General features: G+C 44.6%; 6 protein-coding genes and 6 long non-coding RNA genes across 19 annotated transcripts; 7 read left to right on the top strand and 5 right to left on the bottom strand.

The window, feature by feature from the left end:
* The first annotated feature begins 15417 nt into the window (after positions 1-15417).
* On the top strand, positions 15418-33986 carry LOC148112066 (uncharacterized). Of its 4 annotated transcripts, none has more exons than XR_015730044.1 (5): positions 15418-17821; positions 18112-18265; positions 19672-21506; positions 22305-22788; positions 33198-33986. It is a non-coding gene; the product is annotated as an uncharacterized LOC148112066 (long non-coding RNA). The 4 variants fall into 4 exon arrangements; XR_015730045.1 differs by lacking the exon at positions 33198-33986 and adding an exon at positions 23043-23812; XR_015730042.1 differs by lacking the exon at positions 33198-33986 and having other exon boundaries at positions 15419-17821; positions 22305-22986.
* LOC148112065 (vomeronasal type-2 receptor 26-like) lies at positions 23738-36025 on the bottom strand. The gene is made up of 3 exons (XM_087879224.1): positions 35174-36025; positions 25150-25362; positions 23738-24318 (listed from the first exon to the last, which is right to left on the bottom strand). Exons 1-3 carry the CDS (start codon positions 35903-35905, stop codon positions 24178-24180), a joined length of 1086 nt encoding a protein of 361 aa, XP_087735350.1. The 5' UTR covers positions 35906-36025; the 3' UTR covers positions 23738-24177.
* An 8587-nt stretch (positions 36026-44612) lies between these two features.
* LOC148112064 (uncharacterized) lies at positions 44613-50672 on the bottom strand. The gene is made up of 7 exons (XM_087878860.1): positions 50662-50672; positions 47890-48079; positions 47641-47724; positions 47237-47292; positions 46026-46136; positions 45411-45524; positions 44613-45283 (listed from the first exon to the last, which is right to left on the bottom strand). Exons 1-7 carry the CDS (start codon positions 50670-50672, stop codon positions 45226-45228), a joined length of 624 nt encoding a protein of 207 aa, XP_087734986.1. The 3' UTR covers positions 44613-45225.
* Positions 50673-56049: 5377 nt separating this feature from the next.
* Positions 56050-65131, bottom strand: LOC148112063 (uncharacterized). Of its 3 annotated transcripts, none has more exons than XR_015730038.1 (4): positions 58337-65131; positions 57490-58146; positions 56844-57173; positions 56050-56768 (listed from the first exon to the last, which is right to left on the bottom strand). XR_015730038.1 is itself a non-coding variant. In XM_087879226.1 (4 exons), the coding sequence occupies exons 2-4, from the start codon at positions 57951-57953 to the stop codon at positions 57139-57141; spliced, it is 330 nt and encodes a 109-aa protein (XP_087735352.1). In that variant the 5' UTR covers positions 57954-58146; positions 58337-65131; the 3' UTR covers positions 56985-57138. The 3 variants fall into 3 exon arrangements, 1 of the variants encoding a protein (XP_087735352.1); XR_015730037.1 differs by lacking the exon at positions 56050-56768 and having other exon boundaries at positions 56985-57173; positions 57490-57776; positions 57868-58146; XM_087879226.1 differs by lacking the exon at positions 56050-56768 and having other exon boundaries at positions 56985-57175; positions 57490-57696; positions 57868-58146.
* LOC148112062 (vomeronasal type-2 receptor 26-like) lies at positions 65131-83001 on the top strand. Its single transcript, XM_087879222.1, has 6 exons — positions 65131-65677; positions 66100-66388; positions 76465-77268; positions 79769-79981; positions 80559-80685; positions 81513-83001. Exons 1-6 carry the CDS (start codon positions 65448-65450, stop codon positions 82421-82423), a joined length of 2574 nt encoding a protein of 857 aa, XP_087735348.1. The 5' UTR covers positions 65131-65447; the 3' UTR covers positions 82424-83001.
* Positions 83002-86343: 3342 nt separating this feature from the next.
* On the top strand, positions 86344-238916 carry LOC148112057 (uncharacterized). Of its 2 annotated transcripts, none has more exons than XR_015730041.1 (4): positions 86344-86429; positions 216932-216999; positions 221383-221643; positions 222498-222659. It is a non-coding gene; the product is annotated as an uncharacterized LOC148112057 (long non-coding RNA). The 2 variants fall into 2 exon arrangements; XR_015730040.1 differs by lacking the exon at positions 86344-86429 and adding an exon at positions 234578-238916 and having other exon boundaries at positions 216499-216999; positions 222498-222565.
* Positions 99480-112361, top strand: LOC132711965 (uncharacterized). Of its 2 annotated transcripts, XR_015730049.1 has the most exons (4): positions 99480-99551; positions 100781-100956; positions 108809-109606; positions 112011-112361. It is a non-coding gene; the product is annotated as an uncharacterized LOC132711965 (long non-coding RNA). The 2 variants fall into 2 exon arrangements; XR_015730048.1 differs by lacking the exons at positions 108809-109606; positions 112011-112361 and adding an exon at positions 101483-101771.
* Positions 117079-119723, top strand: LOC148112061 (vomeronasal type-2 receptor 26-like). Its single transcript, XM_087879225.1, has 2 exons — positions 117079-117521; positions 118535-119723. The coding sequence occupies exon 2, from the start codon at positions 118705-118707 to the stop codon at positions 119443-119445; it is 741 nt and encodes a 246-aa protein (XP_087735351.1). The 5' UTR covers positions 117079-117521; positions 118535-118704; the 3' UTR covers positions 119446-119723.
* LOC132710465 (uncharacterized) lies at positions 129378-130902 on the top strand. Its single transcript, XR_009621160.2, has 3 exons — positions 129378-129488; positions 129992-130105; positions 130233-130902. It is a non-coding gene; the product is annotated as an uncharacterized LOC132710465 (long non-coding RNA).
* On the bottom strand, positions 142958-152007 carry LOC148112060 (uncharacterized). Its single transcript, XR_015730046.1, has 2 exons — positions 149394-152007; positions 142958-148140 (listed from the first exon to the last, which is right to left on the bottom strand). It is a non-coding gene; the product is annotated as an uncharacterized LOC148112060 (long non-coding RNA).
* Positions 165329-173483, top strand: LOC148112059 (uncharacterized). Its single transcript, XM_087879378.1, has 3 exons — positions 165329-165475; positions 165808-169637; positions 173467-173483. The coding sequence occupies exons 2-3, from the start codon at positions 167789-167791 to the stop codon at positions 173481-173483; spliced, it is 1866 nt and encodes a 621-aa protein (XP_087735504.1). The 5' UTR covers positions 165329-165475; positions 165808-167788.
* On the bottom strand, positions 176112-177667 carry LOC148112058 (uncharacterized). Its single transcript, XR_015730039.1, has 3 exons — positions 177421-177667; positions 176862-176921; positions 176112-176595 (listed from the first exon to the last, which is right to left on the bottom strand). It is a non-coding gene; the product is annotated as an uncharacterized LOC148112058 (long non-coding RNA).
* Positions 238917-287534: the final 48618 nt, after the last annotated feature.

Here is a 287534-nt window from a genome sequence, read left to right as displayed (position 1 = left end):
ATAATCCATGAAGAGGAGACTGAACTTCTCTGCTTCACTGGCTCAGCTCTAAAACAGCTCATCCTTTTATCATATTTTTTTCTCTTCTTCAGCTAAATTCTCCTCTCTTGTAACTGAATGCATATTTGCATGACTGACACTCTGGAATAATAGTGAGCAGATCTTACACTCGTGTGTAACGTGTGTCAGTGATTGGAAGAGGGCTGCATCCTCCCTTCTCCAACCGAGAGATTGTGTCAGTTGGAAAAGGGGCTCCCAGACTCCTCCTGATCTTCAGCTCTTCTCCTTGTTCTCTTTCCTCAAGGCTAAGAGCAGCTCCTCTGATCTCTTCCTTGGCTTATTTCTCCTTCCCTGAAGTTCACACGTAGATTTTGTGCAAATTCTCCCCCTTGTGGTCTCCCCGCAAGGGGACCTGGTCCTTGAGTTGGGGTCACCCCAAACCAGAACGTTCACTTCCTGAGATTCTTATGGCTGCATTTGCCTTCTTTCCATGAACATCTCCCTGCTGACTCAGATTTTGTTTCCAGTTAACTACGATTTTGAGATCATTTCCACAAACATAAATATTAAGTTTGGTATCCCTCATCTTTCTTCCAGTCCCTCTTTCATGTTCTTATAGGAGACTCTATTGTTACTCAAGTCTTAGTTGCTAAAAATGAGATATTTTTCTACTGTTTTTTACTCATGTACCCTTCTCTGTGTGGAAATCATAAATATTGTTACTGGAAACTTTATATCCCTCTTATTAAATTTTATTTTATTCAAAAAGGTAAAATACAAGTTTTGGAAAATAAAACAATTACAAAGACAAAAAAAAAACCCTACACAAAATATTTTTAAAAAATTGTGCATTAAAAACAGACAAAAACATGCATATTCTCCCCCCAGTTGAATACAATTCAGCAATAATAGTTTTTCCCCCTTGCAAAATAGACCCACAGTTATAAACTACACATCTATTTGCAACTACTTTTTTTTTTATTGAAAAGTTTTATAAGAAATACAAACATTTTCACCCCCCACCCCTCCCTCCCCACCACCCCTCTCCCTAGACTTCCCAGAACAAGCACAGGGTATAGCATTCACAAACCAAAAACTAGAATATGCTAACAAATTATTACATTTCATATTCTCCCTAGGTCCTTAACTCCTTATAACTCAACAAAAAAAAAAAAAAAAAACCTGATATAAACTACTTAAAATTATTTCATTCATAAGCTATATGAATCTTCTTATTCGGATATTTCTTCTGTATATAATCAATCCATCTTCTCCATTCCGATATATACCTCTCATTTGAATAGTCTTTAAGATATGATGAAATTTTTGCCATTTCTGCCAAATGCACAACTTTTAATGTCCATTCCTCAATGGTGGGTGGATCTTCCTTCTTCCAATACTGTGCCACCAGTAACCTGGCAGCCATTATTAAGTTCAAAACCAGCTTAGTCTCTATTACAGTACAATCCGTAACTATTCCCAACAGAAAGAACTGTGGTGTGAATTTAATTTTTTTCTTCAAAATATTGAATAATCCACCATATTTTTATCCAAAAAGCCTTAATTTTTTTACATGTCCACCATATATGAAAATATGTAGCATCTTTACACTCACATCGCCAACACTTGGATTGTAAGTTTGGATACATACAAGCTAGTTTTTTTGGATCTAAATGCCATCTATAAAACATCTTGTAAAAATTCTCCCTTAGATTTTGTGCTTGCGTAAATCTTACATTTCTAACCCATATCTTTTCCTATGTTTCCATCGTTATTGGTTCACCTACATTTTGTGCCCATTTTATCATACAGTCCTTAACTAAATCTGTTTCTGAATCTATTTCCACTAATGCATTATACAACCTTTTTATATGCATTTGACCTTTATCTCTTATTTACTTTATCAAGTTCTCATCCTGCTGCAAAATACCAGTTTTTTGGTCTTCTCTCCATCTGGCCAGCAACTGTCCATACTGAAACCAAGTCTTAATAATCCCTTCTTCTCTTAATTGCTCCATAGATTTTAATTGTAATCTGACTCCTTCATTATAGAGGAGTTCCTTATATGTAATCTTATCTTGCTTTTGCTCTAAATTTATGTTCTCTATCGCGTGTCTGGGTGCTGTCCATATTGGTAACCTAACATTTAATTTATATTTATACTTTTTCCAGACACGCAATAGAGCATTTCTTAATATTTCTTTATGACTTTTAAAAGTCTTATCTACTTTCTTGTCATACACTAAGTAAGCATGCCAGCCATATACCAAACCATATCCTTCAATATTCAATATCTCTTCCTCCGTTAGGTTTATCCAGTCTGTGATTGCTGAGAGGGCAGCGGCTTCATAGTACAGTCTTAAATTGGGCATCTTAAGGCCACCTCTTTCACGAGTATCTTGCAATATCTTTTGTTTAACTCGTGGTTTCTTCCCTGCCCGCACAAATTTATTTATGCCCTTCTGCCATTCCTTCAAGTTTTCATCTTTTTTAAGTATAGGTATCATTTGAAAAAGAAATAAAAATTTTGGTAAAATATTCATTTTTACAGCGGCTATCCTTCCCAGCAAAGACAGTTGTAATTTTTTCCAGTTGTCCAACTCTTTCTGTATTTTGTGCCATAATGGTTCATAGTTGTACTGATATAATTTCATATTTGCAGTCATAATATAAACCCCCAGATATTTAACCTTCTTAACTACTTCAAATCCTGTTAACCTTTCTATCTCTTCTTTTTGGCTCCTAACCATATTTTTAGCTATTATTTTTGTTTTTGCTGCATTTATTTTAAAACCAGATACTTGTCCATATAAGCAGGTTATATCCATCAAGGCTGTAATCGATTGTACCGGTTGGGTTAAGGTAACGACCAGGTCATCCTCAAATGCTCGTAACTTGTACTCATGCTGTCTAATTTTAATTCCCTTTATTGTATTCATCTCGCGTATCTTGTTTAATAAAATTTCCAGCGTCAAAACAAACAATAACGGAGACAAGGGACAACCTTGCCTTGTTCCTTTTTCTATGTTAAAAGCATCTGTTAAACCACCATTAACTATTATTTGCGCTGTTTGTTTTTGATATATTGCCTTAATAGACTGTACAAATTGTTTTCCAAATTGCATCCTTTCTATTAATTTTAGTAAAAATTTTAGTAAAAAATCAATCTATCAAAGGCTTTCTCAGCATCCAAAAACACTAGCACTGTGGGGACCTGGTTGTTCCTTCCCAGATACTCAACAATTTGCCTTACATTACTCTTCATTTGTCTGCCATTTATAAAACCAGTTTGATCATGGTGAATCATTTGCTGCATGACTATCATTAATCTATTTGCCAAAATTTTAGCAAATATCTTATAGTCTGTATTTAATAATGAAATCAGCCTATAATTTTTAGGATCTGTATCATCATGCCCTTCTTTTGGGATCAACGAGATAAATGCTGTCTTCCAAGTTGGAGGTACCTCTCCTCCCTGTTGTATATTGTTAAATAATTCTTTCAATGGTTCTACCATTTCCTCCTGTAGAGTTTTATAATAAATAGCTGTCAGACCATCCGTCCCAGGAGCTTTACCCACTTTCAACTGCTTAATTGCTAACACAATTTCCTCGGAAGCTATCAATTGATTTAAACTATCCCTCTGCTCATTTGAAATTGTATAAATATTCTCTTTCTGCAAATATCTGTCTATATCTATATCTTTAATTTTATCACCAGTATACAGCCTCGAATAAAACTCTAAAAAAGATTTTTTAATCAGTTGTTGCTCATAAACCTCTTTACCCTTATATTTTATTTTCTCTATTGTCCTTGATTTTTGCTTTTTCCTTAACAAATATGCTAACCACCTGCCTAGTTTATTGGCATTATAAAAAGTATTATGTTTTGCATATCGCAAATTAGTTGCCACTTGATCTGCTATTAACATATTAAATTGACCTTTCAATAAATTGATTGCCTCTTTGATTTTCTTATCTGTTGGATTGGCTATTAAAGCCCGTTCCTGTTTACTAATCTCGTCTTCTAATTCTTTTCTTTTTGCCCCCCATTTCTTTCTGTATTTATTATTCAAATATATCAAAATTCCTCGCATATATGCTTTACTTGCATCCCATACCATTTCCATAGATGTGCCCTTTTGCATATTGATAACAAAAAATTCTTTCATAAGTTTTTTACACTCTTTTACATTTTCTTCATACCTAAACAAATTATCATTTAACCTCCAGGACCTCCTGGGCCCTTTCCCATACTCCAATTCCAGCCAAACTGGACTATGGTCTGTCAATGTTCTTGAGCAAATCTTCGTATTCTTCACCCTAGATAAAAGATCATTAGTAATTAATATAAAATCAATCCTTGAAAAGGAATGATGTCTGTCTGAGAAAAAAGTAAAATCTTTTTCACACCAAATATCTCTCAACTCCCAATCATCCATCATTTCCCAAAATGCTTTGGGCAGTTTTGCTCTTGTTAACACATTTTGTTTAGGTCCCTTCTTGTCTTTTTTAACGTCCAAAACACCATTCCAGTCCCCTAACAGGATACAAGTTTTATATGCCCACTGTGTCAATTTCGAGTGTAGTAAATTATAAAAATTTTCTTGTTGTTGATTTGGGGCATAAACTCCGATTACAAGTATTTTTTCTCCTTTTATTAAAAGTTCTATCGCTAAAAATCTTCCTTGGTCATCTGCTTCAATTAATTTAGCGACTAAGTCTCTTTTCAGATATATAACTATTCCATTTTTCTTTTCTGGTGCTGCTGCTATATAAGGTGTACCAAGTCTTGCATTTATCAAATATTTTTGATCTTGTATTCTTATATGAGTCTCTTGTAAGCAAATTACTTCGTTCTTAAATTGCTTAAGATAGTAAAATATTTTTCTTCTTTTCTGTGGAGAATTCAAGCCGTTAACGTTCCAAGTCAAAAATCTAGTTCCCATCTCTGGGCCTTCGGAGCCTCTGAAGCAAGTCCTGATGCTCTGATCTCATTTGAGTTTTAGGTCTTGCTCCCCCCACTGCTCCTGTTCTGGTAGTATCTTGAATCATTTCTTGAGTTGCCATCTGGGATTGTTGCTGTCTTAATTCTTCTTTGAGTCTAGCTGTCACCGATCTGGTTTGTCTTTGATCCTTTGGTTCCTGCGATAAATCAATTAGCGCCAACTCTTGAGTAGCCATTTGAATTTGTAATATTTCTTCTTGATCAGCCAAAGCTCCCCCCTGAACTACTGTCAGTAGCTCTTCTGTCTCACCTTCCATTACTTCCTTCTTTCTTTTGCCTTCTGGTGATTTAGTTGATTTGGGTGTGCCAGCCTTTAATACATTTATATAAAAATCTCTTGCTTTCCAAATTGTATTAAGCCGATGCCTCTCTCCTGAGTAAGTCACCACTAGTCCAGTTGGCACCTCCTATCTGTACTGTATCTGGCGTTTTCTCAGTTCATCCACCAGAAAAGCATACTCCCTTCTAGCTCTCAAGATCTTAGGGGGGATTTCTTTCATTGTCATCACTTCCTGGCCTTCCACCCAAAGCTTGTTTTTAAAAGTAGCCTGTAAGATTTCATTACGTACTCTCCTTGTAGTAAACTATATCACAATGTCTCTTGGTAAATGTTTCTGTCTAGCAACCCAGGAATTAATGTGGTACAGCTTGTCCATCTGCCAGCCCAGATCATTTTTTGACTCCCACACCAGCGGTGCTAATGCCTCTGACATCATTTCTTTCAAGTTCTCTTGTTTATTCTCCTTCACCCCTCTGAATCTTAAAGCAAATTCCATATCTCTGTATTGTATCATTGTTACATCATCTTCAGCCTTTTGAATTCTGTTTTGGGCTTCTCCTAATTTACCATCCAAAATTTCCGAGGATTGTTTAATTTCCTCAACTCTATCATCCACCATTTCAATATTGCTTGCCAAACACTTAAATGCCATTAATATATCATCCCTAATCTTCTGATTGCGAGTTGCAATCTCATCTGACACAGCCTGTATTTTTTCATTAGTTTCCTTAATTTTTTCATTAGTTTCCTTAATTTTTTCATCAATCACATCAACAATTTTATTTTGGGTGACTTGGAGGGCTTGTTGTAACATTTCCAACGTTAAAATCTGTGGATCCGCTGGAGGAGCAAGAACTTGTAATCTAGAAATATGAGCTGAGGAGCTGCCAGCACTCCCCGTTCCTTTAGTGGGAACAGTTTTTACAGACTTTGAGGCCATTTCTACTTTAAAATTAATCTTTATATTTAATCAGAGCCAAAAAGAAAAGTTTCTCAAAAGATTTCCCAATATTAATTAACATTTAAAGTCCTCCTTCTGTCAACACAAAAGCTTTTTTTTTTAGGCAAAGGGCTGCCACCAAAACGAAACTTTTCCTGTAGCTTTCCGTTTCCCCCGCCCTTTCAAGCTTCAATCGCCATTTTGTTGCAAAGTGCTAAGTAGTTACTTCCGAAGGAGGCTCAAGACTTTGGAGTTAGGTAAAAAATACTTGCAGTCTGATTTCTCATTGCTCGTTCCGCCTGCTGTTAGTTCAAGATGTTGATTCCCTCATTTCCATTCAGCAAAATTGGTCACGGCTTCTAAATCTGCTAATTAGCGGGGACGTCCCTGGTCTGGAGTGGCTTGACAGGCTTTTAGGGAGCGTGCACCCTTCGTGCCCCAGGATCTTTCCTAGGGCGTTTGGGGGGGCTCTACCTCCACCCGCCTGCTCTTCTCTCTCCCCTTTGCCCGGGGAGAGAATTCCAAGCCTCCAGACAGCGTTTGTCGGCTGTTCTGGGGCTTTAACGGAGCCAGGGAATGGACGCTCTCAAAAGAACGTCTTCGAGGCTCGTGGAGCCAACAGGAAGTCTATTTGCAACTACTTGACGTCATCTATCTTCTGTATATCAAAAATGTATTTAACAGGAAATCCAACAATAAAATTAAATTTAAAAATTTCAAAATGGTCTGTTATCTGCTATTGTATTTAACACAGAGAAAATTTACAGGAGCTTCTTATTTACCACAGACCACCAGAATCCTTATCTCTGATGCATTCAGAATCTGACCAGGGTTAAACATCATTCTTTGATTCTTAATAATAAGGCATGTCCTTCAAATTGTAATTAGGATCTTTCCCAGCAACTGCTTTTCATCCCCCAAAGTCACAGCACCTCCGGTAAATTGAAACACAATGACTCTTAAGACTTGTTTTCCAGTTAAATATGACAAGTCCATTCCCCAATTTCCCTCAATCTTCTTGAAAGAATCCATTTCTTCAGTCATCCGTTCTGTCCACTTTGAGTCTTCGGGGTCCATGGCCTCTCCAGCCATCTCCAAGCAGCCTGCCTTCAAACCAGACTCCTCCTTCAGGGATGCCAGCAGCAAATTCAGTTCCAGTCCATCCATCCATCCAATCCATCCGATTCAACAATTGTTGCTTGCTTCTGATTATCATCTTTAAGTTGATTTAAAACCATTGTTAAATGAAGTTTCAAATAAGGCTTGTAAGTTGAAAGACTTTATATTCTTTAAATCACATCAAATTAGCTTATTCTAAGATCGTATTAATTACTGTATTAAGGACAACATAGAAAAAATGATGGGAAATGGCAAATTGTTATGCATCACCTTCAGGTTTCATAGGAAAGATAAAAAAGGGTTAAAAATTATTGTGTATCATTTTGAAGACAGTTTTTATCTACTTAGTTATCATACCATCTGCCCCTCAAGTTTCTAATCACATCACACAATTGTTTGTGAGTCTGTCAGATCTGTGAATCTGCCATTCTTTGGGGGAAGGAGGAGACCCCAGATTACATTTGTACTTTACCTTCTACCCCTTTCCTCCCCCCATGTATCTTGTATCCTGCAGCCCATTGATTTATAACCTTTAGCCTGGTGCCTAAGCGGCCTGGCATTTTCTCACCTTTTGGGGAGCGTAAGGGGAGGGAGGGCCATGTGTCGGAAGATGACCCTGGGAAACTTCCCTTATCACTTTCTCAGAGCCGCGGGAACAATAACATCTTCACACCTGCGGATTGGCTGAATCCCCACTGGACTGTTGGGAGGGTTTCTACTTTCCTTTATTCTAACTGTGTTGCCTGAGGGCTCTCAGAGCCTGCTTTGATTCCGTCCTTCCACCACTCCTTCCCAATAAAAGCTTCCTTTTGAAAGGCCAAGTTTCAAGAGTCTGTACTTTCCTGAATGAGGAGGAGAGGCCGGACCTTACAGAGTCCTTTCCTGAAATCCAGATGTCACCAGAGTTCCCATAATCTATTTAGGAAGTGTAATGATGTGTGAGAATGACTTTTGGGATGAGGGGAAGAGAGGCTGCCTAGGGAAGGATCAGAGAAGAGGGGAGGATCCTGCAGCTGCATAATGGGAGAGAAAGAAACTCAGAAAGGATCCTGGCTAACTTTTCAGGCTGAGAAAAGAGTTGGTGGGAGATTTGTTCTTTCAGATCTGCAAAATGTTGTTAATTTCACATTAAAATTAAATAAAATTAGCACATCTGGAGGTGTTTTCCGTCAGGATGACCAGGGAGAAGATTAGCCTGACAACTTTCTTCTGGATCAATCCATGCTTTCTGGGAATCAACCTCTTGCTTTCAAAGCGTTTATGACTCATCTTTTTTCTTTCTCTGTTCATTTTATTTGTCATCTGCTCTAGAATGTTCCCTATATTTGACCAATTGTGTCAATTATATTTTCTCTATATTTTGTCAGTATATGATTGACAATTTTTTCTCAAACTTTTTCATTCACTTATAAAGATGATGACAGTATTTATATCCCAATTAAGCATATTTGGAGATTAGACAATTGTAGAAGAAAGATTCAATGTGGGATAAGAAACAAAGTTCTCTGTTTTTCAAATTCCTGGATGTTCCCATTTTAGTTTCATCCCTTTCTGGAGAAGATTGATTTTTGGAATATTTCTGAGAGGAAACTGTATTTGGACCAAAATGGAGAGATAAAAGCAGATCTGGCCATTGACGGCTTCTTGGTTCTCCTCAAGGAGGATCCCAGGAGAGAGACTCTGGCATATTTTAAAAGACAGAGACTTACTATCAACCAAGATGCTCTTTCACAGCTAAAGTTGCTCAATAAGGTGAGAGAAATTTTGCTGCCTTTTCTCTGTTTTCCAAAGCCTGAGGTCCCATTTCAAGTGGGCAAAGCCTAGAGTCTCCAGGGTGGTTGGCCTCCCATGCCAGGTGGTGTCATCTCATGGAAGCTCTTCAACAGTGGAGTGGCTTTGCCATGTTTTAGGGAAACCTTTCAAGATCTTACTGGTCAGAGGTTTCTTTCTTCATCACAGTTTAATTTCATATTAAAAAAACCTAATAGAATAAAATTTCCTAAATCTTTTACAGTAAACTTTGTTCTCAGTTTTAAGATGAATATATCATCGTATTTAAATCTTTTTTCAATTCCAACCCTCTTGACTTTATTAAGTAGAAAATTACTTCATTGTAATGTTTAATTCAAAAAAAAAAAAAAGGGAGGAACTAAATGAAGAATCTGCCAGTTATTATACCTCCTACATCTGTTTAGAAGTAGTCAGAGGTTTCATATTTACCTCAGTGAAGACCAGAGGCTACTTGTCTCCATCTAATTCTCCCTCCGTTTTCCATGGACGGAGAGTCCTAATCTCTTTTCTTTGGCATTCCTTGTTTTTCTGCTCAGTCTCTGCCTCAGTCCAAATGTGTGGAAAGTTGCCATCCTGGATTTGTTAAGAGGGCTCGAGAAGGAGAGCCAGTTTGCTGCTATGACTGCGTTCCTTGTCCGGAGGGGACCTTCTCCACTCAGGAAGGTGGGTCACACTGAGGAAAATGGGAGGCTTTGTGGAACTGGATCCATCCAGAACCTTTTCATGAAAATGCAAGTTAAAAGACACATTTAAGCTCACCTGGGTTTTTTTATTTTTAACCTGCACAATTTCTTAGGTAAATGGAATTAAATCAAAAAGACTTGGAAGGAGGGGCTGGGAAGAGATGGGAGGAGGGGATGGCTGACTGGGCAAACTTTACTAACAGCAGAGGAAATATCTCTTCTGCTTTTTAGTTTGGATTTCAGGGGTGGGTTCTGCTTATCTTTACCATCGGTTCACACAATGGGAGCGTGTATGCTTCTACACATGTGCAGATCGCCTATGATGACATCCGGGTCGGTGGGCGGAGCCTCCTGCCGGTTTTACTACCGGTCCTTGCAAACCGGTCCAAACCACGGGAAACCCACCACTGTTGGATATGTGCTGCTATGTTTAGCTTTTTAGGAACACCTGAGTTCTTTGAAACTTGATGAATTGTTTCAGGTCCACCTTCTGAAAAATCTTGCAAATCACTGTATATCGGCCTCCCTTGAGGATCACTGGGAAGGTGTCACTGGGCCATAATCTGGTGCTGTGGATAGTTATGGGGGGAACTCATTACACAAATATTCTGCCAGTCATGTAGATCAATCAATCAATCAGAAGAGATCTGGAAGGGACCTTGGAGGTCTTCTAGTCCACCCCCTGCTCAAGTATGAGACTCTATACCATTTCAGACAAGGGACTTCCAGTCTCTTCTTAAAAACCTCCAATGTTGAAGCACACACAACTTCTGGAGGCCAGCTGTTCCACTGGCTAATTGCTCTCACTGATAGGAAGTTTCTCCTTAATTCCAGGTTGCTTCCAGATGTTACAAGATGCTGTAGGTATCCTCCAAGTCCAGGATATTAACTGCCATGGGGCAGGACTCAGGATGTTTGCCTAAAATGATTTTATGATTCATTATTAACCTCTAATAATGTAGGTTCCTATGAAGATTCTACACATTACACAGGAAATAATTAACATCCTAGAACCTCCCTCAACTTCATATACCTAGCTACATTTTTAAAAAAATATCCTTCTTTTGCTCTTTTTAATGAAATAGCTAGGAAATACTTCTTGGAAAATGCCCATGGTAACAGCTGTCATCCAAAAAAGGTATTTCTTGACATGTAAATAAAACCAGTATATTAAAGAAATATTGCTTTTTGGCTTTCTCAGACACACAAAAATGCACCAAGTGTCCAGATGATAAATATCCAAATGTGGACAGAGTCCAATGTATCCCCAAAGTCATAACCTTCCTTTCTTATGAGGAACATCTGGGCATCATCCTGGTCTCTTTTGCCCTATTCTTCTTCCTAACAACAGGCCTTGTTTTGATCCTCTTCATGAAATATCAAGAAACTCCCCTTGTCAAAGCCAACAACCGGGACCTCTCCTACATCCTCCTCATCTCCCTCCTGCTTTGCTTCTTGTCTCCTTCTCTCTTCATTGGTCAACCAAGGAAAGCCACCTGCCTTCTCCGACAGACAGTTTTCAGCATCATCTTCTCAGTTGCCGTTTCTTCTCTCTTGGCCAAAACCATCACGGTGGTGCTGGCCTTCCTGGCCACAAAACCAGGAAACTGAGTCAAGAGATGGTTGGGGAAGAGCTTGGCCAACTCCATCATCCTTTCTTCTTCTGCTGTCCAAATTATCATCTGCTCCACCTGTCTGGGAGTTTCTGCCCCCTTCCCTGACTCTGACCTCCACTCCCAGCCTGGAGAGATCATCCTGCAATGCAACGAAGGGGCCGTTGTCATGTTCTACGTCACCCTCAGCTACATGGGCTTCCTGGCTGCCATCTGCTTCACGGTGGCTTTCCTGGCCAGGAACCTGCCTGGGGCCTTCAACGAAGCCAAGCTGATCACCTTCAGCATGCTGGTCTTCTGCAGTGTCTGGGTGACTTTTGTGCCCACCTACCTGAGCACCAAAGGGAAATCCATGGTGGCTGTGCAGGTCTTCTCCATCCTGGCCTCCAGTGCTGGTCTGCTGGGCTGCATCTTCATCCCCAAGTGCTACATTATCCTTCTGAGGCCAGACCTCAACACAAAAGAGCAGCTCACAGCCAGAACAAATGTAAAAACATGAGATATAACACCATTATGATATTGGTAGAATTGTTAACGGTTCTTTTATTTGAAAGGAGATATTCTTTCCATTTAGATAGTATGCAGGAGTCAAAGAAAATCATTTCTATATGTTTCAAAATGGGAAACTGTTGAACAACTGGAATTCTTTTAGCTCCCTTTCTTTCCAGCTCACTAAATCAGCAACAGCTACTGAATGTGACACTTTATAAAAAATAATTTGGGCCCTTGTTCCTCCTTACAGCATCTAAAAGTGTGCCTGAGAGAGAGAGAGAGAGAGAGCAGGAAAAGAGGCCAGGAGGAAGCTGTGGGAACCAACCTGGTTGCCTGATCCTCTCCCTGAGAATGTCAGAATGATGTGAAATGCCATGTTTGACTGTCTCTCAGCTGGGGAGGGAAATCTTCATCTCTCTTATATAATTCTTTCTTGATTTCCTCATAAAAAAGTCCTTTGCAGAAAATGTTCAGCAGAATCGCTGTCTGGGATTTCAGTTTGGGGTTTTTATCTTGGTGTATACTTCACACCAAAATAAAAATAAATAAAGTAAATAAAAGAATAAAGTGTATAAAGAAATTTCCACTGTGTTTTTAACTTTCCTCCACCAGAGAAACAAAATAGCAGTTTTCAGGCCCTTTAATTTTCCATTCTACAATTTCTACCTAAAGCTTTTTCTCTGCTCATCTTCCAAGCTTGTCTTGTCTGGGAAGGGCTGGAGAAGCTGCCCAGAGAAAGGGGACCTGGAGACTCTCCCCAGGAGGTTGAGGGGATCCTGTCTAAAGGCAGTTGCATCATTGACCGGGTCACAAACCTTCAGTGCTGCATAATATTCATCCAGGTCCAAGAAGGGGGTGAATAGAGGAGGGGGGGGACTTCCTGGTTTCTAGGGAGAGGCACCCATGGAAGCTGTTCTGCTCTCCAACCACACAGATTGCTGATCAATTGGGAATCAATTTTTATGTTTCAGAATGGCTCCTAATTGCAAATAGGATCCCTTTGAAGCTCAGTCTAAGATCCACAATGAACACTCTGGTTCTCCCACAAGCAGAAGGCAGAGAGATTTACGGCTTCGCCCAACATGGAAAAGGCATCTTCCCACAATTTCACTTTCCTCCATCAAACCACACAATATTGGACACTCGGCCATCTCACACTCTAGGAATCCCCAATTCTGGTCTCCCACATTAATCTGATAAAATATTTCCAAGTTTCACACCCGCAATCAAAAAGCACTAAGGCGGGACTGGAACTCAAGAGTCTCCTGGGGATTGGCCCAAAGTCACTCAGGAAGATTTCATGCCTGTGGGAAGATTAGAACTCAGAGCCTCCTGGACCTTGGCCCAAACTCCCCCAACTGGCTTTCCTGCCTAAGGCAGAGCTAGAACTCACAATCTCCCAGTGATTGTCTCAAAGGCGCCCATTTGGCTTTTATTTTAAAGCTGCTTTGAAAACTGTAGTGAGGGGAGAAAAGTCCCTCGGCTGCCTTTGCTTCTCTGCACCCTCCCTGGGCGCTCCTGGCCCCCCTTCTCCCCCCCCAGCACCAAAGGCTCCTCCTGCCCCTGCGCCTCCTGGATCCCCCCTTCCTCCTCCCATGAACAGACAGCTGTCACTCAAGCCCCTGTCCTGCAGCGCCACCCCCAGCAGGCGATCTGCCCGAGTCCCTCCCCTCCCGCCGCCTCGTCCCCGCAGAAGCCGCCTCGGAGCTGGTGGGAGCTTCGCCAGGGAGCCGGTCGGAGGGCAGCGGGCGGGCGGGCGAGTGCCTGGACGGGCTTCCTCCCAGCCACGCTGCGTGGGTGATCGGTGGGTCTCCCTGCGCTGCTTCCCTCCCGGGCCACGTCGGGGCTCCGTCTCCAGAAGCTGCGGCGGCCCAGCCGAGGAGAGCGGCCAGAGGACCCGCAGGGGGCGAGCGCAGAATTCCGGAATTCTGCGGAATTGAGAGCAGGAGAAGCTCCGGGCGGCCTCTGGGGCTCGGAGCCCACGCGGGAAGCCTCCCTCCCCGCAGACTCACCCTGTTATTAAGCTTATTAAGACCAGCTGCCTGCAATTACTGCAGGGTTCGAATCTCGCCAAAGCTCAAGGTTGACTCAGCCTTCCATCCTTTCTAAGGTAGGTGAAATGAGGACCCAGTTTGTGGGGGCAATAAGCTGACTTTGTATAAATATACAAAAGGATGAAGGCTATTGCTGAGCACATTGTAAGCCGCCCTGAGTCTTCAGAGAAGGGCGGCATATAAATCAAATTAAAAAAAAAAAACAACAACTCTTCTTACCACAACTGTATTTTTTTATTGAAAAAGTTTTCAAATACAAATTTCCCCCCCTTTTCCCCCCCCTCCCCCTTCCCCTCCCTAACCCCCCCTCCCCACCCATCCCCCCCTGTGACTTCTTCATAACAAAAAAAACCCTAATTCATAACAGATTACTTACTCCCTCCTCAAAATACTGACCTTTACTTGCTAAAAATATTATAAATATTATAACATCCCCCTTTATCCATACATTTCAGAAAAGAAGAGAAAAAAAAATTATACTATAACTATTATAAAATAACTTCTAATTTAACATAATAGTGTTTTATATCTATATATTATTACAACAATTCAAAACCACCTTCCACTTTAAAACTATACGATAAATCCTACTTTAATATTTAATCTTCTATATATATTACTATAACATTTCAAAGCGGCCTCCCCATAAAATCTAATTTAACATTTATTCCACTCTATCCATTTCCTCCACTCCCCTAAATATATCGCTTAAAAATCCCTTTTCTTAAACTAATCAGTCTGTAGCTAGCTTATTCACCCACTGTCCTGCAAATTTATCATACACAACAATTCTTAATATCTTTAATTCACTGCCCACACTACTTAAAAATATATATATATATATATTCCATTATATCTAAATAAAAAAAAAAGAAAAGACAATAACTTTAAATTTATAGTCCATATAATATCTTCTTTGAGGTCTTTCCACTGGATTGTTAAAACCAACATCCATAATAGGGTAACATAGCTTGCTGATGCAACAGTTTATTCAAGATCTTCAATCATATCTGCCCCCATCAGTAGTAAATATCTTCTTATATGTATAAAAGTAAAAACAACCACCCGAGTGACATTATAATTATATTCCATATAATAATAATTGTGGGTTTCATCAGGATTATTGATTTCCATCATCGTAGTGGGTAACAACCGGATCTTCTGCATGCCCCAGCATGATTCTCTTGCCTTATGATTCAAGATAATTATAATATATTTATTAACACAAAAAGAAATTTCAAAGTGGATAATTCAAATCCATCAGTTTGAGGCTCTTTCCACGTCCCAAAATTACGGCAATGCAGAGATCTGCCACTATCCTCAGGATGATATTGACCAATATGTCGCCTCCTCTATATTTTCACATAATCATTCATATTTTAAAGTCACTGGCTTCACTGTTGCTTGAGTTAGAAATTTCTATTTTTATACAACCTATTTCTTTTTTTGTTTTCTTTTTGTGGGTTTGACTTCCATCCTGGTTTCCTTTCTACAGATTGTATGTCAACTGGTCGGTTTTCATTCTGCTTTGTAGATTGGTCGTGTTGATTTTGTTTTTGTGTCTCATGTTTCTTTTTTATCCCTTGTATATCCCCTAATTGGTTTCCATGCTTGTCCTTGCCTTGATAAGTCATCACATTAAAATCAGATGGCACTTCTCTCAAATTTGTAGATAATCCAGCTGGGGTGTCCGGTAAATCCAAAGGCAATTTATCTGGTACAGTCTCTGTAATTCGATATTTTCCCTTTATTTCCAGCTCCTTCTGCTTATCCTGTATTATACCTGAAGATGTTAAATTCATGTTCAACCTATTTTGATAAAATTCTTCCGCTCTTTCAATAGTATTTAACTGATATCTTTCTCCTTGATGTCTCAGTATAATACCAACTGGGGCGTTCCACCTATATAGGATATTTCTCTTTTTTAACTCAGACACCAGAAAACCAAATTTCTTCCTTTCTGTTAATATCTTAGGTGGGAGTTCCTTGTAGATCCATATCTTTCTTCCATACAATTGCAAATTAGAATTGAAGGAATTTTGCACAATATTATTCCTAATTTCCTTGTCCGTAAAATAAATCACCACATCTCTAGGCAGTTGCCTTTGCTTAGCAATCCAGGAATTTATTCTGAAAACTCTGTCAATCCTACAAAACACTTCCTCAGGTTGAACCTTTAAAATCCCAGCTAGAATTTCAGAAGATATTTTCCTTAAATCATCTCTATTATTTTCCTGCAAACCTCTCAGTCTTATCGCATATTCTGTAAAATTATATTGTACCATTAGAACCTCTTTTTCAATCCTCTGTTGCAGATTTTCTACATTACCAGACTTTTGGTCAGCATCCATTTTAGGTTTTTCTTCTGAGCTATTATCCTGAGTGTTTATCAAATCATTTTCAATTTTTTGAATTCTATTGTCCAATTTATCTTGAATTTCATCCATTTTAGACTCTAGTAAATTAGTATTTGTATCCAACTGTATCATAAATTCTGAAAAACCATTAACCACTTTTAAAATTTTTCGCTCCAAAAAATCAAACTTAGATTTTACCAATTCTTTAATTTCCTGCTTAAATTTTCAAGATGCTGATTCACAATCTCATCCCTTCTTTCAATCTCCTCTAAGAGAAATTCTATTATATTAAAATCAGGTTTCTGAGACTGAAGAGTTAAAACTTGTTCCTTTAAATTGTTGGAGGGGGAGGGGGAATCCCCCCCCTGCTTGTTTATCTGACTTTGTAAGTCTCAGTGCCATGTTTCCGCCCAGGCAGGCTTTGTTAAAAAGAAAAAAAAAAAACAAGAAAAAAGACTTCTTTCCAGTCAACAACAATATCAAGTCTCCAGGAAAAAAAAAGAAAGAAAAACACAGGAGCGAAGTTTTGTCTACAAATGTAGCCAGTGGTATTTATTCCGCTACATTGTAATAATAGAAAACGGAAGGACTTTTCCTTTCTGCCTCTTCTCCAGCTGCTGCAAGCGCCATTTTAAAAGGCTTTTTCCCCCCCTTTCCTTTCCTCTTTTCTCTTAAGTAATTTTTTTTAAAAGATAAGTAAAATACTTGCGGTTCAGTATTACAGATCCAGCTCACATTTTCTTTGAGTAATCTGTTAAATTCACAGGCTTGCTCTTGACGCCTGGCTCTGCATTAGCAGAGGTCTCCCAAAGCCCAGAGCAACGGCTGGGGATATGGGGCATCTCATCCGCTCCGTCCCAAAAGAAAAAGAAAAACTTTTGGGACTCTGCAGAGAGTTCTACCCACCCCTGCCGGCTCTATCTCCGTTTCCTCATGGAAACGGAGTTTTTTCGAGCCGCCGTTCCGTTGTGAAGGCGGCTCTGACAGGCAGTGGAAGCTGACGATCCCAAAGGAACGTCTGGCGGCGGCCAGCAGCAAACAGGAAGTTCTTCTTACCACAACTGTAGACAGCAACATCTGGAGAAGGAGGGGCTTCCTCTGCCTTGGGGGAGGAGAGAAAAGAGGGCAGCTGCCCAGATTTGTGGGGGGGGGGCGAAATCTGCCTTTTGTTCCAGGTGAGGGGCACCAGGCTCCTCCCGGCCAGACCTCCTCCCTGCAGATCTGGGGATTTGCAGAGGACCCTTCACGAGGCCCCTTCAGTCCCAGGAGACCCTCCCTTCCTCCGCCAAACGTCTCAGACTGGCCGTCCCGCTGGGTCCCTTCCTCTCCAACTGCGGCAGGGACCTCGGTCTGGCCGGGGATGATTGGCAGCTCCTGGGTAGTTTGGGTTGGTTGTTGAGGCAGCCTGGCTGGGTGGGGTTTGCTCTGCTGCGTAAGAGCTGCGAAAGGGAACGTCACAAATACGCTGCGGACACCTGGTGGCAGGTGAGGAGGGAGGAAAAGACGGGAGGGAGGGGGAGAAGAGGGGGGAAGAGGGGGAAGGAGGGAGGGAAATCAACCAATGCCCAGAAGCCCAGACAGCTGCATGCGGCCCCTTCTGAAGAGCCTCCGGATGACTTTGATCGCTGAAGTTTTGAGCAGGTCAGGCTGATTCTTCTTCAGCTGTTTGTGGTTACAAAATCATCCAAAGACAAGAAAAGGCGTTGGGGTTTCTTCCTCTTCCCTTCTCCTTCCCCTCCCCCTCCTCTTACAATCCCTCTTTCCCTTCCCATCAGGTCACACAGACTTCATGCGAATCCCTCGTTCTCCAGGAAGGCCCGGATGAGCCCATTGGACAGGAGATGAAAGAGAAATCCCACCTTCCCTCTATTGATTTAGGGGAGAGTTGGAGACTCAACCTAGTCTCAGACACGGATGGATGGATGGACAGTAAGGCGCCTCCCTGCCCCCCCTCTCGCCTTGCCCAAACATAGAGCCGTGGCGGCCGCCCCTTGCCTGCCCCTCCCTTGGCACCCGCGGAAAGTCGGAACAAGGCCCAGTAGCCCCCCAGCCCCTCCGCTGCCTTTGAAGCCTTTGCGCCGCGCTCCCCGATCCCCTCCCCGCTCTTTGGAGAGGAGCCTTCGCCTGCGGTCCCCCCTCCAGCCTCCCACCCGCGGAGGACGCATCACGCTAAGCCGCCAATCAACCGACTCCCCCCCCCAATTTTCTCTCCCCCCCGGCTTCCCTTGAATGGCCTCATCCCCCCACCACCTCCTCCACTCAGCGCCTCCGTCTCTGAGTAACGGGGGAGGTTCCGCATCTGGAGGGCCGCCGTCTGTCGTATCGCCCGCAAGGCGGAGGAAGCCTCACCTGGCCCAGATGTTGCCGCCTGGAGTTTGGGGGGCGAAGACGGGCTGAGCTTCCCCATTGCCCCCGCAACTTCCCCAGAACAGAGGATGCGGGCATTGGGAGGGTCTGGGAGGGGCCTCAGCACAGCCCTTGGCGGAGGCAGAAGGGGGGCTTTTCAGTCCTGGATGGGGGAAGGGCCCCTCGGCTGCCCCTCCAGGGCTTCCCGGCAGGCAGCTGCCAGGCAGGAGGAGCGCCGCAGGAGGAGGGCCGGGTCGGAGGAAGAGCGGAGAAGCTAAAGGGGGGGAGGGAGAAGGAAAGCCCCCTTAACTGGATGAGATCAAAAGGGGGGATTTACACCCAAACACACCCACACACAGAGTCGCTTCCCCCCCCTTCCTTCCAAGAGCCTCCAACTTTGCAGCTGCTGCTGCTCCTCGCCTCTCCTGCTTGGGGACTGGAGCCGGGCGCTGTTTCTCCCCCGCCCGACGGCTGCAACCTTAGCCGGAGAGCAACTTGGCCCGGATCCATTCCCCCCATGACCGTCTTCCCCGTCGCCCCCTCCGCAGTGCTCGCCCTCCCGCCCGGCTCCCTGGCGAGGCTCCCGCGCAAGCCCCGAGGCGGCTTCTGCAGGGACGAGGCGGCGGGAGAGGAGGCGGCTCAGGCGGATTGCCTGCCGAGGGTGCCGCTGCAGGACAGGGGCTTGAGTGACAGCTGTCTGTTCGGGGGGGGAGGGGAGAAGGGAGGCGCAGGGGCAGGAGGAGCCTTGGGTGCTGGGGGGGGGAAGGGGGGCCAGGAGTGCCCGGGGAGGGTGCAGAGAAGCAAAGCCAGACAAGGGACTTTGCTCCACTCACTAAACTTTTCAAACCAGCTTTAGAATAAAAGCCAAATGGGCGCCTTTGAGACAATCATTGGGAAATTGTGAGTTCTAGTTCTGCCTTAGGCATGAAAGCCAGTTGGGGGAGTTTGGGCAAAGGCCCAGGAGGCTCTGAGTTCTAATCTTCCAACAGGTATGAAATCTTCCCAAGTGACTTTGGATGAATCCCCAGGAGACTCTTGAGTTCCAGTCCTGCCTTAGTACTTTTTGATTGGGGGTATGAAACTTGGAAACATTTTCTCAGATTAATGTGTCCAATATTGTGTGGTGTGATGGAGGAAAGTGAAATTGTGGGAAAAGACCAGTTCCGTGTTGAGCAAAGCCATAAGTCTCTCTGCCTTCTGCTTGTGGGAGAACCAGAGATATTTGTGTGGTTACTGTGAATCTATCAGAGTTTCTTACGAAAACCAAATCCAGAAGCACACAGAAACTGATTCAGCTGGATTCATTAACTTCTTTATATACACAATAATAATACATGAAGTAAGTTTACAATACAGTTTCACAGTTTCATTTCAGCTCAGAACAGCAGACAAGTTCACACACTGGTTTCAATTTCTTTTCTCTGCACAGAGTCAGAAGCTGCAGACTAAGACATGTCCTGGATCCAGTCTGTCTCAGCTCTCAATTGGCTGAATTAGTTGCTATGCCTATTCATTGGCTGACTTTGTTATCGTGTCTTCTCAGTCATGAACATTCTGATAGAATCTTAGACTGACCTTGTTCTGATGCCATCAGAGGTTTTCTTATCTCCTTAAAATAAAATTTGCAAAGGGATTCTACTCACAATTGGGAGCCATTCTGAAACATAAAAATTGATTCCCAATTGATCAGCAATTTCTATGGTTCGAGAGCAGAACAGGTTCCATGGATGCCTCTTCCTAGAAAGCTAGAAGCCCCCCCCCCTTCTTGGACCTGGATGAATATTATGCAGCATTGAAGGTTTGTGACCTGGTCAGTGATGCGGCTGCCTTTAGACAGGATCCCCTCAACCTCCTCCTGGGGAGAGTCTCAAGGTCCCCTTTCTCTGGGCATCTTCTCCAGCCCTTCACAAACAAGACAAGCTTGGAAGAGGAGCAGAGAAAATGCTTTAGGTAGAAATTGTAGAGTGGAAAATTAAAGGCCTGAAAACTGCTATTTTATTTCTCTGGTGGAGGAAAGTTAAAAACACAGTGGAAATTTCTTTATACACTTTATTTTTTTTATTTACTTTTTTATTATTATTTTGGTGTGAAGTACATACCAAAATAAAAACAATCCCAAACTGAAATCCCAGACAGCTGTTCTGCTGAATTCTTTCTGCAAAGGAGGTTTTTATGAGGAAATCAAGAAAGAATTATATAAGAGTGATGAAGATTTCCCTCTTCAGCTGAGAGCCAGTCAAACATGGCATTTCACATCATTCCGGCATTTTCACGGAGAGGATCAGGCAACCAGGCTGGTGCTTGGTTCCCATAGCTTCCTCCTGGCCTCTCTTCCTCCTCACTCTCTTTCACACACACTTTTAGCTGCTGTCAGTAGGAACAAGTGCCTCAATTATTTCTATAAGATGTCACATTCAGTAGCTGTTCCTGAACATCAAATTCCGCTAAATGACTTCTACAGAGTTCTCTTTAGCAAGATTTATTGAGCTGAAAGGAAAGGGAGCTAGAAGAATTCCAGTCATTCAACAATTTCCAATTATGAAACATATAGATATGATTTTCTTTGACTCCTGCATACTATCTAAATGGAAAGAATATCTCCTTTCTAATAAAAGAACTCTTAACAATTCTTCCAATATCATAATGGTGTTATATCTCATGTTTTTACATTTGTTCTGCCTGTGAGCTGATCCTTTGTGTTGAGGTCTGGCCTCAGAAGGATAATGTAGCACTTGGGGATGAAGATGCAGCCCAGCAGACCAGCACTGGAGGCCAGGATGGAGAAGACCTGCACAGCCACCATGGATTTCCCTTTGGTGCTCAGGTAGGTGGGCACAAAAGTCACCCAGACACTGCAGAAGACCAGCATGCTGAAGGTGATCAGCTTGGCTTCGTTGAAGGCCCCAGGCAGGTTCCTGGCCAGGAAAGCCACCGTGAAGCAGATGGCAGCCAGGAAGCCCATGTAGCTGAGGGTGACGTAGAACATGACAACGGCCCCTTCGTTGCATTGCAGGATGATCTCTCCAGGCTGGGAGTGGAGGTCAGAGTCAGGGAAGGGGGCAGAAACTCCCATCCAGGTGGAGCAGATGATAATTTGGACAGCAGAAGAAGAAAGGATGATGGAGTTGGCCAAGCTCTTCCCCAACCATCTCTTCACTCGGTTTCCTGGTTTTGTGGCCAGGAAGGCCAGCACCACCGTGATGGTTTTGGCCAAGAGAGAAGAAACGGCCACTGAGAAGATGATGCTGAAGACCATCTGTCGGAGAAGGCAGGTGGCTTTTCTTGGTTGACCAATGAAGAGAGAAGGAGACAAGAAACAAAGCAGGAGGGAGACCAGGAGGATGTAGGAGAGGTCCCGGTTGTTGGCTTTGACAAGGGGAGTTTCTCGGTATTTAATAAAGATGATTAGAACAAGGCCTGTGATTAAGAACAAGAGTAGGGCAAAAGAGACCAGGATGATGCCCAGAAGTTCTTCATAAGACAGGAAGGTTATAATTTTGGGGATACATTGTACTCTGTCCATATTAGGATATTTATCATCTGGACACTTGGTGCATTTTTTGGTATCTGAGAAAGCAAAAAAAGCAATATTTCTTTAATATTCTGCCCTTTTATCTTACAGAAAATACCTTCTTTGGATAACAGCTGATACCACAGGCATTTACCAAGAAGTATTTCTTAACGATTTCATTAAACAGTCACTCCTTTGAAATGGCATAAGGTCTCCTGCTTGATCAGGGGGTAGGACTAAAAGACCTCTAAGGTTCCTTCCAGCTGTATTCTGATTGACTGATTGATTGATTGATCTACATGACTGGCAGGATATTTGTGTAATGAACTCCCCCCATAACGATCCACAGCACGACATTATGGACCAGTGACACCTTCTCAGTGATTTATTTATTAGTTCAATTTATATGTCTTTCTCCGGAGACTCAGGGTGGCTTACAATGCATTTTAATTTTTTTTAAATTTTTTTTTATATAAATTTTTTTTTATTAATAATAAAAAGAAAAAACAAACCAAGATAAATACATTGAAACAACATACAAAATGAACAGACATCAATTCAGTCCAATGACTGACTCTTAGAAGTTACTACAACGGTGGGTTATTTTCATATTTCTATTTGTATCAATATCTACAGTCACATGTTTACATGGTTATATATGTATATATATAATTGACTCCTTATTTACTTCTATGCATTTCTGTTGAATAGTCGAAAGTTATCTTTATATTCCTATTTTTGCCTCCAGCCAGCTGTACCATCTTTGCCATACTAAATAGTAATCAGTATCGTCTTTCTCTTGTATTTCTTTTGTGAGCTTATCCAATTCTGCACATTCTGTAATTTTAGGATATTTCCAGCAACATATTATCAGAGAATCATTGTACAAATCATGGCAAGAGATTAGAAAACATTATACCAAGATTCCACGATGGCTATCGACAATGGAAGCACTAATATATCCCAATGCCATGGATATGGAGAAAATGAGGACTTATAAAGAACTACTGAACAGTGAAGGAGAATTACAAACAAGACAAGAATTACAAAATCAGGGTATAGACATTGATTGGTGGCCATACATGCAAATAGAATCAAGATACAAAACTGATCGGGTACAATTCGGATTCCAAATGAATTGGATAAAATATTACAAAGTACAGATGAGAAAATGATTACCAAAATTTATAAGTGCCTACTAAAATACAAATTAGAAGAGGAGGTTGTCAAAGAGAATATGATAATATGGGCCAAAAATATAGGATATACTATTGAATTGGATAAGTGGGAAAATTTGTGGAAGATAAATTATTAGATGACATTGTCTATACCCTATAAGGAAAACCTTTACAAAATGTTCTACCGATGGCACCTCCCACCGGCGCGCCTAGCCAAGATGTTCCCAAATACATCTCCGATGTGCTGGAAATGTAAATCACAGAAAGGGACATATTATCATCTCTGGTGGTTATGCCGAAGGGCAAAACAATACTGGCAACAAATTAAAACAATGATTGAAGAAATCACGAAACAAAAACTGGAAATGAGGCCGGAAACCTTTTTATTGGGAATAATCACAGCACAATATACCAAAGAAATAAAATATCTGATCATCCATATCCTCACAGCAGCACGTATATTCTTTGCCCAACATTGGAAATCTGAACAGTTACCCACAGAAGACAAAAAAATAACAATGCATTTTAAAAAACCATTATAAAACATTTAAAAATTAAAACATTAAAACCCATTCACACCATTCGTCAAGGGGAGGATTCAATATACAGTGGATTGTAAGGTCTTTCAGAAGGTGGACCAAAAACAATTCATCAAGTTTCAAAGAACTCAGATGTTCCTAGAAAGGTAAATGTAGCAGCATGTACCCAAACTAAAAAGCAAGAGAGAAATTTCCTCTGCTGTTAATAAAATTTGCCCAGTCCCCCATCTCCTCCTCCCATCTCTTACACAAAGCCTCCCATTTTCCTCAGTGTGACCCACCTTCCTGAGTGGAGAAGGTCCCCTCCGGACAAGGAACGCAGTCGTAGCAGCAAACTGGCTCTCCTTCTCGAGCCCTCTTGACAAATCCAGGATGGCAACTTTCCACACATTTGGACTGAGGCAGGGACTGAGCAGGAAAAAAGGAATGCCAAAGGAAAGATGTTAGGACTCTCTGTCCATGGAAAACGGAGGGAGAATTAGATGGAGAGAAGTAGCCTCTGGTCTTCATTGGGGTAAATATGAAACCTCTGACTACTTCTAAAGAGATGCAGGAGGTAAAACAACTGGCAGATTCTTCATTTAGTTCCTTTTGCTTTTGGAATTTAACATTACAATAAAATAATTTTCTATTTAATAAAGTCTAGAGAAATGGAATTGATTATTTTTTTAAGTAGGATGATATATTCTTATTAAAACTGAGAACAAAGTTTACTGTAAAAATTTTAGGAAGCTTTTATTCCATTAGATTTTTTAATGTAGAGTAAAAACTGTGATGAAGAAAGAAATCTCTGGCCAATAAGACCTTGAAAGGTTTCCATAAAACATGGCAAAGCCACTCCACTTAGGTCCCGTCTCTGGAAGAGCTTCCATGAGATGACACCACCTGGCATGGGAGGCCAACCACCCTGGAGACTCCAGGCTTTGCCCCAGTGGTGAAATGTAAAATTTGTTGTGACTGGTTCTGTGGGCGTGGCTTGGTGGGCGTGGCTTGGGGGGGTCATGTGACTGGGTGGGCTTGGCCAACTTTTTTTAAAACTTTTTTAAAGCATTTTTTTAATATCGGTTCAGGCGAATAGGTAGTAAAAAATGCTTTAAAAAGTTAAAAAAAGGTTCCGATGATCACAGCTGTGCTGCGTGATTTTTGGAACCTTTTTTTTTTACCTTTTACTTTTTTGCCCACTTGAAATGGGACCTCAGGCTTTGGAAAACAGAGAAAAGACACAAAAATTTCTCTCACCTTATTGAGCGACTTTAGCCGTGAAAAATCATCTTGGTCGATAAAAAGTCTCTGTCTTTTAAAATATGCCATCATCTCTCTCCTGGCATCCTCCTTGGGGAGAACCAAGAAGATTCTGATGCCCAGATCTGCTGTTATCTCTCCATTTTGGTCCAAGTACAGTTTTTTTTGAGAAATATTGAAAAATTCATTCTTCTCCAGAAAGGGATGAAACTAGAATGGGAACATCCAGGAATTTGAAAAACAGAAAACTTTGTTTCTTATCCCACATTGAATCTTTCTTCTACAATTGTCTAATCTTCAAATATGGTTAAATAGGATAGAAATACGGCCATTATCTTCATAACTGAATGAAAAGCTTTGAGAAAGATTTGTCCCTCATATACTGACAAAGTATAGAGAAAATATAATTTATACAATTGGTCAATTATAGGAAACATTCTAGAGCAGATGAAAATAAAATGAACAGAGGGGGGAAAAGGTGATTCATAAACTCTTTGAAAACAAGAGGTTGATTCCCAGAAAGCATGGGTTGATCAAGAAGAAAGTAGTCAGGCTAATCTTCTCCCTGGTCATCCTGATGGAAAACACCTCCAGATGGAGAGTGGCTGGCTCTGGAGAATTTGATCGCTGAAGAGGGAGCCGGGTTTAGAGAGGGGAGAGGCACTACCGATCAGTGCTTACTTCTTCATCAACTGATGGAAAAATACATATCAAATAGGCCTGCATCATTCTACGCCTGCTTCATAGATCTCAAGGCAGCCTTTGATACGGTTCCCAGGACTAAGCTATGGGAGAAGCTGGAAGCTGCCTCAATTGACCACAGGCTTCTTCATCTCTTACCTGCCCTGCATACTAAAACATCCCTCAAGGTGAGGTGTGATATGCAGGGGTCCCTCTCAAAGTCAGTTAAAACTCAAAAGGGGGTTAAATGGGGGCATTTTGGCCCCCTTGCTTTTCAACTTTTACATAACTGGCATGGTAAAATGGCTAAACAAACCAAATCACCCCCCCCCAAAAAAAATAGGTGACCGAAGCATCGCCCTCCTGCTCTATGCAGATGCCCCTGTGATCCTCTCCAGGACACCAGAAGGCCTTAAAAGAGCCTTGCGAGCCCTTCTCCAGCACTGCAATTACAATCAACTGGGCATCAATGATGAGAAAACAAAGATCAAAAAGGCCAAAACTTGATTCATGGCATCTAAATGGCCACAAAATAGAGCAGGGAAGCACCTTCAAATCCCTGGGGGTGGCCATTCAGGCCAAGGGCTCAAGAAAGATGCAGCTGCCCTGGGCCAAAGATCAGCCAGCACCATTCTTCATTGTTTCCGCACAAAGGGAGGCTACTATGTCCCTGCTGCTATTCAGCTTTTTGTGCCCAAGTCGCTAGCACATATACAATAATATATGGATAATTAATATATGATAAAATTATATTTCAATATCACCCCTTCAGTCTACCCCAATCAGTCCCACAAATGCCGATCTCAACCGAGCCATTTTGCTCAAGTACTGAGCTGCATTAAATGTTTTCAAATTCTGGCTGCAGATAAGGTGAGTCATTTTGATATGGGATTCCCAATGGGTCCTTCCTTTGGTATATGGACCAAGGTACCTGCCTCTCACCCTCTTATGCAGGCAGCAATCAAATAGGATGTGAGCCAGGTCTTCTGCCTCTGCCACTCTGCAAATGCAGAGACATCCATTATAAGGTCTAGAGTGGAATCTCCCATATCTGACCATTGTGTCCAGCTGTTTGAATCTCCCTCACGTAAATCTCTCCCTAAGATGTTTTGGCAGTTGTAACTTTAAATAGTTGTCTAGTTGAAAAGTAGGTTTGTATTTGCTCAGCCATTTCAAGTTACTCACCTTACTAAGTGTTAGATCAGGCACAGGGAAAGGAAGACGTGACCAGCTCGATACATTTAGTAACTTTATTGCAGCAGTAACAAGACTGGCTTTGCGCTGCCGGAGCTCTCCTTATATTCTCTCTGGCTATTCAAACTTCCCGCCCGAGGCTGGCAGCCAATCTGGGCGGGTGTCCTTATAAGGACATAACACTCCTCCCCTCCTAGTTAGCAAACAGTTACTCAAAGTCAATGAAAGTCACGTAATCGCGCAGGTACGTGGGACGCCTAGGCGCCCTAGTTGACCTGCGCAGTTTCACTTGTTTGTCGCTGCAGACTTGGACGGACGGGGCTCCTGTGTCTCCTGGTTCCCTCCCTGGAACCAGACTCGGTTCGGCTGGCGAGTGTGCGGGGTCCCTCCCAGCGCCTCCGGCCGAACCTTGAACCTCGGACTGCTGGTTCTGCTGGTCTTCCTCCTGGCCTGTGCGTCAGTCGTCTCGCTGCGGTCGCTCGGCGCCGACCCGGGAAGAGCATCTGAGTCTCGGTAAGTCTCTGGTTGTCACTTGCTCCTCCCCGGTCTCCCGGGCTCCGCGGTTCAGCTGTGGTTCGGTTTCCTGTTGTCGGGGGGATGTCTCGGATCGGTGCCCTCGGGCCCGGTCCCCGGCGGTGGGTGGTGTTGACCTTGGTCATGTAGTCCGACCTCACTGGGCTGGTGCAGGCCCCCTTGGTCGGGGTGGCGGAGGCCTTCCTTGCCGGGCTGGCATTGGCCTATCCTGTCGGGGTGGCGGTGGTCGTCCTGGTCAGGCTGTTGTTGTGGGGCTACCTCCGCGGGGTGGTGGAGGTCTCCCCTGCCGGGGTGGCGCTGGCCTCCCTGGCCGGGTTGTTGTAGGCTTCCCTCTCGCACTAGTCCCCGGTCTACCGCAGGTCGGTGGCTGGGGTCTTCCGTGCTGGGGTGTTGTTGCTGGGCTGCCCTCTTGGATGGATGGAGGTCCCCCTCGCCAGGGTGTTGTGTGCCATCTTCACCCGCGTGCTGTGGTGTGCCCTCCTCGGACGGTTCCCGGTCTACTGTTGCCCTTGGTTGGCAGTCCTCCGTGCTCTGGGCCCGCCTGCTGCCCCTGCCGGGTGGCCGGGGCTCGCCCTGGGTGAAAAGTCTCCAGTCTACTTCCTGGGAACGCCGCTGCCCTGGTTGGTCGGGTCGTTGCCTCCCCACCTCGCTGGGGTGTTGTAGGCCTGCCTTGTCGGGGTCTGGTAGGCTGACCTCGTCTGGGTGTTGTTGGCCTCCCTCGGTGGGGTGTTGCAGGTCTGCCGCGACAGGGTGTTGCAGGTCGACCTCAACGGGGTGTTGCAGGCCTACCTCGTTGGGTAGTTGTAGGCCTACCTCGTCGGGGTGTTGCAAGGCTACCTCGCCGGGCTGGTTTTGTCCTACTTCCCTCCACCTTTTCCGGAGCTGGTCGATGTGACGTCTACAGACCTGTCCATCTTCCAGCTCCACTCAGTAGGACTTTGGGACGGTTGTGCTTTCTATCTTCCCCTTCAGCCATTTCGGAGAGCCATGGAAATTCAATGCGAAAACCGGATCTCCTATGCTGAAGGTGCGAAGTGGGCAGCTGGCAGTTGTGGTCACTTCTGGGCTGTATTGTGGGTGCAGCTGGCCCAATGGTGACCTTAGCCTTCTGCCCATCAACAATTCAGCTGGGCTCTTGTGGGTGGTGGCATGCGGTGTGATGTGTTGGATGAGGAGGAAGGCGTCAATTCTTTCCTGCCAGTCGCCCGTGCCCATTTTGGTGAGTGCCTCCTTGGTGAGTCTCACCATCCATTCAACCTGTCCATTCCCAGCTGGCCTGTAGGGAGCTGACAGGGCATGGCATATGCCCAGTCCGGCCAGGAATGCCTCCATGGCCAAGGACGTGAGTTGGGGCCCGTTATCGGAAACCAACACGTCCGGCAGTCCATGGGTGGCGAATAGACGGCGTAGAGCCCAGATCGTCACTTCCGTTGTGGTAGATGCCATGGGTACCACCTCAAGTCACTTGGAGAAGGCGTCGACGACGATGAGTAGGTGGCGCCCCTGCATCGGACCCACTAAGTCGATGTAGATCCTTGACCAGGGGCTGCTGGGGGTCTCCCACTTCGTTGGTTCGGCTTGGGGTGGCACTGAGTGTACTTCTTGGCACGGGTCACATCTGGAGACCCATTCCTTGATGTCTCTGTCCAGTGATGGCCACCAGATGTAACTCCGTGCCAGGACTTTCATGCGGATGATGCCGGGGTGCCCATTATGCAAGGTTTCTAGCGTTCTTCTTTGCAGAGTGCTGGGAATCAGCACTCTGTCTCCCCATAGTAAACAGCCTCTCATGGTGGACAGCTCCTTTTGCTTTCTGACAAAGGGGCTGAATTTCTCCTCTGCCTTCTCCGTCGGCCACCCTCTGAGGATCCAGGATTTAACTTGGCGGAGTGTGGGGTCCTTTTGAGTGTGGACGGCCACATCTGCAGATGAGACTGGGCAGCTGTTGTTGTTGTCGATGTGGAAGAGGTCGAGCGTGAGGGCTGGGTCTTCCACTGGGTCCTTTGACGGGCATCTGCTCAGCGCGTCGGCGTTCCCAATGGACCTGCCTGGCTGGTGCATGAGTCTGTAGGAATAGCCGGCTAGGAAGATGGCCCATCTTGTCATCCGCGGGGACATGAAGGTCGGTGTTGGTTGGTTGCCTGCGAGGAGCCCCAGAAGTGGCTAGTGGTCGGTCACTATGGTGAAGCTCCTCCCGTAGACGTACTCGTGGAATCGTCTGACTCCCGCGACGATAGCCAGAGCCTCTTTGTCCAGCTGGCTGTAATTGCGTTCCGCGCTGGACATCGTCTTGGAAAAATATGCTATAGGGGCTTCTGAGCCATTCGGAAGTTCATGGCTGAGGACTGCTCCCACCCCGTATGGTGATGCGTTGCAGGTGAGCTTGATTGGGAGCGTCTCATTGTATTGTATGAAGATGCTTTTGGATGTTAAAAGTCCTTTGATGGCCCGAATGCTGCTTCCTCCTCTTGGTCCCACTTCCTGGAAGCCGCTTTCCCCAGCAGGCGGTGGAGTGGCTCAGCAATCGTGGCTTTCTGTTTGAGGAACATGGCATAGAAGTTAAGCAATCCAAGGAATGCCTGAAGCTCCGTTTTGTTTTTTGGGCTGGGAGCTTCATGGATAGCTTTAACTTTTGATTTGGTGGGGTGGATGCCAGTGCCATCTATGAGATAGCGCAGGAACTCGACCTCCTGGACTCCTAAGATGCATTTATCTCTCCTGACTCTCAAGCCCTTGGCCTTGAAGCGCTGCAGGACAAGCCTGAGTCTTTCAAGGAGTTGTGCTTTGGAATCTCCGGAGATCAAAACATCATCGAAGTACGGCACCACCCCTGGAATGTCTTGGAGAAGGTGTTCCATCATTGATTGAAAGATTCCGGGGGCAGCGCTGACTCCAAATTGGAGACGGTTGCATTTGAATGCTCCCCTGTGAGTAACTATCGTTTGGACCTCCGCCATCTTTTCGTCCACTGGCAGCTGCTGGTAAGCCTGGGCCAGGTCCAGTTTGGGAAAAATTGAGCCAGTCCCTAGGGAATGCAGCAGATGTTGCACCATTGGGACTGGGTATGCGCTCTGCGGCAACGCCTTATTGATTGTACACTTATAGTCGGCGCAGATGCGCACAGATCCATCATGCTGCATTGGGGTCAAAATGGGGGTTTCCCATGAAGCATGATCGATAGGTTCCAGAACGCCTTGGGCGATCAGCTTATCTAGCTGAGCGTCTACTTTTGGCCGCAAGGCAAACGGAACCCGGCGGGGCTTCAGCCTGATTGGGGTGATTCCCTTGTCCAGATTAAAGGAGATTGGCTTTCCCACAAATTTCCCAAGCTTACCATCGAAGACTTCCTTGAACTCTTCGATGAGATTGTCGAGTTCGTCCCTCTGTATCTGATGGATGCCTTCGATTGATAACCCTAGCGGCTTAAACCACTCCACTCCTAGCAGGTTCGGTCGGCTGTGTTCCACGACTGTGATGGGAAGTTTGTCTTGGAGTTCCTTGAAGGTGATGTGGAGTGTGGTTCTGCCCAGGACACCGATGGGGTTTCCACTGAAATCCACGAGCCTCGACCTCAGGGGCTTAAGATGGTTCTTTTCACAGGTTGGCTTCAGGCGCTTCAGATGTTGCCAGTCCATAATGGAGTAGATGGAGCCTGAATCTACTTCCATTGTGCACAGTGACCCCTCTGCCAGCAGTGTCACGTTGAATTTGGTGGCACCGTCGTCGCTTGTGTGGGCGATTGTGTCGGGTGTACTGCTCTGTTGTGGGGATATTCATCGTCCCCGCACCTGGACTGGTTCGAGGACCGTTTGGATGTCCTCTGGGTGTCTCTGCGATTTTCGCGGAATCTTGGCCTGGGTGGTTCCGGGGCTGGATCTGCTGCTTTGCATGCTTCGGCTATGTTTCCCCTCTTCTGGCAACGACGGCAGGTCGTGTCCATCCATCTGCAGTTTGCCCTGGAGTGGTCACCTTTGCAACTGCCACAGCGTTCCCCCCGGTCGTCATGTTGGGGATTTTCCCGCCTGGGGGGGCGGGAAACCTTGTGTACGGCCATTTCCTCATCGGATTCTGATGGCGTGGCGGAGTCATCTGAGGAATTTGGGCCCGACTTGTGGATCTTGTGGATCCCTCTTGCCTTCACCATCACGGCGGCCGCTTTCTTGGAAGTCTCAGCGGCTGTGGCTTCTTCGAGGACTTCCTTGACCTGGATTGTTTTGCGGCTCAGGAACTTCTTCTGGAGACCCACATCCCGCATCCCGAAGACAATGCGGTCCCGGATGGCATTATCAACGTTGTCAAATTCGCAATTGGCAGCGATTTGATGAAGTGCTGCCACGAACTCTTTAATGGATTCACCTTCCCATTGATTCCTCTGCTGGAAGGTGAATCTGTTGGCAATCGGGGTGCCTGTGGGAGCGTAGTGTTCCTGCAGGACTTCCTGCAGGTCACTCAAGGACATCTCCTCAATATCTCTGGGCGCCACGAGGTCGATGGCCATCTCTAAGACGTCAGAGCTGCAGTGAGCCAGGAACAGGGCTCTCTTGCGTTCATCGTCGAGGTTCTGGTAGCCGTTTCCTCGGAGGAATTGCCGGAATCTGACCATGTACGACCTCCATTTCTCTCTTGCCGGGTCGAATGGATTCAGCGAAGCGATCGGTGCTTGTGGGGTTGCCATTCTGCAGGATGCCGCGGTTGGGTGACTTCAGCTTGGTTAGGCGATCGTGCCCGCGTCTTGTTCAGGTTCTCTCCTCTAGTCCTTCATCGCCAGTGTTAGATCAGGCGCAGGGAAAGGAAGACGTGACCAGCTCGATACATTTAGCAACTTTATTGCAGCAGTAACAAGACTGGCTGTGCGCTGCCGGAGCTCTCCTTATATTCTCTCCGGCAGATGCACCGCCCCTAAGACAGCTATTCAAACTTCCCGCCCAAGGCTGGCAGCCAATCCGGGCGGGTGTCCTTATAAGGACATAACACTAAGAATGTCATTTTGTGCTTCTATATCCTTAATTCTTTGGGCAGCTGTTTTTTTGAATTGTTCTCCTGTTATGCAAGAGACAGGAAGGCCACAGCTACTTCCAAAATTAATCAGTTTAGTAATCCAAGAGGTTTGTGATTGTGAGTTTATCTGCTCTAGTAAGCATAACTTGGGGAGTCTATCAGTCTCCATTTCATTGACTTTGTGCCAGTGGTTACATGCTTTGATCTTGGATAGTGGATGAATTGTATACATTCCCAATTCAGCTCTAACTGCTGCAGCAGATGTCCTTAGATCTACCCCCACAATACAGCTCAGGTGCTGGGACTGTGTTTGTTCTAGTACTGTGGTTGAGTAGAAATCCCAAACTTCTGTTCCATACAAGAGCATAGGGGGAACCTTTATAAACTTTAATTAATGGGCCAGGGATTGAAGGATTGAACTTTTTGCTATTGGACATCAATTTTTCTATGTTATCATTAATACAGTCAAGTTGATAAATCCCCTTCATGCAAGATTTGATCTAACATGTAGATCCAAGAGTAAGCTAATTTGACGAGATTTAATTGAAATATTATAAAGTTATTCTACTTAGAAACCTTATTTGAAACTGCATTTAAAAAGTTTGATAAAATAACAATGGTTTTAAATCAATTTAAAGATGATAATCAGAAGCAAGCAACAATTGTTGAATCGGATGAATTGGATGGACGGACTGGAAGTTAATTTGTTGCTGGCATCCCTGAAGGAGGAGTCTGGTTTGAAGGCAGGCTGCTTGGAGATGGCTGGAGAGGCCGTGGACCCTGAAGACTCAAAGTGGACAGAACGGATGACTGAAAAAATGCAATTTTTCAAGAAGGGAGATTGGGGAATGGACTTGTCATATTTAAGTGGAGAACAAATCTTAAGAGTTATCGTGTTTCAATTTACAGGAGATCCTGTGACTTTGGGGAATGGAAAGCAGTTGCTGGGAAAGATCCTAATTAAAGTTTAAAGGAAATGTATTATTATTAAACATCAAACAAAGATATTGAATCATGAACAGATTCAGGATGGATCAGAGATAATGATTGTGGTGGTCTGAGATATATAATAAGCCCCTGCAAATTGTCTGAGAATTAAATATAATAGCAGATAACAGACAGTTTGAAATTTAATTTTTTTTATTGTTAACTTCATTTTTTTTATATACAGCAGACAGATGACAAGTCAAGTGGTTGCAATATATCGGTAGAAGATTATAATTGTGGGCGTATTTTGCAAGGGGGAGAAATGTACATCTGTCAGTATTCAACTGGGGAACAATATATGCGTATGTGGTTTTATCTGTTTTTAATGCACAATTTTTTTTAAAAATGTTTCATCTAATTTTGTTTTGTCTTTGTAATAGTTTTATTTTTTGAAGTTTGTATTTTACTTTTTTGAATAAAATAAAATTTAATGAGAGGAATATCAAGTTTCCAGAAACAATATTTATCATCAGCACACAGAGAAAGGTGCATGAATAAAAAGCAGTAGAAAAATACCTGATTTTTAGCAACTAGGACTTGACTAACTAAATAGAGTCTCATATAAGAACATAAATGATGGACTGGAAGAAAGATGAGGGACCCCAAACTTGATATGCATGTTTGTGAAAATGATCTCAAAATCGTAGTTAACTGGAAACAAAATCTGAGTCAGCAGGGAGATGTTCATGGAAAGAAGGCAAATGCAGCCATAAGAATCTCAGGAAGTGAAAGTTCTGGTTTAGGGAGACCCCAACTCAAGGACCAGGTCCCCTTGCAGGCACCAAGCATGGACAAGAATTTGCTGTTTTAGAGCTGAGCCAGCGAAGCAGAGAAGTTCAGTCTCCTCTTCATGGATTGTCAGAATGCAAAGACTGAGCAGCCATCAGTCAGAGAAGCTTTAACTGGGATTCCTGCAGAGAGGAGGGGTTGGGCTAGATGGTCTCAGGGTCTCCTCCAAATTTATGAAGGTTGTCATGCCACAACATGTATCTATTGTGCTGTTGTTGCTGTAGCCCCACCTAGTGGCCGGGGACAGATAAGCCTAACTGTATGGTCTAAAGCCAGACTCCCTTTTCTCTCAGCCTTTGGAGGAGACGGAAGCAGCCGGTTTGACCGAGACACATGGTCATCCGGAGACGACCTCCGTCCCTCACACGGAGCATCGCTGGAGAGGTTCCAGCTGCTTCTTTGTTGGCTGTTAGTTAATGCTGCCTATCTCCTATTTATATTTGATTTTCACTCTCTGCATTTCCTCAGTTTCTCCGTGCCCTTTTCTCCCAATGAAACACCCAGATCCACCCCAGGCTCCCTTTCACTGGAGGAGAAGAGGGGGGTTTGGCTGCCTGTTGAGCTGCACACAGACCCACCTGCAGTGGGGACGGAACAAAGGGGAAATTCCACCATGCTCATCACAAACCCACAAATACAGGAATTCATTTTAAAAAGAATATAGCATTTTTAAATTAGCAGTGTGTAATATCAAAATGCCATGTTATCTACTCTTTGGAACCATTATTCCCTGAGCAATTGAATTGGCCAGATCTGTTGAGTTGGTTCCCCTCCTTCTCCTCTGGATTCCTCCTCCAAAGGATCTCAGATTAATGGATCCATATCGGGACCCCCATACCTGCCACGGCTGCAGCCTTGGAGACCCCAAACTCTTTTCTCCCTCCTTCCTTCTCCTCCTCGATCTGGAGGAATAAGCGGCATTCAAGGCCTGGGCCAGAGTCTGAATGATACTGTAATATTTATCGTGATTTGGGATCTGGATCCTGTTCCTTTTCTCCCGGGTCTCCAGTGGAGCATTCTGGGTGCATCTTCTGCGGCCTTTGACAGAAAAGACGTTCTTTGAAAGAGAACAGAGAAAATAAAGATCTTGAAACTTTTCTTCCACAAAGAAATGGGGTTCAAAGGCAGAATCAATTGGCCTTTCTTTTGCCAGATAACCAAATTTCCAAATACTATGGATGTATTTGAGAAGTCTGCGCTTGTCCGTTGGATACTCTGTTAAATTTGTGAGGATCCAGACTTTCCCATCAATGGGTCCTGGCAGACGCATAAATGTTAAATGGAAAGGAAGGATTCTCTCCCAAATGATCTCATATTTCATGAAGTGAACAAAGACATTGACTTGTCTCCACTTAGAGAGGGAATCCCTGAGGTATGCTGTGTATCCAGTTGTTGAGAACAGTTGTGATATAACCACACAAATTCCACTCCTGACAAGCACAGGAGGAAAAATCCTCATGAAATTCTCTCCATTTTCTGTGTCTGAAGCAAAGAGGCCAATCAGGGTCCATCTGAAATGGAGGAGCACTTGGACAATTGCTGGGTACTGGAATCCTTCTTTGGGGAGCATCCGGTGGAAAAAGGGGAATTTCCTTTTATCACTCAGAGCCTCTGAAACAATGTCATCACTGATCTGAAAAAGCAATGAAGAAAGCTGTTATATTTGGGGTAAGATCAAGTCCAAAATATTAGATTTTAATAAATCCAACCTGGTTCTCATGAATGTATTAGAATAGTTTGTTAATCAGACATTGTTTAAAATATTAAAGACAGAATATTAGCAAGATTGTATCATAATAATGGAAAATAATAAGTGAATTAAAAAAACAATAAAAATGTAAATCATGTTACTGTATCACCCCTACAATTTACCACAATTACATTAACACGTGCAAATGCCAACTGGAGTATTCTATTCCAATAAAGGGCCTATTATAATTTCCAAGGATTGATGCATCTTTTTTTGCTTCTCTATGCCAGATTCTTTCTGGAGGAAGTTTTTTAACTTCTTTCTCCAGTTATACAAAACAGGCAGACCTCAGAGCCTAATAAGATTTCTCAGATGGATAATCCAAGTTTGGTCTTTAATTGAAGTTTTGTCTGTTCCAACAGCCACAATTTTCAAAGTCTGTCAGTTTCCATACATTACATTTTATGCCAATATTTTCTGATTTTCTGAGAAAAAGCAGAAATGTGTAAATTCCCAAATCAGCTCTGAGAGCAGCAGCTGGAGTCCTTTTACCCACTCCAAGATACTCCTCAGAGGCTGAGATTGGGTTTAATAAAAAAACTGGGCCTGAGATACTTTAATCATTGGGGCTGAGGAAGCTGGAGAGCTATGAGGTTTTCATTTAAGCACCACTTTCACTCCTGCCCTTTCTTACAATCCAAGTCTATACAATCCAATTTGTAAGTATGATAATATCATATTATCTGTATAAATCAGTGTATTCCAATAGGAATTTAGTAGGCTAAACATGTGTACCTATAACAGAGCTTATAACATATTAAAAGGGTTAGAAGGGACCTTGGAGGTCTTCTAGTCCAACCCCCTGTTCAAGCAGGAAACCAGGCATAATAGCAGTAACTGTGAGAGGGATCCTGGAGTCTTAGTGGACAACCAATTAAATATGAGTCAAGAGTGTCCAGCAGCAGCCAAAAAAGGCAATGCAATCCTAAATTGCATTAACAGAGGGATACAATCAAGATCAAAAGAGATATTAATACCACCCTATAAAGCCTTAGTAAGACCACACCTAGAATCCTGCATCCAGTTTTGGTCCCCACACTATAAAAAAGATGTTGAGACTCTAGAAAAACTGCAGAGAAGAGCAACCAAGAGGATTAGGGGACTGGAGGCTAAAACATACAATGAACGGTTGCAGGAACTGGGCATGGCTGGTCTAGTGAAGAGAAGGACCAGGGGAGACATGATAGCAGTCTTCCAATATTTGAGGGGCTGCCACAGAGAGGAGGGGGTCAAGCTGTTTTCCAAAGCACCCAAAGGCCAGACAAGGAATAATGGATGGAAACTGAACAAGGAGAGATTCAACCTGGAAATAAGGAGAAATTTTCTGACAGTGAGAGCAATCAACCGATGGAACAAAAGCTGTCTTCAGAAGTTGTGGGAGCTTCATCACTGGAAGCTTTCAAGAAGAGGCTGGACCGTCATCTGTCAGAAATGGTGTAGGGTCTGCTTGGACTAGATGACCTACAAGGTCCCTTCCAACTCTGTTAATCTGTATCTATCTATACTATTCCAGACAAGAGGCTGTCCAGTCTCTTCTTCAAAGCCTCCAGTGATGGACCACCTACAACTTCTGAAGGGTAGACCTTCCATTCCTCATCATGAGGAAATTTCTCCTTAGTTCTAGGTTGTTTCTCTCCTTCATTAGTTTCCACCCATTGTTTCTTGTCTTGTCTTCTAGTTCTTTGAAAAATTGGTTGACCTCTTCTTCTTTGTGGTAGCCCCTCAAATTTTGGTACATTGCTATTATTTCACCCCAATCCTTTTCACTAGACTAGATATACCCAATTCCTGCAACTGTTCCTCATATGTTTTAGTGTCCAGGCCCATAATCATCTTAGTTCCTCTTTTCTGCACTCTTTCCAGAGTCTCTACATCTTTTTTTTATAATATGGAGACTAAAACTGGATGCACAATTCCAAGTCTGGTCTTGCCAAGGCATTAAAAAGCAGTATCAATAATTCATATGATCTTGATTTTATCCCTCTGTTAATGCAACCTAGGACTGAATTGACTTTTTTGGCTGCTGCCACAGACTGACTCCATCTGGGGGGTGATGCTGTCTATCCCACATATTTTCAGCTTCCCAAGAAATAGGTTGTGGTTTCTCTGTCAAAGCCTTTCTGAAATCCAAGCACTGTATACTACATGCACTGCATTTCATTGGTCCACTAATTTAGTCATTTTTGTCAAAGAATGAAATAACCTTTATTTATGATCTGTTTTTTGACCCTGCATTAGTCCTAGTAAGTCATTCATATCTCGACTGAAGAACAAGGGTTCAAATATGCATCTTTCCCTTCCCCCTTGGTAAGCATAGATCCTTCTTCTCATGGCTCCATTGAGCCCAAACCTCCCTCTCAAACAAGGGCTGGGATCAGGGCCAACAGGCTGAGCTCCATTTTGAAGGCAATCAATTTTCTCCATCATATTCCTCTGTTTATTGAGTCAAATGCTGCATCTAGAAAGCAGCAAACCTTGTTTTACCTCACTGATATAGATGAGATATTTCAAGACAAATTTGTTGCCAATATTAGATTATTAACTTATGCCTTATTTCTTATAAAATCTATATAGCTTTTAATTCTACCTAAAACATTCTGGTTCTTCTGCAAGGAATACATTTTTCTCAGGTTTATCTAAGAGGGTCATGGCATGAATTTTAGCCCCAATATCTACTAGTCTATTTAGTCTATAGTTGCTAGAGTCCTTTTTATTCCACATTCTAGACAGATAAAATGCTACTATTGCCAACTTCAATCTGACTGGATACAGTAGGCATTATTTATCTGTGAAAATGAAGATGCCAATAGAGGCCCCAACAACCAGGGATATTTTTTTGATCAGTTAAATAGTTGTTAGAATGTCTTCTCCAGGGAATGTTTTGCTTGCATTTCAGGCCTTTTATGATGAATCTCAACATACACATAATGGGGTAAAATATTGAATTTTTTGCTAATATGGAGAAAAGCAGCTCTTGAATTCTAGGGTGAAGACATGATTGCATCTATTGCTCACCCACCACCACCTACCCCTCACTTTACCAGAGGGAGAAAAATACACACAAACCTGTGGGACTTTGTAGGTGCCTCCTAATGTTGACATCTGGATGGAGATCTCCCTGTCAGCTGCATCAAGAAGAGCCAGGAGGTTCTCCTTCCTTCCACAGCCGTAGTTGGGGACATTGGCTTCTCCAGTGGAGAGCATGTCCAGCAAGACATCTGAAGTGCGGAAAGTGCTAATATAGTTGTTATGGATGTTGTAGCCAAGTGTGAGATTGTGCAAGAGATGGGAATTCTTGTTGGCCAGTTGAATGTTGAAAATTAATATTAAGCAATAGAAAAATAGGTAAAAAGTCCTATTGAAAAAAAAGTTATTATAATCAACAGCCACAACAAATACTTTTGTTATATATTATATATATAATCCTCCACAAGCCTACTGAGCCTTAAGCCAACATTGATCCAAAAGCAATGATCAGTTACACAAATATGGGAATTGGCTGAGGTACGGCAACTACAACTGATTCCACCACTACTTTAAATAAAATTCATTATTCAAGTCATAAATTAAGGATTGAACTGATGGAGGAAAATAATCTGCAGGCCTTTCAGCTTTTTTTCAGACCCCTTTTTGAGTCGCTTTCACAAAATCAGACCAAAGAGAGAAGCCATGGAAATCAAAATCATTCAGGAAATTAGACATATTCCCCAATATAGGAAGAAATGAAAAATAAAAAACAGAAAAGAAGTTGAGTGTTAGAATGGAGGGACTGCAACTCCATCACCCTGAATGACTTACGGATCATCGAAAACAAACTGAAGAGAAGGAGCCACATTGAAAAGTAACTTTGTATGCAATCTTTCCTCTCCACTGATGACTATACCAATGAGATGGTCTCCTGGGCTGTAAAAGCTCTGTGGTTGTTTTCCATCCTGGTTCTCCAAACTCAGCGGGCATTTCATTCTCAGCTTCCCAGAGACTGGATGGGACAAAAGCAGCATCAGAGGCAGAAGCAGGAGGTCCATAATTCATGGCGTGAATCAATGGATCCCTTTCCTGTTTCTAAAGAAGAATTGGAAGAATTCAAAGGACTCTCACAAAGTGGAACATGATCCAGTTGCTTTTTCTCAACACAGAGAAACACTCAGCTTCACCTGGAAAGGAGAGAGATGTACATTCAAGAGCACAGACTCTGCCTGTCCCAAACCTCCATATTTCTCTGCCCAAAGTCTCCCCTGAAGGATTCGGCCAAACAGCAGAGCTGAAACTATTATCATAATTGTACTTGTCAAGAGGGATCCCTGGATAATTCAACTAGTTCTTGCAGTCAAAGATTGTTGGGAAATTCTCTGGAGGGAAATGAAAGGGAAATAATCCCCATGTGATTCAAAATAACAGGAGCAGAGATGGAATTAAATCCATTATCTAGAATTTAGAGTTTTGGGAGCTCCATGCAGGGAATACATGACACCTGTGGCTGAAATAACAAATAAATATGATACTTTTTTGCATAGTGATGAAAGACAAAACTCCAGGGGCCAGTTAATGCCGGAGCCTGCCACAGATCTGAAATAGCTGCCAGCTGAGTTGGAGCCAAAATTTACTTTATTTTGAAAGCTAATGCTCAAGGGCACCCACAAAAGGACTGATGCAATAGTGTGGCCAGACTCCAAGAACAAAATAAACTTTAATGAAAAACTAGTTTTTTGAACTTTGCGGAGTTAAAAAAATCACATCCACAGAGGGGGGGGGGAGAGGGAGAGAGAAAGAGAAGTTAGAAAATAAGAGTGAAAAGAGATAGAGAAATCAAGACTGCCTCTCAGCCCATGTGGGGAGGGGAGGGAGGGAAGGAGGGGAAGGGAGCTCAGGACCCTCGTGTTGCAGATGGAAAGCTGTTATGCAAAATCCCCTTCAAACTTCCATTCTCTGAGACCAGGGAATGCGGAAGCCCATGTCCCATGTTCCCCTGCCACCCTTTCCCATGCAGAGGCCAGGCAAGGGGGCTCTTGCAGGGATGCCAGACAGGACTCTGCCCGGCTGAGTGGGGAGCCCCTCTTGGGAGGAGGAAGCTGAGGTTCCTGTGGGGGAGAAGCCATGCAGGGCTGGGTCTTCCAACGGGGATCTGGGGTTGCCCAGGAGGAAAAGGGGGTCGGCCTCACCATAGAGGGTGAGGGACCCTCCATGATTCTGAGGAAGATGGGGGTCCCCCATGGCCCCTCCAGACCTTCCAGAGCCCCCAGCTAAGGAGACCCTCTTCATTGCAGCCTTTTCTGGGGAAGGGGCTTAAGCCCCCCTCCCTCTGCAATTCTGGGAGGTTTTGCCTCCTTCTCATCCCCCTCAAAGGTCTGAATTTTGCTCTTTATCTGACACCCCCCCCCTTTGGCTAGACTTCTTCAGCCTCTTCTCCATCAGGCTGAGGGCAGGGAAGCTCCCAGGCAACCAGCTCTTCCCCCTCTTTGATTGGCTACATCATTGTCATGACAAAGGGGGTGGGCCAGGAATAGAAGCAGCCAATAGAGAGAAAGAGAGGCAGGACTTTTTTCGTCCCTGAGAACTGGAGGATTTGATTGCGAAATCTGCTTTCTTTTACAAAACCATTTAGATTATTATGGAAAAGTAAAAAGTTGAGATTCGATTTTAATGCTTTATTTTACTGCAACGTAGGAAGTCTGAAGTCAGCGCTTTTTTTTCTTTTCTCCCTCCTCCCACTTCTCTTTCCCCCTTTCCCCCCATTTCTTCCTCTTTGGGTTTTTTTTTTTTTTGTATTTTATTCTATAATCTAATAAAATGTTGTTTGTTTGTTTTTTTTAAAGAACTGGAGGATTTGAATGTGAAATCTGATTTCTTCTGTTCAGATGCAGCCCAGAATCAGAAAGAGGGAAGGGTCAGAGAAAATGAAGGAATATTTAAAAATATATTTTAAAAAACAAAGGAAAACTTAGACTTTTAAAGAAGAAAATCAAAAGTGAACACCAAAAAAAGATAAATTATCAAACTCTGTAGAAAAAGTTCTTTAGCTCTGTAGAGTGAGATCCATGAGATGTACAGAAATTAAAAGCAAAGAATTGTAAAAGTCAGCCTTAAGCAAATCTATTGGAGAGGCAGAGCAGAAAGATCGGAAGATGAAGTGAAATTGGACGTTTAAAAAAATAGTGTCATCAAACAGGTTATAGAGAATAGCTAAAATAGTTATAGTGTTAACATTACTTTCTGCACAGGTTGAAAGGATGCAGAATTTAGAATTTTTCTTTATTTCGATAAAAAAATGTGTAAGCTTTCCTATTTGTGAAATAAAAATCTCACCCCAGCCATGGGGGTATTTGTATGTAGGTCTTTGGTTATTCGGGTTTTATCCTGCGTAAAATTGGAAGTGTCTTGGCGACGTCTCGACAAAGTCTCATTCGTCATCTTCAGGCTGGTGTTTTCGGCTTCGTGCCTCCAGGAGCAATGGAGGCTCCTGGAGGCACGAAGCCGAAAACAGCAGCCTGAAGATGACGAATGAGACTTCGTCGAAACGTCGCCAATATATATACCAACACGCTCCCACAGGGTGGGCCTCCTCAGGGTGCTGTCACTAAAGCAATGTCGACTGGTGGTTCCCAGAGAAAGAGCCTTTTCTGTGGGGGCACCTACCCTTTGGAACAGGTTACCCCCAGGGATACGAATGATCCCAGACCTTCGTACTTTCCGTCGTTGCACTTAAGACCTTTCTATTTCCCCAAGCCGGGCTGGCATAAATCTCTTTTAATTGTTCTAAATCTTTATGCTGAAGATTCTTAACCGATGAACCAAATTGGCTTAATCATCTTATATTCACATTTTATATGTATGTTGTTTTGATTGTTCACCACCCTGAGTCCTTCGGGAGAAGGGCGGTATAAAAATTAAATAAATAAATAAGTAAATAAATATATATATATGGAAAAGAGCTTCGGCTGTCAGAGGGAGATAATTTGGTCCAGGGAGATCTCATCGTCTACAGGCAATGGCCTCCCAAATACCCGGAGCTTCTCCTGGGCCTTCCGAGATGGGAGAGGCTGAAGGGGAAGCTCTTCCAGGCCAGGAGACCATCTCATGGGGAGAATCCTCAGTTGGACAAGAAGATCGCATACAACAAGGACTTCCAATCAGGCTCCTCCTTGCCAGTTTCATTCCTGAGTCATTCCCTGTGCTGGAGTTTCCTTTCCTCTCTTTGCATTCCTAACACTTTCCTTCTTTCCTTTTTATTTCACTTCCTCCTGTATTAAAGGACCTGTCTAATTTCCTGAATGGCCTGGATTTCCAAAGCTTCTCTCTTTTTCTCTTATTTTGTGGAAGTTGCTGGAATTCAAAGATGGGATGGAATAAAAATCGTAAGAACTCCAGATTATTTCCCTCTCTCCATCCAAACTTGAGTTCATCACTTGAATGCTAACTTTTGTTTAAAGTAGAGATTGAAACGGTTGTAGTGGCCCCTGCACAGCCCAGCCCCATATTTTTGTAGCTGCTGATTGATACACAATTCCTGATCCCTATAGAAACAAATGAGGTTTTTTTTAGAATTGGTAAATGTTTCTCACATTAAAAAAATCTTCTTCCTTTTATGATAGTTCTATTTTAAGGATTGAATTATTTTGAATCCCCTTTAGCGGCCAGATAGAAATTAGTCTTTCTACAAATAATGGTTTGTTTGTGACTCTTAACTCTGGTGGAGAACTATCTCCATCCCACCTTCTCCGCTCTCATTCAATGTCAAGGTGATGAGTAACCACCATTTGCCTCTGGTTTTGGATCTGGGTTGGCTTGAGACTCAGTCGGCTGGTGGAGACAAAGAGGATTAAATTGAAAAAAAAAAGGATTTTCTTGCTTCTATTCATGATGATATAAGAATAACATGAGCATTTTGTGTAAAAGAGTTTCTCTATCAGTGACTTTAATATACTATGGTGTATATTTGCTGTACAAATGGTCAGTAAGGATCCCCAGCTCCTGCACAATCTCACACTTGGCCACAACCTCCCTGACAACTATCAGAATCCACTTGGCCCTTCAGAGGCCTTGCTGGACGTGCTCTCTACTGGAGGAGCCCCTGTTCCCAGGGACGGTTGTGGGAGGAAGGACCACTCCCTTTGGCTCCTCTGGATGCAGCTGACAGGATGGACATCTCCATCCAGATGTCCACATTAGTGGGACCCTACAAAGCCCCACAGGTCCCTGTGTGTGTTTCTTTCTTTGGCAGACGGAGTGGGGAGTGATAGACCCAACCGTATCTTCTCCATGGAATCCAAGAGCTGCTTTTCACTGGTGTAGATGTCCTGGCTGGGGAGGGGGGTCCAGAGTGGGGAGGGGGAAGGGTCAAAACAGGCCTGTCCTTCCATGACAACAATCCCATTGCTTTGGGGTCTTTCTTCTGCTGCAGACTTGTCAAGTGGTCAGACGAGAGTGCAGACAGGAACCACTGTTGGACAGTCTGGTCATTCAAGACTTTCCAGGACTAATGAAGGATCCTGAAGGAATCAGGTCTAAAGAGCCATTCAATTCAATTCAATTCAACTCAACTCAACATTTATTACGGTCACAGGCCAAAAGCATTAAAGAGAACAAGAAAAATTAAAATACTGACAGTTTATGCCCCCAAGAATTAACAACTAAAAAACCCTCAAATCTCTTAGAATTAAAATCAACACTGAGGCATATTAAAAAGCAGGAACCAATAGCAGAATTGAAGGAATTAAAAAAATATCTTGAAGGGTATTCCAAATCCAGATCTCTATTTACATTACAAAATAAATTTCAAAGGATCAAATCGACTTTACAAAAGCATTTCCTCTTCAGTCCTTCAGTTCTTTCTTCTTTGCACCTTCTTACAAGTTATCCAGCAGCAGAAGAATGAGGGAGGGTCTCTTAGGGCCTACAAACCCTCTGGAAGTTGGGTCCATGATCCTGTACAGAACCTCCAAAAGTCATGGAAAAAATAGGGTGCACTTTTTGCCTGGTTCTCAGAGGCTTTTTGGTGTTGCCAGGATGTGGTGGAGACAGAGAATGGGTCCCGGAGGGGGAGGGGAGGAGGAGGAATAGGAGGAGGAGCTACTTGAAGGTCTTAGAGGTCCTTGGAGGCTGCCTCAGATCTCTTTTGATCCTGCGAGATCTCCTCCCGGGTCTTACTGGGATTCCCGCCGTTCTCTCTCTCCCAGGAAACGCTCCCTCCGTTGTTTCTCTCTGGAAGAAGGAGACGTGGAGAGGTCAATGCGGAGAAGCAGCCAAAGATTCTTACTTACTAGCTTAGCCACAACAACAACTGCTTGCGGGGAAGGTCGTATTTTCGGGGAAACACGGTATTTCTTACCTCTCCAGTTGTTCCCGCAGCTCTTCGTTCTCCCTGAGGAGCTCCTGCTTCGCTCCAGCTTCCGTCAGAACCCTGCAGTGGAGATGGAGGTTTCGGAGTTCCAACATCTGGATTCTGTAAAATAGGAAGACAAGAGGGAAATGAGCCCCCTCAGGTCTTCCCTTGAATCATCAAACCCTTTTAAAATGAAAACTAACTAAAACGCCTGGCACTTCCTTTGTTTTACCCAGCCTTACTTTTTAATTACTTGAGTTTTGCCATAAAGGAATCTTCAAATCTTAAAACCTTTCCCCCCCTTTTTTGGCTTTCATACCAGAAAATTCAAAACAATTTCCAAACTTTCTAATGGGGACAGAAGGGGGAGAAGACTGAACTGGGGAGAGCCGAGGGGGAGCCGAGAACAGAGGTCAGTGAGCAGCAGAGAGAAGATCAAAGCAGGGACCTCCTAAATTCAGAGGATTTGGCCAGGAAAAGTCCCCGTCAAGAGATTCATGATGTCTCCTACCCATCCAGGCAACGTAATTCAACGCAGAACGTTGTGTAATGTGTGTCCAGGGTAGGGAGCTAAGGAGAATTGAAGAGGAAATCCTGGAAGAGAGAGTCAGGGTTTCTCACCTCCGCAGTTTCTCCTCCACCTCCCTGCAGAGTTCTTCGTTCTTCTCCGAAAGCTGGGCGTTTTTACTCAGGAGCTCCTCAGTCAGGGAGAACGACTTCTGCTTTCTGTTGCTGTAAATAGGAAAACCAGAGAGAAATTAGACCCTTAAGTTTTTTACTTGACTCATCAAACATTTTCTTCCATTGAAAAATATTAAAAATACCTTTATGTTTGTGTCGGTGTATAAATTCAGTCTTGCTATTTCTACCAACAATCCTCTCACCATTTATTGGGTCTTTTAGAAAGGCTCCGTAAAAATGGCCAATGGGTACAGTTTGAGGGACTTTAGATGCACCTCCAGGGTAGTCTTAAGGGATTTGGTTAGTGACTTAAATATTAAGGTTTAATGTGTTGATAAGAGTTGTTTTTAAGAATTGTATTACTTAAGTTTTTACTTAAGTAATCTTAAGTAAAAAGTCTACACACCCCTATTAAAAGGCCAGGTTTTGGAAATGTAAAAGAAAAAATCAGACCAAGATAAATCCCTTCAGAGTACTTCCTCCTTTAACATAACATATAAGATGTACAATTCAAGTCAAAAAACAAACTGAAATCTTTGAAGGGAAAAAACTGATGTTAAATAGTAGTCGTTAAATACGTGAAAAATCCATTATGTTTTAGCCTCCAGTCCCCTCATCGTCTTCGTTGCTCTTCTCTGCACTCTTTCTAGAGTCTCCACATCCTTTTTACATCGTGGCGACCAAAACTGGATGCCATATTCCAAGTGTGGCCTTACCAAGGCCTTAAAAAGTGGCATCAACACTTCACGTGGTCTTGATTGATGCAGCCTGGAACTGGGTTGGCTTTTTTGGCAGCTGCTGCACACGCCTGGCTCCTGTTTAAACGGTTGTCCACTAGGACTCCAAGATCCCTCTGAGAGTTACTCCTGTTGAGCGAGGTGCCCCATATACTGTCCCTGTGCAGTTTGTTTTTCTTGGCTAAATGTAGAACCTCACTTTTTTCACCCTTGAATTTCATTTTGTTAGATAGCGCCCAATGTTCCAATTTTGGAGCCCTTTTGAAGGAAGAGTGGGCAAAGATTTCCATGGCAAGATCGGCTCTAAGGCCAAAAGACTAGATGCTCTCATAAAATCCAAAGGTGTTTCAACAAAGGATTCCTTTAAAAAATAAATGTTATATTTTATATTCTTTAGGTAAAATGTAGACTTACGTGCCACTCTTCTCCCTCGGATTCCTCAGCGGTCGCCCCCCAGATGTTGCAGGAGTCTGGAAAAGTTAAAATAACAGCCGTGAAATATATATATCGTCAGAGGCTTTGAAAAGCATTTTTCCTACAAGCTCTTCAGCCGAAGAGGTTGTAGGGGAAAAAATGCCTTTAAAAGCCTCTGGCGATCCCAGCTGAGTTGCCTGATCGTCAGAGGCTTTTCAAAGCATTTTTTTTCTGCAACCTCTTAAGGTTGTAGAAAAAATGCTTAAAAAAAAAAAAGGTGGCCACGCCCACCCAGTCACATTAACCCCCCACCAAGCCACACCCACAAAATGAGCCACACCCACAGAACCGGGAGTAAAAAAAATTAGAACCCACCCCTGCCCCAGAAGATTTAGACTGCTTACCTTGGGGGGGCGGGTGGTAAAGGACCGCTGAGGGGGAGGACCTTCCTTGATAGGGGGCAGGTTGCCGGCCCGTGAATTCGTCTGCTGAAAAGCAACGGAGGCCATGAGGACGGTGGGCCTGAGCCCAGGAAAAACACTCAAGCCCGGTTAATCCAGGCCCCCTCACCCAAAAGAGCCATTTTGACTTCCAGAGTTTGGGTCCCATTGGGTACGTGTTGAGAAACAATTAAAGAAATAAATATGATATACCTCCGTCGGTCCCCGTTTCCATAGGACGGGCTGCTCCTCTGGAACCACTGGAAAACAAATAGCCTGCTTTAAAAACAGAAACTTATTGACATTGCCTCGACCTGGCCCCGCCTCCTGGCCTCCCTCGCCTGGCCCCGCCTGGCCCTTCCCCTCCTGAGGGTCCCCCCCAACCCCTGAGAAAACGATCTGTCTCAAGATCCCGTAGACCAGGGGTGAAATCTAAAATTTGTTACTACCGGTTCTGTGGGCGTGGCTTGGTGGTGGTGGGGTAATGTGATTGGGTGGGTGTGGCGATTTTTAAAAAACTTTTAAAACCATTTTTTCTACAACCTCTTCGGCGAAGTGGTTGTAAAAAATCCTTTCAAAAGGCTCTGATGATCCCAGCTGAGTTACCTGATCGTCAGAGGCTTTTTTTCTTTTAAATGCCTCTGACAGTCAGGCAACTCAGCTTGGATCGTCAGAGGCATTTAAAAGAAAAGAAGCCTCTGAGGATCGCATGGTTCAGTTGGGCATGTGGGGTGGGCAGGGATTTTTGCTACCGGTTCTCCGAACCACTCGCCTCCATCGCTACCGGATCGGGTGATCCGGTCCAAACCGGGAGCATTTCACCCCTGCCGTAGACCCTTTTGGCTCAGGCAGTGGAATTTCCCACCAGTTCCCTCTCTCCGCAAAGCGAAGGGATCGCAGAAAGGCTGCCTAGCCCAGAATGGGGCTGCCTCAAACTTCGAAATTGGGAGTGTCCAGAAAGAACAGGGGGACCAATGGGAATTCTCCCTCCTTTAGCATCATCAGTCTCCGGGCAGAGTTTCCCTTGACTTCACCCAATGCAGGAGAGAGTTCCGCTCGGTTCTTCAGGCCAAGATCCCCCCTCCCACTTTCTCCGCTTCTCTCTCTCTAAAGAACTGGCTCTCCTCCTTCAGGTGAAGCCCCCAAGGACTCTGCCCGGAGACCGATGACGCTCAAGCAGGGAGAATTCCCATTGGTGCTGCTGCTGGTTCTGGCCCTTCCCACCTCCAAGTTGAGATCAACGTTTCCACCCCCAATTCAGACCCCTCCTTCCTCTTCTGGGCCTGGAAGCATCTGGCCGGGATGGATGCTCCTCCTTTCCCAGAGGAAGATTTCTGCTGGAGGAAGAATTTGGGGATTGGGTGGCACTGGATGAGAAGAGGGGAGGTGCACCCCACAGCCAGGGATGACTTGGGGGTCACAGAAACCCCCCAATCCGATGGGAAGTGACAGGAAGCCCTCCGCTAATCCAGGAAGAGGTGGAGAGGATCTGCAGCGGTGGTGGGTTCCTCCTGGTTGGGCCCAGTTCCGCCAAGCCGGTAGCGGTAACGATATGACTCACGGAACCATAACTATATCCAGCAGAAACAGCTGTGGCGTAAATTTCAACCTCTTTTTAAGAATATTTTGTAAAATCCACCAAATTTTTATCCAAAACGCTTTAACCTTTTTACATGTCCACCAAATATGGAAATAAGTGGCATCCTCACAATAACATCTCCAACATTTTGGTTGTACATTCGGATACATACGAGATAACTTTTTTGGATCTAGATGCCATCTATAAAACATTTTATAAAAGTTCTCCCTTAAATTTTGCGCTTTAGTAAATTTCACATTTGTCACCCATATTTTTTCCCAAGTTTCCATCACCATTATTGGCTGTTCAAAATTCTGCGCCCATTTTATCATACAGTCCTTAACTAACTCTGTTTCTGAGTCCATCTCTATCAATATATTATACAATCTTTTTATATGCATTGGACTTTAGTCTCTAATTTGTTTAATTAAATTTTCATCACTTTGTATAAAACAAATTTTCTGGTCTTTTCTCCATCTGGCTTGTACATATTGAAACCAAGTTTGAATTATTTTCTCCTCTTTCAACACATTCACAGGTTTTAATTTTAATATACCTCCCTGCATATTGAGAATATCTATATATATAATTACATCATGTCTACTTTCTATGCTCGTGTTCTCTATTGCGTGCCTGGGTGCTGTCCATATAGGTATCTTTTCATTTAACTTATATTGATATTTCTTCCAGACCCGCAATAAGGCATTTCTCAGTATATGACTCTTAAATGCTCTATCCACCCTTTTTTCATACACTAAATAAGCATGCCAACCATAAACCAAATCATGTCCTTCAATATTCAATATCCTTCCATTTGTTAAATTAATCCAATCACTAATTGCTGATAAAACAGCTGCTTCATAATACAGTTTTAAATTTGGCATTTTCAATCCTCCTCTTTCTCGTGTATCCTGCATTATTTTCAATTTTATCCTTGGTTTCTTACCTTGCCATACAAATTTATTAATACCTTTCTGCCATTCTTCCAGGTTGGCATCCTTTTTTAGTATTGGTATCATTTGAAAGAGGAATAAAAACCTAGGTAAAACATTCATTTTTATAGCTGCTATTCTACCTAACAAGGACAGTTGTAATTTTTTCCATTTATCCATTTCAGCTTGTATTTTATGCCATATCAATTCATAATTATACTTATACAATTTACCATTAGAAGATGCAATATAAACTCCTAGGTATTTAACTTTTTTGACTATTTCACATCCCGTTACCCTTTGTAACTCCTCTTTTTGATTTGTTGTCATATTTTTAACTATCATCTTTGTCTTTCCAATGTTTATCTTAAACCCAGAGACTTGACCATACTGTTTCATTATATCCATCAAAACCTTTGCTGATTCCACTGGATGAGTGAAGGTCATAACCAAATCATCTGCAAATGCCCGTACCTTATATTCATAGTCTCTAACTTTAATTCCCTCTATCTCATCTATGTTACGTATTTTGTTTAACAACAACTCTGAAGTTAATATAAATAATAATGGCGATAAAGGGCATCCCTGCCTCGTACCTTTTTCAATTTTGAAAGTTTCTGTCAAACTGCCATTAACAATTATCTGAGCTGTCTCTTCCTGATATATTGCTTTTATGGACTGCATAAAGCAATTCCCAAATTGCATCCTCTTAACCACTCTCAATAAAAATTGCCAATCCAATCGATCAAAAGCTTTTTCCGCATCCAAAAATATAAGCACCGCAGGGATTTGGTTATTCCTTTCCAAATATTCCAATATGTCAACAATTTGTCTTACATTATTTTTCATTTGTCTACCTTGTATAAAACCAGTTTGGTCAGCATGAATCATTTTTTGCATTACTAACATTAAACTATTTGCCAATATCTTAGCAAATATTTTATAATCTGTATTCAATAATGATATGGGTCTATAGTTCTTGGGATATGTCAAATCTTGATCTTCTTTTGGAATTAACGAAATAACAGCTGTTTTCCATGAAGGTGGTGCCCCTTCACCCAACTGAATTCTATTAAATAATTCTTTAAGAGGTACAACCATCTCCAATTGTAAATATTTATAATACACAGCTGTTAATCCATCCGTTCCAGGAGCCTTGCCAGTTTTTAACTGTTTAATTGCTGAGAGGATCTCCTCCTCTGTTATTAATTGGTTCAACCGTTCTCTTTGTTCCTCTGTGACTATAGGAATATTCTGTCTATCCAATGTAATATTACATAATTAACCAATGTGAGGATGGAGATAAAAATAGATGACAATGGGAAGGGGTATAATATAGAATAGAAGGGAAAAATTGAATTTGGTTAAGATTAGAGATGAGGATGAAGGGTAATATTGGTTTTTTAAAAAATAGATGAGGAATAAATATGGCAAAAAGGAAATATAGAAATTGTAAATTTAATTGAAATGACTAAACACTGTTTAAATTTGTGAACCGGCCAAATACTCTGTTCAAAGAAAATACATTGTATGTTTGTATGTGTGTTTCTAATTATTGCTATTTATTCATATTTGTTCTCTTTTATTCTTTAAAGTTTAACAATTCATTCTTTATCTTAATATCTTTATATTTGTTTGGGGTTGCCTTTCTTCCATTTCATCTTTTTTATTGTACAGCAATCCTTCCTTCATCCCTCTCTCTTCTCCTTCCTTCATCCCTCTCTATTGCTGTATTCTTTTGTGCATATGGACTAATCAGAGGGCTGAAAAAGTTATTTTTGACTGGTCCTTGCACTTTTGACCAGTCCTCGAACTTACAACTGTCCTTACATGTTATGTTTTTGCCCTATCTTGTCACCATAGTGAAGAGAAGCAGTTGTGAAATGAGTGACACGGTTGTTAAGAATGCTACAATGGGCATAAATGATGACTGGTCATAAGTGCGAAGATTGGTCAAAAGTGCGAGGACCTGTCAGAAATCACTTTTTTCAGCCCTCTGGGTAGTCCTTTTGTGCATATGGACTACTCAGAGGGCTGAAAAAGTTATTTTTCACTGGTCCTCACACTTTTGACCAGTCCTCGAACTTACGACTGTCCTCACATTTTACGTTTTTGCCCTATCTTGTCACCATGGTGAAGAGAAGCAGTTGTGAAATGAGTGACATGGTTATTAAGAATGCTACAATGGGCATAAATGATGACCAGTCATAAGTGAGAAGACTGGTGAAAAGTGTGAGGACCTGTCAGAAATGACTTTTTTCAGCCCTCTGAGTAGTCCCTATACACAGAGCCATGGCCACCTGGTCACATGACCAGCTAGCCATGCCCACCCAGTCACATGACCTCCAAGCCACGCCCACAAAGTAAGCCACACCCACAGAACCGGTAGTAAAAAAAAATTAGAACCCACCCCTGCTTTGGAGGATCCCACTGTCAATTGTTCACACTGCTCAAGCAAAACTAACAGGTGTGAATTAAGTTTTAGCTAAAAAATGGAGCTTTAATTCCAGAAGTCCATTCTTTAAACTTGGACTTCTGGAATTAAAAGGCTCTGGATTAAATGGTCCTCCAGAGAAAAGATGGAGAAGAGTCTCTTGCTTTTAGACATGAGAAGAGCTGTCTAGAAAGGTGAGTTATGAGCCATTGTTACGTCATCAGAAATTTAATTTATTACCTGTTAAAAATGCAAAGCCAAGGAGTACAAGGAGCAAATAAGAGACCTTCATGTTGGGGTCGGTTCTGGACCAAATCTTAGCTCTCAGCCCTCCTTGTGACTTCTTGAAAAGCTTCCCCCCCACCTGCTCCACCGCCTGAGGAGGCAGGGGGGGCTGCAGGTTGATCCCAAGGGGGTCTGGGCTGGGCTACTGGTCTACCAGTTAAAAGCCTCTGCTAAATCCTAAAGAATTGTCACATGACCATCAAGCCACACCCACAAAATAAGCCACGCCCACAGAACCGGTAGTAAAAAAATTAGAACCCACCCCTGGTCAGCCTCTTCTGATTTCAACCCCGATTCTGTCGGAATCTCCCTCCCTCTTTCTTTCTTTCTTTCTTTCTTTCTTTCTTTCTTTCTTTCTTTCTTTCTTTCTTTCTTCCTTCCTTCCTTCCTTCCTTCCTTCCTTCCTTCCTTCCTTCCTTCCTTCCTTCCTTCCTTCTCATTATCCACAGGCCCCACCCCCCACCTGCTCTAAAGTAAGACATTCCCCCAAAATAAGACTTAAGAAACGTTTTTTATACTTAAAATGGTCATTAGGGCACAGAACCATTTGTTAAATTTTCTGAATCCCACCACTGGTTGTATCCTACCTTTATTTCTCCACTGGACTCTTTTGTTCAATTTATAAAAAAAATTTCCAGCCATCCCTGCAGTGGTAGCAGTTGAGAATGAGGCAGGACAGCCGGCCAAGGTCTTATGACACGTGCTGTGATGTCATCATCTCTGATCCAGCTGTGGGCAGATGCCAGGCTGCCCCCTCCAGCAACGGTGGACCTTTCCATAGGGAGCCTCACACGCGCTGACAGAGAGACCCCGAGAGGTCTGGAAGGAAAAGAGGAAATGGGGGGGGTGAAAGATGGAGGGGAGGCCCCCCAAGGCTCCCAGGAGAACGGAGCCCACAGAATGTTCCGCTAAGTGCTAATATTGTAATATTATGACCCAAGAGAGGACCTTTCAATCTCTCTCTCCAAGGTTAAAGGGATCAAGTGGATCACTCATCTCCCTCTCAGTCCACCCGCTCCCCTCCTTCCCCCCTTTCCCTCCTGGGTCCTCTAGCCCACTCCTCTCATAAAACGGACTCGCTTCACTTAATTTCCTTGGAGATTTATTTGGTGAGGTGGGACATTGGAGGCAGGCGGGGCAGCTGGGAAGGAGAGATCCGGTCCGGTCCATCATTTAGGGAAAGATCGGATTCCAAAGTCTTTTTGGTCCAGAGGTTTCCCAGCCAGCTTTCCCAGCCAGCCTCTGACAATCCAAGTCAACGGGAGAAGCCGGACTCACTTAATGACCAAAGTTGTCAAAGAGGTTGTATATTTATTTGTTCGATTGATGTGCTGCCCTTCTCCGGAGACTCAGGGAGGCTTACAATATAAATTAGATATCGATATCGAAGCATTCTTGGAGACCCCACCCACCCACTCCGGCTCCCCTCTGGGAGGGGGTTTCCAAGGATTTCCAGCAGGACTCCCCGATTCTGTAGGGGCTTTACTCCCGATGCCCTCCGCCTGGGAAACTCAGGATGCCTTTTTCTCACCAGGTACATGTACACATCCGAACGAGACTGTGATGTTTCTCTGTGTCAGATAATATAGGTGTGTATGTGGATATATGCATAATATTTATTTATTTATTTATTTATTTATTTCATCATGATTATGTAGTGTATATTGGCGGTGGCAGCCCTTTGAGAGCTCTATGCAACAAAATTCCATTTTAATGTATGCTGATTAGTGTACATTTAAAGTGACAATAAAGTTATCCTGTCCTATCCTAGTCTGTATTTTCTTTTCTATTATTCCTATTCTATTCTATTCCATTCTATTCCTTCCAACTCTGTTATTCTATTCTATTCTATTCTATTCTATTCTATTCTATTCTATTCTATTCTATTCTATTCTATTCTATTCTGCATTTTCTTTTCTATTATTCCTATTCTATTCTATTCCATTCTATTCCTTCCAACTCTGTTATTCTATTCTATTCCATTCCATTCCATTCCATTCCATTCCGTATTTTCCATTCTATTCTATTCTATTCTATTCTATTCTATTCTATTCTATTCTATTCTATTCTAGTCCGTATTTTCTTTTCTTTTCTTTTCTTTTCTATTCTATTCTATTCTATTCCATTCCATTCCATTCTATTCCGCATTTTCTATTCTATTCTAATTCTAATTCTATTCTCTTTGATAATCTCAAGGTGGATGCCTGAAGATGTAGTCATGGCAACGGTGTTTACTTTTTTATTAGCTGAGGGTTTTTGCTGCTGCTTCAGTCTGAACCACTTGGACAGGGGGATTCTGGGTAGTCAGAGAGCCGTTGGAATGTACCAACTCATAAAATTCTCAGGGGTCGTCCTGCCCTAACGGTCTTGATCTTCCTGGGGGCTGATGAGAGAGCAGCCCAGAAAATGGGGGACCGGCTGTGTCTGAGGCCTCCGCCTCCAGAATAAAATAGAATAGAATAGAATAGAATAGAATAGAATAGAATAGAATAGAATAGAATAGAATAGAATAGAATAGAAGCTGGAAGGGACCTTGGAGGTCTTCTAGTCCAGCCCTCTGCTCAAGCAGGAGAACCTAAATGATCTCAGAAAAAGTGGCTGTGTAGTTTCTTCTGAAAAACCTCCAGGGATGAAGCAGCCACAACTTCTGGAGGCAGGCAGTTCCACGGGTCACTTGTCCTCCCTGTTAGGAAGTTTCTCCTTAATTCCAGGCTGCTTCTCTCTTTGTTCAGTTTCCATCCGTTGTTTCTTGTCCTGCCCTCTGGAGCTCTGGAGAATAATTTGACCCCGTCTTCTTTGTGGCAGCCTCCCAGATATTGAAATACTGCTATCACATCACCCCTAATTCTTCTTTTCTTCAGACTAGCCAGACCCAAAACCTGCAGCTGTTCTTCCTGTGGTTCAGTCTCCAGGCCTAAACAGGGACACTGTGAGGATCTGCCTTCTAAGTTGCGTTTCTCAGCTTTCTCATAACTTTCAACCTTGCTAAATGAATGGTCATAAGTCAAGGACTGCCTGTATTGCAGGCATTCAGAGAATCATAGAATGTAAGCTTTGAAAGGCATCTTCATGGTCATCTAGTCCAACCCCATCCCCCATGCAGGAACCCAATGCTACAAACCCACCATTTACATAGACGGATCTCTCATTCTTGCATTTTAATGGGCTTTTCTTTATTTTTATCAGGGAGTTGATGAGAATGATTCAGAGCCAAATCTGATGTCTGACGTGACCTGGAAGGAGAGTCCTATCCAGCTCCATTGGGACCTCAAAGGCCTGAGGAACAGCAGCCAAAAAGGCAAGAGGAGAAGCCATTTCCGTGTTCGATGGGAGGAAAAAGGAAGAGGAGATCCCTCACTTTCCATCAAAGGATCCCCTCGGAAGGAAGATCACCTCAATTCATGGAGTGTGGATCTCCACCATAGACGTCTGTCGATCTTGAATGGCTTGAACAGATGCTTCCCTCCATTTCTGCACATTTCAATGAGGTGTTTCTGCTCCTTTTTCTTGGAGAAGAATTATGGATACATCCAGCCAACCCCTCTGGAGGCTCCAGGACCTTCCTTTGGAAGGTTGACCAGGGATGCCAGAAGAGTCTTCCTGCCAGGGAGTCTCTGGATGGCTGAGAAGAAGCCTCTGTGGGGCTTTCTTGGCTTTGAGATTCTCCCCAGAAGCTTTCAGCCATTCCTTCTCCGGTTTATACGGCAGCATCAAAGGTTTCACGTCTTCAAGAGTTTCTCTCTTGTCTTCCATTGTTCTAATGTCTGCCCTTGTGTTTCTTTTGGACTCTGTACTATTAAGTGGTACCAGCTGGTCTCTGTACATCACTCACCTGCAGAGGTTCTTCCTCAGTTCTTTCTCTCTAGAAAAATCACAAGGTTAGAGATAAATTTGGACCAACAATGAAAATCAGGGATGCTGTCAGAAAATTTCTCACCTCCTCTGTTTCTCCTCCAGCTCCTTGCAGAGTCCTGCATTGTCTTCCACAGGCTGGAAATTCTCCTTCAGGAGCTCCTCATAGTAGACCTAGCTTTATACATGTAGGACTAAAAGGTGTCAGGAGCCAGACATTCATGAGTTTTCCCCTTCTTTTGGAACTTTATTTTACAAAATTAGGGATGTTTGTAGTACAATAGATGTTTCAATCCATTTTGGGATTCCTCGGGAGCTTTTCCAAGTTCTTCAAGTCCTCCTCCTGGTCCTCTCCTTCCCCATGGGATGTTCCAGCCCCTTCAGCATGGCGGTTGGTGAGCGATGGAGTCTCTGGCTCTGGAAGAATGAGAAGGGGAGATTTAGTAGTAAGGGTTCCAATGTGGCCTCCCCATTCTAATTTTCATCTATTCCTCCATCTCTTATAGGGTAGATTCTTCATCCTGGAATCCTAATGTTATTTTATGTAGGCTGATGAAAAAAATTAACTTTTGAATTTAAATAGAGGAAATGGGTGGATTTGTCATCAATCCCTGCGTCCATTTCATGATTCCAGGAGTGGCTGGATGAGATCTCATTTCTTTCTAAGCTGCTTCAAGGAATCCTGGTCCTCTCCCTCCCTCAGTCAGGGCTGCTATCTCCATATTTCTCACCTTCTCAGCCTCTCCCTGAAATTCTGCAGGATTGTTGCCTTCTCCTCGCTCAAATTCTGGTTCTTCAATCTGAGTTCTTTTATTTCATCTTTTAGCTCCACTCGTTCCTCAACCATCTCCTCAAACATTTTTGAATTCCTGATTTCAGAAGAAGATTCCAGAAGATTTGTTCTGGAGCTCCCAGTGTTTGGGGCCTCCTGCTGCACACTTGTGAAGTGATAAGACAAGAATGCAGACATGAGCCACTGTTGGACACTCCGGTCATTCAAGTCTGGTCAGTTCCAGGACTAATGAAATAACAACAATGACAATAATGATGATAATAACAATGACAACTGTATTGATAACTGAAAAATAACAAGAAAAAGCAATAACAACCTATGGAAGTTGAGCGAGGAGACCACGTTCTTCTGTTGTCCTGCACTTTTCAGGGATGGCTGGATGTGGCTGAGACAGAGAATCATTTCTCCTTGGTGAGGAGGAAGGGGCGAGGAGGGAAAGGAGGGGGAGGGGGAGGAAGAGGGGGAGGGGAGGAGGAGGCTCCCTGTACTTGAAGCTCCTGGCAGATGTTTCTGGCCATCTTGGGATCCTCAGCAGATTTTCCAAGTCCTCCTCCTGATGTTTCAGCCCCTTCAGCATGGTGGTCGGTCTCTGCCTCTGGAAGAAAGAGAAAGGGAGATTTTGTCGTAAGTGGTCAAATGTGGCCTCCCCATTCTAATTTTCCTCTATCCCTCCATCCCTTATAGAGTAGGTTCTTCACCCTGGAATCATGGTTCAACCAAGCGGCTTCAAGGAATCCTGGTCCTCTCCCTCCCTCAGCCAGGGCTGCTGCCTACCTGCTTCTCACCTCCTCAGCCTCTCCCTGAAATTCCGCAGGATTGTTGCCTTCTGCTCGCTCAACTTCCAGTTCTTGATTTTAAGGTCTTTTATTTCTTCTTTAAGTTGGACTCTTTCTTTTACCATTTCTTCAAACATTTTTGAATTCCTGTAAATGATGAAAAGCAGAAATTAGCCCTCTCATGATAGATGATAGGTGATACTAAATATTTCTCACCTGTCCAGTTGTTCCTTCAGTCTTTTGTTTTCCGTGAGGAGCTCCTGTTTCTCCCCAGCTTGCTGCAGAACTCTACAGAGGAAGCTTTTATATTCCTTTCTTTCTCGTTCTACCTCTTCCTCCAACGCATCGATTCATGGAAGCAAGGAAGGAAGGATTCCCTTCTAAATATTTCTCACCTCTCCAGCTGTTCTTGGAGAGTTTTAATCTCCGTGAGGAGCTCCCTTTTCTCCCCAGCTTGCTGCAGAACTCTGCAGAGGAAGCTTTTATATTCCTTTCTTTCTTGTTCTACCTCTTCCTCCAACGCATCGATTCATGGAAGCAAGGAAGGAAGGATTCCCTTCTAAATATTTCTCACCTCTCCAGCTGTTCTTGGAGAGTTTTAATCTCCGTGAGGAGCTCCCTTTTCTCCCCAGCGTGCTGCAGAACTCTGCAGAGGAGGCTCTTGTACTCCTCTTTCTCAAATGCCAGCTGTTGTTCCAAAGTTTCGATTCTGTAAGAGACGAAGACAAGAGCAAAATTAGCCCCCTCAGGTTTTCACCCCAACCATCCAACCTCCTTGAAATTAAGACTCCCTAAAAATACCTGGCCCTTTCTCACCTCCTCTGCCTCTCCTCCAGCTCCCTGCAGCTAGCCTCTCCGGGTTAAAAGAAAAGGTTATTTGTTATGGGAGAGAATTGATCTCTCAGCCTGATTCCTTCACTTAATAAAATGATCATTTGTCGTACTTAGTAATGGGCACTCAAAACATTCCCCAGAAGATTTAGACTGCTTACCTGAGGGGGACAGGGGGGCGGAGTGATGGACCGCTGAGAGGGATGCCCTTGCTGGATTGGGAGCAACTGGCCAGCCCGTGAAGTCTTCTGCTGAAAAGCCATGGAGATCATAAGGAAGTTGGGCCTGAGCACAGGGAAAACCCTCAAGCCCAGTTAATCCCCCTCACCCAAAAGAGCCATGTTTACTTTCATGGTTTATGTCCTATATATTGGTTGTAACTATATAGTACATATGTCCATGTGTCTCCAGAGGCCAAAGTCCAGCTGCTCTTCTGGTACCACTGGGAAAAAATAGACTTTAAAAACACAAACTTATTGTCATTCATTTTTACACCAGCAGCTTTATCTGGGCTCTTTATTCCCAAATCTTAGGTGCCAGCTGATATTTCTGGCATCTAATCTCTTCACACTTGCTGCTAAACTTAAGTAGATAATAACTCTGTCTTTTTAATTGTCTCCTACCTCTGTTTCTCCGGTGGAGTTTCTTATTGATTCTGTAAAAGAAATTTCCAGCCATTTCTGCAGTGTAGCAATTTAAAATAAGCCAGGACAGCCCAGCCAACATCTTATAACATGTGCTGAGAAAGCTGCCATATTATAATAATGATTGGCACCTAGAAGGGAAAGTCCTAGCATGAACATTTTCATTCAGAAAATCCAAAGATAGTGAAAGGGAAACAATAATAAGGATATAATAAATAATACTAGAATATGATATACTGGTATACTAGATTCTGTACCATTAGGTTCCTGTAATACATATAGGCCTTTGTATTTGTATCATACATATTATTCCTTTCTATTTGTATCTCCTGTTACAAACATATTGTTATTAGGCCTCTGTAATGTATCTGGTATTTGTCAAACGTATGTCCCTGCCATTTGACCTGAACTCATATCAATCTATCTAAAAGCATTGTACATATCTCAGTTGAAACTACAGCCATCAACAGGGATAATTTATACCTCAGCCCTAGTTTATGTTTGATCTGAATAAACTCCTGCTTTCCAGAGCCAGGGGGCCAATTGAGTAAACAAAGGAATGCTCAAGGATGACTAATTGGGAAGTTTCTATTCCCCCTTGCAGGGCAACAAGGAATACACAAACCTAAGTTAGGAGGCCAGAATTGGGTACTAAGCTGACGTCTCTGAGGGTGTAAAAGGAGCCATACCTTCCCCAAGGTGTGGCTAACTCCTCGCATGCATTGTATCTATATGTTCTGGATATAGTTCCACCCAGTATTTTGGTTTTGGCCATAAATAAAATCTGTTTTTTTGCAAGCCTCATCTCTCTCTCTCTTTGGCATTCTGGTGACTCAAGTGTATTTTGGGACCTTACATTTCTGGCGCCCGAACAGGGACTTGAAGGCAAAGTTTCTTCAAGGTGGCTGCATTCAGCTTCCCACAAACTGAGCCGCTTTGAGGCTTGGTGGCCTTCATTAAAGGCAGACGGAAGAAACCAGCTTGGACCAGTACCGAAGTCAAGAGCGCTCCAGTGACTTTGATCTGGTCATTTGCTGGCAGGTTCCAATTCTGCCTGTCCTGAACGCCTAACAAAGAGGCTTGCACTGTGGGGGATTATGGAACTGAGCTCTTCTGGGTGAGTAGAATTTTTTTTTTCTCTTGGGAAGGGGAGTGTTGCTTTGTGAGTGTGTGAATGAGACGAGGGAAATTCCTCAGAGGTTTGCCCTCGAAGCGATGTGCGGAGATCCAATCTGCGTTTCTGATTATCCGAGAGGAGATCAGCCAGAGACGATCGCTTTGAAAGGAGTGTGACTGTTGGAATAAGAATCTGTAGTGCAGGAGAGGGCTCTGACCAAACTTCGGACCCGCAGGGGAGGTCTGGGAAATCTCTTAGGGAAAAAGAGAGGGTTTGGTTAGGCTTCGCACCGATAGAACGGTGTGGGAAATCTCCTCAGGAAGAAAGAGAGTCTAGTCAGGCTTCGAGCTGACAGAAAGGAATCCCCTGGGAAAAATGGGCAACCATGCTGGTAGCCTGTTTGGAACAAATAACTAGTAACAAGAATTGGGCCGTGTTCTCCATTTGGCTATGTTATCCCACTGGAACACATTACAAACAAGTTGTGAAAAAACAAAACAAAAAATAGTATTAAAAAAAATGAATGAAAAAATGTTGTGGCAGTAAAAGTTGTCTGTAAAAAGAAAAGTGGAGTTCAAACTTGCTCATGAGAGCCGTGGCTAAATGCAAATGATGTGTATACCTCTTATACATCTTGATCTTTAAAATGGGCCAGCGATTACTGGGAGATCCAAGTTAGAATGAGAACACACAGAACACCCCCAGGGCAGAGGCACGTAGTAACAATCTAGTGCCTAAAGAGAGATCTATGGGTGGCAAAGAAATATTGCAGTGTTATAAAGATCTTGATAATTTACCATTCTCAAAAGAGCCAGAGAAGTCTGAAAGAACTAAGAAGAAAGAAGAAATTGTTTATTGTTCTTCCCACCTGGGTTTTAGCAGGTAATAAAAAATGTAAAACCTGCCTAAATGGGAAGATTGATATAATTTGACTTGATCAATTTGGTGTGATTTCTGTTACAAAATTCCTGGATATGCATCTATAATAATAGCATGTAGAATTGATTGTGATATATCTGGCCAGCCTGCAAATTAAGTAAACATCTCGGCTTGGAGCTGTGGGAAACAGAAAGTAGTTAGGGCCCACAATCATATTTATGATTTAAACTGCTCTCTGAGTTTCCCCACTGCTTTAAGAATAAGTTATAGGTTGCCCAAGGAAATAAAATTTAAAAAAAAACAACAACCTCCACAGGTCTGGAAATGTTTGGTGGTATATGTGTGTATGTGTATGTGTGTAATCATTTCCAAACTTGCAGGAAGGATGAGACCCTCTAACAACAGCAGACAAAAAGTTATTTAGAAAATGGAGCTAATTGGCTTGTGAAAAAGCTCCCTGAAATAATTATGATTGGTTTGCATGGAGGAAGCATTAAATGAAATTTTTGTATGTGAAATTGGTTTATACAAAAAGTCTGATTGCAGTACAAATGTGAATGGGTGTGTGTGAGATGTCCCGAAGCTCATAAGGAGTGATAAGGCGAAGTGATCCTGAGACCTGTGAATGCCTGGGTGTTGAGGATGTGGGAGATAAATTTGTGGAAAATGTCTGTGAGGCTAGAGAGAAATGCAGAGGGTTGTTTTGTTGAAAGGATGCTGAGAGGCGAAAGGAGGTGAGAATTCTATGTAGTTTAAACATTTTTCTCCCTGTATTTTCCCTTTCCCCCATCATTCTTTTACACAAGGACAGCCCCCCCACTCCCTTGGAGGAGCGAGAGAAGCAGGGAGATGGAGGGGCGGCTCTACATAGAATGGGAGGGGCTCCTAAGGGTCCCAGATATTGCAAGGGTTGGAGAATGGGGGGGGAGTCCCAGTCCTCTGAGGATTGGGGTGTGTGTGCAGGGGTGAAAGGGGGGCTGCGGGTTTTTGTTCTTTTCACCATTTTTTTCCCTCTCTGCTGAACAAGCCTGAGAAAGGCAGGGTAAAGGGTGATATCTGATACCTGCCTTTACAGTTGCATTGTGTTTGGCTCTGAATACAATTTTGATTTTCTTTTTCCTTCTGGACATTTTTGAGGTTTCAAATACTTACATACCCAATTATATTTCAGAGTATTGACTCAAAATACCTCATTTAGATTGTTTGTTTTATTTTTGAAGCTGCTTTTCTTACTCTTTTATGTCTCTATGTCTGCGTGCATTTTGCATACTTAGCAGACAAGGTGCTCTATCCTATGGCATGTTTGTTTGTTTATTTGTTTGTTTGTTTGCTTGCTTGTTTGTTTGTTAGCAGCACAAGTTGCTGCCCTTTTAGGAATTGTTACAGAGATGAGTTAGAAATTACAATATGTAGTAAGGGAGAGTCAGTGGCATTTTTGTCTAAAATGTTAGATCCTGCCTGTTAAGGTTTTCCAGTTTGTGTTCAAGCAGTGGCAGCTATGGCAGTGTTAGTGAAGGAAAGCAGAAAGTTGACTTTTGGAGGAGCCCTAGTGCCCCTCCTCAAGTGAGGGTGATCTTGATGAGAGTATGCTTGTTTTTGTTTGAATCCAGCTCAGTTTACGAGGAGATTTAGAAGGACGATCAGATATTGGTGCTGAGAAGGGGTTAATTTGTTTATAGATGGGAAGAGAAAGTGGTAGCAGGTAAGAGAAGACATTTAGGTAAGTTGGTTTGCACAGGCTTGTGAAATCAAGCTTTGAATTTCTTTGAAGCTTGAGGCGCTACTTGGAAGCCAGGATGGCAGCGGCAGAAAGAACTGAATGTTTAGTGTTAGGTGAGAACTAGTTAAAGAAAATGTGAGCAGTAGAAAGAGAAGGGAGGGCTACTTTAGCGTGAGACCATTTCAATGCATTTGAGTTGATTTCATTAGACTAACTTAAGTGGGGAGACTTAGATATTTATTGGTGATAGTGGATCACTTGACTGGATGGGTAGAGGCTTATCCAGCCATGAGAGCCACTCAGCAGTAGTCACCAAAATTAACAGATAATACCTAAATATGGGACAGTAGAAGCTATAGACAGCAACCAAGAGACTCATTTTACTGCAAAAGTGCTTCAATTAATAATGGAGGCAGTGGGAATGTCATGTTCCATGGAATGCAAAATCATCTCTGCTGTGAACCAAATCTTTACCCTTGCCTTGCCAAATGATGTTTGGATTACCACGCTTGGACAGAATGGGGGAAATTCCACACTAGGGAACTAAAGACATGTTCGTAAAGAACTGTATACGTGGCCTCTCTTCTTCTTCATCTTACCTCAGAATCAAAGGACTCCTGGCTCAAACCCTACCTCTCGATTTTGCCGTTCATAAGTTCCAGCCTGGTGATTGGGTCCTGATAAAACCTGACGTGAGGACAAACTTAGCCAAGCCTGGGACAGGTCCTACCAAGTCCTGCTGACTACTGAAACCTAAAGACAAAGGGTGGACCACTACACCTGTGTAAAAGGACCAGTGAAAGAACTTAAAGAGTGGCAAGTGATTCCTGAAGAAGACCTGCTGAGAATAAACTTTTCCAAAAACTGGTGTGGTCATTGTGGTATGAATGGGTTTTGTTTGTGATTTTTCTTGTTGCAGGAGTAGCCACTTTTTGGACTTTCCAGCCTGAGTGGTGGCCTCTTTTATTCCATCTGGAGCATGCCAATTAAGAGTTATCATGTAGTCACATGATTCCCGCGATGGAAAGCATTCCATCATTTAAATAAAAAGTGTGGAATGAAGGGAAACAATAATAAGGATATAATAAATAATACTAGAATATGATATACTGGTATACTAGATTCTGTAACCATTAGGTTCTCTCTCTCTCTCTCTCTCTCTCTCTCTCTCTCTCTCTCTCTCTCTCTCTCTCTCTCTCTCTCTCTCTCTCTGGATGTGATTTATTTAACTCTGCAAAGTTTGAAAAACTAGTTGTTCACTAAGGTTGATTTTGTTCTTGGAGTCTGGCCACACTATTGCATCAGCCCTTTTGTGTGGTGCTCTTGAGTATTAGCTTTCAAAATAAAGTTCCAACTCAGCTGGCAGCTATTTCAGGTCTGTGACATGCTCCGGCATTAACTGGCCCCCAGAGTTTTGTCTTTCATCACTATGCAAATAAATATCAGGTTTATTTGTTTTTTCAGCCACAGGTGCCGTGTATTCCCTCCGGGGCCACTTTCAAGCATGGACCTCCCAAACCTCTCAATTCTACATGACTGATTTAATTTCATCTCTGCCCCTGTTATTATGAATGACATGGGGATTATTTCCCTTTCATTTCCCTCTAGAGAATTTCCCAACAATCTTTGACTGCAAGAACTAGCTGAATTATCCAGGGATCCCTCCTGAGAGGGAGAATTATGGTAAAAGTTTCAGCTCTGCTCTTTGGCCGAATCCTCCAGGGGAGACTTTGGGCAGAGAAATATGGAGTTTAGGGACAGGCAGAGTCTGTGCTCTTGAATGTACGTCTCTCTCCTTTCCAGATGAAGCTGAGTGTTTCTCTGTATTTGAATCAGGAAAGACACCTCAGATTCCACCTTGTGAGAGTCCTTTGATTCTTCTAATTCTTCTTTAGAAACAGGAAAGGGATTCATTGATTCACACCATGAATGATGGACCTCCTGCTTCTGCTTCTGCTGCTGCTTTTGTCCCATCCAGTCTCTGGGAAGCTGAGAATGAAATGCCCGCTGAGTTCAGAGAACCAGGATGGAAAACAACCACAGAGCTTTTACAGCCCAGGAGACCATTTCATTGGTATAGTCCTCACTGGAAGTGAAAGATTGCATAGAAAGTTGCTTTTCAACATGGCTCCTTCTCTTCAGTTTGTTTTCCATGATTTGTAAGTCATTCAGTCATCCATCCATTCTAACCCTCTCCTTCTTTTCAGTTTTTTATTTTTCATTTCTTCCTATATTGGGGAATATGTCTAATTTCCTGAATGATTTTGATTTCCATGGCTTCTCTCTTTTGTCTGATTTTGTGAAAGAGACTCAAATCCAAAAATGGATCTGAAAAAAGCTGAAAGGGCTGCAGATTATTTTCCTTTCTCACTTCAATCCTTAATTTATCACTTGAATAATGAATTTAAAGTAGTGGTGAAATCAGTTGTAGTTGCCATACCACAGCCATTCCCATATTTGTGTAACTGATCATTGCTTTTGGATCAATGTTGGCTTAAGGCTCAATAGACTTCTGGAGGATTATATATTAAAATCAGTATTTATTGTTGCTTTTGATTATAATAACATGTTTTAACAATAGGAGTCTTCATTGGTTTTCATATGGCTTACGGTTCATTTTCAACATTCAACTGGCCAACAAGAATTCCCATCTCTTGCACAATCTCACACTTGGCTACAACATCCATGACAACCATTTGAGCCCTTTCCACACTTCAGATGCCTTGCTGGACATTCTCTCCACTGGAGAAGCCAATGTCCCCAACTACGGCTGTGGAAGGAAGGAGAACCTTCTGGCTCTTCTTGATGCAGCTGACAGGGACATCTCCATCCAGATGTCAACATTAGGAGGCACCTACAAAGTCCCACAGGTTTGTGTGTGTGTTTCTCCTTCTGGTAAAGTGAGGGGTGGGTGGTGGTGGGTGAACAATAGATGTAATCATGTCTTCTTCATGGAATTCAAGAGCTGCATATTATTTTCTCCATATTATCAAAAATGTCAATATTTTACCCCATTATGTTCATCTTGAGATTCATCATAAAAGGCCTGAAATACAAGCAATACATTCCCTGGAGAAGACATTCTACCAATTATTTAACCGATCAAAAAGTATCCTTGGTTGTTGGGGCCCCTATTAGCATCTTCATTTTCACAGATAAATGATGCCTGCCCTATCCACTGAGATTGAAGTTGGCAATAGTAGCATTTTACCTATCTAAAAAAATGGAATAAAAATTATAGGCCAAATAGACTAGCAGATATTGTGGTTAAAATTTATGCCATGATCCTCTTAGTTAAACTTGAGAAAAAATGCATTCCTTGCAGAAGAACCAGAAGATTTTAGGTAGAATTAAAAGCTATATAGATTTTATAAGGAATAATGCACAAGTTAACAATCTAATATTGGCAACAAATTTGTCTTGAAATGTCTAATCTATATCAGTGAGGTAAAACAAGTTTTGCTGCTTTCTAGATGTTAGTGCAACATTTGACTCAATAAACAGAGAAATATGATGGAGAAAATGTTTTGCCCTCAAAATGGAGCTTAGACTGTTGGCCCTGATCCAAGCCCTTGTTTGAGAGGGAGGTTTGGACTCAATGGAGCCAAGAGAAGAAGGATCCATGCTTACTGTTAGATCGGCACAGGGAAAAGAGACGCGACTCAGCTATAGTCCGATCAGCACTTTATTTCAATAGGAAAACGAACTGCCGGCTGAGCTGCCGAGCCTCCTTTTATGCGGCTCCGGCAAGCCAGCCGGCCAATGACAGCTATTTAAAATTCCCACCAGTGGAATCAGCCAATCCCCCGGCAGATGTCCTTATAAGGACATAACACCCCTCCCCTCCTAGTTCTTAGTCAGTCAATCCGTGGCCGACATAGGTCACGTAATCGCGCAGGTAGGCGGGGCGGCTAATAGTCCTACCTGACCTGTGCGGCTCAGTTCTTTCATCGACGCTGCTCCGAACGAGTTGGCCTTCTGCTCTCTCCTGTCCCTGCGGTGGAACATCCCGGGACTCGGCCGTTGAGTGTGCGGGGCCTCGCCTAGCGCCTCCGGCTGGAGTGGAGGAATCGTTCTGCGGTCAGTGAGGTCCCTCTTCCTGGCCGGGATGACGGATGCTCGGTTCCTGGCGTTCGCCTCTCGCTCAGACTGGACAGCTGAATCGCGGTAGGACCCTTGGCTCTTTTCCCTTTTCTTTGCCTCTTGTTCTGGGTCTCTCGCTGTCGGCGGTGGCGGAACATCCCCATGGATGTGCTCCCGCTTGTAGTTGTGGTTGTTGTTGGCCGGTCCCACTGGGGTGGGGTTGGCCTACCTTGTCGGGGTTGGGTAGGCCTCCCCCGATGGGGTAGTGTCGGTCTCCCTTGCCGGGGTGGTGGATGCCTACCCCGCTGGGTCGGTGTAGGCTTGCCATGTTGGGTTGTCGTCAGTCTACCCCGTCATGATGGTGGGAGTCCCTTTTGCTGGGGAATCGCCAGTCAGTGTTGTTGGTGAGATGATGGCCCATCGTGTTGGGTTGGTGCCGGTCTACCTCGTCTGCCTCGCTGGGGTGGAGGCGGCCTGCCGTGCCAGGTTGGTGCCAGCCTGCCCCGTCGGGGTGGGGCAGGTCTACCTCCTCAGGGTGTTGTAGGCCTACCTCATCGGGGTGTTGCAGGCCTACCTCATTGGGGTGGCACAGGTCTACCTCATCGGGGTGGTTTCCCTTGACTTCCCTCCACCTTTTCCGGAGCTGGTCAATGTGCCGTCTGCAGGTTCGTCCATCGTCCAGCTCCACTTCGGCAGGCCCTGGAAGTTTAGCGCAAACACCACGTCTCTGCTTCTGAAACTCCGTGGTGGCTGTGAGTTGTTTGCTTTGCTTTGCGGGTTGTATTGGGGGTGAAGCCGATCTAGCGGAGATCGCAGCCATCATGGCGATGAGGCCGGAGGATTTTCTGGATGACCGGGCTCGGGTGACATTTGTTATCAGCTCCCTCTCTGGCACTGCCGCCCGATGGGCCACGTCCCTGTTGCTGCAAAATAGCCCCTTGCTCCTGGACTATCAGGGCTTTTTGCAACACCTGCGCACCATGTTTGAAGACCCCCTCTGGGTGCAGACAGCAGCGAGGCACATCAAGAACCTCCGCCAAGGCAAGCGCCCCCTGCAGGACTATATTGCGGAGTTCCGACTGCTAGGCCAGGATTCAGCTTGGAATGAGGCGGCGCTGATGGATGCCTTCCAGGACGGCCTCTCCGACGAGATGCAGGATGAGCTGGTTCGTGTGGAGGCGCCTGCAACGGCGACAGCCCTGTCGGGCTCTTCCAGAACCACCGACAGCGTCGGCACCCCCGCGTTTCGCACCGACAGCACCCAGGACCGCACCGCGTTTTGTGGCGATGGCTGAGGAGCCCATGGAGCTCGGAGCAGCCAGACCACAACTGACGGCCCAGGAGCGGATGCGGAGACGCCAAGGGGGGTTGTGCCTCTACTTCTTCCAGACTTCCATAGAGTTCCTCGGGCACATCATCACCCCCGAGGGCATCGCGATGGACCCGCGCAAGGTGGAGGCCTTGCGCAGTTGGGAACCCCCGTGTCGGGTGAAGGACGTTCAGAGTCTGTTGGGATTCGCCAACTACTATCGGACCTTCATCTCGGGCTTTGCCACCCTGACCTTGCCGTTGACCCAGCTCCTTCGGAAGAAGGTCCCGTTCCAGTGGGGGCCCCCGCAGCAGCAGGCCTTCGAGGTCCTCAAGCAGGCCTTCGTCACGGAGCCGGTCCTGAGGCACCCCAATCCACACCGTCCGTTCGTGGTTGAGACGGACGCGTCCAACGTGGCGATTGGGGCGGTGCTGCTACAGGCTCTGGTGGATGGCGGCATTCTTTTTCCCTGCGCTTACTACTCCCGGAAACTCAATCCTTCCGAGCGCAACTACACCATCTGGGAAAAGGAGTTGCTGGCTATCAAGGCCGCGTTCGAGGCTTGGCGACATCACCTCAAGGGGGCCCGACACCAGGTGGAGGTTCGGACGGATCATCGGAACCTGGAGCACCTCATCACGGCCAGGAAGTTGAACAGGCGGCAGATCCGGTGGTCGTTGTTTTTCACCCGGTTCAACTTCCACGTCACGTACGTTCTGAGCAACCTCAACCAGAGGGCGGACATGCTATCCCGTAAGCCGGAATACTTTTGCCCCAAGGACTCCCTTCCCCCCCGGACAGTGCTGCCAGCGGACTCCTTGGCCACGGTCCAGGAACCGGTGGACCTGCGGGCTCAGGTGCTGGAAGCGCAGCGACGGGACGACTGGTCGCAGCAGCGGAGAGCGGACGTCGGCCCCGCGTCCCCATGGACCGTGGAGGAGGGCTTGCTCAGGCACCGGGGTCGGCTGTACGTGCCCATGAGTCCGCTCCGAGCCCTCGTCATGAACCAGTGCCATGACAACCCCACGGCGGTGTCAGGTTTCGGTGCTATCTTGAATAAACTTCATTCTCAAACGCAAACTCTAATGAATCACTTTTATTTTAAGAATAGCTGAGTCCGACATTCCTGATTTCATTTTGCAGCCAAACTGGCCCCTCCTTCCAACCCCCTCCTCTTCTGCTCTCCAACCCCAATGTCCCATTGGCCATCATGCAGATCCATTTCTACCTCCCAGCACGTTCTTTTCACAGGAATGTAGCCCCCATCCTCGTCTCCCAGGAAACACTATCTGTACATACAAAACTAGGTAAAAGTTCATCTTGTTATGTCAGCGCTGGAAGAGAGCCTAATTTGGAAAGCTGACAGGCGGGGCACTTCGGCTTCTTTAAGACTTTGAACTTAGTGACGCGGACTTTTTGGTGGCCTCGGGTATGGCACGACGTGCACGCCTACGTGATGTCCTGTGTGACGTGCCGACAGGCCAAAGCCGCGTCCGGCCCCCCTCCTGGACTCCTCCAGCCGCTGCCGACACCAGAGAGATCGTGGGGAGCCATCTCCATGGACTTCCTGACTGACCTGCCCGTCCGCTACATTCACGACCGTCCTTGTGGTGGTGGATGCGCTCACGAAGATGGCACATTTCATCCCGTGCCGCAGCCTGCCCTCGGCCCGCACCACGGCTTGCCTGTTCCTGCAGCACATCTTCCGCCTCCACGGCCTGCCGGATCGGGTGGTTTCGGACCGTGGGGCCCGGTTCACGGCCCGCTTCTGGAAAAGCCTGATGGCCGCGCTGGAGGTGCAGGTGTGCCTGTTGTCGTCGCACCATCCGGAGACTGACGGGGGCACGGAGAAGGTCATCGGCATACTGGAGCAGTACCTCCGCTGTTTTGTCAACCAGATCAGGACAACTGGGCCAAGTACCTTCCCCTGGCGGAGTTTGCCTTTAACAACTCCCAACACACCTCCACCCAGATGACCCCGTTCCATGCCAATGTCGGATACCATCCACGGCTTTTCCCATTGATCATCATGGACTCCCCTGTTCCCGAGACCCGGGACTTCCTCTCGGAGCTGCAGGCGGTGCAGCAACTGGTGCGGCGGCAGCTGATCCGGGCAAAAGAGGATTATAAACGGTTCGCCGATCGCGCCCGCCGGGCGACGCCACCACTGGAAGTAGGAGATCGGGTGTGGCTGTCCACGAAACACCTCCCCACGGACCGGCCAGTGAGGAAACTGGCCCACCGCTTTATCGGTCTCTTCTCTATCAAGGCGGTCATCAACCTGGTGGCCTACCGGTTGACTCTACCCCGCTCCATGCAGCTCCACCCCGTTTTTCATTGGTCCCTCCTGGTCCCTGAGGCCCCGCGAGCCATCTCCGCCGCCCGACGACGCCTGCCCCCCCCAGCTGCAGCCGACGAGGACGACGCCTCGACGTACGAGGTGGACAGTATCCGGGACTCCCGTTGGCTGAAGGGGCGCTTCCAATACCTCATCGCCTGGAAGGGGTACAGGGCTGAGGATTTCACCTGGGTGGACGCGTCTGCCATTCAGGCCCCTGACCTGGTGCGGGCTTTCCACGAACAGTTCCTGTCCCGACCCCATCCCGACCGTCAGACCCAGGGGAAGGGCCCTGCGGTGGGGGATAGTGTTGTGGCCCCGCCCTCTGAGCCTATCCCATCGGAGGAAGAAAGCTCTGAGCATGAGGAAAAGGACTCAGCCAGGCCTCCCTCTCCAGGCCCCTCCCCTCTGGCACTGTCTCAGGTGCTGGCCGAGGGAGAGGAGATTAGCAAGGAGACAGGTGTCTCGGATGAGAGTGAAGGAGAGACATCATTCCTGGACGCACGCCTCCGAAGGCGTGATAAACGATTGCAGTAGCTCAGGAGGCGTGCTAGAGATTAGAACTGAGTCACTGGACCACACCCCAGAGACTATATAATAGAGGGTGGTGGCCAGTGATCCTTGTGACGAACAAAAATAAACCTTGGATAGTCACTAAAGCATCGTCCGAAACTGCGGAGAGGAATATTATTTTCTGTTGGACTCTTGTACGCTGAGTATATTATCTTTCTGTTTCTGTGGAAATAAAAGCATTTGGCAGACGGTGTGTATATTGCTGCCAAGTTAAATAAAGACCTGGGTGTGTGCCAAGTGCTTCCTTAACCCTCGGCTGGCTGTGTTTGTGTGTGTGTGTGGACGGGGACAGAACATCTTGCTTGCAGCAGTTCGAGGTGTCTTTTGGATAGCTGCAGCTTGAGCTTCTTCAGCTGCCCCCCAGTCTATGATCGAGTAAGGCGATCCCGAGTCGATTTCCATGGGGCATGGTGTCCTTTCCACGTGAACGGGTCACGTGGAACTTGTTGGATCCCTTGGCAGCGGCATGCGCTATAGTGATCTGATGGACCCCTCTGCTCTTTACGTGGCTCTCTCCGTCTCGCCGGGGGTATTGGGACCGTTTGGATGACCTCTGGTATTCGCGGTCCATGGTCCTGGGAGCCTCTGAGACTGGTTCTGCCGCTCTGCATGCCTCAGCGATGTGGCCCTTTCTCCTGCAGCGCCTGCAGGTCGCATCCCGCCAGTGACATCTGGCACGTGGATGGTCCCCGTTGCAGCTGGCGCAGCATTCCTCCCGGCCACCATCTTGAGGCTTTTTCTGCCTTTGGGGTCTTGTGACCTTATGGACAGCCATTTCAAATTCAGAGTCAGACCCAGTGGTGGTCTCGTCTGAAGATTGTTGGGGATCCCTGTGGATCTTGTCGATCCCCTTGGATCTCCGCATCACGGCTACTGCTCTGTCAGAAGATTCGGCGGCTGTAGCTTCTTCGATCACATCTTTTAAGGACACTTTCTTCCGGCTGAGGAGTTTCTTTTGGACTGTGCTGTCCCTCATTCCGAAGACAATTAGGTCCCTTAGCTGGACATCCACATTCTCGAACTCGCAGCTGGCCGCGATTTTCCGGAGCGCCAATATGAAGTCCTTGACTGATTCCCCATCGTGCTGGTTCCGCTGATGGAAGTCGAACCAGTTGGCTAACGGGGTGCTTGATGGAGCGTAATGTTCCTGAAGGACTTCTTGTAGCTCAGACCATGGCATCAGCTCGATGTCTCTCGGTGTCACGAGGTCCATGGCCATTTCCAGGACCCCTGAGCCACAGTGAGCCAGGAAGAGAGCTCTCTTCCTGTTGTCGTCCAGATCGGTGAATCCGCTGCCCGCCAGGAATTGTCTGAATCGGACCATGAAGGACTTCCATTTCTCCTGGTTTGGCTCGAACGGAGCCAGCGAGATCTGTGGTCTGGACATGGTTCTGTGACTCAGCTTTGGCGATTCCGCTTCAGTGATTCAGCTCTTTTTCTGGGTGGTGGTGGCGATCGTGCCCGCTGATCTGCTGTCGGTTCTTTCCTCGTCCTTCGTCGCCAGTGTTAGATCAGCGCAGGGAAAAGAGACGTGACTCAGCTATAGTCCGATCAGCACTTTCTTTCAATAGGAAAACGAACTGCCGGGTGAGCCTCCTTTTATGTGGCTCCAGCAAGTCAGCCGGCCAATGACAGCTATTTAAAGTTCCTGCCAGTGAAATCAGCCAATCCCCCGGCGGATGTCCTTATAAGATCATAACACTTACCAAGGAGGAAGGGAAGGAGTGCATATTTAAACCCTTCTTATTCAGTGTAAATATGAATGACTTACCAGGAATAATGAAGGATAAAAAAACCCAGATCATTAATAAATCTTATTTTATTTTTTGACAAAAATGATTAAATTAGTGGACCAATGAAATGCAGGGCACGTAGTATACAGTACTTGGATTTCAGAAAGGCTTTGACAGAGAAACCACAACCTATTTCTCAGGAAATTAAAAATATGTGGGATAGACGGCATCACCCCCCAGATGGAGTCAGCCTGTGGTCCTCAATGGAACTACGTCTGCATGGAGGGAAACAAGCAGTGGGGGACCCCAAGGTTCCATTTTAGGCCCAGTTCTCTTCAACATCTTCATCAATGATTTGGATGAGAGGAGAAATGGAGAAATCATCAAATTTGAAGACAACACTAAAGTGGCAGGAATAGCCAACGTACCAGAAGATAGACTGATGATCCAGATGGATCTAGATAGACTTGAACCCTGGGCCTATCTAACAAACTGTAATTCATTGTAGAGAAAAGTAAGGTTTCATACTTAGGCTAGAAGAACCAAATGTCCACTTACAGATGAGGTGAAACCTGGCTCCATAGCAGTAACTGTGAGAGGGATCTTGGAGTCCCAGTAGACAATCACCTAAATATGAGCCAGCAATCTGTGGCAGCAGCCCAAAAAGCTAATTCAGTCCTAGGTTGCATTAACAGAGGGATAAAATCAAGAATACATATGAAGTATTGGTACCGCTTTATAATGCTTGGCAAGACCACACTTGGAATAGTGCATCCAGCTTTGGCCACCATATTATAAAAAAGATGTAGAGACTCTGGAAAGAGTGCAGAAAAGATTATTAAAGGCCTGGAGATTAAAACTTATGAGAAACAGTTGCAGGAATTGGGTATATCTAGTCTAGTGAAAAGGACGAGGGGTGACATATAGCAATGTACCAATATTTGGGAGGCTGCCACAGAGAAGAGGAGGTCCACCTATTTTCCAAAGTACTAGAAGGCAAGACAAGAAACCAAAGAGAGAAACTAATCAAGGAGAGAAACAACCTAGAACTAAGGAGAAATTTCCTAATGGTGAGGAATGGAACGTCTCCCCTTCAGAAATTGTGGGTGGTCCATCACTGGAGGCTTTTAAGAAGAGACTGGAGAGCCACTTGTCTGGAATAGTATAGATAGATACAGATTAAGAGAGTTGGAAGGGACCTTGTAGGTCATCTAGTCCAAGCAGACCCTACACCATTTCTGGCAGGTGACGGTCCAGTCTCTTCTTGAAAGCTTCCAATGATGAAGCTCCCACAACTTCTGAAGGCAACTTTATCTCTTTATTTCCAGGTTGAATCTCTCAGTTTCCATCCATTATTCCTTGTCCGGCCTTTGGGTGCTTTGGAAAATAGCTTGACCCCCTCCTCTCTGTGGCAGCCCCTCAAATACTGGAAGACTGCTATCATGTCTCCCCTGGTCCTTCTCTTCACTAGACCAGCCATGCCCAGTTCCTGCAACCGTTCATTGTATGTTTTAGCCTCCAGTCCTCTAATCCTCTTGGTTGCTCTTCTCTGCACTTTTTCTAGAGTCTCAACTTCTTCTTTATAGTGTGGTGACCAAAACTGGATGCAGGATTCTAGGTGTGGTCTTACTAAGGCTTTATAGGGTAGTATTAGTACCTCTCTTGATCTTGATTGTATCCCTCTGTTAATGAAATTTAGGATTGCATTGTCTTTTTTGGCTGCCACTGCACACTCTTGACTCATATTTTATTGGTTGTCCACCAAGAGTCCAGGAACCTCTCACAGTTACTGCTATTATGCCTGGTTTTCTGCTTGAACAGGGGGTTGGACTGGAAGACCTCCAAGGTCCCTTCCAACCTTTTTATTTTGTTATACGTTCTGTTCTAGGTACACATGTTTAGCCTGCTAAATTCCTTTTGGAATACACTGATTTATACAGATAATGTGATTTTATCATACTTACACATTGGATTGTATAGACTTGGATTTTTTTTGTCTTAATAATTATCTGATAATTTATAAAGCAAGTTCAAAAGTTATGGTCTTTGTGAAATGACATCATAGCCATGGATGGTCAGCCATTAGAGCAAGTAACACCTTTCCTTACCTGGGGTTGTTTTCTCTGAGCCTGAATCTTGGCTCCCTCATCCTCAAAGGAGCTCAGTTAGAGAAAGGGCAGGAGTGAAAGTGGTGCTTAAATGAAAACCTCTTAGCTCTCCAGCTTCCTCAGCCCCAATGATTAAAGTATCTGAGGCCCAGTTTTCCCCCATGTTCTTCCATCAATCTGATGTTTGGGGCTCCAGAGAGAAACCACCAGCAGAACCAACCCAATCTCAGCCTCTGAGGAGGATCTTGGGGTGGGTAAAAGGACTCCAGCTGCTGCCCTCAGAGCTGATTTGGGAATTTACCCAATTTCTGTTTTGTCTAAATTCAGAAAATATGTGTATTATTGGCATGAAATTTAATCTATGGAAACTGACAGGCTCTGAAAATTGTGGCTGTTGGAACAGACAAAACTTCAATTAGAGACCAAACTTGGATTAAGCAACTGACAAATCTTTGAGGTCTGCCTGTTTCTTGTATAACTGGAGAAAGAAGTTAAAAAATTTCCTCCAGAAAGAATCTGGGATATAGAAGCAAAAAAAGATGCAGCAATTAAAAGATGCACCTCGAAAATTATAATAGGCCCTTTATTGGAATAGAATACTCCAGTTGGCATTTGCATGTGTTAATATAATTGTGATAAATTATACAATCTTGCTAATAGTCTGTCTTTAATATTTTAAACAATGTCTGATTAACAAACTATTCTAATACATTCATGAGAACCAGGTTGGATTTATTAAAATCTAATATTTTGGACTTGATCTGACCTCAGATATAACACAACTTTCTTCATTGTTTTTTAGATCAGTCATACAATTGTTTCAAAGGCTCTGAGTGATAAAAGGAAATTCCCCTTTTTCCACCGGATGAATCCCAAAGAAGGAATCCAGTACCCAGCAATTGTCCCCCTGCTCCTCCATTTCAGATGGACCCTGATTGGCCTCTTTGCTTCAGACACAGAAAATGGAGAGAATTTCATGAGGATTTTTCCTCCTATGCTTGTCAGGAGTGGAATTTGTGTGGTTATATCACAACTGTTCTCAACAACTGGATATACAGCATCCCTCAGGGATTCCCTCTCTAAGTGGAGACAAGTCAACGTCTTTGTTCACTTCATACAATTTGACTCCATTTGGGAGAGAATTCTTCCTTTCCATTTAACGTTTATGCGTCTCCCAGGACCCATTGAAGGGAAAGTCTGGATCCTCACAAATTTTATAGGGTATAAAATAAACAAGCATAGAAAGCGCAGACTTCTCAAATACATCCATAGTATTTTGAACTTTAGTCATCTGGCAAAAGAAAGGCCAATTGATTCTGCCTTTGAACCCCTTTTCTTTGTGGAAGAAAAGTTTCAAGATCCTTATTTCCGCTGTTCTCTTTCAAACATCGTCTTTTCTGTCAAAGGCCGCAGAAGATGCACCCAGGAAGCCCCACTGGAGACCCAGGAGAAAAGGAACAGGATCCGGGCCCCAAATCACTATCTATGTTACAGTATCATTCAGACTCTGGCCCAGGCCTTGAATGCCGCTTATTCCTCCAGATCGAGGAGGAGAAGGAAGGAGGGAGAAAAGACTTTGGGGTCTCCAAGGCTGCAGCCGTGGCAGGTATGGGGGTCCCGATATGGATGCATTAATCTTAGATCCTTTGGAGGAGGAATCCAGAGGAGAAGGAGGGGAACCAACTCAACAGATCTGTCCAATTCAATTACTCAGGGAATAATGGTTCCAAAGAGTAGATACCATGGCATTTTGATATTACAAACTGCTCATTTGAAAATGCCGTATTCTTTTTTAAATAAAATTCCTGTATTTGTGGGTTTGTGATGAGCATGGTGGAATTTCCCCTTTGTTCTGTCCCCATTGCAGGTGGGTCTGTGTGCAGCTCAACAGGCAGCTAAACCCCCTCTTCTCCTCCAGTGAAAGGGAGCCTGGGGTGGATCTGGGTGTTTCATTGGGAGAAAAGGGCAGGGAGAAACTGAGGAAATGCAAAGAGTGAGAGTCAAATATAAATAGGAGATAGGCAGCATTAACTATCAGCCAACAAAGAAGCAGCTGGAACCTCTCCAGCGATGCTCCGTGTGAGGGACGGAGGCCTCTGGATGACCATGTGTCTCGGTCAAACCGGCTGCTTCCGTCTCCTCCAAAGGCTGAGAGAAAAGGGAGTCTGGCTTCAGACCATACAGTTAGGCTTATCTGCCCCCGGCCACTAGGTGGGGCTAGAGCAACAACTGCACAATAGATACATGTTGTGGCATGGCAACCTTTATCAATTTGGAGGAGACCCTGAGACCATCTAGCCCAACCCCTCCTCTCTGCAGGAATCCCAGTTAAAGCTTCTCTGACTGATGGCTGCTCAGTCTCTGCATATAATCCATGAAGAGGAGACTGAACTTCTCTGCTTCACTGGCTCAGCTCTAAAACAGCAAATTCTCCTCCAAGTGTGGTGCCTGCGAGGGGACCTGGTCCTTGAGTTGGGGTCTCCCCAAACCAGAATGGTCACTTCCTGATACTTCCTGAAATGATGGCTGCATTTGCCTTCTTTACATGAACATCTTCCTGCTGACTCAGATTCTGTTTCCAGTTACCGTATTTTTCAGAGTATAAAATGCACCTTTTCCCCACTAAAAGGGGGTGAAAATTTAGATGGGTCTTATACACCAAATATAGCCCTGCCCACCCACTGGCCCCCACCCTTTGCCCTCTGCCTCCTTGCAAGCAAACAGCAAGAAAAAACAGCTCTTTTCAGCTTCAGCACAGCCTAATTAGCACAAGTTGATTGGATCGGCCTCCCAATTCTCAGCTGATTTGCTCTCAGTTGTTTTGCGCAGGGCTCTGCTACGTTACTGCAAAGAGGTAAATTGCTGGGCAGATTTTTTTCTCCTTGTGCTAATCAAGCTATGCTGAAAACGAAAATGAAAATAAAGCAGGCTGTTTGCTGTTTGCTGCAATGAGGCAAAATTGCTCAGAGGCAGAGGGAGATTTCTTTGTCTTCTTTTCCTCACCAAAAAAGGTAGGTGCATCTTATACTCTGCTGCATCTCTCTTGAACCCTTGGCCTGAATGGCCACCCCCAGGGATCTGAAGGGGCTTCCCTGCTCTATTTTGTGGGCCTTTAGATACCATGAATCAAGTTTTGGCCTTTTTGATCTTTGTTTTCTCATCATTTATGCCCAGTTGATTGTAATTACAGTGCTGGAGAAGGGCTCGCAAGGCTCTTTTCAGGCCCTCTGGTGTCCTGGAGAGGATCACAGGGGCATCTGCATAGAGCAGGAGGGCGATGCTTCGGTCACCTATTTTTTTGGGTGGGGGGGTTATTTGGTTTGTTCAGCCATTTTACCATGCTGGTTATGTAAAAGTTGAAAAGCAGGGGGGCCAAAATGCCCCCGTTTAACCCCCTTTTGAGTTTTAACTGACTTCGAGAGGGACCCCTGCATATCACACCTCACCTTGAGGGATGTCTTAGTATGTGGGGCATGTAATAGATGAAGAAGCCTGTGGTCAATTGAGGCAGCTTCCAGCTTCTCCCATAGCTTAGTCCTGGGAACCATATCAAAGGCTGCCTTGAGATCTATGAAGCAGGCGTAGAATGATGCAGGTCTATTTGATATGTATTTTTCCATCAGTTGATGAAGAACTAAGCCCTGATCGGTAGTGCCTCTCCCCTCTCTAAGCCCGGCTCCCTCTTCAGCGATCAAATTCTCCAGAGCCAGCCACTCTCCATCTGGAGGTGTTTTCCATCAGAATGACCAGGGAGAAGATTAGCCTGACAACTTTCTTCTTGATCAACCCATGCTTTCTGGGAATCAACCTCTTGTTTTCAAAGAGTTTGTGAATCATCTTTTTCTTTCTCTGTTCATTTTATTTGTCATCTGCTCTAGAATGTTCCCTATAATTGACCAATTGTGTCAATTATATTTTCTCTCTATTTTGTCAGTATATGATGGACAAATTTTTCTCAAACATTTTCATTCACTTCTGAAGATAATGGCAGCATTTGTAACCTATTTAACCATATTTGGAGATTAGACAATAGTGGAAGAAAGATTCAATGTGGGATAAGAAATAAAGTTTTCTGTTTTTCAAATTCTTGGATGTTCCCATTCTAGTTTCATCCCTTTCTGGAGAAGAATGAATTTTGGAATATTTCTGATAGCAAACTGTACTTGGACCAAAATGGAGAGATAACAGCAGATCTGGGCATCAGAATCTTCTTGGTTCTCCCCAAGGAGGATGTCAAGGAAGAGTTTCTGGTGTATTCTCAAAGACAGAGACTTTTTATCAAAAAAGGTGCTCTTTCACGGCTAAAGTTGCTCAATAAGGTGAGAGAAATTTTGGTGTCTTTTCTCTGTTTTCCAAAGCCTGAGGTCCCATTTCAAGTGGGCAAAGCCTAGAGTCTCCAGAGTGGTTGGCCTCCCATGCCAGGTGGTGTCATCTCATGGAAGCTCTTCAACAGACGGGACCTAAGTGGAGTGGCTTTGCCATGTTTTATGGAAACCTTTCAAGATCTTACTGGTCAGAGGTTTCTTTCTCCATCACAGTTTAATTTCATATTAAAAAACCTAATAGAATAAAATTTCCTAAATCTTTTACAGTAAACTTTGTTATCAGTTTTATTAAAAATATATCATCATACTTAGAAAGAATCAATTCCATGTGTCTAGACTTTAGTAAATAGAAAATTATTTTATTGTAATGTTAAATTCCGAAAGCAAAAGGAACTAAATGAAGAATCTGCCAGTTGTTTTACCTCCTGCATCTGTTTAGGAGTAGTCAGAGGTTTCCTATTTACCCCAGTGAAGACCAGAGGCTACTTGTCTCCATCCATTTCTCCCTCCATTTTCCATGGACGGAGAGTCCTAACACCTTTTCCTTGGCATTCTTTGTTTTTCTGATTAGTCCCTGCCTCAGTCCAAATGTGTGGAAAGTTGCCATCCTGGATTTGTCAAGAGGGCTCGAGAAGGAGAGCCAGTTTGCTGCTACGACTGCGTTCCTTGTCCAGAGGGGACTTTCTCCATTCAGGAAGGTGGTTCATGCAGAGGAAAATGGGAGGCTTTATGGAATTCGACCCAAATTAAAAGACAGATTGAAGCTCACCTGGTTTTTTATTTTTAACCTGCACAATTTCTTATCTAAATGGAAGTAAATCAAAAAGACTTTGAAGGAGGAGCTGGGAAAGAGATGGGAGGAGGGGGTGGCAGAGTGGGCAAGCTTTACTAACAGCAGAGGAAATATCTCTTCTGCTTTTCATTTTGGATATGTGCTGCTAAATTCATCTTTCTAGGAACATTTGAGTTCTTTGAAAATTGATGAATTGTTATACGTCCACCTTCTGAAAGGCCTTCAGAAGTTCTGGGAGCTTCATTACTGGAAGCTTTCGAGAGGAGACTGGACTGCCATTTGTCAGAAATGGTGTAGGGTCTCTGCTTAGGCAGGGAGGAGTGGACTAGATGACCTATAAGGTCCCCTCCAACTCTGTTAATCTGTAATCTGTATATTGGATCCTCCCCTTGAGGATCACTGAGAAGGTGTCACTGGTCCATAATGTGGTGCTGTGGATAGTTATGGGGGGAACTCATTACACAAATATTCTGCCAGTCATGTAGATCAATCAATCAATCAATCAATCAATCAATCAGAACAGAGCTGGAAAGGAGCTTGGAGGTCATTTAGTCCTACTCCCTTCTCAAGCAGGAGACCTTATGCCATTTCAAAGGAGTGACTGGTCAATGAAATTGTTAAGAAATACTACTTGGAAAATGCCTGGGGTATCAGCTGTTATCCAAAGAAGGTATTTTCTGTAAGATAAAAGGACAGAATATTAAAGAAATATTGCTTTTTTTGCTTTCTCAGATACCAAAAAATGCACCAAGTGCCCAGATTATAAATACCCAAATAAGGACCGAGTTCAATGCACCCCCAAAGTTATAACCTTCCTGTCTTATGAAGAACATCTGGGCATCATCCTGGTCTCTTTTGCCCTACTCTTGTTCTTAATCACAGGCCTTGTTTTAATCATCTTCATTAAATACCGAGAAACTCCCATTGTCAAAGCCAACAACTGGGACCTCTCCTACATCCTCCTGGTCTCCCTCCTGCTTTGCTTCTTGTCTCCTTCTCTCTTCATTGGTCAACCAAGGAAAGCCACCTGCCTTCTCCGACAGACAGTCTTCAGCCTCATCTTCTCAGTTGCCATTTCTTCTCTCTTGGCCAAAACCATCACGGTGGTGCTGGCCTTCCTGGCCACAAAACCAGGAAACCGGGTGAAGAGATGGTTGGGGAAGAGCTTGGCCAATTCCATCATCCTTTCTTGTTCTGCTGCCCAAATTATCATCTGCTCCATCTGGCTGGGAGTTTCTGCTCCCTTCCCTGACTCTGACCTCCCCTCCCAGCCTGGAGAGATCATCCTGCAATGCAACAAAGGGGCCGTTGTCATGTTCTACGTCACCCTCAGCTACATGGGCTTCCTGGCTGCCATCTGCTTCACGGTGGCTTTCCAGGCCAGGAACCTGCCTGGCGCCTTCAACGAAGCCAAGCTGATCACCTTCAGCATGCTGGTCTTCTGCAGTGTCTGGGTGACTTTTGTGCCCACCTACCTGAGCACCAAAGGGAAATCCATGGTGGCTGTGCAGGTCTTCTCCATCCTGGCCTCCAGTGCTGGTCTGCTGGGCTGCATCTTCATCCCCAAGTGCTACATTATCCTTCTGAGGCCAGACCTCAACACAAAGGAGCATCTTACGGGCAGAACAAATGTAAAAACATGAGATATAACACCATTATGATATTGGAAGAATTGTTAACGGTTCTTTTATTTGAAAGGAGATATGAATTCTTTCCATTTTGATAGTATGCAGGAAAAGAAAATCATTTCTATATGTTTCAAATGAATGACTGGAATTCTTCTAGCTCTCTTCCCTTTCAGCTCAATAAAGAGAACTCTGTAAGAGTCATTCAGAGAAATTTTCTGTTCTGCAACAACTATTGAATGTGACACCTTATAAAAAATAATTTGGGCACTTATTCCTACAGCTAAAAGTGTGAGACAGAGAGAGTGAGCAGGAAAAGAGGCCAGGAGGAAGCTGTGGGAACAGCCTGGTTGCCTGATCCTCTCCGTGAAAATGCCGGAATGATGTGAAATGCTATGTTTGACTGGCTCTCAGCTGGGGAGGGAAATCTTCATCTCTCTTATATAATTCTTTCTTGATTTCCTCATAAAAACCTCCTTTGCAGAAAGTGTTCAGCAGAAGAGCTTCTGGGATTTCAGTTTGGGATTGGTTTGGGGGTTTTTTTTGTATGTGCTTCACACCAAAATAATAAATAAATATTAAACTATATTAAGAAATTGCCACTGTAGTTTTTTTTCTTTCATCAACCGTAGAATTAAAATAGTAGATTTCAGGTCCTTTAATTTTCCACTCTATAATTTCTACCTAAAGCAATTTCTCTGCTCCTTTTCCAAGCTTGTCTTGTCTGTGAAGGGATGGAGAAGATGCCCAGAGAAAGGGGACCTGGAGACTCTCCCCAGGAGGAGATTGAGGGGATCCTGTCTAAAGGCAGCCGCATCACTGACCAGGTCACAAACCTTCAATGCTGCATAATTTCATCCAGGTCCAAGAAGGGGGTGAATAGAGGGGAGGGGGGACTTCCTGGTTTCTAGGGAGAGGCACCCATGGAAGCTGTTCTGCTCTCCAACCACACATCAGTCTGAGAAAATATTTCCAACTTTCACACCCGCAATCAAAAAGCACTAAGGCGGGACTGGAACTCAAGAGTCTCCTGGGGATTGGCCCAAAGTCCCCCAGGAAATTTTCATGCCTGTGGGAAGATTAGAACTCAGAGCCTCCTGGACTTGGCCCAAACTCCCCCAACTGGTTTTCATGCCTGAGGCAGAGCTAGAACTCACAATCTCCCGATGATTGTCTCAAAGGCGCCCATTTGGCTTTTATTCTAAAGCTGGTTTGAAAACTGTAGTGAGTGGGCTTCCGGTCTGGCTTCAGTCGCCGCCAGACGGTCCTTTGAGACAGCCAGCCCCGTCGCCCGTAAAGAGCCACCTTTACACCTGAAAGGCGGCTCGAAAAACTCCGTTTCCGTAAGGAAACGTGAGACAGAGCCGGCGAGGGCAGGTAGAGCCCTCTGTGAAGTCCCCAGAGTTCTTTTTTACCTCTGGGGAGGAAGCAGGATGTGGCTCCCTATTTTCCTTGCCGCTGCTCCGGGCTTCGGGCGAACTCTGCGCTTTGCAGAGCCAGGTGATGGGACCAGTTGAAGAGGAAGGGATCCAGCGGGATGGCCAGTCTGAGAGGTTTGGCCAAGGAAGGGAGGGTGGAGGGGCCTCTGCAGATCTCCAGAGCCGGAAGGTCTGACGGGGAGGATCTGGGTCCATTTGAACTCCAACAAAAGGAGGATTTCATGCCCCCCCCGAATCTGAGCACCTGCCATCTTTTCTATCCTCTCCCAAGACAGAGGAAGCCCCTCCTTCTCCAGATGTTGCTGCCTACAGTTGTGGGAGTGAAAAAGGGCTGAGTTGTCTCAATCACCCCTCCTCCCACCTGCAACTTCCCAATAAACCTGACCCCGAGATATGGCGGGGGAGGGGGGAGGGAGGCAAGGTTCTGGAATCCCTAGGACTTAGCCCAGCCGCTCTCCACAAAGGCAAAGGGGGAAATGGGGGAGGGTCTGGACTTAGTCACAGCTATTCTATTCTATTCTATTCTATTCTATTCTATTCTATTCTATTCTATTCTATTCTATTCTATTCTATTCTATTCTATTCTATTCTATTCCATTCCATTCCATTCCATTCCACTCTACTCTACTCTACTCTACTCTACCCTACTCTACTCTACTCTACTCTACTCTCCCCAGAGAAAAAAGAGATTTTAAGCTTTATTATTAATTCAAGAGAATTAAACAAAACCATAAAGGCACAGCCTAAAAAGCATCCATCTCAAGCAAGATGACCCCCAATCTCCCCTAAACTGCCAGGATCTGCTTAAGGACAACAACCGAGAGACCTGAAGGGCGGCCAATTTCCAGAGGACCCAGCGCCAAGCTCCATCCAGAGGCTCCCAGGTCAAAGGCAACTTTGGGGCTTCCAACCCAGGCTGGACTCAGGACCTCCTACCTGTTTCCAGGGCACCTCGACTGGGGGAGCCCAGCCTGGCTGCATGGGGACCCTGGTTATTGCCTGGGAAACTATGGAGAGGAGCTGATGCTTATTTCAACGATCTTGGGGTTCTCTCTTCTCCCTCACCCCAATTTCAAGTAGAAGGGAAAGACAAGCAGGTTAGCTCAGAAGGAACTCTAAACTTCTGGAATCTCCTGAGTGTGCAGAAGAAATCAAAATCTCTCATTCAACCCCCTGAACTAAGGATGGTCTTGCACAGTTGTTACTTCAGGGGCCAATCTGGGTTCTGGGGGGAGGAAATTCCAAAGAGCCACAGAGGGTGTTGGGGTCTATTGGAGGGAATGGGGAGCTCTGCAGGGGCCACAGATGCCCCCCTTAAAGAATGCCCCCTCCCCCACCCCTGGACCTCTTTCCATCTGTTGGGCACTTTCAGGGAAAGAGATTTTCCAGCTCTGGACCAAAAAGATTTTGAAATCTGATCTTCCCTCCAATTCTTCTACCGGACAGCATCTCTCCTTCCCAGCTGCCCCAAACCTCCCACCTCAAAATCTCAAAATCTCAAAGGGAAACTGAGGGAAGCCAGTTGGTTCTATAAAAGAAAAGAAATGGGCTAGAACTAGAGGATCCAGGATAGAGAGGAGAGGGAGGGGAGATGGTGGGTTGTGAGGGAGCTGAGTGATCCACTTGATCCCTTTGACCTTGGACAGAGAGATCCAAAGATGATCTCCAGTGCCTGCAAGAAACTCCTGCAGTCTTCCCAGTTCAAGGACATAAAAGCAGTTAAGCCTCCCTTCCCTGTATTTTCTCTTCCCTCCTTCCTCCTCTCTCTCTCTTTCTCCCTCCCTCCCTCCCTCCCTCCCTCTCTTCCCCCCTCCCCAAGTCATTCAGCTCCTCTTTCCAAGGCCTTTCACTCCCCGTTTTTCCTTTTCCTTCCACAGACTTTGTCTGGGACTCTCTGGATGTCTCTTCCAGCTTCTGACTCTCCATCTTGAAAGACCCACAGTTTCTGGGAGGGGGGGTCTCTGAGGGGACACCCCCCCACATCTCTCCACAGCTGGATACAAGATTGTGATGTCACACAAAAGGTCCTGAAACCTCTCCTGGGCTGATTGTGGACTGGGCTACGTGGGGTCATCCATCAGGGCTCCCTCTGAGGGTCTGCCCAGCGTTTGAGGGGAAGCAACACAGAAAGAGCCCACCCCCCCAATGGAAGGAGCTGAGGAAGATCCTGGGAAGGAAGCAGATCTGAAAAGGGGATCCAGCAGGTCTCTGGTCACCTACTAGACATTTAAAATTAAATTCAACAGCCACAGAGGTCCCAGTTCATCTTTCCTTGCCCACAATGACTTCTCCTCCACCTTTGGCCCTTTGCCTTTTTCAGCAGGAAGCCTCACTTCTGGAGAAAGCCCTGAGATGCCCTCACCCAGCCTGTGTTTCCTAAAAATGCTCCGGTAGCCCCAGAAGCCTTCGTGGAAAGAAGCTTCGACAGAGACTGGCCCTCTGCTTTTAAGCACCCCAAGTCTGGGTTACCTTTTGACTTTCCCTCTTTGCAACCACATCAGGTGGCAGAGACCTTGGGGGACGCCTGTCGAACTCTGGTTGCCCATCCCCATCTGAAAGGCAGAGGAATTGGAGGATGGAAGCAGGTAACACTAAGGAGACCTCAGCTGTTCCTTGACCTCTCTTCTGACCAAACTTTGGGGGGAAAACTGGGAATAGCTACACATTTTATTCTTTGGACTTTAATTGACCGATTGCATTTTCCATTATTGTCACTATTCCTCCATTCCTTTAAATTATAATTTGCCCTCCCTGTTCAACAATTGTCCTAAAGGATCATTGAGATTATAAGAACTGGAAGACAAACACATGTACAATATTATGTCCTGTTCTGGGATATACGGTAGGTTCTCTCGAAACCAATATTCCTGCGTGCTGCATTGGAGGATGGAGGCAGAAAGCAGGTCAGGCTGGGAGAAGTCCTCTCAATTCTGGAAACCTGCAGAGACCCGGCTGACTCCTTGCACACGGACTGCCCCCCCCCAAACCCCACGTCCTCAGGACGGTCTGGTAGACAGGAGAGAGGTGGGGTCCTCCCCCTCCCCCTCTGTTGAGAGGGGGCTGTTCCGTTTTAACGTAGATGGCCTCTTTGACCCTCTTTCCAACCAGGGATCTCCTCTGTCCAGAGGGTGGACTTTGCTCTCTCCGAAGACAGCAACAGGGTCCTTTCCCCAGTTCCAAGGAGGTCCCCCCCCCATTTGCCCTCTGATTCAGGGGACCCTGAGGGTGCAGTTGAACCCCCAGGTGGCCTCAAGGCCTCTCAGAGAGCCCACGGCTGACCTTCACAATGCTAACCACCAAACGGCTGCAAGGAGGAGAGATCCTTCCATTCCCCACCATTCAGTCAGAATCGAAGAAGCTTCTTCGATTAGAAGCGAAATGTATTCAAGGGGGAAAAAAAACAAAAAATTCCAGCTCTCTTTTGAAAAGCACCTTTGGGATGTGCGCTGAAGATGCCCCAAAGAGGGATGGTGCTTTGCGGATTCTCCGCCCCTCAACCCCAAATGTGAAGGAACCCTCCCTCTTTCTGTGGGTCAGGAAGACATTTTGCCAGTTTTCCTCCAAGGGAAATTTGCATATTCCAGCCGTGGAACAAGAAGCGCTCTTAAAAGAAAAGGCTCCTTTTGATTATTTTTTATTCAGATTATCATGGCATAAAACAGAAAAGAAAGGTAGTAAAGAAAGGGGAAAGGGAAAGGCAGCTAGAAGAAGGACAGAATGAGAAAGGAAAGGAAAGGAAAGGAAAGGAAGAGAGAAGAAGGACAGAATGGGAAAGGAAAGGAAAGGAAAGGAAAGGAAAGGAAGAGAGAAGAAGGACAGAATGGGAAAGGAAAGGAAAGGAGGGGAGGGGAAGGGCTCAGAAACCAACGGCTGAAGGTCCGGGGACCCCTTTGGCTCAGGCAGGGGGATTCCGGGCCAAGCGAAGGAGGCGCAGAAAGGCTGCAGAGCCCAGAATGGGGCTTCAGGCGAGGCGAGGCCGGAGAAACGCCGGAGGGGCGGAGAAAGGCCGGCCTTTGCCCAGGAACCGAGGCTCTGGAGCCCGTGGCCGAAGGGAAGGAGCCAGAAGCTCGACGGGCCCCGCAGCCCCACAGGCGGAATCGGAGGGGCTGCATTGGGGGGACGGAGGATTTTCCTGGAACTTCGGAATAGGGAGCGCCCAGAAAAGCGTAAGGACCAATGAGAATTCTCCCTTCTTCAGCGTCATCGGTCTCCGGGCAGAGTCTCCCCTGACTTCACCTGATGGAAGAGACTTCGGCGCAGAGAGAGAAGCGGAGAAAGGGGGAGGGAGGGGGTGAAGAAAGGGGGAGGGGTTCAGGTGAAGCCAGAAAGGACTCTGCCCGGAGACCGATGGCGCTCAAGCAGGGAGAATTCTCATTGGTGCAGCCGCTGGTTCTGGCCCTTCCCACCTCCAAAGTCCGAGATCGACGCTTCCTCCCCCCAGTTCAGACCCCCGATCCCTCCTCTGGGGCTGGAAGCATCTGGCCAGGACACGCACACACACACACATACACACGTACACCTTTCATTTCACCGATGAAGATTTCTGCCTAGGACGTGCCCAGAAAAGCGTAAGGACCAATGGGAATTCTCCCTTCTGCAGCGTCATCGGTCTCCGGGCAGAGTCTCCCTTGACTTCACCTGATGGAGGGGAGACTTCGGCGCAGAGAGAGAAGCGGAGGAAGGGGGAGGGGGATATTTTCAGTTTTGGGGGGCAGCAGCTGAAGGGGGCTTCATGCCAGCCCTGGAGGGGACGGTGGACTTCCTTTTGCCCCCCTCTCCCGCCCATCAGGCATGGAGTGGGGCCGCAGTGGATGACTGAAGGGGAGGCGAAGCCCCACAGTCAGCGAGGCCTTGGGGGTCTCTGAGAGGGCTGCCTGGGGAATCTTTGGGCGCCTTCTCTCTCTCTCTCTCTTTCACACACACACACACACACACACACACACACACACACACACACACACGTACACGTTTCATTTCACAGATGAAGATTTCTGCCTACGACGTGCCCACCTGTGATGTCAGAGCCCCTCTCCCTCCCAGCCAATCCCAAGGAGGGCCCCTCCCTCAGAGGAGAGCTTTCTGACAGCACCTGAGCTGCCCAGAACCCCCAAGTTCCTTTATTAGAGAAGTCATATTGGCACATCTGGGAAAACCGGAATCTGAATTCCTGCATTTTCCCAACCCCTATACTAAACTCAATCCCTGCCCCTGTCCACTGTCAAGCCCTCACCTGTACCAATCAGGGTCCTGATCCCCAAGTCACCCAGAGTTCAGGAACGCTTGCCCAGGTGTCAGCAAGTGTCCTCGGTCCCACGGGAAAGGAACGTTGTGGTGACTATTCTCTGGCTTCACCCCCTTTCTCCCTCCCCTGATTCCCATCGCAGGCCTCTCCGCTGAGCCAGCCCTGAAGATTCAAAATGGATCCAGGCTGATAGCCTGGATGATGCCACAGGACGCCTCTCGTCTTTCTGGTGCAGAGCTAGTTCATCCTTCTGGTGCACCCTGGAGAAGCTCATGAGCACAAACTAAATGGACTAGCACTCCTCGGTGGTGAAACAAATAGTATGTACTAACACTGTAGTCTCCAGGCTAATTATACCTTTCCCATCTGCTAAATAAACAAATAATTTAGCACTTTAGACATGTGCCTTAGAATCCTTTCCTAGTCCTGGTAAGGCATTAATATCCAGACTGAATAACAAGGGTTGCAATATTTTGATTGATTGATTGATTGATTAGCCCTTGGGCCATATCAAAGTGCAGAGTTCCAGAAACAAGTCATTACAAAAGTTTGGTAAAACAATTTAAATGAAATTGGAATAACACACGATTTAAAATGAAATTAGAATAAAATACGATCTAAAATGAAATCGGAATAAAATACAATCATTTGAGATACAAATTAAATATGATTAAAATTATATTATAATGTCACTCCTGCATCTACCCAGTCTTAAAACTACTATTAAAATTACATTATTAGATCAAATGATCTACAATCTACCACATTCTGCTGCACCAACTTTGTCCTTTTTTCCATCAACTTTACCGCAAATTTGGCAATCCATTTCACCAGCTGCAAGTTAGAACCTAACAGACAATGTTGCAAGAAGCGCTCTTTAGACTTAGGGGTGCTGGCATAAAAGATCCTGCCCAGCTGATGTTCCCTCAAATCTGAGTATAGGGGGCAATCAAAAATTACTCTTACAGGGATACCCTTATACCTACCCCAAAGCATGTTTGTTTGAAGTTGGTCTAATCTCAATTTGGTAAAAAATCTTCTTATGACGGGAAATAAAGGCACAGTTAAATATTTTTCTATTTTAAAAATTTGTTTATTGGCTGATAACCAGGGGCAAACTTTTACTGCTGTCACCTGTGCAATATCCGATTGGGCACTAATGTCCTTAAATCTCTGTGCAATCCAATTTCGGATCTGCCTGTGATCATACCGCTGCCAATTTAAAGGAATACCAGAGCTAGATACCTGCTTCAGAACTCTTGATAAACAGTTATTTTTATTACTTGAGATAATCTGCTCCATTAACGCTAATTTTGGTAACCTCCCTTCCTCCATCTCGATTATTCTCAACCAATAATAAACGGTCTTCAACAAGGCCCTAGTGCCAATCGCATGGACTCCCGTTTCTGCCCTTACTACACAGGCTGGGGTTCCGGGGGACACTGCCAGAATTCTCCTCAGGAACTTATTTTGAGGGGTTTCCAGCCCAGGCAGCTTAACTGACCCCCATATTTCTGCCCCATAGGTAAGTACTTGTTCAATTTTTGCCTGGAAGACCTTCAGCACTGGGATTAATGAAGATGGAGTTTTCTCTAAAATAAGTTTGTTTAATTGAGCCATCCGAGCCATGGCCTTCCGAGCTCCGGCTTTTACCTGCTTATTCCATTTGCCATTTGTCTGAAATTCTAGCCCTAAATAGGTAAATGACTGAACTTGTTCTATTCTTCTGTCATTTAAAACCCAACTCCTCATATTTTGTTGCCTGCTAAATATGGATGATATTTAGATGGATGAAATATGGATGATGAAATCAAACCTTTGATTTCTTTACGTTAATTGTCAAAAGATTTTTTTATACAATATGCTGCCAACCTCCCGAGTGACCTTTGTAGCCCCACCTGTGAGGCCCAAAGCAAAATTATATCATCGGCATATAACAAGTAATTGACCTGTCTTGTTCCTATACTAGGCCCATGGAGTGATACATCTTCCAGACATTTTGGAAGGTCATTTAAATATAAGTTGAAAAGTGTTGGGGCTAAGATGCAACCTTGTCTGACGCCCTTCTTTATTGGGATTGCATTTGTTACCGATCCTGTCCTATTCACTCGAACTCTTACCTGGGTTTCCGTATATAACAATCTAATTAGATATAACAATTTCTTTTCAATTCCCATGGCCTCTAATTGATCCCATAAAATTTGTCTATCAATTGTGTCGAAGGCTGCCTTCAAGTCTATGAATGCCACGTACAGAGGTTTTTCCCAAAACTTAAACTTTGTTATTAGATGGTCCAACACAAAACAATTATCCATAGTAGATCTTCCGCTCCTGAAACCTGACTGCTCTTCAGCTAAGATGTTATTTCTCATTATCCAGTCCTCTAATTTATGAAGCAAATGCTTAGCATAAATTTTTGCTGAAATATCGATTAGACGAATTAATCGGAAATTATCTGGGTTATCTCTAGAGCCTTTTTAATGTAAGGGGATAATTACTGATGAACGCCAACTGGCAGGAATTTGCCCTGTTCTATTGATAAAAGTAAAGAGACCCGCCAGGACAGGCGCCCACCAGGCTGTGTTGTCTTTAAATAAGGATGCCGGGAGCGCATCCTGTCCTGGAGCTTTGTTTCTCTTCAGGGAGGAGATTAAACGCCTCACCTCCGTGACTGACACTTCTTCCCACTGGGGTAAGGCTTCATATTCCGGTATCAAGCTCGGAGAGGATATAGCCTCATCAGAGCTTTCCGCTGCTGCTGGAGCGGCCAAATGCTTCTCCCAACTTTCTGCACTAATGTTTGGGTCACTTATTGGTTTTCTATCTCTAATAATTTTTGAGACCTCCAACCAGAATAGTGTGGGTGAGGCCAGCTTTTCGGCCTGTTTTAGGCCAGCCCATAAATTGTCAATATAAGAGGACTTTTTTCTCTTCAATAACTGCTTATATTTCTGCCTTATGGTGATATACTCCTTCTGTAATTCCATGTTTGGGCTGATTAAATATCTCCTAAGTGATTTCCTAAGCTGTTTTTTCTTTTCCTTACAGTAGTTATCAAACCATGTTGAGTAACTAGAATCAGACGGGCCCATTGGCTTGGTAGTCATGGAAAATTGCTTCAATTTATGTCATATGTCCACAAAATATACTATAAGCTCTTGTTCACCCGTACTGTTTGAGCATATATGCGCTAAGGCTTCCATAGGTGGTGAATTCATGAATTCTGTCACTGCTTTGCTATCAACCCTCTTCCATGTCAGTCTTCTCTCATGGGCTATTTCTAAGTTGAGGCCTATTTGTTGGATTGTTTAATTCCTTTTCCTTAAGTCGGAAGGGATTGCCAGGGACGTCTCAATCGGAAGATGATCACTTTCTGGCCTTGGTAACGTCAAGACCGAAGTTGCCCCTGATACTAAGCTGTGAGAGACACAAAAGTAATCAATAGAGCGACATGCCTTGGGGCCAAAAAAGGTTATGGGGTACCTTCTGAGCTCCGAATACTGGCCTACAATTTGAAGGCTACAGTTGTATACCATTGTTAGAAATTTTCCCCCATCTTTGTTCTTTTTCTTATCTTGGGAGACTCATGATTGTTGGTTATGTAAATATCCATCTGGAATTGTACCATTTTCAATAAAAGGTTCCAACGAGGGAGCCACACGCGTGTTAAAGCAGGAGTGAAATCTTAAATTTGTTACTACCGGTTCTGTGAGCGTGGCTTGGTGGGGGTGGGGGTGGGAGTTAATGTGACTGGGTGGGCGTGGCCAATTTTTTTTTTTTTACTTTTAAAACCATTTTTTACATATAAAACCATGTAAAAAAATGCTTTCAAAAGGCTCTGACGATCCCAGCTGAGTTCTCTGATTGGCAGGCAACTCAGCTGGGACCGTCAGAGCTTGGATTGTCAGAGCCATTTAAAAGGAAAAAAAGGCTCTGAGGATCGCGCGGCTCAGCTGGGCATGGGGGGCGGGGGCAGGGATTTTTCCTACCGGTTCTCCGAACTGCCCGCCGCCATCGCTACCTACTCGCCCGAGCCGGTCCGAACCGGGAGCATTTCACCCCTGCAGTAAAGTCGGTGAAATGGGGTTTGTTTCATGACTGCAGGATTCACTCAATAACCCCAGTGATTCGCTTAACAACGGTGGTAATAAACATTGTAAAATTCAGAAAAACTTCACTTAGCGACCACCTAGATTAGCAATGGTATTTCTGGACCCAATTCTGGTCATACGTCGAGGACTACCTGTAGGGCGCAGGAGCAGGCTGATTTGGAAAAGCTTAAGGAAGACTGGATTTAAGCAGGGTTGGGAGACCACCAGGAAATGCCAGGGGTAGATTGAGGAGAAGGCAGTGGCCAACCTATCTTGCTATGAAGAAAAGTAGGTGGGGGCCCTTTAATGACTTTGAGCCAATCAGTAAGTGACTCTGAGTTCTAGTCCCGCCTTAGGCGTCAAAGGTGGCTGGGGGCTTTGAGCCAATCATGAGGAGGCCCCGATTTCAATTCCCAGGGCCCAGCTAGGACTTCAGGGCCAGACTCTATGCTGCCCCCTACAGGCAGTGAGTCTTGGCAAGAGGGAGGGGCTGTGATGGGGGAGGGGCTCTCTGTGTCCAGGAGTTTCTCCCCTTTGCTCTCGGATGGGGCTGCTCTACCCCAGAAAGACCCGGGGGGGGGGGGAGGGGGGGACTTGGGGTTCTGCTGGAAGACGAGGCGGCAGTGGTGACCAGCAGGGCCTTTGCCCAAAATCCGCCCTGCCTTAACATTGACAATGGTTAAGACAACAGGCTAGGAAGCAAGAGATCCTGAGTTCAAGTCCTGTCTTAGCCCTGAAAGCCTGTTTGGTGACCTCGGGACAGACACTCTCTTTCAGACAAGCCCACCTCACAGGGTGATTGTTGTGGGGAAAAGACGAGGAGGAAGAAGAGTTGGACATGTTCACCTCCTTTAGTTATTTGAAAAAATAATAAAACACTGGGGGAAAATATAACTAAAATAAAAACTGACTTTCCTGCTTCTGTTTGCCTGGAATCTGTCCTAGCCTTCTGCAGATATAGGAATTTCTCTTCTCACAAGGAGGAAGAGGGTTTTTTTAAATCATCCCTTCCAATTTAACTCACTCCCTTTTTTCACAGCTGTGTAGGAACCAGTGGGGGCATCGGACCCCCTCCCAGCCCTGGGACACAGCAGGTTTCTCTGTTTCTTTGGGAAAGATTCCTTCCCCAATCAGAGTCTGCTGGAGCCCCATCATCCACTTCCCTCCCTGCCTGGGATCAGCTGAATTCCTCCATTCAGACAACAGGAAAAAGGGAGTTTGCACAGAGCCTTCGGGTCAGTCTCCATTCTTCCACACAGAGGGTCCCACTCACTCTGCAAAGCCAAATTCCCCCTCAGTTCCTGGAGACCTCCAGACATCACTTGGCTGAGCTCACAGCAGGGCCAGGGCGGCTGAGAAATTGACACTTACAACTGTCCTCCCATTTTAGATTTTGCACCCTATCTTGTCACCGTGGTGAAGGGAAGCACCCCAATTGTGAAATGAGTGGCACAGTTGTTAAGTATGCTGCAACGGGCATAAATGTGTGGACAGTCATAAGTACGAGGACTGGTCAATAGTGTGAGGACCAGTCAGAAGTCACTTTTTTCAGCCCTCTGAGTAGTCCCTATGCACATAGCCATGCCCACCCTGTCACATGACCAGCTAGCTACACCCGCCTGGTCACATGACCACCAAGCCACACCCCTCCCAAATAAGCCACGCCCACAGAACCGGTTGTTAAAAAATTTGAATCCCACCACTGGTTAAAGATGCTGTGTGATCCTCATCATATGGAAAGTAATCAAACCAGGCTCTTAGTGCCAATAAAGGATTAAAGATAAAACTGTCCTGAAAAAAACGTTGTGGACAGTTTCCCTTTCCTAAGAAGACAAGAAACGGCTGTTCCCACCCCTGAAATTTCCCAGCCCTCTGAGAAGTTGGCTACACAATTGGGAAGAGCCCCGAAGACTATGAAAGCCATCTTCTCTCAGATGATTGACAGTTGATTGACAGTTGAGCTGGAGGGATGACATCATCCAGCCAGTAGAACCCCAAGGAGATGAGAGGCCTCCCTTGGGATCCTATCAAAGCTCCCCTCCTCCACCTTTTCTACCCAGCCCAAGACCCCCAAGACCCTCCTAATTTCTCCCCTTTTGGCCCAGAAGGCCTGGCTCTTTTGTGGTAGACTGCCTCTTCCTATGGAAGCTCAACTCAGCTGGAGGACTGAGCAAGACTCACGGATGCAGCTCTTGCTCAGCCTCCAGTTCGATTCCCTTTGTGTTGAGGTGCTGTCTGTCTGTGTGTGTGTGTGTGTGTGTGTGTGTGTGTGTGTGTGTGTTGCTGTTGTTGTGGCGACATCCCTCTCTCAGCTCCCTGTGTTTCTGCTGCTCAGGTCCAGACCTTTTTTTCTGGGCTCCAAAGTCTCGTTTGATGGTTTTTAAGGGCAGAGAAAGGGGAGAAATTCTCTGCCTGGGTTTTTAAATGCAGACACCATTTCTAATAGCCTAATGGAGCTGAGCCCCAAATCACAGGACCCTCTTTTAGACGGGATCCAGTGGGGGAAGATCCAGTTGTATCCAGAGAGCCCAAAGATCCCATTTTGCCTTTTTACCCAAGAGGCCTGGATCTTCCCAGGTAGACGGTCTCTTATGGATGGGGTCCCTGTAGCTGTCTTAAGGGCTGCTAAAGGGAATCTAGAGGAGCCTCCCTCTTAACTCCAAGTCTTTTGGGGGGAAACTTTGACCATTCGTATTTTGGGGGCGGGGGTCTTTTTCAAGGCTTGTGATTGGTTGAGGCCCTGTGTGGTCCCAGAGTATCAATGACAGGGATTTGCCTGCAGTTCCTCAGTTCCAGTTTTAAGTCAATAGATGCTGTTGTATTATAAATGCTGGTCTGTTTCTTGCCTGCTGAAGCCCATTATAGAATAAAAACTCTCATAAATTGGCTCTGCTTCGACTCCATGACTGCCACGACTGAGGGCAGAAATTCCAGTGGTCGTAAGTCAAGGACTGCCTGTGAATGGAATGGAGGGGGGGTTGGCCTGAATTTTGAAGCAGGCAATAAGGGGGCCAGGGGCTTTTGGGCCCTTCGGTTGCCCAGTGCAGGTCATCTGGGGAAGGTCTTCTCCCTCTGGGCCTCCAGGGCAGGGCTGCTGGGCTGCACCTTCCTCCCCAAAGGTTGCAGGGTTTTACTAAGACTGGACCTGAGCACAATGGGAAACCTCAGAGTAAAAGTGGAATAGAAAACCTGAAGCCTCTGGATTTTTTCCCCCAGGAATGTAATTCCATCTAATCCATTGAATGGGTTTCAGGGAATCTGAAATGTCCTTGATATGCCATAGTTTGGGGTGAGATATTCAAAGCTCTCTGCAGAGGGAAGGTTTTTTTGAGTCTATTTTGAATCAGAAGAGAGCTGGAAGGGGCCCTGGAGGTCTTCTAGTCCAACCCCTTGCTCAAGCAGGAGACCCTGGTCTGCAACCCTTGTTTGGGGAGCATCTGGTGGAAAAGGGGAATTTGCTTTTATCACTCAGAGCCTCTGAAGAAGGTTCATAATTGATCTGAACAAGCAATGAAGAAAGCTGTGTTATATTTGAGATCAAAGGCAAAATATTCGCTTTTAATACATCCAACCTGGTTCTCTTGAATGGATTAGAATAGTTTGCTAATCAGACATTGTTTAAATTATTAAAGACAGAATATTAGCAAGATTGTATCATAATAACGGAAAATAGCAAATAAATTAAAAAACTATAAAAAATGTAAATTTTTGGGTGAGATCATCAGTGGTTTTGGGGTGAAGTGTCACCTGTACGCTGATGACACACAGCTGTACATCTCCACCCCGGACCACCCCAATGATGCCCTTGACGTGATGTCCCGGTGCCTGGAGGCCGTGCGGATCTGGATGGGGAGAAACAAGCTCAGACTCAACCCTTCCAAGACCGAGTGGTTTCCGGTGTCCCGATATAGCCAGTTAGCTCCATCGCTGACTATTGGGGGCAAGATCTTGGCCCCCTCAGAGAGGGCTCGCAATCTGGGCGTCCTCCTAGATGCACGGCTGTCTTTAGAAGACCATATGACGGCTGTGGCCAGGGGAGATTTTATGATGTTCGCCTGATTCACCAGTTACGTCCCTTTCTGGACCGGGACGCCTTGCACACGGTCACTCACGCCCTTGTCCCGTCCTGTCTGGACTACTGTAATGCTCTCTACATGGGGCTCCCCTTTAAGAGCACTCGGAGGCTCCAACTGGTCCAGAATGCGGCTGCAAGAGTGATTATGGGGGCGACACAGCGTACCCATGTAACACCTCTCCTGCACGAGCTGCACTGGCTCCCGGTGGTCTTCCGGGTGCAATTCAAGGTGTTGGTTACCACCTTTAAAGTGCTCCATGGCTTAGGACCTGGGTATGTACGAGATCGCCTTCTGCCACCGATAGCCTCCCACCAGCCAATACACTCCCACAGAGAGGGACTCCTCAGGGTGCCATTGGCCACATAATGTTGACTGGCGACCCCCAGGAGAGCCTTCTCTGTGGGGGCACCAGCCCTCTGGAATGAACTGCCCCCAGACATTCGTATGATCCCCGACCTACGTACCTTTCGCAGTGCCCTTAAGACTCTTTTGTTCCAACAGGCCGGGCTGGCTTAGAAAATGAATTTTTATTGGGGGTTCGTAGTTTTTAACATAAGGGCCAAAATTTTATATATTTTAAATTGTTTTTAAATTTTATGGGTATATGTTTCTTTTAATATGGCTGTACACCACCCTGAGTCCTTTAGGAGAAGGGCGGTATAAAAATTTAATAAATAAATAATTAATTAATTAAATATTACTATATCACCCTACAATTTACCCCAATCAGATTAACACGTGGAAATGCCAACGGAAGAATTCTATTCTAACAAAGGGCCTGTTATATTTTTTGAGGATTGCTTTTTGCTACTATATCCCAGATTCTTTGGGGAGGATTCTTTTTAGCTTTCAATTTTATGCCAATAACGGCCATATTTTCTGAATTTGGAGAAAGCAGAAATTGTGGAAATTCCCAAATCAGCTCTGAGGGCAGCAGCTGGAGTCCTTTTGCCCACCCCAAGATCCTCCTCAGAGCAGTGGGGAAACCTGGACCGGTTGGCTACTGGTTCCCTGGCTGAGCTCCAAAAGGAGGCTTGGGAAGGCAAGGAGAACACGGGGGGGGGATCAGCTCTGGCGCGCAAGCTTGGGAGCCTTTTTAAAAACTTTTTTAAAGCATTTTTTTACTACCAGTTCTCTATAAACTCTTTGATGACACTATTTTGTTTAACGTCCAATTTCACTTCATCTTCCGATCTCTCTGCTCTGCGTCTCCAATAGATTTGCTGAAGGCTGACTTTTACCATTCTTTCCTTTAATTGCTATATATCTCATGGATCACACCCTAGAGAGCTAAACAAGTTTTTCTAGAGAGTTTGATAATTTCTCTTTTTTTGGTGTTCGCTTTTGATTTTTCTTCTGTCAAAGTCTAAGTTTTCCTTTGTTTTTTTAAAAATATATTTTTAAATATTCCTTTGTTTTCTTCATTCCTTCATTCCTTCTGTTTCTGGGCTGCATCTGAACAGAAGAAATCAGATTTCACATTCAAATCCTCCAGTTCTTTCTTTTTCTCTTTAAACATTTTATTATTTATAGAATTAAATACAAAAATACAAAATCAAGTAGGGAGAAACAGAAGGAGGGAGAAGGGGAAAGGGAAAAGTGGGGGGGAGAGAGAGAAAAGAACAAAAAGTGCTGACTTCAGACTTCCTCTGTTGCAGTAAAATAAAGCATTAAAATCGAACCTCTTTACTTTTCCATAAAAAAATAAAGGGTTCCCTAAAGAAAGCAGATTTCGCATTCAAATCCTCCAGTTCTCAGGGAAGACAAAAAATCCCTCCTCCCCTCTCTCCTTAGTGGCTGCCTCTATTCCTGCCCCCTTCATCATGACAACCCTGTAGCCAATCAAAGACGGGGAAGAGACGGTTGCCTGGGAGCTTCCCTGCCCTCAGCCTGATGGAGAAGAGGCTGAAGAAGCCAAGCCAAAGGGGGGAGGGGTCAAATAATTTCAAAACTTTGGAGGGGGATGAGAAAGAGGCAAAAGCTCCCAGAATTGCAGAGGGAGGGGGGCTTAAGCCCCTTCCCCAGAAAAGGCTGCAATGAAGAGGGTCTCCTCAGCTGGGGGCTTTGGAGGGGCCACAGGGGACCCCCATCTTCCTCAGAGTCACGGAGGGTCCTCTCCGGGGTGAGGTCAGCTACCTTTTCCTCCCGGGCAACCCCAGATCCCCCTTGGAAGACCCAGCCCTGCATGGCTTCTCCCTCATAGGAGCCTCTCCTGGAAAGACACGGAGCCAAAGTGAGGCTGGAGAAATCCTGGGGGCTACATCCCTCCAACATTCAACCCTGGGACCCATAAACCAGGTTAGTCTCTTCTCAGGAATGCCCCAAATCCCCTCCTCCTTCCTGGCCATCCTGGGCTTTCTCCGTAGGTCTGGGCTTTCCTTTCGCCTGAGTGCCCCATGCATGGAAAGAGGTGGCTGAGCAACATGGGATATGGTCTCCCCCGTTTCCAGGACTCAGAAGATGGAATCTGGAGGGGGATTTTGCAGATCTGCTTCCTTTTCCCCACCACCAGGCTCCCCAGCTTCCTTCTCCCAAGAGGGACTCCCCACTTAGCCGGGCAGAGTCCTGTCTGGCATCCCTGCAAGAGCCCCCTTGCCTGGCCTCTGCATGGGAAAGGGTGGCAGGGGAACATGGGACATGGGCTTCTGCATTCCAAGGTCTCTGAAGATAGAAGTTGGATTTTGCAGATCAGCTTTCCATCTGCAACACAAAGGTCCTGAGCTCCCTTCCCTCCCTCCCCTCCCCTCCCCACATGAGGTGAGAGGCAGCCTTGATTTCTCCATCTCTTTTCACCTGGTTTTTTTCTAATGTCCCTCTCTCTCTCTCTCCTCTGTTTTGTTTTTTTAAAAAACTCTGCAAAGTTCGAAAAACTAGTTTTTCACTAAAGTTGATTTTGTTTTAGGAGTCTGGCCGCACTATTGCATCAGCCCTTTTGTGCGATGCCCTTGAGCATTAGCTTTCAAAATAAAGTAAATTTTGCTTCCAACTCAGCTGGCAGCTATTTCAGATCTGTGACATGCTCTGGCATTAACTGTCCCCCCCCCCGAGTTTTGTCTTTCATCACTATGCAAACAAATATCAGATTTATTTGTTATTTCAGCCACAGGTGCTGTGTATTCCCTCTGGGGCCACTTTCAAGCATGGAGCCCCCAAACCTCTCAATTCTACATGACTGATTTAATTTCATCTCTGCCCCTGTTATTATGAATCACATGGGGATTATTTCCCTTTCATTTCCCTCCAGAGAATTTCCCAACAATCTTTGAGTCCAAGAACTACTTGAATTATCCAGGGATCCCTCCTGAGAGGGAGAATTATGATAAAAGTTTCAGCTCTGCTGTTTGGCCGAATCCTCCAGGGGAGACTTTGGGCAGAGAAATATGGAGTTTGGGGACAGGCAGAGTCTGTGCTCTTGAATGTACGTCTCTCTCCTTTCCAGGTGAAGCTGAGTGTTTCTCTGGGTTGAGAAAAAGCAACTGGACTTTCCACCTTGTGAGACTCATTTGATTCTTCTAATTCTTCTTTAGAAACAGGAAAGGGATTGATTGTTTCATGCCATGAATTATGGACCTCCTGCTTCTGCTTCTGATGCTGCTTTTATCTCATCCAATCTCTGGGAAGCTGAGAATGAAATGCCTGCTGAGTTTGGAGAACCAGGATGGGAAACCATGGAGCTACTACAGACCAGGAGACCATCTAATCGGTATAGTCACCAGTGGAACGGAAAGATTGCATGCAAAGTTCCTTTTCAATGTGGCTCCTTCTCTTCAGTTTGTTTTCCATGATCCGTAAGTCATTCAGGGTGATGGAGTTGCTGTCCCTCCATTCTAACACTCTCCTTCTTTTCTCTTTTTATTTTTCATTTATTCCTATATTGGGGAATATGACTAATTTCCTGAATGATTTTGATTTCCATGGCTTCTCTCTTTTGTCTGATTTTGTGAAAGAGATTCAAAAAGGGATCTGAAAAAAAGCTGAAAGGGCTGCAGATTATTTTCCTCCTCAGTTCAATCCTTAATTTATCACTTGGATAATGAGTTTTATTTAAAGTAGTGGTGGAATCAGTTGTAGTTGTTGTACCTCAGCCCATTTCCATATTTGTGTAACTGATCATTGCTTTTGGATCAATGTTGGTTTAAGGCTCAGTAGGCTTCTGGAGGATTATATATATTATATATAACAAAAGTATTTGTTGTGGCTGTTGATTATAATGACTTTTTTTTCAATAGGACTTCTTACGATTTTTCTAATTGCTTACTATTCATTTTCAACATTCAACTGGCCAACAAGAATTCCCATCTCTTCCACAATCTCACACTTGGCTACAACATCCATAACAACTATTTCAGCACTTTCCACACTTCAGATGTCTTGCTGGACATGCTCTCCACTGGAGAAGCCAATGTCCCCAACTATGCCTGTGGAAGGAAGGAGAACCTCCTGGCTCTTCTTGATGGAGCCGAGAGAGAGATCTCCATCCAGATGTCAACATTAGGAGGCACCTACAAAGTCCCTCAGGTTTGTGTGTTTGTTTCTCGATTTGGTAAAGTGAGGGGTGGGTGGTGGTGGGTGAGCAATAGATGCAATCATGTCTTCTCCATGGAATATAAGAGCTGCTTTTCTCCATATTAGTAAAAATCTCAATATTTTACCCCATTATGTTCATGTTGAGATTAATCATAAAAGGCCTGAAATGCAAGCAATACATTCCGTGGAGAAGATATTCTAACAACTATTTAACTGATCAAAAAAGGTTCCATTTTAGGCCCAGTACTCTTCAACATCTTCATCAATGATTCGGATGAGGGGAGAAATGGGGAAATCAACAAATTTGAAGACAACAGTAAAGTGGCAGGAATAGCCAACACCCCAGAAGATAGGCTCAAGAAGATCCAGATGGATCTAGATAGACTTGAACCCTGGGCCTATCTAACAAAATGACATTTAATGTAGAGAAAAGTAAGGTTTTATACTTAGGCTAGAAAAACCAAATGTCCACTTACAGATAAGATGAAACCTGGCTCAATAAGTGTAACTGTGAGAGGGATCTTGGAGTCCGAGTGGACAATCTCTGCAATATGAGCCAGCAGCAGTTAAAACAGCTAATTCAGTCCTAGGTTGCATTAACAGAGGGATAAAATCAAGATCACATGAAGTATTGGTACTGCTTTATAATGCCTTGGCAAGACCACACTTGGAATAGTACATCCAGTTTTAGTCTCCATATTATAAAAAAAATGTAGAGACTCTGGAAAGAGTGCAGAAAAGATGATTAAGGCCTGGTGACTAAAATATATGAGGAACAGTTGCAGGAATTCAGTATGTCTAGTCTAGTGAAAAGGACGAGGGGTGACATCGTAGCAATGTACCAATATTTGGGAGGCTGCCACAGAGAAGAGGAGGTCCACCTATTTTCCAAAGTACTAGAAGGCAAGACAAGAAACCAAAGAGAGAAACTAATCAAGGAGAGAAACAACCTAGAACTAAGGAGAAATTTCCTAATGGTGAGGAATGGAACGTCTCCCCTTCAGAAATTGTGGGTGGTCCATCACTGGAGGCTGTTAAGAAGTGACTGGACAGCCACTTGTCTGGAATAGTATAGATCAGTGGTTCTCAACCTGTGGGTTGCGACCCCTTTGGGGGTCGAATGACGCTTTCACAGGGGTCACCTAAGACCATCAGAAAACACATATTTTCAATGGTCTTAGAAATAATTTTATGGTTGGGGGTCACCACAACATGAGGAACTGTATTAAAGGGTCACGGCATTAGGACGGTTGAGAACCACTGGTATAGATAGATCCAGATTAACAGAGTTGGAAGGGACCTTGTAGGTCATCTAGTCCAAGAAGACCCTGCACCATTTCTGACAGATGACGGTCCAGTCTCTTCTTGAAAGCTTCCAGTGATGAAGCTCCCACAACTTCTGAAGGCAACTTTATCTCTTTATTTCCAGGTTGAAGCTCTCCTTATTCAGTTTCCATCCATTATTCCTTCTCCGGCCTTTGTCCAGCCTTTGGGTACTTTAGAAAATAGCTTGACCTCCTCTTCTCTGTGGCAGCCCCTCAAATATTGGAAGACTGCTCTCATGTCTCCCCTGGTCCTTCTCTTCACTGGACCAGCCATGCCCAGTTCCTGCAACTGTTCATTGTATGTTTTAGCCTCCAGTCCCCTAATCCTCTTGGTTGCTCTTCTCTGCACTTTTTCTAGAGTCTCAACTGGATGCAGTATTCTAGGTGTGGTCTTACTAAGGCTTTATAGGGTGGTATTAGTACCTCTCTTGATCTTGATTGTATCCCTCTGTTAATGCAATTTAGGATTACATTGGCTTTTTTGGCTGCCGCTGCACACTCTTCACTCATATTTAATTGATTGTCCACGAAGACTCCAGGAACCTCTCACAGTTACTGCTATTATGCCTGGTTTTCTGCTTGAACAGGGGGTTGGACTAGAAGACCTCCAAGGTCCCTTCCAACCCTTTTATTTTGTTATAAATTCTATTCTAGGTACACATGTTTAACCTGCTAAATTTCTTTTGGAATACACTGATTTATACAGATAATGTGATATTATCATACTTACAGATTGGATTGTATAGACTTGGATTGTTTTGTCTTAATAATTATCTGATAATTTATAAAGAAGTTCAAAAGTTATGGTCTTTGGGAAATGACATCATAGCCATAGATGGTCAGCCATTAGAGCAAGTAACACCTTGATTTCCAATTACCATCTGGTTTCCCCCTTGGATTCGCTCCCCCCCTATGAAAATGGCCTCCCCCTGTTGCTACCTGGACTCTCTATTAGGTCGGCCCATTTTTCCATCACTACTGACTCTGGGACTTTATTATCACCCTCCTGGATTTTTTATGTTTGATCTCTATCTCCTTCTGCTGCTGGCTAGTTTATTCCTGCCGCCCGATTTCCACCTTTAGGCCTTGGCTCGGGGGAGGAGAGATTGCAGGCTGGAGGGAGAAGCTGAGAGTCCAGGTCAAGGACTGCTGCTCCATCTGCAGGGAGAGAGTGACTATTGTTGGCCTTTTACATCCAGCCGCGGTGAGAGAACGGCTGTGGCCATCCGCCTGCACTGCAACCATCTGATCTGGTCGCCCCATCACTGTGAGAGAGTGAAGGGGCCCCAGCTTCATCCTGGCCAGCCTTTTTTGCCATCTCTCACCTCAATGACTATCTTTAAATTTCGCTGACATCCAAGGTTCCCCTTTTCCATCTCATCATACTTGTATGGCTTATACCTCAGCAGATTTGCTTGCGCTGCGAGATGCCCCCCTCTCGCGGCGATGGCCTTCCACTCTATCGAAGGCCTACCTTAAGGACGGGCTTTGGAGCCCTGAGAGGTGGCATGTTTTAAAGCGGGGATTGGGGGTTTTTTTAATTAGGGTTTTTAATAATCTTTTAAGGGGAACTGGGAGGGCGACCAAAGGGGATGGGGGGGGGGGTAATCCACCTAGGTCAGGGCCCAGCCTGGCACCGGGTAACAGTTTGGAGGGTGCAGGACGAGGAATTGGGGATGTCATCAGCACGATGGATGGGAAGGGCAGATATGGCAGGAGCAGAGGACCTTATCTTGTGCCGGGGGTGCGCACTCGCTACTTGAGAGCGATTGCACGCCCCAGTCCTCAAGGCTCCCCTCGGATACTAGGTGGCTCAGATACTCAGGACCTGGGCCTCCGGCTGATGCTGTGCAATGCCAGGTCCGTGGTAAATAAGGCCCCCCTCATTTACGATCTTATTCAAGAGGGGGGAGCGGACCTGGCGGGTATTACGGAGACCTGGTTGGGCCCGGAGGGAGGGGTCCCTCTGGTTGAGATGTGTCCACCAGGCTTCAGAGCATTCCATCAGCCGAGGGCCCAGGGGAGGGGCGGGGGGGTGGCGGTTTTTATTAACGAAGGTCTGGGTCCGAGGGAGACCACTGTGCCACAGATTGCCGGATGTGAGTCCCTCTTTGTGAGATGGGGTCATGGGGTTCAGATGGGCTTGCTGCTTATGTACCTGGCTCCCTGCCGCGTGGCAACGGCCCTGCCCGAGCTACTCGACGTGATAGCCACGGTGGCAGTTGATACACCCAGGCTTATGGTCATGGGTGATTTCAATCTGCCGTCTGTTGGTGAAACGTCAGAGATGGCTCGGGAGTTCATGGCTTCCATGACGGCCATGGACCTGACCCAGTTAGTTCATGGCCCCACTCACAGGGGGGGACACACGCTGGACCTGATTTTTGTCTCTGGCCAGTGGTTGAGTGGTCTTATTATAGGGGATATAGACATGAAACCCTTGTCATGGTCAGATCACTCACTCCTTCGTCTGGACCTTCGAACCGCTACACTCCGCCGCAGGGAGGCGGACCCAATTAGATGGATCCACCCCAGGCGCCTGATGGATCCTGATAGGTTCCAGATGGAGCTTGGGCCAATTCCTGAAGATCTGGCACATGACTCGGCCGAGGACCTGGTAGCTGCCTGGGATCGGGCGGCTGGTGGGGCCTTGGATCGAGTCGTGCCTTTGCGGCCTCTGACCCGGTGTCGATCCCTTGCGGCTCCTTGGTTCACCGAGGAGCTGAGGGAGATGAAACGCTGGAAAAGACGCCTAGAGAGCGGTTGGAGGGCCAGTCTCGCTGAATCTGACCAAACACTGGTAAGGTCGCATATTAAGACCTACCTAGTGGCGATAAAGACGGCAAAGTTTAACTACTTTTCCGCCTCTATTGCGTCATCAGGGAATCGTCCGGCCGCCCTGTTCAGGGTAACCCGCTCCCTGCTCCATCCGGGAGCGCGGGAGGATCCCTTGGAAGGCAGGGCGGAGGATTTCGGACAATACCTGTATGACAAAATCACTCAGATCCGGGGGGATTTGGACTGGGTAGATCAGGGCAGGGTGACGAGGAATAGTCTTGAGAATGTTACCTGGAAGGAGTTTGATGCTGTGACTCCGGATGATGTGGACAGGATTTTGGGGAGACTTAGTGCGGCCACATGTTTACTGGACCCGTGTCCCTCCTGGTTGGTACTGGCCTCCCGGGAGGTTACACGAGGCTGGCTCCAGGGTGTTATCAACGCTTCGTTGAGTGAGGGTCACTTCCCCGCCGCCTTGAAAGAAGCGGTGGTGAGGCCTCTCCTCAAGAAGCCGTCCCTGGATCCGGCAATATTGGCCAACTATCGTCCTGTCTCCAACCTTCGCTTCCTGGCGAAGGTTGTTGAGAGTGTGGTCGCGCGACAGTTTCCACAATTCTTGGAGGAAACATCCTATCTAGATCCATTCCAGTCGGGTTTCAGGCCTGGACACAGCACGGAAACGGCATTGGTCGCGTTGGTTGATGATCTCTGGAGGGCTCGGGACAGGGGTTGTTCCTCTGTTCTGGTCCTGTTAGACCTCTCAGCGGCTTTTGATACCATCGACCATGGTATCATGCTGCACCGGTTGGAAGAGTTGGGGATGGGGGGCCCCGTATTACGGTGGTTCTCCTCCTTTCTCTCCGACCGGTTGCAGTTCGTGTTGGCAGGGGGGCAGAGGTCTACCTCAAGGCCTCTTATATGTGGAGTTCCTCAGGGGTCGGTCCTCTCGCCCCTCCTGTTCAACATTTATGTGAAGCCGCTGGGCGAGATCATCCGTGGCTTTGGGGTGAGATACCACCAGTACGCTGATGACACCCAGCTGTACATCTCCACCCCAGGCCACCCCAACGATGCCCTTGAAGTGATGTCCCAGTGCCTGGAGGCTGTGCGGATCTGGATGGGGAGGAACAGGCTCAGGCTCAACCCTTCCAAGACTGAGTGGCTGTGGCTCCCGGCATCCCGGTTGACTCCATCACTGACTATTGGGGATGAGTCGTTGGCCCCCACAGAGAGGGCTCGCAATCTGGGAGTCCTCCTGGATAGGCAGCTGTCCTTGGAGGAACATCTGACGGCTGTAACCAGGGGGACCTTTTGTCAGGTTCACCTGATCCGCCAGTTGCGGCCCTTTCTTGATCGGGATTCCCTGTGCACAGTCACTCATGCCCTCGTCACCTCTCGCCTTGACTACTGCAACGCTCTCTACATGGGGCTCCCCTTGAGGAGCACCCGGAGGCTCCAACTGGTCCAGAATGCAGCAGTGCGGGTAGTGACGGGAGCAGCCTGGCGCTCCCATGTAACACCCTCCTGCGCGAGCTGCACTGGCTCCCAGTGGTCTTCCGGGTGCGCTTCAAGGTGTTGGTTATCACCTTTAAAGCGCTCCATGGCATAGGGCCTAGCTATCTTCGAGACCGCCTGCTGCCACCGACGATCTCCCATCGACCCGTGCGCTCCCACAGAGAGGGCCTCCTCGGGGTGCCATCAGCCAAACAGTGCAGGCTGGTGACCCCCAGGGGGAGAGCCTTCTCTGTGGGGGCACCTACCCTCTGGAATCAATTGCCTCCAGAGATAAGGAGAATCCAAGACCTCAGTGCCTTCCGCCATGCCCTTAAAACCTTCCTTTTCCAGCAAACCGGGCTGGCCTAATTTTTTAATTTATTTTTTGTTTATTGTTTTTAATTAATGGGGCCAAATTTATATATGTATATTTTAACTGTATTTTAATATTTGTACTTGATGTTTTTACTTGGCTGTTCACCGCCCTGAGTCCTCAGGGAGAAGGGCGGTATACAAATTCAAAATAAAATAAATAAAATAAAAATAAAAATAAACACCTTTCCTTACCTGGGTTAGTTTTCTCTGAGCCTGAATCTTGGCTCCCTCATCATCCAAGGAGCTCAGTTAGAGAAAGGGCAGGAGTGAAAGTGGTGCTTAAAGGAAAACCTCTCAGCTCTCCAGCTTCCTCAGCCCCAATGATTAAAGTATCTGAGGCCCAGTTTTCCCCCATGTTCTTCCATCCATCTGATGTTTGGGGCTTCAGAGAGAAACCACCAGCAGAACCAACCCAATCTCAGCCTCTGAGGAGGATCTTGGGGTGGGTAAAAGGACTCCAGCTGCTGCCCTCAGAGCTGATTTGGGAATTTACACAATTTCTGCTTTCTGTAAATTCAGAAAATATGGGCATTGGCATAAAATTTAATCTATGTAAACTGACAGACTCTGAAAATTGTGGCTGTTGGAACAGACAAAACTTCAATGAAAGACCAAACTTGGATTATGCAACTGACAAATCTTATTAGGCTTTGAGGTCGGCCTGTTTCTTGTATAACTGGAGAAAGAAGTTAAAAAATTCCCTCCAGAAAGAATCTAGGATATAGAAGCAAAAAAAGATGCAGCAATCCTCAAAAATTTTAATAGGCCCTTTAGAATACTTCAGCTGGCATTTGCACGTGTTAATCTAATTGTGGTAAATTGTAGGGATGGGATACAGTAATATGATTTACATTTTTATTGTTTTTTAATTTGATTATTATTTTCCATTATTATGATACAATCTTGCTAATATTCTGTCTTTAATATTTTAAACAATGTCTGATTAACAAACTATTCTAATACATTAAGGAGAACCAGGTTGGATTTATTAAAATTTAATATTTTGGACTTGATCTGATCCCAAATGTAACACAGCATTCTTCATTGTTTTTTCAGATCAAAGTTGAAACTGCTTCAGAGGCTCTGAGTGATAAAAGTCAATTCCCCTTTTCCCATCATATTCTCCCCAAAGAAGGATTCCAGTACCCAGCAATTGTCCACCTGCTCCTCCACTTCAGATGGACCCTGATTGGCCTCTTTGCTTCAGACACAGAGAAGGGAGAGAATTTCATGAGGATTTTTTCTCCTGTGCTTGTCAGGAGTGGAATTTGTGTGGTTATATCGCAACTGTTCTCAACAACTGGATATACAGCATCCCTCAGGGATTCCCTCTCTAAGTGGAGACAAGTCAACGTCTTTGTTCATTTCATAGAAAATGTTTCCATTTGGGAGAAAATCCTTCCTTTCCATGAAATATTTATGCATCTGCCAGGACCCATTGAAGGTAAAATCTGGATCCTCACAAATTTTGCAGGGTATACAATGAACAATCGTAGACTTCTCAAATACATCCATAGTATTTGGAACTTTAGTTATCTGTTAAAAAACAGGCCAAGGGATTCTGCCTTTGAACCCCATTACTTTGTGGAATATCAGTTTCAAGATCCTTATTTCCGCTGTTCTCTTTCAAAGAACGTCTTTTCTGTCAAAGGCCGCAGAAGATGCACCCAGAAAGCCCCACTGGAGACCCAGGAGAAAAGGAACAGGATCCAGACTACAAATTACCCTCATCTTTACAGTCTCATGAGGACTCTGGCCCAGGCCTTGAATGCCGCTTATTCCTCCAGATTGAGGAGGAGGGGAAGGAAGGAGGGAGAAAAGACTTTGGGGTCTCCAAGGCTGCAGCCGTGGCAGGTATGGGGTCCAGATATGGATCCATTAATCTTAGATCCTTTGGAGGAGGAATCCAGAGGAGAAGGAGGGGAACCAACTCAACAGATCTGGCCAATTCAATTACTCAGGGAATAATGGCTCCAAAGAGTAGATACCATGGCATTTTGTTTTTGTTTTTTGTTTTAAAATTAATTTTTATTCAACATTTATATCTTTAACATCCTTGTTACATTTTTACTGCTTTCCGATACCGGCATCTGTAATAATATCTATAGATATTCTTGGTAATTATCTTTGTTTTCTTTTTATTTATTTTCAGGCCTGCTACTATTCCCAATTTCTCTATTTCTAGTAGGAGTTTCTCTCCCGGTTCCTAAGGGTCCTCTAATATAAATGCCATGTCATCTGCAAAGGCCCGTGTTTTGTATTCTCCTCTTTTAATTTTTAACCCTTTTATTTCCTTACTTCCCCTTACCTGTGCCAATAATATTTCTAATGAAAGGATGGATAAGAGGGGGGACAATGGACAGCCTTGTCTAATCCCTTTGTTTATATCGACTTTTTCTGTAAGATCTCCACTGACCATAATTTTTCTGTTTGCTTAGAATAAATTGTCTTCATCATTTCTATAAATTTTTCACCAAATTTCATCCCGATTAATTAAAAACCGCCAATTCAAGTTGCCGAACGCCTTTTGTGTATCTATCATTATTACTGCCAATTGTTTTTCTGGATGAGCCTCATAGTATTCTAGAATATTCATGATAATCCATGTATTGTTCTTAATTTGTCGTTTGGGTAAAAACCCGTTTTGATCCAAATGAATTATTTTATTTAATATCTTTTTTAGACTCTCTGCTATTATTGCCAGGATTTTGTAGTCAGCATTTAACAGTGAGATTGGCCTATAGTTTTGAATGAATTGATTGTCTGTACTTTCCTTTGGAATTAATGCTGTATATGCCTCCATCCATGAATCTGGCATTTTGGCTTTCTCTAACACCTTGTTATATATATCCAACATAATTTCTTCCAAAACTTCCTGAAATTTTTTATATACTTCCGCTGGAATTCCATCTGTCCCTGGTGTCTTGTTATTTTTCTGTTTTTTAATTGTTTTTTAATTTTTAATTCTTAACTCTGTTAATGTAATTTCCCCATTCAACATTTCCCTATCTTCATCTGTTATACTTGGCAAGTTCCTCTCCTGTAGGTAATTTATAATATTTTCTTCTTTAATGTTTTCTTGACTATACAGTATTTGAAAATAATTTTGAATAATATTTTCCCCCCCTCAATTCTATGGAGCAGATTTCCTTGCTCGTCTCGTAAATATTGTACCAATTTTTTAGCTTTTTCTTTTTTCAATTTGTGGGCGAGCCATCTCCCTGGTTTATTTGCCGATTCAAAATAGTTTTGTTTTGCCAATTTTCTATTCCTTATCATTTCTTCCTGTTCTAGTATATTAATTTTATGTTTCATTAACTCCATTTCCTTTCTGATTTCCCTGTTTTGGGGATCTTTCTGAAGTGATAATTTTAATTTTTCAGCTTCTCCAATCTTGACATTCGTTGTTCCTTCTTCTCTTTGTTTCTCCTCACCATATACGCAACAGTTATCCCCCTTATACATCACCTTCAAGTTTCATAGGAAAGATTAAAAAGGGTTAAAAACTATTTCAGTATCATTTTGAAGACAGTTTTTATCCACTTATTATCCAGGCCTCAGGTTTCTAATCACATCACACAATTGTTTGTGAGTCCTTTACTGAAATCCAGTGATATCACCAGAGTTCCCATAATCTATTTAGGAAGTGTAATGATGGGTGAGAATGACTTTTGGGATGAGGGGAAGAGAGGCTGCCTAGGGAAGGATCAGAGAAGAGGGGAGAATCCTGCAGCTGTATAATGGGAGAGAAAGAAACTCAGAAAGGATCCTGGCTAACTTTTCAGGCTGAGAAAAGAGTTGGTGGGAGATTTGCTCTTTCAGATTTGCAAAATTTTGTTAATGTCGCATTACAATCAAGTAGAATTAGCACATCTGGAGGTGTTTTCCATCAGAATGACCAGGGAGAAGATTAGCCTGACAACTTTCTTCTTGATCAACCCATGCTTTCTGGGAATCAACCTCTTGTTTTCAAAGAGTTTATGAATCATCTTTTTTTTCTCTGTTCATTTTATTTTCATCTGCTCTAGAATGTTCCCTATATTTGACCAATTGTATCAATTATATACTTTTTCTATATTTTGTCAGTAAATGATTGACAAATTTTTCTCAAACTTTCTTGTTCACTTATGAAGATGATGACAGTATTTGTATCCTAATTAAGCATATTTGGAGATGAGACAATTGTAGAACAAAGATTCAATGTGGGATAAGAAACAAAGTTCTCTGTTTTTCAAATTCCTGGACGTTCCCATTCTAGTTTCATCCCTTTCTGGAGAAGAACGAATTTTGGAATATTTCTCGAAGAAAACTGTACTTGGACCAAAATGGAGAGATGATAGCAGATGTGGGCATTGACAGCTTCTTGGTTCTCCCCAAGGAGGATGTCAGGAGTGAGATTCTGGCGTATTTTGAAAGACAGAGACTTACTATCAACCAAGATGCTCTTTCACGGCTAAAGTTGCTCAATAAGGTGAGAGAAATGTTGGTGTCTTTTCTCTGTTTTCCAAAGGTCCCATTTCCAGTGGGCAAAGCCTAGAGTTTCCAGGATGGTTGGCCTCCCATGCCAGGTGGTGTCATCTAATGGAAGTTCTTCAACAGACGGGACCTAAGTGGGGTAGCTTTGCCATGTTTTATGGAAACCTTTCAAGATCTTACTGGTCAGAGGTTTCTTTCTTCATTGCAGTTTAATTTCATATTAAAAAACCTAATATAATAAAATTTCCTAAATCTTTTACAGTAATCTTTATTATCAATTTTAATAAGAATATATCACCATATTTAAATCTTTTTTCAATTCTATCCCTCTAGACTACATTAAATAGAAAAGTACTTTATTGTAATGTTAAATTCTGAAAGCAAAAGGGAGGAACTAAAGGAAGAATCTGCCAGTTGTTTTACCTCCTGCATCTGTTTAGAAGTAGTCAGAGGTTTCATATTTACCTCAGTGAAGACCAGAGGTTACTTGTCTCCATCCATTTCTCCCTCCATTTTTCATGGTCGGAGAGTCCTAATGTTATGTATGTATCTATTTTGTGCGGGAAATTCAAATACAACAATGCTTGTGATTGGTTAACGGGTATTTCAGAACTGTATATAAGGAGGGCTGTTGCCTATGGTTCTTTGCTGAAGTCTCACCCTGAATTAAAGAGCTGTTGTCACTAGCTTGCTTGTGCCTCTTGTTATTCCCACCCTACAACATTGGCGACGAAGGTGGGATTGAGGCCACAAGAAGCAAATCAAAAGGAGCTCTGAATTTCAGCCAGGGTGACGAGCGGACTAAGGAGACATACTGCGATGTCTGCCTACGTCCCGCCAAAACCCTTCGACCCGACCCGAGAGAAGTGGGGGTTGTCTCTGACCAGGTTCGAGTGGTCCCTGGAAGCAAGTGAAATGCAAGGACTCTCCGCAAATCGTAAAAGAGCGCTTTTCTTGAGCCACTGCAGGCCAGACATTTTCGAGATGGCCGAGTCCCTCTGCGAACCAACTCCAGTCCAGACGGTCCCCTGGGACATCCTACAAGCAAACCTGAGAGCCCACTATGCTTCCGTTCCTTCGAAGTTTGTACAACGCTACAAGATACGACAACGAGTACAAAGAGAAGGAGAACTGGTCAGCGCATATATGGCTGCCCTTCAAAAAGCCACAACGCATTGCGACTACCAGGATCTAGACGACGCACTACTCGAACAGTTAATTTGTGGCATGAGAGACACTCGATTACAGAGGTGCTTACTAGCGAAGCCAGATTTGACATTAGCTGGCGCGCTGGATGAAGTCAAAGCACACGAAGCATCTACTAAGGCTTCTGAAGCACTACAACGGCCACAGCCAAGCAAAGACGGCCCGAAGTCAGCCCCCGTTCACAGAGAGGAGGCGCGAACCAGCACCGAGGAAGAATCAGATGAGGACGTCTTCCACACGGATAAGAAAAAGAGCGAGCAAAGTCGCCGCTGTGAGAACTGTTCAAGTTGCGGCAGAAATCACGAGAGACAGTCCTGCAAATACAGAGACGCCATTTGCAGGCGCTGTGAAAAGAAGGGCCATCTGGCTAGAGTCTGTAGAGCTCAATTTCCGCGAAATAACAAGGCACGTGACTATTCCAACCAACCAGAACCGATACATTCAAACCAGCCAACCAGAGATGGCGGCGTGAGAAAACGGCGCGAGAATCAAAAGCGCGAAACCTACAGCACGAGAATAGGTCAAGCCAGCACGTCTGCAGAGGAAAAGGTCTACACGAGAGTAGAAATTGATGGGAGACCATGCGACATGGAAATCGACACCGGGTCTACCCTGTCAATCATGTCCTGGGCTACACTTAAATCGCTTCTACCGAAGTTCCAGAAAAACCAACTGTCACGGCAATGAGTTCGCCTCCTCGACTATCAAGGAAACCGAGTTCCTGTGGAAGGCGTGGGCACATTCCGGGTCACCTATGGTGAGTTCCAGAAAGAGCTTCCCCTGACCATCGTCAGCAAGCCAGTACCAAGTCTCCTGGGCCTAGCATGGTTCCGAGCCCTCGGCATGGGCTTCACAGGTGTCCACAGCATCGGCGGACCATCGCTTAAAGAAAACCTCCTACACGAATTCCAGGACGTTTTTGAAGAGACGCTAGGCAAGTATGTGGGGACCCCCATCTCTTTTAATCTAGACCCTAATGTAGCCCAAATTAGGGTAAAGGCAAGATGAGTAACATTTGCCCTAAAACCAAAAATAGACGCAGAACTTGACAAATTAATCAAACAAGGGGTGCTAGTTCCCGTAGATCACGCTAAATGGGAAACCCCAATAGTCACGCCAGTAAAGTCAGACGGATCGATCAGAATCTGTGCTGACTATAAATGCACGATCAATAACAATCAGCAACAGAGCGCCTATCCCGTTCCGATCGTCCACCATCTACTTCACTCCCTGGGCCCTGGCAAGATATTCGCCAAGTTAGACTTTGCGCAGGCGTGCCAGCAGCTGCTGGTAGATGACGCTACGGCAGAATCACAAACTATACTAACACACAGAGGTGCGTTCAAATGCACTAGGCTACAGTTTGGGGTTAGCATTGCCCCAGGGCTCTTCCAGAGCACTATGCAGCGCCTTCTACAAGGACTCCCAGGGGTTGTCCCCTATTTTGACGATGTCCTCATTAGTGGCCAAAATGAGGCACAGCTGGGAGACAGAGTTAGACAAGTCCTAACCAGGTTTAGAGAAGCAGGACTTAAACTCAGAAAGTCCAAATGTAAAATTGCGGTACCCTCCATAGAATTTTTGGGCTACCAAATCGACGGCACAGGCATTCACCCCACAGAAAGCAAAGTAAGGGTCATCCAAAATGCACCCACACCCAAATCGAAGCCCGAACTGAAGGCTTTCCTGGGACTTCTAAACTTTTATACCATGTTTCTCAAAGACAAAGCCACCATTGCGGAACCATTACATAGACTACTAGAAAAAAACGTTCCTTGGGTGTGGGGCAAAACTGAAGCGGCCGCATTTAAGGCTGTTAAGAAACTTTTGTCTGAAGACAGTTTCCTTATACAGTATAACTCTGAATTGCTGCTTGTACTTGTCTGTGATGCGTCCCCTTTTGGTGTGGGCGCTGTGTTGAGCCATAGACTACCAAATGGGTTAGAGGCGCCCATTGCCTATTACTCTCGCACTCTGTCTAGTGCAGAATGAAATTACAGCCAGCTGGACAGGGAGGCCTTAGCGGCTGTAGCGGGGGTCAAAAAATTTCATGAATATTTGTTTGGCCGGACTTTTGAACTTATCACAGACCATCAGATTTTGGCTGGCAACAAACCAACCCCGGCCGCTCTTTCCCCCCGGATGACCAGGTGGTCTATTTTCCTGGCTGCTTACTCGTACAGACTGATCCACCGGCCGGGCCGAACTCTGGGCCATGCTGACGCCCTCAGCCGATGCCCCTTGCCCGATTTGTTGGAAAACCTGACTCCGGAAGCCCCTATGTTATTAATCAATGTTGTGTCCCTGGGGCCCCTCTCGTCTGGCGAGGTGGCGAGGGCATCTGCTAAAGACTCTGTTTTACGTACCGTGATGGGCTGGGTCATGCGGGGTTGGCCAACTAAGGTGGACAGTGAGGATTTTCAATTGTTCTTCAACAAAAAGAATGAATTGTCTATGTTGGGGGGCTGTTTGCTGTGGAGCGACAGAGTGGTTATCCCCTCTCGTTTAAGATATCGGGTGCTAGAGTTGCTACATGAAGGGCACCCTGGTATAGTTAGAATGAAAAGTCTAGCTTGGAGCAATGTGTGGTGGCCACATCTCGACCAAGATGTCACTGAGTGGGTGGGGAAATGCAGGCCCTGCCAGGAGTCCCGCCCGGATCCCCCTGTAGCTCCCGTTAGAGAGTGGGAAAAGCCTAAGGGACCATGGGGGAGGATCCATATTGATTTTGCAGGCCCCTTCCACGGCCAGAATTTTCTCATAATTGTAGATGCTTTTTCCAAGTGGCTGGAAATAGCTTGGATGCCTTCAACCACTTCCGAGGCCATAATTAGAGTCCTCAGGAAACTATTCGTGACCCATGGGTTGCCAGACACCCTGGTCTCTGATAACGGGCGCCAATTCACGGCAACTCAATTTGAAGGCTATCTGGCTGAGCTAGGCATACGACACGCATTATCTGCTCCTTTACATCCAGCTTCGAATGGCCTTGCAGAGAGATTCGTACGAACGACCAAAGAAGCACTGTTCCGACTTGATGCGGGAGACTGGCAAGCTAGGATTGATCAACTCTTAGCAATACAACATGCAACCCCATGCACTGCCACAAGGCGCAACCCAGCTGAGCTTTTAATGGGCCGTAAACTCAGATGCACTCTCGATCGGCTGCACCCAAACTACTCCACTGATAATTTTAAGGGGGAAGAGGGAGGATTAAGACAATTCCAAATCAGAACCCCGGTATTCGCTAGGAATTATGCCAGCGGCCCACTATGGCTGGAGGGAATTGTTGTAGGGATCACCGGTCCAAAGTCATACACAGTGGACGTAGGGCAAGGTTAAATTTGGAGAAGGCACATAGATCAATTGCGTAAACGTTTGAATTGTGAAGCCTGTGAAAACTCCAATATTGTAAAACCTAACTTCCAAAGGTTCCCCGAAACAGCTATCTCAAGCCCGAATAAACCGGAATACTTATCGGGCAAGCCTGAGTTCCAGCGCCGCCCCTGCGAGTCGACACTCCCAGCCGGGGATGGCCACGCCTCTGGAGAAATCCAGGAGGTTCCATTGGCGGAGCCAGGAGAGATGGGAGGTCCCTCTGACCGGCTCGACGCCTCTCCTGCAACTGAACTGCGCATGTCAACCAGAGTAAAGTCACGCCCTGGTCACCTGCGTGATTTTGTATGTAAATATGTAAATAGATAGGATAAGTGCCTTCTGGGAATGGAGGGGTGTTATGTATGTATCTATTTTGTGCGGGAAATTCAAATACAACAATGCTTGTGATTGGTTAACGGGTATTTCAGAACTGTATATAAGGAGGGCTGTTGCCTGTGGTTCTTTGCTGAAGTCTCACCCTGAATTAAAGAGCTGTTGTCACTAACCTGCTTGTGTCTCTCGTTATTCCCGTGCTACAACACCTAACACCTTTTCTTTGGCATTCCTTGTTTTTCTGCTCAGTCCTTGCCTCAGTCCAAATGTGTGGAAAGTTGTCATCCTGGATTTGTCAAGAGGGCTCGAGAAGGAGAGCCAGTTTGCTGCTACGACTGCGTTCCTTGTCCGGAGGGGACTTTCTCCATTCAGGAAGGTGGGTCACACTGAGGAAAATGGAAGGTTTTGTGGAAGTGGATCCAAATTAAAAAACAGATTGAAGCTCACATGGGTTTTTTATTTTTAACCTGCACAATTTCTTATCTAAATGGAAGTAAATCAAAAAGACTTGGAAGGAGGGGCTGGGAAAGAGATGGGAGGAGGGGGTGGCAGACTGGGCAAGCTTTACTAACAGCAGAGGAAATATCTCTTCTGCTTTTTAGTTTGGATATGTGCTGCTAAGTTTACCTTTCTAGGAACATCTGAGATCTTTGAAACTTGATGAATTGTTTCAGGTCCACCTTCTGAAAGACCTTGCAATCCACTGTTTATTGGCCTCCCTTGAGGATCACTGAGAACTGGTCCTTAATTTGTTGCTGTGGATAGTTATGGGGGAACTCATTAAACAAATAGTCTGCCATACAGATCAATCAATCAATCAATCAGAATAGAGTAGAAGGAACTTTGGAGGTCTTCTAGTCCAACCCCTTCTAGTCCCCTTCAAGCAGGAGACCCTATACCATTTCAGACAAGTGACTGTCCACTCTCTTCTTAAAAACCTCCAATGTTGAAGCACCCACAACTTCTGGAGGCCAGCTGTTCCACTGGCTAATTCCTCTCACTGATAGGAAGTTTCTCCTTAATTCCAGGTTGCTTCCAGATGTTACAGGATATTGTAGGTATCCTCCAAGTCCAGAATATTAACTGCCATGGGGCAGGACTCAGGATGTTTACCTGAAAATATTATATGATTCATTATTAACCTCTAATAATATAGGTTCCTATGAAGATTCTACAAATTACACTGGAAATAATTAACACCCTAGAATTTCGCTCAATTTAATATATCTGGCTACATTTTTTAAAAAAATCTTTCTTATACTCTTTTTAATGAAATCTTTAATAAATACTTCTTGGAAAATGCCGATGGTATCAGCTGTTATCCAAAGGTTTTTCTTACAAGAGAAAAGGACATAATATTAAAGATATATTGCTTTTTTGCTTTCTCAGATACAGAAAAATGCACCAAGTGTCCAGATGATAAATACCCAAATGAGGAAAGAGTTCACTGTATCCCCAAAGTTATAACCTTCCTGTCTTATGAAGAACATCTGGGCATCATCCTGGTCTCTTTTGCTCTACTCCTGTTCCTAAACTCAGGCTTTATTTTAATCATCTTCATGAAATACAGAGAAACTCCCCTTGTCAAAGCCAACAACCGGGACCTCTCCTACATCCTCCTGGTCTCCCTCCTGCTTTGCTTCTTGTCTCCTCTTCTCTTCATTGATCAACCAAGGAAAGCCACCTGCCTTCTCCGACAAACAGTTTTCAGCATCATCTTCTCAGTTGCCGTTTCTTCTCTCTTGGCCAAAACCATCACGGTGGTGCTGGCCTTCCTGGCCACAAAACCAGGAAACCGAGTGAAGAGATGGTTGGGGAAGAGCTTGGCCAACTCCATCATCTTCTCTTGTTCTGCTGTCCAAATTATCATCTGCTCCACCTGGCTGGGAGTTTCTCCCCCTTTCCCTGACTCTGACCTCCACTCCCAGCCTGGAGAGATCATCCTGCAATGCAACGAAGGGGCCGTTGTCATGTTCTACGTCACCCTCAGTTACATGGGCTTCCTGGCTGCCATCTGCTTCACGGTGGCTTTCCTGGCCAGGAATCTGCCTGGGGCCTTCAACGAAGCCAAGCTGATCACCTTCAGCATGCTGGTCTTCTGCAGTGTCTGGGTGACTTTTGTGCCCACCTACCTGAGCACCAAAGGGAAATCCATGGTGGCTGTGCAGGTCTTCTCCATCCTGGCCTCCAGTGCTGGTCTGCTGGTCTGCATCTTCATCCCCAAGTGCTACATCATCCTTCTGAGGCCAGACCTCAACACAAAGGAGCAGCTCACAGGCAGAACAAATATAAAAACATGAGATATAACACAAATGTGATATTAGAAGAATTGTTAAAAGTTTCTTTTATTTGAAAGGAGATATTCTTTCCATTTAGATAGTATGCAGGAGTCAAAGAAAATCATATGTATATGTTTCAAATTTGGAAATTATTGTATTTTTCACGAAGGAGCAGTTTACAGCCAGTTCTTGGACTTGGAGATTGTTTGGAAATTCTCTGGAGGGAAATGAAATGGAAATAATCCCCATGTGACTCATAATAACAGGGGCAGAGATGGAATTAAATCGGTCATCTAGAATTGAGAGGTTTGGAGTCTCCATGCTTGAAAGTTATATGGTCGTGTTACCCATTATGATTAATGTACTCAGCAGCGGAGCTTCTTGGTCTGCGAGATTCCCCCCTCTCGCAGGCTTGGCCCTCCATTCTATCGAGGGCCTACCTCGATGACGGGCTCTGGAGTCCCGAGAGGTGGCATGCCGCAAAGAGGGGGCTGCGGGGTTTTTTAAAATTGTCCTTGTTTAAACTTTTAAGGGGTTCTGGGAGGGGGGAGGGGGGTGGGATTGGAATTAGGATTGTGGGTTTGGGGGATAACCCACTAGGGGGAGAGTCGGGCTTGGCCAGGACGTTCGGCGGGGGTGGTGGGGGATCCGGAGGGGGTCGAGCTGGTCCAGAGTATGCTTTTACCATTGGTACTGTGTGTGGGAGGGGTAGATACGGCGGGAGCAGGGGGCCATATCATGTTAAGGGAGCACGCACCCGCTGTCTTCAAGCGGTAGAGTGCTCCGGCCCCCAAGGCTCCACCCATTCTCCAGGTAGTACAGACCTTCAGGGCCCGGGCCTTCGTCTGATATTGTGCAACACCAGGTCTGTAGTAAATAAAGCCCCCCTCATCTGTGATCTTGTTTACGAGGGGGGAGCGGACCTGGCGGGTATTACGGAGACCTGGTTGGGCCCAGAGGGAGGGGTCCCTCTGGTAGAAATGTGCCCACCAGGTTTCCACGCATTCCATCAGCCAAGGTCACAGGGGAGGGGCGGGGGAGTAGCGGTTATTATTAGAGAAGGCCTTAAGCCGAGGGAGACCACTGTACCTCAGACAGCTGGTTGTGAGTCCCTCCTTGTGAAGTGGGGCCACGGAGTTCAGATGGGTTTGCTGATCACGTACCTGGCTCCCTGCCACGTGGCGGCAGCCCTGCCTGAGCTACTCAACGTTATTGCCGCGGTGGCGGTTGATACCCCCAGACTTATGGTCATGGGGGATTTCAACCTGCCATCCGTCAGTGAGGCGTCTGAGGTGGCTCGGGAGTTCATGGCTTCCATGACGGCCATGGACCTGACCCAACTAATTCATGGCCCTACGCACACTGGGGGAAACACACTGGACTTGGTTTTTGTCTCTGGACAGTGGTTGAGTGATCTCGAGATAGGGGATATAGTCATCGAGCCCTTGTCATGGTCAGATCACTCGCTCCTTCGCCTTGACCTTCGAACCGCAGCACCCCGCCGCAGGGAGGCGGAACCAGTAAGATGGTACCGCCCCAGGCGCCTGATGGAACCTGATAGGTTCCAGATGGAGCTTGGGCCAATCCCGGAGGTTCTGGCTCACGCTTCATCTGGGGACCTAGTGGCCACCTGGGATAGGGCGGCTGCTGGAGCCCTGGATCGAGTCGTGCCTTTGCGGCCTCTGACCCGGCGCCGATCTCGCCTGGCTCCTTGGTTCACCGAGGAGCTGAGGGAGATGAAGCGCCGGAAAAGACGCCTAGAGAGCTGTTGGAGGGCTAATCTTTCTGAATCTGACCGAACACTGGTAAGATCTCATATTAGGAGTTACCTAGTGGCGATAAAAGCAGCAAAATGTACTCATTTTACTGCTCTTATTGCGTCATCAGATAATCGCCCGGCCACCCTGTTTAGGGTGACCCGCTCCCTGCTCCACCAGGAAGCGCGGGAGGACCCCTTGGAGGGAAGAGCCAAGGATTTTGTTCAGTATCTGTATGACAAAATCACTCAGATTCGGGCAGGTCTGGACTCTGACGGGATAGATCCAGCGAGGGTGATGGAGACAGGTCTTGAGACTGTTATCTGGGATGAGTTTGATCCTGTGACCCCAGATGACGTGGACAGGATTCTGGGTAGATTGAATGCGACCACATGTTTGTTGGACCCGTGTCCCTCCTGGTTAGTGCTGGCTTCCCGGGAGGTGACGCGAGGCTGGCTCCAGGGGATTATAAATGCTTCGTTGGGTGAGGGTGTCTTTCCCGCCGCCTTGAAAGAGGTGGTGGTAAGGCCTCTCCTCAAGAAGCCTTCCCTGGACCCGGCAGTATTGGCTAATTATCGTCCAGTCTCCAACCTTTGCTTCATTGCGAAGGTTGTTGAGAGTGTGGTTGCGCGACAGCTATCCCAGTACCTGGAGGAAGCGTCATATCTAGATCCGTTCCAATCGGGCTTCAGGCCTGGGTACAGCACGGAAATGGCATTGGTCGCGTTGGTTGATGATCTCTGGAGGGCTCGGGACAGGGGTTGTTCCTCTGTCCTGGTCCTGTTAGACCTCTCAGCGGCTTTTGATACCATCGACCATGGTATCATGCTGCACCGGCTGGAAGGGTTGGGGGTGGGAGGCACCATTTTACGGTGATTCTCCTCCTTTCTCTCTGACCGGTCGCAGTCTGTGTTGACAGGGGGGCAGAGGTCGACCCCGAGGCCCCTTATATGTGGGGTGCTGCAGGGATCGGTTCTCTCGTCCCTTCTGTTCAACATTTATGTAAAGCCGCTGGGCGAGATCATCCGTGGTTTCGGGGTGAAGTACCATCTGTACGCTGATGACACCCAGCTGTACATCTCCACCCCGGACCACCCCAACGATGCCCTTGAAGTGATGTCCCAGTGCCTGGAGGCCGTACGGATCTGGATGGGGAGAAACGGGCTCAGGCTCAACCCATCCAAGACCGAGTGGCTGTGGTTTCCGACGTCCCGATATAGTCAGCTGGCGCCATCGCTGGCTATTGGGGGCGAATCATTGGCCCCCACGGAAAGGGCTTGTAACTTGGGCATCCTCCTGGACTCACGGCTGTCTTTAGAAGAGCACTTGACGGCCGTGACCGGGAGGATTTTTCATCAAGTTCGCCTGATTCGCCAGTTGCGTCCCTTTCTAGATCGGGACTCGTTACGCACAGTCCCTCATGCCCTCGTCACCTCTCGTCTGGACTATTGTAATGCTCTCTACATGGGGCTTCCCTTGAGGTGCACCCGGAGGCTCCAACTGGCGCAGAGTGTGGCCGCGCGGGTGGTTATGGGAGCAACATGGAGCTCCCATGTAACACCTCTCCTGCGCGAGCTGCACTGGCTCCCGGTGGTCTTCCGGGTGCGCTTCAAAGTTCTGGTTACCACCTTTAAAGCGCTCCATGGCTTGGGACCTGGTTACTTACAGGACCGCCTACTACCATCAACAGCCTCCCACCGACCAGTACGCTCCCACAGAGAGGGGCTCCTCCAGGTGCCGTCGGCCAAACAATGTCGGCTGTCGGCCCCTAGGGGGAGAGCCTTCTCTGTGGGGGCACCGACGATCTGGAATGAGCTCCCCCCAGAGATACGGAGGATTCCGGATCTGCGCACCTTTCGCCGCGAGTTGAAGACGCTTTTATTTCATCAAGCTGGCCTCGCCTAAATCTTCTCCCTTTTAAGTGTAAATTCTAAATTTTTAATGTATTTTAAAATATGGGTATCTTAAATTATGGGTATTAATTCAGCCAAAATTATTTAATTCATTTTATTCGATTTTAAATTTTGTATATCTATGTGTTTTATCTCATGGCTGTGCACCGCCCTGAGTCTTTCGGGAGTAGGGCGGTATAGAAATTCAATAAATAAATAAATAAAATAAATAATAAAAGTGGCCCCAGAGGGAATACATGGCACCTGTGGCTGAAGAAAAAAGAAACCTGATATTTGTTTGCATAGTGATGAAAGAGAAAATCCCAGAGGCCAGTTAATGCCAGAGTATGTCACAGATCTGAAATAGCTGCCAGCTGAGTTGGAACCAAAATTTACTTTAATTTGAAAGCTAATGCTCAAGGGCACCGCATAAAAGGGCTGATGCATTAGTGTGGCCAGTTTCTAAAAACAAAATCAGCTTTCGTGAAAAAATAGAGTTAAAAAAATCACATCTACATACAAAGGGAAAGAGAGAGAGAGAGAGAGAGAGAGAAGTTAGAGAGAGCCAAGTTATAAGAGATGGAGAAATCAAGGCTGCCTCTCAGTGGAAGGAAGGAAGAGAGGGAGGGACTCTCATGTTCATCTGCAAAGATGAAAAAGCTGATCTTCAAAATCCAACTTCCATCTTCAGAGACCTGGGAATGCAGAAGCCCATGTCCCATGTTCCCCTGCCACCCTTTCCCATGCAGAGGCCAGGCAAGGGGCTCTTGCAGGGATGCCAGACAGGCCTCTGCCCGGCTGAGTGGGGAACCCCTCTTGGGAGAAGGAAGCTGGGGAGCCTCATAGTGGGGAAGGGAGGCAGATCTGCAAAATCCCCCTCCAGGTTCCATCTTCTGAGTCCTGGAAATGGGGGAGACCATATCCCATGTTCCCCTGCCACCCTTTCCATGCATGGGGCACTCAGGTGAAAGGAAAGCCCAGACCCACGGAGAAAGCCCAGGATGGCCAGGGAGGAGGAGGGGATCTGGGGCATTCCTGGGAAGAGACCAACCTGGTTTATGTGTCCCAGGGTTGCATGTTGGGGGGACGTAGCCCCCGGGGTTTCTCCAGCCTCCCTTGGGCTCCTTGTCTCTCCAGGAGAGGCTCCTGTGGGGGAGACGCCATGCAGGGCTGGGTCTTCCGAGGGGGATCCCACATTGCCCGGGAGGAAAAGACAGCCAGCTTCACCCTGGAGGAGACCCTCCGTGACTCTGAGGAAGATGTGGATCCCCTGTGGCCCCTCCAGAACCCCCAGCTGAGGAGACCCTCTTCATTGCAGCCTTTTCTGGGGAAGGGGCTTAAGCCCCCCCCCCCCCGCCCTCTGCAATTCTGGGAGCTTTTGCCTCCTTCTCATCCCCCCCCCAAAGCTTTGAATTTTGCTCTTTATTTGACCCCCCCCCTTTTGGCTTGGCTTCTTCAGCCTCTTCTCCATCTGTAATGATTGCCTCTCCTTCCAACTTAAGAAAGTAAAGACTCTTGAAACGTGATAGTTAGGAAGGATCCTTTTATTAAGCAGAAGTGAAAGCAACCCAGTTAAAGAAAGAGCTGAATACCCTTAGGCAAGACAGGTAGGATTAAATGTAGAGTAATTGGCATACATTAAAATGAAATTTCACTGCATACAGGTCTCAAAGGGGCAACATCTCCAAGGTTGATGAGTGAATCACCACTGTCATTAAGCAAATCATACAGTTATTAAGCGAATCAGGCTGTGATTAAGCAACTCCGGCTTCCCCAATGCCTGAAATTGGCAAAAAAAAAAAAAAAAAAAAAGGCTCAGAAATTGTGATTACGTGACCCAGGGATGTTGCAACGGTCATAAGTGACTTTATCTGAGGCCGTTATAACTTTGAAGCATTATTAAAGATATGGCCATAAGTCGAGGACTGCCTGTAACTGACCTGGGTGGGGAAAATAAAACCTTTTAAGGCTCCTGCCTTTGTCCAAGTTCTGGCTATAAGGAGCTCATTGATTTGCTCAATTTATATATGATTCTCAGCATCATCAAAACCATAAATACAATTCCCAGCCTTTACGCAATCTAATCAAAGGTGAATAAAATTTCAAACCGGGGTGCCAATCTAAGGCAACTTTCAAGGCCTCCGATTTAGTTTTAATAGTTACGCTTTATATGTTATTTGAGTCGAGTTTCTGTAGGAAATTAAAGAAAAAAATAGAAATAAATAAAATGCTTTCAGCTTCTGCATTTGCTGCTTAAGCTTACAAAACCCCATATCTATCCAGCTTTCTTCTTCTCCTTTATTAAAGTACCTAATGCTAAAGTTTCCCACAAGGATTCTCCACAGCTGGCGGTGCAGCCCCCCTCAGGGAGACCCAGTCAATGCCTTTCTTCACTTCATGGAAGTCATATTTCCACTTGGGACAGAATTCTTTCCTTTGCCTTTAAAGGGCTGCATTGTCGCTCTGAGGCCAGACCTGAATGGGAAGCAGCAGCCTCCAAGCAGAAGAAATGGAGCATGTGGGACAGAGGAATTTCAGCCCTTAACATGCTCCAATCTGGGTTCTGGGGAGAGGAAATTCCAAAGGGCCACAGAGGGTGTTGGGGTCTATTGGGGTGAATGGGGAGGTCTGCAGGGGCCACGGACACCCCCCCCAAGGAATACCCCCCCCCCCCGTGGCCTTCTTTCCACCTTCCTTCCTTCTCCCCATCAGTCCTGAGTCTTCGGAGAGGGGCGGCATACAAATTGAATAAATAAATAAATAAATTTATTTATTTATAAGAGCCTTGGTGGCGCAGTAGACTAAAGCACTGTTAAGTAACACCAGCTGCCTGCAATTACTGCAAGTTCGAATCTCACCAGGCTCAAGGTTGACTCAGCCTTCCATCCTTTCGAGGTAGGTAAAATGGGGACCCGGATTGTGGGGGCAATAAGCTGACTTTGTATAAAAAAGAACACCGCTTTGGGGGCCCCCCCAAAAGCCCTACTAAGCAGGTATGTACAAAAGTATGAAGGCTATTGCTTAACGGATTGTAAGCCGCCCTGAGTCTCCAGAAAAGGGCAGCATATAAATCGAACCAATAAATAAATAAATAAATTCAGGCACTTTGGGGGAAAGAGGTTTTCCTCCTCTGGACCAAAGAGACTTTGGTATCTGATATTTCCATAAATTCTGTACCGGACAGCCTCTCTCCTTCCCAGCTGCCCCGTCTGCCTCCGATGTCCCACCTCCCAAAAGAAACCTCCCAGGAAATGAAGGGAAGCCAGTCAGTTTTATGAAAGGAGTGGGCCAGAGCATCCAGGATAGAGAAGTGAGGGAGGGGAGTTGGTGGGTTGAGAGGGAGCTGAGTGATCCACTTGATCCCTTTAACTCCGGATAGAGAGATAGTCAAAGGTCACCTTTAGTGCCTGCAGCAAACTTCTTCAGTCTTCATGGTGTTCAGATAGGAAGCCAGTTAAGCATCCCTTCCCTTCCCTTTGTTTTCTCCTCCCTGTCTCCCTCCTTCCCTCTCTCCTTCCCTCCCTCTCTTCGTCCTTCCCTCCTACCAACACCCCCCCTCTTATTCCCCCCCCCCCGAAGTCATTTAGCACTTTGAGAAGATTCTGTGTGCTCAGTTCCCCTGGGAGCCTTGGGGGGCTTCCCTCCGTCTTTCGTTTTCTTTTTTTATTCCACAGACTTTGCCTGAGACCTCCCAGGATCTCTACCTGGGCTTGCAACCCCTTCCTCCTGGAAGGCCCAGAGCTGCCCAAGGGGCACCCCTGGCCTGTCCCCACAGCTGGACCAAAGATTGTGACATCGTAGCCCGTGTCATAGAAGGTCTCCTGGGCTGCTCTGGGTCACCCAAGGGGTTGAGTGCTGAAGGAAAGAGCATTTCCTCTCTGACAATGGCAGGCAATTTCCTACAACGGACGAGAATGAAGAGGAAGTTCTCAAATAGAGGTAGGATGAAATTAAAAAGAGACTTATTATAACACTTAACTTTAGCAGTTAGAATAGTCATTACCCAACCCTGTAATGAAAAGGAAGGGAAAGTCTACAAATAGAGGTAGAATACAATTAAAAAAACAACACTATCTCCTTAACTTGAGCAGGAAGGGTGAAGAGTTTAGATGCCAGAAGTATCAGCTGGCTCCTAATATTGGGGAATAAAGAACCCAGATCAAACTGTGGCTGAAAAAATGAATGTCTTTAATCGCAGTCAATAAGTTTGTGTTTTTAAAGAAGTCTATTTTTTTCCCCAGGGGTACCAGAAGAGACATTGGATTTGGGCTTATGGAGGCACACGGAGGTATGTAATATATAGTTCCAACCCATCTATAGGACCCAGGGTGCCTGTGTTAACTGGGCTTGGGGGTCTCCCTCGTGTCCAGGCCCAACGTCCTCATGACCTCCATGGCTTTTCAGCAGAAGGCTTCAGGTGCCAGCCAGCTGCCCCCCATCCAACAAGGGCCTCCTCCTCAGCGGTCCATCACCCCCCGCCCCCCTCAGGTAAGCAGTCTAAATCTTCTGGGGAATGCTCTAAGTGTCCTGTTGCAATATTTTCAGGATCAGACTCAATAAGTTATGAGAGAATTAAGAGTTCAAATATATTTTCTTTTATTTACATAAGGCATTCTATATTCACTGAATATTCACAGATAGAAGCAAAGAAGAGAGTGTGTGTAGCTCCTTATATATACAATGGGTGGAGCTAGATATGGGAGTGGTGAAGTATGAATACATTAAGAAATGAAGAATAAATTAACCCCTGACATCCCGTTCATATACTATTTACACATTAGAGAATAAGGCATTTACTTGTGACATGTCCATTACTAAAGATGGCAAATTTTCACATTATCCTTTTATTATGTGAACGAATCAGGCTGAGACAGTGGTGAAATCCAAATTTTTTTACTACCAGTTCTGTGGGCTTGGCTTTAGTGGGCGTGGTGTGGCTTGGTGGGCGTGGCAGGGGAAGGATACTGCAAAATCCCCACTCCCTCCTCACTCCAGGGAAAGGATACTGCAAAATCCCCATTCCCTCCTCACTCCTGGGGCCAGCCAGAGGTGATATTAGCTGGTTCTCCAAAGTGCTCAAAATTTCTGCTACCAGTTCTCCAGAACCTGTTAGATTTCACCCCTGGGCTGAGAGATCAATTCTCTCACAGAGCAAATAATGCTTCCCTGTGAGCCTGGTGACTTTGGTGACTTAAAAGATGTGGAGACCAAGGCTGTTGCTGTAAGAGGCACCTGAAGAAATGTCAGAAACCCCCTACTCAACAGCTGAACTCCATGGGGGCTTGAGCAGAGTCCCCTTAATGGATTTTTCACATATTTAATGACTACTATTTAACATCAATTTTTTTCCTTCAAAGTTTTCTATTGTGGAGGTTTTATAGACCGCAGACTTATCCGCTTACAAATGCACCAAACAGGCGAGCCAGAAGAGTTTAAAACAAACTAGTTTAATAAAAGCAAAGAAAACAAAATCTACAAAGAACATCAGTAATGATCTCCCTCTCAGCCATGTCCATTCAGCTCTCTTTGCAGTTGCTCCATGTGGTTGGAGCCCAGGATCTTCCTTCCTGAGAAGGAGACTAAGTGACTGCAGCTCTTGTGTGGGACCGGGGAGAGTAGTAAGAAAGCAATGTGCCATGTGCCATGTGTGCTCTCAGCAGCCAGAGCAGCTCCTTATAGGCCGAGTGAGTGTCAGTTACAAAGCCCGGGAAACTCAGAGTCAACAGCTGCGCTCTGATTGGCTCATTCAAACGTTCAAACCAGAAACCAATCAAAGCCAATCAATAGGCACAGCAAACCATGAGAGAAGTTTTCTCTCACAACTTCAGTTTGTTTTTCGACTTGAATTGTACATCTTATACGTTATGTTAAAGGAGGAAGTACTCTGAAGGGATTTATCTTGGTCTGATTTTTTTCTTTTACATTTCCAAAACCTGGCCTTTTAATAGGGGTGTGTAGACTTTCTTTGCTAAATACTGAAGTAAAAACTTAAGTAATCCAACTCTTATAAACAACTCTTATCAACACATTAAACCTTAATATTTAAGTCACTAATCCAATCCCTTAAGACTACCCTGGAGGTGTATCTAAAGTCCCTCAAACTGTACCCATTGGCCATTTTTACAGAGCCTTTATAAAAGACCCAATAAATGGTGAAAGGATTGTTGGTAGAAATAGCAAGACTGAATTTATACACCGACACAAACATAAAGGTATTTTTAATATTTTTCAATGGAAGAAAATGTTTGATGAGTCAAGTAAAAAACTTAAGGGTCTAATTGCTCTCTGGTTTTCCTATTTACAGCAACAGAAAGCACAAGTCGTTCTCCCTGACTGAGGAGCTCCTGAGTAAAAATGCCCAGCTTTCGGAGAAGAACGAAGAACTCTGCAGGGAGGTGGAGGAGAAACTGCGGAGGTGAGAAACCCTGACTTTCTCTTCCAGGATTTCCTCTTCAATTCTCCTTAGCTCCCTACCCTGGACACACATTACACAACGTTCTGTGTTGAATTACGTTGCCTGGATGGGTGGGAGACATCATGAATCTCTTGACAGGGACTTTTCCTGGCCAAATCCTCTGAATTTAGGAGGTCCCTGCTTTGATCTCCTCCTCTGCTGCTCACTGACCTCAGTTCTCGGCTCCCCCTCGGCTCTCCCCAGTTCAGTCTTCTCCCCCTTCTGTCCCCATTAGAAAGTTTGGAAATTGTTTTTAATTTTCTGGTATGAAAGCCAAAAAAGGGGGAAAAAAGGTTTTAAGATCTGAAGATTCCTTTATAGCAAAACTCAAGTAATTAAAAAGTAAGGCTGGGTAAAACAAAGGAAGTGCCAGGCGTTTTAGTTAGTTTTCATTTTAAAAGGGTTTGATGATTCAAGGGAAGACCTGAGGGGGCTCATTTCCCTCTTGTCTTCCTATTTTACAGAATCCAGATGTTGGAACTCCGAAACCTCCATCTCCACTGCAGGGTTCTGACGGAAGCTGGAGCGAAGCAGGAGCTCCTCAGGGAGAACGAAGAGCTGCGGGAACAACTGGAGAGGTAAGAAATACCGTGTTTCCCCGAAAATACGACCTGCCCCGCAAGCAGTTGTTGTTGTGGCTAAGCTAGTAAGTAAGAATCTTTGGCTGCTTCTCCGCATTGACCTCTCCACGTCTCCTTCTTCCAGAGAGAAACAATGGAGGGAGCGTTTCCTGGGAGAAAGAGAACGGCGGGAATCCCAGTAAGATCTGGGAGGAGATCTCGCAGGATCAAAAGAGATCTGAGGCAGCCTCCAAGGACCTCTAAGACCTTCAAGTAGCTCCTCCTCCTATTCCTCCTCCTCCCCTCCCCCTCCGGGACCCATTCTCTGTCTCCACCACATCCTGGCAACACCAAAAAGCCTCTGAGAACCAGGCAAAAAGTGCACCCTATTTTTTCCATGACTTTTGGAGGTTCTGTACAGGATCATGGACCCAACTTCCAGAGGGTTTGTAGGCCCTAGGAGACCCTCCCTCATTCTTCTGCTGCTGGATAACTTGTAAGAAGGTTCAAAGAAGAAAGAACTGAAGGACTGAAGAGGAATGCTTTTGTAAAGTCGATTTGATCCTTTGAAATTTATTTTGTAATGTAAATAGAGATCTGGATTTGGAATACCCCTCAAGATCTTTTTTTAATTCCTTCAATTCTGCTATTGGTTCCTGCTTTTTAATATGCCTCAGTGTTGATTTTAATTCTAAGAGATTTGAGGGTTTTTTAGTTGTTAATTCTTGGGGGCATAAACTGTCAGTATTTTAATTTTTCTTGTTCTCTTTAATGCTTTTGGCCTGTGACCGTAATAAATGTTGAGTTGAGTTGAATTGAATTGAATTGAATGGCTCTTTAGACCTGATTCCTTCAGGATCCTTCATTAGTCCTGGAAAGTCTTGAATGACCAGACTGTCCAACAGTGGTTCCTGTCTGCACTCTCGTCTGACCACTTGACAAGTCTGCAGCAGAAGAAAGACCCCAAAGCAATGGGATTGTTGTCATGGAAGGACAGGCCTGTTTTGACCCTTCCCCCTCCCCACTCTGGACCCCCCTCCCCAGCCAGGACATCTACACCAGTGAAAAGCAGCTCTTGGATTCCATGGAGAAGATACGGTTGGATCTATCACTCCCCACTCCGTCTGCCAAAGAAAGAAACACACACAGGGACCTGTGGGGCTTTGTAGGGTCCCACTAATGTGGACATCTGGATGGAGATGTCCATCCTGTCAGCTGCATCCAGAGGAGCCAAAGGGAGTGGTCCTTCCTCCCACAACCGTCCCTGGGAACAGGGGCTCCTCCAGTAGAGAGCACGTCCAGCAAGGCCTCTGAAGGGCCAAGTGGATTCTCTTAGTTGTCAGGGAGGTTGTGGCCAAGTGTGAGATTGTGCAGGAGCTGGGGATCCTTACTGACCATTTGTACAGCAAATATACACCATAGTATATTAAAGTCACTGATAGAGAAGCTCTTTCACACAAAATGCTCATGTTATTCTTATATCATCATGAATAGAAGCAAGAAAATCCTTTTTTTTCCAATTTAATCCTCTTTGTCTCCACCAGCTGACTGAGTCTCAAGCCAACCCAGATCCAAAACCAGAGGCAAATGACAGTTACTCATCACCTTGACATTGAATGAGTGTTGAGAAGGTGGGATGGAGATAGTTCTCCACCAGAGTTAAGAGTCACAAACAAACCATTATTTGTAGAAGGACTAATTTTTCTCTGGCCATTAAAGGGAATTCAAAATAATTCAATCCTTAAAATAGAACTATCATAAAAGGAAGAAGGTTTTTTTTTAATGTGAGAAACATTTACCAATTCTAAAAAAAACCCTCATTTGTTTCTATAGGGATCAGGAATTGTGTATCAATCAGCAGCTACAAAAATATGGGACTGGGCTGTGCAGGGGCCATTACAACTGTTTCAATCACTACTTTAAACAAAAGTTAGCATTCAAGTGATGAGCTCAAGTTTGGATGGAGAGAGGGAAATAATCTGGAGTTGTTAAGGTTTGTATTCCGTCCCATCTTTGGATTTCAGCGACTTCCACAAAATAAGATGAAAAGAGAGAAGCTTTGGAAATCCAGACCATTCAGGAAATTAGACAGGTCCGTCAATACAGGAGTAAGTGAAATAAAGAGAAAAGAAGGAAAGTGTTAGGAATGCAAACAGAGAAAAGGAAACTCCAGCACAGGGAATGACTTAGGAATGAACAAGGAGGAGCCTGGTTGGAAGTCCGTGTTGTATGCGATCTTCTTGTTCAACTACTGTACTGTGGGTGGGAGCGGCAGATATGGCGGGAGCAGGGGGCCACATCAATGCTCCCCTCGTTCCCCAGGTTGCACAGACCCTCAGGCCCTGGGCCTTTGGCTGATGCTGTGCAACGCCCGGTCCGTGGTAAATAAAGCCCCCCTCATTTGTGATCTTGTTCAGGAGGGGGGAGCGGACCTGGCGGGTATTACAGAGACCTGGTTGGGCCAGGAGGGGGGGTCCCCCTCATTGAGATGTGCCCACCTGGTTTCCGTGCATTCCATCAGCCGAGGACACAGGGGAGGGGCGGGGGGGGTGGCGGTTGTCATTAGAGAAGGTCTTGGTCCGAGGGAGGCCACTGTTCCTCAGACGGCTGGTTGTGAGTCCCTCCTTGTGAAGTGGGGTCATGGGGTGCAGATGGGTGTGCTGGTTACGTACCTGGCTCCCTGCCACGTGACGGCAGCCCTGCCCGAGCTGCTCAACGTTATAGCCGCGGTGGCGGTTGACACCCCCAGGCTTATGGTCATGGGGGATTTTAACGTGCCATCCGTCGGTGAGGCGTCTGAGGTGGCTCGGGAGTTCATGGCTTCCATGACGGCTATGGACCTGACCCAGTTAGTTCATGGCCCTACTCACACGGGGGGAAACACGCTAGACCTGGTTTTTGTCTCTGGTCAGTGGTTGAGTGATCTTGAGATAGGGGATATAGTGATCGAGCCCTTGTCATGGTCAGATCACTCCCTCCTTCGCTTTGACCTTCGAACCGCCGCACCCTGCCGCAGGGAGGCGGAACCATTGAGGTGGTACCGCCCCAAGCGCCTGATGGATCCTGATAGGTTCCAGACGGAGCTTGGGCCATTTCCTGAGGCTCTGGCACACGGCTCGACTGAGGAGCTGGTGGCCGCCTGGGATAGGGCGGCCGCTGGAGCTTTGGATCGGGTCGTGCCTTTGCGGCCTCTGACCCGGCGTCAATCTCGCCTGGCTCCTTGGTTCACCGAGGAGCTGAGGGAGATGAAGCGCCGGAAAAGATGCCTGGAGAGTGGTTGGAGGGCCAGCCATTCTGAATCTGACTGAACACTGGTAAGGTCTCATATTAAGACCTACCTGGTGGCGATAAAAGTGGCGAAGTATAACTATTTTGCCACTCTTATTGCGTCATCAGATAATCGCCCGGCTGCCCTGTTTAGGGTGACCCGCTCCTTGCTCCACCAGGAAGCGCGGGAGGACCCCTTGGAGGGTAGAGCCGAGGATTTTGTACAGTATCTGTATGACAAAATCGCTCAGATTCGGGAACATCTGGACTCTGACTGGGTAGATTCAGCGGGGAGGACAGAGGCAGGTCTTGTGAGTATTATCTGGGAAGAGTTTGATTCTGTGACGCCCGAAGACGTGGACAGGATACTGGGCAGACTGAGCGCAGCCACATGTTTACTGGACCCGTGTCCCTCCTGGTTGGTGCTGGCCTCTCGGGAGGTTACACGAGGCTGGCTCCAGGGGATTATAAATGCTTCCTTGAGTGAGGGTGTCTTCCCTGCCACCTTGAAAGAGGCGGTGGTGAGGCCTCTCCTCAAGAAACCTTCCCTGGACCCGGCAGTGTTGGCAAATTATCGTCCAGTCTCCAACCTTCGCTTCGTTGCGAAGGTTGTTGAGAGTGTGGTAGCGCGACAGCTCCCCCAGTACCTGGATGAATCGTCGTATCTGGATCCGTTCCAGTCGGGCTTCAGGCCTGGGTACAGCACGGAAACGGCATTGGTCACGTTGGTTGATGATCTCTGGAGGGCTCGGGACAGGGGTTGTTCCTCTGTCCTGGTCCTATTAGACCTCTCAGCGGCTTTTGATACCATCGACCATGGTATCATGCTGCACTGGCTAGAGGAATTAGGGGTGGGGGGCACCGTCCTACGGTGGTTCTCCTCCTTTCTCTCTGACCGGTCGCAGTCTGTGTTGACAGGGGGGCAGAGGTCGACCCCGAGGCCCCTTGTATGTGGGGTGCCACAAGGGTCGGTCCTCTCGCCCCTTCTGTTCAACATTTATGTGAAGCCGCTGGGTGAGATCATCCATGGTTTCGGGGTGAAGTACCACCAGTACGCTGATGATACTCAGCTGTACATCTCCAGCCCGGACCACCCCAATGATGCCCTTGAAGTGATGTCCCGGTGCCTGGAGGCCATGCGGATCTGGATGGGGAGAAACAGACTCAGGCTCAACCCATCCAAGACCGAGTGGCTGTGGTTTCCGACATCCCGATATAGTCAGTTGGTGCCATCACTGACTATTGGGGGCGAGTCACTGGCCCCCACGGAGAGGGTTCTTTAGAAGAGCACATGACGGCCGTGGCCAGGGGGACTTTTTATCAGGTCCGCCTGATTCGCCAGTTGCGTCCCTTTCTGGATCGGGACTCGTTAAATACGGTCACTCATGCTCTCGTTACTTCCCGCTTGGACAACTGCAATGCTCTCTACATGGGGCTCCCCTTGAGGAGCACCCAGAGGCTCCAGCTGGTCCAGAATGCGGCCGCGCGGGTGGTTATGGGAGCGACGTGGCGCTCCCATGTGACCCCCCTCCTGCGCGAACTGCACTGGCTCCCGGTGGTCTTCCGGGTGCACTTCAAGGTTTTGGTTACCACCTTTAGAGCGCTCCATGGCATCGGACCGGGGTATCTACGAGACCGCCTTCTGCTACCAATAGCCTCTCACCGACCAGTACGCTCCCATAGAGAGGGGCTCCTCAGGGTGCCGTCGGCCAAACAGTGTCGACTGGCGGCCCCCAGGGGGAGAGCCTTCTCTGTGGGGGCACCTACCATCTGGAACAAGCTCCCCCCAGAGATACGGAAGATCCCGGACCTGCGCACGTTTCGCCGTGCTCTCAAAACTTTTCTATTTCAGCAAGCTGGCCTGGCCTAACTCCCATCTTTTAAATTTTTAAATTTTTTAATTCGTGATTTTACAAATTGGGTGTTTTAATCTGTGTTTCGGCCGAAATATTTAATAATTTTAAGGGATTTTTTAATATTTGTATTATCTGTATTTTATCTTGGCTGTTCACCGCCCTGAGTCCTTCGGGAGTAGGGCGGTATAGAAATTTGATTAATAAATAAATAAATAAATAAATAAATAAATAAATAAATAAATAAATAAATAAATAAACTGAGGATTCTCCCCATGAGATGGTCTCCTGGCCTGGAAGAGCTTCCCCTTCAGCCTCTCCCATCTCGGAAGGCCCAGGAGAAGCTCCGGGTATTTGGGAGGCCGTTGCCTGAAGGGGATGAGATCTCCCTGGACCAAATTCTCTCCCTCCGACATTCGAGGCTCTTTTCCATATATATATATATGTAAACCACCAAAGACCAGATTGACCCAGACTCCATACTCACAAACACTAGAAACTTGAATTTAATTTGGGTTTTTTGTCTCTCCCTTCAATGGCAGGGGTGAGATTTTTATTTCAGAAATAGGAAAGCTTATACATTTTTTTATCAAAATAAAGAAAAATTCTAAATTGTAAATCCTTTCAACCTGTGCAAAAAGTAATGTTAACATTATAACTATTTTAGCTATTTTCTATAAGCTGTTTGATGACACTATTTTTTTAAACGTCCAATTTCACTTCATCTTCCAATCTTTCTGCTCTGCGTCTCCAATAGATTTGCTTAAGGCTGATTTTTATCATTCGTTCCTTTAATTGCTGTATATCACATGGATCACACTCTACAGAGCTAAAGAACTTTTTCTACAGAGTTGGATAATTTCTCTTTTTTTTTTTTGGTGTTCGCTTTTTATTTTTCTTCTGTCAAAGTCTAAATTTTCCTTTGTTTTTTTAAATATATTTTTAAATATTCCTTCATTTTCTCTGACCCTTCCCTCCTTCTGATTCTGGGCTGCATCTGAACAGAAGAAATCAGATTTTGCATTCAAATCCTCCAGTTCTTTTTTTAAATTTTTTTTTATTAGATTATAGAATAAAATACAAAAATAAAAAAAAAACAAAGAGGAAGAAATGGGAGGAGGGGAAAGAGAAGTGGGGGGGGGAGGGAGAAAAGAAAACAAAAGCGTTGATTTCAGACTTCCTCTATTGCAGTAAAATAAAGCTTTTTTACCTTTCCATAATAATATAAATAGTTTTGTAAAAGAAAGCAGATTTCACATTCAAATCCTCCAGTTCTCAAGGAAGACAAAAGTCCCGCCTCTCTTTCTCTCTACTGGCTGCTTCTATTCCCGCCCCCTTCATCATGACAACCCTGTAGCCAATCAAAGAGGGGGAAGAGATGGTTGCCTGGGAGCTTCCCTGCCCTCAGCCTGATGGAGAAGAGGCTGAAGAAGCCAAGCCAAAGGGGGGGGGGTTTCAAATAAAGAGCAAAATCAAAGCTTTGGGGGGGATGAGAAAGAGGCAAAACCTCCCAGAATTGCAGAGGGAGGGTGGCTTAAGCCCCTTCCCCAGAAAAGGCTGCAATGAAGAGGGTCTCCTCAGCTGGGAGGTCTGGAGGGGCCACAGGGGACCCCGATCTTCCTCAGAGTCACAGAAGGTCCCCTCCAGCCACCTTTTCCTCCAGGGCAAACCCGGATCCCCCTTGGAAGACCCAGCCCTGCATGGCTTCTCCCCCACGAGAGCCTCTCCTGGAAAGACATGGAGCCAAAGCGAGGCTGGAGAAACCCCAGGGGCTGTGTCCCCCCAACATTCAACCCTGAGACCCATAAACCAGGTTAGTCTCTTCCCAGGAATGCCCCAGATCCTCTCCTCCTCCCTGGCCATCCTGGACTTTCTCCCTGAGTGCCCCATATGTGGAAAGAGGTGGCTGAGCAACATGAGATATGGTCTCCCCACTTCCCTGGACTCAGAAGATGGAAGTTGGATTTTGCAGATAAGCTTTCCATCTGCAACACAAGGATCCTGAGCTCCCCTTCCCTCCTTTCATCCCTCCCTCCCCTCCCCACATGGGGAGAGAGGCAGCCTTGATTTCTCCATCTCTTTTCACTTGGATATCTCTAACTTCTCTCTATCCCTCTCCCTCCCTCACTCTCTCTCTCACTCTCTCTCTTTCTCTCCCTCTTTCCCTCTCTCTCTCCCTCTCCCTCTCTCTGTGATTTTTTTTTAACTTTGCACTAAGGTTGATTTTGTTCTTAGAGACTGGCTGCACTATTGCATCAGCCCTTTTGTGCGATGCCCTTGAGCATTAGCTTTCAAAATAAAGTAAATTTTGGTTCTAACTCAGCTGGCAGCTATTTCAGATCTGTGACATGCTCTGGCATTAACTGGCCCCTGGAGTCTTGTCTTTCATCACTATGCAAACAAATATCAGATTTATTTGTTATTTCAGCCACAGGTGCCATGTATTCCCTGCATGGAGCTTCCAAAACTCTCAATTCTAGATGATGGATTTAATTCCATCTCTCCTCCTGTTATTTTGAATCACATGAGGATTATTTCCCTTTCATTTCCCTCCAGAGAATTTCCTAACAATCTCCAAGTCCAAGAACTAGTTGAATTATCCAGGGATCCCTCCTGAGAGGGAGAATTATAATAAAAGTTTCAGCTCTGCTGTTGGGCCAAATCCTCCAGGGGAGACTTTGGGCAGAGAAATATGGAGTTTGGGGACAGGCAGAGTCTGTGCTCTTGAATGTACGTCTCTCTTCTTTCCAGGTGAAGCTGAGTGTTTCTCTGGGTTGAGAAAAAGCAACTGGACTTTCCACCTTGTGAGACTCATTTGATTCTTCTAATTCTTCCTTAGAAACAGGAAAGGGATTCATTGATTCACCCCATGAATGATGGACCTCCTGCTTCTGCTTCTGCTGCTGCTTTTGTCCCATCCAGTCTCTGGGAAGCTGAGAATGAAATGCCCGCTGAGTTTGGAGAACCAGGATGGGAAACCACGGAGCTTCTACAGACCAGGAGACCATTTAATCAGTATAGTTACCAGTGGAAATGAAAGTTTGCATACAAAGTTGCTTTTCAACGTGGCTCCTTCTCTTCAGTTTGTTTTCTATGATTCGTAAGTCATTCAGGGTGATGGAGTTGCACTCCCTCCATTCAAACACTCTCCTTCTTTTCAGTTTTTTTATTTTTCATTTATTCCTATAATTTCCTGAATGATTTTGATTTCCATGGCTTCTCTCTTTTGTCTGATTTTGTGAAAGAGACTCAAAAAGGGGTCTGAAAAAAAGATGAAAGGGCTGCAGATTATTTTCCTCTCTCGGTTCAATCCTCAATTTATCACTTGGATAATGAGTTTTATTTAAAGTAGTGGTAGAATCAGTTGTAGTTGCCGTACCTCAGCCCATTTCAGTATTTGTGTATCTGATCATTGCTTTTGGATCAATGCTGGTTTAAGGCTCAGTAGGCTTCTGGAGGATTATATATTTTATACATAACAAAAGTATTTGTTGTGGCTGTTGATTATAATAACTTTTTTTTCAATAGGACTTCTTACAATTTTTTTTATTGCTTACTATTCATTTTCAACATTCAACTGGCTAACAAAAATTCCCATCTCTTGCACAATCTCACACTTGGCTACAACATCCATAACAACTATTTGAGCACTTTACGCACTTCAGATGCCTTGTTGGACATGCTCTCCACTGGAGAAGCCAATGTCCCCAACTACAGCTGTGGAAGGAAGGAGAACCTTCTGGCTCTTCTTGATGCAGCTCATAGGGACATCTCCATCCAGATGTCAACATTAGGAGGCACCTACAAAATCCCTCAGGTTTGTGTGTGTTTTTCTCCCTCTGGTAAAGGGAAGGGTGGGTGGTGGTGGGTGAGCAATAGATGCAATCATGTCTTCTCCATGGAATTCAAGAGCTGCTTTTCTCCAATTAGCAAAAATGTCAATATTTTACCCCATTATGTTCATGTTGAGATTAATCATAAAAGGCCTGAAATGCAAGCAATACATTCCCTGGAGAAGATATTCTACCAACTATTTAACTGATCAAAAAATACCCCTGGTTATTGGGGCCTCTATTAGCATCTTCATTTTCACAGAAAAATAATGCATTTTATCTTTCTAAAAAGTAGAATAAAAAGGACTCTAGCAATTATAGGTCAATTATACTAGCAGATATTTTGGCTAAAATTTATGCCATGATCCTCTTAGTTAAACTTGAGAAAAATTCATTCTGTGCAGAAGGTTTTAGGTAGAGTTAAATGCTATATAGCTTTTGTAAGAAATAATGCATAAATTAATAATCTAATATTGGCAACAAGTTTGTCTTGAAATAGGTAATCTATATCAGTGAGGTAAAACAAGGTTTGCTGCTTTCTAGATTTTAGTGCAGCATTTGACTCAATAAACAGAGAAATATGATGGAGAAAATGTTTTGCCCTCAAAATGGAGCTCAGCCTGTTGGCCCTGATCCAAGCCCTTGTTTGAGAGGGAGGTTTGGGCTCAATGGAGCCATGAGAAGGAGGATCTACGCTTACCAAGGGGGAAGGGAAAGATGCATATTTGAACCCTTGTTATTCAGTCTAGATATGAATGACTTACTAGGACTAATGAAGGATCAAAAAACAGATCATAAATAAATGTTATTTCATTCTTTGACAAAAATGACTAAATTAGTGGACCAATGAAATGCAGTGCATGTAGTATACAGTACTTGGATTTCAGAAAGGCTTTGACAAAGTAAACCACAACCTATTTCTCGGGAAGCTGAAAATATGTGGGATGGACAGCATCACCCCCAGATGGAGTCAGCCTGGGGTCCTCAATGGAACTACGTCTGCATGGAGGGAAACAAGCAGTGGGGGACCCCAAGGCTCCATTTTAGGCCCAGTTCTCTTCAACATCTTCATGAATGATTTGGATGGAAATCATCAAATTTGAAGACAACACTAAAGTGGCAGGAATAGCCAACACCCCAGAAGATAGGCTCAAGATCCAGATGGATCTAGGGAGACTTGAATCTTGGGTCTATCTAACAAATTGTAATTCATTGTAGAGAAAAGTAAGATTTTATACTTAGGCAGGAAAAACCAAATGTACACTTGATGAGGTGAAACCTGGCTCCATAACAGTAACTGTGAGAGGATCTTGGAGTCCAAGTGGACAATCACTTAAATATGAGCCAGCAATCTGTGGCAGCAGCCAAAAAAGCCATTGCAATTCTAGGTTGCATTAACAGAGGGATAAAATCAAGATCACATGAAGTATTAGTACCGCTTTATAATGCCTTGGCCAGACCACACTTGGAATCGTGCATCCAATTTTAGTCTCCATATTATAAAAAAGATGTAGAGACTCTGGAAAGAGTGCAGAAAAGATGATTAAGGGCCTGGAGACCAAAACATATGAGGAACAGTTGCATGAATTCAGTATGTCTAGTCTAGTGAAAAGGACTAAGGGTGACATCATAGCAATGTACCTCAATATTTGAGGGGCTGCCACAGAGAAGAGGAGGTCCACCTATTTTCCAAAGTACTAGAAGGCAAGACAAGAAACAATGGAGGGAAACTAATCAAGGAGAGAAACAACCTAGAACTAATTAGAAATTTCCTAATGGTGAGGAATGGAACGTCTACCCTTCAGAAATTGTGGGTGGTCCATCACTGGAGGCTTTTAAGAAGAGACTGGACACCCACTTGTCTGGAATAGTATAGATAGATACAGATTAACAGAGTTGGAAGGGACCTTGTAGGTCATCTAGTCCAAGCAGACCCTGCACCATTTCTGACAGATGACGGTCCAGTCTCTTCTTGAAAGCTTCCAGTGATGAAGCTCCCACAACTTCTGAAGGCAACTTTATCTCTTTATTTCCAGGCTGAATCTCTCCTTGTTCAGTTTCCATCCATTATTCCTTGTCAGGCCTTTGTCCGGCCTTTGGATGCTTTGGAAAATAGCTTGACCCCCTCCTCTCTGTGGATAGAGAAGCAAAAAAAGATGCAGCAATCCTCAGAAATTATAATAGGCCCTTTATTGGAATAGAATACTCCAGTTGGCATTTGCACGTGTTAATCTAATTGTGATAAATTGTAGGGTTGATACAGTAATATTATTTACATTTTTATTGTTTTTTAATTTGCTTATTATTTTCCATTATTATGATACAATCTTGCTAATATTCTGTCTTTAATATTTTAAACAATGTCTGATTAACAAACTATTCTAATACATTCATGAGAACCAGGTTGGATTTATTCAAATCTAATATTTTGGACTTGCTCTAATCCCAAATGTAACACAGCATTCTTCATTGCTTTTTCAGATCAGTCATACAATTGTTTCAGAGGCTCTGAGTGATAAAAGGAATTTCCCCTTTTTCCACCAGATGCTCCATAAAGAAGGATTCCACTACCCAGCAATTGTCCAGCTGCTCCTCCATTTCAGATGGACCCTGATTGGCCTCTTTGCTTCAGACACAGAGAAGGGAGAGAATTTCATGAGGATTTTTCCTCCTATGCTTGTCAGGAGTGGAATTTGTGTGGTTATATCACAACTGTTCTCAACAACTGGATATACAGCATCCCTCAGGGATTCCCTCTCTAAGTGGAGACAAGTCAATGTCTTTGTTCACTTCATAGAATTTGATTCCATTTGGGGCAGAATTCTTCCTTTCCATTTAACATTTATGCGTCTCCCAGGACCCATTGAAGGGAAAGTCTGGATCCTCACAAATTTTGTGTTGTATGCAATGAACAAACGTAGACTTCTCAAATACATCCATAGTATTTTGAACTTTGCTTATCTGCCAAAAGAAAGTCCAATGGATGAAGCCTTTAAACCCAATTTCTTTGTGGAAGAAAAGTTTCAAGATTTTTATTTCCGCTGTTCTCTTTCAAAGAACGTCTTTTCTGTCAAAGGCCGGAGAAGATGCACCCAGAAAGCCCCACTGGAGACCCAGGAGAAAAGGAACAGGATCCAGATCCCAAGTCACTACCATCATTACAGTCTCATTCAGACTCTGGCCCAGGCCTTGAATGCCACTTATTCCTCCAGATCAAGGAGGAGAAGGAAGGAGGGAGAAAAGACTTTGGGGTCTCCAAGGCTGCAGCCGTGGCAGGTATGGGGGTCCCAATATGGATCCATTAATCTGAGATCCTTTGGAGGAGGAATCCAGAGGAGAAGGAGGGGAACCATCTCAACAGATCTGTCCAATTCAATTACTCAGGGAATAATGGTTTCAAAGAGTAGATACCATCGCATTTTAATATTACACACTGCTAATTTGAAAATGCTGTATTCTTTTTTGAAATGAATTCCCGTATTTGTGGGTTGGTGATTAGGATGGTGGAATTTCCCCTTTGTTCCGTCCCCACTGCAGGTGGGTCTGTGTGCAGCTCAACAGGCAACTAAACCCCCCTCTTCTCTTGACAATCCATGAAGAGGAGACTGAACTTCTCTGCTTTGCTGGCTCAGCTCTACAACAGCAAATTCTCCTCCAGGCTTGGAGCCTGCAAGGGGACCTGGTCCTTGAGTTGGGGTCTCCCCAAACCAGAATGTTCACTTCCTGAGATTCTTTTTTTTAAAGTTTTTTATTTTGAACATAGTTAAAAAGACATACATAAACATACAAACATTTACAAAAATCTTAATTTCTTTTTCAGCTGCTTAGCAGTGATCCATTTCTTACTACAGATATTATAATGTTAATGTTACGATATTTTCAGGATCAGACTCAATAAATAAGTTGAGAATTATAAATTCAAATAAATCACTGTTTATTTACATAAGGCATTCTATATTCACTGAATATTCACAGATAGAAGCACAGAATGGACGTATGCAGCTCCTTATATATACAATGGGTGGAGCTAGACATGGGAGTGGTGAAATATGAATATATTAAGAGGTGAAGAATAAGTTAACCCCTGATACCCTGTTCATGTACTATTTACATAATGGAGAATAAGGCATTTACTTGTGACAAACCCCCCTCTAAATGCCGATTCGATATATTACAACAATTACAATCAGATTCAGAACAATATAAGACATGTAATTTAGAAGTCAAGTATTTATGTTGCTTAGATGGCAAAGGCTTTGTTAATATGTCAGCTATTTGCTCTGATGTTTCGCAATGAACTGTTTTGATAAATCCATCCTGAGACAACTGTCTCACGTGTTTAAATTTTATATCTATATGCCTGGATCTTTGTCCAATGGCATCAGATCTAGATATTTCGATAGCAGCTTTGTTATCTTCATGCATGATAAAAGGCAAAATGGGTTTTTTCCAAATGTCAGAGAGTAAATCATTGAACCATACAAGGTTATTAGCTGCCTTAGATAGACAAACATATTCTGCCTCTGTTGTTGAAGTGGCTACTAACTCTTGTTTGCCAGTATACCAGTAAACTGGACAGTCATTGAGAAAGAATATATAACCAGATGTGCTTTTTCTACATGAGGTATCTCCAGCCCAATCCGCATCGGCATAACATGTGAGGATGGGCTCTTTGACAGTATTAGGTTCCAATAACAAACAGAAGTCTAAACTATTCTTTAAGTATCTTAATATCCTTTTGACAGCTTCCCAATGGTATAGTGATGGTTTGCTAACATGTCTGGATAATAAGTTGAGAGGCAAAGCAATATCAGGTCTAGTCCAATTGGAGATATAAAGAAGTGAACCTATGACTGACCTGTAAAATGTATTGTCTTTAAATTCAGGGGATGATTCGTCTGTATTCTTTAAAAAGTCAGTTTGCATTGGAGTATCACAGGGCTTAGCATTACTCAAATTACATTTATTCAAGAGCTCTATGATTTTGTCCTTTTGAGAGAGCTTAAATCCCCTTCTGGTCTTACAGATTTGAACACCAAGATACTTATTTACTTTACCCAAAGATTTCAATGAAAAATGTTCATTCAGTTTTGTTACAAATGCTTCTCTCCTCTCATTATGTTTACCTATGTACAAAATATCATCCACATAGTTCAATACAAATTCTAGGGAATCATCCTCTCTTTTGACAAAGAAACAATTATCAGCAGTAGTGGCATTGAAATTCATAGTTTTGAGTACTTTTACTAAACAATCATACCATTGTTTACCAGATTGTTTCAACCCGTATAAACTTTTATTTAGTAACCAAGTTTCATTTTTGTTTGTGTATTGACTGTGGGGTGCCCTTACATATATTTCTTTATCTAATTTTGCATGTAAATACGCAGTCTGTATGTCGTATTGGAACACATCGAGGTTGAGTGCTGATGCTATAACCAGAGCTGTCTTGACACTCTCTGTTCTTACTGTGGGGGAGTATGTATCTGTATAATCCTCGGGATATTTCTGTGCATAACCTTGTGCAACTAATCTAGCTTTGTATAGAGTATTGCCTCCCTCTAAATTTTTAATTTTATATATCCACCTAGTGCCAATGATGGTTTTGTTCTTTGGTGCAATTGTAGGCGTGAATACATTTAGTCCTCGTAAACTATCCATCTCTTTAGTCATGGCTGATTCCCATTTTTTCTTTTCTTCAGGAGGAAGTTTTAACACTTCCTCATATGTGTTAGGTGTTGGTGATTCTGCATTCATATGCATTATATAGTCTTTGTATTTGTTTGGCACTTGGTTTCTGCTACTTCTGATTGCTCTTTCTGGTCTAGTATCATTGTCATGTAAATATCTTGCTTCCTTTTTAGTTAATGAATCTGTTCTTATTTCAAGTTGACTGTTTGTCCATGTTTTGATTTTATTTTTATGCGTATTGTTACTATGTTCTTCTCTATTCCTTTTTTCTTGGAGTTTAGTGCCTGGATTAGTGTTTGGGAATATTTCATTAAGATGTATTCTAGACCAGTTGGCCTGTTCATGGAACACAGCTGTTCTGGAAACTATAAATTTGTTATTACTATCGATAAATCTGTATCCTTTTGTACCTGTCTCGTATCCCATGAATCTAAGTCTTCTGGATACGTTCTCACCTTTGCGCCTTAATTGTTTAGGTATGTGTACGTCTGCGGTGACTCCAAATATGTGCATGTGTGCTAGTTTTGGTTTCCTGTTATACATTGCTTCATACGGTGTCTTATTTATAATACTGGACCAAGTTCTGTTTTGTGTGTAATTAGAATATTGTAGGGCTTCTGACCAGAATTGTTTACCTAAGCCAGCATCCTCTAATGTGCATCTAATCATGGTTTGTAATGTTGAGTTCTTTCTCTCTACCACTCCGTTCTGGAATGCAGAAAATGGGCTAGATGTGTAATGTAACATTCCTTTGTCTTTTAGCCATTGGGAGAATTCCTTAGACATGAATTCACACCCCCTATCTGTCATAATTTGTTTTATTTTAATATTGTGTTGTGTTTCTATACGTTTGTAAAACTCCTTAAATTTCTGAAAGGTTTCATCTTTATGTTTTAATGTGTAAACAAATCCATAACGACTATAATCATCCACAATGGTTAGAAAGTAACGTTTTTTATAAGTAATTGATGGTGTTAATGGACCAACTAGATCCATGTGTACCAAATCAAAAATTTTGTTAGTTGTTCTCGTTGACTTTCTAGGTCTGGGACTAGTTTTGAGTTTTGTAGATTTACACACTGAGCATTCCAAATAGTTTTCACAATTTTTTATTTTAACACCTTCTGCATGTTCAGTCATCTTTTGCACTACAGGAAAACTGGCATGTCCTAATTTCCTATGTAAGACATGAGCACACTCATCGTGAATTGGTTTACCTATTTTAGGTTTTTTTTTATTGTGTGTATCTTTGTGATTATGAGTTACTTCATGTTCCTCATTGTCACTGTTACTATTGTCTTCATTATCTATTTCATTGTCATCTTCCATATTTGAATCAATGTTGTTTAACCATTTCTCCTTAGTCATTAAATAAGGTAGACCTCCTTTGATTATTACTGTGCCTATGTTTGTTCTGTTTTTCTCTAATGTTGCCTTTCCCTTTGAGAACACAATGTTAATGTCAGAATCTCTGCTTAGTTTTATTGCACTAAGTATGTTATGGGGTATTTCAGGTATTAGTAATACCCCCTCTACTTTTCCTAGGCCAGGTAAAATTACATTCCCTCTACCTATTACTTGGACCTTTTCTTGATTGGCTACTTTGATTACAAATTTGATTACAAATATATTTTTATTATTTGTAGTGTGATTGGTTGTTCCAGAATCAATAAGCCAATTGTTGTTTTCTGGTTGTTGTATGTTAATGTTGTCATGTTTGTTTAGCCCATTCAGTGAACCAGACTTTCTATCCTTTGAATTATCTCTGCCCCCTCTATGTTCTCTATAGTTGGGTGGACTTCTATACCTATGTCTATCAATGGAAGGTTGTCTGTTGTTGTACCTATTTCTATATTCTGACCTATGTCTTTCTCTTAGAATTTTAGGACAATCCCTCCTATTATGTTCTCTGGACCCACAATTGTGGCATCCAAATGGTTCATGATATCTCTCTTGAAATGCTACCTTTTTATATTGTTTGTGCTCTATGTGGTTGTTATAACGACTCCTCCTTGAATTGTCTTCAGCTATTAATTTGTTAGATAGACTTTCTATGGATAAGTATCCTAGATTGATTGTGTCTAAATGTGACATATAATTATCCCATGATGGGTCAAGTGAGTTGATGATAACACTTTTCATCGTTTGATCTGAAATTACTTCCCCCCTTAAGTGCAGTTCTGCTCTAATTTTGTTTAAAGATATTAAATGTTCACTTATGGTAACCCCTGGCTTTATCCTAGAAGAGAAGAACTCTTTAGACATTCTTGTAGTAGTGGCTACACTTTCACTGTGAAATAAATTAAACATGCATTGAATAATTTCTGAGACAGTCAGATTTTGCTTAATACTGTGATACATTGCAGGAGACACACTGGAAATCAATAAGAAGAATGCTCTATGGTGTAGGCAATCTAACTTTAGAGTCCAAGGTCTTTTTGGGGGGTTAGTAATAAAAAGGAGTAAATTTTCTTTCATAAAGACAACCTGGAGCTGCTGATACCATTCTTGCAAATTAATGCCATCTATTCTCAGCTTTGGGAAGTCATTGGGTAAATTCCCAACATTGTTGGGTCCATTACTTACAACCGGAGGTAGTCCGTGGTCTTGCAAATGATGAAAGTTGCAAAACGGCGTGGGGATGCTCGCTACGAGTTTGCATGATTCTCTCCGCATTTCATGTCTTCCGAAGTTGTCTGCGTAGTCTTGCGCATGCGCGTTTCTCATTTCGTTCCTGGAGTCATCGTGAGAGGTTCTCGCTGCTGCAGCTCCCTCGCTCTGTTCTTCTTCCGATGAATCAGTCTCCGGCTCGATCTTTGGAGTCCTGGTGATGGCGGGCACTCGTTTTCTTTCGTTGAAGGCGCTGGTCCTTGGATTAGTCTGCGGCATGGGGCGGTATCTGCAGGGCTCTCTGGGCTCAGGCGTCGGTGCTCTCGCCGTCTGGATGGGAGCGGGTGGATTTTGAGGCGTTGGCTCGCTTGCTTGTTTTTTTGTTGATTTTTTAGTGATCTTCAGTTTCAGTCCGAATGCTGCAAAAAGCGTTTTCATTGCTGACTTTGCGCGGGATCGTTGGTTTTCTTCTTCGTTGCGTTTTTATCTGCAAGCATATTACTCACTATTTTAGAGTCTTTTGATTTTTCAGTAGCGATGTGCTTCTCTTTCGCTGCTCCGTTGTTTTTTAGTATATCTTGGAGGTTCGCGACGAGACTTTCATCGCTCTTTTGGCTTTTTAAGAGTTTTAGTATCTCTGACCTGAGTTCGTTGTTTTCTATTTCGTTTTCTTCTTGGTCATCATCTTCATTTATTATTTCTTCGTCGTCTGTGGTGTATTCTTCAGATTCTCTCGAAATTGCATTCGTGGAAGCACAGAATGGACGTATGCAGCTCCTTATATATACAATGGGTGGAGCTAGACATGGGAGTGGTGAAATATGAATACATTAAGAGGTGAAGAATAAGTTAACCCCTGATACCCTGTTCATGTACTATTTACATAATGGAGAATAAGGCATTTACTTGTGACAGTTAACTTATTCAGCCTTCTTCTTCTATTATATTTCTTTTCTATTAACGTGTTAATTGATCTATCACATAAGAATCTATCCTGAGATTCCTATGGCTGCATTTGCCTTCTTTCCATGACCATCTCCCTGCTGACTCAGATTCTGTTTCCCGTTACCATATTTTTCGGAGTATAAGATGCACTTTTTCCCCCCTAAAAGGGGGTGAAAATTTAGGTGCATCTTATACACCGAATATGTACACCTGCCCACCCACTAGCCGCCATCCTTTGGCCTCTGCCTCCTTGCAAGCAAACAGCAAGAAAAAACAGTTCCTTTCAGCTTCAGCCCAGCCTCATTAGCACAAGTTGATTGGATCAGCCTCCCGACTCTCAGCTCATTTGCTCTCAGCTCTTTTCCGCAGGGCTCTGCTGGTTGCTGCAAAGAGGTAAATTGCTGGAGCAGATTTTTTATCCCCTTGTGCTAATCAAGCTATGCTGAAAATGAAAATGAAAGTAAAGCAGGCTGTTTGCTGTTTGCTGCAATGAGGCAAAATTGCTCAGAGGCAGAGGGAGATTTCTTTTTCTTCTTTTCCTCACCAAAAAAGGTAGGTGCGTCTTATACTCCGATGCATCTTATATTCTGAAAAATACGGTAACTACGATTTTGAGATCACAAACATACATATGAAGTTTGGTGTCCCTCATCTTTCTTCCCGTCCATCATTCATGTTCTTATATGGGACTCTGTTGTTAGTTAAGTCCTAGTTGCTAAAAATCAGAGATTTTTCTATTGCTTTTTACATACCATATTTTTCGGAGTATAAGATGTACCTTTTTACCCCCAAAAAGAGGGTAAAAATCTGGGTGCGTCATATACTCCGAATGTAGCCCCCACCCATCAGCTCCTACCCTTCGGACATTTTCAGGGAGTTCCAGGCAGGAGGGATCTGGGTCGGGGCACAGCCTGAGGAACAACCCTCTTTGGGACAGTCGGGGGGGGTGGAATCTGCCCAGCAGACGTTTTGCATCTGGTCACCCCTTTGGCTGCCCAGCGTTTTGGATTCGGGGAGGGGATTGCAGCGCTGCTGCCTGAAAGTGCTTTTCTTCCCATTGCACATTGCAGAGCCGCGAGCCCCCGTCCTCCTCCTCAGCAGACTCACCTTCTCTTTCCTCCTGGCCAGATCTGAAATGCGATGCACTTTTTTTGTCTCTGCACACCCCATGTTTGGAATCAGGAAGGGGATCGCGGGTCTGCCGCCCGAAAACACTTTCCTTTGGCATCAGGATCTTCAGGGATGCCAGCAGCAAATTAAGTTCCAGTCCATCCGACCATCCAATCCATTGGATTCAACAGTTGTTGCTTGCTTCTGATTATTGCCTTTAAGTTGATTTAAAACCATTGTTATTTTATCAAACTTTTTAAATGAAGTTTCAAATAAGGCTTGTAAGTAGAAAAACTTCAGTCTTTAAATTAACTCACATCAAAATTAGCTTACTCTAGGATCTACATCTTAGATCAAATCTTGCGTGAAGTGGATTTATCAACTTGACCGTATTAAATGATAACCTAGAAAAATTGATGTTCAATAGCAAAAAGTTATCCCTAACCTTCAATCCTGGCCCATTAATTGAAGTATATAAAGGTTCCCCCTATGCTCTTGTATGGAGCAGAAGTTTGGGATTTCTACTCAACCACAGTACTAGAACAAACACAGTCCCAGCACCTGAGCTGTATTGTGGGTGTAGATCTAAGGACATCTGCTGCAGCAGTTAGAGCTGAATTGGGAATGTATACAATTCATCCACTATCCAAGATCAAAGCATTTAACCACTGGCACAAAGTCAATGAAATGGAGACTGATAGACTCCCCAAGTTATGCTTACTAGAGCAGATAAACTCACAATCACAAACCTCTTGGATCACTAAACTGATTAATCTTGGAAGTAGCTGTGGCCTTCCTGTCTCTTGCGTAACAGGAGAACAATTCAAAAAAACAGCTGCCCAAAGAATTAAGGATGTAGAAGCACAAAATGACATGGCTATTCTTAGTAAGGTGGGTAAGTTGAAATGGCTGAGCAAATACAAACCTACTTTTCAACTAGACAACTATTGAAAGTTACAACTGCCAAAACATCTTAGGGAGAGATTTACGCGAGCGAGATTCAAACAGCTGGACACAATGGTCAGATATGGGAGATTCCACTCTAGACCTTATAATGGACGTCTCTGCATTTGCAGAGTGGCAGAGGCAGAAGACCTGGCTCACATCCCATTTGATTGCTGCCTGCATAAGCGGGTGAGAGGCAGGTACCTTGGTCCATATACCAAAGGAAGGACCCATTGGGAATCCCATATCAAAACCACTCACCTTATCTGCAGCCAGAATTTGAAAACAACATTTAATACAGCTCAGTACTTGAGCAAAATGGCTCGGTTGAGATCGGCATTTGTGGGGCTGATTGGGGTAGATTGAAGGGGTGATATTGAAATATGATTTTATCCTATTTTATTTATCCATATATTATTGTATTCTATTCCAATCTCATTTTAAATTGTTTTTATCAGATTTTAGTAATAATTTGTGTTTGGAACTCTGCACTTTGATTTGGCCCATGGACTAATCAATCAAGTAAACAAACATAACCTTCAGGTGTCGTTGGAAAAATTTAAAAAGATTAAAAATTATTTGAGTATCATTTTGAAGACAGTTTTTATCCACTTAGTTATCATACCATTTGCCCCTCAGTTTTCTAATCACATCACACAATTGTTTGTGAGTCCGTTACTGAAATCCAGTGATATCACCAGAGTTCCCATAATCTATTTAGGAAGTGCAATGATGGGTGAGAATGACTTTTGGGATGAGGGGAAGAGAGGCTGCCTAGGGAAGGATCAGAGAAGAGGGGAGAATCCAGGGGTGAAATTCACTTACCTTCCCTACCGGTTCGCAAATGTGTGCACAGTGCCATAGAGCCCCCATCAGAGCCTCCCCAGACTCCAGGACTGGCCCATGTCCCTCCCCAACCTCCTCACTGTCTGAATCTGCTGCCAGCCCCACTGGCCACTGGTGGGCCACAACAGCTACACGGATTCTTCCTTCGGCTTCTGTCAATCCTGTCTCCAGGCGCAGAAGTGCATTTCTGGGCCACCCCAACGATGCCCTTGAAGTGATGTCCCAGTGCCTGGAGGCTGTACGGATCTGGATGGGGAGGAACAGGCTCAAGCTCAACCCTTCCAAGACTGAGTGGCTGTGGCTCCCGGCATCCCGATATAGTCAGTTGACTCCATCACTGACTATTGGGGGCGAGTCATTGGCCCCCACAGAGAGGGCTCGCAATCTGGGAGTCCTCCTGGATATGCAGCTGTCCTTGGAGGAACATCTGACGGCTGTAACCAGGGGGACCTTTTGTCAGGTTCGCCTGATTCGCCAGTTGCGGCCCTTTCTTGATCGGGATTCCCTGTGCACAGTCACTCACGCCCTCGTCACCTCTCGCCTTGACTATTGCAACGCTCTCTACATGGGGCTCCCCTTGAGGAGCACCCGGAGGCTCCAGCTGGTCCAGAACGCAGCAGCGCGGGTAGTGACGGGAGCAGCATGGCGCTCCCATGTAACACCGCTCCTGCGCGAGCTGCACTGGCTCCCAGTTGTCTTCCGGGTGCGCTTCAAGGTGTTGGTTATCACCTTTAAAGCGCTCCATGGCATAGGGCCTAGCTATCTTCGAGACCGCCTGCTGCTACCAACAACCTCCCATCGACCCGTGCGCTCCCACAGAGAGGGCCTCCTCGGGGTGCCATCAGCCAGACAATGTAGGCTGGTGACCCCCAGGGGGAGAGCCTTCTCTGTGGAGGCACCTACCCTCTGGAATCAGCTCCCCCCAGAGATAAGGAGAATCCAAGACCTCAGTGCCTTCCGTCGCGCCCTTAAAACCCATTTATTTAAACAAGCCGGGCTGGCTTAAGATGAAATTTTTAACTGTTTTTAAATGTTTTAAACGTTTTTAATTGGTAAATGAGTTTTAATTGGGCCAAATTTATATATCTTTTAATTGTTTTTAATATTTGTTCTGCATATTTTTTAATCTGGCTGTACACCGCCCTGAGTCCTCAGGGAGAAGGGCGGTATAGAAATCCAATATAAAATAAATAAATAAATAAATAAATAAATAAATAAAATAAATTTGAGACACAACGTGGCATCTGGAGAATTGATCTGGTGAATTTGGACTGAACTACTTCTAATGATGTAAAACATGAAGCTGACGGTCCGAGCAACGTCCCATAAAGGAGCTGTGCTAGCGACTTGGGCACAAAAAGCTTAAGAGCAGCAGGGACATAGTAGCCTCCCTTTGTGCGGAAACAATGAAGAATGGTGCTGGCTGATCTTTGGCCCAGGGCAGCTGCATCTCTCTTGAACCCTTGGCCTGAATGGCCACCCCCAGGGATTTGAAGGTGCTTCCCTGCTCTATTTTGTGGCCATTTAGATGCCACGAATCAAGTTTTGGCCTTTTTGATCTTTGTTTTCTCATCATTTATGCCCAGTTGATTGTAATTACAGTACTGGAGAAGGGCTCGCAAGGCTCTTTTAAGGCCTACTGGTGTCCTGGAGAGGATCACAGGGGCATCTGCATAGAGCAGGAGGGCGATGCTTCGGTCACCTATTTTTTTTGGGGGGGGGGGGTTGATTTGGTTTGTTTAGCCATTTTACCATGCCAGTTATGTAAAAGTTGAAAAGCAGGGGGGCCAAAATGCCCCCGTTTAACCCCCTTTTGAGTTTTAACTGACTTCGAGAGGGACCCCTGCATATCACACCTCACCTTGAGGGATGGTTTAGTATGTAGGGCAGGTAAGAGATGAAGAAGCCTGTGGTCAATTGAGGCAGCTTCCAGCTTCTGCCATAGCTTAGTCCTGGGAACCGTATCAAAGGCTGCCTTGAGATCTATGAAGCAGGCGTAGAATGATGCAGGCCTATTTGATATGTATTTTTCCATCAGTTGATGAAGAACTAAGCACTGATCAGTAGTGCCTCTCCCCTCTCTAAACCCGGCTCCCTCTTCAGCGATCAAATTCTCCAGAGCCAGCCACTCTCCATCTGGAGGTGTTTTCCATCAGGCTGACCAGGGAGAAGATTAGCCTGACAACTTTCTTCTTGATCAACCCATGCTTTCTGGGAATCAACCTCTTGTTTTCAAAGAGTTTATGAATCATCTTTTTCCACCTCTGTTCATTTTATCTCTCATCTGCTCTAGAATGTTCTCTATAATTGATCAATTGTGTCGATTATATTTTCTCTATGCTTTGTCAGTATATGATGAACGAATCTTTCTCAAACATTTTCTTTCACTTCTGAAGATGGTGGCAGTATTTGTATCCTATTTAACCGTATTTGGAGATTAGACAATTGTAGAAGAAAGATTTAAGAAACAAAGTTTTCTGTTTTTCAAATTCCTGGATATTCCCATTCTAGTTTCATCCCTTTCTGGAGAAGAATGAGTTTTGCAATATTTCCAGCATTAAACTGTACTTGGACCAAAATGGAGAGATAAACGCAGATGTGGTCATCAAAATCTTCTTAGTTCTCCCCAAGGAGGATCCCAAGAAAGAGTTTCTGGCGTATTCTCTAAGACAGAGATTTACTATCAGCCAAGATGCTCTTTCACAGATAAAGTTGCTCAATAAGGTGGGAGAAATTTTGTTGTCTTTTCTCTGTTTTCCAAAGTCTGAGGTCCCATTTCCAGTGGGCAAAGCCTAGAGTCTCCAGGGTGTTTGGCCTCCCATGCCAATTGGTGTCATCTGATTGTAGTTCTTCAACAGACGGGACCTAAGTGGAGTGGCTTTGCCATGTTTTAGGAAAATCTTTCAAGATCTTACTGGTCAGAGTTTTCTTTCTTCATCACAGTTTATTTATTTATTTTTATTTTGTTCTCACTTATATGCCGCCCTTCTCCCAAGGGACTTGGGGTGGCTTACAATATGTAAAACAGTAGGAACAAATTCATAAAATAATTAAAATTTACTAAATCAAATAATTAAAACCCCAGTAATTTAATATAAAAACCCCATTGGATCAGCTGATTTGTTCCAACAGCCATGTCTTCAGGCCCCGATGGAAGAAGCGGAGCTCGGGGGCCGTCCAGAGCTCAGTGGGCAACCCATTCCAGAGGGTCGGTGCGCCCACCGAGAACGCCCTCAACCTGGGGGCCACCGGCCAACATAGTCTGGCTGATGGCACCTGGAGGAGGGCAATTGTATGTGAGCACACTGGATGGTGGGAGGCAGGTTGGAGGTGGTCCTGCAAATACCCCGGGCTCATGCCATGTAGGGCTTTATAAGTAAGAACCAGCACTTTGAAGTTTCATTTCATATTAAAAAACCTAACAGAATAAATTTTCCTAAATCTTTTACAGTAATCTTTATTATCACTTTTATTAAGAATATATCATCATATTTAAATCTTTTTTCAATTCCATCCCTCTAGACTACATTAAATAGAAAATTACTTTATTGCAGTGTTAAATTCCGAAAGCAAAAGGGAGGAACTAAATGAAGAATCTGCCAGTTGTTTTACCTCCTGCATCTCTTTAGAAGTAGTCAGAGGTTTCCTATTTACCCCAATGAAGACCAGAGGCTACTTGCCTCCCTCCATTTCTCCCTCCATTTTATATGGACGGAGAGTCCTAACACCTTTTCTTTGGCATTCCTTGTTTTTCTGCTCAGTCCCTGCCTCAGTCCAAATGTGTGGAAAGTTGCCATCCTGGATTTGTCAAGAGGGCTCGAGAAGGAGAGCCAGTTTGCTGCTATGACTGCGTTCCTTGTCCGGAGGGGACCTTCTCCACTCAGGAAGGTGGGTCACACTGAGGAAAATGGGAGGCTTTGTGGAACTGGATCCAAATTAAAAAACAAATTGAACCTCACCTGGTTTTTTATTTTTAATCTGCACAATTTCTCATCTAAATGGAAGTAAATCAAAAAGACTTGGAAGGAGGGGCTGGGAAGAGATGGGAGGAGGGGGTGGCAGACTGGGCAAGCTTTACTAACAGCAGAGGAAATATCTCTTCTGCTTTTTAGTTTGGATATGTGCTGCTAAGTTCACCTTTCTAGGAACATCTCAGTTCTTTGAAACTAGATGAATTGTTTCAGGTCCACCTTCTGAAAGACCTTGCAATCCACTGTATATTGGATCCTCCCCTTGAGGATCACTGAGAAGGTGTCACTGGTCCATAATCTGGTGCTGCAGATAGTTATGGGGAGAACTCATTACACAAATAGTCTTCCAATCATATAGATCGACCAATCAATCAATCAATCAATCAATCAGAATAGAGTAGAAGGAACGTTGGAGGTCTTCTAGTCCAGCCCCCTTTTCATACCATTTCAGACAAGTGACTGTCCATTCTCTTCTTAAAAACCTCCAATGTTGAAGCACCCACAACTTCTGGAGGCCAGCTGTTCCACTGGCTAATTGCTCTCACTGATAGGAAGTTTCTCCTTAATTCCAGGTTGCTTCCAGACGTTACAAGATACTGTCGGTATCCTCTAAGTCCAAGACATTAACTGCCATGATTCAGGATCATGCAGGATTCAGGATGTTTGCCTAAAATGATTATATGATTCATTATTAACCGCTAATAATATAGGTTCCTATGAAGATTCTACACATTACAGAGGAAATAATTAACATCCTAGGACTTCCCTCAACTTCGTATACCTAGCTACATTTTTTAATTAAAAATATATCCTTCTTAGGCTCTTTTTAATGAAATAGTTAAGAAATACTTCTTGGAAAATGCCTGGGGTATCAGGTGTTATCCAAAGAAGGTTTTTCTTGCAGGACAAAAGGACAGAATATTAAAGAAATATTGCTTTTTTGTTTTCGCAGATACGGAAAAATGCACCAAGTGTCCTGATGATAAATACCCAAATGAGGACAGAGTCCAATGTATCCCCAAAGTCATAACCTTCCTATTTTATGAAGAATATCTGGGGATCATCCTGGTTTCTTTTGCCCTATTCTTGTTCTTAATCACAGGCCTTGTTCTAATCATCTTTATTAAATACCGAGAAACTCCCCTTGTCAAAGCCAACAACCGAGACCTCTCCTACATCCTCCTGGTCTCCCTCCTGCTCTGCTTCTTGTCTCCTTCTCTCTTCATTGGTCAACCAAGGAAAGCCACTTGCCTTCTCCGACAGATGGTCTTCAGCATCATCTTCTCAGTTGCCGTTTCTTCTCTCTTGGCCAAAACCATCATGGTGGTGCTGGCCTTCCTGGCCACAAAACCAGGAAACCGAGTGAAGAGATGGTTGGGGAAGAGCTTGGCCAACTCCATCATCCTTTCTTGTTCTGCTGCCCAAATTATCATCTGCTCCATCTGGCTGGGAGTTTCTGCCCCCTTCCCTGACTCTGACCTCCACTCCCAGCCTGGAGAGATCATCCTGCAATGCAACGAAGGGGCCGTTGTCATGTTCTACGTCACCCTCAGCTACATGGGCTTCCTGGCTGCCATCTGCTTCACGGTGGCTTTCCTGGCCAGGAACCTGCCTGGGGCCTTCAACGAAGCCAAGCTGATCACCTTCAGCATGCTGGTCTTCTGCAGTGTCTGGGTGACTTTTGTGCCCACCTACCTGAGCACCAAAGGGAAATCCATGGTGGCTGTGCAGGTCTTCTCCATCCTGGCCTCTAGTGCTGGTCTGCTGGGCTGCATCTTCATCCCCAAGTGCTACATTATCCTTGTGAGGCCAGACCTCAACACAAAGGAGCAGCTCACAGCCAGAATAAAAATATGAGACAGAAGAATTTCAACTCAAGACAATGGTCCACGCTGTTCTGCATGCATGAGTGGGCCAACTATTTTTCTTGAAATAAATAAAGGGTGTGTGGAAGATTGTGAGGAGACAAATTTCTTGGAAAAATGGGAGCATGTTAGCAAGACAGAAATATAGAAGGAATGTATGGAGCAACGTTGATGCCCTCATTTCTCAGTACATTTCACCCAAACTGCTGTGGCAACGCAACTGAGACGTTTCTTTTTCTTTACACAATAACTCTTTCTTGAGGGTAGCAACAATACAAGGCTGGGGAGGTAACTTGAGTCTCCCTAATTTTGAATATTCATGCTTACATCATCTATTAAATGAAATATGCATATGTATGATTATAATTTTCTCCTCCTTTCCTGGAATATATAAATATGAGTGCATCCTTTTGTCTCTAAATATTTCCTCCCACTATTTTATGGAGCAAAGTTCCTCCAATGGACGCTAAATATATAATAACTGCACTGAGCCTGAATTATTGGAGTTTTAGGGTCCTGTGTTTGATTCCACAGAAACTGGTGTCAGGAGTGGGATTCACAATCTTCCATCTGCTGCCAGGGACAACAGATGGGGCAGCCCTATAGGGTGAGGGTTGTGAGATTGAGCCCATAACCCTTCCCACTGCCACATAAAGGCACCGTTTAGGAGTGTGTGGGAGGTCATAGTCTGTGTCTAAGAGTCTCTTGTGTCTGGAAAGGTTTGTGGTCCCTTCAATCCCAATTTCTCAGCCGCCCTGGCCCTGCTGTGAGCTCAGCCGAGGGATGTCTGGAGGTCTCCAGGAACTGAGGGGGAATTTGGCTTTGCAGAGTGAGTGGGACCCTCTGTGTGGAAGAATGGAGGCTGACCCAGAGGTTCTGTGCAAACTCCCTTTTTCCTGTTGTCTGAATGGAGGAATTCAGCTGATCCCAGGCAGGGAGGGAAGTGGATGATGGGGCTCAGGGGGACTCTGATTGGGAAGGAATCTTTCCCAAAGAAACAGGGAAACCTGCTGTGTCCCAGGGCTGGGAGGGGGTCCGAAGCCCCCAAAGGCTGAAAAAAAGGGAGTGAGTGAAATTGGAAGACATGATAAAAAAAAACTCTTCCTCCTTGTGAGAAGAGAAATTCCTGTATCTGCACAAAGCTGTGACAGATTCCATGCAAACAGCAGCAGGAAAGCCGGTTTTTATATTTGTTAGTGTTATGTCCTTATAAGGACATCCGCCCTGATTGGCTGCCAGCCATCGGGCGGGAAATTTGAATCCCTGTCAAGGGGCGGTGCGTCTGCCGAGAGCGAATATAAGGAGAGCTCCGGCAGCGCGCCAGCAGTCTTGACTCGTTACTTTGTACTTAATAAAAGTTGCTAAATGTACCGAGCTGGTCCAGTCTTCCTTTCCTGCGCCTGATCTAACACTGGCGACGAAGGACTAGAGGAGAGAACCTTGAACAAGACTCGTGGCACGATCGCCCACCGAACAGAATCACCACACCACAGCGACCTTCCAGAATGGCTACCCCGCAAGCCCCGATGACCGCGCTGAACCCGTTCGACCCATCCCGGGAGAAGTGGAGGTCATACATGGTCCGATTTCGGCAGTTCCTGCGAGGCAATGGATACCAGAACCTCGACGATGAGAGGAAAAGAGCCCTCTTCCTGGCTCATTGCGGATCGGACGTCCTGGAGATGGCGATTGACCTCGTGGCACCCAGGGACATTGAGGAGATGTCCTGGAACGACCTACAGGAAGTCCTACTGGAGCACTATGCACCTACAGGCACCCCCATCGCAAACAGGTTCACCTTCCAGCAAAGAAACCAGCGGGAAGGTGAATCCATCAAGGAATTCGTGGCAGCGCTTCGCCAAATCGCTGCCAACTGTGAGTTCGACAATGTGGACAATGCCATCCGGGACCGCATTGTTTTTGGAATGCGAGATGTGGGGCTGCAAAAGAAATTCCTCAGCCGGAAGAAGATCCCGCTTAAAGACGTCCTCGACGAGGCAACAGCGGCTGAAACATCTGAGCAAGCAGCCGCTGCAATGGTAAAAGCAAGAGGGATCCATAAGATCCACAAGTCGGGCCCGACCTCATCAGACGAGGCAACCACTCAATCCGAGTCTGATGAGGAAATGGCCGTCCACAAGGTGTCCCGCCCCCCCAGGCGGGAAAACCCACAGCATGGCGACCGGGGAGAGCGATGCGGCAGCTGCAGAGGCGACCACCCCAGGGCAAACTGCAGATGGAGGGACGCGACCTGCCGCCGATGCCTGAAGAGGGGCCACATCGCCGAGGCCTGCAGAGCCACAGACCCAGCCCCGGAACCGCCCAGACCACGATTCCGGGAAAATCGCAAAGATAACCAGAGGACATCCAAACGGTCCTCAAACCAGTCCCGGCGCGGGGAGGAGGAATATCCCCGAAACAGAACGGTGCACCAGACCACCACCATTGCTCACACAAGCGACGAGGGGACCACCAAGTTCCACGTGACACTGCTAGCAGAGGAGTCTCCATGCAAGATGGAGGTAGACTCCGGATCCGCCTACTCCATCATGGACTGGCAGCACCTACAACAACTGAAACCGGCATACAAAAGGACCCAGCTGAAAACCCCGAAAGCGAGACTTGTGGACTTCAACGGAAACCCCATTGAAATCCTAGGCAGAGCCACCATCCACGTGAAGTACAACGACTTCGACGGAAAGCTACCCATCACCATCGTGCAGCACAGCCGACCGAACCTGTTGGGTGTGGAGTGGTTCAAGCCGCTAGGACTTTCACTTCAGGGCATCCACGAGATCCGCAGGGACGAACTCGACTCCATCATTGAAGAGTTCAAAGAAGTCTTCGATGGTAAGCTGGGGAAATTTGTGGGGAGGCCAATCTCCTTTAATCTGGACAAGGGAATCACCCCAATCAGGCTCAAGCCCCGCCGAGTTCCATTTGCCCTGCGGCCTAAAGTAGATGAACAGCTGGATAAGCTGATCGCCCAGGGCGTCCTGGAACCGATCGATCATGCCTCATGGGAGACCCCCATTGTGACCCCACTGAAGCATGATGGGTCTGTGCGCATCTGTGCTGACTACCGTTGTACCATCAACAAGGCGTTGGCACAGAGCGCATACCCAGTCCCAGTGGTGCAACATCTGCTGCATTCCCTGGGATCTGGATCAATTTTCGCGAAACTGGACCTGGCCCAGGCTTACCAGCAACTGCCAGTGGATGACAAAACGGCGGAGGCTCAAACAATTGTCACGCACAGAGGGGCATTTAAATGTAACCACCTCCAATTTGGAGTCAGCGCTGCCCCTGGTATCTTCCAATCCATGATGGAACGCCTTCTCCAAGGCGTTCCAGGGGTGGTGCCTTACTTCGATGATGTGCTCATCTCCGGTGACTCAAGAGCCCAACTCCTTGAAAGGCTCAGGCTTGTCCTGCAGCGGTTCAAGGCCAAGGGTTTGAGAGTCAGGCGGGACAAGTGCATCATAGGAGTACAGGAAGTCGAGTTCCTGGGCTTCCTCATTGATAGCACAGGCATACACCCCACCAAATCAAAAGTGGAAGCAATCCATGAAGCTCCAAGCCCAAAAAACAAAACGGAGCTTCAGGCTTTCCTTGGGTTGCTCAACTTCTACGCCATTTTCTTAAAACAGAAAGCCACAGTTGCTGAGCCACTCCACCGCCTGCTGGGGAAATCGGTTTCCTGGAAGTGGGGCCAGGAAGAGGAAGCGGCATTCCGGGCCATCAAAGGACTATTGACGTCCAAAAGCGTCCTCATCCAATACAGCGAGACGCTCCCCATCAGACTGACCTGCGACGCGTCGCCTTACGGGGTGGGGGCAGTTCTCAGCCACGAACTGCCCAATGGCTCGGAAGCCCCAATCGCGTACTTCTCAAAGACTATGTCCGGCGCAGAACGGAACTATAGCCAGCTGGACAAAGAAGCCCTGGCCATCGTGGCTGGAGTGAAGCGCTTCCACGAATACCTCTACGGAAGACGCTTCACCATAGTCACAGACCACAAGCCTCTCCTGGGACTCCTCGCAGGCGACCAACCAACCCCGACCTTCATGTCCCCAAGAATGACGAGATGGGCCATCTTCCTAGCCGGCTACTCCTATAGGCTCGTGCACCAGCCAGGCACAGCCATAGGAAACCCTGACGCTCTCAGCAGATGCCCGTCGAAGAAGCCGGTCGAAGACCCAGCCCCCACGCTCCACCTACTTCACATCGATGATGACGCCAGCTGCCCGGTGTCATCCGCAGATGTGGCCGTCCACACCCAAAAGGACCCCACACTCCGCCAAGTGAAGTCCTGGATCCTCAGAGGGTGGCCAGCGGAAAAGCCAGAGGAAAGGTTCAGCCCGTTCGCCAGGAAACAGGAGGAGCTGTCCACCATAAAAGGCTGTCTGCTATAGGGAGACAGGGTGCTGATTCCAAGCACTCTGCAACGGCGGACGTTAGAGACCCTGCACAAGGGGCATCCGGGCATCGTCCGCATGAAGGCCCTGGCACGGAGTTATGTCTGGTGGCCCTCCATGGACAGAGACATTGAACAATGGGTCTCCAGATGTGACCCGTGCCAAGAAGTCCGCCCAGCGCCGCCGCAATCCGAAGTCGCGAAGTGGGAGACCCCCAGCAACCCCTGGTCGAGGATCCACATTGACTTCGTGGGTCCGATGCAAGGGCGACACCTCCTCATCGTGGTAGATGCCTTCTCCAAATGGCTCGAGGTGGTGCCCATGGCATCTACCACAACAGACGCAACGATCCGAGCCCTGCGCCGCCTCTTTGCCACACATGGTCTACCGGATGTGCTGGTCTCAGACAACGGCCCCCAGCTCACATCCCTGGCCATGGAGTCCTTCCTGGCAGGACTGGGCATCCGCCACGCCCTGTCCGCCCCCTACAGGCCGGCCGGAAACGGACAAGCTGAACGCATGGTCCGACTGACCAAAGAGGCCCTCACCAAGATGGGCCCGGGGGACTGGCAAGAGCGCATAGACAATTTCCTCCTCACCCAGCACATCATGCCACACGCCACCACCCACAAGAGCCCGGCCGAACTGTTGATGGGCAGAAGGTTGAGGTCACCCTTGGACCGGCTGCACCCCCAATACAGCCCGGAAGTGACCGCAACCGCCAGCCGCCCGCTTCGCGCCTTCAGCAACGGAGATTCAATTTTCGCGCTGAATTTCAGCGGCTCTCCTAAATGGCTGAAGGGGAAAATTGCCAGCACAACCGGCCCCAAATCCTACATCGTCGAGTTGGAAGATGGACAGTTCACGAGACGCCACATCGACCAACTCCGAAAAAGGTGGGGGGGAGCACATGAAAACCAGCCTGACGAGGGAGGCCTACAACACCCCGACGAGGTAGGCCTACAACACCCCGGCGAGGTAGACCTACCACACCCAGACCAGGTAGGCCTACAACACCCCGGCGAGGTAGGCCTGCGACACCCCGACGAGGTAGGCCTACCACACCCCTGCGAGGCAGAGTAGCACCACCCCGACAAGGTCGGCCCAGCCCACTACCAGATGCTGTCACATCGGCAGCCCACGAGGTAGACCGGGGCCAACCGCACGGGGGATGGCAACACCAACCCAGCCAGGTGGGCACCGGGCACGGCAAGGCCAGGGACCACCAACCCAGCCCGCAGGTAGACCGGGACCTGCCCAGAGGAGGAGTAGCGCACCCCACCAGTTACAGCAGTCTATGCCAGCCCAGCCAGGGAGACTGCAGTTCCAGGCGAGTAGACCGGGACCCAGCCAAGACGGGCACCCCACGACCCACGGGCGAGGGTGGCACACGACTCACCGACGTGGGGGACCCCCGCCCATCACAGAAGACAGCCAAGAAACGACACCCCGACCCGGATGGCCCCAGGCACCAACCAACGGTAGACCAGGGACTAGGGGGAAGGGGAAGCCGACAACAACCCGGCCAGGGAGACCTGCACCACCCCGGCAGGGGAGACCTCCACCGCCCCGCAGAGGTAGCGCCGCAACAACACCCCGACCAGGTCGACCACCGCCGACCAGACGAGGTAGACCAACGCCAGCCCAACTGAGGGGACCAACGCCACCCCTGCGAGGTCGGACGGCACAATGACAACAACGCAAGCCAGCACCACCCGAACCGAGCGGAACCACCAACCGAGCGGCAGCAAGCCAGACCGAAACCGAACCACAGCGCCCAGGAGACCAGGGAGGAGCAAGAAATGGACTTACCAAGACTCAGACGCTCTTCCCGGGTCGGAACCGAGCAACCGAGACGAGGCGAGAGATCCACAGGCCAGGAGGAAGACCACCAGGACCAGCCATCCAAGGTCTGCGGTCTGGCCGGAGGCGCTGGGGGTGGCCCCGCTCACTCGACAGCCAAACCGAGCCCGGTTCCGGAGAGGGGACCAGGAGACGAAAGAGCCCCGTCCTTCCAGGTCGGAGATGGAGGAGAAGTGAGACTGCGCAGGTCAGCTAGGGTGCCGAGGCGTCCGGCGTACCTGCGCGATTACGTGACTTTTGTGAACGAGATTGACAGTTCGGACTAAGGGGGGAGGAGTGTTATGTCCTTATAAGGACATCCGCCCTGATTGGCTGCCAGCCATCGGGCGGGAAATTTGAATCCCTGTCAAGGGGCGGTGCGTCTGCCGGGAGCGAATATAAGGAGAGCTCCGGCAGCGCGCCAGCAGTCTTGACTCGTTACTTTGTACTTAATAAAAGTTGCTAAATGTACCGAGCTGGTCCAGTCTTCCTTTCCTGCGCCTGATCTAACAGTTAGATTGTCCCCCAGGGTTTTATTATTTTTGCAAATAACTAAAGGAGGTGAACATGTCCAACTCTTCTTCTTCCTCCTCTTTTCCCCACAACAATCGCCCTGTGAGGTGGGCTTGTCTGAAAGAGAGTGTCTCTCCCGAGGTCAGTAAACAGGCTTTCAAGGCTAAGGCAGGATTTGAACTCAGGATCTCTTGCTTCCTAGCCTGATGCCTTAACCATTGTCAATGGGCAAAAGTCCCCCCCCCCAGGTCTTTCTGGGGTAGAGCAGCCCCATCGGAGAGCAAAAGAGAGAAACTCCTGGACACAGAGAGCCCCTCCCCCATCACAGCCCCTCCCTCTTGCCAGGGTTCAGCTAAGACTCACTGCCTGTAGGGGGCAGCATAGAGTCTGGCCCTGGAGTCCTAGCTGGGCCCTGGGAATTGAAATCGGGGCCTCCTGGTGATTGGCTCAAAGCCCCCAGCTGCCTTTGACATAAGTCATAAGTGCGAGGACCCATCATAGATGGCTTTTTTTTAATGGCCGTGGGACTTGAAACTGTTGCCAAATGAATGGCTATAAATCGAGGACTTCCTGTAGGGACCGTTTGGGACTGTACAAAATTGGATCCCCTGTTTCTTTAGGCACCTTCTCACAAGGCCTTTTCAAATGAATCACATCTGATCTTTTAGGCCAATTTCCCTTTCACCTCCCCTTCATCATCTGGGCATGAAGAGGAAAACCTGGATCCCCTGGATCCCTAATACCAGATTCCAGATCCAAGGGACAAGATTCCCAATCTGGACTCCACCCCCACAGAAGGGGCAGAATCCGGGGCTCCCCGACCTCCCCAGGCGACCGACGGTTCCCCCTTCAGAAGGAGCCGCTCTGGCTGAAGCGAATTGGGGGCTCCAAGCCCCTTCCGGATTGGCTCATCCATGAATAAGCCCCGCCCCCCAGGTGAAGGCTGCTGGCTGGTGGATATTCAGAGCCTTGGCTTGTGATGTCAGAGGCTCCTCCTGAGCTCATTGGCTGGAGCTCACCATGGCAACCTCCAGCATCCTTGGGGAGTCTGGACCACATCATGGAGGCTCTGCTCAGCATCCCTGGAAAGTGGCTGGATTGGATGGCAGCACTGGGGGCATCGCAGGGCCTCCCTTGCCTGGGCTCCTCAGGAGGGAGAGACCCTCCCCTTTAAGGCAGAATCAAGGGGGGGGAGATGAGTGAAATGGGGTTCAACCAAACACGACAGACGTGCTGATACCTGCCGTGTCTGCAGCCTCCATACCTGTCACCAAACTCCTCATCCACCATGTCGAAGGTCCTTGTCTCGGGAAAGGGGCTGGGGCCGGGCGGCTGGGGGGCAGCGATAGGAACTAGGGAAAAAAATGGCTTCGGGATGTCCCAGTTGGAGAGGCATTGAGACCCCAAACTGACCGGAGAAATTAACCTAAAAAGGGATTCCATTGGCCAGATGTAGTTATTTCCCAAACAGACTTGGCCTGGAGATTTATTTATTTATATATTTTCATTTTCTACTATTCAGATTTTTATCCACCTTTATTGTTTCTCTAAATAGCTCAAGGCATGAACATACTGAAGACGCCTTCGCCCTCACAACAAGCTTGTGAGGTAGGCTACGGCTGAGAGGGAGGGACTGGCCCAAGGTGACCCTCCAGGCTTTCGTGCCTTGGATGGGACTGGTAAGTCCTTGGAGGGGAGGCTCTTTCCTAATCCGAATGGTCACCTCCCCCTTTCCCTGTGACCAGAAGCCCCCTAGCAGTGCCAGAGATGGCCGAATTGATCGATCGCTGATTCTGAGTCCTTTGGAGGGTTTTGATAGATGAGATGCCTCGAATTGGAGCCAGAATCAAGTGGGAAGTCTGGGCAGTTTGAAGGGAGACCAGTTGTGATGGATTGTCTCAGTGTTTCTCAAACTGGGACCCTTGAAGGCATCTGCGGACTTAAGGCCGGTTAGCAAAATGTCCCCTGAACTGAGAGAGGAAGTGACTGTGTCTCTCCATTTTTCAAACAGGTCAGCACCAGGGAAGAAAAGGTCCTTGAGGGAAGATCCTTGGGGAATCTCTCAGCGAGCACTGATGGCCTCCATCTCCAGATTAACCGGCTGAGAGATTCCTTTGACTTTCAGATCCAGGAATTCAAGAAAGACAAACAACGGATGGAAGAGCAGCACAGTTGTCTCAAGAAGACTGTGGATCAACTTCAGACCACAACAGAAGACCTGCAGAAAACTCTGCTAGAGAAAAAAGGAAGGTTGGACCATGCCAACACGATGATCCCCCAGTTAGAGCTAGAGAACAAATCTTTGGTGAAACACACTGAAGAACTCCAGAAAGAAATGTCTGAGAATACTAGCCAAGTGGCCTTCCTAAGACTTGAGAAGGCTGCCTCTGAACCTCTGAGAAACTCCTTAAAGAGGTCTGGAACCTTCTTAAGAACTTAAGAAGCACCTCTAGAGTCTGCAGCATGAACTGGCTGAGAGGGACCAAGGTTCCACTTTGTGGAGAAAAGCCACTCCATCCAACTGAGGCAGAAAGTCACCCCTCTTCAGAATGTGAGGGGAAATGGGAAGAAGCAGCTCAACAATCGGCATCAGCAGCAGACCTGTGTTTACCAGGCCACAATGGAAGACCAGCAGAAAACTCTGGAGGACAACAGAGAAGGAGTGAACCAGGTCAGAATGGCCATCCAAGAATCAGAGCTGCAGAACAGGCGTTTGGAGAAAGTCAGAGAAGATCTCCAGAGAGAGGTCACCAGCCAAGGGGGCTTCTTCAGAAGTGATGTTGGCACTCCTGAGTGACCAGCACATGGGAAAACTTTGCTGAGACTCTCTCCCCATAGCTGGAATGGAGGAATGGGGGCCTTTTACCCATTTGAGAAAGAAAAGAGACTCTTCCCCTCCCTTCCCTTGACATGCCACCCAGTGTGCCAGGGGAGTCATGGGAGCCCCACCCTTACCAGGCGGAGCCCCTCCCTTACCCCCACCTTACCAGTCACTGTAGGACTAGCAGCTGAGCTGAAAGCCTCCCAGCCACCCAGCATCAGGGCCTGGAGCTTCTCACTCACCCTGCCTACTGACCCAGCTACTGCTGGGCACGTCTCGGCTGCGGCATGCCCCAGGCAGGGTGAGTGAGAAGCGCCCCACCGGCCAGCCACTGAAGCTCCGCCACTGCAGGAGGGAGGGAGAGAGAGATCCAATCCAACCTTGGAGGGCTGGTGGTGATGTTCTCTCTCTCTCTCTCTCTCTCTCTCTCTCTCTCTCTCTCTCTCTCTCACACACACACACACACACACACACACACACACACACACACACGGGTCTCTCACCCCCCCCCGTCCCCCCATGGCAGCGACATCCCTTCACTAACCTGCTTTCCAGCTCCATTCTCCGCTGAGCATGCGGGGCAAGAAGTCTGTGGGACTCTGGTAAAAAAACCCACCATAATTGAGACCTTCCAACTTTTCATGCAAAAAAAAAAAAAAAAAATCTCGCAAAGTTTGAAGGTCTCAACTGTTTCTTTTACTGGAGTCCGAGACTTCTGTCCGTTCCCTGCATGTCCAGCGGAGAACGGAGCTGGAAAGCAGGTTAGTGAACGGATGAGGCTGCCTTGGGGGTGGGAGTGGGGGGGGAGGGCTGAGGGACCTCTGTTTGTGTGTGTGTGTGTGTTTGTGTGTGTCAGATGTAAATGCCTTATTCTCCAATGTGTAAATAATGTATATATGGAACATCAGAGGTTAACTTATTCTTTGGACTTTAATGTATTCATAACTTACCACTCCCATTCCTAGCTCCACCCCTTGTATATATAAGGAGCCACCCTCACCATTCTCGTCGCTTCTACCTTGAATATTCAGTGAATATAGAATGCCTATCATAATTAAAAAGAAATATATTTAAAGCTCTAACTCCTATTATCTTTATTGAGTCTGATCCTGAAAATATTGCAACAAGCTGGTAGCAGAGGATGGTTAATTGACTCAATAAGTAATTAAAAATGTCCAAGAAAGATAGGCCCAACACCAGGGCCTACAGCAAAGAAATAGAAACTGATCAAGAGATGATCAACGAATCCACCAATGCGATTTCGAGAGAATCCGAAGAATACACCACTGAAGAAGAAGAACTAATGAGTGAAAATAATGACCAGAAAGAAATCGAAATAGAAAATAACGAACTCAGGTCAGAGATATTAAAGATACTAAAAAACCAAAAGAATGATAAAAGTCTCATCGCGGACCTCCAGGAGATGCTGAAGAACAGCGGAGCAGCGAGAGAGAAAAACGTCATTAAAGAAAAACCCAAAGATCAAAAAACCGTAAGTGAGATGACTACTGAGAAAATAGTTGTTAAAAAGAAAAGATGTGATCCCGCGCGAAATTTTGAATGGCAGCCATCTTGGTTTCAACGAACTTCAAAAGAGAATGGAGCAGAGCCAATCAAAATGCTCAGTTCAAAATTTCTGGCGCGAAAAACACTATCAGACGAAGAAAGTGAGAAAGAAGTCTCAAACTCTTCAGATGATCCAAAATCAGAAAGTGAAGACGATTTAACAAAATCTCAAGTAAAATCAGCAATGAAAACGCTTTTTGCTGCTTTTGGGCCAAGACTGAAAATTACCAAGACATCTACGAAGAGGCAAGAAATCAAACCGGCGACTCAAGACCTGCACGCTCCCATCCTGACTTCGAAAGCGACGACGCCCGAGCCCAGAGAGCCATGCCGATTTCGCCCTACACCACAGACAAAATCGAATACCAACGCACACAAAAAGAAGAAAAGAACCGTCGCCACCACCAGAACCCCAAAAACCGAGCCAGAGACCGACTCATCTGAGGAGGAGCGGATCGAGAGAGCTGAAAGGGAGAGAACCTTCCACGACGCCACCAAAGAAGAAATGAGCAACGCGCATGTGCGAAACTACGTAGACGACCCAGAAGGACTTGAACTGGCCAGAGAACCGCGCAGACTCATTGCAAGCATCCCAATGCCGTTCTGTAATTTCCTGCACTTGAGAGATCACGGACTGCCCCAGGTTGTAAGTAATGGACAGAATAATGTAGGTAACTTACCCAGTGACTTCCCAAAACTTAGAATTGATGGCATTAATTTACAAGAGTGGTATCAACAGCTTCAGGTTATTTTCATGAAAGAAAATTTACTATTCTTTATAACTAGCCCTCCAAGAAGACCTTGGACTTTAAAAATAGATTGTTTACATCATAGAGCATTTTTCATAATAATATCTAGCGTGTCTCCTGCAATGTATCATAGCATCAAACCAAACCTAACTGTATCAGAAATAATTCAATGCATGTTTAATCTATTTCACAGCGATAGCGTAGCTACAACCACAAGAATGTCTAAGGATTTCTTTTCCTCTAGAGTAAAACCAGGGGTTTCTATAAGTGAGCATTTGATAAATCTAAACAAAATAAGAGCTGAGCTACAATTGAGGGGGGAAGTGATTTCAGATCAAACAATGAAAAGTGTTATTATCAATTCACTTGATCCATCATGGGATAGCTTTATGTCACACTTAGATACCATTAATTTGGGATATTTATCCATAGAAAGCCTATCTAACAAATTGATAGCAGAAGACAATTCAAGAAAAAATCGATCCAGTAACCAAACAGACCACAAACCTTTTAGGAAAGTAGTCTTTCAAGATAAACATAATGAGGCCTTTAGATGCTACAATTGTGGATCCAGGGAACATAGTAGAAGAGACTGCCCCAAAGTCTCAAGAGAGAGACATAGACCAGAATATAGGAGCAAATATAATTACAGACAATCTTCCACAGATAGACACAAATATAGAAGCCCACCAAATTACAAAGAAGGTAGAGGGGGTAGAGAAAATTCAAAAGAGAGGAAATCTGGGTCACTGAATGGGCTAAATAAACAAGACAGCACCAGAACACAGCAGGATGAGAATAACAATTGGCTTATTGATTCTGGTGCAACAAATCACACCACCAACAACAAAAGTATATTATCTTCATTTATAGAAGATAAGTTTGTGATAAAGGTAGCTAATCAAGAAAAGGTTCAAGTACTAGGCAAAGGAAATGTGACCTTGCCTGGTCTAGGGAAAATAGAGGGGGTATTATTAATCCCAGAAATACCTCACAACATACTAAGTGCCATAAAATTAAGCAGAGAATCTGATATCAATATAGTTTTCTCAAAGGGGAAAGCAACTATAGAAAAGAACAAAACAAATGTAGGTACTGTAATGATAAAAGGAGGTCTACCCTATCTGATAACTAAAGAAAGATATTTACATAACATTGATTCAAATATGGAAGATTGTATTGAAGCAGATGATGAAAATGTCAGTAACAGTGACAATGATGAGTGTAGAATAACTCATGATCACAAAAATACATACAAGGAAAAGAAACCAAAAATAGGTAAACCAATTCATGATGAGTGTGCTCACATCTTACACAGGAAGTTAGGACATGCAAGCTTTCCTGTAGTACAAAAAATGACTGAACACGCAGAAGGTGTCAAAATAAAAAATTGTGAAAATTATTTGGAATGCTCAGTATGTAAGTCCACCAAACTAAAAACCAGTCCCAGACCAAAAAAATCTAACAGATCAACTAACAATATTTTTGATTTGGTACATATGGACTTAGTTGGTCCATTAAGTCCCTCAATTACCTATAGAAAACGTTACTTCCTAACAATAGTGGATGACTACAGCCGATATGGTTTTGTTTACACATTAAAGCACAAGGATGAAACATTTCAGAAATTTAAGGAATTCTACAAACGTATAGAAACACAACATAATATCAGAATAAAGCAAATTATGACAGATAGGGGATGTGAGTTCATGTCTAAAGAATTCTCCCAATGGTTAAAGGATAGAGGAATGTTACATTTCACGTCCAATCCTTTTTCTGCATTTCAAAATGGAGTTGCAGAGAGGAAAAATTCCACACTACAAACCATGATTAGGTGCACATTAGAGGATGCTGGTTTAGGCAAACAATTTTGGTCAGAGGCATTACATTATTCGAATTACACTCAAAATAGAACCTGGTCCAGTATTGTGAATAAGACACCATATGAGGTGATGTACAATAGAAAACCCAAATTATCACACATGCACATATTTGGAGTCACTGCAGACGTACACATACCTAAACAATTGAGGAGAAAGGGAGAAAACGTATCCAGGAGATTAAGATTCATGGGATACGAAACTGGAACCAAAGGGTACAGATTTATTGATAGTAATAACAAATTTATAGTATCCAGAACAGCTGTGTTCCATGAACAGGCCAATTGGTCAAAATTGCACCTTAATGAAATATTTCCTAATAAATGTAAAGATACGATATCTTGCGAGGAAGGAACAATAGAAAATCAAAATATTAACAAAAGTAAGAACAAAACCAAAACTTGGACTAATAGTCAGCATAAAATAAAGACAGACACATTAACAAAAAAGGAAGCTAGATATTTGCATGATAACCATAGCAAGCCTGAAAGAACTATTAGAAACAATAGAAACCAAATACCAAATAAATACAAAGATTACATAATGCATATGAATGGAGAACAAATAACACCTAATACATATGAAGAAGTATTGAAACTTCCACATGAAGAAAGAGAAAAATGGGAACTAGCTATGGAAAAAGAGATGGAAAGTTTACAAGGATTAAATGTATTCACACCTGCGATCGCACCTAAGGATAAAACAATTATAGGTACCAGGTGGATTTATAAAATTAAGAACTTAGAAGGAGGCAATACCTTATACAAGGCTAGACTAGTTGCACAAGGCTATGCACAAAAATATCCAGAAGACTATACTGATACATATTCACCCACAGTGAGAACAGAGAGTGTCAAAACAGCCCTTGTAGTAGCATCTGCACTCAATCTGGACGTATTCCAATATGACATACAGACCGCATACTTACATGCAAAATTAGATAAGGAAATATATGTAAGAGCACCACACAGTCAATACACTAATAAGAACGAAATTTGGTTATTAAATAAGAGTCTGTACGGATTAAAGCAATCCGGCAAAAGATGGTACGATTGCTTGGTAAAAGTACTTAAGACCATGGATTTCAACGCCACCACTGCTGATAACTGTTTCTTTGTAAAAAAGAGTAATGATCATATTGAATTTGTATTAATTTACGTGGACGATATTTTATACATTGGAAAGCATAAAGAGAGCAGGGAAATCTTTGTAAATAAGTTAAATGAACACTTCTCACTGAAATCTCTGGGTAAAGTGAATAAATACCTTGGTGTGCAAATTAACAAAACTAAAAGGGGATTCAAACTTACACAGAAAGATAAAATCATCGAACTCCTAAACAAATGTAACTTAAATAATGCTAAAACCTGTGACACCCCTATGCAAACTGATTTTCTTAGAAACACTGATGAATCTTCCCCTGAGTTTAAAGACAACACATTTTACAGATCAGTTATAGGTTCACTCCTTTATATATCTAATTGGACTAGGCCAGATATTGCATTACCTCTCAATCTATTGTCAAGATATGTTAGTAAACCAACCTTGTATCATTGGGAAGCTGTCAAAAGAATTCTAAGATATTTGAAGGGTACATTAGATTTTTGTTTAATGTTGGAACCCAATAATGACAGAGAACCAAAAATTACTTGTTATGCTGATGCAGATTGGGCTGGTGATACATCATGCAGAAAGAGTACTTCTGGTTATGTTTTTCTATTGAATGATTGTCCAGTTTACTGGTATACTGGTAAACAAGAACTAGTAGCCACTTCTACTACAGAAGCGGAATATGTTTGTTTGTCCAAGGCTGCAAATAACCTTGTATGGTTCAATGATCTGATCACTGATGTTTGGAGGAAACCCACCTTACCATTTATTATGCATGAAGACAATAAAGCGGCCATTGAAATATCCAGATCCGATGCAATTGGACAAAGGTCCAGGCATATTGATATAAAGTTTAAGCATGTGAGACAACTGTCTCAAGACGGATTCATTAAAGCAATACATTGCGATACTTCTGAACAATTAGCTGACATATTAACAAAACCCTTACCTTCTAAACAACACAAATATTTAACTTCTAAATTATATGTATTATATTGTCCTGAATCAGAATGTAATTGGTGTTGTGTAACGAACCGGCATTTAGAGGGGGATTTGTCAGATGTAAATGCCTTATTCTCCAATGTGTAAATAATGTATATATGGAACATCAGAGGTTAACTTATTCTTTGGACTTTAATGTATTCATAACTTACCACTCCCATTCCTAGCTCCACCCCTTGTATATATAAGGAGCCACCCTCACCATTCTCGTCGCTTCTACCTTGAATATTCAGTGAATATAGAATGCCTATCATAATTAAAAAGAAATATATTTAAAGCTCTAACTCCTATTATCTTTATTGAGTCTGATCCTGAAAATATTGCAACAGTGTGTGTGTGTGTTTGTGTGTGTGTGAGAGACAGAGAGGGAGAGAGAGAGCACATTGCTTCCAGCCCTGGATAACTCTCCGAGGTTGAATCTCTCTCTCTCTCTCTCTCATACACACACACACTGTCCTTTATTTGGGATCGCAGCACAGAGGCCTCTCCCAAAAGCTGAAGCCTTCGGATGGAACATTTTGGGGACGTCCTGTGGTCCCAAGGAAAGAACAATTGGTAGGAAAATGTGGGGGGGGGAGGAGGAGGTTGCTCCGAAGTGACAGCAGAACGTTGCACTTGGGAGGCTCCATGGGTAATACCGGTATTGGATTGCACGTCCTGCTCCAGTGAGAGTGGGGTATGCAGGGGGCTCGGTGGCCAGGGAAGATGGGGTTTTGGGGTGCAAAGGAAGAAGGAATGATCTCCCTCCTCCATTTCGCTGCAGGGCCACCACAGAGCTCATGCAGGAGACCGTGATTGCTGGCAAAGGGGGTCCTGGCAGGCCGGCGGCTGGGGAGGTGCTCCAAAGATCTGGGCCGAGTTGCCCGTCCCTCGCTGGCTCAGCTGATTCATGGGCTGCAATTAAGGGGCCGAGCCTCCATGAAGTGACCGGGGAAGGGAGGGGCTGCCTCCTGTGCTGGCCACGCCCTCCCCTTCACTTATATTAGGCCCACCCCAAAAAAATCAGGCTAGGACTTATTTTTGGGGAAGGTCGTATTTTCGGAGAAACACGGTATTTCTTACCTCTCCAGTTGTTCCCGCAATTCTTCATTCTCCCTAAGGAGCTCTTGGTTCTTCCCAGCTTCCTTCAGAACCCTGCAGTGGAGATGGAGGTTTTGTTGCTCCAACATCTGGATTCTGTAAAATAGGAAGACAAGAGGGAAATGAGCCCCCTCAGGTCTTCACCCGCATCATCAAACCCTTTTAAAATGAAAACTAACTAAAATGCCTGGCACTTCCTTTGTTTTACCTGCCTTCCTTTTTAATTACTTGAGTTTTGCCATTTCTGTTACCACAGTGCCAAGTTCTTCTCACAGGAACCAGAGCAGGAAGGATTTCAATGATTTATTAGGCACTTCAGAAATGCTCAGGAAAACTGACAAATCGGTAGATCCTGTCTACATCTGCAGCATATTCTGAAGGGATTTGATTCGCTTCTTCAGTCTTCACAACATTATTTAAGTGCAAATGAATGAAGTTTTACTTTCAGTATTTAGCATTTCATAATCTATAAGTACCACAAAGGAATCTTCAGATCTTAAAACCTTTTTTTCCCCCTTTTTTGGCTTTCATACCAGAAAATTCAAAACAATTTCCAAACTTTCTAATGGGGACCGAAGGGGGAGAAGACTGAACTGGGGAGAGCCGAGGGGGAGCCGAGAACTGAGGTCAGTGAGCAGCAGAGGAGGAGATCAAAGCAGGGACCTCCTAAATTCAGAGGAATTGGCCAGGAAAAGTCCCAGGCAAGAGATTCATGATGTCTCCTACCCATCCAGGCAATGGAATTCAAAGCAGAACGTTGTGTAATGTGTGTCCAGGGTAGGGAGCTAAGGAGAATTGAAGAGGAAATCCTGGAAGAGAAAGTCAGGGTTTCTCACCTCCGCAGTTTCTCCTCCACCTCCCTGCAGAGTTCTGCGTTCTTCTCCGAAAGCTGGGCGTTTTGACGCAGGAGCTCCTCAGTCAGGGAGAACGACTTGTGCTTTCTGTTGCTGTAAATAGGAAAACCAGAGAGAAATTAGACCCTTAAGTTTTTTACTTGACTCATCTAACATTTTCTTCCATTGAAAAATATTAAAAATACCTTTATGTTTGTGTCGGTGTATAAATTCAGTCTTGCTATTTCTACCAACAATCCTCTCACCATTTATTGGGTCTTTTAGAAAGGCTCCGTAAAAATGGCCAACGGGTACAGTTTGAGGGACTTTAGATACACCTCCAGGGTAGTCTTAAGAGATTGGATGAGTGACTTAAATATTAAGGTTTAATGTGTTGATAAGAGTTGTTTATAAGAGTTGGATTACTTAAGTTTTTACTTCAGTATTTAGCAAAGAAAGTCTACACACCCCTATTAAAAGGCCAGGTTTTGGAAATGTAAAAGAAAAAAATCAGACCAAGATAAATCCCTTCAGAGTACTTCCTCCTTTAACATAACATATAAGACGTACAATTCAAGTCGAAAAACAAACTGAAGTTGTGAGAGAAAACTTCTCTCATGGTTTGCTGTGCGTATTGATTGGCTTTGATTGGTTTCTGGTTTGAATGTTTGAATGAGCCAATCAGAGCGCAGCTGTTGACTCTGGGTTTCCCGGGCTTTGTAACTGACACTCACTCGGTCTATAAGGAGCTGCTCTGGCTGCTGAGAGCACACATGGCACATGGCACATTGCTTTCTTACTCCTCTCCCGGGTCCCACACAAGAGCTGCAGTCACTTAGCCTCCTTCTCAGGAAGGAAGATACATTACAGACGCCTTCAGATCTTCTTCCCTAGCCTGACTATTAGAGCCAGGTGATGTCATGGAGGGAGTAAAATGGGGTGAAACTCACTTAACAACGCTCTTGTTTAGCAACCAAATTTTTGGGCTCAATTGTGGTCATAAGTCAAGGACTATCTCTGCCTTCCTCTGCATGGCAGCCTTGTCCTAGTAAACTCCTTCTCCTTTCTGGCACTTTTCCTCTCTGTTAGAGGCACCCAAATAATCCAGACGATATAAAGTTTCCTGCTGGAGCAGGGGGTTGGACTAGATGGCCTCTAAGGTCCCTTCCAGTCTTAGATTGCTGTCCTGTTTCAATGCATCTTCTGAAGCCACTTCTAGTGCCAGGGTTTGTGGTCCTTCCTTCCTCTTCTCTCTCTCTCTCCCTTCCTTCCTCTTTCTTTCTCTCTTTTTCTTTCTTTCTTTCCTATTCTTTCTTTGTCTCTTTCTCTTTCTTTCTTTCTTTCTTTCTTTCTTTCTTTCTTTCTCTCTTTTTTTTCTTTCTCTTTCTTTCTTGTCTCTCTCTCTCTTTCTTATCTCTCTCTCTCTCTCCCCTCCCTTCCCTCCCTCCTTCCTCCTTCAAAGACTAGGAAAGAGAGACCCACTCGAGACACGCGAGGTGGGAGGCCCGAGAGAAAGCGCCTGGTCTGGGCACACCGCCCTCCATGATGAAGCCCTTCCCAGGGAGCAAAGCAAGGACTTACCGATCCTGATCCTGATGGTGAGCTCCACCCACGGCAGCGGTGGCGGAAGGAGAGCTCCAGAGCGGTGGCAGTGGTGCTCCGGGAGGGCAGCCCTCAGGGCCCCGGGAAAGCGCACAGCCAGGAGTTGCCGCTTTGGGTCCTCCCAGTCCAGAAAACGCTGCAGGCAGCAGAGCTTTCCTGTTGGGAGTGAAGTCGGACCCAAAGCTGAATTTCGCTGTGCTGAGAAAGACTCTTTCCCATCCCCAGCAAGAGCAGCAGGGGAAAGAAGCAGTCGCTGACCCAGAAAACACGCCCACAAAATAAGCCACGCCCACAGAACCCGTAGGGAAGATGTTTCGATTTCACCCCTGTTCTCCTGCCTTTCAGCCCTGCACAGATAACTCTGCAACCTGTGGAATCCAGAATTTTATATTTTATATTTTTGAGATGCAATGTAGACTTACGTGGCATTCTTCTCCCTCGCACTCCTCATCGGTTCCCCCCCCCCCGGATGTTGTAGGAGCCTGGAAAAGTTAAAATAAATAACAGGTGTGGAATATACTTATAAATCAGCTCACTCACCCTCCGCTATCCCAACCCTCACATCTTATTATGACATGAACAATTTCTCAGGTATAACCTCTCCTGGTTAAAGAAAAATGGGGTTTTCACAAGGTTATTTGCTATGTGAGAGAATTGATCTCTCAGCCCAGGGGTGAAATCTAACAGGTTCTGGAGAACCAGTAGCGGAAATTTTGACCAGTTCGGAGAACCAGCAAATATCACCTCTGGCTGGCCCCAGGAGTGAGGAGGGATTGGGGATTTTGCAGTATCCTTCCCCTGCCACGCCCACCGAGCCACGCCCACTGAGCCACGCCACGCCCACAGAACTGGTAGTAAAAAAATTTGGATTTCACCACTGTCTCAGCCTGATTCGTTCACATAATAAAAGGATAATGTGAAAATTTGCCATCCTTAGTAATGGACACTTAGACCATTCCCCAGAAGATTTAGACTGCTTACCTGAGGGGGGCGGGGGATGATGGACCGCTGAGGAGGAGGCCCTTGTTGGATGGGGGGCAGCTGGCTGGCACCTGAAGCCTTCTGCTGAGAAGCCTTGGAGATCATGAGGACGTTGGGCCTGGACACGAGGGAGACCCCCAAGCCCATTTTACAGAGGCACCCTCGGTCCTATAGTTGGGTTGGAACTATATAGTACATACCTCCGTGTGCCTCCATAAGCCCAAATCCAGTGTCTCTTCTGGTACCCCTGGGGAAAAAAATAGACTTCTTTAAAAACACAAACTTATTGACTGTGATTAAAGACATTCATTTTTTCAGCCACAGTTTGATCTGGGTTCTTTATTCCCCAATATTAGGAGCCAGCTGATACTTCTGGCATCTAAACTCTTCACCCTTCCTGCTCAAGTTAAGTAGAGAATGATGTTTTTTTAATTGTATTCTACCTCTATTTGTAGACTTTCCCTTCCTTTTCATTACAGGGTTGAGTAATGACTATTCTAACTGCTAAAGTCAAGTGTTATAATAAGTCTCTTTTTAATTTCATCCTACCTCTATTTGCAAATTTCCTCTTCATTCTCATCCGTTGTAGGAAATTGCCTGCCATTGTCAGAGAGGAAATGCTCTTTCCTTCAGCACTCAACCCCTTGGGTGACCCAGAGCAGCCCAGGAGACCTTCTATGACACGGGCTACGATGTCACAATCTTTGGTCCAGCTGTGGGGAGAGGCCAGGGGTGCCCCTTGGGCAGCTCTGGGCCTCCCAGGAGGAAGGGGTTGCAAGCCCAGGTAGAGATCCTGGGAGGTCTCAGGCAAAGTCTGTGGAATAAAAAAAGAATTTTTTTCTTTCTAGAATATTTCTTATTCTATTCTATTCTATTCTATTCTATTCTATTCTATTCTATTCTATTCTATTCTATTCTATTCTATTCTATTCTATTCTATTCTATTCCATTCCATTCCATACCTGTTTCTACTCTATTCTATCCTATTCTAATTCTATTCTATTTCTAAGGACCAGGAATTGTGTATCAATCAGCAGTTATAAAAATATGGAACTGGGCTGGGCAGGGGCCATTAAAACTGTTTTAATCACTACTTTAAACAAAAGTTAGCATTCAGGTGATGAACTCAAGTTTGGATGGAGAAAGGAAAATAATCTGAAGTTGTTACGGTTTTTATTCCATCCCATCTTTGGATTCCAGCAACTTCCAGAAAATAAGATGAAAAGAGAGAAGCTTTGGAAATCCAGACCATTCAGGAAATTAGACAGGTCCGTTAATACAGGAGTAAGTGAAAGAAAAAGGAAAGAAGGAAAGTGTGAGGAATGCAAAGGGAGGAAAGGAAACTCCAGCACAGGGAATGACTCAGGAAGGAAACTGACAAGGAGGAGCCTGGTTGGAAGTCCTTGTTGTATGCGATCTTCTTTTTTTTAATTTTTTTAATTATTTTTTTTATTGCAAAAGTTTTACAATTACATTTTCACCCCTTTCCCCCCGCCCTCAACCCACCCCAACCTTCCCCACTTCCCTAACCCTCCCTAACCCTCCCCTCCCCCCGGACTTCCATACAGTATACTCATATCAAGTAAAAAAAAAAAACCCTTTGTATAAAACTTATATAAAACTTGAACCCATCCCTCCCCCTATATAATTTTCCCTCTTTATCTCTTTACATTAAAATATTTCTAATACATTGTTTTCAAATAAAAGCTATTTGGTACTTTCTAGTTTGGTATTTGTTCTGAACATATTCTATCCACCTTTTCCATTCCCATTCATAAGTCTCTTGTGAACAATCTTTTAAATATGCTGAAATCTTCGCCATCTCTGCAAAACTGGCCATCTTCAAAGTCCATTCCTCGATAGTAGGCAAAGCTTCATTCTTCCAATATTTACCTATCAACAATCTTGCTGCTGTTATCATATACAATATTAATTTTATTTCACCCTGTGTAAAACCCTTAACTATACCCAATAAAAACAATTGTGGAGAAAATTGAATTTTTTTCTTCAAAACATTCTGCATGACCCACCATATTTTTATCCAAAAAGCCTTAACTTTCCTACAGGTCCACCAAACATGATAATACGTAGCATCCAAACATTCACATCTCCAACATTTTGGCTGAACATTAGGGTACATACATGACAACTTTTTAGGATCTAAATGCCATCTATAAAACATTTTATAAAAATTTTCCCTCAAATTCTGCGACTGTGTAAATTTAACATTCTGAACCCAAATTTTTTCCCATGTTTCCAACATCACTGGTTCTTCAAAATTTTGTGCCCACTTAATCATACAATCTTTAACTAATTCCGTTTCTGAATCCCTTTCTAGCAAAACATTGTAAAGCCTTTTAATATGCATTGGACCTTTCTCTCTTATATGTCTAACCAATTCTTCCTCATGCAACATAATACCAGTTTTTTGGTCCTCTTTCCATCTCAATTGTAATTGATTATATTGTAACCAGGTTAAATTAATCCCTTCGTCCAACAGTGTCTGCAATGTCTTCAACTGCCATCTGCCCGCATCTGTAAAAAGAACCTCTTTGTATAAAAACCCCCCGAGTGACATTATATTTGTATTCCACAAGGTATGACCAAGATCCAGCCATAGCGGTATTTTATAATCCCATTTGAGTCGGTGCTTCTTCCAAACTCTCATCAAAGAGTCTCTAAGTATATGACTTTTAAATACTTTATCAACTTTGTCATCATAAAATAGGTAAGCATGCCATCCAAATTCAAGATCAAAACTTTCTGCATTCAATATTCCAGCCTTTTTACTTCCAAACCAATCACTTGTTAAAGTTAAAGCTGCTGCATCATAATATAACTGTAGGTTTGGAAGTTTAAGGCCTCCTCTTTCTGGAACATCTTGCATAATTTTCAATTTCACTCTCGGCTTTTTCTCGTTCCAGACAAACTTATTAAGTCCAGTTTGCCAAACTTTCAGTTGTTTATCACTTTTAAGCACCGGAATCATTTGAAACAAAAACAGAAATCTTGGCAAAATGTTCATCTTAACTGCTGCTATTCTTCCAAGTAAAGACAGTTGCAGCTTTTTCCAAGTCTCCATGTCTTTCTGAACCTCTCGCCACAACACCTCATAGTTATTTTGAAACAATTTCATATTTGATTCTGCAACCTGAACTCCAAGATATTTTACCTTAGGTACAATTTCAAAACCTGCCCTCCTTTCAAACTCATGTTTACGATCTTGTGTCATATTTTTGACTATCATTTTAGTCTTTTTTGAGTTCACTCTAAAACCTGAAACTCTACCATAGTCTTGTATAATGTCGTTCATCAAGATTATTGATTCCATTGGTTGTGATAGGGTAACCACCAGATCATCTGCAAATGCCTTTATTCTATAATCCTCTTGCCTTATCATTATGCCTTTCAAAATTTTTGAGTCCCGTATTATATTTAGCAAGACTTCCAATGTTAAAATAAATAAAAGTGGGGACAACGGACATCCCTGTCTTGTTCCTTTTTCAATTTTAAACTCTGTCGTCAAACTTCCATTAATAATAATCTGTGCTTTTTGCTCTTGATAAATTGCTGAGATCGCCTGTATAAATTGGTCCCCAAAGCCCATCTTTTTTAAAGTCTTTAGTAGAAAATTCCAATCCACTCTATCAAAGGCCTTCTCCGCATCCAAAAAAACCAGCACTGCAGAAATCTGTTTATTCTTATCAAGATATTCCAATAAGTCTATTACTTGCCTTACATTGTCCTTCATATATCTGCCCTCAATAAATCCCGCTTGGTCCGCATGAATCACCTTTTGGATTACTGGCATCAACCTGTTGGCTAATACCTTCGCATAAATTTTATAGTCTGTGTTCAAAAGAGATATTGGTCTGTAGTTCTCTGGTTTTTTAGGACCAACTTGTTCTTTTGGTATCAAAGATATATAAGCAGTTGTCCAGGATGGGGGTATTTTACCCCCTTGTTGAATATTGCAAAATAAATCTCTAAGTTGTCCCACCATTTCAGCTTGTAAAGTTTTGTAATACACTGCAGTCAAACCATCCGTGCCAGGAGCTTTGGCTGTTTTTAGCTGTTTAATTGCTGCTGTTATCTCCTCCTCTGTTATAGGATAATTCATTCTTTCCTTTTGTTGATCAGTAATTTTTGTAACTCTCTTATCCTTTAAATATTTTTCTATAAGTCCATTCTGCACCTCTTCTTTGGCATATAGTTTAGTATAATAATCCACAAAAGCTTCTTTAATTAGTTTTTGTTGAAAGATTTCTTTCCCTCCAATGTCAATACTATCAATAGTCCGTATACTTTGTTTTTTCCTCAATGTGTAAGCCAACCATCTGCCCGGTTTGTTAGCGTTGCAAAATGTATTATGCTTCGCATATTGTAAACTTGTTGCAACTTGTTCCGCCATAAGCATTTGAAATTGGTCTTTCAAAAGTTTTATAGCACTTCGTATTCTTTCATCTGTTGGGTTTTTAATAAGTAACTGTTCTTTATTCTTTATTTCCAATTCCAACTCAGATCTTTTCTTTTGTCGGAACAGTCTATGTTTAGAATTCATGTAGATGAGTACCCCTCTCATATAAGCTTTACTTGCATCCCAAACAATTTCAATTGGGGTACCTTTATTCAAATTTATTTCAAAAAATTCTTTCAAGTGCTTTTTAAGTTCTATTGTATTTTTTTCATATCTAAACAAGTTCTCATTTAATCTCCAAGAACGTCTCTCAACCTTATCCATCTCAATTTCTATCCATACAGGGCTATGGTCAGTCAGAGTTCTTGGAAAAATCTTTGTTCTTTTTGTCTTAACAAGTAGATCATTTGACAACAGGATAAAATCAATCCTAGAAAAAGATCTATGTCTATCCGAAAAAAAAGTGTAGTCCAATTCATTTGGATTATGTATTCTCCAAACATCTTTTAATTCCATATCTTCTTTCATATCAAAAAAAGTCTGTGGTAGTCTAATTCTAGACTTTGCCAAGCTCTTTTTATCTAGTTTAGAATCAATTACTCCATTCCAGTCTCCCATAATTAAAATAGATCTATAGTCCCATTGCAATATTTTAGTATGTAACATCTTGTAAAAATAATCCTCTTGTTGGTTGGGAGCATAAATTCCAATCAAAAGAATTTGACCATTTGCTGTGAGCAATTCAATTGCTACAAACCTACCATCTTGATCTGCTTCTATAACTTTCGCTGTTAATTTTTTATTTACATAAATAACCACACCATTCTTTTTCTGCGAAGTTGAAGATATATAATGTGCTCCTAGTTTTGAATTTATCAAATATTTTTGATCTTGAGTTGTGATATGCGTTTCTTGTAAACATATTATATCATTATTAAATTGTTTCAAATATGTAAATAATTTCTTCCTTTTCTGTGCTGAATTCAACCCATTGACATTCCAAGATAGACACTTAAAGGTCATCAGCCTCTTTCTGGAGCACAGAGCAAAATATTTGAAGTTCATCCGAGAGCTTCGATCTCGCTCCTCCCATAGCTCCACTCTCTTGTACGGTACTCTTAACTGCCTTCTTGTCTTGTCTTTCCTGTTGTTGTTGTTGCTTTTGTTTAAGTAGCTTGGATTGGGCTCTAGTTATACGTTGATCTTTAACTTCTGTCAACTGAATCAAATCCAAAATTGGAGAAGAATCCAACAAGGGCTCACTCAGAAAACCTCCTTCTGCACCTTGCACTACTTCTAATTCCTGCTTGGACTGTTCTTGCAATTGCCTCTCTTCACTCTCTTTAATCTCCAAAACTGTAGATGTACGTGGAGATGGTGTTCTTTCCTTAAGAATAGTAGTGTAAAAGTGTTGTGCCTTTTCCACGGTATTCAACCGATACCCTTCTCCCTTGTATCTAAAAATTAACCCAGCTGGTGCGTCCCACCGGAAGGGTATCTGTAAATTTCTCAGTTCCTTAACAAGAAAACCAAATTCTTTTCTGGCTTTCAGCATTTTAGGAGGTAATTCTTTAAAGATTTGAAGTCGTGAACCCCCCACTTGTACAGAAGTATAAAAAGATTTTTGCAGGATATCATTTCTAATTCCTCTTTCTGTAAAGTATATGACCACATCTCTAGGCAGTTGTCTTTGTCTGGCCACCCAAGAGTTCACTCTATAGATTTTATCTATTTTGTGAAATACCACATCAGGATTAACTTGTAAAATCTTGGCCAAGGCTTCAGAACAAACTTGTCTCAAATCCTGTCTCTCCTCCTCTCGAATTCCCCGAAGCCGTATGGCGAATTCCATCGCCCGAAATTGTATCATAACAATCTCATCATCAATTCTCTGCATTTTATTATCAACTTCATCAATTTTATAATCATTGTCTTTCATCTTGACATTAACTTCTGATTTGAATTCTTCAACTTTATAATCAACTTTCCCAATAAATTCTGCCAGGCCAGACGCCACTTCTGATATTTTTTTGGTCACCTTATTTTGATTCTGTTTCACCATGTCTTTGACTTCATTAATTTCCTGCATAAGTTCCTGATGTGATTTTTGAAATTTATCATCTATCTCCTGTTGACATTTTTGAAATTTGTCATCCAGAGTTTTAGAAATAAATTCTTTTAAATCTCCCACATCAAATTCTTTTTTCTGAGTTTGTAGCTGTTGAGCAGGGGGAAGTTGCGTTTGCTGTTTGTGTGTGGGGGATCCCCCCCCTAATGCCTTCCCTTCCTGCTTCTTTGAAGCCATCCTGGCTCGTGATCTAGTTTTTCTAAAGAGGGAGGTTCCTTTTCCTTTCCCTCCTGCGCAAAGACTTCTAAAAAAGTCCCCCAGATTTGATCAAACAAGGGTTAAAATAAAGCAAAGTCCAATATTGAAAAGGGAAAAATTTTTCCAGTTATTTCTCTTATAACAAGCAAGGCAGCTTAGTAGCAACTTGGAAACTTTGTAGCAAAACAAAATAACTTCACCAATCCACACTCGCTGGCTCGTTAACTCTGAAGCTAGGCGCCATATTTTTTCAAAGCACTTTCACTCATTCGCATTGTCTCAAATTGAAAAGTCAACAAAGTGCTAATACTTGCGTAAAATTTGATTAATAAATAAATAAATAAATAAATAAATAAATAAATAAATAAATAAATAAACTGAGGATTCTCCCCATGAGATGGTCTCCTGGCCTGGAAGAGCTTCCCCTTCAGCCTCTCCCATCTCGGAAGGCCCAGGAGAAGCTCCGGGTATTTGGGAGGCCGTTGCCTGGAGGGGATGAGATCTCCCTGGACCAAATTCTCTCCCTCCGACAGCTGATGCTCTTTTCCATATATATATATAAAAACCACAAAAGACCAGATTGACCCAGACTCCATACTCACAAACACTAGAAACTTGAATTTGATTTGGGGTTTTTTGTCTCTCCCTTCAATGGCTGGGATGAGATTTTTATTTCAGAAATAGGAAAGCTTACACATCTTTTTTATCAAAATAAAGGAAAATTCTAAATTCTACATCCTTTCAATCTGTGCAGAAAGTAATGTTAACACTATAACTATTTTAACTATTTTCTATAAACTGTTTGAGAACACTATTTTCTTTAACGTCCAATTTCACTTCATCTTCCGAACTTTCTGCTCTGCATCTCCAATAGATTTGCTTAAGGCTGATTTTTATCATTCTTTGCTTTAATTGCTGTATATCTCATGGATCTCACTCTAGAGAGCTAAACAACTTTTTCTACAGATAACTTATCTTTTTTTTTTTTTGGTGTTCACTTTTTATTTTTCTTCTGTCAAAGTCTAAGTTTTCCTTTGTTTTGTAAAATATATTTTTAAATATTCCTTCATTTTCTCTGACCCTTTCCTCCTTCTGATTCTGGGCTGCATCTGAACAGAAGAAATCAGATTTCGCATTCAAATCCTCCAGTTCTTTTTTTTTTTTTTTAATGTTTTATTAGATTATAGAATAAAATACAAAAATTAAAAAAAAAACAAAGAGGAAGAAATGGGGGGAGGGGAAAGAGAAGTGGGAGGTGGGAGAAAAGAAAAAAAGTGCTGACTTCAGACTTCCCCTGTTGCAGTAAAATAAAGCATAAAAATCAAATCTCAACTTTTTACTTTTCCACAATAATATAAATGGTTTTGTAAAAGAAAGCAGATTTTGCATCCAAATGTTCCAGTTTTCAGGGAAGAAAAAAGTCCCACCTCTCTTTCTCTCTACTGGCTGCTTCTATTCCTGGCCCGCCCCCTTCATCATGACAACCCTGTAGCCAATCAAACAGGGGGAAGAGATGGTTACCTGGGAGCTTCCCTGCCCTCAGCCTGATGGAGAAGAGGCTGAAGAAGCCAAGCCAAAGGGGGGGGGTCAGATAAAGAGCAAAATTCAGAGCTTTGAGGGGGGTGAGAAGGAGGCAAAAGCTCCCAGAATTGCAGAGGGAGGGGGCTTAAGCCCCTTCTCCAGAAAAGGCCCCTTCTCCAGAAGAGGGTCTCCTTAGCTGGGGGCTCTGGAAGGTCTGGAGGAGCCACGGGGGACCCCCATCTTCCTCAGAATCATGGAGGATCCCTCACCCTCTATGGTGAGGCTGACCCCCTTTTCCTCCTGGGCAACCCCAGATCCCCCTTGGAAGACCCAGCCACTCTATTGCATCAGCTCTTTTGTGCAATGCCCTTGAGCATTAGCTTTCAAAATAAAGTAAATTTTGGCTTCAACTCAGCTGGTAGCTATTTCAGAACTGTGTCAGCCTCTGGCATTAACTGGCCTCTGGGATTTTCTCTTTCAACACTATGCAAACAAATATCAGATTTATTTGTTATTTCAGCCACAGGTGCCATCTATTCCCTCTGAGGCCACTTTCATGCATGGAGCCCCCAAACCTGTCAATTCTAGATGACCAATTTAATTCCATCTCTGCCCTTGTTATTATGAATGACATGGGGATTATTTCCCTTTCATTTCCCTCCAGAGAATTTCCCAACAATCTTTGACTGCAAGAACTACTTGAATTATCCAGGGATCCCTCCTGAGAGGGAGAATTATGGTGAAAGTTTCAGCTCTGCTCTTTGGCCGAATCCTCCAGGGGAGACTTTGTACAGAGAAATATGGAGTTTTGGGACAGGCAGGGTCTGTGCTCTTGAATGTACGTCTCTCTCCTTTCCAGATGAAGCTGAGTGTTTCTCTGTGTTTGAATCAGGAAAGCAACTGGATCATATTCCACCTTGTGAGAGTCCTTTGAATTCTTTGAATTCTTCTTTAGAAACAGGAAAAGGATTGATTGATTCACCCCATGAATGATGGACCTCCGGCTTCTGCCTCTGATGCTGCTTTTGTCCCATTCAGTCTCTGGGAAGCTGAGAATGAAATGCCTGCTGAGTTTCAAACAGGAGGATGGAAAACAACCACAGAGCTTTTACAGCCCAGGAGACCATCTCATGGGTTTAGTCATCAGTGGAATTGAAAGATTGCATACAAAGTTGCTTTTCAACGTGGCTCCTTCTCTTCAGTTTGTTTTCCATGATTCGTAAGTCATTCAGGGTGATGGAGTTGCACTCCCTCCATTCTAACACTCCCCTTCTTTTCTCTTTTTATTTTTCATTTATTCCTATATTGGGGGATATGTCTAATTTCCTGAATGATTTTAATTTCCTCTTTGGTCTGATTTTGTGAAAGAGACTCAAAAAGGGGTCTGAAAAAAAGCTGAACGGACTCCAGATTATTTTCCGCTCTCTGTTCAATTCTTAATTTATCACTTGGATAATGAGTTTTATTTTAAGTAGTGGTGGAATTAGTTGTAGTTGATGTACCTCAGCTCATTTCCATATTTGTGTAACTGATCTTTGCTTTTGAATCAATGTTGGTTTAAGGCTCAGTAGGCTTCCAGGCTTCCAGGCTCAGTAGGCTTCCAGGCTCTTTCGGGGGCTGGCGACATGGGCGCGGGGGCAGCGGTGATGGCGGTTGCTGTGGAGGCAAGCTGACGGTCAGACGGCGCTGGGGACCCCCCCCTTTGGAAAAGGAGCTGGGGGGCAACAAACCAACAGGACTGGGAGACCTGCAACCACAGTTGGGGTGAAAAAGACCCGGAGTGATCTTCTGGGCCCTGGGAGGCCTCAATTTGTGGTTGTGGGGGGGGGGGGGCTGGGGGCTCGAGAAAACTGCCCCATTATGCCCCATTTCTCTCTCCCCCAGCGTTCCCTCGTTAGAACTGGGCCCACCTGGACCAACTGTCAGCCTGTGGGACTCATTGGTGCTATGTTCTATTACCATTCTGAACCCCCCCCTGACTCTGGAGAGGGCTATTTTCCACCTGAATGGGAGACTGGGGGTACATGGCTGCATCCCATCGGCTGAGGGGGCCAGACATTGCCTGACCACCGTGAGAGGGTGGCCAGGTGTCAGAGCCCCTGGGGGCTAAACCGGGATGCTTTTTACATATATGCACTTTACCAGCTTTCTACATATATGCACTTTACCAGCGAGGGGACTTTACCAGCGAGGGGACTTTACCATCGGTCTTTACCACTGGACAAAACGCTGTGAGAGGGCGATTTTTGGACCTGACCCCTGGACGCTGTCTACATGCATCGGCTCATTGCTGCCACCCCACCACAAGAGGGGGCTGTCCAGCTGACCTAACCACCGTGAGAGGGTGGTTGGATCTATTTCCCCCTTGGAACTGTGGTCGTCCTGGCTTTGGACTATGTCCTCTGTTGTGAGGGGACAGGGGACTTGGTCCTGCAAATATGTCTCTGAGATTTCTCCCATCTTTTTGCCTTCTCCTCGGTCCTGTATATACACCCTCAGGATATGGTCGTGTCACCCATTATGATTAATGTACTCAGCAGCGGAGCTTCTTGGTCTGCGAGACTCCCCCCTCTCGCAGGCTTGGCCCTCCATTCTATCGAGGGCCTACCTCGATGACGGGCTTTGGAGTCCCGAGAGGTGGCATGCTGCAAAGAGGGGGCTGCGGGGTTTTTTAAAATTGTCCTTGTTTAAACTTTTAAGGGGTTCTGGGAGGGGGGAGGGGGGTGGGATTGGAATTAGGGTTGTGGGTTTGGGGGATAACCCACTAGGGGGAGAATCGGGCTTGGCCAGGACGTTCGGCGGGGGTGGTGGGGGATCCGGAGGGGGTCGAGCTGGTCCAGACTGCGTTTCTACCATCGGTACTGTGTGTGGGAGAGGTAGATATGGCGGGAGCAGGGGGCCATATCATGTTAAGGGAGCACGCACCCGCTGTCTTCAAGCGGTAGAGTGCTCCGGCCCCCAAGGCTCCACCCGTTCTCCAGGTAGCTCAGACCTCCAGGGCCCGGGCCTTCGCTTGATGTTGTGCAACGCCAGGTCTGTAGTAAATAAAGCCCCCCTCATTTGTGATCTTGTTTACGAGGGGGGAGCGGACCTGGTGGGTATTACGGAGACCTGGTTGGGCCCAGAGGGAGGGGTCCCTCTGGTAGAAATGTGCCCACCAGGTTTCCACGCATTCCATCAGCCAAGGTCGCAGGGGAGGGGCGGGGGAGTAGCGGTTATTATTAGAGAAGGCCTTAGGCCGAGGGAGACCACTGTACCTCAGACAGCCGGTTGTGAGTCCCTCCTTGTGAAGTGGGGCCATGGGGTTCAGATGGGCTTGCTGATCACGTACCTGGCTCCCTGCCACGTGGCGGCAGCCCTGCCCGAGCTACTCAACGTTATTGCCGCGGTGGCGGTTGATACTCCCAGACTTATGGTCATGGGGGATTTCAACCTGCCATCCGTGGGTGAGGCGTCTGAGGTGGCTCGGGAGTTCATGGCTTCCATGACGGCCATGGACCTGACCCAACTAATTCATGGCCCTACGCACACTGGGGGAAACACACTGGACCTGGTTTTTGTCTCTGGACAGTGGTTGAGTGATCTCGAGATAGGGGATTTAGTCATCGAGCCCTTGTCATGGTCAGATCACTCGCTCCTTCGCCTTGACCTTCGAACCGCAGCACCCCGCCGCAGGGAGGCGGAACCGGTAAGATGGTACCGCCCCAGGCGCCTGATGGAACCTGATAGGTTCCAGATGGAACTTGGGCCAATCCCGGAGGTTCTGGCTCACGCCTCATCTGGGGACCTAGTTGCCGCCTGGGATAGGGCGGCGGCTGGAGCCCTGGATCGAGTCGTGCCCTTGCGGCCTCTGACCCGGCGCCGATCTCGCCTGGCTCCTTGGTTCACCGAGGAGCTGAGGGAGATGAAGCGCCGGAAAAGACGCCTAGAGAGCTGTTGGAGGGCTAGTCTTTCTGAATCTGACCGAACACTGGTAAGATCTCATATTAGGAATTACCTAGTGGCGATAAAAGCAGCAAAGTGTTCTCATTTTGCTGCTCTTATTGCGTCATCAGATAATCGCCCGGCCGCCCTGTTTAGGGTGACCCGCTCCCTGCTCCACCAGGAAGCGCGGGAGGACCCCTTGGAGGGAAGAGCCGAGGATTTTGCTCAGTATCTGTATGACAAAATCACTCAGATTCGGGCAGGTCTGGACTCTGACGCGATAGATCCAGAGAGGGTGATGGAGACAGGTTTTGAGACTGTTATCTGGGATGAGTTTGATCCTGTGACCCCAGATGACGTGGACAGGATTCTGGGTAGATTGAACGCGACCACATGTTTGTTGGACCCGTGTCCCTCCTGGTTAGTGCTGGCTTCCCGGGAGGTGACGCGAGGCTGGCTCCAGGGGATTATAAATGCTTCGTTGGGTGAGGGTGTCTTCCCCGCCGCCCTGAAAGAGGCGGTGGTAAGGCCTCTCCTCAAGAAGCCTTCCCTGGACCCGGCAGTATTGGCTAACTATCGTCCAGTCTCCAACCTTTGCTTCGTTGCGAAGGTTGTTGAGAGTGTGGTTGCGCGACAGCTACCCCAGTACCTGGATGAAGCGTCGTATCTAGATCCGTTCCAGTCGGGCTTCAGACCTGGGTACAGCACGGAAACGGCATTGGTCGCATTGGTTGATGATCTCTGGAGGGCTCGGGACAGGGGTTGTTCCTCTGTCCTGGTCCTGTTAGACCTCTCAGCGGCTTTTGATACCATCGACCATGGTATCATGCTGCACCGGCTGGAAGGGTTGGGGGTGGGAGGCACCGTTTTACGGTGGTTCTCCTCCTTTCTCTCTGACCGGTCGCAGTCTGTGTTGACAGGGGGGCAGAGATCGACCCCGAGGCCCCTTATATGTGGGGTGCCGCAGGGATCGGTTCTCTCGCCCCTCCTGTTCAACATTTATGTAAAGCCGCTGGGCGAGATCATCCGTGGTTTCGGGGTGAAGTACCATCTGTACGCTGACGACACTCAGCTGTACATCTCCACCCCGGATCACCCCAACGATGCCCTTGAAGTGATGTCCCAGTGCCTGGAGGCCGTACGGATCTGGATGGGGAGAAACGGGCTCAGGCTCAACCCATCCAAGACCGAGTGGCTGTGGTTTCCGACGTCCCGATATAGTCAGCTGGTGCCATCGCTGGCTATTGGGGGCGAATCATTGGCCCCCACGGAAAGGGCTCGTAACTTGGGCGTCCTCCTGGATTCACGGCTGTCTTTAGAAGAGCACTTGACGGCCGTGACCGGGAGGATTTTTCATCAGGTTCGCCTGATTCGCCAGTTACGTCCCTTTCTAGATCGGGACTCGTTACGCACAGTCACTCATGCCCTCGTCACCTCTCGTCTGGACTATTGTAATGCTCTCTACATGGGGCTCCCCTTGAGGTGCACCCGGAGGCTCCAACTGGCGCAGAGTGCTGCCGCGCGGGTGGTTATGGGAGCAACATGGAGCTCCCATGTAACACCTCTCCTGCGCGAGCTGCACTGGCTCCCGGTGGTCTTCCGGGTGCGCTTCAAGGTTCTGGTTACCACCTTTAAAGCACTCCATGGTTTAGGACCTGGTTATCTACGGGACCGCCTACTACCACCAACAGCCTCCCACCGACCAGTACGCTCCCACAGAGAAGGACTCCTCCAGGTGCCGTCGGCCAAACAATGTCGGCTGTCGGCCCCTAGGGGGAGAGCCTTCTCTGTGGGGGCACCGACGATCTGGAATGAGCTCCCCCCAGAGATACGGAGGATCCCGGATCTGCGCACCTTCCGCCGCGAGTTGAAGACGCTTTTATTTCATCAAGCGGGCCTCGCCTAAATTTTCTCCCTTTTAAATGAAAATTTTAAATTTTTAATTGTATTTTAAAATTATGGGTATTTTAAATTATGGATATAAATTCAGCCAAATTTATTTAATTTATTTTATTTGATTTTAAATTTTGTATATTTATGTGTTTTATTTCATGGCTGTACACCGCCCTGAGTCCTTCGGGAGTAGGGCGGTATAGAAATTCAATTAATAAATAAATAAATAATAAAATAAATATATATTATATATAACAAGTATTTGTTGTGGCTGTTGATTATAATAACTTTTTTTTCAATAGGACTTCTTACGATTTTTATTTTTGCTTACTATACATTTTCACCATTCAATTGGTCAACAAGAATTCCCATCTCTTGCACAATCTCACACTTGGCTACAACATCCATAACAACTATTTGAGCACTTTCCACACTTCAGATGCCTTGCTGGACATGCTCTCCACTGGAGAAGCCAATGTCCCCAACTACGGCTGTGGAAGGAAGGAGAACCTCCTGGCACTTCTTGATGGAGCTGACAGGGACATCTCCATCCAGGCGTCCACATTAGGAGGCACCTACAAAGTCCCTCAGGTTTGTGTCTTTTTTTCTCCCTCTGGTAAAGTGAGGGGTGGTGGGTGGTGGGTGAGCAATAGATGCAATCATGTCTTCTCCATGGAATCCAAGAGCTGCTTTTCTCCATATTATCAAAAATGTCAATATTTTACCCCATTATGTTCATGTTGAGATTAATTATAAAAGGCCTGAAATGCAAGCAATACATTCCCTGGAGAAAATATTCTACCAACTATTTAACTGATCAAAAAATATCCCTGGTTGTTGGGGCCTCTATTGGCATCTTCATTTTCACTGATAATGCCTGCCCTATCCAGTCGGATTGAAGTTGGCAATAATAGCATTTTATCCATCTAAAATGTGGAATGAAAATTACTCTAGCAATTATAGGCCAAATAGACTAGCAGATATTGTGGCTAAAACTTATGCGATGATCCTCTTAGTTAAACTTGAGAAAAATGCATTCCTTGCAGAAGGTTTTAGGCAGAATTAAATGCTATATACATATTATAATAAATAATGCACAATTTAATAATCTGATATTGGGAACAAATTTGTCCTGAAATATCATATTTCATATTGACTCATATTTAATTGGTTGTCCACTAAGACTCCAGGATTTCTCTCACAGTTACTGCTATTATGCCTGGTTTACTGCTTGAACAGGGGGTGGACTAGAGGACCTCGAAGGTCCCTTCCAACCCTTTTATTCTGTTATAGGTACACATGTTTAGCCTGCTAAATTCCTATTGGAATACACTGATTTATACAGATAATGTGATCAGGGGTGAAATCTAAATTTTTTTGCTACCAGTTCTGTGGGCGGGGCTTACTTAGTGGGCAGGGCTTGGTGGTAAGGTGACTGGGAGGGCGTGGCTTGTTGGTCAGGTGGGCGTGGCCAACTCAATGTCACTTCTTTGCCCTTTTTTAACCTACAAGACACAATACAACACAACTGGCTCACCCACAATATAAAAGCTAGACCCAAAATGCCCCCTGCAACAAGCAGGAACCTCACACAGCCACAAAAAGCCCAAAAAAACCAACTTTCACACTTTACACACACAAAATTCCACATACAGCTTTGTATGTAGTTAGAGTGAAACACTACAGAAACACACTAAATCATAAAATTCAATCTATGGAAACTGACAGACTCTGAAAATTGTGGCTGTTGGAACAGACAAAACTTCAATTAAAGACCAAACTTGGATTATGCAACTGACAAATCTTAATAGGCTTTGAGGTCGGCCTGTTTCTTGTACAACTGGAGAAAGAAGTTAGAAAATTTCCTCCAGAAAGAATCTGGGATAGAGAAGCAAAAAAAGGTGCAGCAATCTTCGAAAATTATAATAGGTCCTTTATTGGAATAGAATACTCCAGTTGGCATTTGCACACATTAATTTAATTGTGGTAAATTGTAGGGGTGATACAGTAATATGATTTACATTTTTATTGTTTTTTAATTTGCTTATTATTTTCCATTATTATGATACAATCTTGCTAATATTCTGTCTTTAATATTTTAAACTATGTCTGATTAACAAACTATTCTAATACATTCATGAGAACCAGGTTGGATTTATTAAAATCTAATATTTTGGACTTGATCTGACCCCAAATATAACAACATTCTTCATTGCTTTTTCAGATCAGTCATACAATTGTTTCAGAGGCTGTGAGTGATAAAAGGAAATTCCCCTTTTTCCACCGGATGTTCCCCAAAGAAGGATTCCAGTACTCAGCAATTGTCCAGCTGCTCCTCCATTTCAGATGGACCCTGATTGGCCTCTTTGCTTCAGACACAGAAAATGGAGAGAATTTCATGAGGATTTTTCCTCCTGTGCTTGTCAGGAGTGGAATTTGTGTGGTTATATCACAACAATGTTCTCAACAACTGGATACACAACAGCATCCCTCAGGGATTCCCTCTCTAAGTGGAGACAAGTCAACGTTTTTGTTCACTTCATGGAATATGAGTTCATTTGGGAGAGAATCCTTCCTTTCCATTTAACATTTATGCGTCTGCCAGGACCCATTGAAGGGAAAGTCTGGATCCTCACAAATTTTGCAGGGTATACAATGAACAATCGTAGACTTCTCAAATACATCCATAGTATTTGGAACTTTGGTTATCTGCCAAAAAAAAGGCCAAAAGATTCTGCCTCTGAACCCAATTTCTTTGTGGAAGAAAAGTTTCAAGATTATTATTTCCGCTGTTCTCTTTCAAAGAATGTATTTTCTGTCAAAGGCCGCAGAAGATGCACCCAGAAAGCCCCACTGGAGACCCAGAAGAAAAGGAACAGGATCCGGGCCCCAAATGAGTATCAATATTACAGTCTCATTCAGACTCTGACCCAGGCCTTGAATGCCGCTTATTCCTCCAGATCAAGGAGAAGGAAGGAGGGAGAAAAGACTTTGGGGTCTCCAAGGCTGCAGCCATGGCAGGTATGGGGGTCCCAATATGGATCCATTAATCTGAGATCCTTTGGAGGAGGAATCCAGAGGAGAAGGAAGGGAACCAACTCAACAGATCTGTCCAATTCAATTACTCAGGGAATAATGGTTCCAAAGAGTAGATACCGTGGCATTTTAATATTACACAGTGCTCAGTTGAAAATGCTGTATTCTTTTTTTAAATGAATTCCTGTATTTGTGGGTTTGTGATGAGCATGGTGGAATTTCCCCTTTGTTCCGTCCCCACTGCAGGTGGGTCTGTGTGCAGCTCAACAGGCAGCTAAACCCCCCTCTTCTCCTCCAGTGAAAGGGAGCCTGGGGTGGATCTGGGTGTTTCATTGGGAGAAAAGGGCACAGAGAAACTGAGGAAATGCAAAGAGTGAGAATCAAATATAAATAGGAGATAGGCAGCATTAACTAACAGCCAACAAAGAAGCAGCTGGAACCTCTCCAGAGATGCTTCGTGTGAGGGACGGAGGCCTCCGGATGACCATGTGTCTCGGTCAAACCGGCTGCTTCCGTCTCCTCCAAAGGCTGACAGAAAAGGGAGTCTGGCTTCAGACCATACAGTTAGGCTTCAACTGATTGCATCCCTGCGTACTGCCCTTTTTCTTGGAAGCGCCCCAACAAACCATCAACCTTTGTGAGGTCTCTCACATATTTAAAGTTACAACTGCCAAAACATCTTAGGGAGAGATTTACGCGAGCGAGATTCAAACAGCTGGACACAATGGTCAGATATGGGAGATTCCACTCTAGACCTGATAATGGACGTCTCTGCATTTGCAGAGTGGCAGAGGCAGAAGACCTGGCTCACATCCTATTTGATTGCTGCCTGCATAAGAGGGTGAGAGGCAGGATGGGTGAGAATGACTTTTGGGATGAGGGGAAGAGAGGCTGCCTAGGGAAGGATTAGAGAAGAGGGGAGAATCCAGGGGTGAAATTCACTTACCTTCCCTACCAGTTTGCAAATGTGTGCGCACTACCACAGAGCCCTCATCAGAGCCTCCCCCAGACTCCAGGACTGGCCCATGTCCCTCCCCAACCTCCTCACTGTCCGAATCTGCTGCCAGCTCCACTGGCCACTGGTGGGCCACAACAGCTGTACGGATTCTTGCTTCGGCTTCTGTCAATCCTTTTTTTTTTTTGTATTTTTTTTTTTTCAAACATAAACATAAAATAAAACTTTCAAGAACAGAGTTTTGATCCGGTCATAGATGGTTAACATGCTTACATTCTTTTAACAAGCTCCATTCCCACTTTCCCATTACATCTTTTAAAAATAAAAATTTAACACAGAAAAGAACAAGTTTAAACATAAATTGTAGTACCTTAATTTAGACAATTCTAATATATCAATACAATTTTAGCTTCAAATTAAATTTAGCTCATACTTATATCGTTGTATCTATGTCTAGTTCTTCTCCATATTGTCTTTATTTATATCTTTTACCAACAATGTCAATGTAATTATTAACAATATTCTAATCTCCTATTCTAATTATATACCTTACAATTTTATCACCACAATTGTTAAGTTCAAATTCAATAAAACACAATTCTATCTACATCTTAGTTATTTGACCCTTTTTATCAAATCAGAATATCTTAAGCTTTCCCAATTTAATATCCCATTTATCATCTATTACACATTTCATATTATACAGTTTTATCACAAAAACATATTGCTTATTCTCCTCCAGAACACCAACTATTTTAGGCTTATTTTCAGCATTGTCTCATCCCACAACTCTCCTACAGTTGTTTGGCTGATTTCCAGCATTTTAATTAATTTCCCACTTATTTCCTCTGAGTCTCTAACTCTTATCTAGTTGGCGTCCATCACCTCGTATTTTAATTTTCCCTTGCAACATAATTATCTATTAGATTTCAGTTTCTCAACATACTCATCAAAATTAATTCTCATAATAATCATCATTTCCAATATCTATTAAGTTAAATCACAATTTATCATCCTAGACTGTGTACTCCATAATTTCATTCAATAATATGTTAATCAATCATAATCACCAATCTAACCTTTGTTTAAAGCTTACAGTTAAAACATATTACAACAAACAGTAAATTTTCATAAGACTATCTCACATTGATATATGCTCCTCTTTATAATTTTTAACCACCTATACATCAATCCTCTGTTTTATTTGCCATCTTTTGTTTTCTGTCTCATTCCAAAAACCCTCCCGTTTTAATCCAAAAAACTTTTATACCTTTAGGCTTTTAAACATTACATTTTAGTTTAATTACATTTAATTTTGTCTATTTTATTTCTTCTTTTCCCTATCTGTCCATAAATGTTCCACTTCAAAATTCATCTGTTCAAATTAAAAGTTCAGTATGTCACTTTAATGCTTTTATAATGGCTGCTCCATGTGTGATGTATCAATTTCCTGTCTTGCATTTCTGTGCCACACCTTATTTTCTGCTAGGCTTGTTAGTTTCCATTGTAAAAAAGTCCAAAAGTCTTCCTTCTTTCTTCTTAGAATCACCCAGAACGGAATAGGAATCTCCAAAGTCCATAAATCTAATATTAATTCCAAAATAGTCAAAGTAATCCAAGGTAGAAAGCCATTTAAAATGTTTCTTTTCCAAACGGAAAGGGAAATCTCTTCAATCCACTCTCCTGCTTAGTCACCGCAGACTTCATGGCTATTAATTAGCCATCCGTCTGTCTATCTTCATTAACTTTGTTAGTTTTCAAAGGTATAAATTCCTAAAGAAACATTTCTTCAATCCACTCCAAAAAGAAAAACTAAGAAAAAGTCCAATTTTCCAAATTATTAAAAGCCAATTCTTCTAAGCCAAATTAATTAATGCAAAGTCTGTCTTGGGTCTTTATTTCCGTTTTTTTTTTCCTTTTTAATTTTCAAGCCCCACGGATCTGTAGCCGCTATTTAAGATTGGGGTCTTATTAAAAAAAAAAAAATCCAAATAATCACGTTGTTTTGCCTGGGTTGGTGTCACTCACCTGGCTTCGAAAATCTTGCTCTTTCTTCTTCCTCCTGCACGATCTTGTATCCCGGTCTGCCGCGGCTTTGTGGCAGCCACCATGGCTGCCTACCCCCGCTTCCGACTTTGAGGATTCCCTCTGGCCTCCGAGGAACTTGCCTGTTTCTCTTGGCCCATCGAGGTGCTCCTCTTCACCCCCCATCCCTACAAGATGGGGGTCGGTCCAAAGACCGGTTGGACAGCGGTTTGTCAGTTGCGGTTTTTGCGGGCTCATTAGAGCCCGCTATTTCCCCGACTGTGGCATCTCAGCTCTGGACCGAAATTCTCAATCCTGTCTCCAGGTGCAGAAGTGCATTTCAGACACAACGTGGCATCTGGAGAATTGATCTGGTGAATTTGGATTGAACTACTTCTAATGATGTAAAACATGAAGCTGACGGTCCAAGCAACGTCCCATAAAGGAGCTGTGCTAGCGACTTGGGCACAAAAAGCTTAATAGCAGCAGGGACATAGTAACCTCCCTTTCTGTGGAAACAATTAAGAATGGTGCTCGCTGATCTTCCGGTCTGACTTCCATCACCGCCAGACGGTCCTCTGAGACCGCCAGCCCCGTTGCCTGTAAAGAGCCGCCTTTACATCTGAAAGGCGGCTCGAAAAACTCCATTTCCTGAAGGAAATGTGAGACAGAGCCGGCGAGGGCAGGTAGAGCCCTCTGCGAAGTCCTCAGAGTTCTTTTTTTTACTCTTGGGGATGAGCAGGTTGTGGCTCCCTATTTCCGCTCGCCGCTGCTCCGGGCTTCGAGAGAACTCTGCCTTTTTGCAGAGCCAGGCACTGGGACCGGACCAATCAATGAAATTAACAGATCATCTGAATAAGCAGGATGAAATTTGGATCGGGGATCCTAAAATGCAAGTATTCTAACCCCAAGACTGATTTTAAAGTTAATGAAGAGTGAAAGGAGGAAAAAGGAGAGTTTAAAATGGCGACTGGCTGAGGCTTGAGAAAAGCTGAAAGTGAAAGTCCTTCCGTTTGAATAGCTTATAACGTTACAAAGTTATAAAGCTACAAAGTATCTAGCAAAAGTGCTGGTTAGAAGTGCAGAGAAAAAATTCTTATTTCATGTTTCTTCCTTCTTAGAGATTTGTTATTGATACTGTTTGGAGAGAAGTCTTTTTCTTTAAAAGGAAAAAGGAAAAAAAAATCTTTTGTGTGGATTTTAAGGTTTTTTTTGTTTTTGTTTTTGTTTGAGATTTGATATTGATCTTGTTTGGGGAGAAGTTTTCTTGCTTTTAAAAGAGTTTGCTGGTGTGGCAGAATGGCGTTAAAACTAATAAAGCCTGACAAACAAGCAGCGGGGGGGGGGGGGGGGTGTTCCCGCATTTACAATTATGTGAACAAGTTCCGAACTTACAGATTCAGCAGAATGGCTTTAATTTAAAAGAATTTGTCCTGGAGGAAATGGCAAGATATTACGAGACTGTGAACCAGAATTTTGAAAAATTTAGGCAGGAAATTAAAGAATTGATACAACTAAAGTATGATAATTTGCAACAAAAGATTGTAACAGTGACTAATGCTTTTTCAGAAATAGTTATAAAGATGGATACAAGTATCAAGTTATTAGAGTCTAAAATGGAGGAAGTTGATGATAAGATTTATAATTTGGATAATAAAATACAAAGAATTGAAAATGATTTGATAAATATTCAAGACAATAGTTTAGAAGTAAAGTCTAAAAAGGAAGCTGGTCATGAGACTTACAATGCAGAAGATATAAAGCAAGGGATTGAAAAAGAAGTTACAATGATGCAATACAGGCTCACGGAATTTGCGGTTAGAATGAGAGGGTTACAGGAAAATAATAGAGATGATTTAAGAAAAATATCTGCTCAAGTTCTGGCCGGGATTTTAAAGGTTCATCCTGAGGAGGTATCTTGTAAGATTGACAAGGCCTATAGAATAAATTCTTGGATTGCAAAGCAAAGGCAATTGCCTAGAGATGTGGTGATTTACTTTACAGATAAAGAAATAAGAAATGATATTGTGCAAAAATCCTAGAAGATATCATATGGATTACAAGCTTAAAGTCTTTTTAAGAGGATTTTATTTATATAAGGGAATATTTTTTAGTGGTGTGGGCAGAAGAATAAAGATACTAAGAATTATTAAGTATGGTAGTCTTGTAGGAAAGTGGGTGGAGACAGGTTAGCTTATTGATTGTTTAGTTTAAGAAAAGGGACATTATGTTTAGATATGAATGTATGTAAAAGATTTGAGTTAAGAGATATATTTATGGGGGTGGAGCAAATGGGCAGGCTATGAGTTGAATAAATGTTAAATTAGGATTTATTATATAGTCTTATAGTGGAAGGTTGCTTTGAAATGTTATATTAATATACATAAAAGATTTGATTTAAGAGATATATGTATGGGGGGAGAAAAAGGGAAGATTATGAGCAGAAATTGCTAAACTGGGAGATATAATAATATTATTATGCTAAATTAGGAGTTATTATATAATGTTATAGTAGAATGTTATTTTGAAATGTATAGTATAAGGGGGATATAATAATATTATTAGAAAGAAAGGGTCAGCATAGGGGGGATGGAGTAAGGGGATGGTAAAGTATTATATAATCTGTTATGAATTTGGGTTTTATTTTGAAGAAACCACAGGGGGAGGGGAGGGGGAGGGGGGTTAGGTAGGAGGGGCGGGAAAGGGGGAAAAATTGTATTTGAAAAACTTTTTCAATAATAAAAAAAAAAGAATGGTGCTTGCTGATCTTTAGCCCAGGGGCAGCTGCATGTTTCTTGAACCCTTGGCCTGAATGGCCACCCCCAGGGATTTGAAGGTGCTTCCCTGCTCTATTTTGTGGCCATTTAGATACCATGAATCAAGTTTTGGCCTTTTTGATCTTTGTTTTCTCATCATTTATGCCCAGTTGATTGTAATTACGGTACTGGAGAAGGGCTCGCAAGGCTCTTTTAAGGCCTACTGGTGTCCTGGAGAGGATCACAGGGGCATCTGCATAGAGCAGGAGGGCGATGCTTCGGTCACCTATTTTTTGGGTGGGTGGGTGTGATTTGGTTTGTTTAGCCATTTTACCATGCCAGTTATGTAAAAGTTGAAAAGCAGGGGGGCCAAAATGCCCCCGTTTAACCCCCTTTTGAGTTCTAACTGACTTCGAGAGGGACCCCTGCATATCACACCTCACCTTGAGGGATGTTGTAGTATGTAGGGCTGTAAGAGATGAAGAGTAAGAGATGAAGAAGCTGTGGTCAATTGAGGCAGCTTCCAGCTTCTCCCATAGCTTAGTCCTGGGAAACATATCAAAGGCTGCCTTGAGATCTATAAAGGAAGTCTATTTGATATGTATTTTTCCATCAGTTGATGAAGAACTAAGCACTGATCGGTAGTGCCTCTCCCCTCTCTAAGCCCGGCTCCCTCTTCAGCGATCAGATTCTCCAGAGCCAGCCACTCTCCATCTGGATTTGTTTTCCATCAGGATGACCAGGGAGAAGATTAGCCTCACAACTTTCTTCTTGATCAACCCATGCTTTCTGGGAATCAACCTCTTGTTTTCAAAGTTTATGAATCATCATTTTTTTTCTCTGTTCATTTTATTTGTCATCTGCTCTAGAATGTTCCCTATAATTGATCAATTGTATCAATTATATTTTCTCTATGCTTTGTCAGTATATGATGGACAATTTTTTTCTCAAGTTTTTCATTCACTTTTAAAAATAATGATAATATTTGTATCCTAATTAAGCATATTTGCAGATCAGACAATTGTAGAAGAAAGATTCAATGTGGGATAAGAAACAAAGTTTTCTACTTTTCAAATCCCTGGATGTTCCCAATCTAGTTTCATCCCTTTCTGAAGAAGAATGAATTTTTCAATATTTCTGAGAGGAAACTGTACTTGGACCAAAATGGAGAGATAACAGCAGATCTGGGCATTCACGGCTTCTTGGTTTTCCCCAAGGGGGATGTCAGGAGAGAGATTCTGGCGTATTTTGAAAGACAGAGATTTACTATCAACCAAGATGTTCTTTCACAGATAAAGTTACTCAATAAGGTGGGAGAAATTTTGGTGTCTTTTCTGTTTTCCAAAGTCTGAGGTCCCATTTTAAGTGGGCAAAGCAGGGGTGAAATGCTACTGGTTCACTCTGGTTTGGGCAAACTGGTAGTAAAAAATACTTCTAATAGGTAAAAAAAAAAAGGTTCCAACGATCGCACAGCACAGCTGTGATCATCGGAACCTTTTTTTTTTTTTTACTTTTTAAAGCATTTTTTTACTACCTATTTGCCCAAACCGGTAGTAAAACAAATGCTTTAAAAAAGTTTTTTAAAAAAAGTTGGCCAAGCTCACGAAGTCACATGACCCCACCAAGCCACGCCCACCAAGCCACGCCCACAGAACCTGTAACAACAATTTTTACATTTCACCACTGGGGCAAAGCCTGGAGTCTCCAGGGTGGTTAGCCTCCCATGCCAGGTGGTGTCATCTCATGGAAGCTCTTCAAGAGACGGGACCTAAGTGGAGTGGCTTTGCCATGTTTTATGGAAACCTTTCAAGATCTTACTGGTCAGAGGTTTCTTCATCACAGTTTAATTTCATATTAAAAAATCTAATGGAATAAAAGTTTCCTAAATCTTTTACAGTAAACTTTGTTCTCAGTTTTAAGATGAATATATAATCATACATAAATCTTTTTTCACTTCCATACCTCTAGACTACATTAAATAGATAAGTCCTTTATTGCAGTGTTAAATGCCAGAAGCGAAAGGGAGGAACTAAAGGAAGAATCTGCCAGTTGTTTTACCTCCTGCATCTGTTTAGAAGTAGTCAGAGGTTTCATATTTACCCCAATGAAAACCAGAGGCTACTTATCTCCATCCATTTCTCCCTCCATTTGAGTCCTAACACCTTTTCTTTGTCATTCCTTGTTTTTCTGCTCAGTCCCTGCCTCAGTCCAAATGTGTGGAAAGTTGCCATCCTGGATTTGTCAAGAGGGCTCGAGAAGGAGAGCCAGTTTGCTGCTATGACTGCGTTCCTTGTCCGGAGGGGACTTTCTCCACTCAGGAAGGTGGGTCACACTGAGGAAAATGGGAGGCTTTTTGGAACTGGATCCAAATTAAAAAACAGATTGAAGCTCACATGGGTTTTTTATTTTTAACCTGCACAATTTCTTATCTAAAAGGAATTAAATCAAGAAGACTTGGAAGGAGGGACTGGGAAAGAGATGGGAGGAGGGGGTGGCAGACTGGGCAAGCTTTACTAACAGCAGAGGAAATATCTCTTCTGCTTTTTAGTTTGGATATGTGCTGCTAAATTTATCTTTCTAGGAACATCTTTGAAACTTGATGAATTGTTATATGTCCACCTTCTGAAAGGCCTTCAGAAGTTGTGGGAGCTTCATCACTGGAGGCTTTCAAGAAGACTGCCATTTGTCAGAAATGATGTAGGGTCTCTGCTTAGGCAGGGAGGAGTGGACTAGATGACCTATAAGGTCCCCTCCAACTCTGTTAATCTGTAATCTGTATATTGGCCTCCCCTTGAGGATCACTGAGAAGGTCTCACTGGTCCATAATGTGGTGCTGTGGATAGTTATGGGGGAAACTCATTACACAAAGAGTCTGCCAGTCATGTAGATCAGGGGTGTCAAACTCAATTTCATGGAGGGCCTCATCAGGATTAAGTTTGTCCTTGGGGGCCCGAGGTGGGTGTGGCTGGGGGGCTAACTCGATATCACTCGTGTCGAGGGTGCCTGTGGTGGCCTGAGTGCTCTGCCAGTGAAGACAGAGCTTGGGAGGGCTGCGTGGCCTTGAGTTTGACATCCCTGATGGAGATCAATCAATCAATCAATCAATCAGAATTGAGCTAGAAGGGACCTTGAAGGTCTCTTAGTCCTACCCCCTGCTCAAGCAGGAGACCTTATGCCATTTCAGACAAGTAACTATTCAGTCTCTTCTTAAAAACCTCCAATGTTGAAGCACCTACAACTTCTGGAGGCCAGCTGTTCCACTGGTTAATTGCTCTCACTGATAGGAAGTTTCTCCTTAATTCCAGGTTGCTTCCAGATGTTACAATTCCACTTTTTCCATCAGATGCGTCCCAAAGAAGGATTCCAGTACCCAGCAATTGTCCAACTGCTCCATTTCAGATGGACCTTGATTGGCCTCTTTGCTTCAGACACAGAAGAGGGAGAGAATTTCATGAGGACTTTCCTTCCTGTACTTGACAGGAATGGAATTTGTCTTGATATATCACAACAATTTTCACCATCTGAACATACAGCCCCCCTCAGGGATGCCATCTCTAAATGGAGACAAGTCAATGTCTTTGTTCTTCTCATAGAACATGTTTCCCCTTGGACCAGAATTCTTCCTTTCCATTTAACACTTAGGTGTTTGCCAAGACCCATTGAAGGGAGAGTCTGGATCTTCACAAATTTTAAAGACTATACAATAAACAAGCACAGTCTTCTCAAATCCATCCATAGTTTTGGAAGTTTGGTTATCTGTCCAAAAAAAAAAAGGCCAAAAAAAGAACCCCATTTCTTTTTGGAACCCTTGTCTCCATCCATTTCTACCTCCATTTTCCATGGATGGAGAGTCTTAACATCTTTTCTTTGGCATTCCCTTTTTTCTGTTTAGTCCCTGCCTGAGTCTAAATGGAGGAAAATTGTCATTGTGTCGGTTTGCTGCTAGGACTGCGTTCCTTGTCTGGAGGGGACCATCTCCACTCTGGAGGGGTTGCGAAGAGATGGGAGGAGGGTGTGGCAGACTGGGCAAGCTTTACTAATAGCAGATGAAATATCTCTCCTGCTTTTTAGTTTGGACTTAGGAACATCTGAATTCTTTGAAACTTGATGAATTGTTTCAGGTCCACCTTCTGAAAGACCTTTCAATCCACTGTATATTGGATCCTCCCCTTGAGGATCACTGAGAAGGTGTCACTGGTCCATAATCTGGTGCTGTGGATAGTTATTGGGTGGAATTCATTACACAAATAGTCTGCCAGTCATGTAGATCAATCAATCAGAACAGAGCTGGAAAGGAGCTTGGAGGTCTTTTGGTCCTACCCCCTGATCAAGCAGGAGACCTTATGCCATTTCAAAGGAGTGATTGTTTAATGAAATCGTTAAGAAATACTTCTTGGAAAATGCCTGGGGTATCAGCTGTTATCCAAAGAAGGTATTTTCTGTAAGATAAAAGGACAGAATATTAAAGAAATATTGCTTTTTTTGCTTTCTCAGATACTGAAAAATGCACCAAGTGCCCAAATTATAAATACCCAAATAAGGACCGAGTTCAGTGTTTCCTCAAAGTTATAACCTTCCTGTCTTATGAAGAACATCTGGGCATCATCCTGGTCTCTTTTGCTCTACTCTTCTTCCTAACGACAGGCCTTGTTTTAATCATCTTTATTAGATATCAAGAAACTCCCATTGTCAAAGCCAACAACCGGGACCTCACGGTGGTGCTGGCTTTCCTGGCCACAAAACCAGGAAACCGGGCGAAGAGATGGTTGGGGAAGAGCTTGGCCAACTCCATCATCCTTTCTTGTTCTGCTGTCCAAATTATCATCTCCTCCACCTGGATGGGAGTTTCTGCCCCCTTCCCTGACTCTGACCTCCACTCCCAGCCTGGAGAGATCATCCTGCAATGCAACGAAGGGGCCGTTGTCATGTTCTACGTCACCATCAGCTACATGGGCTTCCTGGCTGCCATCTGCTTCACGGTGGCTTTCCTGGCCAGGAACCTGCCTGGGGCCTTCAACGAAGCCAAGCTGATCACCTTCAGCATGCTGGTCTTCTGCAGTGTCTGGGTGACTTTTGTGCCCACCTACCTGAGCACCAAAGGGAAATCCATGGTGGCTGTGCAGGTCTTTTCCATCCTGGCCTCCAGTGCTGGTCTGCTGGGCTGCATCTTCATCCCCAAGTGCTACATTATCCTTGTGAGGCCAGACCTCAACACAAAGGAGCAGCTCACAGCCAGAATAAAAATATGAGACAGAAGAATTTCAACTCAAGACAATGGTCCACGCTGTTCTGCATGCATGAGTGGGCCAACTATTTTTCTTGAAATAAATAAAGGGTGTGTGGAAGATTGTGAGGAGACAAATTTCTTGGAAAAATGGGAGCATGTTAGCAAGACAGAAATATAGAAGAAATGTATGGAGCAACGTTGATGCCCTCATTTCTCAGTACATTTCACCCAAACTGCTGTGGCAACGCAACTGAGATGTTTCTTTTTCTTTACACAATAACTCTTTCTTGAGGGTAGCAACAATACAAGGCTGGGGAGGTAACTTGAGTCTCCCTAATTTTGAATATTCATGCTTACATCATCTATTAAATGAAATATGAATATGTAAGATTATAATTTTCTCCTCCTTTCCTGGAATATATAAATATGAGTGCATCCTTTTGTCTCTAAATATTTCCTCCCACTATTTTATGGAGCAAAGTTCCTCCAATGGACGCTAAATATATAATAACTGCACTGAGCCTGGATTATTGGAGTTTTAGGGTCCTGTGTTTGATTCCACAGAAACTGGTGTCAGGAGTGGGATTCACAATCTTCCATCTGCTGCCAGGGACAACAGATGGGGCAGCCCTATAGGGTGAGGGTTGTGAGATTGAGCCCATAACCCTTCCCACTGCCACAATCTGGTGCTGTGGATTGTTATGGGGGGAACTCATTACACAAATAGTCTGCCAGGCTTGTAGATCAATCAATCAATCAATAATCAGAAGAGAGTTGGAAAGGACCTTGGAGGTCTTTTAGTCCTACCCCCTGCTCAAGCAGGAGACCTTATGCCATTTCAAAGGAGTGACTGTTTAATGAAATCATTAAGAAATACTTCTTGGAAAATGCCTGTGGTATCAGCTGTTATCCAAAGAAAGTTTTTCTTGCAAGAGAAAACGACAGAATATTAAAGAAATATTGCTTTTTTTGCTTTTTCAGATACGGAAAAATGCACCAAGTGTCCAGATGAGAAATACCCAAATAAGGACAGAGTCCAATGTATGCGCAAAGTCATAACCTTCCTGTCTTATGAAGAACTTCTGGGCATCATCCTGATTTCTTTTGCTCTACTCTTCTTCCTAACCACAGGCCTTGTTTTAATCATCTTTATTAAATACAGAGAAACTCCCCTTGTCAAAGCCAACAACCGGGACCTCTCCTACATCCTCCTGGTCTCCCTCCTGCTTTGCTTCTTGTCTCCTTCTCTCTTCATTGGTCAACCAAGGAAAGCCACCTGCCTTCTCCGACAAATGGTCTTCAGCATCATCTTCTCAGTTGCCATTTCTTCTCTCTTGGCCAAAACCATCACGGTGGTGCTGGCTTTCCTGGCCACAAAACCAGGAAACCGGGCGAAGAGATGGTTGGGGAAGAGCTTGGCCAACTCCATCATCCTTTCTTCTTCTGCTGTTCAAATTGTCATCTGCTCCACCTGGCTGGGAGTTTCTCCCCCCTTCCCTGACTCTGACCTCCACTCCCAGCCTGGAGAGATCATCCTGCAATGCAACGAAGGGGCCGTTGTCATGTTCTACGTCACCCTCAGCTACATGGGCTTCCTGGCTGCCATCTGCTTCACGGTGGCTTTCCTGGCCAGGAACCTGCCTGGGGCCTTCAACGAAGCCAAGCTGATCACCTTCAGCATGCTGGTCTTCTGCAGTGTCTGGGTGACTTTTGTGCCCACCTACCTGAGCACCAAAGGGAAATCCATGGTGGCTGTGCAGGTCTTCTCCATCCTGGCCTCCAGTGCTGGTCTGCTGGGCTGCATCTTCATCCCCAAGTGCTACATTATCCTTCTGAGGCCAGACCTCAACACAAAGGAGCAGCTCACAGGCAGAACAAATGTAAAAATATGAGATATAACACCATTGTGATATTGGAAGAATTATTAAAGTTTCTTTTATTTGAAAGGAGATATTTTTTCCATTTAGATAGTATGCAGGAAAAGAAAATCATATCTCTATGTTTCAAAATGGGAAATTGTTGAATGACTGGAATTCTTCTAGCTTTCTTCCCTTTCAGCTCAATAAAGAGAACTCTGTAAGAGTCATTCAGCGAAATTTGCTGTTCAGCAACAGCTTCTGAATGTGACACCTTATAAAAAATAATTAGGGCACTTGTTCCTACAGCTAAAAGTGTGTGAGAGAGAGAGCAGGAAAAGAGGCCAGGAGGAAGCTGCGGGAACCAAGCACCCGCCTGGTTGCCTGATCACCTCCGTCAGAATGCCGGAATGATGTGAAATGCCATGTTTGACCGGCTCTCAGCTGGGGAGGGAAATCTTCATCCCTCTTATATAATTCTTTGTTGATTTGCTGATTAAAACCTCCTTTTCAGAAAGTGTTCAGCAGAACAGCTGTCTGGGATTTCAGTTTGGGATTGGTTTGGGCTTTTTTTTTTTTTGTATGTGCTTCACACCAAAATAATAAATGAATATTGAAGTGTATTAAGAAATTGCTACTGTATTTTTTTTCTTTCATCAACCGTAGAATTATGTAAAGCCGCTGGGCGAGATCATCCGTGGTTTCGGGGTGAAGTACCACCAGTACGCTGATGACACTCAGCTGTACATCTCCACCCCGGACCACCCCAACGATGCCCTTGAAGTGATGTCCCGGTGTCTGGAGGCCGTGCGGATCTGGATGGGGAGGAACAGGCTCAGGCTCAACCCATCCAAGACCGAGTGGCTGTGGTTTCCGACATCCCGATATAGTCAGTTGATGCCATCGCTGACTATTGGGGGCGAATCGCTGGCCCCCACGGAGAGGGCTCGCAACTTGGGTGTCCTCCTGGATTCACGGCTGTCTTTAGAAGAGCACTTGACAGCCGTGACCGGGAGGATTTTTCATCAGGTTCGCCTGATTCGCCAGTTGCGTCCCTTTCTGGATCGGGACTCCCTACACACAGTCACTCATGCCCTCGTCACTTCCCGCCTGGACTACTGCAATGCTCTCTACATGGGGCTCCCCTTGAGGAGCACCCGGAGGCTCCAACTGGCGCAGAGTGCGGCCGCGCAGGTGGTTATGGGAGCAACATGGCGCTCCCGTGTGACACCTCTCCTGCACCAGCTGCACTGGCTCCCGGTGGTCTTCCAGGTGCGCTTCAAGGTTTTGGTCACCATCTTTAGAGCGTTCCATGGCTTAGGACCTGGTTATTTACGGGACCGCCTACTACCACAAGCAGCCTCCCACCGGCCGGTACGCTCTCATAGCTAAACAATGTCGACTGGCGGCCCCCAGGGGGAGGGCCTTCTCTCTGGGGGCACCCACTATCTGGAACGAGCTCCCCCCAGAGATACGAAGGATCCCAGATCTACGCACTTTCCGCCGTGCTCTTAAGATTCTCCTATCCCAGCAAGCCAGCCTGGCCTAATTTTCTCCCCCCTTTTAAAATTCTTTTAAATCGAAATTTTAATCCGTTTTAAATTATTGGGATTTTTTAATTGTCTCAGGCTAAATTATTTAATCTGGTTTTAATTATGTCTTTTAACTTTTGTATTTATGTATTTTATTTTGTGCCTGTTCACCGTCCTGAGTCCTTCAGGAGTAGGGCGGTATATAAATCTAATAAAACAAACAAAATATCTAGGAGTTCAGGTTGCAGAATCAAACATGAAATTGTTTCAAAATAATTATGAGGTTTTGTGGCGAGAGGTGCAGAAAGATATGGAGACTTGGAAAAAACTGCAGCTGTCTTTACTTGGAAGAATAGCAGCAGTTAAGATGAATATTTTGCCAAGATTTCTGTTTTTGTTTCAAATGATTCCGGTGCTCAAAAGTGATAAGCAACTGAAAGTCTGGCAAACTGGAGTGAACAAGTTTGTCTGGAACGAGAAAAAACCGAGAGTGATATTGAAAATTATGCAAGATGTTCCAGAAAGGGGAGGTCTTAAACTTCCAAACCTACAGTTATATTATGAAGCAGCAGCTTTGACTTCAGCAAGTGATTGGTTTGGAAGGAAAAAGACTGGAATACTGAATATAGAAAGTTTTGATCTTGAATTTGGATGGCATGCTTACTTATTTTATGATAACAAAGTGGATAAAGTATTTAAAAGCCATATACTTAGAGACTCTTTGATGAGAGTTTGGAAGAAGCACCGACTCAAATGGGATTATAAAATACCACTATGGCTGGATCTTGGTCATATTTTTTTTTTTTTAATTGAAAAAGTTTTTCAAATACAGATTTTTCCCCCTTTTTCCCCCCCTCCTCCCCCCCGCCCCACCCCCCCTCCCCTTGACTTCCTCATAGTAAAATCCTAGTTCATAACAGATTATATCATACTTTACTATCCACATACTCAATCTCCATATACTGACCCTTTCATTTTAATAAGATTATCATACACCCCTTATACTATGCTATAATAAGCATTTCAAAGTGGCATTCTATTATAACATTGTCTAAGAATTCCTCATTTAAAATAATAATATTATTATATCTCCCATTATAACAATTTCTACTCATAGTCTACCCTTTTGCTACCCCCCAAACAATATAACATTTCAAAACATACTTCTATTCTAAGTATTCAAAAAATCCTAATTTAACACTTATTCAGTTCCACTAGCCATTTCGGTTCCCTCCTTCATTACAAATATCACATCTAAACATAATATCCCTTTTCTTTAAAATAAACAATCCATAACCTAACCTATCTCCACCCAATTTCTTACAAAATTACCATAATTATTCTTAATATCTTTATTCTTCTACCCAATCCCCTAGAAAAATATTCCCTTATGTAAATAAGATCCTAAAAGAAAAAAAAAACTTTAAACTTAAGATCCATATAGCATCTTCTGTAATATCTTTCAACTGGATGATGAACTCCACCCATATTAGGGTAACATCGCATCCTTATTCCAACAGTATTTTCAATATCTTCAGTTACCATCTGCCCCCATCAGCAACAAATATCTTCATATTGGAAAAGAAAAAACCCCGACAACCACCCGAGTGACTTTGTAATTATATTCCATATAATGTTTATGGAGGTGTCTTTGATCCAGATAATTGGTTCCAACCATCGTAATAGGGTAACAACCAGATCTTCTGCGTGCCCCAATCCAATAAGTCTCTTGCCATATAGCTCAGCATACACATATTTATCCGGAACTCCAAAAGACAAACAAGATATTTCCAACCATTTGATTTAAGGCCTTTTTCACATCCAATAATACAGCACTGCAGAGATCTGCCACTCTCCTCAGGATAAAATAAGCCAATACTTTGCCCATTATCTTTTCATATATTCAGTCCTTTCATAAGTAACTGGCATTACGCTGTTGTTTAGTTTAAAAGTTTTTATGTTTGTGAGACCTACTTCTTCTTTTCTTAACTTCTTGTGGGTTGGATCTCCATCCTAAACTCCTTTCTGTAGATTGTGTATCAACTATTTGGTTTTGCTGAGGTGTAACTTGATCCTGTTGGGTTTGCTTCTGTTGGGTTTGCTTCTATGATCTTGGTCATATTATGTGGAATACAAATATAATGTCACTCGGGGGGGGTTTATACAAAGAGGTTCTTTTTACAGATGCGGGCAGATGGCAGTTGAAGACACTACAGACACTGTTGGACGAAGGGATTAACTTAACTTGGTTACAATATAATCAATTACAATTGAGATGGAGAGAAGACCAAAAAACTGGTATTATGTTGCATGAGGAAGAATTGGTTAGACATATAAAAGAGAAAGGTCCAATGCATATTAAAAGGCTTTATAATGTTTTGTTGGAAAGGGATTCAGAAACTGAATTGGTTAAAGATTGTATGATTAAGTGGGCACAAAATTTTGAGGAGCCAGTGATGTTGGAAACATGGGAAAAAAATTGGGTTCAGAATGTTAAATTTACACAGTCGCAGAAATGAGGGAAAATTTCTATAAAATGTTTTATAGATGGCATTTAGACCCCAAAAAATTGTCATGTATGTACCCTAATGTTCAGCCAAAATGTTGGAGATGTGACTGTTTAGATGCTACATATTATCATGTTTGGTGGACTTGTAGGAAAGTTAAGGCTTTTTGGATAAAAATTTGGTGGGTCATGCAGACAATTGTTTTTATTGGGTATAGTTAAGGGTTTTACTACGGGTGAAACAAAATTGATATTGTATATGATAACAGCTGCGAGATTATTGATAGGTAAATATTGGAAGAATGAAGTTTTGCCCACGATTGAGGAATGAACTTTGAAGATGGCCAGTTTTGCAGAGATGGCGAAGATTTCAGCATTTTTAAAAGACTGTTCACAAGAGACTTATGAATGGGAATGGAAAAAGTGGATAGATTATGTTCAGAACAAATATCAAACTAGGAAGTACCAAATAGCTTTTATTTGAAAATGATATTTTAAGAAAGAAATATTTCAGTGTAATGAAGATGAAAAAATTATAAGGAGGAGGGAGGGGTTCAAGTTTTATATAAGTTTTATATTAAGGGTTTTTTTTTACCTGATATAAGTATATTGTGTGGAAGTCCGGGGGGAGGGGAGGGTTAGGGAGGGTTAGGGAGGATGGGAAGTTCGGGGTGGGTAGAGGGGGGGGGAAGGGGTGAAAATGTAATTGTAAAACTTTTGCAATAAAAAAAATCTAATAAAACAAACAAACAAACAAACAAACAAACAAACAAACAAACAAAATAGCAGTTTTAGCAGAAATTATAATTTCTACCTAAAGCAATTTCTCTGCTCCTCTTCCAAGATTGTCTTGTCTGTGAAGGGCTGGAAAAGATGTCCAGAGAAAGGGGACCTTGAGACTCTCCCCAGGAAGAGGTTGAGGGGATCCTGTCTAAAGGCAGCTGCATCATTGACCAGGTCACAAACCTTCAATGCTGCATAATATTCATCCAGGTCCAAGAAGGGGATGAATAGAGGGGGGGGGACTTCCTGGTTTCTAGGGAGAGGCACCCATGGAAGCTGTTCTGCTCTCCAACCACACAAATTGCTGATCAATTGGGAATCAATTTTTATGTCTTATAATGGCTCCTAATTGCAAACAGGATCCCTTTGCAAATTCCATTCTAAGGAGATAAGAAAAGCTCTGATGGATCAGACCAAGATCAGTCTAAGATTCACAGTGACCACACAAATTCCTCTGGTTCTCTCACAAGCAGAAGGCAGAGAGACTTCTGGCTTTGCCCAACATGGAAGTGGCGTTTTCCCACAATTTCACTTTCCTCCATCACACCACACAATATTGGACACTCAGCCATCTCACATTCTAGGAATCCCCAATTCTGATATCCCACATCAATCTGAGAATATTTTTCCAAGTTTCACACCCCCAATCAAAAAGTACTAAGGCAGGACTGGAACAGAGGTGGGTTTCAGCAGGTTCTGACCATTTCTGGAGAACCGGTAGCGGAAATTTTGAGTAGTTTGGGGAACCAGAAAATTGCACCTCTGACTGGTGCCACCTCCATTTATTCTCTCCCTCTGGAGTCCCAGCTGATTGGGAGGAAATGGGGATTTTTGCAGTAACTTTCCCCTGCCACGCCCACCAAGCAAAGCCAACTCTGGTAGCATTTTTAAGTTAATTCTTGCTCTCTTTCCTTGCCACACATATTTCCATGTTATTTTTTTCAGCTCTTCAAAGTATTTTTTTCTCCAGTTTTATTGGTATAGTTTGAAATAAAAATAATATTTTTGGTAATACATTCATTTTTATTAATGCTATTCTTCCCATTAGTGATAACTGCAAGTTTCTCCATTTCTCCAGGCCTGTTTCAATTTGTTTTTTCAGTTTATAATAATTGTCTTCCTTGAGCGTTGCACATCTTGATGTCAGATGGATGCCCAAATATTTCACTTTCTTCACAATTTGGATGTCCAGTTTCTCCGTCATCTCCTTCTTTTGATTTTCTCTCATATTTTTAACTAATATTTTTGTCTTATCTTTGTTGATTTTCAGTCCTGCTACTTTCCCATATTCTTCTATTTGGTCTAATAATTTTGTCTCTATTGGAGGTTCCATGATAAACACCAAATCATCCGCAAATGCTTGTAATTTATATTCTTTTTTTATTTTCATTCCTTTTATTTCCTTTTCCTGTCTCACTTTTCTATTTAAAACCTCTAATGTCAATATAAATAATAACGGAGATAAAGGGGATCCTTGTCTTGTTCCTTTTCTGATATTTATTTTCTTTGTCATTTCACCTTTGCTGCTTGGTCTCTCTATATAGTTTGGATCATATTTATGAATCTGTCTCCAAAATCCATCATTTTCAACTGTTTTATCATAAATTGCCATATTTCACGTTGTCAAACGCCTTTTGTGCATCTGAAAACAGCAGCGCTATTTGCTTCTCTGAGGGTAATTCATAGTATTCTAATTCTGGGGAGCCAAGAGGGGATCGAGGGGAGAAGCTCTGGCCTTGGGACTCAGGGGCTCAGCCGGCCTGAGGGGGAGACAGGGAGGCCCTGAGGAAACTCCGGGGCTTAAACCAAGATGGGCTTTATTCAAGGAGCCAAAAGAAGAGATTAAGCTCCACACACAGAACAGAATCTGAAAAGGGATGAAAAAAGCCACAAAGAGAATTCTAGCTACATCCAGTTTCCTCCTTTCCTTCTTTCTACCAGAGGTTCCCGCCACAAAATGGAGGAGGCTGCGCTTTAGCTGTCCCTCTCACTGCCTGTAGGGGACAATCTGCAGTCTGGCCTTTAAGCCACTCCTGGCCTCCACAGGCAGTGAGAGGGACAGCTAAAGCTGGAAAAGACCCCGCATCCTCCATTTGGTCACCTACTTCCCTTTTTGGAGAGGATTCTTTTGCCCTCCGTAAAGAGGGGAGGAGTTAGAATAATGGACAAATGGAGTCGAAAGAGACCTCAGAGGTCATCCCTCCAACTGCCCAGTGAAGGGTTTACTAGAGCATCTTTCTCAGCCTTAGCAACCTGAAGAGGTGTGGACTTCAACTCCCAGAATTCCAGTCAGCACTCAGGGTCCTTCCTCCACCGGGTCCTTCCATGAGTCAGCAGTCCCTCTCACTGCCTGTAGGGGGCAGCCTATACTCTGGCCTTTTAAGCCATACTTGGCCTCTGCAGGCAGTGAGGAAGACACCTAAAGCTGGCAAAGACCCCTGTGTTCCTTTAGGTACATTTCCACAAGGCCTTTTGGATACGAATAATATTTAATATTTTGTGGTGTTTCCCTCTCAGCTCCCCTTCATCATCTGGGCCTGGAGAGGAAAACCTGGACTCTCTGGAGCTTTCATTCCAGATCCAAGAGGCGACATTTCAATTTGGGCTCCGCCCCCACAGAAGAATTCAACTCCCAGAATTCTCCTGGCAGCTTCAAGACTTGTGGACTTCAAGCATGGCTGGCTGGAGAATTCTGGGAGTTGAAGCCCACAAGCCTTAAAGCTGCCAAGTTTGGGGGCCCCTGGACTACAAGGCCTCCAAAGTCCCTTTAAGCTCTGTTATTCTCTTATTCCTAAGCTAAATAGCTGAGACCAGAGGTGGGTTGCTCCCGGTTCTCCCCAGTTCAGGGAGATGGCAGGCAAAGCGCATGGACGAAGGGAACCGGTGGTAATAGCGGTTGGAACCCACCACTGGCTAAGACCCTCACTGGGACCCTCCCTCTTTCGCTCCCTCCGGACTGAGGAGTTCGAGAGCTGCCTCCAGACGTTCCTCTCAAGGAGAGTTTTAGAACCCTTCAGTTGAAATTCTTCATGTCTCCTTTCCCTGAAGACCCCATTTCATTTGGACTTTAATCCCAAACTGATTGGCCTTTTGGCATTTCTCTTGACGCTTCTCCAAAATGCACCCCCAAGAAGCCCCCTCCCTCTCCTTCTCCCCCTCCCTCTCCCCTCCCTCTCCCTCTCCTTCTCCCACACACACAGAGAGAGGTTGGCTTGGGTCTCCCTCTCCCACCCTCCTTCCCTTCTGCTTCAGGCTTGGAGAGTCTGCCAGGGCTGCTCCTCATCTGGCAAGGCTGAAGGGGAATCGGGGGCTGGAGCCAGGTGAGGGTCTCATCTCTGCCACAGGTGAGGCTCTCGGAGAGACTTTCTGGCAGGCAGCCAAGCCTTCTCCTCAGCCTCCCCGCACTCAGGAGAGATGCAGCTCTACCGCCCAGGGGAGGCAAAGCTTCTCATTTTTTTTACAAACCATTTGCAGGGATTTTTTTTTAAAAAAAATATTTTCCCTAGGAAGTGGGGGGAGGGGGCTACCGAAATGGGCAGGGTGCCTCTTCCTGGGGGGAGACTCTCCACCCCGCAAAAACCAATGGCTTGAAAGCGGCTCCTCTGCCCCCCCCATTCCCCCCCCCGCCTTCCCCAAACCCCTCCCCCCATGGCAAAGGCGTTGTGCCCTTCGGGTGGGAAATGCCTGGAGCGCAGTGAAGCCCCCCGACTCACCTCCGGCTGGCAGGCTGGCTGACGGGGGCAGAGGAGAGGCGGGAGAGCCGATCGGAGGGAATTGCAGGGGCTCCAGGATGCTGCGGCTGCCCTCGCTCGCCCTTTGCCTGCCTTCCCTCCGCAGGGCTCGCTCGGGCTCCCCCCTCCCCGGTCCAGCTTGCCTGCAGGCGGAGCCCCGGTGCCTTGTGCGAGGCCGCTGTCGGAGGAGCCGGTGGGGGCTCTTTGCATCCTTTGGTCCGGCTGTCAAGGGAGCGTGGCTTCCTCCCTTCCCTCCAGCCTTTGGCCAAAGCCCCGTGCTGCACCGGGAGGCCGAAGTTTGCATTTCTTCCCCCTCCGACCCGCACGTACCTTGGGACCCTTTCTCCCCCCCCTTTCCCAGCGGCTGCATCAGAGGGACGAGCCGAGCTTTGGTGCCCGTTGCAGCCAGGAGCCTCAAAGCCCCGGAGGAACCTTCGTGCTACAAGCAGCCCCGGATCGGCCTCCTGCCACCTCTGCCTCTCCAGGAGCCCCGCCGGACTTTCTGGCGCCACTGGCGGCGGCGGAGGCTGGGCTGGAGCTCCTGGGGGCCCAAAGGACCCGTCCCGTCATCGGGAGTCCCGGAGCCTCCGCGGGGGAAACTTCGGCCGGGCTCCTCGGAAGACCCCGGAGCTCGCAGTCTCCTGCCTGGCTAGTGCCCGGATTGGCGGCTGCAGCACCAGGATTCCTTCCGGGCGTTACGTGAGGTTCCCAGCCAAGCTCGGACCGGCCCCGGCCGCCTTTCCCCCCCAGGAGCCTCTGCTGACCGGGAGAGAAGGCGCCGCCTCCCCCTGTGCAAGAGCGGAGGCAGGAGGGCAGAGCCAGCGGTGCTTCCGAAGAGCCGGCTGGCCTCTTCCTTCCCCCTCCCTCCCCAGGCAGCCGGGAAGCACAACAGGAGGCCGCAGAGGCTGCGCAGCGTTGCTGGGACGACGGAGCTGTTGCTAGTTTGGTTATCCTGGTTAGGCCCATATATAAGAGACTGTAGGCTTTCTTGTAATAGTAATATTTATTTCTTTTCTTCCTCAGGAACACAATTAGACAAGCACTAATCTGGGAGGAGCAAGAACTTATATACAGAGAAGGCGGGGCTAATGGTAAGTACTAACCAATGGTAAGTGACACAATGACATCACACAATGACATATAAACAAGCACACATATTTACAGATATCAGGTTAGGTATTTTCATCTGTAACAAATCCCCCTCTAAAATACCTAACTAATGGTGGGTTATTAAGATTATATATGCACATCAAGTTTGGAAGTCAAGTACATATGTTGTTTGGTTGGCAATGGCTTAGTGAGGATATCAGCAATTTGTTCACTAGTATTGCAATGGATAGCTTTAATAAATCCTATACTTGACAGTTGTCTCACATGTTTATATTTTATATCGATATGTCGAGATCGTTGACCTATTGCTTCGGAAGCTGATATATCAATTGCTGCCTTATTGTCCTCATTGATAATAATTGGATAAACAGGTTCATCCCACACATTGGTTAACAAGTCATCGAACCAAGTTAGATTGTTGACCGCTTTGGATAAACAAACATATTCGGCTTCCGCTGTGGAAGTGGCAATTAAATTCTGTTTGCCTGTGTACCAGTGCACCGCACAGCCATTTATAAGAAAAACATATCCAGAAGTACTTTTTCTGGTTTTTGAATCAGTAGCCCAATCAGCATCAGCGTAGCAGGTCAAAGTTGGTTTTTCAGAAATGAATGGTTCTAAGAATAAGCACATATCAATGCTAGACTTTAGATATTTTAGAATCCTCTTAATTCCTTCCCAGTGGTATGAGTTAGGATTGCTTACATGTCTTGACAACAAATTTACAGCAAGGGTGATATCAGGCCTGGTCCAATTAGATATGTATAATAAGGACCCAATAATTGATCGATATAACGTGTTATCCTTGAATGGTTCGTACTCATTATACACATTCCTATAAAAATCAGTTGACATAGGAGTATCACAAATTTTTGAATTAATTAAGTTACATTTTTGTATGAGTTCCATAATCTTGTCTTTCTGAGATAATTTGAACCCCTTATCTGTTTTGTCAATTTGGACTCCTAGATACTTATTTACCTTTCCTAATATTTTTAAGTTGAAATTTTTGCCTAGTTGTTCAGCGAAATTATCACATTTAATTTTGTCGTGTCCAAAATACAATATATCATCAACATAAATCAAAACATATTCAATAGAATCATTATTTTTTTTTGTGAAAAAACAAAAATCAGATGAAGTAGCTACAAAACCCATATTTTTAAGTATCTTTGATAAGCACTCATAGCACCGCTTACCGGACTGTTTTAGTCCATAAAGGCTCTTGTTTAATAGCCAAATTTCTCCCTTTTTTGTATCCTTTCCTGGGGGTGCTTTCACATAAATTTATTTATCTAGATCAGCGTGCAGATAGGCTGTCTGCACGTCAAATTGATATACTTCCAGATTTAAGATAGAAGCTAACACTAGTGCTGTTTTCACGCTTTCTGATCTAACGGTTGGAGAGTAAGTGTCTTCATAGTCATCCGGAAATCTTTGGGCAAAGCCTTGAGCCACCAACCTGGCTTTGTATAGGAATTTACCATCCTCTAGTTCCTTGATTTTATAGATCCACCTAGTGCCAATAGGGGATTTCTCAGTGGGCAGGTCTGTTGGTGTATATACATTTAGTTCTCTCAAACTGTCCATCTCTTTTTTCATTGCTTCCTCCCACTTACTTTTTTCTTCTAGGGGTAGCTTAAGTATGTCATCATATGTGTTAGGAGTCAGGTGTTTAGCTTGGATAGACAGTACGTAATCATCTAATCTTTTAGGAATTATGCCCCTATTGGATCTAATGGGCCTATTCTGGGGATGTTCATCGCTATGCATATACTTAGCTTCTTTTTCGGTTAATTGATCTACTTTCAAAGTGGGGTGTCCTTTTTTCCATTCATCATTAACTATTACTGGGCATTTGATTCTGTTAGTAGATGTGGATTTGGGGTTCGTATCTGATGTGTGATGTTTTGCGTGCGTGTGTGTAATATTTTTTGATTCTGGGTAAATTTCATTGAGATGTAATTTTGACCAGTTCATGTGTTCATGAAACACGGCAGATCTGGATACAATGAAGTGATTATTTTTATCAATGAAGCGATATCCCTTGGTTCCTGATTCGTACCCCATAAATATCAGTCTTTTGGATACTTTCTCTCCTTTGCGCCTTAACTGTGAGGGCACATATACATCAGCAGATACACCAAATACGTGTAAATGCCCAATTTTTGGTTTCCTTCCATACATGAGTTCGTATGGGGTCTTATTGATTGTACTGGACCATAAGCGATTTATAGTGTAATTGGAATAATTAAGGGCTTCAGCCCAGAATGACTGGTTTAAACCAGCATCATCTAACACACATTTAACCATGGTTTGTAGCAAACCATTCTTCCTTTCAGAGACTCCATTTTGGAATGGGGAAAATGGACAAGATTTAAAGTGCAATATTCCTTGTGATTTTAGCCAAGTTGAAAATTCGTTGGATAGGAATTCCGACCCCCTGTCAGTCATTATTTGTTTGATTTTGGTATTGTGTTGTGTTTCTACCATTTTAAAGAACTCCTTAAATTTTTTGAAAACCTCACTTTTGTGGTTAAGGGTGTATACAAAACCAAATCTACTATAGTCATCGACTATGGTCAGGAAGTATCTTTTTTTGTATTTAATTGAAGGTTTTAATGGGCCTACTACATCCATATGAATTAGTTGAAAGGTTGATTGTGTGGTGCGAGTGGCTTTTTTGGGTTTTGGCTTGTTTTTAATTTTGGAAGAATTGCATACAGAGCATTCTAAGTAATTTTTACAGTTCTTTATTTTTAAATCTTCGGAACACTCTAACATTTTTCGTATGACTGGAAAGCTCGCGTGTCCTAGCTTTCTGTGGAGTAAGTGACTACAATTATCGTGAATAGGTTTTCCATTGTTTAAATTTTCAGACATATTAGTATCAGTGTTTGATGCATTCTTATCATTATTTTCATCATGGCTATCTGAATTTGGTTTTTCGTTTCTTAATTGATAGTTTGCATAGACTAGTTCGTTATCTTGTGGCAGTAGGTATGTTAGTCCATCATTTGTAAATAGTTTACCTATGTTTCTGTTGTTCTTAGTCATGAATACCTTTCCACCTCTGAAAGTGGTTTCTATTGCATTGTCTATGCTTAACTTTAGGGTTGCCAATATGTTATTTGGAATTTCGGGCACAAATAGTACCCCCTCTATTTTTCCTATACCTTTTATATGCGTGTCTCCTATTCCTCTCACTAGGACTCTATTTTGGTTTGCTACTTTAATATAATATTTCTTTTCAGTGAAGTTACTTAATATTTCTCTATTATGAGTTGTATGGCATGTGGCTCCTGAATCTATGAGCCAGGTGTTGAGTGAATCAGATATCAAAGTGTTATTATTTCTTATTCCATATAGTGATCCTTTCTTATTTTTTCTAGGGTTATTTCTGTATGTTTGTCTTTCTCTAGAGTGTGGTGATTCTCTTCTCTTATACCTGTAATCTGGGGAGGTTCTGTCTAAAAAGTGTATTCTTCTATCCTTGTGTTTATATGAGTCACTGTATCCTATATTCTTGGGGCAGTCTCTACTCTGATGTCTTTCAGATCCACATGTGAGACATTCATGTGGGTATCTGTCTCTGGCCCTGAAATCAGTCCTTCTTTGATTTCTACCTTCTCTTTGTTGTGTATATTGCTCTCTTCTAAGTCTATCTTCAGTAATAAGCTTATTGGTAAGGTTTTCTAAAGTAATTTGCTCTATACTTAGGTTATCTATTAGTGTAATGTAGTTATCCCAGCTGTGATCTAGTGAGTTAATTATAATGCTTTTCATGGTGTTGTCAGAAATGGTTTCTCCCCTTTGAATAAGGTCTGCTCTTACAGCGTTTAAATTCAAGATATGCTCACTCATGGATGTATCATGTTTTAGTTTGGCAGAATAGAATTCCCTAGAGATTTTTGTGGTAGTGGCTACATTTTTGCTATAGAACAGTCTGAATAATTTTTGATATACTTCAAATACAGTTAAATTATGCTCTATACTGGGGAGTATACTTGGGGAAATAGAAACAATTAACATATAGTATGCTTTGTGGTGGAGGCAGTCTATTTCATAGGTCCAAGGCTTATTTGGTGGGTTATCAATAAAAAATAAAACATTTTCTTTCATATATACAATCTGTAAACACTGATCCCATTCCATTAAGTTGCTTCCATCTAATTTCAATTTTATAAAGTCTGGAGGTATTGTCCCTGAGTGTAGTGAGGTGTTATTCATGTTTAGTAGCTGTCCATGATTTAAGACCTTAGCATACTCACAATAAGGCCTGGGTATGGTAGATGTATGTCTGTATTTACTTATCTCTATGTTGCGCTGACTTGTATTTATGTTTCCTCCTTCTTTCTTTGCAGGCTCGTTCTGGGCATGCTCAGTCCTCATTTTTCTCCAGCAGTCGATGAGGGAGGTTCCTGTGTCTGCAGCTCCTGGGGTGAAGTCCCAGACGGCCTTCTGTTGCTCTGCTTTGTTTCCGGAGGGCCTCTGGTGACTGAAGAATGCCTGGGGTGCTGCTCTGCTCATCGGGGAGTCTTCTCTGAGGTCGTCAGTAAGTGGAGCTTGAGGCGGGCCGCCATTGCCAATGGAGCCGGGTTGTTCAGGGAGCTGCTCTTCAGTAGGTAAGTATGATTGCCAGCTTGTCTTTCTTCGGGTGGCTAGGCCTTTCTTTAGACAGTCTATTTCTTTTTGGCCTTTGGTAGATGGTAGTTTAGAATTTTCTATTTCATTTTCTGGTTGTTTGTTTGGTATTGTTAGTTTAGTCCCGAGTGCTGCAGTTAGCACCTGTATAGCATTGTCTATTTCTACTTCAGTAGGTTGAGCTTTGTTTTGTTTAAATAATTGTTTTTTATTTGTTTTTGGACTCGGGTAATCATCTTCTTGGTAGGTTTTGTTTTTTATTTCGTAGTTTGAGGTTTGGAATTCTTTTAGTAATTGGTCAGGCATTTTAGAGGTATTAGGTGGGTAAGATGGCTGCCATGAAAAAGGCGGGAAGCTGTCGCCATCTTTGGTGTCATTTTTGAAGTCAGGGGTTGAATTTCTTACCTTGCAGTTTTCTTGTTTGTTATTTTCGTTATCTGCTGCTGTTCCGTGGTCGTTTATTATGCTGCGGATTTTCACAAGCAGATTTGATTCAGCTGTAGTTGTTTCTATTAATTCTAGTATTTTTCTTTTTACCTCATCTTCTTTGTTTGGTGTTAGCAGTTCATTTTCTTGTAATTGCGTTTGTTTCTTAATATTTTCAAGTGGTGTATATTTGTCAGGAGTTAGTTGAGCTGCCATTCTTTTCGTTATGTATCTGGTGGCAGGTCTTCTTTTGTCGTTATGTGAGTCTTGCATCTTTATGTTCGGTTGGGCCTACCAAACCATCCTCTTGCTACCAATTTGTTGCTAGTTTGGTTATCCTGGTTAGGCCCATATATAAGAGACTGTAAGCTTTTTTGTAATAGTAATATTTATTTCTTTTCTTTCTCAGGAACACAATTAGACAAGCACTAATCTGGGAGGAGCAAGAACTTATATACAGAGAAGGCGGGGCTAATGGTAAGTACTAACCAATGGTAAGTGACACAATGACATCACACAATGACATATAAACAAGCACACATATTTACAGATATCAGGTTAGGTATTTTCATCTGTAACAGGAGCTGCTGCTGCTGCTGCCCTTCCAGAGGGGGGGGGCAGCTGGGAGGGCCTGACAGGGGGAGGGGGCGGGCGGGCGAGGGCCGGCTGGTAGGGAGCGACCGTTCCTTCGCTCGGGGGTTTGGGCTGGGCTGACTGGCTTGCATGAGGGTGGCAGGGATCGCCCCTTGTGGGGTAGGTGGGAGGTGCCCTCACCCGGGGGGCCCCAAAATGAAACGCGGGAGGCGGCATAGCACGGGAGGGAGACCCGCTCCAGACCTGCCCCCTCGGCCCAAGGCTCACTTCAGGGGCAACGTGGCAAAGCCATTGTCAGACACATCAGCCTCATCAGAGGCGAGGGGCCTGGAGGGGCAAGGGGCGTGGCTGGGCCTGGTTAGCTACCAGTTCGGGTGAACCAATGTGAACCGTTTGAATCCCACCACTGGCTTTGAGCCAATCACCTGGAGGCCCCGATTTCAATCCCCAGGGCCCAGCTAGGACTTCAGGGCCAGACTCTATGCTGCCCCCTACAGGCAGTGAGTCTTAGCTGAACCCTGGCAAGAGGGAGGGGCTGTGATGGGGGGGGGGCTCTCTGTGTCCAGGAGTTTCTCTCCTTTGCACTGCTCTACCCCAGAAAGACCTTTGCCCAAAATCCGCCCTGCCTTAATATTGACAATGGTTAAGGCAGCAGGCTAGGAAGCAAGAGATCCTGAGTTCAAGTCCTGCCTTAGCCCTGAAAGCCTGTTTGCTGACCTCGGGACAGACACTCTCTTTCAGACAAGGCCACCTCACAGGGTGATTGTTGTGGGGAAAAGAGGAAGAGGAAGAAGAGTTGGGCATGTTCACCTCCTTTAGTTATTTGAAAAAAATAATAAAACACTGGGAAAAAAGTGTAACAAAAATAAAAACCGGCTTTCTTGATTCTGTTTGCATGCAATCTGTCACAGCCTTGTACAGATACAGGAATTTCTCTTCTCACAAGGAGGAAAAGTTTTTTTTAAATCATCCCTTCCAATTTAACTCACTCCCTTTTTTCACAGCTGTGTAGGAACCAGTGGGGGCATCGGTCCCACTCCCAGCCCTGGGACACAGCAGGTTTCCCTGTTTCTTTGGGAAAGATTCCTTCCCCAATCAGAGTCCGCCTGAGCCCCATCATCCACTTCCATCCCTGCCTAGGATTAGCTGAATTCCTCCATTCAGACAACAGGAAAAAGGGAGTTTGAACCAAGCCTCTGGGTCAGTCTCCATTCCTCCACATAGAGGGTCCCACTCACTCCCCAAAGCCAAATTCTCCCTCAGTTCCTGGATGCCTCCAGACATCGCTTGGCTGAGCTCACAGCACGGCCAGGGTGGCTGACAAATTGGGATGGAAGGGACCACAAAACTTTCCAGCCACAAGAGACACTTGGACACAGACTGTAGCCTCCCACACACTGCTAAATTGTGCCTTTATGTGGCAGTGGGAAGGGTTATGGGATCAATCTCACAATAAACACTCACCCTATAGGGCTGCCCTATCATTTGTCCCTGATGACAGATGGAAGATTGTGAATCCCACTCCTGACACCAGTTTCTCTGGAATCAAACACAGGGGCCAAAAAAATAATCCAGGCTCACTGCAGTTGTTATTTATTCAGTGTCCATTGGAGAAATTTCCCTCCAGAAAATAGTGGGAGGAAATCTTAAGACAGAAGGATGCACTTATATTTATACATTCCAGGAAAGGTGGAGAAAATGACAATCATACATATGCATATTTCATTTAATAGATGATGTAAGCATGAATATTCAGAATTAGCAAGACTCAAGTTACCACCCCAGCCTTGTATTGTTGCTACCCTCAAGGAAGAGTTATTGTGTAAACAAAAAGAAACGTCTCAGTTACGTTGCCACAGCAGTTTCGGTGAAATGTACTGAGAAATGAGGGCATCAACGTTGCTCCATACATTCCTTCTATATTTCTGTCTTGCTAACATGCTCCCATTTCTCCAAGAAATTGGTCTCCTCTTCCACACACCCTTTATTTATTTCAAGAAAAATAGTTGGCCCACTCATGCATGCAGAAGAGCTTGGACCATTTTCTATGTTTGAACTGTGGAAAATGTTAAAAGTTGAAATTCCTCAGTCTCACATTTACACATTTCTTCTGCCTGTAAGCTGCTCTTTTATGAAGGATTCAATCATTTCCAAATTTGAAACATATAGATATTATTTTCTTTGATTCATGCCTACTATCTAAATGTAAAGAATATCTCCTTTCAAATAAAATAAACCGTTAACAATTCTTCCAGTATCATAATGGTGTTATATCTCATGTTTTTACATTTGTTCTGCCTGTGAGCTGCTCCTTTGTGTTGAGGTCTGGCCTCAGAAGGATAATGTAGCACTTGGGGATGAAGATGCAGCCCAGCAGACCAGCACTGGAGGCCAGGATGGAGAAGACCTGCACAGCCACCATGGATTTCCCTTTGGTGCTCAGGTAGGTGGGCACAAAAGTCACCCAGACACTGCAGAAGACCAGCATGCTGAAGGTGATCAGCTTGGCTTCGTTGAAGGCCCCAGGCAGGTTCCTGGCCAGGAAAGCCACCGTGAAGCAGATGGCAGCCAGGAAGCCCATGTAGCTGAGGGTGACGTAGAACATGACAACGGCCCCTTCGTTGCATTGCAGGATGATCTCTCCAGGCTGGGAGTGGAGGTCAGAGTCAGGGAAGGGGGCAGAAACTCCCAGCCAGACGGAGCAGATGACAATTTGGACAGCAGAACAAGAAAGGATGATGGAGTTGGCCAAGCTCTTCCCCAACCATCTCTTCACTCGGTTTCCTGGTTTTGTGGCCAGGAAGGCCAGCACCACCGTGATGGTTTTGGCCAAGAGAGAAGAAACGGCAACTGAGAAGATGATGCTGAAAACCGTTTGTCGGAGAAGGCAGGTGGCTTTCCTTGGTTGACCAATGAAGAGAGAAGGAGACAAGAAACAAAGCAGGAGGGAGACCAGGAGGATGTAGGAGAGATCCCAGTTGTTGGCTTTGACAAGGGGAGTTTCTCGGTATTTAATGAAGATGATTAAAACAAGGCCTGTGGTTAGGAAGAAGAGTAGGGCAAAAGAGACCAGGATGATGCCCAGAAGTTCTTCATAAGACAGGAAGGTTATAACTTTGGGGATACATTGGACTCTGTCCACATTTGGGTATTTATCATCTGGGCACTTGGTGCATTTTTTTGTATCTGAGAAAACAAAAAAGCAACTTTCCTTAATATTTTGTCCTTTTATCTTACAAGAAATGCCTTCTTTGGATAACAGCTGATAACAGTGGCATTTTCCAAGAAGTATTTATTAAAGATTTCTTTAAAAAGAGTATAAGAAGGATTTTTTTAAAAAAAATGGAGATGATAATTTGGACTGCAGAACAAGAGAAGATGATGGAGTTGGCCAAGCTCTTCCCCAACCATCTCTTCACTCGATTTCCTGGTTTTGTGGCCAGGAAGGCCAGCACCACCATGATGGTTTTGGCCAAGAGAGAAGAAACGGCAACTGAGAAGATGATGCTGAAGACCGTTTGTCGGAGAAGGCAGGTGGCTTTCCTTGGTTGACCAATGAAGAGAGAAGGAGACAAGAAGCAAAGCAGGAGGGAGACCAGGAGGATGTAGGAGAGGTCCCGGTTGTTGGCTTTGACAAGGGGAGTTTCTAAATACTTAATGAAGATGATTAAAACAAGGCCTGTGGTTAGGAAGAAGAGAAGGGCAAAAGAGACCAGGATGATGCCCAGATATTCTTCATAAGACAGGAAGGTTACAACTTTGCGGATACATTGGACTCTGTCCACATTTGGGTATTTATCATCTGGGCACTTGGTGCATTTTTCAGTATCTGAGAAAAGGAAAAAGCAATATTTCCTCAGTATTCTGTCCTTTACATTTCAAGAAGTCCTTTTTTTTTTTGGACTGATTCCAGCAATATTTTCCAACATGTGTTCTTTAACCATTCCACAGAAAATAATGATAATATAATTTTCTAATACATTTATAGCTAACTATATGAAATTGGAGGATTAGTGCATTTTACATAAACACAAAAAAGAGTTGAACTTCAAGGCATGTTTTAATTTGCACTTTCATCAAAATGCTCTGGATAAATCCATTTCCACCAGGCCTTCCTTTCCTCTGGTGTCACCCACCTTCCTGAGTGGAGAAGGTCCCCTCCGGACAAGGAACGCAGTCGTAGCAGCAAACTGGCTCTCCTTCTCGAGCCCTCTTGACAAATCCAGGATGACAACTTTCCACACATTTGGACTGAGGCAGAGACTGAGCAGAAAAAAAAAAGGAATGCCAAAGAAAAGGTGTTAGGACTCTCCATCCATGGAAAATGGGGAGAGAAATGGACATTAGACAAGTAGCCTCTATGCTTCACTGAGGTAAATATGAAATCTCTGACTCCTTCCAAACAGATGTAGGAGATGCGACCCTGGCAGGTTCTTCCTTTCGTTCCTCCCTTTTGCTTCTGGCACAACACATTGGAATAATAAAGGACTTTTTGACTTAATAAATTCTGGAAGGATGGAATTGAGAAAAGATTTAAGCATTGTGACAAACGTAAAGGTTCCCCCTCATGACTGTATTAAAAGGCATTCCTCCACTCTTCATCTATCTATCCATGGTGATGATGATCATATTAAATTTTTAAATACAGTCATTGTCAAAGATTTATTACATTATTTTATTTAATAAAGATTTATTTAAGTAGAGTAAAACGTTATTAAAAAGGAAACTTCTGACCAGTAGGGTCTGGAAAGGTTTCTTCTGGACTACAGAAAGCCTTGCAAAGCTGGTCCCCTTTGACACTAGTTCAAAACAGTCTCCCCGTTAAGAGACAAAGCAAAAATTCCTCATAAATTATAGCTGATGATATAACCTAGTTGGGTAATGAAACGCCTGGAAGAAAACAAGCAAGCTCAGAGAGCACCAAGGAGCCCTCATGTCAGTCCTGAGCTACCAATATTCTCCTTTATTAAGACTGAAGGTTTCTGCATAGTTTCTAGAACTGTAGTGAGATTGAGGTGAGATCATGAGAAGGTGTCCCTGAAAAATATTAAGTTGCAAATCTTTGGCTGCAACAGAGGGGACATGAGTGTGAGTCCTGGGTCAGGAGGAGATATTTCTGAGGCCCATCCAGTTATCCAAGAAAAAGTCCTTTGTGTTGAAGAACTTCAATTAGGAGACTCCAACTGGCATGGAAAGACTGACCCACGTTTAATAGTAGTTGAATTTGGAGACTCCTTTTCAAGCAGAGGGACTGAAGATAGCTAACACTCAAGATAAGCAAGGCCATTCATTTTCAGATGAAGAGCCCTCTTAATTATCAAAGGCCAAATCTAAGTAGAATTTCCTGTCACAGTCTGTCTCATTACTTCTGATATCAGGAAGACCTTTTCTTTGAACTAAAGTTGTGTTTCAGGTTTCTGGGGCAAAGGATTCTCTCACTGGTCACTGTCATTTTATGTGAACTGAAAGCCTTGGACCTCCTTCCTAGGGGCAGAAGATCAATTGCTCCCCCCAGTTGGGTGAAAGACAGATAGGGCTAACTTTGACCAGGTCTGGACTATTTAAAAACATCACAGACCATGGACCTGCCCTTTCAGGGAACCATTTCCCAATGGCCTTTCCCTAAGCAGGACAAGAGGAAGCTTCTCTCCCAATGGGACCCCCAGGAGCTCCATCCAGCCATGATTCAATTTCATCTCATTCAGTCCAAGCCTCAATTCAGGGTCTCTTCAACAGAATCCCCTTCTGCTTTGCTCTTTCAGGACAAGGAACAAGCGAACCTGAGGCTCTTAACAACACAACCTCCAGCACTTGAGGGTTTCTCATCCCAGGTTGGACATGGCTGAACCAGCTACAAAGAGTCTTCAGTATTACAGCAGCTGAAGAACAGCTTGGTCAATAGTACTGAAGGCTCCCAAGTGGCCTATAGAAAGAAAACTATAAGGTTTCTACTCCCCACGTTCAATTCCCAGTGAAGGTCATGGACCCTGGAAACTAGGCTTAGTCCACATGAAATGGGTCCCAAATCTTTGGAAAAAAGAGGAATCACACCAAAATTTCTCCCACCTGGTTGAGCAACTTTAGCTGTGAAAGAGCATCTTGGTAGATAGTAAGTCTCTGTCTTTCCAAAGTCCCCATTTGAAGTTCGATGGGATCCCCCTTGGGGAGAATCAACCCGCTCACAATTACCAGATCTGCTGCTACATCTCCATTTTGATCCAAGTAGAGTTCCCTCTCAGAAATATTGCAATACTCATTCTTCTGCAGGAAAGGATGGAACTAGAAGGGGAACATCCAGGAAATTTAACATCTGAAAGCTTTTTAAAAAAATCCTATTTAGCGTTTACACATTTGAATCTTTTTTCTACAGCTGCCTAACATCAAAATATACATTTAGAAAAATAGGCGTTACTACCTTCATAAATAAAACAAATGTTCAGCAAATTGCTCAACCCTATATTGGCAAAATATATATTAAGGAAATATAATTGATGCAATTGGTAAATTATAGGGGACATTCTAGAGAAGATGATAAATGAAATGAATCATAGGAAAAAAAATATTTATAAACACCTGGAAAACATCAGGTTGATTATGAAAAATGGTTCATTTAGTGACCATTTCAAAGTCATTTCAGATCTCCTCCATGTTGTTCCAGAGGGAGGTGGGGGAAATGGGGAAATGAGCTCAGTCAGAAGGGAGGAGATTCTGGCTGAAGGAGAGGATAAAGACCCTGAAAAGAGGAGCCATTTCAGAGCTGAGCCCTCAAAGCAGAGAAGTTCAGCCTCCCCTTCACTGAGGAGGCAAAGACTGAGCAGCCGTCAGTCAGAGCAGCTTTGACTGGGACTCCTGCAGAGAGGAGGGGTTGGGCTAGATGGTCTCAAAGTGTCCTTCAAAGTTATAAAGGTAAAATTCAACTATGCTAATCACAAACCCATAAAGACATGAGTGTATTTAAAAATGCATACATCCTTTTAAAATTCAGGGGCCTGGTGGCTCAGCAGACTAAAAGCATTGTGATTAACACCAGCTGTCTGCAATTACTGTAAGTTCGAATCTCACCAGGCTCAAGGTTGACTCAGCCTTCCATCCTTTCTAAGGTAGGTAAAATGAGGACCCAGTTGTGGGGGCAATAAGCTGACTTTGCATAAACATACAAAAGTATGAAGGCTATTGCTTAACGCATTGTAAGCCGCCCTGAGTCTCCGGAGAAGGGCGGCATATAAATCAAATTTAAAAAAAAAAAAAAATTAACTGTGTTTAAAACCAAAATCTATGTGTCGTGGGGCCTGGTGCTTAGAAGATGATGTCTCCAGCAATCAGATTGGCCCAACCGTTGATCTTCTGAAGCCCAATGTGGTTAAGAAGGTTCCCCTCCTTCTCCTCTGGGTTCCTTCTCTGAAGGATCTAAGATTGATGGATCCATATTGTTAGAAATAGGAAAGCAGCAATAAAGCAAGGAAGGCAATCTGGTACCCAAAAGGAGCAAAAGTTTATCAAAGCATCTGCAATTAGCACAGCCCCCCAAGCCCCGCCCCCAAGGCTGTGTGTTCTCCCCACTTCTCTCCGTATACCAATGACTGCATCTCTAAGGATCCATCTGTTAAACTACTGAAGTTCGCAGGTGACACAACAGTGATCGGCCTCATTCGAGACAATGATGAATCCGCATACAGACGGGAGGTTGAACAACTAGCCTCGTGGTGCGACCGGAACAATCTGGAACTGAAGACACTCAAAACCGTAGAAATGGTGGTGGACTTTTGGAGAAACCCTCCCATACTTCCACCTCTCACAATACTAGACAACACAGAATCAACAGTAGAGACCTTCAAAATTCTAGGTTCTGCCATATCACAACACTTAATGATAGTCATAGGGTTATAATTATAGTCATTAAGTGTTCGACCTTATGATTCTTGATGAACGTATCTTTTCCTTTTATGTACACTGAGAATCTATGCACCAAGACAAATTCCTTGTGTGTCCAATCACACTTGGCCAATAAAAAAATTCTATTCTATTCAAATCCACCAGGTGGACCCGGATCAAAGCATGCAAGAGGTTTTACGCCCTTCCTCCTGTCACTCAACCCTGTCCTGCTTCTCTATTGGCTGAAGGACTAGCAAGCTCTTGGCCTATCCGGAGCTCCTGTTCAACAATATGACCTTATTTTCCCCAGCAACCCCCTGTCTCCATGGCCTGGTGTGATTCTGCATCAGTAACTTTCCATTGTTCTTTTGCATAAATCGGTTATATTTTGAAATGTGTCCATTAAGCTCTTGCTCAGAAATCTTCCCCCCCCTTTTCTTTCTAGACTTTTCTGAACCACATTGTTCATTGTAAGAACAATACCATTTTAACTAGTTTTTCAAAAAGTTCCTTAACTTTCTACTTTCTTATTCTCTTTATTTATTACGCAGAAGTGGAAGCTGTAATGAAACATTATTTTAGAAGCAATTCTTCACATCCCACAATATCAGGACCCCCATACCTGCCATGGCTGCAGCCTTGGAGCCCCCAACCTCCCTTCGCCCTCCTTCCTTCCCCTCCTCCATCTGGAGGAATAGGCGGCGTTCAAGGCCTGGACCAGAGTCTGAATGAGACTGTAGGAAAGGTAATGATTTGTGATCTTTCTTCTGTTCCATTTCCATTGGGTCTCCAGTGGGGCTTTCTGGGTGCATCTTCTGCGGCCTTTTACAGAAAAGACTTTCTTTGAAAGAGAACAGAGAAAATAAAGATTTTGAAACTTTCTTTCCACAAAGAAATGGGGTTCAAAGGCAGAATCTCTTGGCCTTTTTTTTAACAGATAAGCAAAGATCCAAATACTATGGATGTATTTGTAAAGTCTGTCCTTTTTCAATGTTAATGTTCCCAAAACCGTATAGATCCAGACTTTCCCTTCAATGGGTCCTGGCAGACGCATAAATGTTAAATGGAAAGAAAGAATTCTCTCCCAAATGGAAACATCTTCTACGAAGTGAACAAAGATGTTGACTTGTCTCCACTTAGAGAGGGAATCCCTGGGGGCTGTTGTGTATCCAGTTGTTGAGAACAGTTGTGATATAACCACACAAATTCCATTCCTGACAAGCATAGGAGGAAAAAGCCTCATGAAATCCTCTCCATTTTCTGTGTCTGAAGCAAAGAGGCCAATCAGGGTCCATCTGAAGTGGAGGAGCAGTTGGACAATTGCTGGGTAGTGGAATCCTTCTTTGGGGAGCATCTGGTGGAAAAAAGGGAATTGACTTTTATCACTCAGAGCCTCTGAAATAATTGTATGACGGATCTGAAAAAGAAATGAAGAAAGCTGTGTTATATTGGGGGTCAGATAAAGTCCAAAACTTTATTTTTTTAATAAATTCAACTTGGTATTGATGAACAAATTAAATAGATTATTTTTGATTAGCAATTATGCCATATCAAGAAACAGAATATTAAGCACAGTGTTAACAACACTGTATATAAAAACGGAGCCCAAGAAACAAATTAAATAAAAAAGAATAAGAATAAAAAAACATATTTCTGTATCACAACTTATTGCAATCAGACCCACATGTCTATGGAGATTCTCAGTCGTCCAGGTTCTTCAGCTCTGGATGAGAAGCAAAAGGTCTTCAAAGAAGAACCAGAAAGTCCAGTTGCCTCTTGAAAAAAGCACCTTTGGGACCATCAGATCCAGATGTGCAGGTGTCAAGTGAGCGTTTCGTTCCAATAAAGGGCCGTATTATATCTTTAATTCTGACTGAACAGCAAATGTGTTGCTTTAACACAAGTTTCCCAATAGGTTGTTTGTCTAATGTGCAGCCCAAGACTCTCATCTCTCTCTTTCTTCTGCAGTTGACATTCAATATTCCAGATTCTTGGTGAAGCAATATTTGTTTATTTATTTATCTACCACCTTGATTATTTCTGGGCTTCTTCTCTAGTTACACAAGAGAGAGGGAGACCACAGCTCCTAATATAATTTGTCAGATGCATAATCCTAGAGCGCTTTATTTGAAATTCTGCATCTTCTAACCCAGAGAATTTGGGGACTCTGTCAGGTTCCAGAGGTTTAATTGTACACTAAGAAATTCAGCCCTGTGGAAAAGGAAGGAGACCCTCTGTGAGTTCTGTGGTTTCATGTATCAGGACATACAGTCAGGTCCAGAAATATTGGGACATCGACACAATTCTAACATCTTTGGCTCTATACACCACCACAATGGAGTTGGAATGAAACAAACACAATGTGCGTTAACTGCAGACTGCCAGCTTTAATTTGAGGGTATGTACATCCAACTCAGGTGAACGGTGTAGGACTTACAGCAGTTTGTATATGTGCCTCCCACTTGTTAAGGGACCAAAAGTAATGGGACAATTGGCTTCTCAGCTGTTCCATGGCCAGGTGTGTGATATTCCCTCATTACCCCAATTACAATGTGCAGATAAAAGGCCCAGAGTTCATTTCAAGTGTGCTATTTGCATTTGGAATCTGTTGCTGTCAACTCTCAAGATGAGATCCAAAGAGCTGTCACTATGAGTGAAGAAAGCCATCATTAGGCTGAAGAAACAAAACAAACCCATCAGAGAGATAGCAAGAACATTAGGCGTGGCCAAAACAACTGTTTGAAACATTCTCAAAAAGAAGGAATGCACCGGTGAGCTCAGCAACACCAAAAGACCCGGGAGACCACGGAAAACAACTTTGGTGGATGACCGAAGAATTCTTTCCCTGGTGAAGAAAACACCCTTCACAACAGTTGGCCAGATCAAGAAGACTCTCCAGGAGGTAGGTGTATGTGTGTCAAAGTCAACAATCAAGAGAAGACTTCATCAGAGTGAATACAGAGGGTTCACCACAAGATGTAAACCATTGGTGAGCCTCAAAAACAGGAAGGCCAGATTAGAGTTTGCCAAACAACATCTAACAAAGCCTTCACAGTTCTGGAACAAGATCCTATGGACAGATGAGACCAAGATCAACTTGTACCAGAGTGATGGGAAGAGAAGAGTATGGAGAAGGAAAGGAATTGCTCATGATCCTAAGCATACCACCTCATCAGTGAAGCATGGTGGTGGTAGTGTCATGGCGTGGGCATGTATGGCTGCCAATGGAACTGGTTCTCTTGTATTTATTGATGATGTGACTGCTGACAAAAGCAGCAGGATGAATTCTGAAGTGTTTTGGGCAATATTATCTGCTCACATTCAGCCAAATGCTGCAGAACTCATTGGACGGCACTTCACAGTGCAGATGGACAATGACCCAAAGCATACTGCAAAAGCAACCAAAGAGTTTTTGAAGGGACAGAAGTGGGATGTTATGCAATGGCCAAGTCAATCACCTGACCTGAATCCCATTGAGCATGCATTTCACTTGCTGAAGACAAAACTGAAGGGAAATTGTCCCAAGAACAAGCAGGAACTGAAGACAGTTGCAGTAGAGGCCTGGCAGAGCATCACCAGGGATGAAACCCAGCGTCTGGTGATGTCTATGCGTTCCAGACTTCAGGCTGTGATTGACTGCAAAGGATTTGCAACCAAGTATTAAGAAGGGAAAGTTTGATTTATGATTATTATTCTGTCCCATTACTTTTGGTCCCTTAACAAGTGGGAGGCACATATGCAAACTGCTGTAAGTCCTACACCGTTCACCTGAGTTGGATGTACATACCCTCAAATTAAAGCTGACAGTCTGCAGTTAACGCACATTGTGTTTGTTTCATTCCAACTCCATTGTGGTAGTGTATAGAGCCAAAGATGTTAGAATTGTGTCGATGTCCCAATATTTCTGGACCTGACTGTAATAAAAAGCATCTGGTCTTAAGCAGTTCTTAAAAGTAGGTAAATAAAACCTCAGATGAACAACAACACAGGAGATACAACACCCTGTCCTCCTTTATTTTACAGAAAGAGAGCCGAAATGGAGGAGCCAGGTGTGAAAGGCTAAGGACACCCTGACTGCTTCCATAGGTGTGAAGAGGCTGAGAGGAAGCCTGGTGCTGCTGATCAAGGGACCTGGATTAATCGATTATCACAAGTGTGACGGCCTCTATAAAAGCCAAAGTTTCAGGAGTTTTCTGGTCTCCAGCATTGAGGTGTGTGTTAACACAATGCCAAAGGGCAAAGACTCCAGCAGTGATCTGAGAGAAGCCATTGTTGCTGCCTATCAATCTGGGAAGGGCTACAAGGCCATTTCCAAACAATTTAAAGTCCATCATTCTATAGCAAAGAAGATTGTTCAGTAGTGGAAAACATTCGAGGAAGCTGCCAATCTTCCCAGGAGGGACCATTCCAGCAAGTTCACCCAAGGTCAGACCGTACAATGCTCAGAGACATGGCAAAAAAAGACCAAGAGTTCCACCTGAGACTCTACAGGCCTCAGTGAGCCTGTTAAATGTTCCAGTTCCTGACAGCAGAATCAGAGAAAGACTGAAGAAGTTTGGTTTGTTTGGAAGGGTTGCTGGGAGGAAACTTCTCTCTAAAAAGAACATGGCAGCACGGCTGAGGTTTCCCAAGTTGCACCTGAACAAACCACAAGACTTCTGGAACATTCTCCTTTGGACAGACGAGACCAGAGTGGAGAAGTTTGGCCATAATGCACAGAGCCACGTTTGGTGAAAACCACACACAGCATATCAGCACCATGACACACCAACCACCAAGCATGGAGATGGAGGGGTGAGGATTTGGGCTTCTTTTGCAGCTACGGGACCTGGGCACCCTATCATTGACTCGGCCATGGTCTCCTCTGCGTACCAGAGTCCAATGTGAGACCATCTGATTGACAGCTGAAGGCTGGAGGACTTTGGGTCATGCAAAAGGTGATGACCCCAAGCAGACCAGCAAGTGGCTGAAAAAGGAAAGGATCCAGGCGTTGCAATGGCCCAGTCAATGCCAGACCCCAACCCAATTGAAATGAGGTGGTGGGGCCTCCAGAGAGCTGTGCAGAAACAAACCCCCACAAACCTCAATGAACTGTTGTAAAGAAGAGGGGGCCAAAATTCCTCCCACAAGGATGTGAGAGACTGATAAAGTCACACAGAAAAGGATTACTTCAAGTTGTTGCTAAAGGTGATTCTACAAGCTATTGTATCATAAGGTGCATTTAGTTTTTCAAACATGGCTTCTCCATTTTGGCTTTCTTTTTGTGAAAGAAATGATCACATGGTGTAATATGTCCTATTTTGTTCTTCATCTGAGGTTGTATTTACCTCCTTTTAAGAAGTGCTAAAGAGCAGGTGGTTTATCAGATGTCCTGACACATAAAATCGTAAGAACTCAAAGAGGGTGAACTTTCCTTTTCACATGACTGTATTTCCTCTGATTTTAGAGAAAGGGGAAATTGTGGAAATTCCCAACTCAGCTCTGAATCAGCACCTGAAGTCCTTTTATCCACCCCCAAAATACTCCTCAGGTGCTGTGATTGGGTTTGTTCAGTAGAGGTAGATATTAAGCCCCAAACTTCAGTTCAATTGAAGGGCTTGGGGGTAACTTTGGCATTATATACTCGTCTAATAATTGGGGAGAAAGCTGGATAGCTATGATTTTCTTTTTCAGGTTCATCATTTAAACTTTAAATTCAATCCTGCCATTGCTTTAGGTGAGCTCCTTTGATGATGGAAGATGCAAGATTCCATCTCAGAGAAAAGTGACACTGAGTAAAGAAAGGTGTTACTTGATGCATTGGTCACATTTGTTTTCCAAAGACCAAAACTTTTGACTTTGATTGATCAATAATCAGAATTATTCTCTCAGTAGGAGCCACCTTTTCTCAAGAGTCTACGCCAGGGGTCGGCAACCTTAAACACTGCAAGAGCCATTTGGACCTGTTTCCTACAGAAAAAAACCACACTGGGAGCCACAAAACCTGGGTGGGCAGGGCCAACTCAGTCACTCACTCCCACCCAGTCACTCCCACCCAGTCCCCCAGTCCCATCCAGCCACGCAACCATTCTCTATGTCTCTCTCTCCCTCTCCCCCACTTTCTGTATCCCTGTGTCTGTCCCTCTCTCTTTCTTCCCCTCTCACCTGCTCTCTATGTATCACTCTGTGTGTGTGTGTTGTGTGTGTGTGTGTGTGTGTGTGTGTGTGTGTGTGTGTGTGTGTCTCCCCCTCCCTTCGGGCGACCGTCCTCCTCCTCCCCCTCTCCTCTCATAACTCCCTGGCTGGGAGCAAAGGACAGCAAAGGGGGGTGTGGGGTGGGCGGCCGCTCGCTTAAGGAGGGTCTTAACAGAACACGGCTTCTCTCCTGCACTAATGTTCATGTCATCGCCTGGCCATGTCATCGCCCACCCCTGGCAGCTCTTTGGCCATGCGCGGAGGGAGCGTCTTTCCTGAGGGAGGAACTTGAACTCTGTTGAGGCCATTGAAAAGTTCAGGTGGGAACGACTTCCTGTTTGCTGCTGGCCGCCGCCAGACGTTCCTTTGGGATCGTCAGCTTCCACTGCCTGTCAGAGCCGCCTTCACAACGGAACGGCGGCTCGAAAAAACTCTGTTTCCATGAGGAAACGGAGATAGAGCCGGCAGGGGTGGGTAGAACTCTCTGCAGAGTCCCAAAAGTTTTTCTTTTACTTTTGGGATGGAGCGGATGAGATGCCCCATATCCCCAGCCGCTGCTCCGGGCTTTGGGAGACCTCTGCTAATGCAGAGCCAGGCGTCAAAAGCAAGCCTGCGAATTTGACAGATTACTCAAAGAAAATGTGAGCTGGACCTGTAATACTGAAGCGCAAGTATTTTACTTATCTTTTAAAAATTACTTAAGAGAATAGAGGAAGAGAAAGAGGAAAAAAGTTTTTTTTTAAAATGGCGTCTGCCGCGGCTGGAGAAGAGTTTGAGAGGGAAAGTTCTTCCGTTTTTTATTATTACAATGTAGCGGAATAAATACCACTGGCTACATTTGTAGACAAAACTCCGCTCCTGTTTTTGTTTTTCTCTTTTTCCCCTGGAGGCCTGATTGTTGCTGGCTGGAAGTCTTTTGTCTTGTTTTTTTTTTTTTTCTTCTATCAAAGCCTGCTTAGGCGGAAACATGGCACTGAGGCTTGTGAAGTCAGACAACCAAATAGGTGGGGGGGATTCCCCCACTAAGAATTTAAAGGAACAAGTTTTAACTTTTCAGTCCCAGAAACCTGATTTTAATATAATAGAATTTCTCTTAGAGGAGATTGAAAGAAGGGATGAGATTGTGAATCAGCAACTTGAAAAATTTAAGCAGGAAACTAAGGAATTGGTGAAATCCAAGTTTGACTTTTTGCAGCAAAAAATTTTAAAAGTGTCAGAATTCATGATTCGGTTGGATACAAATACTAATTTACTAGAGTCAAAAATGGATGAAATTCAAGATAAATTGGACAATAGAATTCAAAAAATTGAAAATGATTTGTTAAATATTCAGGATTATAGTTCAGAAGAAAAATTTAAAATGGATGCTGACCAAAAGTCTGGTAATGTAGAAAATCTGCAACAGAGGATTGAAAAAGAGGTTCTAAAGATACAATATAATTTCACAGAATATGCAATAAGACTTAGAGGTTTGCAGGAAAATAACAGAGATGACTTAAGGAAAATATCTTCTGAATTTCTAGCTGGGATTTTAAAGATTCAACCTGAGGAAGTGTTTTGTAGGATTGACAGAGCTTATCGAATAAACTCCTGGACTGCCAAGCAAAGGCAATTGCCTAGAGATGTGGTAATCTATTTTTCAGATAAAGAAATTAGGAATAAAATTGTGCAAAATTCCTTCAATTCTAATTTGCAATTGTATGGAAGAAAGATTTGGATTTACAAGGAACTCCCACCTAAGATATTAATGGAAAGGAAGAAATTTGGCTTTCTGGTGTCTGAGTTAAAAAGGAGAAATATTCAATTCCGGTGGGACGTCCCAGTTGGTATTATATTGAGATATCAAGGAGAAAGATACCAGTTAAATACTGTTGAAAGAGCGGAAGAATTTTATCAAAATAGGTTGAAAATGAATTTAACGTCTTCAGATATAATACAGGATAAGCAGAAGGAGCTGGAACTAAAGACAGAGACTGTACCAGATAAATTGCCTTTGGATTTATCGGATACCCCAGCTGGATTATCTACAAATTTGAGAGAAGTGCCATCTGATTTTAATGTGATGACTTATCAAGGCAAGGACAAGCATGGAAACCAATTAGAGGATATACAAGGGATAAAAAAGAAACGCGAGACACAAAAAATTAGGATGGAAGTCAAACCCACAAAAAGAAAACAAAAAAAGAAATAGGTTGTACAAAAATAGAAATTTCTAACCCAAGCAACAGTGAAGCCAGTGATTTTAAAATATGAATGATTATGTGAAAACATAGAGGAGGCGACATATTGGTCAATATCATCCTGAGGATAGTGGCAGATCTCTGCATTGCCGTAATTTTTGGGACATGGAAAGAGCCTCAAATTGATGGTTTTGAATTATCTACTTTGAAACTTCTTTTTGTGTTGATAAATATATTATAATTATCTTGAATTATAAGGCAAGAGAATCACATTGGGACATGCAGAAGATCGGGTTGTTACCCAATACGATGATGGAAATTAATAATCCTGATGAAACCCACAATTATTATTATATGGAATATAATTATAATGTCACTCGGGTGGTTGTTTTTACTTTTATATATATAAGAAGATGTTTACTACTGATGGGGGCAGATATGATTGGAGATCTTGAATAAACGGTTGCATCAGCAAGCTATGTTACCCTATTATGGATGTTGGTTTTAACAATCCAGTGGAAAGACTTCAAGAAGATATTATATGGACTATAAATTTAAAGTTATTGTCTTTTCTTTTTTTATTTAGATATAATGGAATATATATATATATATATTTTTAAGTAGTGTGGGCAGTGAATTAAAGATATCAAGAATTGTTGTGTATGGTAAATTTGTAAGACAGTGGGTGAATAAGCTAGCTACAGACTGATTAGTTTAAGAAAAGGGATTTTTAAGTGATACATTTAGGGGAGTGGAGGAAATGGATAGAGTGGAATAAATGTTAAATTAGATTTTATGGGGAGCCCGCTTTGAAATGTTATTAAAGTAGGACTTATCGTATAGTTTTAAAGTGGAAGGTGGTTTTGAATTGTTGCAATAATGTATAGATATAAAACACTATTATGCTAAATTAGAAGTTATTTTATAATAGTTATAGTATAATGTGTTTGTTTTTTTTTTTTGTTTTTTTCTCTTCTTCTTTTCTGAAATGTATGGATAAAGGGGGATTTATAATACTTTTAGTAAGTAAAGGTCAGTATTTTGAGGAGGGAGTAAGTAATCTGTTATGAATTAGGGGTTTTTTTTGTTACGAAGAAGTCACAGGGGGGGAAGGGTGGGGAGGGGGGGTTAGGGAGGGGGGGGAGGGGGGGAAAAATTTGTATTTGAAAACCTTTTCAATAAAAAAAAAAAAAAGAAAAGTTCAGGTGGATGTGTCATAGTTGCATATTAGGAAGTCATGGGAATTGCCAAAGCAATGTGTTCCTCTCTCTCTTGTCCAACATAGATAGGAATTACCTTGGGGATTTGTGTTGCCATTTCAAAGTGAGGAGTTTCCATTCCTCTCCCATCACTGGTTGGCCCCGCCCCTTTTATTTCGTTTTTTGGACTCCATCCCGAAGCGGCAGGAAGCGAAGGCTGCCTTAGGTGCAAATGTGGGACGAAGGCAGGTCCAGGGCAGCTTCGCTCCTGCACTCTCTGGCGACCCTCCTCCCCCTCCTCCTCTCGTAACCCCCTGGCCAGCTGTGGCTGAGCTGGGAGCATGTGCATGCATGGGGAGACCCTCCTTAAGTGAGCCACTGCCTACCCCGTGCCCACCTTTCCTGAGCTTTGGCGCTCGCTTGAGGAGAGGAGGGTCTCCCTGTGCCTGCGCACGCTCCCAGCTCAGCCACAGCCAGCCAGGGGGTCACAAGAGGAGGAGGAGGGGAGGAGAGTGCAGGAGCAAAGCTGCCTTCGCTTTCTGCCACTTCGCTAACCCGCAGAATAATTGTCCTTTACTATCAGTTTAAACCAACGTGTATTTAGCAAGTAGGAGCCTCAGTGGCATAAAGACACTGGATCTGTTCCGGCAGTTCGAGTTCTACCACTGCATGGTGGGGTGAGCTCCAATCACTTGCCTCAGCTTCCACCCACCTACCATGTTTCTCTGAAAATAAGACCCTGTTTTATATTTTTTTGAACCCCAAAATAAGGGCCTGGCCTTATTATTGGGGGGGGTGTGTGTTTCTTATTATTTTGGAGGTGCAGGAGGCTGCAAGTATGGCCATCTCAGGGCTGCTGCTGTGTTGCGCTGCTATGGCAGAGCAGCACAGCTGCTCATCAGCTGTTCGCTGGGACAACCAAAGGTGGGAATCTCCCTGGTGTTCCTGGCACTCACCCGCTTTCCATCCATCCATCCATCCCTGCAAACTCCCACCATGCTCCTGCCACTCTTCAGGGCGACTCCCGGCAGCCCCAGACACTCAAAGCCTGCACCCACCCGGCTCCCTTTTCCACAGCACCCGGCTCTTTATCAAGGGGGGTGGCATGTGGGGCGGGGGAGAAGGAAGACACGTGGAGTGAGATGTGGCTTGCTCCTCTTTCTGTCTCTTCTCCCCCCCCTCACCAGGAACTGGGGAGACACAAGATGCGCATCTTACCTGCCTTGCAGCTCTGTCGCGCGTCTCTCTCTTGTCTGCAGGCAAACATTTTGTAGGGTAAAAAAAAAAACTTGCGAGTTCAATCAAACTTCTTGAACTCACCAAGAAGCCCTGAGGTGACCGGTGGAAGGGAAGGGCTGTCTCCTGTGCTGGCCATGCCCTCCCCGTCACTAGGGCTTATTTTGGGGGGAGGGCGTATATTTACGCCCACCCCAAAAATCAGGCTTGGCCTTATTTTCAGGACATGTCCTATTTTTGGGGAAACACAGTAGCAGTTGAAAAGCATGTGACAACACTGGTAGGTAAATAGGTACCGCTTTGGTGGGAAATGTGGCATGTTTGGTACAGATGTCAGGCCCCTAACAATGCTGGACTTGCTTGGATGTGACACCCAACTGTGAGGCACCATCGGTGGCGAGAGAAGGCCCAGATGATGCCACAGGACACCTCTCGGCTTTCTGGTGCGGAGCTGGTTCACCCCCTGTGGTGAACCCTGGAGAAGCTCATGGGCACAAACTGAATGGACTCGCACTCTTTGGCAGCGAAACAAATACTATGTAGTAACATTGTAGACTCCTAGCTAATTATACCTTTGCCATATGCTAAATAAGTAAATATTTTAGCACTTTAGCCATATACATGAGAATCTTTCCTTAGTCCTGGTAAGTCATTAATATCCAGACTGAAAAACAAGGGTTCAAATATTCATTCTTCTGCGTTACCCCTTGGTAAGTATCGATCCTTTTTCTCGTGGCTCCATTGAGCCCCAACCTCCCTCTCAAACAAGGGCTTGGATCAGGGCCAACAGGCTAGTTACACTTTGCGGGCAATCAATTTCCTCCATCATATTGATCTGCTCTTTGTGTCAAATGCTGCACTAACATCTATAAAAGCTAGAAAACTGTGGTTTACCCGACTGACATATTGTGTAATTAGATACTTCAAAATTAATCTGTTGACAATATTAGATTATGAATGGATTGATTACTATACAACTTTATGAAACTCTTTACTCTACTTAAACCTTTTTTTTAAAAAAAATATTTTATTTATTTTTAAGCATAAAACATAAAACACATCTTTTTAGAGCAAGGGTTTTATCCGGTATAACATAAGTATGTTCCAAACCATACCGGTAAATTTGGACATTTTTTTTCCCCGGAATTGAATAAATATATTAGGAAATTCATCTGGGTGGGGGGGAAACCTAGGATCTCACTTAGAATTTTACAGGAAAAAAGGGCAGGGGCAGTTTCAGACTCCCTGGATGGGAAATATATTATAAGGCAGCTAATTTAGTGTGGATAAGGGAATGGGTCATCTTAGAAAACAAAAGAATCCTAACTCTGGAAGGCCACGATTTGCAGAGAGGGTGGCACGCTTACCTATTGGATAAAGACAGGGGAAAAAAAAACATAATTTCATAGGCACAAAATTAGGGACACACTAATACAAACTTGGACTGAGATTAGGCAACGGCAATATATGAAAGTCCCGAAGTGGCTGTCTATAATGGAGGCCTCGCTACATCCCAATATGCTGGGAATGGAGAAAATGTGTAGATATAAGGACATTCTGGATGGCGGAGGAAATCTCAAATCCAAGGATTCTTTGAGAGAACAAGGTATTCATATTGACTGGTGACTTACACCAATAAGTGACTGGTGGTCTAGATATCAAAAAAATAAGGAGGAATTCGGTATAGAAATAGGATCAAATGGATTTGATAAGGTTTTGATGGGAACGGGAAAAAAAATGTTGGCCAAATTATACAATTATTTATTAGAATACGATAGGGTGGAGGAGGTGGTTAAAAATCAAATGACTGTGTGGGCAAAGAACATTGGGCATAGTATAAATTTGAATGATTGGGAAACTATCTGGAATAAGAACTTTAAATTGACTAGAACAGTAACGTATAAAGAGAATTAATATAAAATGCTATACAGGTGACATTTAGCCCCCGCAAGTTTAGCCAAAATTTACCCAAATACAAATTCAAATTGTCGGAAGTGTGGCCACCGCCAGGGTACCTTCTTCCATATGTGGTGGACATGCCCCGAAGCGATGAAATACTGGAAAAAGATTCGGAAATGGATACAAGAAATAGTTGGAGAAGAAATTGATTTGGCACCAGAAACATTTCTCCTGGGAATATTAAAAAGGGCCTATGGCAAAAAAAAGAGGTATCTAATAATACACATTACTACAGCTGCCAGACTGATATATGCACAATATTGGAAAGAAAAGGGATTACCACCAGAAGAGCATATAATTAGAAAAGTATTTGAATGCGCGGAGATGAGTAAACTAACTTATGAGATAAATGAGGATGAAAATTTGGATTACTATATGGTATGGGAAGGGTGGTATAAATGGATGGATGATAAAATAAAGGAAGGAGTAAGGGATGGTGTGATCACTAAAAGGAATAAGTAATTTAAGAGTATATATCCTGTATATATGTACAAACACTGCTTAACCAATGCTAGTAGAATTGTAATATTATGTAACTTGATAAAATTAATTTTTTTTTAAAAAAAACATAAGTATAAGTTCCATATTTCATCCATTAACATCTTAAAGAAAAAAAAAGAAAAAAAAGAACAAATCTAAACCCAATTTTTATCATTCCGACTAGCATCTTATTCTAGCTTTTGACATTCTACTATGTAATCACCCTAAAACTCCAAATCTAAACAGGTCTTTATAATATTCACTTATCATTTTAACAATCAGTATTTCATATATTTTCCTTACCTCAAAGACCCAAATCAAATCAATGTTTCTTTTAAATCACATCTAATAACCAACATAAAATATTTTACTCCCCTCTTAAAAACATTTCAAAATAATTCACTTTAAATTTTTTTCCACATTTCCACCTATAATTTATTATACCCAAAATATTGCTGCACTAACATCTATAAAAGCTAGAAAACTGTGCTTTACCCGACTGACCTATTGTGTAATTAGATACTTCAAAACTAATGTGTTGACAATATTAGATTATTAATTGATTGATTATTATACAACTTTATGAAACTCTTTACTCTACTTAAACCTTTTTGTTCTTCTGCAAGGAATTTACTTTTGTTCCACCCAATCTCAATTTACTCAAGAGGAACAAGCAATATATTTCAGCCACAATATCTATTATTCTAACTGGCTTGTAATTGCTAGATTCCTTTTTATTCTATTTTTAAATATATATATAGAGAGATGCTACTATTGCCAGCTTGAATACAACTGCATATGGCAGGTGTTATATCTATGTAAAAATCAACATGCCAATAGTTTATCCACAAATAGGATATATTTTGAATAGCTGAAAAGCCAAGAAAAATCCTCTTCAATGACCTTATTGCTTTTCAGGCCTTGTATGAGAAATTTGAACAAGAACGTAAGAGAAAAAAACATAACTGACATGTTTTCTAATACGGAGAAAAGCAACTCTTGAATTCCATGATTGCATCTATTGCTCCCCCTCCACTCACTTTACCAGAGAGAGAAAAAACACACACAAACCTGTGGGACTTTGTAAGGTGCTGCTAATGTTGATGCCTGGATGGAGATGTCCCTGTTAGCTGCATCAAGAAGGGCCAGGAGGTTCTCCTTCCTTCCACAGCCGTAGTTGGGGACATTGGCTTCTCCAGTGGAGAGCATGTCCAGCAAGGCATCTGAAGTGCGTAAAGTGTTCAAATAGTTGTCACGGAGGTTGTAGCCCAGTGTGAGGTTGTGCAGGAGCTGGGAGTTCTTGTTGACCCCTTGAATGTTGAAAATGAACGGTAGGATGTATATAAAACGGTAAGAATACACACTGTAGAAAAATGTTCAAGTTATTATCAACAGTAACAACAATCTTTTTAAAATAATTTATTTCTTTTTGCCGCCACAAGCCTACTCTTAAGCCGATATTGATCAAAACCAATAATCAGTTATAGAAAATGGGAATGGGCTGGGCAGAGGCAACTACAACTGTTTCAGTCCCTCCTTTAAACAAAATGAATTCAAGTGATGAATTCAGGAGTGAACAGGGAGAGGAAAATAATCTGCATTGCCTTCAGGTTTTTTAACCCCATCTTTGGATTTGAGTCTTTTCTACAAATTAAAAAAGGAGGCAAATTATAGAAATCAAAATCATTCAGAAAATTAGACAAGTCCTGCAATATAAAAGTAAGTGAAATAAGACAAAAAAGGAGAGTGTTAGAATGCAAATGGAGGGGATGCAACTCCATCACCCTGAATGACTTACACACGAGAAGGTATAGAAGGAGCCCTGTGGAAAGGCAACATGATAGGCGATATTAGTGTGTCAGTTGTGACTATACCAATGAGATGGTCTCCTGGCCTGTAAAAGCTCCATGGTTGTTTTCCATCCTGGTGCTCCAAACTCAGAGGGCATTTCCTTCTTAGCTTCCCAGAGACTGGATGGGACACAAACAGCATCAGAAGAAAAAGCAGGAGGTCCATAATTCATGGAGCTTTATTAATCCTCTTCCTGTTTCTAACACCCACAGCAGGAACAGTTGGGAGAATTCAAAGCACTCTCAGAAGATGGAAATGCCAGCGACTTTCCTGACATAAACAGAGAAACACTCAGCTTCACCTGGAAAGGAGAGAAAGGTACAATCAAGAGCACAGATCCTGCCTGTCCCAAAACTTGTTCCCACAGAGCTTGACAAATTTATCCTTTTCTGATACAAGATCCTTTGCATATGGCTTCAATCTGCTGTCTCTATCACAGGTATGGAGATCTCCAAGGCCCAGATAATCATTATTAATTACAGGGAGAAGCAACTTCTCCTCTTGGGATCCTGAGCTTCTTCTGGGCTCCATGTGCAGAGGAGAGGCTGGAGAAAAAGTTGTTTGTGAAAAGCCACAACTACACTCCTGGGGTCAATTCCTGTAGTGGTTGTGGTCCTTCCTGTCAGGACATGTCAGGAAAGTGATGTTGGAGGAAGATAGTCCAATAACAAGGGAATTGACCTCTGCTGTCCTTCAACCGGGTCTCTTGTCTCCAGGGACTTGCAGGGGAAAGTCACCCAGAAGTATGGAGTTTGGTGCCACTCTAGGTTGGTGACCCTTAACTCTTGTGCTGCCTTTCTTCTTAATGCCGAGGAAGCAATCAGTCCCCTTGGATTCTGCCTCAGGTGAAGACTGGGGCCTCTTTGGGCTTTTCTTTTATATCAGAACTTCATAAATTGGAGCTGATTTTAAAAAGGGGGGGCCCTCTGACGTTCCCATCTCTGAGGCTGTGGGGTGAAGCCCCCTTCCCTAAAAAGCCTCCGAGTGCTTTGAAGCTGCTCTTGGGGTACCTGAGTCCCTGGTTCATTGGGATCCATTGTTGACGGATTGTGTCTCTGAATGAGGAAGGTGGAGACGTCCCCCTTTGCCCAGAAGGGAGAACTGGGGAGGGGGCTGATCTGAAGGGAGAGGAGGGTCCCCATCCCAGGTTCTCCTCTCAGGGCCTGGCTAGGAGGTCCTGGGGGGCTCTGGGGGGAAGGCCAGGCGGAGGCCTGGGAAGGGACTCCTCTCCTCCCGGAGGGTCTCTGCTGTGTCTCCCTGGAGCCTGGAGGGGCCCAGAGGGGAGGGAGCCAGAGAGAGACGGGGGCCCAGGAGAGGCCCAGGGGAGGGGGGCAGGGATGGCTGGGGCCGCTTTCCTCTCAGGGAGGCCGGGGGGACCTTTCCCCACACTGGGCGGAGGAGAGTCTGGGCTGAAGAGGAGCCTCGCAGAAGGAAGAGCCTCTCCGGCTTCTCTCCCATGGTCTCCATCCAGGCTCCCACCTTCCTCCCCCCCTGGATCCAGAGGCTTCGGGGCCCCCAAAGAGCTTCCTGGGCCGATTGGCCAGCAGGTCCCCCCTGAGGAGAGAAGCCAGGATGGAGGCTCTGAGGGGGGAAGGGAGGCCTGGCCCTTCCTCTCCCCTCGGCTCCCCCCGCTCTGCCTCGGCCTCTGCCCAGCCACGGAACCAGAAGGAGGAAGGTGGAGGCTTTAGATCCTCTGCTGACGGAGGAGAAAAATAAACATTTATATATATGTTAAAAAAGAGGGGAAAATCCTTCATTCCCTGATTGCCCCCCAGTGTCCCATATCCCCCTCCTGCCCCCGTGAAATCAGGGAAAAGGGGATGGGGGGATTGGGCCTCCCCCCCTTGGGGGCCCTTCAGTGGAGGTCATCTGTCCGAGTGTCCAGTGCAGGGCCTCCCAGGGCAGGTGGCTCAACCTCAGCAAAGGCCTCTGGACTTCAACTCCCAGAATCCCCTGTCCAGCACTCGGGGTCCTCTTTCCACGCTTTAGCTGTCCCTCATGCTGCCTGTTGGGGGCAGACTGCAGCCCGCCCTTTCAGCCCCAGCTGGCCCCCACAGGCAGCGAGCAGGACAGCTAAAGCGGGCAAAGACCCCGCAGCCTCCTCCATTTTGTGGCCTCTTTTTTCCTGAGGCAATTCTCCCTCCCTCCATTTTGAGGGGAGAAAAAAGCTGAGGGAGATTTTCTCTCCTCTCCAGCCAGGAGTCGGGAAGGTTCCCCAAAGGGGGGGAGGGAGGTTGGGGGGAGGGGAGATGGCAGCCCCTCCCGGTTCTTTTGGGGGAGCCCCAGAAGATCCCAGGGCCAGAGGTGCCCCCAGAGGTCATCCAGCCGGGCCCCGCCCCAAGCAGGAGCCCCTCCGCCCTCCTGGAGGTTTCCCTCCGGGGCCTCCGAGCTGCCTGTGGGCCCTTTGAGGGCAGCCTGTGTGGGTGGGTGTGGAGGAGGCCTGCAGAGCGGAGGACCAGGGGCCTCGTCCTGGGTCAGCCATGGAGGCCCTGAAAACAGGGACTGAGATTCCGAAATAGGCTCCCTCTGTTTCCCTCGTTCTGGTGAGGGGGAACCTTCCCCTCCCTCCCTCCCTGTGTGGCTGAGGCTGAGCCCCCATCCGGTTGCTGCCTTTGGGCCCTTTGAGGGCTCCTGTGGCCCCCACAGCCCTCCCCTCCCCTCCCCCTGGACTCAGGGCCTCCTGTGGCCTCCCTGGGCCCCCCTCGGATCAGGCAGGGGACGATGGGCCTTTGCAGGCGGGACGGAGGGGTTCTGGATCCGGGGCTCTGGGCACCACCTGCAGGGCTTGGAGGGAGCTGTGGCTGAGCTCATTTTCCCCCCAAGTTTCCTCCCTTGAAGGCTCTGCTCCCAAGTGGGGCCTGTGAAACCTTGGCCAGGCCTGTCCTTGGAGGCTGCCTGTGGGCCCTGGCTGTCTTTGGGAGGCCAAGGCCTTAGGCTCCAGAGGCCATTCTCTGCTCCCCATGGAAGCCCTCAGAGCCCTCAGAGGAGAGAAAGTTTAGGCCTGGATGGCCTTGAACTAGGCTGCCTCCCTCCCTCCCTCCCTCAGCTTAGTTAGTGCAGAAGATCCTCTCCTCCCATTAGGCCCTGCCTGTTCCTGCCCCCTTTGCCTCCAAGCGCCATATTAATTATCCCCAGGGCTCTCCCCCCCTTCCAACCACAGGCCGTCCCTCCCCTCCCCTCTCGACTTCAGCCCTAAGAATAGGAAACATATGGAATTCTCTCCCTAATCCTCTCCCCTTCCACCCTCCATTGCCTCCCCTGGACCCCCCACCCGCTTCTCCAGGGCTCCCTAAGGTCCCCCAGCCCCCCTCCCCTCCCCCTCCGCCTGTCCCCAATTTTCTTTTATGTACCCTGAGAGCTTCTGCACCAAAGACAAATTCTTTTGTCTCCAATCACACTTGGCCAATTAAAATTTTTTTATCCTATTCCTATTCCTATTCCTATTCCTATTCCTATTCCTATTCCTATTCCTATTCCTTATTCTTTTTCTTTTTCTTTTTCTTTTTCTTTTTCTTATTCTTATTCTTATTCTTATTCTTATTCTTATTCTTATTCTTATCCTATCCTATCCTATCCTATCCTATCCTATATGTACTCATTTCATGTGTTTATGGCTATGTTTTGCTAATTTACATCCATTTATTTGTGCCATTTTTTTATGTGTCCATGTCTGTGTTTAAACTGATACATGTTTCCTTGTACTTGATGACAAATTAAACAAACAAACAAACAAACAAACAAACAAACAATAAGCAAAGGGGGGTTGGCGGGATGTGTGAATCGGATCAGAGTTTGGCATTCAGGGAAAAGAGGTGGGATAGTGGCAGAGGGACAGAGAGGCATCTTTAGAGATTGGGTGGGGGGTGTTGGGGAAACTTTCAACCTGTAATTTTCAAGCCTTTCGAATCAGATCTTGCCTTGCTTTTGCCGCTACCATCTCAAACTCAGTAAAAGGACCTCTTCTCTACTTCAATGGAGTCGGGGGGGGGGGGCTTCTTTCTCAGGTTTTGAACGGAGGCAGGCCTGACACTTTGATTCCCCTCCTCCCACTTGGAGCCCCAGAGATGGCTTTGGATGCTGGTTTCCAGAATTCCCAATGAGGCCATGGCTCAGGATACTGGGGCTGCTTCCCAGAGCAGAAAGGCTGGGCATGAATCCCATGAAAGTGAAGAAGGGAGAACGTGGCTATGACCCTCCCTGGGTTCCCTTCTCTCTCTCTCTCCTGCCAGGCGTTGGGAGGAAGAATGGAGGCTGCTACTTTCACGAGGCTTTTTCCAAGTCCTTTGATCAATGTTGACTTCGAGAGTTCTAAGAACCAACCAGGATGGCTTCCAAACCAGGATCAGAGTCTTAGAGTTATAAGTCAGTCCAATTAATTGTGGCACTTCTGATGGCCATAATAAATCACAGTTTCTGCATTATGCAATCACTGGTGGTCTCTTCAGGCGTCCTTGTTGTTTTCCAAAATGGAGGTAACGTGGAGAGTTATTGGTCTGCATCAGTCTTTTTCAAACTTTAAGATGAATGAACTTCAACCCCCAGAATTCCCCACCCAAAAATGATGGACTTCATCATGCTGGCCAGGAGATTCTGGGAATTAAAAGTCCATTCATCTTAAAATTCCAAGTTTGAAAAATGCAGCTCTACATTCTTCCCTTCTATAAGGAGTTAAAGTCCTGCACCAAGAATTGGCTAACTCACACATTGCTCAATAAGCCCGACACAATTTTTTCCCTCTCTCTCTCTCCGGGCAACCCCGGATCCCCCTTGGAAGACCCAGCCCTGCATGGCTTCTCCCCCACAGGAGCCTCTTCTGGAAAGACACGGAGCCCAAGGGAGGCTGGAGAAACCCCGGGGGCTGCATCCCCCCAACATTCAACCCTGGGACCCATAAACCAGGTTCGTCTATTCCCAGTGTGGGAAGACCCCCCACTCCCAGAAGAATGAAATATTTTGGGAAATATTAAAAAGGCAGAATATTATATTTCCCTAAAGGAGAAATGGAGAAAGAGGCTTTTAAAGACAGAAAGCAGACTCGGTCTTTAGAATTCATCCACCACCATTTAGCAGAAGACACAGAGCTCACTACATGGCACAATTTCCTAAGGGCATTTCAGGCATTGCCCAACCCCTCCCCTCCCCCCCCCAGCAGCATTTCAGGACCTGCACAAAATCCTGGCCTTCATCGAGCTAGTTCTCCAGCTGGTCCAGAGCCCTGGTGGTTCTGCTTCATCAATCAATGGACCTTCTTCCCAAGGAGCCTCCATTTTATTTCCAGCGTCTTTCTCCGGATTGGAACTGAACCAGATGGATTTTCCCTTCCAACACCAGGAATGGGGGGTGGAGGGTGGGGAGCTGCCCCAGATCCCCCCTCCTTCCTGGCCATCCTGGGCCTTCTCTATGGGTCTGGGCTTTGCTCCCCCCCCCAAGTGAAATGGAAAGAATATATGGAGAGAAGTAGCAGTGGAACATGGGATATGGTCTCCCCCATTTCCAGGACTCAGAAGATGGAACTTGGAGGGAGATTTTGCTCTGCTTTCCTTCCCCAACACGAGGCTCCCCAGCTTCCTTCTCCCAAGAGGGGCTCCCCACTCATCCAGGCAGAGTCCTGTCTGGCATCCCTGCAAGAGCCCCCTTGCCTGGCCTGGGCATGGGAAAGGGAGGCAGGGGAACATGGGATATGGGCTTCCTCATTCCCTGGTCTCAGAGAATGGAAGTTTGAAGGGGATTTTGCATAATAGCTTTCCATATCCCTCCCTCCCTCCCTTCCAGGGTTGAGTTGCTTCCTTTATTTCTCCATCTCTTTTCACTTGGTTTACTCTCACTTCTCCCTCTCTCTGTTTGTCTGTGCATGTGGGTTTTTTTCCCCAACTATGCAAAGTTCTGATAAGTTATTTTTCACTATTTTTTCATTTAGTTCTTGGAGTCAGGCCACACTATTACATCAGCCCTTTTGTCATTGAGCATCAGCTTTCAAAGTAAAGTAAAGTTTGGCTCCAACTCAACAAGCAGATCCGTGACATGCTCAGGCATTAACTATCCCCCGAGGTTTTCTCTCTAATTGCTATGCCAACAAATGTCACATTTCTTTTTATCTTCAGCCACAGGTGCCGTGTATTCCCTGTGGGGCCAATTTCAAGGCTGTAGATCCCAAAGCTCTCAATTCTAGATGACAGATTTAATTCCATCTACCATTATGAACCACATGGGGATTATTTCCCTCTCACTTCCCTCCAGAGAAATGCCCAACAATCTCGGAGTTCAAGAACTCGTTGAATTATCCAGGGATCCCTCCTGAGAGGGAGAATTATTATCCTCCGAATTTCCTCTCTGCTCTTTAGCCGAATCTTCTAGGGGAGACTTTGGGCAGAGACCCAGGGAGTTGTGGGCAGCTTCTCTCTTCTCCCCAAAGGCCCTGAATGGAAAACTTTTCCTGCTGCAGAACTTGGCTTCAGGCAAAAAGTTTCACTGAACAATTTCAGACTCTGGACTTCCCTCCCCACTGAAAATCAGGGCTGCCTGGATCCCTTCCCATCAAAGGGGGCTTCCCTGGGGAAAAGAAGAGCTGAGGGCAAAGGGAGCCCTCTTTCTGCCGCCCAGGATCACCCCCCAAAAGACCCCCCTTTTCCATCTTCCCAAAAGAGAGCTCTGCTTTCTTCCAAAGGGGGCAAGTTTCTTCTTGAGTCCCTTGTATTGTCCCCCTTCACCGCCCCCCCCCGCAAGCCCCTCTTTATGGTGTAGAAGGGTTGGGGGTCCTGGGCCTTCCAGATGTGGTGGGGTAAGAACTTTCCCCTTCTTCCACTGGGGAATGGGACCTTTGGGGCTCCTTCAGATGTGAAAGGGAGACATCACTTTGCTGGGCTGGGTAGTTATCAATAATTCTACTCTGCCATTTGTGATAGTTTGTGTCTGTGTGAGAGGAGGGGGAGGGGAAAAAGAAAGAAACGCTAGAACAACCCCAGAACTCCACCCTACAACAGATATCCTGGACCACAAAGCCCATAATTCACTCTTAATACCAGATTTCTCCCCCCTCCCCCATGGGATAATCCACTGCTCCTTTCCCATGGGGAGGGGCACCCAGGCCCTTTTAGCAGCGCCCGCCAAGAGTCCCTCCTTCCCCCCCCCCACTCTGCCAAAGGGGGGACCCAGAAAGGCCCCTTGTAGCCCCCCCACAGGCCCCTCAACCCCCCCACGGCCCCCATCCAAACAGTTCAAGGCAGGGAAAAGGGAGGGGCCAAGATCCCCTGGTCCCGCCTCCTTGTGGGGGGGCAGAGTTGAGCTGGATTACCTCTCCTTCCCCCCCCACTCCCAAGCTTGAGGGAAGCCTCCGAGCCTCACACGCAGAACACCTGGGAGAAGCGGCCTTGGCAGCTTCAGAAGACAAACGGAGCATGCGCAAGAAAGCATTGCCCGCAGTCACTCCTGGGTGGAGGAGGAGAATTCCATGTGGGAGGATCTTTTGCAAGGAAGCCGGAACTCCTTTCTGCTCTAGGACTCAACACCTCTCTGGCCTTAACCCTTGCGCTGCGCCTCAGTCAGACCGGCATAGATGTTGTGGCCTATGTATGCAGACTACAGGTGGTCAGTTGTCATTGGGGCTTTTCTCCTCTGTGTCCTGTCATCCACTACCCCCACCCATCAGATCTCAACCTCACTTGGATGGCAGTGCGAAGGAGACAAAGGCGCGTCTCCTGCAAGCGGAGCTGCTGTGGCCGGCGGGGACCACCAGGGGGCTCCCTCCGCAGGCAGTGAAGTCCTGGCAGCCTGCGAGCCTCAGAAGGGAACTGAGCATGTGCGTCTGCCTTTTGCCCATCTCTGCTTCTCTTGCTCCCCCACCTGATGGAAAGACACGGGGGTCCCCTCACCCCCACCCTTTGCACCCAGACACCCACCCAGCCCCCCCTCCAGGGCCAAGAGGCTGCAAGGGGGCCTGGCAGGGAGGGAGGGGCTTGGAGGAGCATCCCCAGGAAGGGGGTCCCACCAGATGGAAGGCTGCAGTGGGGGGGGGTCTTGCAAGGAGGGGGGTTTCCTATCTCCTCCCAGCCACAATCGCAGCCAATGCAGGAATTTTTCTCCTTTTAGGCTTCTTTTCCTCTCCATGCCAGGAAAGTTTGGATGCTCTCTGGGAGCCCCAGATAGGAATCCCGCCCTTTGGGGGTCTCCCCAGCATTGCCAAGCAAAGGGCAGGTGGCCACTGTACCACCCCCCCACTCCCCGGATAATCCAGGATTTCCCTGCAGGAAAGGAGCTGCTGGCAGCATTGCTGGGGGTTCCATTCAGGGGGCTGGGAGGGGGGCATTTTGGGATCCCTCCTGGGAGGGAGAGAGAGACAAGCCTTCCCCTCCCTCTGTCTGTGTGTGTCTGTGTGTGTCTGTGTGTCTGTCTGGGGCACTTATGGATCTCCAATAGAAAGTTGGGTGGGTCAATCCAAGACTCGGGTGGGGGGAGGTTGGGGGACCCTCGTGGGAGGGAGGGAGATCTAAGGCCCCCCCACACTATTACATCTGCCAATCAGTCTGCTTGCCTGGTCCTTTTTGGCCCCTCAGCTGGACTGTGAGGTTACTGGGCTAATCCTGTCCAAGACTCAGCCTGGCTGGATCCCCCTCCCCTCCGCAGGTGGGAGGCCAAAATGGAGGGAGAAGGTTGGGAAGGGCCATTTCTGCCCAACTCCAAGGAAGGGAGCCCTGGGCAGACTCTCTCCATCCACTTAGGGGACCCACTTGGAACCCCAGAGAGGGATGCTTGCTTGGTCCTGAAGAGCCAGCCTGGAGGGACCAGAGATCCCTGGCACTTTGGATGCCCTTCTCAACCAGAGACCCTGGAAGAACCGCTGGTGCTGGCCCAAAGGGACGGAGGCGGATTCTGTGCCCGGAGCAGGTGGGCAGAGGCCCCAGAATGTGCTGCTGGCTGCCCTGAACCCTTTCAGATCAAGAGAAATGAGAAAAGATTGTATGATAAAATGGGCGCAAAATTTTGCAGAACCAGTTATGATGGAAATGTTGGAAAAAATATGGGTTCAGAATGTTAAATTTACACAGTCACAGAATTTGAGGGAAAATTTTTACAAAATGTTTTATAGGTTGCATTTAGATCCTAAGAAATTGTCGTGCATGTATCCTAATGTTCAACCAAAATGTTGTAGAGGTGATTGTTTAGATGCTACATACTATCATATATGGTGGACCTGCAAGAAAGTAAAGGCTTTCTGGATAAAAATTTGGTGGGTTATGCAAAATGTTCTGAAGAAAAAAAATCCAATTTTCTCCTCAATTGTTTTTACTGGGTATAGTTAAGGGTTTTTTCAGTGGGCGAAACAAAATTGATATTGTATATGGTGACAGCAGCTAGGTTATTGATTTGTCAATATTGGAAAAGGGATGTTATGCCTACAATTCAAGAATGGACTTTAAAGGTGGCCAGTTTTGCAGAAATGGCGAAGATATCAGCATATTTAAAAGACCGGACTCAAGAGACTTATGCATGGGAGTGGAAGAAATGGATAAATTATGTGCAGAATAAATACGCCTGGGAGACAATGGAGAGGAGTTGATGCTTCTGTTCAGGCTCTCAGGGTTCTCTCTTCTCCCCCTCCCAGCCCAACTTCAAGTGGAAGGGAAAGACAAGCAGGTGAGCTCAGAAAGAGCTCTAAACTTCTAAGAGACAGATTGTGATTTCTTCTCCACGCTAAGGAGATTCTAGAATCCAGCCTCCCCCACTCGGGCAACGGGGCAAGGCAAGAGGGGAGCAGGGAGGCGCAGCTGCCTGGATGGTCTCTGGTGCTAAGCAGGGATGCTCAGGGTCTCCTCTGGATGGGCGACCACACCCATCGCTGCGGAAAAGCCAGCCAGCCAGCAGGGAAGCCTATTTCCCCCCAAGGAAAGCAGCCCCCCTCCTCAAAATCCCAGCTCCTCCTTCCCCTTCGCTCTGCCCCCCAGTTCCCAGGTGAGCCCCTATTAGGACAGCTCCGACACACACACACACACACACTAGTCCAGCCAGATCGCTGCCTCAACCTTCCCACAGGGGGCGCTCTTCCTCGCCATTGGCCAAAAGCCTTCAGCCCCACCAAGGCTCCCTCCGCAGCCCCGGAGAGCTCCAGCCCCCCCTCCCGCTCCTTGGACTCCCAGGCGCCGTTCGGGGCCTCCGCCAGCCGAGCTGAAGGGCGCGAAGGAAGCTGGGAAGGCGCCGAGCACTTGTCTTCTGGTACCTCCTCTTCTTTGTATAGAGATTCATAATATTCTCTAGCTCTTTCCAATTTTTCTTCCTCTTTGGTCAATAACTTGCCCTTAGAGTCTTCTAAAATGTGAATTATCCCCTTTTCATTTTCCTTTTTTAATTTATAGGCCAACCACCTGCCCGATTTGTTAGTATTCTCAAAAAGATATTGTTTCATTCTTTTCATTTTTTTGTGCTAACTCCTTGCTCAATGATATTTACTTTGTGCTTCCACATCATCCAACTTTCTTTGGCTGTTTCATCTTCTGGATTGTCTTGAAGTTTTCTTTCTGATTCTCCTAAATGATTTAGATAGTCTTCCAGGGTCTTCCTTTTTTCCTTATTTTTATGTACGCTATATGAGATCACAACTCCTCTCAAGTAGGCCTTCATTGTATCCCATACTATTGCACGGGGTGTGCCCTTGTTTTCGTTTTCCTTGAAAAAGAAGTTCACTTCTTCTTTGAGTTTTTGTATACATTCACTGTCGCCCAGTAGTTTACCATTAAACCTCCACCTCCGTTGGTACTTCCTCTGTACAGACTTCCATCTAATTTCTATTGGGTTGTGGTCTGCCCAATCGTTCAGGTTAATTACAGCCGTTCCAATTTCTAACCCCAGATTCCTGCTGACCCATGCCATATCAATTCTAGACCACGACTTTTGTGCATTTGAAAAGAAAGTGTATTGCCTATCGTTTGGGTGCAGGGTACGCCAAATATCAATTAGGTCTAATTCATCGACTAAATCGAAAAAAGCTCTCGGTAAATTTGTCCTTTTATTTATTTATTTTTTTGCTTTATTACTCTTGTGATCCTTCTCCGAATCCACAATGCCATTAAAATCCCCTATCATACAGATTTCATTATACGCCATTTTTACTATTTGTTCATGAAGTTTCTTGAAAAATTCTCCCTGTTTTTTGTTTGGAGCATATATGCCCACTAATAATACCTTGGAGTTCCCTCTCTTAATTTCGATCATAAGAATTCTGCCCTTTGTATCTTTAAACTTTTGCTCTGCTTCAATTCCTTTTTTTACATAAATTACCACCCCCCTCTTCTTTTTCTCTGCCAACGAAACAGATGTTTGACCAAATTTTTTATATTCTAAACATTTACGCTCTTCTTTTTTTATGTGCACCTCTTGTAAACACATTATATCAGCATTTTGTTTACCTAGTTTTGTTAATATTCGTTTTCTCTTTTTGTAGTCATTTAGACCATTGACATTTACAGATATTAACTTCAGATCATTCATCTCTATGTCCTTGTCTGGTTATTAGTTTTTGTTTGTTCTTACGGCCCTTACTGGTCTTACTTTTTTCCCTTTGGCTTCTTCTTCTTCTGTCTTCTCCTCTGCAATTGCTTCGTTCGTGTTCTGTTGGTGTAGGGCTTCCTCCTCCACTGCTGCTGTCTCTAGTTCTTCTTTGCTACCCTGCTCTTCTTCCACACCTCTCAGCTGGTCAAGGAAGTCTTGTGCTATACTCAGGCTCTCTATTTTAATTTTTCTTCCTTGCCAGGTTATTAGCATCCCTTCTGGAAGGAGCCACCTGAATAGTATATTTCTTTTATTCAACTGGTAGCCTTGGTAGTACAGGGGTTTAAGGCACCCTGTTAGTAAGCTGGTTATTAAGACCAGCTGCCTGCAATTACTGCAGGGTTCGAATCTCACCAAGGCTCAAGGTTGACTCAGCCTTCCATCCTTTCTAAGGTAGGTAAATTGAGGACCCAGTTTGTGGGGGCAATAAGCTGACTTTGTATAAATATACAAAAGGATGAAGGCTATTGCTGAGCACATTGTAAGCCGCCCTGAGTCTTCGGAGAAGGGCGGCATATAAATCAAATTAAAATAAAAAAACAAACAAAAAAAACCTGTACTGCTAGAAATCTATATCCCTTTCTCATCTCCCGGACTCTTCTTGGTATCTGTTTTAGGATTATTATTTCTTTTCCTCAATACGTTATCTGTTCCTCTCTTGTCATGTTGTATAGAATGTCTTTTACTTTTTTCCTTGCAAAGCGGACATGTACTTCCCTAGGGAGCTTGTTCCTTCTTGCATAATTTGTCTGGACCCTATATACGTCGTCCAACTCTCTAATTATCACCTGTTTATCTTGTTGAAGTACACCTGCTATCAACTCCGCCATCTTCTCACCTAGGTCTTCCTCTTTATCCTCAACAACATTCTGAAAATGCAAAAAGAAGGAAGCCCGGTCCATCTCTAATTGGGTTATCGAATCCTCTAACTCTTTATTTTGATTTGTCAATGTTTGATCCACAGTATCTAATTTCTTTTCGGTTTGATCGATTCTTGTTTCGGCTTTTTGAATTCGTTGCTCATTATTAAATATTTATGTTTGGATTTCATTCATTTTCTGGTCCAATGCGTGTATATCTGATTTTAATTCGACATGATTGTTGGACATTTTTTCCTGCATTGCCATCATCGTTTCTTGAATCAAGGTTAGTGACACTTGCAGAGTTTGCATTGCCAAACCTTCTGTTGATTTCTGTGTAGCCGGAGAGGTCGTTGCTATAGTGGGATTAGAGGGAGTCTTTTTTCCAGTTTTCACCACTGTTGATGACGTGCTTGTCATTTCTTTCAGAATTTTTTTTTTGCTCTCTAATTATTCTTTCAATATTACTCCAAATTCTCATTCGCCAATTGGCACCTCTGTTATCTTTCCTTAATTTATATATATATATATATATTTCTATGTCTAATTATTTCTTCTAAATCTTTAAGTGAAAATAATTTCTAATAGACAATCAATATCAATATCTGTTTAGAAATCTAAGCCTCTTCCCAGCAATACCTTATACTCAATATATAGTTAATATATAGTAGATTGGCTTAACAATTATTAATTAAATAGTTCAATTCTAGACAGTCAATATATCAATTAATCAACAATCAACAATCAATAAATCAGTTAATTTAACTAAGTGCTGTAAGTACTTTTAAATACTATAAATACTATAAATACTGTAAATAGGAATTCATACAATTTTAAATACTTGATTATAAATACAATTATAATTATAATTTTAAATACTATAAATACTATTGTAAACAGCAGAATGAATCTAGGAGAATTTAAAATATTATTGCTTAAAAATATATATTGTATATATCTAGACCAAAAAAGATTAATTTATAGGGAGATTAACAATTCTTGCTGAAGATTATAATTTAGACAATCAGGATATTGAGGAAAGAATATCTGGAAGTTCCAACACTGTTATTTTTATTATTGTAATTTTTTCTCCTTCTTGGGATATACACTGTTCTTTTTTGCTCAGTCTCTATTCTTCTACGGGCTTAGGACCATTCATCAAAGTTCAGCACTCTATCGTATTTCTTGCTGCTAGACTGTCCACAAGACTGACATTCCAGCTATGCAGTTTATTCCTCAGTCGAGACACTCTAATGGCTGAACTTCCTGTTCGTTAAAAAAGCCAAGCTCGATCCACCCAGTTTCAACCTCCGATGAATTTACTTTTACTCACAGCAAAAAGGAAAGGAATACTGTTCTTAAATTTTCTCACCGCTCCTCTCTTTGCGCGCACACTTTCGATGCAAATCTTTCTTTATTCAATGCCGGCTTGTCGGGCTCTCTCTCTCTGTCAGACTGCTCAGAAACTTTCAATCGCTGCTTTTCCCCTCTGTGAGACTCTTCCACCCAACTTCACCGGCCCCTCTTCCTGATGTCTTCTTTCACCTACGCAGGAAGGGTGTGTATCTGTTAACACTGCAGCATCCGATCTCCCTTGGTTCCAATCTAGTTGCTGGTTACCGCAGCTTCGCGTCGGCCATTAATTTGGCCGATTCACACGTGCTGGGTTGACAGAGCCGCCCGGTCTTGCGATCAGCGTTTTGCGCTCCGCTTTCACGCTCACCCGGCTCGCTCTCTCGTCCATGGGGCTCTCCAGGCTCCGCGCCCCCGAGGGGTCCCCAAAACACAGTGACTGATGGTATTGAGGAGCAGCAGTCACCCACTCAACACCATGTCGCCGCGGATCACCAACCGGAAGTCCTTTTCTTTTCTTTTCTTTTCTTTTCTTTTCTTTTCTTTTCTTTTCTTTTCTTTTCTTTTCTTTTCTTTTCTTCTCTGGATCCTCCTCATATTCCAGACAAGGAATAACGGATGGAAACTGAACAAGGAGAGATTCAACCTGACTTAAACATATCATGAATGGTTGCAGGAACTGGGCACCGCTGGTCTAGTGAAGAGGAGGACCAGGGGAGACATGATAGCATCTTCCAATATTTGAGGGGCTGCCACAGAGAGGAGGAAGGGGGTCAAGCTTTTTTCCAAAGCACCTTTGAAGTCCAGACAAGGAATAATGGATGGAAACTGAACAAGGAAAGATTCAACCTGGAAATAAGGAGGAATTTTCTGACAGTGAGAACAATCAACCCATGGAACAGAAGTTGCCTTCGTAAGTTGTGGGAGTTTCATCACTGGAGGCTTTCAAGAAGAGACTGGACTGCCATCTGCCAGAAATGGTGCAGGGTCTCCTGCTTGAGCAGGGGGAGGGGATTGGACTAGATGACCTCCAAGGTCCCTTCCAACTCCCTTATTCTGTTATTATTCATCTTCCCAAACTCTGCTTGAAGGTTTCCTTCTGGGACCCTCGAGCTGCCCCTTCCCATCCCTCCTTGTGTGCAGCTCCCTCTTTTGCAGAGAGCGAGGCAGGGCTGCCCTTTGCCAAGATGGAAGGGACAGACCGAGTCGCCAGGGCTTCAGACCGACTGTGGACAGCAACATCTGGGGAAGGTGAGGCTTTGTCTCCCCGGGGGAAGAGATAGAAGACGCCGCCTCTCCAGATGCAGGTGGGCCTTTGTTAGGTGTCTTTGTTAGGGTTGGGTGGGTTCCTCCTCCCCATCCAGCCCTTTGCAGCCTCCAGGCACCACGGAAGCACCGGAGTGAGCAGCATTGCACGTTTTCCTAGAGGCCAAATATGGAAGTGGAGAAAATGGTGTGTGTGTGTGTGTGTGTGTAATTGATTGATGGCAGAGTGTGGGTCTCCTCTGTGGGTGGGAGGTTGAAGGGGTGACGCAGGTGGAGGCTGCCTATGAGGCTCCTCTCCCAAGAGCAGCTGGGGGGTGTTGGGCAGCGCGGGGCAAGGGCATGAAGGTCGGTGTGTGTGTGTGTGTGTGTGTGTGTGTGTGTGTGTGTGTGTGTGTTGCTGGTGTGGCTCCTCACCTGCATTGTGGCAAAGGAAGCCCCACCTGGATGGCACCTTCCGTCCTTCTTCTTCCCCTCCCAGAGGGAAACCTTCAGTCTGGGATTGGGAAGATCCAGATTCAGAGAAGGGAAGATGGTGGGATTCATCCATTACTCTTGCTAGTCCATTAGTGGGGAGGGTTGTGCCTTGATCGCAGGGGGGGGGGCAAAGGCAGAGGGTTAACCTCTGGGATCAGTGATTGGCACAGAGCCCCCCAGCCAGTGGGATTCGAACCCGCAATCTCTCCGTTCCTAGGCTGCTGCTTGGACCACTAGGCTGCCTCAGGCAGCCTCCGTGCAGGGAGAGTGAGCAGCCCCCACAAGCTCCAGGCAGGGCGCCATGGCTTCCTGGGAGGTCTAGCTCTGCCTGGGTAGGAAGCGCCCAGGAGCAACCGCCGAGTCGGACCTGACCGCCTTCAACCCAGCGCAGAAGAATCGGACAGAAACACCTTGAGTGGGAGAGATGGCCTGGACTCCCCGCGGGTGAAGATGGGGGCCCAGGAGAGCCGAAGGAGATGCAGAAGACCAAGTCTCGCTCCAGAGGGAGCCGTGGAGGGCAGCCAAGGGAGCGCAGCCCCGGGGGCGAGAAAAGCAAGAAGGGCCCCATCCCCTCGGGGGAAGATGAGGCGGAGCTGCTCGGCTGACATCACTGCTTTTCTGGGCCACTTTGGCTCCAGTTGCGCCCAAGAGGGAATCCCACACCTTGCAAAGACCCCAATTGCCCCCCCCGCAGCCTTGCTCAGCAGATCCTTGGAAGCCAGTTAAGAAGGGGGGGCTACTTCTCCCCTCCCCCTTCTTTTTCTCTCTTTCCTACTTCTCTTTCTTTCATTGCTTTCACTTTCTGCGCCTTCGTCTTCTCGGCCAGAGCCCCTCCCCGCCCCCCTCCCACCTTGGCCCCCCAGGAACCCCCCCTCGGGGCTGGCCAAGAGCCCCTCCGGGAAGCGCAGCGGGCAAGGAAGCAGCGGAGCAACAGCCGCCTACATCGCCTTCCTCCCAGTCTGGCTGCGTGGATGGAGGGCTAAGCGGGCAGCTCTGCGCCTCTCCCCTCCCAGCCCCGTCGGAGCTCAGAGGCTGCGGGAGCCCCACTGAAGAGGGCTACCCAGGGGACTGGGGCCGAGAAGCCTCCTGGGCGCTGGAGCCAAAGCGGGGCTTCTGAGCAGCAGCTTCACCCGATGCCTCCCCACAAGAGGAGGACAGCTGGGCAGGCGAGGAGGAGGAGGGCGATGGAGAAGTTATTCTCTGGGGCAGTGGATCCCTCACCGCCGGGTTCTGGGAAACCTCGGGGGTTTTGCTTCGCAGTGCCCTTCGCCGAGGTTTCAGCCCCGCGGGCTGGGGAGGAGGGGATTAGATCCGGCTGTCAGAGGGGTCATCCAATAAAGGGACGGAGCGGGGAGGATGCAGGATCCCTTAGAAAGCCCTCTTTCCCGGGGGAGGGGCAGCTGTGGGAAAGAGGTGCTGATGGGGTCTCTCAGCGAGAGAAACTTCAGGGATGCCCCCCCCAACCTGGCTTGGTGAACAAGGGTTCTCATGAAGATGATGGTATAACTCTTGGAGGATGGGTCCTAAAGCTTCCATCTTACCTCTTTTCCTACTTTCTCTTTCTACACATCTATATTTTCAGCCACTGACAATATTTGCTCAAATTATAAACTGTTCTTGGGAGCTGCAAAATATTAAATTCCTCTGAATGACTTTCACAGATTTCTCTTTAGCTAGATTTATTGGGATGAATAATGCAATAATTCCAGTCATTCAACCATTTCCCATTTCAAAACATACTATTTAAGTGAGGATGATTACTGCCTTCTTTCAAATAAAAGGAACTTTTACCATTCTTTAAATATTCTAATAGATTACATCTCATGTTTTCACATTGATTCTGGCTGTGAGCTGCTCCTTTGTGTTGAGGTCTGGCCTCAGAAGGATAATGTAGCACTTGGGGATGAAGATGCAGCCCAGCAGACCAGCACTGGAGGCCAGGATGGAGAAGACCTGCACAGCCACCATGTATTTCCCTTTGGTGCTCAGGTAGGTGGGCACAAAAGTCATCCAGACACTGCAGAAGACCAGCATGCTGAAGGTGATCAGCTTGGCTTCGTTGAAGGCCCCAGGCAGATTCCTGGCCAGGAAAGCCACCGTGAAGCAGATGGCAGCCAGGAAGCCCATGTAGCTGAGGGTGACGTAGAACATGACAATGGCCCCTTCGTTGCATTGCAGGATGATCTCTCCAGGCTGGGAGTGGAGGTCAGAGTCAGGGAAGGGGGCAGAAACTCCCAGCCAGGTGGAGCAGATGATAATTTGGACAGCAGAAGAACAAAGGATGATGGAGTTGGCCAAGCTCTTCCCCAACCATCTCTTCACCCGGTTTCCTGGTTTTGTGGCCAGGAAGGCCAGCACCACCGTGATGGTTTTGGCCAAGAGAGAAGAAATGGCAACTGAGAAGATGAGGCTAAAGACTGTCTGTCTGAGAAGGCAGGTGGCTTTCCTTGGTTGACCAATGAAGAGAGAAGAAGACAAGAAGCAAAGTAGGAGGGAGACCAGGAGGATGTAGGAGAGGTCCCGGTTGTTGGCTTTGACAATGGGAGTTTCTCGGTATTTAATGAAGATGATTAAAACAAGGCCTGTAGTTAGGAACAAGAGTAGGGCAAAAGAGACCAGGATGGTGCCCAGAAGTTCTTCATAAGATAGGAAGGTTATAACTTTGGGGATACATTGGACTCTGTCCACATTTGGATATTTATCATCTGGGCACTTGGTGCATTTTTTTGTATCTGAGAAAACAAAAAAAGCAACTTTCCTTAATATTCTGTTCTTTTATCTTAAAAGAAATGCCTTCTTTGGATAACAGCTGATACCAGTGGCATTTTCCAAGAAGTATTTATTAAAGGTTTCATTAAAAAGAGTATAAGAAGGATTTTTTTAAAAAAATGTAGCCAGATATATTAAATTTGAGCAAAATTCTACGGTGTTAATGTAGTTTATGTAGTAATGTAATGTAATTTCCAGTGTAATGTGTAGAATCTTCATAGGAACCTACACTATTAGAGGTTAATAATGGATCTTTTTAGGCAAACATCCTGAGTCCTGCCAAATGGCACTTAATATCCTGGACTTGGAGGATACCTACAGTAGGCGTCTGAGGTGGCTCGGGAGTTCATGGCTTCCATGACGGCCATGGACCTGACCCAACTAATTCATGGCCCTACGCACAGGGGGGGAAACACACTGGACTTGGTTTTTGTCTCTGGACAGTGGTTGAGTGATCTCGAGATAGGGGATATAGTCATCGAGCCCTTGTCATGGTCAGATCACTCGCTCCTTCGCCTTGACCTTCGAACCGCGGCACCCCGCTGCAGGGAGGCGGAACCGGTAAGATGGTACCGCCCCAGGCGCCTGATGGAACCTGATAGGTTCCAGATGGAGCTTGGGCCAATCCCGGAGGTTCTGGCTCATGCCTCATCTGGGGACCTAGTGGCCGCCTGGGATAGGGCGGCTGCTGGAGCCCTGGATCGAGTCGTGCCTTTGCGGCCTCTGACCCGGCACCGATCTCGCCTGGCTCCTTGGTTCACTGAGGAGCTGAGGGAGATGAAGCGCCGGAAAAGACGCCTAGAGAGCTGTTGGAGGGCTAGTCTTTCTGAATCTGACCGAACACTGGTAAGATCTCATATTAGGAGTTACCTAGTGGCGATAAAAGCAGCAAAATGTACTCATTTTGCTGCTCTTATTGCGTCATCAGATAATCGCCCGGCCACCCTGTTTAGGGTGACCCGCTCCCTGCTCCACCAGGAAGCGCGGGAGGACCCCTTGGAGGGAAGAGCCAAGGATTTTGTTCAGTATCTGTATGACAAAATCACTCAGATTCAGGCAGGTCTGGACTCTGACGGGATAGATCCAGCGAGGGTAACGGAGACAGATCTTGAGACTGTTATCTGGGATGAGTTTGATCCTGTGACCCCAGATGACGTGGACAGGATTCTGGGTAGATTGAACGCGACCACATGTTTGTTGGACCCGTGTCCCTCCTGGTTAGTGCTGGCTTCCTGGGAGGTGACATGAGGCTGGCTCCAGGGGATTATAAATGCTTCGTTGGGTGAGGGTGTCTTTCCCGCTGCCTTGAAAGAGGCGGTGGTAAGGCCTCTCCTCAAGAAGCCTTCCCTGGACCCGGCAGTATTGGCTAATTATCGTCCAGTCTCCAACCTTTGCTTCGTTGCGAAGGTTGTTGAGAGTGTGGTTGCGTGACAGCTACCCCAGTACCTGGATGAAGCGTCGTATCTAGATCCGTTCCAGTCGGGCTTCAGGCCTGGGTACAGCATGGAAACGGCATTGGTCGCGTTGGTTGACGATCTCTGGAGGGCTCGGGACAGGGGCTGTTCCTCTGTCCTGGTCCTGTTAGATCTCTCAGCGGCTTTTGATACCATCGACCATGGTATCATGCTGCACCGGCTGGAAGGGTTGGGGGTGGGAGGCACCATTTTACGGTGGTTCTCCTCCTTTCTCTCTGACCGGTCGCAGTCTGTGTTGACAGGGGGGCAGAGATCGACCCCGAGGCCCCTTATATGTGGGGTGCCGCAGGGATCGGTTCTCTCGCCCCTTCTGTTCAACATTTATGTAAAGCCACTGGGCGAGATCATCCGTGGTTTCGGGGTGAAGTACCATCTGTACGCTGACGACACCCAGCTGTACATCTCCACCCCGGACCACCCCAACGATGCCCTTGAAGTGATGTCCCAGTGCCTGGAGGCCGTACGGATCTGGATGGGGAGAAACGGGCTCAGGCTCAACCCATCCAAGACCGAGTGGCTGTGGTTTCCGACGTCCCGATATACTCAGCTGGCGCCATCGCTGGCTATTGGGGGTGAATCATTGGTCCCCACGGAAAGGGCTTGTAACTTGGGCGTCCTCCTGGACTCACGGCTGTCTTTAGAAGAGCACTTGACGGCCGTGACCGGGAGGATTTTTCATCAGGTTCGCCTGATTCGCCAGTTGCGTCCCTTTCTAGATCGGGACTCGTTACGCACAGTCACTCATGCCCTCGTCACCTCTCGTCTGGACTATTGTAATGCTCTCTACATGGGGCTCCCCTTGAGGTGCACCCGGAGGCTCCAACTGGCGCAGAGTGCGGCCGCGCGGGTGGTTATGGGAGCAACATGGAGCTCCCATGTAACACATCTCCTGCGCGAGCTGCACTGGCTCCCGGTGGTCTTCCGGGTGCGCTTCAAGGTTCTGGTTACCACCTTTAAAGCGCTCCATGGCTTAGGACCTGGTTACTTACGGGACCGCCTACTACCATCAACAGCCTCCCACCGACCAGTACGCTCCCACAGAGAGGGGCTCCTCCAGGTGCCGTCGGCCAAACAATGTCGGCTGTCGGCCCCTAGGGGGAGAGCCTTCTCTGTGGGGGCACCGACGATCTGGAATGAGCTCCCCCCAGAGATACGGAGGATTCCGGATCTGCGCACCTTCCGTCGCGAGTTGAAGACGCTTTTATTTCATCAAGCTGGCCTCTCCTAAATCTTCTCCCTTTTAAGTGTAAATTTTTAATTTTTAATGTATTTTAAAATATGGGTATCTTAAATTATGGGTACTAATTCAGCCAAATTTATTTAATTCATTTTATTCGATTTTAAATTTTGTATATCTATGTGTTTTATTTCATGGCTGTGCACCGCCCTGAGTCCTTCGGGAGTAGGGCGGTATAGAAATTCAATAAAATAAATAAAATAAATAAATATCTGGAAGCAACCTGGAATTAAGGAGAAACTTCCTAACAGTGAGAGCAATTAACTAGTGGAACAGCTGGCCTCCAGAGTTTTGGGTTCTTCAACACTGAAGGTTTTTAAGAAGAGACTGGACAGTCACTTGTCTGAAATGGTATAGGGTCTCCTGCTTGAGCAGGGGGCTGGACTAGAAGACCTCCAAAGTTACTTCTACTCTATTCTGATTGATTGATTGATTGATTGATTGATTGATTGATTGATTGATTGATCTACATGACTGGGAGACTATTTGTGTAATGAGTTCCCCCCATAACTATCCACAGCACCAGATTATGGACCTGTGACACCTTCTCAGTGATCCTCAAGGTGAGGATCCAATATACAGTGGATTACAAGGTCTTTCAGAAGGTGGACCTAAAACAATTCATCAAGTTTCAAAGAACTGAGATCAGGGGTGAAATCTAGCAGTTTCTGGAGAACCAGTAGTGTTTTGAGTAGTTTTGAGTAGTTCAAAAGACCGGCAAATACCACCTTTGGCTGGTCCCAGAGTGGGTTGGGAATGCAGATTTTGCAATATCCTTCCCCTGCCACACTCACAGAACCGGTAGGGGAAAATGTTGCATTTCACCCCTGACTCAGATGTTCCTAGAAAGGTGAATTTAGCAGCACTAATCCAAACTAAAAAGCAGAAGAGATATTTCCTCTGCTGTTAGTAAAGCTTGCCCAGTCTTCCACCCCCTCCTCCCATCTCTTCCCAGCCCCTCCTTCCAAGTCTTCTTGATTGACTTCCGTTTAAATAAGAAATTGTGCAGGTTAAAAATAAAAAATCCAGGTGAGTTTTGATCTGTCTTTTAACTTCCACTTTCATGAAAATGTTCTGGATGGAACAAGGTCCACAAAGCCTCCCATTTTCCTCAGTGTGAGCCACCTTCCTGAGTGGAGAAGGTCCCCTCCGGACAAGGAAGGCAGTCGTAGCAGCAAACTGGCTCTCCTTCTCGAGCCCTCTTGACAAATCCAGGATGACAACTTTCCACACATTTGGACTGAGGCAGAGACTGAGCAGAAGAAAAGGAATGTCAAAGAAAATACATTAGAACTCTCTGTCCATGGAAAATGGAGGGAGAAATGGAGGGAGACAAGTAGCCTCTGGTCTTCATTGGGGTAAATAGGAAACCTCTGACTACTTCTAAACAGATGCAGGTGGTAAAACAACTGGCAGATTCTTCATTTAGTTCCTCCCTTTTGCTTTCAGAATTTAACATTTCAATAAAGTAATTTTCTATTTAATAAAGTCTAGAGAGATGGAATTGATTTTTTTTAAAGTATGATGGTATATTCTTATTAAAACTGAGAACAAAGTTTACTGTAAAAATTTTAGCAAGCTTTTATTCCATTAGATTTTTTAATGTAGAGTAAAAACTGTGATGGAGAAAGAAACCTCTGACCAGTAAGATCTTGAAAGGTTTCCATAAAACATGGCAAAGCCACTCCACTTAGGTCCCGTCTCTTGAAGAGCTTCCATGAGATGACACCACCTGGCATGGGAGGCCAACCACCCTGGAGACTCCAGGCTTTGCCCCAGTGGTGAAATGTAAAATTTGTTGTGACTGGTTCTGTGGGCGTGGCTTGGTGGGCGTGGCTTGGGGGTCATGTGACTGGGTGGGCTTGGCCAATGTTTTTTTAAAAACTTTTTTAAAGCATTTTTTTTTACTACCGGTTCAGGTGAATAGGTAGTAAAAAAATGCTTAAAAAAGTGAAAAAAAGTTCCGATGATCACACCAGTGCTGCGCGAATGTTTTTACCTTTTAAAAGTATTTTTTACTACCTGTTCGCCCGAATTGGTAGTTTTTATTACTACCGGTTTGCCCAAACCAGAGCAAACCGGTAGCATTTCACCCCTGCTTTGCCCACTTGAAATGGGACCTCAGGCTTTGAAAAACAGAGAAAAGACACCAACATTTCTCCCACCTTATTGAGCAACTTTAGCCATGAAAGAACATCTTGGTCGATAGTAAGTCTCTGTCTTAGAGAATATGCCAGAGTCTCTCTCCTGACATCCCCCTTGGGGAGAACCAAGAAGCCATCAATGCTCAGATCTGCTGTTATGTCTCCATTTTGGTCCAAGTACAGTTTGTTATCAGAAATATTCCAAAATTCATTCTTCTCCAGAAAGGGATGAAACTAGAATGGAAACATCCAGGAATTTGAAAAACAGAAAACTTTATTTCTTATCCCACATTGAATCTTTCTTCTACAATTGTCTCACCTCCAAATATGGTTAAATAGGATACAAATACTGCCATTATCTTCAGAAGTGAATGAAAAGGTTTGAGAAAAATTTCTCCATCATATACTGACAAAATAGAGAGAAAATATAATTGACACAATTGGTAAATTATAGGGAACATTCTAGAGCAGATGACAAATAAAATGAACAGAGGGGAAAAAATGGTGATTCATAAACTCTTTAAAAACAAGAGGTTGATTCCCAGAAAGCATGGGTTGATCAAGAAGAAAGTTGTCAGGCTAATCTTCTCCCTGGTCATCCTGATGGAAAACACCTCCAGATGGAGAGTGGCTGGCTCTGGAGAATTTGATCGCTGAAGAGGGAGCCGGGTTTAGAGAGGGGAGAGGCACTACCGATCAGTGCTTAGTTCTTCATCAACTGATGGAAAAATACATATCAAATAGGCCTGCATCATTCTACGCCTGCTTCATAGATCTCAAGGCAGCCTTTGATACGGTTCCCAGGACTAAGCTATGGGAGAAGCTGGAAGCTGCCTCAATTGACCACAGGCTTCTTCATCTCTTACCTGCCCTACATACTAAGACATCCCTCAAGGTGAGGTGTGATATGCAGGGGTCCCTCTCGAAGTCAGTTAAAACTCAAAAGGGGGTTAATCTGGGGCATTTTGGCCCCCCTGCTTTTCAACTTTTACATAACCAGCATGGTAAAATGGCTAAACAAACCAAATCACCCCCCCCCCCAAAATAGGTGACCGAAGCATCGCCCTCCTGCTCTATGCAGATGCCCCTGTGATCCTCTCCAGGACACCAGAGGGCCTGAAAAGAGCCTTGCGAGCCCTTCTCCAGCACTGCAATTACAATCAACTGGGCATAAATGATGAGAAAACAAAGATCAAAAAGGCCAAAACTTGATTCATGGCATCTAAATGGCCACAAAATAGAGCAGGGAAGCACCTTCAAATCCCTGGGGGTGGCCATTCAGGCCAAGGGTTCAAGAGAGATGCAGCTGCCCTGGGCCAAAGATCAGCCAGCACCATTCTTCATTGTTTCCGCACAAAGGGAGGCTACTATGTCCCTGCTGCTCTTAAGCTTTTTGTGCCCAAGTCGCTAGCACAGCTCCTTTATGGGACGTTGCTCGGACCGTCAGCTTCATGTTTTACATCATTAGAAGTAGTTCAATCCAAATTCACCAGATCAATTCTCCAGATGCCACGTTGTGTCTCAAATGCACTTCTGCGCCTGGAGACAGGATTGACAGAAGCCGAAGCAACAATCCGTATAGCTGTTGTGGCCCACCAGCGGCCAGTGGAGCTGGCAGCAGATTCGGACAGTGAGGAGGTTGGGGGGGGGGGACATGGGCCAGTCCTGGAGTCTGGGGAGGCTCTGATGAGGGCTCTGTGGTAGTGCGCACACATTTGCGAACCGGTAGGGAAGGTAAGTGAATTTCACCCCTGGATTCTCCCCTCTTCTCTGATCCTTCCCTAGGCAGCCTCTCTTCTCCTCATCCCAAAAGTCATTCTCACACATCACTGCACTTCCTAAATAGATTATGGGAACTCTGCTGATATCACTGGATTTCAGTAACGGACTCACAAACAATTGTGTGATGTGATTAGAAAACTGAGGGGCGGATGGTATGATAACTAAGTGGATATAAACTTTCTTCAAAGTGATATGTGATACTAAAACAAAGTATGTTTTAGTATGTAGGGCAAATAATTTTTCATCTTTTTAATTTTTTCCTACAACACCTGAAGGTTATATTTGTTTTCTTGATTGATTAATCCATGGGCCAAATCAAAGTGCAGAGTTCAAAACACAAATTATTACTAAACTCCGATAAAAACAATTTAAAATGGAATTTGAATAAAATACAATTCAAAATGAGATTGGAATAGAATACAATAATATATGGATAAATAAAATATGATAAAATTATATTTCAATATCACCCCTTCAATCTACCCCAATCAGCCCCACAAATGCCGATCTCAACTGAGCCATTTTGCTCAAGTACTGAGCTGTATTAAATGTTGTTTTCAAATTCTGGCTGCAGATAAGGTGAGTCATTTTGATATGGGATTCCCGATGGGTCCTTCCTTTGGTCTATGGACCAAGGTACCTGCCTCTCACCCTCTTATGCAGGCAGCAATCAAATAGGATGTGAACCAGGTCTTCTGCCTCTGCCACTCTGCAAATGCAGAGACCTCCATTATAAGGTCTAGAGTGGAAAATATATATGTGGTTGAGTATTAATCCCAAACTTCTGCTCCATACAAGAGCATAGGGGTAACCTTTATATACTTTAATTAATGGGCCAGGGATTGAAGGTTAGGGATAACTTTTTGCTATTGGACATCAATTTTTCTATATTATCATTAATACGGTCAAGATGATAAATCCCCTTCACGCAAGATTTGATCTAAGATGTAGATCCTAGAGTCAACTAATTTGATGTCATTTAATTTAAAGAATATAAAGTTTTTCTACTTAGAAACCTTATTTGAAACTTCATTTAAAATTTTGATAAAATAACTATGGTGTCAGCATTCTAGTGCTGCCATAAAGAGAAGAAGAAGAGCTTGACTTTTCACCTACTTATTTTCTCTGTAGATAATATCCCCTAGGAGATGGGATGGGAGGGGGGACATTACTGTGGGTTGAAGTCAGGAGGTGGGGAGACTGACTTGGAAGATGGCCAATGAGACGCTGAGAATTGGGGAACGGAAAGGGAAGGGTTTGGGGTCAGAGGGTTAGTATCGGCTACGACGGAGTCAGGACCAGATTGTTGTACTAAATAAATGGAAGATTTCAGCAAAGATTAATTGTTTGGAAATGCAATTTATTTGAGATGACATCGAAACCTGACAAATGGTTTTAAATCAAAGGTGATAATCAGAAGCAAGGAACAATTGTTGAATTGGATGGATTGGATGGATGGACTGGAACTTAATTTCCTGCTGGCATCCCTGAAGGAGGAGTCTGGTTTGAAGGCAGGCTGCTTGGAGATGGCTGGAGAGGCCATGGACCCTGAAGACTCAAAGTGGACAGAACGGATGACTGAAGAAATGGATTCTTTCAAGAAGATTGAGGGAGATTGAGGGAATGGACTTGTCATACTTAACTGGAAAACAAGTCTTAAGAGTCATTGTGTTTCAATTTACAGGAGGTCCTGTGACTTTGGGGAATAGAAAGCAGTTGCTGGGAAAGATCCTAATTAAAGTTTTAAGGAAATGAATTATTATTAAGAATCAAACAAAGATATTGAATCATGAACAGATTCAGGATGGATCAGAGATAATGATTGTGATGGTCTGTGGTAGATAATAAGCCCCTGCAAATTGTCTGAGAGTTAAATATAGTACCAGATAACAGACAGTTTTGAAGTTTTGAAATTTAATTTTTTTTTTGATTGCCTGTTAACTACATTTTTTATATACAGCAGACAGATGAAAAGTCAAGTGGTTGCAAATATATCGGAAGAAGTTTATAATTGTGGGCCTATTTTGCAAGGGGGAGAAATGTACATCTGTCAGTATTCAACTAGGGAACAATATGTGCATATGTGGTTTTATCTGTTTTTAGTGCACAATTTTTTTAATAAAATGTTTCATCTAATTTTGTTTTGTCTTTGTAATAGTTTTATTTTTTGAAGTTTCTATTTTACCTTTTTGAATAAAATAAAATTTAATGGGAGGAATATCAAGTTTCCAGAAACAATATTTATCATCAGCACACACAGAAGGGTGCATATGTAAAAAGCAGTAGAAAAATATCTGGTTTTTAGCAACTACGACTTAACTAACAACAGAGTCTCATATAAGAACATGAATGATGGACTGGAAGAAAGATGAGGGACACCAAACTTCATATGTATGTTTGTGAAAATGATCTCAAATTTATAGTTAACTGGAAACAGAATCTGAGTCAGCAGGGAGATGTTCATGGAAAGAAGGCAAATGCAGCCATAAGAATCTCAGGAAGTGAATGTTGTGGTTTGGGGAGACCCCAACTCAAGGACCAGGTCCCCTTGCAGGCACCACGCTTGGAGGAGAATTTGCTGTTTTAGAGCTGAGCCAGTAAAGCAGAGAAGTTCAGTCTCCTCTTCATGGATTGTCTGCCCTCTTCCAATCACTGACACAGGTTACACACAAGTGTAAGATCCGCTCACTGTTATTCCAGAGTGTCAGACATGAAAAAACGAATTCAGTTACAAGAGAGGAGAATTTAGCTGAAGGAGAGAAAAAATATGATAAAAGGATGAGCTGTTTTAGAGCTGAGCCAGTGAAGCAGAGAAGTTCAGTCTCCTCTTCATGGATTGTCTGAATGCAAAGACTGAGCAGCCATCAGTCAGAGAAGCTTTAACTGGGATTCCTGCAGAGAGGAGGGGTTGGGCTAGATGGTCTCAGGGTCCCCTTCAAATTTATGAAGGTTGTCATGCCACAACATGTATCTATTGTGCAGTTGTTGCTCTAGCCCCACCTAGTGGCCGGGGGCAGATAAGCCTAACTGTATGGTCTGAAGCCAGACTCCCTTTTCTCTCAGCCTTTGGAGGAGACGGAAGCAGCCGGTTTGACCGAGACACACCGTCATCCGGAGGCCTCCGTCCCTCACACGGAGCATCGCTGGAGAGGTTCCAGCTGCTTCTTTGTTGGCTGTTAGTTAATGCTGCCTATCTCCAATTTATCTTTGATTCTCACTCTCTGCATTTCCTCAGTTTCTCCGTGCCCTTTTCTCCCAATGAAACACCCAGATCCACCCCAGGCTCCCTTTCACTGGAGGAGAATAGGGGGGTTTAGCTGCCTCTTGAGCTGCACACAGACCCACCTGCAGTGGGGACGGAACAAAGGGGAAATTCCACCATGCTCATCACAAACCCACAAATACAGGAATTCATTTAAGAAAGAATACAGCATTTTCAAATGAGCAGAGTTTAATATTAAAATGCCATGGTATCTACTCTTTGGAACCATTATTCCCTGAGTAATTGAACTGGCAAGATCTTTTGAGATGGTTCCCCTCCTTCTCCTCTGGATTCCTTCTCCAAAGGATCTCAGATTAATGGATCCAATCGGGATCCCTTACCTGCCATGGCTGCAGCCTTGGAGACACCAAAGTCTTTTCTCTTTCCTTCCTTCTCCTCCTCCATCTGGAGGAATAAGCGACATTCAAGGCCTGGGCCAGAGTCTGAATGATACTGTAAAGATGAGGGTAATTTGGGGTCTGGATCCTGTTCTCTTTCTCCTGGGTCTCCAGTGGGGCTTTCTGGGTGCATCTTTTGCGGCCTTTGACAGAAAAAACGTTCTTTGAAAGAGAACAGTGGAAATAAGGATCTTGAAACTTTTCTTCCACAAATAAATGGGGTTCAAAGGCATCATCCATTGGCCTTTCTTTTGGCAGATAACCAAAGTTCCAAATACTATGGATGTATTTGAGAAGTCTACGCTTGTTCATTGAATACCCTATAAAATTTGTGAGGATCCAGACTTTCCCTTCAATGGGTCCTGGCAGACGCCTAAGTGTTAAATGGAAAGGAAGAATTCTGTCCCAAATGGAATCAAATTCTATTAAGTGAACAAAGACGTTGACTTGTCTCCACTTAGAGAGGGAATCCCTGAGGGATGCTGTTGTGTATCCAGTTGTTGAGAACAGTTGTGATATAACCACACAAATTCCACTCCTGACAAGCACAGGAGGAAAAATCCTCATGAAATTCTCTCCCTTCTCTGTGTCTAAAGCAAAGAGGCCAATCAGGGTCCATCTGAAATGGAGGAGTAGGTGGACAATTGCTGGGTACTGGATCCCTTCTTTGGGGAACATCTGGTGGAAAAAAGGGAATTGACTTTTATCACTCAGAGCCTCTGAAACAATGTCATGACTGATCTGAAAAAGCAATGAAGAATGCTCCGTTATATTTGGAGTCAGATCAAGTCCAAAATATTAGATTTTAATAAATCCATCCTGATTCTCATGAATATATTAGAACAGTTTGTTAATTAGACATTGTTTAAAATATTAAAGACAGAATATTAGCAAGATTGTATCATAATAATGGAAAATAATAAGCAAATTAAAAAACAAAAAAAATGTAAACCATATTACTTTATCACCCCTACAGTTTATCACAATTAGATTAACATGTGCAAATGCCAACTGGAGTATTCTATTCCAACAAAGGGCCTATTATAATTTTCGAGGATTGCTGCATCTTTTTTTGCTTCTCTATCCCAGATTCTTTCTGGAGGAAATTTTTTAACTTCTTTCTCCAGTTATACAAGAAACAGGCAGACCTCAAAGCCTAATAAGATTTGTCAGTTCCATAATCCAAGTTTGGTCTTTCAATTTAGACAAAGCAGAAATTGTGTAAATTCCCAAATCAGCTCTGAGGGCAGCAGCTGGAGTCCTTTTCCCCACCCCAAGATCCTCCTCAGAGGCTGAGATTGGGTTGGTTCTGCTGGTGGTTTCTCTCTGAAACCCCAAACATCAGATTGATGTAAGAACATGGGGGAAAACTGGGCCTCCAATACTTTAATCACTGGGGCTGAGGAAGCTGGAGAGCTATGAGGTTTTCATTTAAGCACCACTTTCACTCCTGCCCTTTCTCTAACTGAGCTCCTTGGATGATGAGGGAGCCAAGATTCAGGCTCAGAGAAAACAACCCCAGGTAAGGAAAGGTGTTACTTGCTCTATTGTCTGACCATCCATGGCTATGATATCATTTCACAAAGACCATAACTTTTGAACTTGCTTTATAAATTATCAGATAATTATTAAGACAAAATTGCATTAACAGAGGGATACAATCAATATCAAGAGAGGAACTAATACCACCCTATAAAGCCCTAGTAAGACCCAGAATCCTCCATCCAGTTTTGGTCACCACACTACAAAAAAGATGTTGAGACTCTAGAAAAAGTGCAGAGAAGAGCAACCAAGAGGATTAGGGGATTGGAGGATAAAACATACAATGAACGGTTGCAGGAACTGGGCATGGCTGGTCTAGTGAAGAGAAGGACCAGGGGAGACATGATAGCAGTCTTCTGATATTTGAGGGGCTGCCACAGAGAGGAGGGGTTCTAGCTGTTTTCCGAAGCACCCAAAGGCCGGACAAAGGCCAGACAAGGAATAATGGATGGAAACTGAACAAGGAGAGATTCAACCTGGAAATAAAGAGATAAAGTTGCCTTCAGAAGTTGTGGGAGCTTCATCACTGGAAGCTTTCAAGAAGAGACTGGACCATCATCTGCCAGAAATGGTGTAGGGTCTGCTTGGACTAGATGACCTACAAGGTCCCTTCCAACTCTGTTAATCTGTATCTATCTATACTATTCCAGACAAGTGGTTGTCCAGTCTCTTCTTAAAAGCCTCCAGTGATGGACCACCCACAATTTCTGAAGGGGAGACGTTCCATTCCTCACCATTAGTAAATTTCTCCTTAGTTCTAGCTTGTTTCTCTCCTTGATTATCTTCCATCTGAGAGAAAAATGTATTATTCCTGTAGAAAGCATAACCTGAGTAACGTCATTTTAAACACCATATTTAACCTTTATATAACCTGATTATATAACTTGGTAGTGAGGACATGAGAAAGGAAACTGTGCTGTTCCTGTGATGCTTGTTTTGCAGGATATACTCTATGATGCATACAGGACATATGATGCATATTTTTAAGGAAATAAATGTTTTGGTACAATCAGAAATGGGCCTGCCTGATTCAAAAGAGGAAAGGCCTACAAATAACAATACCAATCAACATGGTACATCTGTTTGGGGTATTTTTGTAGGGTATTCCTAACGGGAATTTCCAGGGCGGAACATGAGCAGAGGAGCCAAAAATGTTATATAAGACCTGAAAACAATACCCTGTGGGGGCGTTTGCATTGTATTGCTGTACCTTGAAAACTGTATTTAAAACTGTGTAATCGAAGTGGTCAGACGTTCTCTTGTTCATGGGAGGACCCTTTTGCAAAAGCTTAAAATATATATATATATATGTCTTTTTCTTTTTCGTAGGCTTTTATGTGCATATTCTTTCTAGCCAGGTTTTACCTACGTAAACTAAGTTGTTTTTCAGCTCTGGTTGTGTGAAATCTCATTCACAAGCTTCAGGGCTTTTTTTTCTCTGTTGTCAAACTGCAACTCTGTGTTGTTCTCTGGGAGACTCAGATAGCTATTTCTGCCTTATAAGACTTCATCAGTGAGCCACACCCACTTCTCAGATATTCCCCCTGTAAAGGTATAATGTGTCTTTTTCTTTTTCATAGGCTTTTATGTGCATATTCTTTCTAGACTTCACTGACGAAGTCTTATAAGGCAGAAATAGCTATCTGAGTCTCCCAGAGAGCAACACAGAGTTGCAGTTTGTCAACAGAGAAAAAAAGCCCTGAAGCTTGTGAATGAGATTTCACACAACCAGATCTGAAAAACAACTTAGTTTACGTAGGTAAAACCTGGCTATATATATATATATGCTGTTTTTTCTTGTTCATGCTGTCTGTTTCACTTATTATAAGGAAATGCTGATTTTCTGCATTTAACACCATCCATTGTTTCTTGTCTTGCCTTCTAGTACTTTGGAAAATAGGTGGACCTCCTCTTCTCTGTGGCAGCCCCCCAAATATTAGTACATTGTTACGATGTCACCCCTCGTCCTTTTCACTAGACTAGACATCCTGAATTCCTGCAACTGTTCCTCATATGTTTTAGTCTCCAGGCCCTTAATCATCTTTTCTGCACTCTTTCCAGAGTCTCTACATGTTTTTATAATATGGAGACTAAACTGGATGCACTATTCCAAGTGTGGTCTTGCCAAGGCATTAAAAAGCGGTACCAATACTTCATGTGATCTTGATTTTATCCCTCTGTTAATGCAACTTAGAATTGCAATGGCTTTTTTGGCTGCTGCCACAGATTGCTGGCTCATATTTAAGTGATTGTCCACTAGGACTCCAAGATCCCCCTCACAGTTACTCCATCTGGGGGTGATGCTGTCTATCCCACATATTTTCAGCTTCCGGAGAAATAGGTTGTGGTATACTTTGTCAAAGCCTTTTTTAAATCAAAGTACTGTATACTGCGTGACCTGCATTTCACTGGTCCACTAATTTAGTCATTTTTGTCAAAGAATGAAATAACATTTATTTATGATTTGTTTTTTGATCCTTCATTAGTTGGTCATTCATATCTAGACTGAAGAACAAGGTTTCAAATATGCATCTTTCCCTTCCCCCTTCTTCATAGATCCTTATTCTCATGGCTCCATTGAGCCCAAACCTCCCTCTCAAACAAGGGCTTGGATCAGGGCCAACAGGCTGAGCTCCATTTTGAGGGCAAAACATTTTCTCCATCATATTTCTCTGTTTATTGAGTCAAATGCTGCACTAAAATCTTGAAAGCCTGCAAACCTTGTTTTACCTCACTGATATAGATGAGATATTTCAAGACAAACTTGTTGCCAATATTAGATTATTAATGTATGCATTATTTCTTACAAAATCTATATAGCATTTAATTCTACCCAGAATCTTCTGCAAGGAATGAATTTTTCTCAAGTTTGACTTAGAGGATCATGGCATAAATTTTAGCCACAATATCTGCTAGTCTATTTGGCCTATAATTGCTAAAGTCCTTTTTATTCCACTTTTTAGATGGATAAAATGCTACTATTGCCAACTTTAATCCGAGTGGACATGGCAAGCATCATTTATGTGTGAAAATGAAGATGCCAATAGAGGCCCCAAGAGCCAGGGATATTTTTTGATCAGTTAAATAGTTGGTAGAATATTTTCTCCAGGGAATGTATTGCTTGCATTTCAGGCCTTTTATGATTAATCTCAACATGAACATAATGGGGTAAAGTATTGACATTTTTGCTAATATGGAGAAAAGCAGCTCTTTGATTCTATGGAGAAGACATGATTGCATCTATTGCTCACCCACCTCCACCAAGCCCTCACTTTACCAGAAGGAGAAAAACACACACAAACCTGCGGGATTTTGTAGGTGCCTCCTAAAGTTGACATCTGGATGGAGATGTCCATGCCAGCTGCATCAAGAAGAGCCAGGAAGTTCTCCTTCCTTCCACAGCTGTAGTTGGGGACATTGGCTTCTCCAGTGGAGAGCATGTCCAGCAAGGCATCTGAAGTGTGGAAAGTGCTCATATAGTTGTTATGGATGTTGTAGCCAAGTGTGAGGTTGTGTAAGAGATGGGAATTCTTGTTGACCGTTTGAATGTTGAAAATGAATAGTAAACAATAATAAAAATCGTAAAAAGTCCTATTGAAAAAAAAGTTATTATAATCAACAGCCACAACAAATACTTTTGTTATATATAATATATATAATCCTCCACAAGCCTACTGAGCCTTAAACCAACATTGATTGAAAAGCAAAGATCAGTTACACAAATATGGAAATGGGCTGAGGTACAACAACTACAACTGATTCCATCACTACTTTAAATACAATTCATTATCCAAGTGATAAATTAAGGATTGAACTGAGGGAGGAAAATAATTTGCAGGCCTTTCAGCTTTTTTTCAGACCCCTTTTTGAGTCTCTTTCACAAAATCAGACAAAAGAGAGAAGCCATGGAAATCAAAATCATTCAGGAAATTAGACATATTCCCCAATATAGGAATAAATGAAGAAAAAAAAAACTGAAAAGAAGGAGAGTGTTAGAATGGAGGGAGTGCAACTCCATCACCCTGAATCACTTACGGATCATGGAAAACAAACTGAAGAGAAGGAGCCAGGTTGAAAAGCAATTTTGAATGCAATATTTCCATTCCACTGGTGACTATACTGATTAGATGGTCTCCTGGTCTGTAGTAGCTCCATGGTTTTCCATCCTGGTGCTCCAAACTCAGCGGGCATTTCATTGTCAGCTTCCCAGAGACTGGATGGGACAAAAGCAGCATCAGAAGCAGAAGCAGGAGGTCCATAATTCATGGCGTGAATCAGTGAATCCCTTACCTGTTTCTAAAGAAGAATTAGAAGAATCAAAGGACTCTCACAAGGTGGAACATCCAGATGCTTTCCTGATTCAAACACAAAGAGACACTCAGCTTCACCTGGAAAGGAGAGAAACGTAGATTCAAGAACACAGACTTTGCCTGTCCCAAAACTCCATATTTCTCTGCCCAAAGTTCAACCAAACAGGGTTCAACCAAACAGCAGAGCTGAAACTTTTATCATAGTTCTCCCTCTCAGGAGGGATCCCTGGATAATTCAAGGAGTTCTTGCAGTCAAAGATTGTTGGGAAATTCTCTGGAGGGAAATGAAAGGGAAATAATCTCCATGTGACTCATAATAACAGGGGCAGAGATGGAATTAAATCAGTCATCTAGATTTAAGAGGTTTGGGAGCTCCATGCTTGAAAGTGGCTCCGGAGGGAATACACGGCACCTGTGGCTGAAGAAACAAATAAATCTGATATTTATTTGCATACTGATGAAAGACAAAACTCCGGGGGCCAGTTAATCCTGGAGCAATCCACAGATCTGAAATAGCTGCCAGCTGAGTTGGAACCAAAATTTACTTTATTTTGAAAGCTAATGCTCAAGGGCATCACACAAAAGGGCTGATGCAATAGTGTGGCCAGACTCTAAGAACAAAATCAACTTTAGTGAAAAACTAGTTTTTTGAATTTTGCAGAGTTAAAATAATAATAATAATAATAATAATAATAATAATAATAATAATAATAATAATAATAATATAATAATAATAATAATATAATAATAATAATAATAATAATAATAATAATAATAATAATAATAATAATAATAATAATTTTATTTCTATACCGCCCTTCTCCCGAAGGACTCAGGGCGGTGTACAGCCTATTTAAAAACACAGACAAAACAACAATATAAAATTTAAAATAATTAAATAAAGTGGCTCAGATTTAAAACCCCAATAAATTTAAATACCCCAATTTAAAACTATTGTGTTGATAGTCCGGCCTGGCGGAACAACAGGGTCTTCAATGCGCAGCGAAACACCCGGAGGTCGGAGATCTTACGAATTTCCGGGGGCAGTTCGTTCCACAGGGCTGGGGCTCCCACAGAGAAGGCCCTCCCCCTGGGCATCGCCAGCCGACATAACTTGGCTGATGGCACCCTGAGGAGACCCTCTCTGTGGGAACGGACTGGTCGGTGGGAGGCTATTGGTGGCAGAAGACGGTCTCGGAGGTACCCGGGTCCTATGCCATGGAGCGCTTTAAAGGTGGTAACCAACACCTTGAATCGCACCGGAAGACCACTGGGAGCCAGTGCAGCTCGCGCAGGAGGGGTGTCACATGGGCATAACGGGTTGCGCCCATAACCACCCGCGTGGCCGCATTCTGGACCAGTTGGAGCCTCTGAGTGCTCTTCAAGGGGAGCCCCATGTAGAGAGCATTGCAGTAGTCCAGTCGGGAGGTGACAAGGGCGTGAGTGACTGTGCGCAGGGCGTCCCGATCCAGAAAGGGCTGCAACTGGCGAATCAGGCGAACCTGATAAAAGGCCCCCCTGGCCACGGCCGTCATATGCTCTTCTAAAGACAGCCGCACGTCCAGGAGGACACCCAGATTGTGAGCCCTCTCCGTGGGGGGCAAAGATTCACCCCCAATAGTCAGCGATGGCACCTGCTGACTATATCGGGGCGCTGGAAGCCACAGCCACTCGGTCTTGGAGGGGTTGAGTCTGAGCATGTTCCTCCCCATCCAGACCCGCATGGCCTCCAGGCAGCGAGACATCACATCAAGGGCATCGTTGGAGTGGTCTGGGGTGGAGATGTACAGCTGAGTATCATCAGCGTACAGATGGCACTTCACCCCAAAACCACGGATGATCTCACCCAGCGGCTTCACATAAATGTTGAACAGGAGGGGCGAGAGGACTGACCCTTGCGGCACTCCCCATGCGAGACGCCTCGAGGTCGACCTCTGTCCCCCTGCCAACACGAACTGCGAGCGGTCGGAGAGGAAGGAGGAGAACCACCACAAAACTGTGCCCTCTATTCCTAACCCCCTCAACCGCTGCAGCATGATACCATGGTCGATGGTATCAAAAGCCGCTGAGAGATCTAATAGGACTAGGACAGAGGAGCAACCCCTGTCCCGAGCCCTCCAGAGATCATCCACCAACGCGACCAATGCCGTTTCTGTGCTGTACCCCTGCCTGAAGCCCGACTGGTACGGGTCCAGATAGATAGCTTCATCCAGGTGCCGGGGAAGTTGTCGTGCCACCACGCTCTCAACAACCTTCACCACAAAACGAAGGTTGGAGACCGGATGGTAGTTAGCTAATTCAGCTGGGTCCAGGGAAGGCTTCTTGAGGAGGGGCCTCACTACCGCCTCTTTCAAGGCAGAAGGAAAGGCACCCTCACTCAGAGAAGCACCTATAATCCCCTGGAGCCAGCCTCGTGTAACCTCCCGGGAGGCCAGTACCAACCAGGAGGGACACGGGTCCAATAAACACGTGGCAGCACTAATCTTACCCAGAACCCTGTCCACATCCTCGGGAGTCACAGGATCAAACTCCTCCCAAATAACATTCTCAAGACCTGCCCCGGTCTCCTCCCGTGGACTCATCCAATCGGAGTCCAAGCCATCCCAAATCCGAGCGACTTTATCGTGCAGGAATTGCACAAAATCCTCAGCACGACCCTGCAAATAACATCCACAGAGAGAGAAAGAGAGATGGAGAAGTTAGAAAAATGAGTGAAAAGATATGGAGAAATCAAGGCTGCCTCTCATCCCAAGGAAGGAAGGGAGGGAGGGAGGGAGGGAGGGATGGAGGGGGGAGGGAGGGAGGGAGGGGAGGGGGAAGGGGGAGCTCAGGACCCTCGTGTTGCAGAGGGAAAGCTGATCTTCAAAATCCAACTTCCATCTTCAGAGACCTGGGAATGCAGAATCCCATATCCCATGTTCCCCTGCCATCCTTTCCCATGGAGAGGCCAGGCAAGGGGGCTCTTGCAGGGATGCCAGACAGGACTCTGCCCAGTTGAATGGGGAGCCCCTCTTGGGAGAAGGAAGCTGGGGAGCCTTGTGTTGGGGAAGGGAAGCAGATCTGCAACCCCAGTCCCTGTTCTATCTTCTGAGTCCTGGGAAGGGGGGAGACCATATCCCATGTTGCTCAGCCACATCTTTCCATGCATGGGAAAGCAAAGCCCAGACCCATGGAGAAAGCCCAGGATGGCCAGGAAGGAGGAGGGGATCTGGGACCTTCCTGGGAAGAGACTAACATGGTTTATGGGTCCCAGGGTTGAATGTTGGGGGCCCCCAGGGTTTCTCCAGCCTCGCTTGGGCTCCGTGTCTTTCCAGGAGAGGCTCCTGTGGGGGAGAAGCCATGCAGGGCTGGGTCTTCCAAGGGGGATCCGGGGTTGCCCTGGAGGAAAAGGTGGCCGACCTCACTCTGGAGGGGACCCTCCATGACTCTGAGGAAGATGGGGGTCCCCTGTGGCCCCTCCAGAGCCCCCAAGTGAGGAGACCCTCTTCATTGCAGCCTTTTCTGGGAAAGGGGCTTAAGCCCCCCTCCCTCTGCAATTCTGGGAGGTTTTGCCTCTTTTCTCATCCTTCCCCCCCAAAGCTCTGAATTTTGCTCTTTACTTGACCCCCCCCCCACCACCTTTGGCTTGGTTTCTCCAGCCTCTTCTCCATCAGGCTGAGGGCAGGGAAGCTCCCAGGCAACTGTCTCGTCCCCCTCTTTGATTGGCTACAGGGTTGTCAAGATGAAGGGGGCAGGAATAGAGGCAGCCACTAAGGAGAGAGGGGAGGTGGGACTTTTTGAAAGAAATTTTTTTTATTTGAAACAAAAACAAAACATAAAACCATCATCATTCAGTACAATTACAGCCAGTGTGTCGATCGGTTAAAATTTATTTCTGCATAATTCCATTTACAAAATTACCAATTATTTAGTTTCTCTTATTTAACAGTTTTACATATCCCTTTGTATTATTATTTCCATTTAAAAATTTATAACAAAGGCTTAATTCCCATGAGAAAAAACTTCACATATTTTATCTTTACATCAACCTTCTCTTTCATGCTTCATCTCCATGCTTTATTATCTAGCCATTGATAAAACAAATCCCGTATCAAATAATATTTTTATCTTCCTGTTCTCTAATTTCAAATGTCAATTTACTCATTTAAGCACATTCCATAATTTTCTTAATAACTTCATCATCAGTAGGCATCTTCTCTCCTTTCCAATTTTTAGCAAATACAATTGTAGCCGCTGTTAAAACATTCACAATTAGATATTGCAATTCTCTATTGTATGTTTCTGGTAAAATCCCTAATAAAAATATCTCTGGTTTAAAGTCAATGTGTTTCTTTGTCATTTTTTCCAACCACGTGTGAATCTTAGTCCAATATCTTTTAGCTTCTACGCATGTCCACCACATATGGTAGTATGATCCTGGAGTCTGGTGACATTTCCAGCATTTCTCCAATTTATTCTTGAACATTCTATCTATCCTCGTCGGGGGTAGATGCCACCTGTAAACATCTTATACAAATTCTCCTTATATGCTGTAGACATTGTCATTTTATAACTATGTGACCACAATTTTTGCCATTTCTCTAAATCAATTCCATGACCAAAAATTTTTCCCCAGGCTATCATCGATTCTTTAACTTGTTCTTCTTCCAATTTTACCTCTAACAAATATTCATATAATTTTTTAATTACATAGTCATCAGAACCCATTAAAAACTTATCTAAATTAGTCTTATCATTATAAAAACCTTCTTGTTTAATATCTTCTTCATACCTAGAATGTATTTGCCAATAAGAAAACCAATCCATCTTAAAACCTTGTTCTTCCAATTCTTGCTTCGATTTAAGTTCACCCTTTTCATCCATTAATTCACTATATCTAACAATTTGTTCCCTTCTGAATACTACTGAATATGAAAATGCTTCAATTGTTGATACCCAGACTGGAATTTTCAAATAATGTTGTTTTTTAATCTTCTCCCAATTTAATAACAAAGCCTCATGTATCTGATGTCTTCTAAAATATCCCTGTATTTTTATTCCTTTATATCATAAGAAATCATGCCACCCCATCAACAAGTCATGCCCTTCTAAGTTCAATAATCTTATATTTCTTAAAGTTAGCCATTCTTTAATGGATATTTTTTAAGGCTTGTTGCTTGATAATAAAGTTCTCAGTTAGGTAAACCAAAGCATCCTCTCATTCTAGCATCTTGTAACAACTTTAGTTTTATCCTTGCCTTCTTTCCCTGCCAGATGTATTTTAACACCATTTTATTCAGTTCTTCAAAAAAATCTTTCCCCAATCTAATTGGAATTGTCTGGAATAAATATAAAATTCTAGGCAAAATGTTCATCTTAATAGTTGATATCCTTCCAATCAGAGAAAGCTGCAAATTTCCCCATTTCGCCAGATCTGTCCCTATCTGTTGCTTAAGTTTATTATAATTATTTTCTTTAAGCGTACAACACCTTGCTGTCAAATATATCCCCAAGTATTTAACTTTATTTGTGACCTGCCTCTTTGATATCTCCATCAATTCTTCTTTTTGCTTTGTCAACATACTTTTAGTCAAAATCTTCGTTTTATCTTTATTAATTTTCAGACCAGCTACTTTCCCAAACTCTCCAGTTCTCTCTATCAATATATTTATCGATGTTAATGGTTCTTCAAGAATAAAGACCAGGTCATCAGCAAATGCTTGCAATTTGTATTTTTCTTTTCGAATTTTCATTCCTTTTATGTCTTTTTCTTCTCTGATATATCTATTTAAGACTTCTAATGTCAATATAAACAACAGAGGGGACAGTGGACATCCTTGTCTGGTACCTATTTCTATCTCAATAGAATCTGTCAATTCTCCATTTATCATTACTTTTGCCGTTTCTTTGTGATATATAGCTTCTATTGCCTGAATAAATTTTCTACCAAAGCCCATCTGTTTCCATTTGAAGCAACATAAATCGCCAGTTTACATTATCAAAAGCTTTTTGTGCATCTAAAAATATCAAAGTCATCTGCTTTTCAGGATGAGCTTCATGGTATTCCAAAGTATCCAGAATTATTCTGATATTATCTCTAATTTGTCTTTTTGGGAGAAATCCATTTTGATCTGAATGTATAAAATTATTTAAATATCTTTTGAGTCTTTCTGCCAATATTGAAGCAAAAATTTTATAATCTGAATTTAGTAGAGATATAGGCCTATAATTTTTGATTTGTTGTGGATCTGTATCCTCTTTGTGAATCAATGTGATATATGCCTCAGACCATGACTTGGGTATTTCCTTCTTCATCATCACTTCATTCATATCTTCTAATAATGGGAGACTTAAAGATTCTTGTAATGTCCTATAGTATTCTGTGGGCAAACCATCTGACCTGGGTGCCTTTCCGTTTTTTTGTTTCTTAATTGCTTCTGTTAATTCCATCATCGTTATATTTCCCTCTAACATCTCCTCAATATCTTTAGGAATCCGAGGTAAATTTGCATTTTTCAGATATCTTATCTTTATTTTATTGATTAGCCCTTGGGCCATATCAAAGTGCAGAGTTCCAGAAACAATTATTACAAAAGTTTGGTAAAACAGTTTAAATGAAATTGGAATAACACACGATTTAAAATGAAATTAGAATAAAATACGATCTAAAATGAAATCGGAATAAAATACAATCATTTAAGATACAAATTAAATATGATTAAAATTATATTATAATGTCACCCCTGCATCTACCCAATCAGTCTTAAAACTACTATTAGAATTACATTATTAAATCAAGTGATCTTTCCTACAATCTACCACATTCTGCTGCACCAACTTTGTCCTTTTTTCCATCAACTTTACCGCAAATTTGGCAATCCATTTCACCAGCTGCAACTTAGAACCTAACAGACAATGTTGCAAGAAGCGCTCTTTAGACTTAGGGGTGCTGGTATAAAAGATCCTGCCCAGCTGATGTTCCCTCAAATCTGAGTACAGAGGGCAGTCAAAAATTACATGGGACATTGTTTCAACTTCCCCTGTCCCACATAAACAGACTCTTTCTCTTACAGGGATACCCTTATACCTCCCCCAAAGCATGTTTGTTTGAAGTTGGTCTAATCTCAATTTGGTAAAAAAAATCTCCTTATGACGGGAAACAAAGGCACAATTAAATATTTTTCTATTTTAAAATTTGTTTATTGGCTGATAACCAGGGGCAAACTTTTACTGCTGTCACCTGTGCAATATCCGATTGTGCACTTATGTCCTTAAATCTCTGTGCAATCCAAATTCGGATCTGCCTATGATCGTACTGCTGCCAATTTAAAGGAATACCAGAGCTAGATACCTGCTTCAGAACTCTTGATAACCAGTTATTTTTATTACTTGAGATAATCTGATCCATTAGCGCTAATTTTGGTAACCTCCCTTCCTCCATCTCGATTATTCTTAACCAGTGGTGGGATTCAATTTTTTTAACAACTGGTTCTGTGGGCGTGGCTTATTGGG

The sequence above is a fragment of the Pantherophis guttatus genome, chromosome 15 (genome assembly GCF_059756535.1).
Source record: "Pantherophis guttatus breed Tessera chromosome 15, ASM5975653v1, whole genome shotgun sequence".
Classification (NCBI taxonomy): domain Eukaryota; kingdom Metazoa; phylum Chordata; class Lepidosauria; order Squamata; family Colubridae; genus Pantherophis; species Pantherophis guttatus.
Note: the sequence above shows the minus strand (reverse complement) of the source record. Positions and strands in the feature narration are given on the sequence as shown.

Coding starts and splice junctions, on each gene's coding strand:
- LOC148112065 (XM_087879224.1), bottom strand. CDS start 35,905: ATGCTCCCCAAAGAAGGATTCCAGTACCCAGCAATTGTCCAAGTGCTC. Junction 25,363..35,173: donor CAAGGCTGCAGCCGTGGCAG/GTATGGGGGTCC, acceptor TTCCCATTCTAG/TTTCATCCCTTTCTGGAGAA. Junction 24,319..25,149: donor GGCTAAAGTCGCTCAATAAG/GTGAGAGAAATT, acceptor TTTCCTGCTCAG/TCCCTGCCTCAGTCCAAATG.
- LOC148112064 (XM_087878860.1), bottom strand. Junction 46,137..47,236: donor CCGAGGGAGAAGAGTGGCAC/GTAAGTCTACAT, acceptor TCCTATTTACAG/CAACAGAAAGCAGAAGTCGT. Junction 45,284..45,410: donor CTGCGGGAACAACTGGAGAG/GTAAGAAATACC, acceptor TCCTTCTTCCAG/AGAGAAACAACGGAGGGAGC.
- LOC148112063 (XM_087879226.1), bottom strand. CDS start 57,953: ATGATTCTCTGTCTCAGCCACATCCAGCCATCCCTGAAAAGTGCAGGA. Junction 57,697..57,867: donor TCCTCGCTCAACTTCCATAG/GTTGTTATTGCT, acceptor TCACTTCACAAG/TGTGCAGCAGGAGGCCCCAA. Junction 57,176..57,489: donor TTCAGGGAGAGGCTGAGAAG/GTGAGAAATATG, acceptor TCATTCTTCCAG/AGCCAGAGACTCCATCGCTC.
- LOC148112062 (XM_087879222.1), top strand. CDS start 65,448: ATGATGGACCTCCTGCTTCTGCTTCTGCTGCTGCTTTTGTCCCATCCA. Junction 66,389..76,464: donor GCACCTACAAAGTCCCACAG/GTTTGTGTGTGT, acceptor ATTGTTTTTTAG/ATCAGTCATACAATTGTTTC. Junction 80,686..81,512: donor GACTTTCTCCATTCAGGAAG/GTGGTTCATGCA, acceptor TTGCTTTCTCAG/ATACCAAAAAATGCACCAAG.
- LOC148112061 (XM_087879225.1), top strand. CDS start 118,705: ATGAAATACAGAGAAACTCCCCTTGTCAAAGCCAACAACCGGGACCTC.
- LOC148112059 (XM_087879378.1), top strand. CDS start 167,789: ATGTCCAAGAAAGATAGGCCCAACACCAGGGCCTACAGCAAAGAAATA.